The 223,297-nt window shown below is 40.6% G+C and overlaps 2 protein-coding genes across 9 annotated transcripts; both read left to right on the top strand.

The window, feature by feature from the left end:
- The first annotated feature begins 858 nt into the window (after positions 1 to 858).
- On the top strand, positions 859 to 137,007 carry abcc5 (ATP-binding cassette, sub-family C (CFTR/MRP), member 5). 7 transcript variants are annotated; one of them, XM_059944647.1, is made up of 32 exons: positions 868 to 1,222; positions 1,961 to 2,074; positions 8,651 to 8,815; positions 18,650 to 18,810; positions 21,907 to 22,062; positions 25,020 to 25,167; positions 34,113 to 34,346; positions 35,205 to 35,378; positions 36,338 to 36,485; positions 37,906 to 38,054; positions 41,217 to 41,324; positions 45,242 to 45,586; positions 45,802 to 45,873; positions 54,571 to 54,695; positions 59,971 to 60,043; positions 75,285 to 75,488; positions 77,434 to 77,577; positions 81,033 to 81,132; positions 96,982 to 97,056; positions 105,427 to 105,611; positions 107,823 to 107,969; positions 112,107 to 112,236; positions 112,397 to 112,550; positions 117,083 to 117,211; positions 117,448 to 117,634; positions 117,841 to 117,930; positions 120,755 to 120,944; positions 121,132 to 121,291; positions 128,758 to 128,836; positions 129,479 to 129,592; positions 135,175 to 135,339; positions 136,029 to 137,007. In XM_059944647.1, exons 3-32 carry the CDS (start codon positions 8,705 to 8,707, stop codon positions 136,128 to 136,130), a joined length of 4,359 nt encoding a protein of 1,452 aa, XP_059800630.1. In that variant the 5' UTR covers positions 868 to 1,222; positions 1,961 to 2,074; positions 8,651 to 8,704; the 3' UTR covers positions 136,131 to 137,007. The 7 variants fall into 7 exon arrangements, 6 of the variants coding, with proteins under 6 accessions (XP_059800651.1, XP_059800630.1, XP_059800626.1 ...); XR_009506872.1 differs by lacking the exons at positions 1,961 to 2,074; positions 136,029 to 137,007 and adding an exon at positions 129,338 to 129,387 and having other exon boundaries at positions 860 to 1,222; positions 135,175 to 135,198; XM_059944643.1 differs by lacking the exon at positions 1,961 to 2,074.
- Positions 137,008 to 149,568: 12,561 nt separating this feature from the next.
- On the top strand, positions 149,569 to 214,783 carry rnpepl1 (arginyl aminopeptidase like 1). 2 transcript variants are annotated; one of them, XM_059944585.1, is made up of 11 exons: positions 149,569 to 151,760; positions 174,516 to 174,656; positions 192,867 to 193,018; positions 195,488 to 195,604; positions 197,055 to 197,290; positions 200,902 to 201,015; positions 202,487 to 202,599; positions 205,904 to 205,943; positions 209,024 to 209,248; positions 210,493 to 210,635; positions 211,488 to 214,783. In XM_059944585.1, exons 1-11 carry the CDS (start codon positions 151,299 to 151,301, stop codon positions 211,722 to 211,724), a joined length of 1,980 nt encoding a protein of 659 aa, XP_059800568.1. In that variant the 5' UTR covers positions 149,569 to 151,298; the 3' UTR covers positions 211,725 to 214,783. The 2 variants fall into 2 exon arrangements, with proteins under 2 accessions (XP_059800568.1, XP_059800561.1); XM_059944578.1 differs by having other exon boundaries at positions 205,904 to 206,012.
- Positions 214,784 to 223,297: the final 8,514 nt, after the last annotated feature.

Here is a 223,297-nt window from a genome sequence, read left to right as displayed (position 1 = left end):
CGCAACCCCCGTCCCCTGTGCAATCGCCAATGTTGCCGGCACCTATGCGATCACAGCCAGTGCTACGTAGATCGCAGCGACAGATTCGACCGCCTGATCGGCTTGACTTGTAAGAACCTTCGCTACATGAGGACTTTTTCAAACGAAGGGGGGGTGAATGTGGTGAACTATGTGCCTGTCGGGACACGCCCCTGCTGACTGCTCCTGTGGCTCCTCCCACAGGCCCCTGTATAAAGGAGACCTGCGGCCTGAAGATCGGCCTCAGTCTCCAGGACCTTGTATGATAGACACTCACTCCTGGTTCCTTCTTCCAGTCAATAAAAGCCGATATCTCGCCTACGTCTCAGTGTGAGTTATTGATGGTGCATCAATATGCTAATACAACTAAACCAGGAGATTGCTATAAAAAATGCTATGTACAAGGATCGGTGGGCAATCAGCGACTAGCTCAATGACTGTCTCAGCTTTGATTTGCAAATTAAAGTTTAACACTTCTTGAAGAATCTTCTGCGTCTCCTGGTCGTTTGAGGGGCACGAAAAACCACGACATTCGAGTAGCTTGGTTATTGCCCCGTTTATCTCGTCTCAGCACATTTCTGTGCAGTTGCGGCATTTTACTGCAGTTGCGCGCCTCCACATGATCTGCCTCGTGCTTGTTCCGGGAAGGGGGGGGTGGGAGAGGCGAGCGCCCTTCCCGAGGCAATTTGTCCGAGCGCAATGGCTGTCGGGATATGAAGTTTTTTAAAGCAGGACCGCACACGTTTCGGTCGGTCGACATTTCCAGAAGCACTACAATTTCCGACATGCAGGGGGCGAACTGCGGTCCGATTGACGCACAGGCAGGGTCGGGGCTTTTTATTCTCCCCCGCCTGCTGCGCAATTTCGTACAAGGGAGCGACGTCATTGTCAGGAAAGAAATAGGGAGAGGAATTGACGAAGCGTTTATTTCCCCAGTAATATCAATGTTAAAGGAACTATTTTTTTAATGATTCGGAGCCGTTTAACCACCCTGCCGCTGAATCAGAAACGCCCGAAGGGATGTAACATTAGGTTAAAGAACCTTACAACGATTGCTGTCTGAGAATATAAGGTCTTAAACCCAAATGCAAACAAGGGACCTGGAGATTCAAGTTATGTGGCGAGTGAAATTGGAGTGACTTGAAATTGCGGGAGAAGGGCGCGTTGACCTCGAAAGGCAACCAGGCTAAGTCAGACGCTGCTGGTAATGCGTGCTCTTTCTGTCCGTTAACATTACACCTTTGAATTTGCAAAATGAAAGGCTGCAGATGTTGGAAATCCGACATAAAAAGCGGCAGATGGTGGGAACGACGTCATGCAGTGTCTGTAGAGAGAGTAAAACAACATTTTCGGTCCATGATTGTCAACTTGGAAAAGTTAAAAATAAAACATCTTAAGTTGCAGCAAGGTGATGGGATGGGGGTTATAACTACTGGAATGTGTTAGAAATGGAGACTAAGATGAACTCAATGACACAGATGGTATTTGTGCCTGTTCAGCGAACATGGGGAAAACTTGTTAATTGTATCCGATTTGTGTAGAGTATACCTTTTCATATATGGAAGTGGGTGGGGATGGTAGTGGTAAAAGTCTGTAAATAACATAAATGGTCGTTGATTGTGTGATCGTAGTAGGTCGCTGTATCTATTTTTCTGTGTTGTATCTATGACAATAAAACAATTCTAGAAATGTGACCTACAAAAATTGTGGTGCTGGAAATTTTAAATGAAGTAGAATGTTGTAAATATTCAGAAGGTCATCTGAGGAAAGAGGAGAAAAAGTTAGCAAATCAGGTTGATGGTCTATCATCAGTTATGATACAGCCCAGAAAAGTTGGTTTTGTGTAATTATTGAATTCACAGTTGAAATCTAATGTGTGAGTACTCAATAATGTTTTCTGAACCTTGGAGAAACCAAATGCAAATTTGATGATTTCTTTCAGAGCTACCTTGATCAGGCAAGTTGATTTGTAGACCACCTGTAATCTGCCTGCAATTGATTGACTTGGACCGCAAAAGTGACTTTAATCTATTTTGCTGTTCTGGTAAAGTCCAATGTGAGTTTAAAACATTTTGTCTTATGGTGAGGAATGATAAAACCCTCAAAATTCAAACATTTCAGTTAACTGACCTTTCCGGTTTGTGAGAGAAAGAGTCAGTTCTAATGAAATATAAAGTTCTAATGAAATATAATCCTGTAAAATTAACTTGGGTTTTCTTCCTCCACTAATGCAACATTCTCTTTTTGTATTTCCAGTAATCACAATGTTTTGTACCTCACAGTTCTGGAATTGTTTATTTTAATCTTGTCTGTCTCCTGTTTATACCTCCTCCAGAGTGATCAGCTGTGACTAATGTACTTTGCCACTTTTCACCTTGAGTCATCGCAACTTGAATCATTGAGTCTTTCTTGGACACCACTCAATCATAGATATTCCCAATGGTCTTTCCAGCCCTTGCCATTCTCTGCAGCTTAGCTACCTAAACTACATCTTTCTCCAACCTGTATCTTGTGGGACTGCCATCCGCTTTTCTAGCTTCCCCATATCTGATGTATCCGCTCTAATGGCGAGGCTGCCCATCTACTGTGACTAGTGGAGATCTCTCTCAGACTTCCTGTCACCCTGCCTTCTCCTCAGAACGAGAGAGAATTCCCCTTTTTCTTGCCTTTCACCCTATGAGCCTCCATATCTTGCACATCATGCTGCATCAAGGTGGCACACCTTCCCCTCTCTTCCCTTTCTACTATCTGCAGAGACCATTCCCTCTGTGGTTCCCAAGTCTGCTCATCCATCTCCTCCCTGTCCTCGACCTTTGGCACTCTCCCCTACTACTATGAGAGTTGTTGCACATCTGTCTCCTCCCTCAACATCATTCAGGGACCTAAATAGTCCTTCCAAGCAGAGATTCATGTGCACCTCCTTTAGTTTCATCTGCTGTGATCTGTGCTCCGGAGGTGGCCTCCTCCACATCAGCGAGATCAACCACAGACTAAGCAACCAATTTGCAGAGCACCTTCACTCTATCTTGACCTCCAATCCTGACCTCCTGGTTGCATACAATTTCAACTTCCTTTTCCATTCTCATCCTACCTTTCTGTCCTTGGCCTTCTCTACGGTCAGGTTGAGCCCCAACATGAATGAGAGACATAGCACCTTGTATGGGTAGTAAATTATTAAATTTCAAGTGACCCTGTCTCCATCTGCTTATCATCCTTCAACGCTTCTTGTCCACAATCTCCTACTGACCCTGAGTCATCACTTCCCTCTCTTCTTTATGCTGGCTATCTTTGTCCTCCATTCTTGGTACTATTGCAAGGTTTAGACCTTGCGTGTTAACAGTTCATTTCTCCCTACAGATGATGTTAGACCTGTTGAATTTCCCACAGTAGATAGCTTGTTGCTCCAGATTTCAGCATTCCTTGTGTCTGCCAGTTAAAATCTGTCTGACTTATAACTAACTACTGGTTCTCTTGAGAAGTCTTTAGCCTGACATTTCAGATTCAGTTTATTGTCATTTATAAACCACAAATATAGTGAAGTTTAAAAAAAAGAGACTACGTTCTCCGGAATGATATCACGAAAAAGCACAAAACAGACCACACAAGAAAAACTACATAACGTTTGGTAATCCCCAATCCAGAGTCCGGAGAGGCTGCTGCTTATCGATATCGCGCTACTGTCTTAGCACATTCCCCGGAAAGGAACTACAAACCCATCAGACAAACCTAAAGCTACAGGACCTACACAAAACCACATAGTTACATATAGTTTCAACAGTGCAGACAATACCATAATTGATAAAAGACTGAGAAAGACCACATAATTATAACACATAGTTTCAACAGTGCAAAGCAATACCGTAATCTGATGAAGAGCAGTCCATGGCACTGTTTAAAAGAAAGTCCCAATAGCCCATCATCTCGAGCAGACGGTAGAAGGAAGAAAAACTCTTCCTGCCATGAACCTCCAGCGCTGCGACTTGCTGATACAGCACTCTGGGAACCCCGACCAGAACCAACTCCGAGTCCATCCGAAAACTTCGAGCCTCTGACGCCGAGTGCTTCAACCCCGGCACCGGCCACCAAGCAACAGGCAAAGCCGAGGATTCAGGGCCTTCCTCCCGGAGATTTCTCCGATCGCACAGTGGCAGCAGCAGCGAAACAGGCATTTCAGAAATTTCACCAGTTGTTCCTCCGTGCTTCACACGTCCATCTCCATCAAATCAGGATTGTACACAGCATCCTACTTGACAGATTACCAATATTCATTCCAAAGTATTAACTATTAACTATTCCTCCCAATTGCTGCCTGATCCTCTGAGAATTCCCAGCGCTTTCTATTGTTACTTTATAATTTCATTTTGGACAAACTGGAAGCATTGTTAATGTTTATGGGAACAAAGAGATGCTTCTTGATATCCTCTGAAGTAGCTTTGGTAGTTTTTCTTGGCAACATTTTGAGATTTTTAGTCATCTTCAATTCCTTGAAATACAATGTAATCAGGAGCAGCTTATGTGAATAGCATTATTTAAATTTTAATTTTTTAAGTGATGCTTATGTCTCCAGTTCTGCTTTAGTGAAGGCTGCATCTGTAGGATATAGTACTGGATTTAAAGTCACAGATTGAGTAGGTTCAACACAATCATGCACTCAGTACTAATCAACAGGATCCGAAATCTGGGCCTTTGTAACTCCCTCTAGCAACGGGATCCTGGATTTTGTCATTGGGAGACAACAGTTATTGCAGATTGGAAATAACACCTGCTCTTCGACAATCACTAGTGCACTTCAAGGATGCGTGCCTAGTTAACTGCCCTACTCCTTCTACACCTGTGACTGTGTGGCTAGGCACAGCTCAAACAGCATCTATAAATGTTCCGATGACACAACTACTGTTGGCAGTATTTCAGGTGGTGATGATGAAGGATACAGGAGTCGGATAGATCAGCTGTTCGAGTGGTGTCAAAACAACCTTGCAGTCCTAAGTCAGTAAGATGAAGAAATTCAGGACGTGGAAGTCGAGAAAACATACACCCCAGTCCCCATTGAGGGTCAACAGTAGAAAGGATGAGCAGATTCTAAGTTCCCAGATGACAACATCTCTGAAGATCTATACTGGGCCCAATATATTGATGCAATAACAAATAAGGCACAACAGCAACTATATTTCATTAGAAGTTTAAGAATTTCTTTGTCACCAAAGGCTCTTGCAAATTTCGACAGATGTACCAAGGAGAGCACTTTTAACTGGTCACATCACCCTTTGGTATGAAGGGACCACTGCTTCGAATTGGAATAAACTGTAAAAAGTTGTAAACTCAGCCAGCTCCATCATGGGCACTAGCCTCCCCAGCATCGAGGACATCTTCAAAAGGTGATGCCTCAAAAAGGTTGCATCCACCATTAAGGGCTCCCATCACCCACGATATGCCCTCTTCTCATTGCTGCTATCCAGGAGAAGGTACAGGAATCTGAAGACACACACTCAATGTTATAGGAATGTTATAGCTTCCCCACTGCCATCAGATTTCTGAATGGTCATTGAACCCAAGTACATTATCTCACAAACAAAATCTGCAGAAACTGGAAATCCAAGCAACACACACAAAATGCTGGAGGAACTCAGCAGGCCAGGCAGCAGCTATGGAAAAGAGTACATTCGATGTTTCGGGCAGAGACCTTTCAGGGGGATTGAGAAGGATCTCGGTCCAAAACATCAACTGTATTCTTTTCCATAGATGCTGCCTTGCCTGCTGAGTTCCTCCAGCATTTAGTGTGTGTTATACTATCTCACAATTTTGTTTTTTACTTTTTTTGCTCTAGTTTTTACACTACTTATTTAATTTTGTAATGTGTATAACATATTTCATGACATATGCCAGTGATATTAAACCGGATTCTGATACTGATGTATAGAAAAAATATTGGTAATGGTCTAAGTATAATTTAGCAATTTATGTCATTCTCAAAGATTCAAAGTATAAACCCCATTTCCAGAAAAGTTGGGATATTTTCCAAAATGCAATAAAAACAAAAATCTGTGATATGTTAATTCACGTGAACCTTTCTTTAACTAACAAAAGTACAAAGAAAAGATTTTCAATAGTTTTACTGACCAACTTAATTGTATTTTGTAAATATACACAAATTTAGAATTTGATGGCTGCAAGACAATCAACAAAAATTGGGACAGGGGCATGTTTACCATTGTGTTACATCACCTTTCCTTTTAATAACACGTTTTAATCGTTTTGGAACTGAGGATACTAATTGTAGTAGATTTGCAATTGGAAATGTTGTCCATTCTTGCTTGATATAAGACTTCAGCTGCTCAATAGTCCGTGGTCTCCGTTGTCTGATTCTCCTCTTCATGATACGCCATACATTTTCAGTAGGAGATAGATCTGGACTGGCAGCAGGCCAGTCAAGCACATGCACTCTGTGTCTACAAAGCCACGCTGTTGTAGCCCAAGCAGAATGTGGTCCGGCATTGTCCTGCTGAAATAAGCATGGACGTCCCGGGAAGAGACGTTGCCTTGATGGCAATATATGTCTCTCTAAAATCCTAATATATGCCTCAGAGTCAATGGTACCTTCACATACATGCAACTCACCCATGCCATGGGCACTGATGCACTCCCGTACCATCACAGATGCTAGCTTTTGCACCTTTCACTGATAACAATCAGGACAGTCGTTTTCATCTTTGACACGGAGAACTTGACGCCCATTTTTTTCCGAAAACTAGCTGAAATGTGGACTTATCTGACTACAGCACATGGTTCCACAGTCTTTCGGTCCATCTGAGATGAGCTCGGGCCCAGAGAACTGGCCGGCGCTTCTGCATAGAGTTGATGTATGGCTTCCTCTTTGCGTAATACAGTATCAAGTTGCATTTCTGGATGCAGCGACGGACTGTGTTAAGTGACAATGGTTTTCCGAAGTACTCCCGAGCCCAGGTGACTATAATTGTCACAGTAGCATGACGGTTTCTTAGGCAGTGCCACCTGAGGGCTCGAAGATCATGCGCATTCAATAGTGGTTTCCAACATTGCCCTTTACACACTGAATTCTCTGAATCTTTTCACAATATTATGTACAGTAGATGTTGAAAGACCTAAATTCTCTGCAATCTTGCATTGGGAAATGTTCCTTTTGAACTGACTAACAATTCTCTCACGAATTTTGGCACAAAGGGGTGAGCCACGACCCATCCTTGCTTTCAAAGACTGAGCCTTTGATGGACACTGCTTTTATACCCAGTCATGATACCTCACCTGCTACCAATTAGCCTGCTTAATGTGGAGTCTTCCAAACTGGTGTTACTTGAATATTCTGTGCACTTTTCAATCTCATTTTAACTCTGTCCCAACTTTAGTTGAGTGTGTTGCAGCCATCAAATTCTAAATTTGTGTATATTTACAAAGTACAATTAAGTTGGTCAGTAAAACTATTGAAAATCTTTTCTTTGTACTTTTGTCAATTAAATAAAGGTTCACATGAATTAACATATCACAGATTTTTATTTTTATTGCATTTTGCAAAATATCCCAAATTTTCTGTAAATAGGTTTTGTACATTTACTATCAAAGCTTGTATACAGAATACAACTCTAAGATTCATCCTCCGCCAGGCAGCATGAAACAAAGACATACCATGGAGCCTCTTTAAGAAAACATCAAACGCCCAACATGCAAAAAAAGAACAAGTTGTGCAAACAGCAAAAAGTGAGCAACCAACACTTAAAATGTCAAACATCAAACCAGGAGTCCAGTAGTATTCAATGTAGCTTAGTTCAGTTCAGCACTGTGCTGCCAAGCCACTGCAGGCCACAGAGCCACTCTTCGCCAAAGCGCCCTAGTCTGTATTAATCGCCTTGATGAAACAGCTCAAAAGCAGCAAAAACAAAAGTAACTAGAATCTGGAAACACATGCCACATGAACCTCAAGGTCCCTCAAAATGAGTCCACAGCCTGATCAATTCTTGCAATGTGGAATTCAAGTTTCCTGCACTTTCCTCTGACAGCAGCTAGTGAAGGGGAGGGGAAGTCTGGTCCAATGCAGGCATACGGCACCAAATACCTGCCTGTCCTGTGCTCTTGTCCTCTTTGGCTTCAACCTTGCTTGACTCCTCAGTGGATGAGAAGCAATGGAGTCGATCATGGATTTGCTCCAAGCTTCTAGGCCACATACTCTGCTCCAAACTTCACTGAACTCCCTCAGAGAAAGCCAGATTGCTCAATCAGTCCAAAAACACACCATCAAAATATAAACCACAGCTTCCAATCGCACACAGCTTAGTGGTAGAACTTGACAGTGCAATTAAAATTTTAAATTGCAAGTTTGTTTATTGCTTAAAGCTGCATTGAATCAATGGTAAAACTGTATTGGTTCTTCAGTTTGTTGGAGTAGGAGTGAATATCAATTTTGTTTTTTTCCACTTGGATTTTATGTGAGAAATTCTTAGACTTTTAGGTGCTTGTACTTGGAAGCAAAATGTTGATTGACGTCAGTAAGCTGTTTGTACTGTTGAGTTCTTGAAGGCATTTTAGATTTTATTTTCAAGCATAGTGTAATCTGTTTCTTTGAATATTGTCTGTTTTATTTGTGTTTTTTGATTTTTTTTTTTAGAAAGTGCAGAAAACGTATCAATGTGCCTTGTTGTGGTTTCCTAAAGATGCAAACATGAAGGATGTTGATGCCAGAATAGAATATGTAACTTCCAAGCCTGGATGTAAAACAGTGAATAGAAAGTCCCTGCAGTTGGAGAACCATAATGAGCGAGGCAAAATACAGGTTAGATTTGTATGTTTTATCTAATGAAGAGGTTTAAATACTGTGGTTTATATTTTTTTTCCTGGATGAACTGGGTTATCTTGCTACATAGTGAGTGTACCATAAAATTGGCCAACAGATTTGTGCAAGTAATTATGCTGCAATTCATTCTTCTGCTGGCATGATTCTTAATTTTTCTTTCCTCTTGTATGCTTGTTCAAAAATGGATCTAGCTCTGTTTTGTGGTATAAAGTTCCTCGTTCTCCCCAGTTTGTGATAACAAATTGAAATTTTAATGATTTTTATGTTTTAATTAATCAAAGTCGCTTCAATTCTCTGTGCAAAAGTGAAGTTAAATGTTTATTTTAATAAAATCATTCAATTTTCACAGTTTAGCCTATCATATCTTTATTTGGCATTGGAATATCTATGTTACTGTAGCGGTGTGCTACACGCAGCGCTAAAATAACGACACGGTCGGTAAACTGCAGTCAAAGATAACTTTATTCAAACTAAACAGCCTTGCTTTTTAGCATCCCTCAACCAGCCCCCCCCCCCCCCCCCCGTGGGCGCGGATGCTCCAAAAGACACGTACTCACAAACCCCCGTAGGCTATCTCCCTTAGCCGGAATGCTGGCTAATTGTGAGCCGGTTCGAATGTGCCAGGAAATGGGTCGCCACATAACCCCCCCCCAGAACCGGCGATACACCCCCCCCCCCCCCCCAATGTCCACAGTCTGGGCCGGAACCTGTTTGGGAGGTCGGCCTCTGCGCCACGGTGCCGGAAACTCAACCGGTTGCGCCAGGTCCACATGGGCTGGTTTGAGTCGGTCCACTGTGAAAACCTCTTCTCTCCCTCCAATGCCCAGCACGAACATGGACCCGTTGTCCCGGAGCACCGTAAACGGCCCCTCATAGGGCCGTTGCAGTGGTGGCCGATGCCTGCCCCTTCGTACAAACACAAACTTACAGTTCTGCAGGTCTTTGGATACGCTGGTCGGGTTCTGCCCGTGCTGCGAAGTGGGTACGGGGGCCAGGTGACCGAGCCTCTCACGTAGTCGGCCCAGGACTGCTGCGGGTTCCTCCTCATGCCCCCTTGGGGCTGGTATGAACTCCCCGGGGATGACCAGGTGTGCGTCGTACACCAACTCAGCCGAAGAGGCGTGCAGATCATCTTTGGGCGCCGTGCGGATGCCGAGTAGGACCCAGGGAAGCTCGTCCGCCCAGTTAGCTCCTTGCAGGTGGGCCATGAGAGCCGACTTCAGGTGACGGTGGAAACGCTCCACTAGCCCGTTCGACAGTGGTGTGGTGCAGCTGAGTCCCCAAAAGGCTGGCCATAGCAGACCACAGGCTGGATGTGAACTGGGCGCCTCTGTCGGAGGTAATGTGGGCTGGTACACCAAAGCGGGACACCCAGGTGGCGATCAGTGCCCGGGCGCAAGATTCGGAGGTGGTGTCGGTGAGGGGGATCTCCTCTGGCCATCTTGTGAACTGGTCCACGATAGTGAGGAGGTGCCGCTCTCCGCGACACTGGCAGGGGGCCCACGATATCCACATGAATGTGGTCGAAACGCTGGTGGGTGGGGTGGAACTGCTGCGGCAGAGCTTTGGTGTGCTGCTGCACCTTGGCCATCTGGCAGTGCATGCACGTTTTGGCCTATTCACTGACCTGTTTGCGGAGTCTGTGCCAAACGAACCTGCTGGAAACCATCCGGGGTGCGCCAAGTTATGAATGGAGTCGAAAACACGTCACCGCCAAGGTGCCGGGACAACGGGACGGGGCTGGCCGTTGGCGACATCACAGAGTAGGGTCCTCTCACCTGGGCCTACAGGGAGGTCCTGGAGCTGCAAACTGGAGACTGCGGTTCTGTAACTCAGGATCTCCTCATCTGCCTGCTGTGCCTCTGCCAGCACCTCAAAGTCTACCCCTTGGGAAAGGGCATGAATTGTAGGGCGAGAGAGCGCATCTGCCACAACATTGTCCTTACCCGAGACGTGCCAGACGTCCGTCGTGTATTCAGAGATGTAGGACAGATGGCACTGCTGGCGGGACGACCAGGGGTCGGACTCTTTCGTAAACGCAAAGGTAAGCGGTTTGTGGTCCATGAATGCGGTGAAGGGCCGACCTTCTAAGAAGTACCTGAAATGCCGGATTGCCAGGTAGAGCGCCAACAGTTCCCGGATTGAAAGCACTGTACTTGAGCTCGGGTGGCCGCAGGTGTTTGCTGAAAAACGCCAGGGGTTGCCAGCGACCCTCGATGAGTTGCTCCAGTACCCCACCAACTGCCATGATAGATGCTTCCACTGTGAGGGCAGTAGGGACGTCCATTCTGGGGTGCACTAACATCACGGCGTTGGCCAAGGCTTCCTTCGTTTGAATGAAAGCGGCGGCGGACTCCTCGTCCCAGGTAATGTCCTTGCCCGGACTGGACAGCAGGGCGAACAAGGGGCGCATGATCCAGGCAGCTGAAGGGAGGAAGTGGTGGTAGAAATTGACCATACCTACGAATTCCTGAAGGCCTTTGATCGTGGTGGGTCGGGGGAAATGGCGGACCGCATCTACCTTAGTGGGCAGAGGGGTTGCCCTGTCTTTAGTAATCCTGTGACCCAGGAAGTCAATGGTGTCGAGCCCGAACTGGCATTTGGCTGGGTTGATCGTTAGACCATAGTCACTCAGCCGGGCATAGAGTTGATGGAGGTGGGACAGATGCACCTAACGACTGCTGCTGGCTATGAGGATGTCGTCCAAATAGATGAACGCGAAGTCCAGGTCACGTCCCACCGCGTCCATTAACCGCTGGAACGTCTGTGCGACATTCTTCAGGCCGAACGGCATGCGGAGGAACTCGAAAAGGCCAAATGGGGTGATGAGAGCCGTTTTGGGGACGTCGTCCGGATGCATCGGGATTTGATGGTACCCTCAGATGAGGTCTACCTTGGAGAAGATCCGTGCACCGTGCAGGTTTGCTGCAAAGTCCTGAATGTGCAGCACAGGGTAGCGGTCCAGTGTGGTAGCCTCGTTCAGCCTGCGGTAGTCGCCGCACGGTCTCCAGCCCCCTGTCACTTTGGGTACCATGTGCAGGGGGGAGGCCCATGGGCTGTCAGACCACCGGATGATCCCCAATTCCTCCATCCTCTTGAACTCCTCCTTTGCAAGTCGGAGCTTGTCCAGGGGAAGCCTCCGTGTCGGGGCATGGCCACTGTGAACTGCGGTGCCAGAACCGATGGGAAATCCGCCAGGACCCTGGTGAAGTCGTCGTCGAACAGCGTGATGGAGTCGAGGTGAGGGGCTGGCAACTGGGCTGCACCCAGGGAGAATGTCTGAAAGGTCTCAGCGTGGACCAGTCTCTTCCTGGTCAGGTCGACCAGTAGGCTGTGAGCCTTCAAAAAAATCCGCACCCAGAAGCGGTTGGGCTACGGCGGCCAGTGTGAAGTCCCATGTGAACTGGCTGGAGCCGAACTGTAGCTGCACCTGACGGGTGCCATAGGTCCTTACTGTGCTGCCGTTCACAGCCCTCAGGGAGGGACCCGGTGCCCTGCTGCGGGTGTCGTAACTCGTCGGAGGTAAGGCGCTGATCTCGGCACCGGTGTCGACCAAAAAGTGGCGTCCCGACCACTTGTCCCACACATACAGGAGGCTATCCCGATGGCCAGCCGCCGTAGCCATCAGCGGCAGCTGGCTCTGGCATTTCCCGGGAACTTGCAGGGCGGGCGACAACGGCGGGCTTCTGCGCCCCACCGCTGGTGGTAAAAACACCATTGTTCGTTGGGCTCCCCACCCCTGCCTCTGGGGTTAGCGGGCTCTGCAGCCGGGCCTGGACTGGTTTGCTGCTGGGAGCGTGGCCGGGTGATCTGTGCGATGGACACCCCACTCACCTTCTTGGCGTTCCACAGCAAGTCCGCCCGGGCTGCCACCTTCCGGGGGTCACTGAAATCTGCATCGGACAGCAGCAGGCGTATGTCCTCTCAACATGAGGCAGGGTGTGTGTCCGTCGGCCAGAGACAACATCTCATTCATTAAAGCCGATGGAGGTCTGTCTCCCAAGCCATCCAGGTGCGGTAAACAGGCAGCCCGCTCGCGCCGTGAGAGTCCAAAAGTCCTGAGGAGCAGGGCTTTGAATTCTGTGTACTTGCCATCTGCCGGGGGCGACTGTACGAACTCCGCAACCTGGGCTGCTGTGTCCGGGTCAAGGGAGCTCACCACGTAGTAGTAATGGGTGTCCTCTGAGGTTATCTGCCGAACGTGGAATTGGGCTTCTGCTTGCTGGAACCATAGGTGAGGTTGTGGCATCCAGAAGCTTGGCAGTTTCAATGAAACCACATGAACAGATGCGGCGTCGGTCATCTCTGGTCCAAAAATCGTTTGGACCGTTGGGGTCACCAATTGTAGCGGTGTGCTACACGCAGCGCTAAAATAACGACATGGAGTTGGTAAACTGCAGTCAAAGATAACTTTATTCGAACTAAACAGCCTTGCTTTTTAGCCTCCCTCAACCCCCCCCCCGTGGGCGCGGATGCTCCAAAAGAAACGTACTCACAAACCCCCGTAGGTTATCTCCCTTAGCCGGAATGCTGGCTAATCGTGAGCCGGTTCGGATGTGCCAGGAAATGGGTCGCCACATTACCACTTTCCCTGTATGTTTGAACTACGTTCTTTTCATGCATGGTTTACTTCTGAATCAATTAATTCAGTATCTGTTATTCTTTTTATTGCAGCATTTACAACCCTTGAACAGCCCATTATTTTTTCAGGAGGATAAAATATTTAACCATGTTCTTGCAATGTAATCAACATGCTGATATAGTTTATCCTTATTTCTCTTGAAATTTTCTTCATTTTGAATTCTTACACCAGACTTAATCTTTTCTGTTATGATCTGTATCATTTATTTTTCCATCACCCCCATTTCCCCTTCACTAAAAAGATGGCTATCATTATTGTTATAATCTGAAAAATATTTTGGTATCATCTTGTATTCATATCTTTTCAGATATTAATATACTTACTGTAGACTTGATATTCTGTCCACTATCTTCTAGAAACTCAATTATTTTGTATCTCTCACATCATCAGTGCCCTTTTAAGAATCTGCGTAACTGAGCTCTTACACATTGGTTGTTCATACTAACATTCAGTGCTATATTTGAATCATATAATGTATGAATTTGCATTTGTTTTTTCCTGTAGTCTCTGTTTGCCCAGTCTACTAATTAGGATATTGTATTTGCTTATCTGGTCATGGGATAATTCAAAAATATACGCCATGGTTATGTATGGTTTTATTATCAGCTACCAGCTGAGCCTAACACCAACAAATAAGGAGCTGTGATTCTCTACTGATCTCTGGGACGAAGCAGCAGTCTAAAAATACTTAGGTCTTTTAACCAAATTTTTATTCATGTTGCCATGCTATTTAATGCAGTACCTGCTAAATATCATGTGTTGAGAATAACATTGTTGTTTTGAGAATGTACTATGCCAAATAACATTCTTCAGTTTGTACTTGAATGCATGTATTGATTTAACAAAAATATACTTTTGGAAATTTAATTTTCCCATCACATCTGCTGAGATAACTACATCTGTATAGTATCCAAAAAGATGGCCACTGATAGAATTTTTAAAAAGCCTTGAGTTTGTTCTCCAGTGTGTCAGATGAATATAGAGAAAAGCAATGGCTTTGGAGTTTTCACACGATTGTCATTTAGGATATGTACTCATATCCTGAGATGTGATTGTTGTTGTTAAGTCAAGGCTGACATTTTCATTTGTCACTTCACTTGCCTACTGAAAAGTCTCAAACGATAAACATTTTTGGAAGGCTCAGGCAATTATACTTGCTGCAATCCAGAGCAAAAAACAAATAGCTGGAGAAACTCAGCAGGTCAAGCAGCCTCTGTGGAGGCAAAGGGAGAGTCAGCAATTTGCGTAGCAACCCTGAATCAGGAATAAGTGTGTAGGAGGAAGATAGTAGTATAAGAGGTGTGATGGAACGTAAGGTAGGGAATGGCAGGTGATAGATGGAATCAGGTGAAGAGTGAGAAATTGGGTGGACGGAGTTAGGAGGGATATAGTTGGGAGAAAATGGCTGGTGGGTGATAGGTAGAGACAGATGAAGTGAAAGAAGGCACCAGATGGAGCTGGGTGGAGGTAGAGACAGAAGCTGTAAGGTGGTAAGTAGTCTCTTGTGTTTCTGTTTATGCAGGACTCTTGTTGTAAGGAAGGTCATAAGGAACAAGTTAAGTGAGGGATGATGGGCCATGTTGCAAAACTAGATAGGAGAACCAGGGTGTAATGCATTAGGCAGGTGGGGAGGGGAGCAGTGAAATAGGAGGAGATTTTGCACAAAGGTTGTGGGTTACCTGGAAATGGAAATGTATTCATCATTTTATGGAAATCTCCTGTTCTTTGGGGAAAAATTCCATAGGGCTCAATTTATCTTTTCAGCTGGAGTGGATAAAGGCTGGGTTACCATCTTTATCTAAACATGGTGCAGACAATACGGCTTTGTAACTTTGAAGTATTACTCCAGATTATGTGTTGCAGCCAGAACATAGAACTGTGCAGGCCCTTTGACCCACGATGTTGGGCCAATGTTTAACCTAGTCTAACATAAACCCCTCCCCATAGAGCCCTCCATTCTTTCATCCATGTGCATGCCTAAGCCTCTTAAATTCATCTCGTGTATCTGCCTCCATCACCACCTGTAGCCACTTAAAACAAATTTAAAAACCCACTTAAAACCCATTTAAAACAAAACTAGCTGTGATATTCTTCTTCTGACATCCCCTCTATACTTCCCTCCTTACACTTTATGTTATGCCCCCAATAACAACAATCAAAGGGCATTTGGATAGGTGCATGGCAAGGAGCAGTTCAGAGTGATACAGGCCTTAATCCTGAATTCTGCCTTCAAAATCAACCCTCCAGTAAACACTTTTCCAGATTGAATTCCATTTGCCACTTCTCAGCCCAGCTCTGCATCCCATCAGTGTCTTGTAACTTAAGACAACCTGTACTGTCCACAATACCACCAATCTTCATGTTGTCTACAAACTTTCTAACCCATTCTTCCTTGTCCAAAAGTCATTTATTAAAATTGACAAAGAGCAGGAGTCCCAGAACAGATTGCTGAGGAACATCATTGGTCACCAGTCTCCAGGCAGAATCTGTTCCATCTACTATCACCTGCTTTTGTGGGCAAGCCATTTTTGAATCCACTCAGTCAAGTTTCCCTGGCTCCCATGCCTCCTGACTTCCTGATTGAGCCTGATTGGGTAACCTTGTCAAATGCCTTACTAAAATCCATATATAGCACATCCGTTGCTCTACCTTCATCAGTTTATTTTGTAACTTCAAAGAATTCAGTCAGGCTCATGAAGCATGACCTTCCCATCACAAAGCCATGCTGACTATCCCTAATCAGACTATGTTTCCCCAAAAATTTGTAGATCCTGTCTCTAAAAATCCTCGCCAATAGCTTTCCCACTTTTGCAGGAAATTTACTGTCTTTGTGTGTTCTGATCTGTAACTGGTTCTGGATCAATGGCATTGTGGCACCAGTGACTCTTAGCCATCCTCTGAAATGGTCCTGCATGCCATTTTGTTGTATTGGACATGTACATCAATATATAAGAAATACTGGGAGAGCAACCAAGGCAAAGCAGCACCAATCAAATCGACTCTTCAAAAAGTCCCTGTACCTCACAATTTGTGCCAAAGGTAGGGAATTTGTTCCAGATGCTTGTCAAGTAATTGCCAGGTTTTACATCATAAATAAAGACCATAAAACAAGGGAGTAGAATTGGGCCATTTGGCCCCCCAGGTCCGTTCTTCTATTCAATTGTGGCTGATAAATATTTCCAATCAACCCTTTCCCCTACCTTCTCCCTGTAACCTTTGATGCTCTTACTAATCAAGAACCGATCAACCTCAGTTTTAAATACAGCTGTCTTTGGCAATTAATTCAATTTCACCACCATCTGGCTGAAGAAATTCCTCCTCATCTCATAAAGGGACACTCTTCTATTCTGAGGCTGTGCCCTCTGGTCCTAGATTTTCTCTCTCTAATAAAAGTATCCTCCCCATATATATCTAGGTGCTTCAATATTCAGTAGGCTTCAATGTGATCCTCTCCCCCATTCTTCTCAACTCCAGTGTTCCATCTTGATACTCCAACTTTTTTCTTCCATGTACTTCCCCCTTTTTCTGTCATTAATTGAATGGATAAAAGAAAACTTTTTACACCACTTATTTAATCCTGCTGCTGATGTTCTCTTATCTGCCTCATTTAATACTAGTAGTATTTTTGATTCTGATTAAGACTGCGGGAATGGCATTGATGAGTAATCATAACTTCTTATATCTGATCTTTCTTAGAACCTTGTCTTTAATTAAGGATATTGTGTATTTCTGATTTTCAAAAATACTGGTTTGTGTTTTTTTCCCTTTCTAACAAATTTGTTAATTTAGATTGAAAGTATTTTAGAATGGAGTAGTGATTGATTCACACAATGATCTTGTACTTCAAGGATTCAAAGTGTATTTATTCTAAACAAATGTATAAATTATATAATTTTGAGATTTGTTTGCTTAACAGGCAGTCACAAAGCAAGGAACCCGAAAGAACCAAATTTTTAAAAAAAGGCCAACCCCCAGTGCCCACAGAAAAACGGCAAAAAAGAAAATAAATCATGCAAACAATAGAAACAAGCAACAACAACCGCATTCTGAACCACATTGAGTCCTTAGATCCAAATTCCTGGAGGCATCTAACCATATTCTTTTTATCTAGTTTAAATGTAAGACATTCATTAGGTATATCTGTACAGATATATTTGTATTTCCCATCATGCGGTAAGATTTTAAGGCAGAATATAAGTTGCGTTATTGGGCTGCAATTTGAGGAATGCAGCCTTTGTGGTTCCAACAGGACATTTCATCTGGTTTTGATGTGGCTTTTCAAAGCGACATTTCAGATATATTTCTGCATCAAGTTAAGCAGTCTTGTTGTGAATTTTCCTTCTCATTAACAAAAATTTAAGCAAAATCATGTGATAACTATTTTGATGGTAGAAGTTATTTGCATTAGAAATTCCAAGGTTCTTGAAATGAATGTTTTTCGAGGAAAATTGATGTGGAGATAAGTAAAGATTAGAACATGACAAAGGAGAACGAAGTTTTAAGGGACACCTTAAGTGAAGGGCAGCTGCAGTGTTAGAATACTTTTTAGGATGGAATTTCAGATTGAGGGCATACACAGGTGCCAAATGAAGGAAGATGGTAATTGGGGATATGGAAAGTTTACGTTTTGATGAATGCAGAGGACTTGGTAATCTGTAGGATATGGAGAGAAGCAAATACTGAAGAAATACTCTGATTAAGAAATACCATTCAAGATCAGAATAGTAGTGGAGAATTTTTAAATGTGTTGCTAGCCACCAGGCAATATTGATCCATAGGCTTAAAAAGTGATAGTTAATGATGACAGTGTAAATCATGAATGGTACATCTTTGAGAGAGCTATAATTTTTTTGAGTAGGAGGTAGGAGGCCAAGCATGGAATGTCATGGCTGTATTTTTCAGGCACAGTTGGAGGACAGGCAATGTTGACAAAAGTGATATTGATGTTGGAGAGAATATGTGATCTGAGGCTGTGTGGTGAAATGGAAAACTGAACATTATGGTTCAGGATGAGAAAGTAGCAAGAGAGAGTTGGAATCTGTGGTGAGGCAATGGAGTTTGAGATCAGGGCCAATGATAGTATCTTTGGGTTTCCAACTATTCAACTGCTTTATTTATTTTCTTCTGTTTTCCACCGCACCCCCCCCCCCCCCCCCATCTTATTATGGAAGAGAGAGTTGTGTGAAAATGCTTTGGAAACAGCAGGTCGTGTAGAAGGCCTGTCGCTGGATGTTTCAGCACATTCCTGTGTACAAATCTTGGATGAAGAAAAACAGAAGGGGAAGTATCACCAAAGTTTACACCTGTTCAAGCCCTTTCGTAGCTCTACCAAGTGAGTGCCTTTTTTTAGTACAAGTTTAGAAATATTTTTGCTTCACTATAAAGCAATCTCCTGTTAAAGATATGTACTTCTTTCCATTACAACTTCATGATCCACTTTTGTTTTAAGGCTTGGATTTGGAGCAGAGGTTCTGCTGTAAAATTTGATATTACCGTAAATTCCGGACTATAAGCCGCTACTTTTTTCCCACGCTTTGAACACTGCAGCAACACTGCGGTCTATACTACGGTGCGGCTAATGCATGTTTTTTTTCATGCCGCCAAAAACATTTTGCCTCGTAACAGTAGACTGTTATGAATCCCGTAACTGGAGAACTTACCAGCAAAGATAGAGAGGTCCGTTGAAGTCTGAAGTCACTATTTTCAAACGTTTTATTTATAAAGGGACACAAAAGTAGGGTTAATACATACATTCAGATAGTGCACATCGTCAACACTCAATCTAAAGCGCGGGTATAGTAATACTCATCATTAAGTGAGCCCTGCTGTAGCCTAGGGGTTAATAGATTGTCCGTTGGAAATATAAAAGTCACTCAGAAAGTCTGCCGGCCTCAGCCCGTTGGAAATCGCTGGGTTTCACGTGGGGCGACCGAGAGAGAGAGATTGGGGGAGAAGAGAAAGAACTTGCCGAGTCTTGATGAATCTTCAGTGAAATCGGGGGAGCGTTAGTTTCCTCTCCCCGATGTTAGTTAAAAGCGGTTTCCTGTGATTCCAGCCACAAATTCCAATCCCGGAATCTAAAGCACGTGGCTTCCTTCAGAATGGCTTCCCGCTGCTGCGGGACCACCCTCTGTCTTCTTGGCGCGTCTGAAGGCTGTCCCCCTGAGACTCTCCTTTATACTTCCTCACGGGGTCGCAGGAGTCAGTCAGGTTGGGATGATGCAGTCTCTCTCTCAACCAGCCCATCTTGCCCGAGGGCTTTTCACGTGGTCTCCATGAGACAATAGTCGCTGTCGCCTTATTCTGTATCCCGGGTGGAACGTGCAATTTGTATTGTTATGATCCCAGCCCCCTCCTTTGTGAGAATTGCAAGAGCACCCGTCGAAAGGTGGGGGGGGGGGGGGTCAGTAGACCCAGTCGGGGGGGGGGGGGTGGAGAGAGAGAGAGAGAGAGAGAAACGTGTCAAATTGCAGGTCCCACCAGGGATACAGAATAACAATAGCGACTATTGTCTCTGAATGTTTGTATTAACCCTACTTTTGTGTCCCTTTATCAATAAAAACGTTTGAAAATAGTGACATCAGACTTTAACGGACCTCTCTATCTTTGCTGGTAAGTTCTCCAGTTACGGGATTCGTAACAGCACGTTTCTCTCTCTCTCTCTCTCTCTCTCTCTCTCCGACTGGGTCTACTGACCCCCCCCCCCCCCCTTCGACGGGTGCTCTTGCGATTCTCACAAAGGAGGGGGCTGGGATCATAGCAAGACCAATAAAATTGATGAGTAGTTCACAGAGGTCCAATGAAATTGTACGATAAATCAAGCGCACTTTCACAATTAAATTGTTGTAAATCAGTCATTTGTACTCACCCTCATCAACATGGAAAACACTCGAAGAAAAGCATATGATGCAGCTTTTAAGTTAAAGGCGATCAATAACTTTTCCTGGTAGGCTGCAGTATATATATTTTTTTACCAGTCGTTAGGAGATATTGGAATGTTGTTCGTGCACTGTTCAGTAAAAAAGTATAGGCAACGTAATTTGTGTGTTACCGATACGTAGGTATATTTAAAAGTAGCTGTGTTACAGGCACTGTTCGAAAAAAAGCATTTGCAATATGTATTTGTTTATGTTACCATACGGATTTAATTAAAAGTTAAAAAATCCTCACGTGTAATACCTTTCTGTGTAAATATCTCATATTACAACGTGGGGCACCTGCGGCTTAAAATCCGGTGCGGCCTGTACAAGTACAAAATTGATTTTCTTTCTAAAATTAGAGCGTGCGGCTTTTAATCAGGTGCGCTCTGTAGTCCGGAATCTACGGTAGTTGGAATTTAAATGAAATGAGAACATGAGCCCTGGCTCATGTATGGGAGGGTAGATTAAGCCAGATACAAAACCATCAGGATTCCAGATAGAGACCCAAGGTTACAGAATGTATGAATCTGAAACAACAAATACTTTTCCAAATAGATAATGGATGAATGTGTTATTATTAATTATAAGTAGATAATACAAAAAGATTTGCATATTAGAACTGTGAAATTCTTCAGGAAGTTAAGGACAGATAAATATAGTATAATGAATTTTGAGAGGAAAATGGGGAATTTAAAGTATTGATTTGGAAAAAGTTGGATTTTTTGGTGGGAAAGAACAGATAATCAAACAGAAATTTTTTTTTTATCTCTAGGTAAATATAGGTTTCCCCCGCAATCCAAAGATGGAGCATTCCTATGTAACTGTTTGTAATCCGAAATGTTGTAAAGCGAAGAAGCAACTACCATTAATTTATATGGGATAAATTTTTGAACGTTCCCAGACCTAAAAAAAATAGCCTACCAAATCAAAGCAAATAACACATAAAACCTAAAATAACACTAACATATAGTAAAAGCAGGAATGATATGATAAATTTACACCCTATATAAAGTAGAAATATTGTAGGTACAGTGTAGTTTCACTTATCAAACTTGGGAAGGCAGCGAGCCAAAATCGATTTGGAGGAAAAAAATCGGCAGGTACTTGTATGCGCAAACAATTGCCCACACAAGGCTTCACGGTCATTGTAGTCTTACTCGGGGTAAACACACATATTAAGTGGGGGTCTCTTTTTTGTAAAAGCAAAAATCCTCTTTGGTTAGTGAAAACAGGTACTAATGTATGTCTTTTGTAACAGCGAGTTGTCGTAAATCGAACGTTCAAAAAGTGGGGGCCACCTGTATTGGTAATGAAGAATTTACGTAAGATAGTGTTTAGAAATGGACAGATCTCTGGTTTTTAGATTGTATGTTTGAGAAAAGATATTAAATTGCTATCTTATTCTGAAGAGCGCACGAGAACAATTTCCATAAGGGGAATGGGTTCTGATAGTTAGATCCTGATGTTTAATTCAAAATAATGTTTTCCCTTTTCCTACATATATTTAGACAACAGCATCCTGTGGACAATGCAGGCTTCTTTTCATTTATGACCTTCAGTTGGTTGACATCTTTGGCATTCACGGCTTATAAAAAAGGGCATCTATTGCTGGAAGATGTTTGGCCCCTGTCAAAATATGAATCTTCTGAAATTAACAGCAGAAGGTATGAGTGTGATCCCAAAACAGTTGTATTGTAATCATCTTGACTAATCTCTGTGCTATTACGGTTTTTCATCAGCATTATGTGCAGCTTTTATATATGAACTAGGTTCTTTAATATTTCTTGACCTCTAGGTATGTTTATTATGCTTTCAAAAACCACTGGTCTCTGAATATGTTTATAATACACAGTTGGTATACTCAAGTAACTTTCTTTTGTATAATATAAAGTTGCAGAAGGGTGATTGCTTGAGATTTTTTTTTGAATAGTCTCTCTGTGTGTATATATAGCATCACAAGCAAATCTTGTCCTTCCCTTTTAACTCCAAAGGAACTCCAGGAATTTATGGCTGAAGAATTTTCCCCAGATGGGTTGGAGGAATTGCAGAAGTCTTGGGCTCATATGTATAGCCAGGGTACCCAAGACTTTTGCACAGTACTGTATATCTGTTGCCAGTAATGTACAGAATATATCAAAGGATTCTCAAACTGCTTGAGAGGATAGGGAATTTTACTCTGGAGTAAGATATTCACTGCAATCCACCTTTTCACTCAGCTTTTTGAGTTGTACAGGGTATGAGAAAATCATTTTGGCCAATATATCATGTAGTTCTGAAGCAATGCTGCATGGTCAAGGTGCTGTGTTTCAGCAGTCACAGAGACATAAATAATGGAAGTAAACCATTTGGGCCTCAAAGCTCATGCCGAACTAAACAACCTACTTACACTAATCCAATCTTAATCCTATTTTTATCCTCAATCCTATTTTTCTCTTAACACACCAGCTCCAGCCCAGTTTTTACTGCTCACCTATAGGCTATTAACAATTGCCAAAGACCCCACCAATCCACTTATCCTTATGTTTTGTTGAAAATGGAGCACCTGGAAGAAATCATCGAGGTCATGAAAAATGTGTGAGTTCCATACAGACCCCCATGGAGGTTTGAAATGAACTCGTTGCTATAGATGAAGGGCAACTACAGTTTCAGATAAGGTGTAAGTTTAAACCTCTATCTATGTTCAAATGCTGTATTTTTAAAAAGTCACACCTTTTTGAATAAATATTATGGAGTTAATCTACTGTTAAGGATCGTTTACATTTTTCAGTTATCAGCAGGTTACTCTTAGCTTTTTTAAAAATCTGGCAGTACACTTATTTTATACAGTACTTTATGTAACCTTGGAGTACATTTTTCCCCTTCTCCAGTTTCCATTTCTACAATGAGTTGCTCTGTTTGGGTACTTGTTATTAATTTGCAGCAAGGCTGGCACTCGTTATCCATCCCAATTAAGATAATAAATTGCAGCATTGTTATCAAAGCCCATACACTGTGAACATTAAAGGCATTCTTTTTGAAGGTACCCCACTTTCTGTTGGTTTGTATAGACTTAAGACTAGTTAAGTGGCAATTTATCAAGCCTTTGGTTTGAGACAGGCAAATTGTAATGAGGCCAAAGTTTTGAGATGTTGAATTGAATTGAAATTGCATTCCTATTGTCACATTTACTGAGATAAAGTTTAAAAAGCTTGTCTTTCATACTGTTCATGCATATCAATTCAGTGCACAGTGCATTGAGATATTACAAGGTAAAACAATCAAAGAATATGGAATAAAGTGTAACAGCTACAGAGAAGGTGCAAATAAGCAAAAAGGAACAAGATCATAATCATAACCATTTTATCGCACTATGAGCAGAGGATGTCAACTGATGGTATCAGATGGTAAGAAATTGAATATGATAAATGGGGGGGGGGGGAGGGGATTTAAAATGATTCATGGTTGCTATTGTAAATAAAGATACTACTTCATGCCGGCCGGAGAGAAGCCGATTAGGTAATACTGAAACAATGAAACCATAAGATTGATGTAAATTACTGAAATTTAATTGCTGGATGCTTCTTTGTAGAGCAAAAATTCCCTGATTTTATAAAGATAAGTTGCTGCTGTTTTTAATCAAGTTCATTTTTTCTCCCTCGTTAAATTATTTTGAAATGTGATTCATGCGAGTGAAGTCATACATCAACTGCACCTGCAAGTTCAAAGCTGAGATAGTAGTGGTAAATCAAACAAAGGGCATAATACAGCCAAGGAACTAATGGAATTGCAAAATTGTATTACCCTTTAAAGGGTGAGGAAGAGAGGCTGAAAAGCACAAGTATCCACACTACATTAGTGGAGAGAGAAAAAGTTGACATTTTATGATTGTTCATTTGAACTGAGTGTTCATATTCAGGGGATTAGTTTCATCATCATTGCTTGATCAGTAATTTGGTAGAGTATTGTTTAATTTTAATTTTCACTAATAAAATATGATCCATGTTAATGTAATCCTACTGAATTACCAAGAAAATGGGATAAAATTTCTGTAATCTTTTATGAAATGGTATTGAGCAGATGTCCAAATGACACATTTCTAGTTGGTCTTAGTGTTGTTTGCACTGTGCTGAGCTGTGAAATCAAAGGGGTGTGGAGGGGAGGAGACTGGGGCAGGGTGAAGGTCAGGTGAGAAGGAATAAATTGCAAAGCTACTGGGGACTAATGAAGGAGGAATGAAACTTATGGAATATTGGGCAATATTTGAGGATGATTAGCTACCAATTTATCAGAAAAAACTGAATACTCTTGTACCTGTTCAGCAGTCTGATTTGTATAGATCATGAGACTTGAGAATATTAAGAAAAGGAAAAAAATTCTTTCAAGTTGCACCTCAGTTTCAGTTATAATAAACTGTTATTAAAAACTATGGAAAAAAATTCAGATAATGTTTTTTCAAACTTCCACAAATTAAAATCTTGTATCTTATACAATGTGTGTGTCTTTGTTACTGAATATTTCCCCTTGTTGACTGGGCTAATTTCTTTGTTGCCCTAATAAAGTAAATGTTGAGTGACTGGGAAACATTTCCTTTATCGAGCTCTTGTTTAATTCTTTAAATTAAAAATATATTGCTTCTCTTCAGATTAGAACGGCTGTGGCAAACAGAGTTGAAAGAATGTGGCCAGGAAAATGCCTCACTAAACAGAGTGATTTGGAGGTTTTGCCAGACAAGGCTGGTCATCTCTGTGATCTGCTTGATGGTTACAATGGTGGCCGGCTTCTGTGGACCAGTAAGTTATTTAAGATTTATGAACTTCCATTAATTTTAATGGGCTTTTTTCTTTGGTTAGGAAGAAAATAAAAGAAACTTTCTAACCCTGGTTAACATCACAATTTACTGTAGCTCTTCTTTCATTCCTTATGAGCTTGCTTCAGAATAATTATCACTGCACTGGCTAATATACCATTAACCATTTACCTCAGTGTCTAAATGCAGTCATTAGAGTTGAAGGTAAAGCATGGAAGAAAACAACTATGGAATTATTTCTGTTGACGATGTTTTGGAGTTTTGCTGCATCCCTGTGTGTCACATTTTGGAGTTAATAACAAAGTATTGTTGGAACTCTGATGTTTTTTTTACATTTAAGCAGAGCTGAATAAGCTGCAGGTTATAGGATGAAGATGGGTAACTGCATCTGAATCGCATTAATGTAGTGGAAGTGTGACGTTGAACCATTTTCACAAATCACTGTATTTCTTGTTTCCTAATTTCTTTTGGAGTATCTTGAGTAAATCTACTACAGAGTTAGTCAAATGTGTCAGTAAATAGCATTGCATCATGTTTTTAAATGTGGGTTCATTTGAAACTTGAAATCTAATCATTTTTTAATGCAGTGTATGGAACACCTTCCTGGAGCATGACATTATTACGACACAAAACAAATAATAGGTAATCAAGTATGTTTGAATTCAGTTGGAAATTAGTTATGGAGAAGCGTATTGTATTTATTCAGAATACTTTTTGTTTGACTTGCTGATGCTATCTGTGAATGTTTGTGTTAAGTGTGCGTGTGGTCACTTGAACTGAATCTTCTAACCATGTTGTTTTTGCTCTGGAAGGACATCTTTAAAGTTCTGTGGAAAAGGAATCTCCTCCTGCAGAAAGCTGCTCTCTCCAGAAATGTGTAGTACAGTATGTATCAATTTTACTGGGGTGGGGAAGTTGAAAGCTGGGAAATGAAACAAAAAAGGACCTGGTAGTGTTTGGTCAGTGATGGCTGAAGTTTGTGATTTGACAAATTAAAATGGGTGATCCTTCTGGTTTACATAACAACTTAAGAAGCAGAAGCAGTATCTGCTTGCTTTGTAAAAAGGAAAAGAACAATAAGATGAAGAGGCTTCAAGGTATTCTTACTTGGGGATGGGATGGTGGGTGGAGTTGGGGTGCTGGTTAATTGCCAGTGTTTCTAAGGAACTTGAAGAAAGAATTGGCTAACTCTATAGGTTTTATTAAGCATGGACTGTAGCTTGGGATAGTGAGCAAAAATATTTAGTTGTGAGTGGAATTCTCATATTTTTGCAAAGATAGAACTTTTTCTATTAAGCTGTTTTTGAGGTATATTTGAAATATCTTGCTCTGAAGATCTGTTCTGTGTACATTCCACAATCTCTGATTTTGGAACATTATTTGAAGTGATTTCATGTAAAAGTGAATCAGTAAACCAGTTGAGGTGGAGCAAGATGTAAGGAAACTTGAAAATTTAATTTTTGCTCATGAAGCAAGTTTTTTGGTGAAATGATTCATTTGTGTTTTTTTATTCAAAGAGAGTCTAGTTCCTTATTGGGGGAAAAACATCTTATTTAAAGAAGTTACTTCATTTTATATTGCTTTCTGGATTGAGTTTTACAAATAAAAATAAACTGGTTATTCTAATGAGATAAAAGCTTAACTGTAATGAGAAGAGTAGCAGTAGAAAATTCCTCTGGCCACGCAGTCAGACCACTTCTAGATTTATCTTTTTCAAGTCAAAAGCAATCTGCTTGAATTTTTTTTTTCATAACTGCCTAGAATTTCCTTTCTTTGCATTGGGAAAAAGTTTTCATTGATTAGAAGTGGCATGCTAATTGAAGTTTTTGTACTGTTCTGACCAGCAAGTTAATATGAAATTTGAAGTTTTCTAAATTTCAGTGATGTTTGAGAAGATGTTAATGGCTTGTTGAGTAGTTTTTGTATTCTGCTTATGCGATAAGAGTTGTATGAAATCAGAAGACCAAGAAGGGGACTTTCAACTGGGTTTGTTTCATCTTTTATTTAAATAGTAGCTTGATGTTAAGGCTGAGGAAAAGTACTGTATGTTACGGAAATGCATTGGTTTGCTCAAGCGCAAATCCTAGTATCTAGCTGAGTTGATTGACAGTATGAGGAACCCCAGAGTACTCTTTTCCAGTTTAGTATTGGTGTACACAAGTAAGTCAGTACTAGTAGAATTGGAGTCGTTTTTTAATTGTTTGCTCACGTACTGAACAAAAGCAATGGTGAAGGGTGCAGCTAAATTTTAAGCTTTGTGAAAATTTGATGTTCCCATAAAATACTTTTATATACATGCTCAAGAATGGAGATCTGCATAATCCATGTAGGTTCACTGAAGGGAATGAATATGAACTTTTTATTACAGTGACTTTGGATCAGTGGAAAATGGCTACTCTTAACTGGCATTTGGAAATTTAGGGAAGAGGCAGATTACTTGGTATTCTTATGCATCAAAGAAACGGTCTGCTTTTTAAATTGTAGTTTTATTTGTTAGTTTGATTTCTCAAACAACTTTCTAACGCTTCTTGAATTGAAACCAAGTATACAGTTTTCCCCTCAATATGAGAAGAGCTTTGGTGCATTTTCCTGTGAAGTTCATGAAAACAGCAATTGACAGCTGACATAAATATTGTATTTTTGTCATGAACTTTGGGTAATTAGCCTAAAATTAAAATAACGCAACATTTGACATTTAACAATCAGAACATGTGCATTTTATCTGCCAATCCAGTTAAGTATATATTTATATTATGTTAAAATATTGATAAGTATTTTATTGCCCAGTCCATTTGTTGCACTTTTAAAATACCAATGACACGAGCTCCATATACGTCCTCTAACAAACGAACAGATTATCGTAATTTGTAGACATTTAATCCTTTAGTCTGGAGTTACTGAATATAAGTCGAGTCAAGTTTACTGACAATTAACAAGAACGTGTTCAATGAAAAATTTGAACCAGGCACTTAGGCAACACAATATAAATTGTACAAGACATTGGAACCAAAAAAAAACTGCACAAAACAGGACGCTTGTCAAAAAAACAGAGGTGAGTAGGACTTTCATAGTGAACGACAGGACCCTGAGGATTGTTGCTGAACAGAGGGACCTTTGAATGAATGTACATGGTTTCCCGAAAGTGGAGGTACAGTTGGACAGGGTATTTGGCCTTCATAAGTCAAGGAATGGAGTATAAAGTTTGGGAGGTCATGGTGCAGTTGTACAGGATGCTGATGAGGTTGCATTTGAAGTATGCATTCAGATTTGGTTGCACTGCTCTAGAAAGATGTTATTAAACTGGAAAGGGTAGAAAAAGATTTTCAAAGATGCTGCCACAACTTGAGGGATTGAGTTTATAAGGAGAGTTGGACAAGCAAGGTCTTTATTCCTTGAAGCATTGGAGACAGATGATTTGATGGAGGTGTATAAAATCATGAAAGGCATAGATAGAATGAATATACTGAAGTCTTTTTCCTCAGGATAGGGGAATCGAGAACTAGAGTGTATAGATTTTTGAGAGAAGGGTGAGATTTGACAGGAACTTGAGGGGGCAACTTCTCTACACAAATAGTGCTGCCAGAGGAAATGGTTGAGGTCAGTACAAGATCCTTTAAAAGACAGTTGGATAGTTATGTGGATAGGAAAAGTTTAGACGTTAATCTGCCAAAAGCTAGCAAATTGAACAAGCTTGATTGGGGCATCTTGGTTGGCATTCATCAGTTGGGCTGAAGGGCCTGTTTCTTTATTGATATTACTCAATAATTTACTTATTAAGATACAGCGTGGAATAGGCCTTCAAGCTACACTGCCCACAACCCCTGTTTTAACCCTAGCCTAATCACAGGAGAATTTTACAATGACCAATTAACCTATCAACTGGTCCATCTTTGGACTGTGGGAGAAAACCCATGTGGTCACGGGGAGAACATACAACCTCCTTACAGACAGCAGTGTGAATATAAATAAGCAACATAAGTCCATGGAAGTGCAAGAGGTGATTGATCATGTTTCATTGTTGAGGTAGGATTAGGGTTCTGTACAAAGACCTGTAGCTCGTAAGAAAGTAGCTATTCCTGAACTTGGACGTGTAGGACTTCAAGCTTCTGTACCTCATTTTAATATGGCAGTGAGAAAAGGGCATAGTTAAGATGATAAAGTATCTTTGATAGATGCTGCCACCATGAAGTTTTCTTTGTACTAAGTATATATTGTCAATAGCAGGGAGAGCTGTGCCCATGATCCTTATGTAGATATTGTCTAAAGTGGGGAGGGCTGTGTCCGTGATGATTTATATAGATACATTCAATAATGAAGAGGGCTGTGTCTATCATGGAACAGTCGTGTCACCTACTCTATGCAGCCTCTTGTGCCATACCAGTCCATGATGCTATCAACCAGGATACTTTCAAGGGTTTATCCGTGGAAGTTTGTGTGAACATTTGGTAATATGCTGAATTTTATTAAACTTCTAAGAAAACAGAGGTATTAGTATGCCACCTTCATGATTGTATCAATGTTCTAGGGCAAGGACAAGTAATCTGAATTTGAACCTGCTCACTCTTCACCCCTGACCCACAAATGAAAACCGACACTTTTGCTGTCTTCTGCTGTCGTTAGCCATGAAATTAAAAATAACTGGTAGTTGTATTCTGGAAATAATTAATAAACTATAGTATTTCACATGTTTCTGGACAGGTATTTCAAAAGGAGCCAAAAGAATCATAGTATAGTTAAGGTTCAGAAGAAGGTTACTTAGCTCAGCAAGTTTATGGTATCTTCTGCTCCAGATAACAACCAATTCAGTCATATTCCTTTACTCCTTATCTATTGCCCTGCAAGTTATTCATTCTGAAGTGCTGCTGAAATTGAAAACACTGCTGCTGTTTCCATCATCACTGAATTCCAGATCATTGGCCAAAATTTGAATTGTCTGTCTCTTAGCCTGTTATTTCTGTATCTACCTGGACTAACCCAGTCATTATCTTCAAACCTCCACTGGATCTCCTCACAAATTTGCTGCAAAGACAATTACCTGAATTTCTGCAGTCAAACATAGTTAAAATCTTTAATCACTGAAAACTTGGTAGTTAAGTCATGGAAGATGAGGAAAAGCTGATAATTTGATTACTTGGAATAGGCATTGACATTTTTTTTAACCTGATTATTAGCTAGAGAAGGATGATTGATTGATCTTGAATGAATTCTAAGAATTTCCTAGGATTTCTTTTTAGGATTTTTGTCAGTGAACAAAGGATGAAGAGATGAGAGAATCTGTTACTTTAGAGGAAAGTCCACTACATTTTCTGCTACTTTGGGTTTTTGAATAGTGTGATTTATTTACAACTCAAAGAGCAATAGTAAAATGCACAACAGAAGCTTTTCTTAGCATTCACAGGATAGCCATGTTAAAGATGCATTGGAATGCAATGAGGAATCATTTGCAAGTGGTCATCATGCTTTAAGGTAAGGTAGTGATTACAAACAGTAACATTTGCAGTGCAGTTTAAAGCCATCCAGTCAGCATCTTGATTTTAAATTTTAAATTGATTATACCAACAGTTTATTACAGTTTTAATATTCATTGGAAATATTTCAATGAAAGGAAATTACTGTGGAAGAAAAGAAACAATGGATTTTGTCTTATCCTTACTTTGATTGCAATCTTAATTTCATTACTCTTTTAAAAGTCTTGTAGAATAATGTTCTCCTTTGTGATTTTACTGTGTTTGGAAATAATTCAGTGCATGCTGTGTGGGAATGCTTTCTTTTATTGGTATGCTTTTTTAAATGTAGGCATTTTCAGAAGGTAAATGTGGGCAGGACTTGCATGACAATTCTGAGCAGGGATGGTAATAACTTGGTTCAAGTTAAAAATTGGGATGAATAATCTTTTTGAAATGTTCCTGTTATAGCGGAGACAAGAGACTGCAGATGCTGTACTTGGAGCAAAAAACAAATTGTGGAGTAATTTAGTGGGTCAGACAGCATTTGTGGAGGCAGATGAATGGTTTATATTTCAGGTCAAGGCCCTGTATCAGAACAAAGGGTCTCACCATGAAACGTTAACCATTCCTATTACTATTGTCCTTTATAATGTTTTGTGTAGTCTGATCACCACTGGGCTGCTTTTAATGACAGAATTGTTCTTGTGCCTTCACTAATTCTTTATTTACAGCTGCTAAGGTGTAAAGTCTGAATCCATACAAATTCAGTCTTCCATTGAAATTTCCATTCTTATAGAAGTTTTTATATGCTCTGTAAAATGTTGACTGGAGGTTTTCCAAGAACAGCTACTTCACACTTGACTCGCCTAGTGGAGGTGATCAAGAAATGGACAGCTGCTTTTTTATGTTGTGATCTGCCATGGAAAACAATTATGATGGAATCAGCTACCGAGAGAAAATGAGATGAGCGATTCAGCGTCACAACACACTTCCAAGTAGGGCTTGATTCTCCTCTGAATCAGTCAGAAAGAATTGCTGGGACTGCAGTTAATGTTTAACTTGCAAATTAGCTCTATTTACAAAGCTTGTATGATTCATTTACTGATGTGACTATGATTGAACTGATGGACCCAAGCAGTTTCTGTAATTTCTCCAGAGCTGTTTTATGTCTTTCTAAATCTTTACTGATATGTTTATCTTGCATTATGCTGCATTGTTGCCTAGAGTTCTGATATTTGGGTGCATGTGCATGCATATTTTGTTTTCTTTCTGGTGGACGTTTTAAATTGTACACTTGTGTGATACATCAAAGCTCTGCCCAAAGTCTGATTTAAAATTAATTAATGAATATATTGAAATGATAGATGCTTTGTATTTATAAAAATACATGTATATTTTGGTTTTAGATGCCAATTTGATCTTAGATTTTTATGTTTCTCCAAAATTTAATCAGAAGAATATTGCTTGATATGACTGTATAAGTTAGTAAAGCAAATTTGTAATGCGAATGAGGAAGCACACATTGATCTGGAACAGCAGTAGTTTTGCCAAGTAAGCTAGTTAATGGAGTTTTAGGACTTGTATAGCTTCTGTACCTTGGCTCTACTTGTTAATATTGTCTCTGCTGTACCATAAGTATGGAAACAATATGCTAAAATAATGCACAGAGTAGGCAGAACCAAAGTTTAAGTATTCAAGATGACTGAAATCATTAAGACCATAAGATAGAGGAGCAGAATTGGGCCATTTCATCATGGCAGAACCATTTCCCTTTCAGCTCCAATCTCCTGCCTTCTCCCCATATATCTTCATGTCCTGACTAATCAAGAATCTATTAACCTCTGCCTTAAATATATGTAAAGACTTGGCCTCCATAGCTATCTGTGGAATTTGTTGCCACACTCTAGCTAACTGTCTGACTAATTAAGCAACTTAATGGCAGCAAAAGACATCAATGTGTTATGGGCAATATATAGTGAAACTGTATCAATGACATTTGAATAAATCCTAATGTATCACTATTAATAATAGTCATCAGGTTTTTTACTGTAAAGCACATCCCTATATTTAGAGAAACTCCATGGAAGTTCATTGGCAAGTACAATTTTAAGCTATACATGGTTACCACGGTAAATAATATTGATGTTGAAATCATGATGAGCTGTAAAGTCTATTTGCCATAGTCCAAAGAACTTGAATTGCTTGTGTTCTCATAGCTGGAAGAATTGAGTAGTTAAGCATTTTTCTAAGGAACCCCAAAATATTTAGTATTTATCTAGGTTCAAGTTTTAAAGAAAATGAATGAGAAAAATAAATTCTAGGTAAAATTGAGCTCAAATTCCTCCTTTTTACCTTATTCCAAAATACATTCCTGTTTTTTTTTTTAAAAATCTTCGTGGTCATGCTCCTTCCAATTATAAATATAAACAATAATTCCCCTTTTACATTCCTCGACACTAACTCCTTGGAATGGAAATGTTGAATTATATATAACTTTAAAAAAAGTTTAATAATTCCCCATAAACATGAGATTCTGCAGAAGCTGGAAATCTTGAACAACACCGGCAAAATGCTGGAAGACCAGTTTCCCTTTAATGTATTGGAATGAGTGCAAATAGAATGATTAAAACTGAAGAGTTTTAATGAATAGTCTGTTACATTCCTTGCTTGTAATTGCCATTACATTCTCATAGGTTTATGTTTCATTTTTGGAAACATCCATAAGTCAGACAATACCTTATTTCTGATGGCACAATTTGATGTAGTGAGCCAAGCACTGAATCTTTTTGCATTTTTCCAAAAGGAAAAAAAATACATGCACTGGAAAGCAATGTAGTTCATGTAATGGTGTTCTACAGCATCAACTTTTCATCAAAATACTTAACATTTTGTAAAATGTCATTGCCTTATTAATGTACTTTATTGAGATAATTGCCCGTATGTGATAGCAATGTAGATGAAATGGACAGAACTTATGAGAATGAAGAAATTTGTGTAAATGTATTAAATACTTGTATTTTTTTTGCACTTGTATGTGAATTTGATTGTTGGAACTGATTGAAAAAACAATAAATTAGTCCCCCCTCAAATGAGTTGAAATCATGATGTGTTAAAAATACCATTTTTATAGTTTCTATTTCCTCTTTTTCTATTCATAATGTTGACATCGATATTGTAGATTGTGCAGGAAGTGAATATTTTGGTTGAAGTGAGTATCACAAAATATTCTAATGTGAGTTTTTTTTTTGCTTTTTACCGGCTTTGGTGTCATTAAACTCCCAGCGTTTACTTTCAGCTGTGTTTTGCAAACACTACCAATTCACTCTTCAGTCAATTGTAGGTATATTGTTCTGATTGACACAATGGAACATGGTAAAATTAGTAATGCAAATTTTTAAGATATGTACACTTCAGAAATCTTTGTTTTTAAAATAAACTACAGAAACATTTTCATTTTCACACTAGTGTTTTCCTTTTCTAGGCTTTTCTTGTGAAACGTCTTCTAGATTATGCAGCACTGAGTGAGTCGAATCTGCAGTATGGTTTGCTGTTGAGTCTTGGGCTGTTTTTGACAGAAGTAATCCGCTCCTGGTCATTGGCAATGACCTGGGCATTGAACTATCGCACTGCTGCCAGGCTTAGAGGAGCTGCCCTTACCATGGCATTTGATAAAATTCTGAAACTTAAGAACATGAAGGAGAAATCTTTGGGTGAGGTATGTTTCCAAAGCTCGTTATAGCAGTGATACATAGAAGTTGGCGAATAGAAATGATATGGATTTAGTAAGAGACTAAAAGTACTGAAATTTAAGGATTGACATGCAAAAACTGGATCATGAAACTTTCAAGGGATAATTAAGTTGCACTGTACAAATTTGGCATCAAAATTGATACAAAACACCCATTCTCTACAACAATGGATAGAAAGTTACCTAGCAATGGCCTGAGATCTGCAACTGTGATTTCCTCATTCCTCTCTTTATCAGGTTGAGATCTTTCTGGCCCAATGCTTCCCAAACTCCATGGGGAGGTCCAAGCCACATGAAGGCCATGTACGTTAAGGAAACATTACCCTAGAAAGCAAAGCTCCAGCCCCAGCTGTAAAACTTTTGAGAGACATTGAAATGGTTTCTAAAGTTTATTAAATATCATCAACCATGCTATCTCCAGTGAAACAGAGAATTTCAAGTATAGGATTGAAGTGGCCCATTTTATTAATGGACGTCACCCTCCCTGTTGCACCATAAGTGCAGAGGAATCAGCATGATGGAGCACAGCTGTGGTAGTGAGTTAATAGATTTAACGTTCTAAGTTTTGCAATTATTCAGGGACTTACTTTGAAGGACCTTTCTTGGCTTTCACCTAGGCATGTAGATGCCAATAGCAGTCCTTTTCGACCAACAGGCACTTACTGGCAAGAGCTGGACCATTAGTTTGAAAAGCAAAAGTTAACAGGGACATTTATTAGTTAATTAGAAACATAGTGATTAGTAGCAAAATGAAATTGGAATGACATGTATTTTGTTTTGTTTAACCAGTAAAACCCATCTAACTTTGATTTGCTTTCTGTCCAGCTTATCAACATCTGCTCCAGTGATGGACAGCGATTGTTTGAAGCTGTTGCAGTTGGAAGTTTGTTGGCAGGTGGACCTCTTGTAGCAATTCTGGGAATGATTTATAATGCCACATTGCTTGGTCCCACTGCCTTCCTAGGGTCTTCAGTTTTTATACTCTTCTATCCAGCTATGGTGAGTAACTACTAGTTTTTCAACACAAAATAAACTGGGTTGAAGAGCAGTTATGTACTGAAGGTGGAGCATTGCTTTGATGTTTATTATGCAGTAAAGTTAATTTTGAAATAAATTCAATGGTCGTAGACAGTGAGCTGGCCACTACTATTACATGCTTTCTTTGATAAGCTGTTGTTGCCATGGGATTTGACAAATTTCTGACATACAATATGATTTAAGCTTCTATCAGTCTGGAACTGATGATTGTAATTAATGGTATGTTATTTGTTTCCATGTTGCATTTTTAAGATTTTTAAGTTTGCTCTTTTTTATAGTTTTCACTACCATGTTAATCTTTTCCCATTTGAAAGTGCAGATTTTGTGTAAATTGGTGATTTTAGTTTGAATTTCACTTCTCTAAGTCTTTATTTTCTGAAAGTACAGAGTGATTATAGGGATGATCATTAAAAACAATAATCTCTGTGTGCTGTATTTTGATGTCAGCTGTTCTCATAATGCATTGAATGAAAGAACCTATTGTACCCATCCTGTACTGGAGGAATCTCAGTTTGTCTCTTTATAGTAAGCAGTCCTTACTGTCTCTTCCATTTGTATTTTTTCTGTATTGAAATAGATTTTTTGCACTTATCACTGTTACTGCCTTTCATTGAAAAAAATTATGGTAATGTATCATACAAGTTATTATAGGAAACATTATGCTCTGCAAGGTCAAATTATTTTTTGCTTTTCACATGCTTATTTTGCTCGTTCCTGCTTTTTTGCTTCGACACTGCCTTTTTCTGTTCTACTTTCTATGAATCAAAAATATTACATTCCAACTTTCCACTTTTTAAGTTACTATTAAAGATGTACATATATCTTTGTTATCACATATATTTCCTGTCTGTTGGAGCTCTTACAGCTGTTGCAAGTCAGAAGTCATGCTTCGCACTGAAACTTGTTTTATTTTGTAAAAGATGTTCGTGTCCCGGCTGACTGTATACTTCAGAAGGAAGTGCATTTCTGTGACCGATGAGCGTGTTCAAAGAATGAATGAAGTCATCTCTTACATAAAATTTATTAAAATGTATGCCTGGGTGAAGGCATTTTCACAGAGTATTCTCAGTGAGTATGGTATACCAAAGAAATTAAGTTCTTCAATTCACTATATACTTTAAACTGATTTAATTTTAGTCCCTGTTAGAATTATCAATATTTGTTTACTCCTGATTTCAGACAACTTCAGTGGAAACAAATTACTTAACTCTAAACCCCTTAATTGATTTGAAGATTAGTAGGAGTTTCCGTTTACACTTTAAGTCTTAACCTTTTAACCAGAAACCATTATTTATTCACCCTCTGCATATAGATAAATAGTTCATGGTTCACATGATACAAATCAATATTCTGGATTTTGCAGTAGTGATGACAACAGGGCAGCTAGCATTTGTTGTCTTTACTCTGTAAACATCTTTAGGATTTCCCAAACGTTCATTATTTTAATGTGCAAATCTAGAATTTTGCTTAAAATAATTGTGTATATGCTGAGTTTTTGCAGCCTCTTTCAATAGTCAAGGTAAATTAATTGAATTAATGGAACTTGTTCATGTAAAGTACATGAAAATTTTTGTACGATGACTGTGATTTTGGTGGGAATATTTCTGCTTGTCAAATATTTAAGGCCTAAAATATCTAATTGTATGTTTATTATAATGTTCCTTGATAAGTATCTCAAAATGGTTTACTTTTTAAAATGTGTTACTTTAAGTTGTATCCGAATTTTATGTTCACGTTCTCATCTAGTGTTTGAAAATTGTTTATTAAATATAAATTGTATTTTTTCCTCCTTGAATTGCTGTCTGAGAATGCAGTCTAGTTTAATTATGTCTCAGCTACTAAAGGCCATGCATGTTTGAAATGATATTTGGTAACAGTTGAAACATGATATTTCTCATCATCGAGCTTGGAAGATCTTTTTGCAAGGTTGCCATGCCATTAACTCCTTTAAGTTTACCATCATATGTCATTATCATTGATTAATCTTTGTGTTAGTAAATCTTGTGTACAACAGTTCTCACCATATTAACTAACTTGGAATTGCCTCATATAGCTGTAGCAACCTAGGTTCTTTCCTGACCTCTAGTATGTGTGGAGTTTGCATCTTCCCCCATAACAAAAATGTACTGGTTGATAGGTTAATTGGCTACTATAAATGTCTCCTTGTGACAGGAATATCAAAGGGCTGCTGATGAAAATAAGTTGAAAAGAAATTTTGTGGTCAGGATAAAACAAAATACTCTTGCGAGGTAGCAAAGGTTTAGTGGGCTGAAAGGCATTAATTTGTGTTGCAAGGACATAGTAAAATGTGAGAAACTTTGAAAATTTACATGAGTTCTACAACTCTTTTCATGTTGTGAATTATATTATGGGTATTTTTTGAGAAATTAATAAAGGTTTTCTGTTTTCACTGAAATATGCATGTCATCACATTGGATTTCAATTTAAGTCTTCATTTGCTCATGATCCCTTTTGTTTTCCTTGCCAGAAATCAGAGAGGATGAACGCCAAATCTTAGAATACGCTGGATATTTTCAAAGCATCAGCGTGGGTATTGCTCCAGTTGTTGTGGTTATAGCAAGTGTAATTACTTTCTCTGTCCATATGCTCTTGGGCTATGATCTTACTGCTGCTGAGGTTAGTCTGCATATTGGAAATTTTTAACTGTTTGAAGGAAAAACCCTGCTGTGTTTTTTTTTGTAGCATTTTGAATAGATTGAATGGTTTACAGGTATCAAATATGATGCGGCGAGTGTTGATGTTTCCTCTTACGGGAGAATAAAAGAAAACTCTGAGTCAATGTGCAAAACTAAGAGGGCAAATTTAATTATTTTCCTTGGATAAATCCTCAGATGGGTTTTACGTGTGAAACAAAACAAAATACACATCATTCCAATTTCATTTTGCTACTAATCACTCCATGTTTCTAAATAACGACTCCTTGGATAGTTGGAAATCTCCTTCGACTATGACTTGAAGAAACTTCATAATTTTAAGGCAGAGGATGTGGAAATTTAATGGGTCTGGTGCTGAGTGTATTGAAGATCAAGCATTGATTGGTAGAGTATCTTGTGGGACTAAGTAGCCTAGTGCTCCCTTTCAAATATCTGTATGAAAATTAAATTAATTGAAATGATTCTCATTCTAAAATATAGGACTCCGCTCTGAAACTAAAATATAACTTAGTGTTTCAAGTAGAAATCCTTGAGATAGCGGTGGAAAAGTGACTGCTGTGAGCAGCTGTATAATAAATTGAGTTGGTCAGCATTAATGGCTTGCACATGAGTGCTTCTTCACTCCTTATTTTGACTGAAAGCAATACAACTCCAGTCAGCTCCAGGAGTAGAAACCATTGAATGTTCCTCAGTGATGAGATAGGCTAACTCTCCAAAGTGTCAGCCAGTAACCCACCATGTCCACCATTTTTTCTCCAGCTTGATAGCTGCTTACCCCATACATGGATCTGTGAATACTTGTACCTCCAGGGCACACTCAAAAAATGAAATAATTGCCTACATCTAGATCCTCATTGGATTGTCAAGGTGTCCAGGAACTCGGTCTTCGTTTACAGTCTGTATACCTTCCCTCCAACTTCTCCAGCCTTTCCAATTGTAACACCTTACATAGCCAAGCTATTTGGCAATAGTAGAACAACACGGAAATTTGGGAAACTGACTGGCCACAAATAATCATAAAGCCCCTTGATTGCGATGAACTCTGAGAGCCAACCTCCTGTTGGAAGAATATTCAGGAACCTTGTGATAGAAACTGAATATTCTAAAAGCTATACTTATGGAAATTTGGGGTGGTTTACCAGTCATTGGAAGATCTATAACAAAGTTTCAAGTTGTTGAACGTCAACTGAGTTAGTAGCCATTTTACTTTTAATGCAAACTGCTTGAGCTGTTAGTATTTCTATTCTTTCAGATTTCTAGTGTTCAAAATTCAGTATTGGTGTAAAATGTTTAAAATGAAGAAGTGAATGATACTAAAACATGTTTTTACATAATCTGTGATCTAAAGAAAATGTTTATGATTTTATCAATTCTATTTTTAGGTACAGGGTCAATGACACCTGCGTTACCAGGCATTTGCATTTTTCCATAACATGAAGTCATGTCGTCAAAAAACACAAATTAAAAAAAATGTTTATTTATTTGCACTTGTCCCACATGAATTCTGTGAGAGCGGATTTAATTCTATGTCTTAAATTTTGCGTGGTTATTTGTGAATTCTGTCAGGGGTGAATTTCCATTGCCAGTCATACTTTCTCAGTTAGATTGTTTCTATACATTGTTATTAGTGGTACATGCAGTGGGCTCGGCAAAGCATTGCAAGTTGGCAAAATGTTTTGTTCCATTGGTCTCTCCTTAAAATTGAACAGTCTTATACTAAACATTGTGTGAATTGTTGCAGATTTTCATTAGGAATTATTCTGGTATCTTAGCTGAAATTGTTTGCACATTGGATGAAAAATCTTAAGAGCACCCTCTTGTGTCATAAAAGGTTAAATCCGGATGGGCTACTGTTCCCCAGTTTTTTCAGTGGAAGTGTTCAGCAATGGTAACAGAAGTCAGATGTGATCTTGTACGGACTAGTAGGAAGTTTAAAAAAAATAGTGTAAGTATCAGAATAGGTTTGCTAATAATCTCATATCTGACTTCAGATGGTAAGGTGTTAATTGGTACAGAAAGTCAAAAGAGGAGAAAGTGTTAGATTTCGTTCCAGGAGTACTTTGGGAATCAACCTGTTTGAGATCTTGATTCCAGTATTCTGCCACTAAAAATTAGAAGTAGGGGTAGATGAAGGAACAAGTTTCTTGCCATTGATATTTAGTTTTAATCTTTTATTAATTGTCATTATTTCAGATTTTTGTAGGTATGAGTCATCATTCAACCTCCTGATCATCCAGTGTTGTGAAAAAGCTGACACTGTTTTGGTAGATCTTGGCATGAGTTATCAGTGGGGGTGGTCCTCCACAACAGCCATACAAGTATCCCTCGCTTTACAAATATTCAGTTTACAAACTTTTGCTGCAATGTCATGGACTCTTTGGGTCTTGTCATTTAGGAAGCTATTTTCACTATTACAAATAGCACAACATTTAACCAAAATATCCACAGTGCTTTTGTCTAATCAGTTAAATGTATGAAATTTTGCATAAAGCAATTTCCAGATATACAGTCCTCTGTCAACTAAGCTAAAAGCTATTTTCAATCCAACCTTCCTGTCATCCTCCATTTCTAAAATGATTGCACTGGAAGGCCGAAACGTCGCAGCAAGAAAATTTTCAAACTTTATTTTGAAACAATCATTGACTTGATTAGCTTTAGACAGCTTACTGCTAGGTCCACAATAATGCCCAGTGGAGTACCATTAATGATAGTAGTTGTTGTACTGAGTTTTATTTGAAAATTAATGTTTGAATCCCAGAAGACATTACCGATGTTGCAAGTGAATAATAAGTCATCAGGACCAGAAGAAGGCTCTCAGCCCGAAACGTCAAATGTTTACTCTCTTCCATAGATGCTGCCTGACACACTGAGCTCCTCCAGCATTTTGTATGCGTTGCTTGGATTTCCAGCATTTATAGTTTTTCTCTTGTCAGTAATATGATTAGTGACTTGAAAATTTATGATTTAACGGTGTAAAAAAAGATAGATGAATTTTCCCATTTAATGTTCATCCATGGTAAAGGCTTTGTGACTTGAATGTTTGTGTATTTTCTATTTGGATATTAAAATCCTTTCAATTTGTTTGTAAATTTCAGTTTTTCACCATTATATTCTTTAATTTCAGGCCTTTACTGTGGTGACTGTTTTCAATGCTATGACTTTTTCCCTTAAAGTCACTCCATTCTCCGTCAGATCACTTTCTGAGGGATCCGTAGCAGTGGATAGATTTAAAGTAAGTTATTTTTCAAAAACGATTAATTTTTAAATACTTTAAACAGAAATGTTGCTTTTAAGAAGCCCGATGCTAGCTTTGGATCAAAACCTAATTTACTGTTGATGAATTGGTGATGGGGAATTAATGGAAAAGTGGGGAGAATAAATAATGGATGATTGTAAGTGGGTGCAGACTTGGTGAAGTGAAGGGTTGAGTGACTGTAACTATAATGATATTCCTGGATTTGAGTTGTATATTAATGAAATGTTCTGTCCACTAAGTGATAGGAAAATCGAGTGCTGAAGCACTTTATACACATCCGTATCATTTCTTAAGACTTGCTATTTTATCCCTGACAGAACTGTGGAATTTTGACCATAACTCATAATCCAGGAAGTTGACTGTAGTTATACAGTTTAAAAATACAAATTCTAAGTCAGCAATCATTGTCTTTTCATGTTTATATAAAAGTAGTCCATCTTCCAACCACTGATCATGTTTGATCACGTGTTTCACGTTGTTGCGAAAGACGGTCATCATTTTAGACATCAAAGTGAGAACCTCACACTGTATAATTAGTTTGTTTTCTAATGACATTAAGTATTCTGGTAATATCTTTTATATTGATAAATGCAGTCTTTCAAAGTGAATAATTATCAGTACAGGTTTAAACTGCCTTAAATGGCCAGATTATCAACCTTGGCACCAGGACCTATCAGAAAAGTTCTTCATCAGTTACTGACCTTTAAATCCCACATTCACCTGCAAAGCCGTTCCCTTGCTATATTAATGGCAGCTGACTCTCTCAGCTTGTGGGTTGACAGATGGCATCCTTTTCCAACTGTCCCATGTCACAGAGATTTTCCGGCACACTTGAATCACTGATAATGGGGTGCCTTGGAGTAATCACCATATGTTTTTGACTTGAGCTGATGTAATTCTGAACCATATTAAGGATTTTGGAAGTTCTGTGTACAGGCCATGTGTACAGCGTAAATTATTTCAAATCTCCTTGATTTTGTGCAAATACTCAAATGTGTCTAGTTGAAATAAACAGGATAACTTAAATTCTGCCAATTACTGTCTTGTAAGTTTGCTGTCTAAGTCATCAGCAATGTCATGGAGAGTATTGTCGGACAGTGGCTTCAAGCAGCTTATTTATACTCAGCTGGGGTTCTGCCAGGATTACTATGCTTCTGTTTTCATTATAGCTTTTATCCAAGCAGTGAGACAGTTGAATTGCAGAGATGAAATATGAATTATTGCAATTATGACAGCATGATAGCAATTGACAGTGTGGCAGAATTGGAAAATACTTCACTACCTGAAATCAAGCTTTACAAAGAAAAGCAGACTGTTCAGGCAGTAATTAGATGGATTGGATTTGTCCCTTTATAGTGAACAGGTGATTGTAGGCATTAACCAGTAGATGCCAGTGTCGTAACTACTGGAGCAGTTTAGCAGGAGTCACAGCTAATTCTGGAGCTTGGGTCTACAGTCACAGCTGGGATACTTTTCTGACGTATAACCTTTTATGTATCGACTGTTCTTGAACTTTTTTGATATCATGAGAAGGGAATGGAATTTGTTAAGGACTGGCTTCCATGAGGGTAATTCAGGAAGTAGCTGAGATAGAGAGCTATTCAATATTTCTGGCTGAATGTACTGTTGCAAGAAAAGTTTGTGAACCCTTTGCAATTACCTGGTTTTCTGCATTAATTATTAATAAAATGTAGCCTGATCATCTAAGTCACAATAATAAACAAACATGATCTGCCTGAACTAATTACACACAAAGAACTGTAATCTGTCGTCAGTACTGAGTGCACCATTTAAACAATCGTAGCCTAGGTTCAAAAAGTATGTGAACCTCTGAGATGATGCCTTTTACAAAAGCTATTTAGAGTCGGCTGTTCCAGTCAATGAGATGAGATTGGAGATTTGGATATAGCGGTGCTCTGCCCTTTTTTAAAAAATAGACACACACAAAATCAGTTTACTGATAGAGCCTGCGCTTTTCAAGAAAGACCGCTTTGTGTGCACCATGCCTTAATCAAAGCAACTTTCAGAGACCTTAGAAGAAGACTGGTAGAGATGCAGGAAGCTGGAAAAGGCGACAAAAGCATTTCTAAAGATCTAGTATTCATCAGTCCACAGTAAAGAAATTGTCTCTAAATGGAGAAAACTCAGTACTGTTGCTATTCACCCTAGGATTAGACATCCTGCAAAGATCACACCAAGAGCACAATGTGCAATGCTGAAGGAGGTAAAAAAAAAAGTACCCAAATGACCTGCAGAAATCTCTGAAACTTTCTAAAGTCTCTGGAAGAAAAACACTGAACAAGAATGGTGTTCATGGAAGGACACCGCAGAGGAAACCACTGCTCTCCAAAGCAAAACATTGCTGCACGTCTCAAGTTTGCGTAGTCCCATCTGTATTGTTCCACAGTGCTTCTGGGACAATATTTTGTGGACAGATGAAATAATAGTTGAACTTTTTGGCAGAAATGTACACTGCTATATTTGGAAGGAAAAGGGCACTATACACCAACACCAAAACCACATCCCAACTATGAAGGATGGTGGAAGGAGCATTGTGGTTTGGGGCTCATGGCCTAGACAACTTAAAATAATTGAGGGAACAATGAATTCAAAATTGTCTGAAGACTTTTTTTTTACAGTAGAATGTCAGGGGTAAGGGTCCATCACCTGAAGCTTAATAGAAGTTGGATGATGCAGCAGGACAACGATCCGAAAGACATTAGTAAATCATCAACAGAATGGTTTAAAAAGAAGAAAGATTGTGTTTTGAAATGGCCAAGTCAGAGTCCAGATTATAAACAAATTGAAATGCTATGGCATGACCTAAAGAGGGCTGTTCATGCAAAAAATATTGATGAACTGAAGCAGTTTTTTGTGGAGGAATGGTCTAAAATTCCTCCAAGCCAATGTGCAAGACTGATCAACAGTTACCGGAAATGTTATTCCTGTACAAAGGGGTCACACCAGTTACTGAAAGCAATGGTTCATATACTTCTTCCAATAAATACATGTAATGTTGGATCATTTTTCTCAATAAATAAATGAACAAGTATAATGTTTTTGTGCTATTTATTTGATTAGATTTTCTTTATCTAGTTTTGGTACTTGCGTAAAGATTTGATCACATTTTAAGTCATATTTATGCAGAAATAGTGAAAATTCTAAAGGGTTCACAAACTTTCTAGCACCACTGTAGATGCTTCTGCTTCCACCTTTTCTTTCGAACACATGCTAGACCCTGCCATGGGGATGTTCTTGGAGCCTTGTCTTTTTTTTAACTAGCTACGTAGTTGTTCACCGCCATTCATGTTCAGATGTACTGGGAATGAGGAGGGAACATCAGTCTGATCTGATGGTTGTGACACCACTTAGCAAAATCTATTACATGCTTATACAGCCCCAATTCAACCATTGAACTAGCTTCATGATAATGATGGAGGGAAGGATGCACTGGAAAATGATGTAAATGATTGTGGTATTGTCCATTTCTGCTACTGCTGATGTTTCACAGCTTTTTGTGGATGCTTAGTTTCAAGCTAATCTCTTCTGAGACAATTCTATTTAGCTCGAATGTAGTGCCGCACAACACGAGGATTGAGAGGTGAGACTTTGTATCAATGACTATGTGGTTAATAAATCAAACTGCATTTAAAATGAAGTGTTCTATTAAAACAGAGAAAGTAAATAAACACAAAAGTATTATTTTGAATTATCTTCCTTCAGATTGAGTCTTGTTAGGGTATAGTTACACCTGGAGTTAGTTGCTCCTAATGAGCTACATTTGGTTTTCAGCATCTCTTCCTTTAACCTGCTGCTGTGTATTGCTGCCTGTGCCATTGGCTTATTGTGCATTGACCAGGTGTCATAACTTTACACCTCTTCAACCTGTTCAGAGTTTATTTCTATTGGAAGAGTTTCACATCATAAGAAAAAAGCCAGAAAGTTCTCAAATCGCCATAGAACTGAAGAATGCTACTCTGGCTTGGGACTCCCCAAATTCTAGTGCTCAGTCCTCGCCGAAGATGACACCCAAACGGAGAAAGGACAAATGTGAATCCAGAGGGAAGAAAGAGACAAAGGAAATTCACCAGAATGAACAAAATGGTCCTTTAACTGAGCAGAATGGATATCTTCTAACAAACAGTGACTTACAGCCCAGTCCAGATGAGAAAGAAATTTCTCTGATCAGTCCAAGATTACAGAGGACACTGCACAATATCAATCTTAGCATAGAAAAGGTAAGAAAAATACAAACGTTTGATTATTACAAAAATGATATATCGTTACAAAAGATAACTTGAAGCAAGGTTTTTTAAAATATATAACTTGCCTTGGCCTTGTAGTTTGCACAACTGATGGATTAATTTAGTTTTTTTGATTTCTTGTTTAAAGGGATTTCTCAAATCATTTTGATATTCTATTAGTTGTGACTGATCTTTCTCATTTCTGACAGGGGAAGCTTGTTGGAATCTGTGGCAGTGTAGGATCCGGCAAGACATCCTTGATTTCTGCAGTTTTGGGTCAGGTAATGCATTTTTAAGTTTTCATCTACAAAATAGTTGCATTGTATATGGCAGAATTAAGTTACAATCTTAGAAGTTATTAGGCCACACATTATTTCCTTGAAGTTATCTTATAAAGCAAATTCACATTCATAAAGCTTGAGTTTTTATTGTCAAATTAGTGTGGAAAATAAACATTTTAAGCCTGCATCACTGGAAGTGAAACATGCAGTTTAGCCTTTAGTAATTTCCGTTCTAATGCCTCGTGTCTCTTTTTTTAATGAGTCTGGTAATTACAGATCAGTTGAGCTGGAAGTATGGATCTGTAAGTACTGAGCCAGATCTTTCTGGATACAGCCTGCTGTCCCAACCTGTTGCTCATGACTCACTCACTTCTGTATGTTTTTTTCTGAATACATTGGCCTTGATGAACTGATTACCACCCTCCTCCCCACCCACCCCCACGCCATCCCAACCAATAGGGATTGAAGTGAAATTAACCCTCCTGTTATAACCTGACACCCTTTTGGACTTTGCCAATTTGTTAGTTATCAGAGGCTTTTTTATGTTAATAACTGTCTTTGATAGAGGCATTTCGAAACAAGTCACAGATTTAAAAAAAACACTAAAAAGATGTTAAACAGCTGATACACAATCAAGAGCATTGATAAGCAAAAAAAGCCATTTGACCGTGTCCTTGGATTCAAGTGAATGGAGTTCCTCACATTCCATTCATTAGCCCTCAATACTGTAAAGTTGAAGCATTTGAATCATTTCTTCATGTTGATGTTGCACTACTGGATCAACGATGAGTCTGGCAATATAGCAGTTGGTCAGCTAGCCTGATTTCCATTATGACTTAAAAATTTCTATGTAACAACACATGGCAGTGATAAAACATGGACTGCTCTTAGCTGAATGTCTTTCAGCATTATTCAGAAAATTATTTCAAATAAACATTGAAAAAAATAAAGGAAGCAGAGAAAACGCAATAGATTTAAGTTTTCCAGTTCATTCCATAAGCCTATTACAGTACTCAAATACTTGATAAAAGTCAAATAAACTATTCATTCTGGGAGTAGCTATGTTGTGTTAAGAAAAAAAAGTAGTCATGTAGCTTGAGTTCATTTAGGGTTTCAAAAGCAGTTAATAACTCTCCTCTTGTAAAGTGAGATCTGTGGAAGAGAGATACAGGTAAAACAAATGATAAAGTTTGCAGTGCCTATATATATTTTAAAAAAAAATTCACCTCCCCCCCCAACCAAAAGTCTTCATGTTTTATTGTTTTACAACATTGAATCACAGTGGATTTAATTTGGCTTATTTGACAATGATCAACAGAAAAAGACTCTTTCATGTCAAATTGAAAACAGATCTCTGCAAAGTGATCTAAATTAATTACAAATATAAAACATGAAATTATTGATTGCATGAGTATTCCCCCCCCCCCATCCCTTTAATATGGACACACCAATCATCACTGCTGCAGCCCATTGGTTTTGGAAATCAGATAATTAGTTAAATAGTGATCTGTTTTTGGAGATCTGTGCAGTCAATATGTTTCAATTGATTGTAGTAAAAATACACCTGTATCAGGAAGGTCCAACTGCTAGTGAATCAGTATCCTGGCAAAAACTACAACATGAAAACAGAGAATACTCCAAGCAACTTGCGAAAAAGTTATTAAAAAGCACAAGTCAAAAAATGGGTAAAAAAAATTTACAAGTCACTGACTATCCCTTTGAGTACAGTTAAGTCAATCATCAAGAAATGGAAAGAACATGGCACAGCTGTAAATCTGCCTAGAGCAGGCTGTCCTCAAAAAAGGAGTGATCATGCAAGAAGGAGACTAGGGAGGGAGGCCACCAAGAGACCTATAACAGCTCTGGAAGAATTACAAGCCTCAGTGGCTGAGATGGGAGAGACTACGCTTGCAACAACTGTTGCCCAGGTGTCTCACCAGTTGCAGCTTTATGAGAGAGTGGCAAAAAGAAAGCCACTCTTGGGGGGGAAAAAACATATGAAATCTCAGTTGGAGTTTGCCAGAAGGCATGTTGGAGACTCTGAAGTCAGCTGGAAGAGGGTTCTATGTTCTGATGAAACTGAATTTGAGGTTCTTGGTCATCAGATTAAACACTGTGTCCTGTGCATCATCAAAAACACACCCTCCCTACTGTGAAGCATGGTGGTGGCTGGGCCATGCTGTGGGGATGCTTCAGTGCAGCAGGCCCTGGAAGGCTTGTGAAGGTAGAGGGTAAAATGATTGCAGCAAAATACAGGGCAATCCTGGAGGAAAACCTGCTGTAGTTTGCAAGAGAATTGCAACATGGGAGAAGATTTGTTTTCCAGCATGATAATGACCCCAAGCATAAAGCCAAAGCTACACAGGAATGGCTTAAAAACAATGAAGTTAATGTCCTGGTGTGGCCAATTCAGAGTCCATACCTCAATCCAATTGAGAATTTGTAACTGGACTTGAAGAGACTTTTCACTCACAATCTCCATGCAATCTGACAGAGCTTGAGCAATTTTGCACAGAAGAATGTGGAACAATCGCAGTGCCCAGATGTGCAAAGTTGATAGACTTTTCCACACAGACTCAAGGCTGAATTGCTGCCAAAGGTGCATCTATTAAATACTGACTTGAAGGGGGTGAATACTTATGCACTCAATTATTTTGTGATCTATGTTTGTAATTAATTTAGATCACTTTGTAGAGATATGTTTTCAATTTAACACTGAAGAGACTTTTTCTGTTAATCAGTGTCAAAAAAGCCAAATTAAATCCACTGTGATTCAATGTTGTAAAACAATAAAACATGAAGACTTCCAAGAGGGATGAATACTTTTTATAGGCACTGTAGGTTCAATTGCTGTACCTTGAGAAAAGAATAACGATGGATGTATAGAATATGTTCTTAAAAGTTATTGCAGACTACACTTGCATACAGTATAACTCATTGGGTATATGATGGCAGCCAGTTTGAGGAAAGATGAGATAAGCTAATCATAAACAAGAGAAAATCTGCAGGTGCTGGAAGTCCGAAAGCAACACATACAAAATGCTGGAGGAACTAAGCACGTCACGCAAACTCTATGTAAAAGAGTAAACATTTGATGTTTTGGGCCAAGACCCTTCATCAGGACTCTGATAAGTTAATGTTCTTTTGCAAAGAGGGGTGACTGAGGGAAGATTTAAATGAGATGTATAAAATTATAAAGGGCTGAGAGGGAATGGCAAGGAATGACTAGGTTCCCTTAGTTCATATATGTCAAACTCAAGGCCCGCGGGCCAAATGTGGCCCGCGGTGGAATTATCTTTGGCCCGCAAGATAATATCTAATTACTATTAAAGCTGGCCCCAGTAATCAAGGCGCCTATGGCGTATGATATGGCTAATGCTGAGTTTATTCAGGTACCAGGTTTTCGGGGTTTTTAGTGTTTATTCGGTTTCCCTGGTTTATTTCCTGAATATCATTAATGAATAAATTTTTCTTCTATTAGAGCTGGCCCGCCAGTATATTGCATGCACCACTAATACTACAAATCCCACAATGCACTGCCAGTGCATTGCTCATGCTTGCCTTACTCTCTCATCAGCATCCTTATGGCGCTAGTCACGTGTGGTCAACTTTCAGCTATCCCTCTCCCCAAAAATGGCTGAACGAAAGGTGGACTTTGAAAACAGGGGTTTTCAAGGCAGGTGGGAGGCAGAGTATATGTTCGCAGATATAAAGGGCAAACCTGTTTGTCTTGTGTGCGGAGATGGTGTGGCTGTAATTAAAGAATATATCGTAAGACGACACAATGAAACAAAACACCACGACAAATACAAGCATCTGGACAAGAAACAGAAGCTCCAGAAGGTAGAAGAGTTGAAAAGAAGTCTGGTGTCACAGCAGGCTATGTTCACAAAAGCCAAAACACAAAGTGAGGCTGCTGTAAAGGCTAGTTTTATTGTGGCAGCAGAGATCGCTAAATCAGCCCGGCCCTTTACCGAGGGAGAATTTGTTAAAAGTTTGCGACGTCGTGTGCCCAGATAAAAGGCAAGCATTTTCAAATGTGAGCCTGAGCAGAAACACCGTTGCTGACCGTGTACGTGAGCTTGCCACCAATCTACAACAACAGCTGGTGGGGAAGGGAAGAGATTTCATCGAATATGCCCTTGCTGTGGATGAGAGCAGGTACACTTCTGATACGGCCCAATTGTCAATTTTCATTCGTGGAGTGGACTCAAGTCTGTGTGCAACAGAGGAACTTCTGGGATTAAGATCAATGCATGGCACAACTACTGGAAAAGATCTCCTTGAAGAGGTATCCAGATGTGTAAATATAATGAGGCTGCCTTGGGATAAACTTGTGGGACTGACGACAGATGGAGTGCCTGCGATGTGTGGTCAAAAGAGTGGATTGGTGGGCAGGATCCGGGAGAAGATGCGGGAGGAAAACGGCGCAGGTGAGCTGACAGCTTATCACTGCATCATACACCAGGAATCGTGTGGCAAAGCCTCGAAAATGGAACATATAATGAGCACCATAACACGAGCAGTTAACTTCATAAGAGCCAAAGGTTTAAATCACCGTGAGTTCAAGTAGTTTCTGGAGGAGTTGGAACATAATGATTTGCCCTATCACACAGAGGTGTGATGGTTAAGCCAAGGAAAAGTGCTGAAAAGATGTTTCGTGTTGCGTGAGGAGATCTGTCAGTTCATAGAAAGCAAAGGGAAAGACACAATAGAGCTCCGGGATAATAAGTTGCTTTGTGAAATGGCGTTTCTGTGTGACATCTCGAGCCATCTCAATGCGCTCAACCTGAAGCTTCAGGGGCGGGGTCGTGTGATCACAGACATGTACGCTGCAGTGAGGGCTTTTAAAACCAAGCTGCGCCTGTGGGAGACGCAGATGCAGCAAGAAAACTTGAGCCATTTTCCGTGTTGCCAAACTATGAAAGAGCAGGTTTCTACCGCAGTGTTCCCACGTGCAAAGTTTGCTGAAAAACTTAGCATACTTGGTGCTGACTTCACATGGCGATTTGCCGACTTTGAAGCCCAAAAATGCAAGTTTGAACTGCTCGGTAATCCCTTTGCAGCTGACGTGGAAAGCGCACCAACCAACATACAAATGGAGCTGATTGAACTCCAATGTAGTGACACACTCAAGGCAAAGTATGACTCTGTAGGCGCTGCACAGTTTCTACGTTTCATTCCCGACACAATGCCCCAGCTGCGTACCCAAGCTGCTCAAATGCTCTCTATGTTTGGCAGCACATATCTGTGTGAACAACTGTTCTCTTTGATGAAGATAAACAAAACATCACACAGGAGTCGTCTTTCTGATGAACACCTTCACTCAATTCTGAGGATTTCCTCAGCTCAGAGCCTGACTCCAAACATTGATGAACTTGCATCCAAGATGAGATGCCAAGTATCTGGCTTAGACTAGTGTGAATCACAGAGTGTTGGCCTGTGGAAAAATGTTTTCATTAGAAATTACTCTGGAAAAGCTGCAGATAAAGCCATAAGAAATAAATGCAACTGATTTTTTATTTATTTAATGTTCAATGTTGTTTTTGTAGGCAATAACCTAAGCTTTGTTAGTTCCAGGTTAATATGTGTAATAAATTCATTTCAATAAGTTTTGCAATAAACGCTGAACCAGTCCGGCCCTCGACTTGTACCGATTTTTAAATTTTGGCCCACTGTGTCTTTGAGTTTGACACCCCTGCCTTAGTTGGTGAGATTGAGGAGTTTTACTCGGGCAGTGAATTGGTGGGAATGTAAAGGACAGGAGAGGCCAGATTCCAAGGATAAATAAAGTTTACTTTGCTGAAATGATACAGGCAGGTAAATCTAGTATGTTGAATATAGCATCAAATAATGTAAAATACCCAATGTGGAAGTATGTCAGTTGATGTGTGCTAGAATGAATTGGGTGGTGGCATTGAGTAGGGATGATATGATTGTAGATTATTTCTTCAAAAATCTAGTTAGTGCAAGACTGCATTGAAAGTTCTGGTATTGGCATATCATTGATTTATAAATCAAAATCTAGAATATGATATTTTTGTGGCTGTACTCAAAGAATATTGATGTGCAAGAGAGTTCCATGTAGTTAAATCAGAATTATGCTTGGTAATTGTCTAAATTTGCTTTGGATGAAGAAAACATTTAGGGGGAGATGTTTTAGGAATCATGGAAGATGAACAAGGCTAAATAGATAACCAAAAACTTACAAAGATGTAAGTTTACAAAAACTTCGTAAAAACTTACAAAGATGATTGTAAGTTTTAAAATGGATTCAGATAGCCACTTGAGAAGAAAAAATTTGTAATCCTTTTGGAGAAGGAGGAGGTAATTCGGACTAACTGGCTCTTTCTTTCAAAGTGCTGATACAAACAGAATGGCCCGTGTAGCTTCATTACTATTGACTATATGATTCTATATTTCATCCACCCTGGCCATAAGACTTTATTTTAAAGAAAAGGCTTTGGACTCCAGATGATTATATTTTCATGAACCATTCCTAAGAAATAGTTACTATAAACATATGACTAATCATTCTGAATGCCTGGTTGACATTTGTTTTATTCATTTGATTTAAAATCTTAAAAAATTGCATCTTTTCAACCATTGCACCAATATGTATAATACCAGCAATGCAATAATGCTGCCTGCAGAATAACTGTCACCAGAACAGCTTCCAGTTCCTAAAGAGAGTTAATGTTGTGCTTAACTGATTATTCAAATAATGGTCTGAACAAATACAGTATCTGAACTGGATGGATGAGGAAAGCTTGATCTCCTGTCATATTGTTAACAGATCTTGAGCTCAGATACAGTGGTGCTAGAAAGTGTGCAAAATCTGTCGAATTTTTTATATTTCTGCATAAATATGACCTAAAATGTAATCAGATCTTCACGTAAGTAGTAAAACAAGATAAAGAGATTCATTTATTTATTGAGGAAAAAAATCCAATATTACATGTATTTGTTGAAAAATGTATGTGAAACTCTGGGCTAATGCCTTCTACAAAAGCTATTTGGAGTCGGGTGTTCCAGTCAATGAGATGAGATTGGAGGTGGGAGTTGTAGAGGTTCCCTGCCCTATTAAAAAGATACAAAGTAAGGTTACTGACAGAGCTTGCTCTTCTCAAGAAGACAGATCCCACTCTTCTCTCAAAAGATTTGTTTATGTGCAACATGGTTCTATCAAAACAACTTTCAGAGGACCTGGGAAGACAAATTGTAGAAATACATGAGGCTGGAAAAGGCTACAAAAGTATTTCTAAAGACCTGAGTATTCATCAGTCCACATTAAGAGAGATTGTCTACAAATGGAGGGAACTCAGTACTGTGGCTACTTACCCTGGGAGTGAGTATCCTGCAAAGACCACTCCAATAGCACAATAGCTGAAGTGAAAAAGAACCGAAAAGACCTTCTGAAATCTCTGGAACTTGCTGAAGTTTTTGCTTGTCTGTCCACTATAAGAAAAGCACTGTACAAGAATGGTGTCATTGGAAGGACACCACAGAGGAAACTACTGCTCTCCAAAAAAAAACAAAAAAAACATTGGTGCACATCTCAAGTTTGCAAAAGACCACCTGGATATTTTACACCGCTTCTGGGACAATGTTATGTGGACAGGTGAGACAAAAGTTGAACTTACTGGCAGAAATGCACACTGCTATGTTTAGAGGGAAAAGGGCACTGAACACCAACCAACACCTCATCCCAACTGTGAAGCTTAGTGGAAGGAGTGTCTTTTATTGGGGCTGCTTTGCTGCTTCAAGGCCTGGACAGTTGGCAGTTGTTGAGGGAACAATGAATTCAAAATTGAATCAGGACATTTTACAGGAGAATGTCAGGGTAGCAGTCCATCACCTGAAGCTTAATAGAAGTTGGATGATGCAACTTTCAGATGCAGTGATCTGAAAGACAAGAGTAAATCAGTAACAGAATGGTTTAAAAAGAAGAAAATTTGTGTTTTGGGATGGCCAAGTCAAAGTCCTGACCTTAATTTTATAGAAATATTATGGCAGGACCTGAAGTATGCAGTTTATGCAAGGAAACCCACCAACATCCCAGAGTTTTGTAAGGAGGGAAGGCCTAAGTTCCTCCAAGCCAATGTGCAGGACTGATTTAACAGTTACTGGAAATGTTTGGTTGAAGTTATTGCTGTGCAAAGGGGTCACACTCCTCTGCCCCTCCCCCGTCACAAAAAGCAACGTTCACATACTTTTTCCAACAAATACATGTAGTATTGTATCATTTTTCTCATAAATAAATGAAAAAGTAGAATGTGTTTTGTATTTAATTAGGTTCCCTTTTTTTAGTTTTAGGACTTGAATGAAGTTCTGATCACATTTTAGATCATATTTATGCAGAAGTAGAGAAAATTCTACAAGGTTCACAAACTTCCTAGCACCACTGTATATGAAAAACTAGTTAGCATTCCCAAAAATTTCTGGAGTTGTTTAGTGCTTGTGATTCCACACGTGCTGTAGTTCAAATCTTTAAAGTAAGCAAGTATGAAAATCATTTGCATGATTGGGGATAACATTTGATATAATTTTGGAAATGGATTTCTTTAGAGATAATAACTCAAGTGGCAAAGGAAAGTGGAAGGAGGTATGATTATAAGTTATTAGATGTGTTCTTTCTTGCTCCTTCGCCTATTTTCACCTCGCCCTTGAAAACATGTATTTTCATTTATTATCCAGATGACCCTGATAGAAGGAAGTATTGCAGTTGATGGAAATTTTGCCTACGTGGCTCAACAAGCATGGATTCAAAGTGCCACTGTTAGAGAGAATATTCTGTTTAACAAAGCATACAATGAAGAAAGGTAAAAAAAAATTAGGAATTACTAAGACAATTGTTGGTCAAATTTAAGTATTCAAAGCATAATGTTATCAATTAGTTAAACACAGAAATTGCCATCAATGATCTGGAGGTAAGGTTGTTTCTGTGTTGAAGGAAATTTTTCAGGCCAGTGATTTCTTGCTGGACACACGCATTATGGTCTTTCAGTGGAAGGAAAATGGTCAAGGCACATCAAATAAGATTTCAAAATCATCATGGATTTGATTGAATGTTTATTTTTATTAGTTCACAAATGATTAGTATGGCAATGAGGGTGGATTTTGAACCATGTAAGTGTTCTGGAGCAAGTACAAAACATTGAAAAATTCCTTATCTATGTTAGAGATAACACCTGGCCAGATGTGATGAAATATCCTTGTCATTTGCACACTTTAATGTACTTGACCACACCATCCTTATATGCTTCCTTGCTATTTCTCTTTGATACTTTGATTTGTTCTATTCGTATCATAGTCAGAAAATCTCATGCTGACCTTTAATCTGTTGAACCTGAACCTACACTGTAAAATGCAAATATCTGAAACTTACAGATTAGGTAGCTGAAGCCCTCAGTTCTTCTATAGGTGTACACCATGCAGCTGTAGAACGTACTGTCGAGATTCTTCAGCACTATGTGAGAGAATTGCCGTCCCAAAGTTGAGGTCTATTTGATTTCAGTGGGAATTTTTGGACAGAGGATTATAATATAAAGAGTTAAATGGGGCATTGATTATATTTTTTGTTAAACAATTTAACTTTTAATTATTTCATTAAGTTTCATTAAGTTTTTCTATGACTTTGATTAGCAGAGATGTTTAAATGATATTAAAATCAATAGAGCGCAATCAGAAAAGCACCACACTATACCCTCCATCCACCTTGGTCAGGGTGGCTTGGCGTCTGAACTCCACAGTCAGAGGACCATGCACCACTGAACTTCAAGGTGCAGGAGTGCCAACGTGGAGCAGCAGGTTAGCAAGGTGTGGATTTACATCTTGCTCTTCTTTTACTGTGTATGTTTTCCTTTCTCTTTTTCTTTGATTTCTCCCTCTTCCCCAAACTTTGCTTTTCTTTCTTTAGTTCTCCTGTGTTAGGCACAGGAGTACATTCAGCCAGACACTCATTCCACCGAGATGTAACACTGAGCTTCATAGGAAGTCATTCCTACCTGTGGCCATCAAACCTTACAACTCCTCCCTTGGAGTGTCAGACACCCTGAGCCAATAGGCTGGTCCTGGACGTATTTTCCCACTTGGGATGATTAACTTATTATTATTTAGTTATTTGTGGTTTTATATTGCTATATTTCTTTACTATTCTTGGTGGTGCAGCTGTAACGAAACCCAATTTCCCTCAGGATCAATAAAGTATGTCTGTTTGTCTCTATCTGCCCATCTCCCTCCCCCTTTTCTACCTTACTCCACCATCTCCTTTTGCCTTGCACCATTCCCTCCCACCACCCCCAACCTTTCTGCCATCAGCAAATGTACTAACCCATCGCTCCACTTCCTCATCCAGGTCATTTATAAAAATCACAAAGAGTAGGGGTCCTAGAACTGTGGCACATCACTGGTTACCGACCTCCATACAGAATATGGCTCATCTACAACCACTCTGTTGGCAAGCCGGTTCTGAATCCACAAAGCAATGTCCCCTTGGATCCCATGCCATTATCAAATGCCTTGCTGAAATCCATATACACTACATCTACAGCTCTACCTTCATCAATGTGTTTAGTCACATCCTCAAAAAATTCAATCAGGCTTGTAAGGCACAACCTGCCTTTGAAAAGCCATGCTGACTATTTCTAATCATATTATGCCCCTCCAAATGTTCATAAATCTTGCCTCTCAGGATCTTCTCCAACCACTGAAGTAAGACTCACTGGCCTATAATTTCCTGGGCTGTCTCTACTCCCTTACTTGAACAAGGGAACAACATCTGCAACCCTCCAATCCTCTGGAACCTCTCCTGTCCTCATTGATGATGCAAAGATCATCGCCAGAGGCTCAACAATGTCCTCTCTCGCTTCCCACAGTAGCCTCGGGTACATCCTGTCTTGATGCTTTCCAAAAGCTCCTGCACATCCTCTTCCTTAATGTCTACATCTCAAGCTTTTCAGTCCACTGCAAGTCATCCCTACAATCACCCAGATCCTTTTCCATAGTGTATACTGAAGCAAAGTATTCATTAAGTACCTCTGCTATCTCCTCTGTTTCCATACACACTTTCCCACTGTCACACTTGATAGGTCCTATTCTTTCACGTCTTATCCTCTTGCTCTTCATGTACTTGTAGAGTGCTTTGTGCTTTTCCTTAATTCTTTCTGCCAAGGCCTTCTCACGGCCCCTTCTGGCTCTCCTAATTTCATTCTTGTTCCTTCCTGCTAGCCTTATAATCTTCTAGATCTCTATCATTACTTGGTGTTTTTTTTTTAACCTTTCATAAGCTCTTCTTTTCCTCTTGACTAGATTTACAACAGCCTTTATACACGACACTTCCTGTACCCTACCATCCTTTCCCTGTCTCATTGGGAGGTACCTATGCAGAACCCCACGCAAATATCCCCTGAACATTTACCCACATTACTTCTGTATGTTTCCTTGAGAACATCTGTTTCCAATTTATGCTTCCAAGTTCCTGCCTGATAGCCTCATATTTCCCCTTACTCCAATTGAACGCTTCCCTAACTTGTCTGTTCTTATCCCTCTCCAATGCTCTGCCAAAGGAGATAGAATTGTGATCATTATCTTCAACATGCTCTCCCACTGAGAAATCTGACACCAGACCAGGTTCATTTCCCAATACCAGATCAAGTATAGCCTCTCTTCTTGTAAGCTTATCTATATATTGTGTCAAGAAACCTTCCTGAACACACCTAACAAATTCCACCCCATCTAAACCCCTCATTCTAGGAGGGTGCTAATCAATATTTGGGAAATTAAAATCTCCCACTACAACAACCCTGTTACTATTACACCTTTGCAGAATCTGTCTTCCCATCTGCTCCTCGATGTCCTTGTTACTATTTGGTGGTCTATAAAAAGCACCCAGTCGAGTTATTGACCCCTTCCTATTCCTAACTTCCACCCACAGGGACTCTGTAGACTATCCCTTCATGACTTCCTCCTTTTCTACAGCCGTGACACTATCTCTGATCAGCAGTGCCATGTCCCCACCTCTTTTGCCTCCCTCTCTGTCCTTTCTGAAACATCTAAAATCTGGCACTCTTAAGTATTTCTGCCCCTGAGCCATCCAAGTCTCTGTAATGGCCACAACATCATAGCTCCAAGTGCTAACCTGTGCTCTAAGCTATCAGCTTTGTTCATAGTACTGCTTGCATTAAAATAGACACATCTCAAACCATTGGTCTGAGCACATACCTTCTCTATTATTTGCCTATCCTCCCTTTCGCAGTCTCCAAGCTCTCTATTTGTGAGGCAATCTCTCTTTCCTCTGTCACATCAATTCGGTTCACACCCCCCCCCCCCCCAGCAATTCTAGTTTAAAGTCTCCCCAATAGCCTTAGCAAACCTCCCTGCCAGGATATTGGTATCCCTGGGATTCAAGTGCAACCTGTCCTTTTTGTACAGGACACACGTGCCCCAAAAGAAGTCCCAATTATCCAGAAATCTGAATCCCTGACCCCTGCTCCAATCCCTCAGCCACGCAGCTATCCTCCACCTCATTCTATTCCTATACTGACTGTTAGGTGGCACATGCAGTAATCCCGAGATTACTACCTTTGAGGTCCTGCTTCTCAACTTTCTTCCTAACTCCCTATAGTTAGGTTTTCAGGACCTCCTGCCTTTTCCTACCTTTGAAAATTAATATTCTCCCATTGTGCCTGCTGATTAGAATGGTCCATATGAAGAATAAATAGCACTGTTGGGCCAGAAGGGCCTATTACATTCTATATCTCTAAATAAAGATAAAAATAAAGACGTAAATGTTTGGCAAGCCTGAGACGAGTGTGCTAGATCTAGAGATTAGTGAGGTACAGTGAGTCCAGGAGCAATTAGAAGTAATTGGTTGAGTGCTGCACATTTTCCATAGAAGATGAAGAGTAGAAAATGGAGAAAAAGACTACTTGAAAAGTCAATGTGAGGGTGTACAGGTTGAGCAAGTAAAGATGAACTATCTTGTAGCATGGAGTGAAATTTTCATGGCAGCAGAGCTAAAACCAAGGGCAAGCAATAGGTCAGAACAAAATCAAGTTTCCAACAGACAGTAGTTTTTCTAAGACTCAGTAAGGAAACAGCCCAAAATGAACAAACAGAAAATGCTGGAAATGTTTAAGAGATCAAGCAACATTTGTTGAGAAAGAACTGTTCACCTTTCAAGTCATTTGCCTTCCAGTAGAATAGTCCACAAAAGCTGCCTGACCTACATGAATTGTTCTCATTTAAGATTTAGAGCAACCAAGGCACTTTACTTTTGCAGGAGAAGGTGGCTTCTGACCCAGACTTCCCCAGCATAAAAGTTTAAGTTTCCAGGTACTTAGTTAATAACTACAATAATTGCATGAAAGGTTATGAGCTATAAAAAAATTACCTTTAAACTTGTAGCAATAAGCTAGCTGATCCAGATAAATCTTAATGCAACTCTGACACCAACAAATCCTGTTGGTGGAGAAGTCCAAGAGTTAGTGAAAATGGAGCAATTTCAACTCTTGAAAGAGCATAGTGGAGTGAAGAGTAGAGAAGTACAAGGTCAGATTAAGGTTGGTGGATTCTTAAGCTAACAATTAGGATGTAAAATTTGATCCTTCTAATAAGGCTTTGCGTAATTAGGCTTTACAAGTCTAATTGTTGTAAAGACTTGCATTTAATTTCTAGAAAGACCCCGAAACCTATATAGATAGCTGCTGTAAATCTCTTCATGTTGAATTTGGCCATTTTTAAAAAAAAAAAATTCAAACTGCTCTGTAAATCAGGTTCATGAGCTTCAAACTTTTAAAGGACTGTATTAGTTGCACCTGCAACATTTCACACCTGCAAAGGCCACTTAATTTAAAGTAACTTCTTTGGTGTAAGCTAAGCATCTATTCCGTCAAAAAATGTGCAAACTGGATTGCAACGTGGCTTGTCTGGTTCTTCGGAACTGTTTGCTTGTTAACCAGCTCTTTGATGCAAGCAATCTTTGTGAACATTTGTTCCACTTAATTGATTAAATATAGAGCATAAATGTTTTTGTGAATATATTAAATGTGACAACATTTAATGTAATAAAATTAATTTTTTTTCTCTTCAACACAGATATAATAATGTTCTTGCAGTATGCTGCCTCAAGCAAGATCTTGCAGTATTGCCCAATGGAGATTTGACACAGGTATGAAATGTGCTCTTTTTGTTTGCTGTACCTATATTATGCTTAGCTAAACTGAAAATCATTAAAACTGTAGATGCAGGAAATCTGAAATTAAAACCAGAAAATTCTAAGGACAGCTAGTCGCTTAGGCCGCAATAATTTGCAGGAACGCAGTTCCTGCTGGAACTTTGTTGGGCAAGCAGCAGCTTTTGATTGACAAGAAGTTTAAATCTTCCCTTCGACGGGACTTCAGTGAAACTGTGTCTCACTGCTACCCTTCTGTGATCCCTGCTGCTCTCCAACTCTTTGAGACCTATCACCTGGAGTTTCTCTCTCCCCTCCCTCACCTTTTAAATCTGCTGCTCAGCATTTTTATCTCCAGTCCTGTCAAACTGTTTTGGCCCAAAACATCGACTATACTTTTTTCCATAGATGCTGCCTGGCCTGCTGAGTTCCTCCAGCAGTTTGTGTTTGTCGCTCAGATTTCCAGCATCTGCAGATTTTCTCTTGTTTATTCTTATTTCATATTGCTTGAGTATAGTAATCCTTGAATATCCTTTAAGAGTGAATACTTTAAGAGGTCCACAGAAACTGAAGTAAAACTCTTCCCTGTGAACTGATTGAAAACAGACTCATAAAGCATCAGCTTTAACAAAGTAGAAAAATTCCATGGTCCTTCTGTAATTCTCCACTCTTTTACAGGGTAAAATATATACAGAATTTAGTGGCAAAAGTTTTTGGATAATTTTGTTCCTTTGCTATGATTCATAAGACCATGAGATATTGAAGCAGAATTAGGCTATCTGGCCCATCAAGTCTGCTCTGTCATTTCTTTATAGCTGATCCAATTTCCCTATTAGCCCCAATCACCAACCTTCTTCCCGTATTCCTCCATGCCCTGACCAGTCAAGAATCTATCAACCTCTTGATTAAATGTACATGAAGACTTGGTTGCCACAACTGGCTGTGGCAAATAATTCCACAGATTCACTACTCTCTGGCTAAAGAAATTACTCCTTATCTCCATTCTAAAAGGATGCCACTCCATTTTAAGGATGCGTCCTCTGGTGTTAGACTCTCTCACCATAGGAAACATCCTCTCCACATCCACTTTATCAAGGCCTTTCACCATTTGATAGGTTTCAATGAGGTCACCCCTCATTCTTCTGAATTCTAGTGAATACAGGCCCAGAGCCATCAGACGCTTTTCATATCACAAGCCATTCAATCCTGGAATTATTTTCGTGAACCTTCTTTGAACCCTCTCCAGTTTTAACACGTCCTTTCTATGATAAGTCAGAGAGGATTCCATAGTGAGGGGAACAAACAGGAGGTTCTGTCAGCCTGATAGAGATACCCGCAAGGTGTTTTGCCTCCCAGGTGCTAGAGTACAGGATGTCTCGGATCGGGTGCAGAGTATTCTAAAGGGAGAGGGTGAACTGCCAGAAATCTTGGTACATGTTGGTACCAATGACAGAGGAAGAAGAGAGAATTCAGGGAATTGGGTAAGAAGCTGAAAAGCTGGATCTCCAGGGTTGTTACCTCAGGATTGCTGCCTGTGCCATGTGTTAACGAGAGCAAGAATGGCATGATCAGGCATATTAATGCATGGCTGAGAGACTGATTTAGGGGGCAGGGCTTCGGGTTCCTGGATCATTGGGGCCTCTTCTGGGGTAGGCACAACCTGTACAAAAAGGCCGGGTTACGTCTGAACCCAAAAAGGTCCAATATCCTAGCAGGCAGGTTTAATAGAGCTGTTAGGGAATGTTTAAACTAATTCGGCAGGGGTTTGGGAACTGGACTGATAGAACTAAGGAAGGGGAAAGCAGAAATAAATCAAAGATAGCATGCAACAGAGATGATAGAACAGGCAAGAGATGAGACATAATCGCAGCCAGTGGGATGATTTTCAGGGCTATAGAGATGTGGTGCAGTTAAAACAGAAAGCAACAAACACTGGACTGAGAGTGTTATATTTGAATCCATGCAGCATAAGAAATAAAATGGACGATCTTGAAATTCAGCTACAAATTGGCAAGTATCACATTGCGGCCATCTCTGAAACTTAGCTAAAGGATGCCTGCCATTGGGAGTTGAACATCCAATGATAAATGGTGTGTCGGAAAGATAGGTTAGTAGGCAGAGGGGGTGGTGTGGCCTTGTGTATAAGAAATTGTATTAAATCATTAGAAAGGGATGACATTGGATCGGAAGGTGTAGAGTCTCTGTGGGTTGAGTTAAGAAATGGTAAGGGTAAAAGGACCCTAACAGCAGCTGGGATGTGGATTACAAATTGCAGCAGGAGAGAGAAAAGGCGTCTCAGAAGGGCAACGTCGTAATTGTTGCGGATTTTAACATGAAAGTGGATTGGGAAAACCAGGCCAGTACTGGATCTCGAGAGAATTTATAGAATGTCTAAGGGATGGCTTTTTAGAACAGCTTGTTGTTGAGCCCATAAGGGGATTAACGATGCTGGATTGGGTGCTGTGCAATGATCCGGAGGTGATAAGAGAGTTTAAGGTTAAGGAACCCTTAGGGAACAGTGATCACAATATAACCGAGTTCACTTTGAAATTTGAGAAGTAAAAGTTAAATTCCAGTGTGTCAGTATTTCAGTGGAATAAAGGAAATTACAATGGCATGAGAGGGGAACTGGTTAAAGTTGACTTAGAAAGGGACACTAGCGGGAAAATCAGCAGAGCTGCAGTGGTTGGAGTTTCTGTGAAAAATGAGGGAAGTGCAAGACAGATACATTCGAAATAAGATGTTGGCGTTCATTTCTGGAGGTGTAGAATATAAGAGCAGGGATATGGTGTCGAGGCTCTATAAGACTCTCGTGAGACCAAACTTGGAGTATTGTATGCAGTTTTGGGCTCCATATTTTAGAAAGGATATACTAACATTGGAGAGGGTTTAGAGAAGGTTCACGAGAATGATTCCAGGACTGAAGGGTTCCTGTATGAGGAACGCCCGGCAGCTCTTGGGCTGTATTCCCTGGAGTTCAGGAGAATGAGGGGGGATCTCATCGAAACATTCCGAATGTTAAAAGGCCTGAACAGATTAGATATGGCAAAGTTATTTCCCATAGTAGGGGGAGTCTTGGACAAGAGGGCACGACTTCAGGGTTGAATGACATCCATTTAAAACAGAGGTGCTGAGAAATTATTTTAGGCAGAGGGTGGCTGTGGAGGCCAAGTCATTGGGTGCATTTAAGGTTGAGATAGATAGGTTCTTGATTAGCCAGGGCATCAAAGGGTATGGGGAGAAGGCAGGGGACTGGATGACTGGAAGAATTGGATCAGCCCATGATTAAATGGCCTACTTCTGTTCCTATATCTTACGGCTTTATAAGTTTGTATATTTCTGTCAAGTCATTTCTTGGCCTTCAAAATAAAATGATCCCAAACTCGCTAACCAATCCTTCTAACTCTAAACCCCTATAAATCTTTTCTGGATTCTATCTAATGCTTTTGTCAGGCTTCATATATAGTGAGCTAAACGAAATTGAACACAATACCTCAACTGAGACCAGATCAGTATTTTATATAAGATCAGCATAACCTTTTTCTTCTATACTCCATGCATCTGTTGGACATGTGTATGTGATATGTACCATTGCCTCTGCCTGGGCAGCCACTTACATCATTGATGCACCCTTATCTCCACATTGCCCCTCTAAGAGCAGTATCCTTCATACCTCTCCTCGTTCTTCCTGACACAATGTATCACTTCACATTTCCCTAAATTAAATGACGTTGGCCAACTGTGTACCTGCTTCAACAGCTTATTAATATCTTGTGCAGTCTATCATTTAACTCTTCTCAGTTCCTGATACTGATAAGTATTGTTGTCCACAAACTTAGAAAATGTAAATTACATCCCCAGTGCCTCCCAGCACTTATCCTTGCAAGCAGAACAAGTGCTACACCTGCCTCTACACTTCCTCCCTCACTGTGCCCCAAACAGTCCTTCCAGGTGAGGCAACACTTCACCTGTGAATCTATTGCGTCTGGTGCTCCCAGTGTGGCCTTCTGATTTTTTTGGTGAGACCTGATGTAGATTGAGAGATGGCTTTGCCAAGCACCGAAGCTCCGTCTGCCAGAAGAAGTGGGATCTCCCAGTGGCCACACATTTTAATTCCACTTCCCATTGCCATTCTGGCATGTCAGTCCGTGGCCTCGTCTACTATTGGTGTGAGGCAACACTCAAGTTAGAGGAGCAACACTTTGTATTCGGTCTGGGTAGCCCTCAAACTGGTGGCATGAACATCGATTTCTCAAACTTCCAGTAATGACCCCCCCCCCCCCCTTCACCATTCCCCATTCCCATTTTCCTCTCTCACCTTATCTCCTTGCCTGCCCATCACCTCCCTCTGGTGCTCTTCCCCCTTTTCTTTCTTCCATCGCCTTCTGCCCTCTCCTCTCTCCTATCAGATTCTCCCTTCTCCAGCTCTGTATCTCTTTCACCAATCAACCTTCCAGCTCTTTATTTCACCCCTCATCTCCCCCCACACCACGGTTCCACCTGTCACTTTATGTTGCTTCCTCCCCTTCCCCCACCTTCTAACTCTGACTCATCTTTTTTTCTCTCCAGTCCTGATGAAGGGTCTCGACCCAAAATGTTGACTGTTTACTGTTTTCCATAGATACTGCCTGGCCTGCTGAGCTCCAGCATTTTGTGTGTGTTGCTTGGATTTCCAGCATCTGCAGATTTTTCTCTTGTTTATGATTGGACTACTACACTGCTAAGTTTCTTCCAGTGATGCCTACCCTAAAAAAGACTAAACCTTCCTTTCAGGAGTTCAGTGAAACCCCCCTCTCTCACTGTTCCCCTCTGTGACTTCTGCAGCCCTCCTACTCTTCAACTATGCGTTCATCCAGATCAGCTACCACAGCCACTTATACTTACTGGGAACATATCTTTGCCGCCAGCTTGTACCATATGGCTTCCAGATCTGTTTTCAAACCTCTCGATTTGGACCCTTTGAGGACTCCTGGTACTCACATTCAATTGACTGTTTCTCCCACTGCATTCTATGCGACATACTTTCTGACACGAGAAGGCACCTAGGGTCCCATCCTAGTCACTTCCACAACTCCGTAATTCTCTCTCTGCTGCCTAAAATGGACCTGTACACTACTATATCTTCCGCCAGATCAATGCTTTCAGTCACCAGTTCTTCGGCTTTCTCATGTCCTACAAGGATCAGAAAATTGCCCGATTACAGACTATAGAGCTTGCTGTCTCCAGTGCCGGCGGGCATGGAAGTTTCCAGTCCCTGATCCCTGCTGCAGATCTCAACAGTTCTAATGATCTCGAGCAGATTCAGATCCCGGACTCCACCACCATCAATGCAGGTTCCAATGATCTCAGACTCCTTCAAAGTGCCGATTATGCAATCTCCAACTCCAACTCCAAACTTGACAGACAGCACCTCCAGGCTGGGACTTTACACGCTGCTGCTGGAATCCCTGACTCCCCTTCCTCTGCCACCACTCTGCAATCCTGCATCTCTTCAGGTCCCACTACCAGCTCTTGGGTCCTCAAAGCTTCCATCTTGCTGTTGTCCCACTTTCCCTGAACACCCCAACCTTCCCCTCTCTTCTGACACGACCAACTCCCTTCCCTTCCTCTGATCCCAGCTCTCATCTATACCAGGTCTTCATGATCCCCTCTGACCTTCCTGTCTCTGAGGCAAAATGTTCTGTCCTCGGTAGAAGCCTCACCTTTGTCCCCCTGCGCCTATACCTCGGTGAGTACCACGCCCACTATGATGCTGAGTTCTTCTTCTACCACCTCCATCTCCGGGCCTACTTCTTTGGTAAGGAATCTCCATCCTGCACCGATGACGCCTTCTCCCTTCAACCCCCCCCCCCCTTCCTGGACACCCCACTCTGGTCTTCTGCCTGTTCCAGATCTTTTCATTGCTAACTGTTGGCAGGATATCAACCATTGCAACTTCACCACTCCTCTCACCAACTCCAACCTCCTTCCGAAAGCACTGGTCTCCACTTATTCTGCGCTAATCCAAACCTCACCATCAAACCAGCAGATAAGGGGTGTGCTGTGGTAGTTTGGCAAACTGACTTCTACCTTGCTAAGGTCTGGCGACCATTGTCAGACAGCTCTTCTTGCTTATCCCTCGAAAAGGACCTCACTACAGAGCACCAGGCTATTGTCTTCCACTCCATCATCGATCTTATTAACTCTGGGGGTCTCTCATCCACTGCCACCAACCTCGTAGTTCCCTCACCTCACACCTCCTACCCAAGATCCACAAACTTGCCTGTCCAGGTAGACCCATCGTTTCTGCTTGTTCCTGCCTGACTGAACTTGTATCTGCATACCTTGACTCAGTTTTATCCCCCCTGGTTCAATCCCTTCCTACATCCGTGACACCTCACACACTCTTGATCTTTTCAGTAATTTCAAGTTCTCAAGATATCATACTGATATCTTATTTTCAGTCTGGATGTCCAGTCTCTATACACCTCCATCCCCCACTAGGAAGGCCTCAAAATCTCTCTGTTTCTTTCTATCATTGGCTCCTCCCCCTTCCTTCAAACAAAAGATATAGCCATGGGTACTTGCATGGGTCCCTGCTATGCCTGTCTGTTTGTCAGATACGTGGAACAGTCCATGTTCCAAGCCTACACTGGTATCACTCCCCAAATTTTCCTACACTACATCGATGACTACATTGGTGCTGCTTCCTGTACCCATGCAGAGCTTCTTGACTTGATCAACTTTGCCTCCAGCTTCCACCCTGCCTTCAGATTAACCTGGTGTAGCAGTGTGCCACACGCAGTGCTAAAATAACGACACAGAGTCGATAAACTACAGCTAAAGAAAGATTTTATTCGAATTTCACAGCCTTGCTTTAAAGCCTCCCTGATCCCGCCCTCCCCAGGCGCAGATGCTGTAGGGGCACGTACTCATAATCCCACGCAGGCTTTTCCCTTTGTTGGTGAAGCAGACCTGGCGCCCTTTTGGGACTGGCCTTTGTGCCGGCGCGCTGGCTATTTGTGAGCCTGTTCGAGTGCACTAGGAAGTGGGTCGCCACATAACCCCCCTCCCAGAACTGGTGATACACCCCCCCCCCCCCCCCCCCCCCAATGTCCACAGTCTGGGTCGGACTCCGTTTGGGAGGTTGGCCTCTGCGCCACGGTGCCGGAAACTCGACTGGTTGCGTCAAGTCCACATGGGCCTGTTTGAGTCGGACCACCGTGAAAACCTCCTCTCTCCCCCCAACATCCAGCACAAACGTGGACCCGTTGTTCCTGAGCACCGTAAACGGCCCCTCGTAGGGCCGTTGCAGCAGTGGCCGATGCCCGCCCCTTCGTACAAACACAAACTTACAGTTCTGCAGGTCTTTGGGTATGCAGGTCGGGTTCTGCCCATGCTGCGAAGTGGGTATGGGGGCCAGGTCACCGAGCCTCCTCCATAGTCTGCCCAGGACTGCTGCGGGATTTTCCTCTTGCCCCCTTGGGGCTGGAATGAACTCCCCGGGGACGACCAGGGGTGCACCGTACACCAACTCGGCCAACGAGGTGTGCAGATCGTCTTTGGGCGCTGTATGGATGCCGAGTAGGACCCAGGGAAGCCCGTCCACCCAGCTAGCTCCTCTCAGGCGGGCCATGAGAGCCGACTTTAGGTGACGGTGGAAACGCTCCACCAGGCCGTTCGACTGTGGGTGGTAGGCAGTGGTGTGGTGCAGCTGTGTCCCCAAAAGGCTGGCCATAGCTGACCACAGGCTGGAGGTGAACTGGGCGCCTCTGTCAGAGGTAATGTGGGCCAGTACACCAAAGCGGAACACCCAGGTGGCGATCAGTGCCTGGGCACAAGATTCGGAGGTGGTATCGGTGAGCGGGACCGCCTCTGGCCATCTTGTGAACCGGTCCATGATAGTCAGGAGGTGCCGTGCTCTGCGCGATACTGGCTGAGGGCCCACGATATCCACATGAATGTAGTCAAAACGCCGGTGGGTGGGGTGGAACTACTGCAGCAGAGCTTTGGTGTGCCGCTGCACCTTGGCCGTCTGGCAGTGCATGCACGTTCTGGCCCATTCACTGACCTGCTTGCGGAGTCTGTGCCAAACGAACCTGCTGGAGACCATCTGGACGGTTGTCCTGATGGAGGGGTGCACTAAGTTATGAATGGAGTCGAAAACGCGTCGCCGCCAAGCTGACGGGACGGGGCTGGCCAGTGGTGACGTCACAGAGTAGGGTCCTCTCACCTGGGAATACGGGGAGGTCCTGGAGCTGCAAACCGGAGACTGCGGTTCTGTAACTCAGGATCTCGTCTGCCTGCTGCGCCTCTGCCAGCACCTCAAAGTCTACCCCTTGGGAAAGGGCATAAATGTTAGGGCGAGAGAGAGCGTCCGCCATGACATTGTCTTTTCCCGAGACATGCCGGACATCCGTCGTGTATTCAGAGATGTAGGACAGATGGCGCTGCTGGCGGGACGACCAGGGATCGGATACTTTCGTGAATGTAAAGGTAAGCGGCTTGTGGTCCGTGAACGCGGTGAAGGGCCTACCTTCTAAGAAGTACCTGAAATGCCGGATTGCCAGGTACAGCGCCAACAGTTCCCGGTCGAAAGCACTGTATTTGAGCTCGGGTGGCCGCAAGTGTTTGCTGAAAAACGCCAAGGGTTGCCAGTGACCCGCGATGAGTTGCTCCAGTACCCCACCGACTGCCGTGTTAGAGGCGTCCACTGTGAGGGCGGTAGGGACGTCCATTCTGGGGTGCACTAGCATTGCGGCGTTCGCCAAGGCTTCTTTCATTTTAATGAAAGCAGCAGCAGACTCCTCGTCCCACGTAATGTCCTTGCCCGGACCCAACATCAGGGCGAATGGGGGCGGATGATTTGGGCAGCTGAAGGGAGGAAGCGGAGGTAGAAATTGACCATACCTACGAATTCCTGAAGGACTTTGATCGTGGTGGGTCGGGGGAAATGGCAGACTGCGTCTACCTTAACAGGCAGAGGGGTCTTTAGTAATCCTGTGGCCCAGGAAGTCAATGGTGTCGAGCTCGAACTGGCATTGGCCAGATTGATTGTTAGACCGTACTCACTCAGTCGGGCGTAGAGTTGACGGAGGTGGGACAGATGCTCCTGACGACTGCTGCTGGCTATGAGGATGTCGTCCAAATAGATGAATGCGAAGTCCAGGTCGCGTCCCACCGCGTCCACTAACCGCTGGGACGTCTGTGCAGCATTCTTCAGGCCGAACGGCATGCGGAGGAACTTGAAAAGGCCGAATGGGGTGATGAGAGCCATCTTGGGGACGTCATCTGGATGCATCGGGATTTGATGGTATCCCCGGACAAGGTCTACCTTGGAGATCTGTGCGCCGTGCAGCTTTGCTGCAAAGTCCTGAATGTGCGGCACAGGGTAACGGTCTGGTGTGGTAGCCTCATTCAGCCTGCGGTAGTCGCCGCATGGTCTCCAGCCCCCTGTCGCCTTCGGCACCATGTGCAGGGGGGAGGCCCATGGGCTGTGGGACCACCGGAAGATCCCCAATTCCTCCATCCTCTTGAACTCCACCTTCGCCAGTCGGAGCTTGTCTGGAGGAAGCCGCCGAGCGCGAGCGTGGAGGGGTGGTCCCTGGGTCGGGATGAGGTGCTGTACGCCGTGTCGGGGCATGGTTGCTGTGAACTGCAGTGCCAGAACCGATGGGAAATCCGCCAGGACCCTGGTGAAGTCGTTGTCGGACAGCGTGATGGAGTTGAGGTGTGGGGCTGGCAACTGGGCTTCTCCCAGGGAGAACGTCTGAAAGGTCTCGGCGTGGACCAGTCTGCCTCGGCAGGTCAACCAGCAAGCTGTGAGACTGCAAAAAATCCGCACCCAGAAACGGTTGGGCTACGGCGGCCAATGTGAAGTCCAGTGTGAACCTGCTGGAGCCGAACTGTAGTTGCACCGTATGGGTGCCATAGGTCCTTACTGTGCTGCTGTTCACGGCCCTCAGAGGGGGACCCGGTGCCCTGTTGTGGGTGTCATAACTTGTCGGAGGTAAGACGCTGATCTCGCTACCGGTGTCGACCAAAAAACCGCGTCCCGACCTCTTGTCCCACACATACAGGAGGCTATCCCGATGGCCAGCAGCCGTAGCCATCAACGGCGGCTGGCCCTGGCATTTCCCGGGAACTTGCAGGGCGGGCTTCTGCGCCGCACCGCTGGTGGTAGAAGCACCATTGTTCGTTGGTCTCCTCACCCTTGCCTCTGGGGTTAGCGAGCTCTGTGGCTGGGCCTGGTCTGGTTTGCTGCTGGGAGCGTGGCCTGCTGATCTGTGCGACGGACGCCCCACTCTCCTTCTTGGCATTCCACAGCAAGTCCGCCCAGGCTGCCACCTTCCGGGGGTCTTTGAAATCCGCGTCGGACAGCAGCAGGCGCTCCAGGAATGCCTGCTCAAACATGAGGCAGGGTTTGTGTCCACCGGCCAGAGACATCTCATTCATTAAAGCCAATGGAGGTCTGTCTCCCAAGCCAGCCAGGTACAGTAAACGGGCCGCCCGCTCGCGCCGTGAGAGTCCAAAAGTCCTTATGAGCAGGGCTTTGAATTCCGTGTACTTGCTGTCCGCTGGGGGAGACTATACGAACTCCTCAACCTGGGCCGCTGTGTCCTGGTCGAGGGAGCTCACCACGTAGTAGTAACGTGTGTCCTCTGAGGTTATCTACCAAACGTGGAATTGGGCTTCTGCTTGCTGAAACCATAGGTGAGGTCGCAGCATCCAGAAGCTTGGCAGTTTCAATGAAACCACATGAACAGATGCAGCGTCCAAAAATCATTTGGACTGTCGGGGTCACCAATTGTAGCGGTGTGCTACACGCAGCGCTAAAATAACGACACGGAGTCGGTAAACTGCAGTTAAAGAAAGATTTTATTCAAACTTCACATCCTTGTTTTAAAGCCTCCCTGATCCCGCCCTCCCCGGGTGCGGATGCTGTAGGGGCACGTACTCACAATCCCCCGCAGGCTTTTCCCTTTGTTGGTGAAGCAGACCTGGTGCCCTTTTGGGACTGGCCTTTGTGCCGGCGCGCTGGCTATTTGTGAGCCGGTTCGAGTGCGCTAGGAAGTGAGTCGCCGCACTGGTACATTTCCAACACCTCCCTCCCCTTTCTCAATCTCTCTGTCTCTATCTCTGGAGACAGCTATTGATATCTATTATAAAACCACTGACTCTCACAGCTACCTGGACAATACCCCTTCCCACTCTGCTACTTCTAAAACTGCTATCCCCTTCTCTCAATTCCTCCGTCACTACCACATCTGCTCTCAGGAGGAGGCTTTTCATTCCAGAATGAAGGAGATGTCCTCCTCCTCCAAAGAAAGGTGCTTCCTTTCCTCCACCATCAATGCTGCCCTCAACTGCATCTCGGCCATTTTGGGCATGTCTGCCCTCACCCCATTCTCTCACTCACCCACCAGGGATAGTCCTCGCCTCAACCCACCAGCTTAGCACATAATCGTCCGTATCAAAATATTCTGTCAAATTTGTTAAGCGAAATTTGGCCCTAACAAATCTGCAATCATCTGCCATAATTGATTCATTTTCCTCCAGGTCATTATCAATCAGTTCCCAAATCAGCATTTCTAAAAGCTTTCCCACCACTGTGATTAAGCTGACTGGCCTGCAGTTGCACTTATCCTTATCACTTTTTCTTTGATTTGGGGAGTAACATTTGCAACTCCAGTCCTCTGGCACTATCCTCTATCCAAGGAGTACTAACAGATTATTGCCAATGTCCCTGTGATTATTTTGTTTGCTTCCCCAAAATCCTAGGATGTGTCTTAACCGCTTTAACATCAGCCAACTTTTCCAATACCTCTGTTAAAGTGACTTTGCTATCTCCATTTTGGCTATCAGTTTGGAAGGATTGATGTAAAATACTCACTAAATATTGTGTAATTCCTATTTTTAGATCATAAGATATAGGAGCCGAATTAAACCATTTGGCCTTTCAAGTCTGCTCTGCCATTCAATCATGGCTGATCGTTTTTTCCCTCCTCAACCTGAGTCCCCAGCCTTCTCCATGTAATCATTGATGCTGTGTCCAATCAAGAACCTATCAATCTTGGTCTTAAATACACCCAGCAACCCGGCCTCCTGAAGTAACCCTGCCTGAAGTAACAAATTCCAAAAATTAACTACTTTCTAGCTAAAGAAATGTCTCTGCATTTCTGTTTTAAATGGACACCCCTCTAACCTTCAGGCTGTGCCCACTTGTCCTGGACTCCACCACCATGGGAAACATCCTTTCCACATCTACTCTGTCTAGGCCTTTCAACGTTTAAAAGGTTTCAATGAAGTCCCCCTTCATCCTGCAAAATTCCAGCGAGTACGGACCCAGAACCATCAAACGCTCCTCACATGACAACTCTTTCATTCCTGGAATCATCCTTGTGAACCTCCTCTGAACCCTCTCCAATACCCACATAGCTTTTCTCAGCTGAGGATCCCAAAACCGTTCACAATTTTGAGGTCCTCATCTAAGAAAAGATGTGCCTTATAAAGTTTCAGTATCACATCCCTGCTCTTGTATTCTAGACCTCTTGAAATGAATCACAAACAAGAGAAAATCTGCAGATGCTGGAAATCCGACAACACACACAAAATGCTGGAGGAACTCTGCAGGCCAGGCAGCATCTATGGAAAAGAGTACTGTCAATGTTTCTGGCCAAAACCCTTTGGTAGGACTGGATGAAAAAAAAGCTGAGGAGTAGATTTAAAAGATAGGGAGCGGGAAGAAAGAAACACAAGGTGAAATCTGAAGGGAAGATGAAGTAAAGAGCTGAGAAGTTGATGGGTGAAAATAACAAGATCCTGAAAGAAAGAAAAGGGGGAGGTGCACCAGAAGGAGGTGATAGGCAGGCAAGCGGATAAGGTGAGAGAGGGAAAAGGAGATGGGAAGTGGTGAAGGAGAGGAGGGTAGGGGGCATTACCAGAAGTTTGTGAAATCAGTGTTCATGCCATCAGGCTGGAGGCTATCCAAATGGAATATAAGATGATGTTCCTCTAACTTGAAATTAATGCTGAGATTTTATTTGCCTTCCTCACCACCAACTCTACCTGCAAGTTAACCTTTAGGATGTTCTGCACAAGGACTCCCAAGTCCCTTTGCATCTTACATTTCTGAATTTTTTCACCGTTCAGAAAACAGCCTGCATGTTTCCCCGCAGTGCATGACCATGCATTTTCCAACATTGTATTTCATTTACCACTTTCCAGCCCGTCCAAGACTTTCTGCAACTTTCCTGTTTCTTCAACACTACCTGCCCCTCCACCAAGCTTTGTATCATCTACAAGCTTGGCAATAAAGCCATCTATTCCATCATCAAAATCGTTGATATACTGCATAAAAAGAAGCAGTCCCAACACAGATACCTGAGGAACACCACTAGTCACTGGCAGCCAACCAGAAAAGGATTATTTTATTCCCACTCACTGTCTTCTACTAATCAGCCAATGCTCTAACCATGTCAGTAACTTTCCTGTAATACCATGGGCTCTTAACTTTATAAGCAGTCTAATGTGTGGCAGCTTGTCAAAGACCTTCTAAAAGTCCAAAAATACAATATTCACTGCATACCCTTTATCTATCCTACTTGAATCTTCTCAAGGAATTCCAACAGGTTCATCAGACAAGACTTTCTCTTAAGGAAACCATGCTGACTTTGTCCTATCTTCTTCTGTATCACCAGGTACTCCATAACTTCATGTTTAACAATTGGCTGCAACATCTTCCCAACTACTGAGGACAGGCTAACTAGTCTATAATTTCCTTTCTGCTGTCTTCCTCCTTTCTTAGAGTAGGGTGACATTTGCAATTTTCCAGTCCTCTGGCACCATGCCAGAGTCAAATGATTTTTGAAAGATCATAACCAATACCACCACAATCTCTACCTCTCCCTCTTTCAGAATCGTAGAGTGCAGCGACTTATGTACTCTTAAGTCTTTCAGCTTTTTGTGCTCCATTGTAATAGTAACTGCACTCACCTCTCTTCCCTCGCACCCTTTAACATCTGGCACAATGCTGGTGTCTTCCACAATGAAGATTGTGGAAGACAATTTTTGTCCTAATATCTCTGTGTAGAAGCTTTTTAAATATTTACCGATAGAAAACTTGTGGTTTCTCATTTACATTGGCAATTTTTTTCTCATATTCTTCACTTATTTAATTTCACACCCCCTCTTATTGTTTTGTAATTTGCGTGGTTCACATCACTTTTGCAACCCTATACATAATACATTGCCTTATTTTGCTTTGTCTTTCTTTATCTCCTTCATTATCCAGGGAGCTTTGAACTTTCTTGTTCCTCATGAAATTGTACTAAAACTATATGTGAGCTATCCCGTCCTTAAGGCAACCAATTCTTCGGTTTTATTTGCTTACCTGCCTTTTTTTGTGTTTCCAGCTTAGCTAGGCCATTCTCAATACTATTGAAATTTGTCTTCCAATTAATTATTTTTGCTTTAGATTTTTTTTTGTAGCTACTCGAAATCTTGGGATGTCATGATCAATCTCTCCTTAAAAAAAAATCTAACAAAACTCTGTGCACTCAACTCACTTTATTGCCCATAGTCAGATCCACCAGTGCCTTCATTGTCATTGGACTAAAAACATTTTATTCTTTTAAAAAAGTCTTGGACATATTTTGAAAACACTTTGTTTTCCCTGCCCTTAATCATGTTGCCATCCCAATTGACTTTGGGATGATTAAGCTGCTCCCATGCAGTTTTTGAAGGTTGACTAATTTTCAAGGACAACTACATTTAATTTGTTGGTTATAGGTGATCAAGGAATGAGTTGAGGAAAGGAACACAGCTAACAACGTAGTTTGGGATGATTTAAGAGATGAAAATCTAGCCTTAACAAAATATTTAACAAAAGAGGATTTTCACTTTTATGAAAATTTTTCCCATATAAATTAATGGTTCTTCACTTTACGCCATTTTGGCTTAAGAAAGGTTTTATAGGAACGCTCTACCTTTGTAAAGGGGGAGGAGACACCTGTATCTCTAAATTAAAAGTGACATAATAAATTATAAAGTTGAACAGTTCAAAGTATTATCAAAATCTCACTTTTGTGTTCACATGTAATTGAATTTAGAATGATACTTGTTTGTTCTTCAGAAAGTACGGTAAGTTCTAAACAAATACCCAGAGACAATCCATAAGTTGCTGTCTTAGTATAGAAACTTGTAAATTTTTTTTAGCCAATGTGCTGATAATTTTCCACCACTTGGATGGCATATACAGGTGGGTGAACACGGGGCTAACTTGAGTGGAGGACAACGCCAGAGAATAAGTTTAGCGCGTGCCTTGTACAGTGACAAAAGCATTTATATCTTGGATGATCCACTCAGTGCACTGGATGCTCATGTTGGGAATCACATCTTCAACAATGCAATTAAAAAGCAACTAAATTTGAAGACTGTTCTGTTTATCACTCACCAGCTTCAGGTAATTTAGATCATCGAAATGTATCTATGTTCACCATACTGAAATTTTAATCAGGCATATAATGATTAAAATTCCCTTTTTGATCAAAGGAAGATTCTGAAATGATATTCACTGTAATGCTGCTTACTTTTACCTGCTTGATTATTTGGCATGTGTTTATCAAAATATAGTATGTTTTTAAATAAAGATAAAGTAGCTCATTCATGGGTGAATAGGGGTTAGTTGATACTTAAGCAATAGATAGACTCTTATGGGAATAGAATTGCATTTTGAGTGCACAAGCATTAAAGGACAGCAGTAGAATGAAAAACAAATGTTCAATATTGAAGAAAAAACTTAATTTTAAGATTTTGAAGAGAATATATTGAAAGACCTTAATATGATGCAAATGATGCTTCCACCAGACAGTCACCAACTCCTGTCAGGGGCAAGTCCTAATCAGCTATTCTTGACACAGTCCTGTCTGGATTTTGCTGAGAATGCCAAGAAGCAACAAAACTTTTCTTTTCATTAACAGAACCCTTTACGCACAGTGTCAATGACACTGAAGAAAACTTTTTTTTTATCATGATGACAGTTGTGCTTTTTGTCTCAATATTTTGAAAGGAAGGAGAATATGGACATTCTATGATCCTTGGATCATTGTTTTCAGCATATAAAATTGCAGAAGATGGTTGTACCTTAAGTACGTAGTTAAATGTGCAAGCCTAGATGTAGTGTAATGCAGCTTTATAATCTTCAAGTAGTCAGTAGGTAAATGTTGAACACCAAAATAATAATTTCTTCTCATAATTTTGATCTGTTGCATCAAAAAGGTATATTGAATGAAATTATGTTTTCAAAATACTCTGTTACACTCAGTCATCTAATTTAAGGAGAAATAACAATTAGCTGACGTGAACTGGAAAATTATCCTTGTGCTAAACTAAAGATATTTGTAATCTAGATATAAGCTAAGTGTTTGGACTTGCGTCATTAAAGTACATCTTGCTTTATCTCCCAATGTAGCTAATCCCTTCAGAAAAAAAGTTTAAAAAACAACAAGTTATTTTGTGCCTAATTCTTAGACATTTTAAAATATCAGGTTTGGTTCAATACAATTTGCAGAGTAGTGACGTAAAACATTCTGCATGCTTTTGCGAAGCATTGCAGTCTTGCCTTGATAGCCTACCATGACAGAAACTTGATCACTGGAAGCTGGCTTGAAATGTAAGTCCTTTGAACTGCATTTTTCATACATTTCATTATTATATGAACAGTTTGGATGAATGTACAGCAGAACATTGGCAATGTAATGTAGTTAAACCTCAAGCTGCTACATTATTTGGTCAATTCTAATACAATTGAAAACATATCTTATTTATTTCACTGACTTCTGTAATACTTGTTCTGATTCCTTTCCATATTATTGCTTTCTTTGTTCTGTTATTTTTTCCGGTTGGACGACTAGCTATGCGGTTCTTTTTAACTTTGAAGTAATTTTCCCCCATCAAATCTCATTGCCCCCCCCCCAGGCCAAAAATTAATTTAATGATCAAAGATGTCCAGTGGAGAGTTGTCTGTTATATTAATTTTCAAACCTAATGAATTAACATTAAAATTCAAAGTTTTCATTTTGATCAGAAATATTTTTTCAAGGATATATATTGGAAAGAATATGGGACTATAGGCCAAGCGGAGATGGATGGATGGAAAGAAAGAAAACAAAATATGATGATTGTTTTGTGCTTCATGGGTAAACTTAAAACTAGTAAATTTCTGTGTTTTTAATTTTACAAAGGAAGTAAGTGGAGTTTTCTGTTTAGTATTGTACTAGCAGATCTATGCAGTAATATGTTCTGACCCCTAAAATATTCTTCAACATTTGAGAGGTTGATGAAAGAATCTTAAGTGAAATATAAAGCTGCAGAAAAAAACTAATTTTTTGTCTGCCTATCCTGAGCAGTATTTGGTCAACTGTGATGAAGTACTGTTAATGAAGGACGGTTGTATAACTGAGAGGGGGTCTCATGAAGATTTAATAATCTTGAATGGAGATTATGCAGCAATGTTCAATAATCTACAGCTGGGAGACACTCCACATATTGAGGTAATTTTATTGCATCACCTACTAATGTTTAAGATATGTATAGGATCTCTGTATTTTCACCTTTTATGTGGCAAGTGATCTTGCAAGTTTCATCTGACTAATCAGGTGATCATAATGACTACTTGACTAATTTGAGAGGAGTGTGATAGCTCAGTACATAATGATTTTCCCTTTTTGTCATCCCAGACATTTAAGATTTATGTGGCAGTGAAATTAAGAATTAAAAGTGATGAAGAATGTGCTAGTGCATGAATAAAAACACAAACATTATCAGTTTAAGATATTACCAGTTAATGCTTTCTTTGAATTTAAAATGTGAAGAATTTGATCTGTGGATAGAAGAGAACTTCACAAACCCACCTACAAAAATACATAGCAGTCTCTGTAGAATGGGCTCTTTTTCCAGTGAGAATTTCCTGAACCATATCACAAAGTTCAGTGAATTTTTATTTTCATGTTTGTTATTTTAATATTTATTAAGGAATTAAAATCCACACATGTTTTGGGCTGAGAGTTTTGGACTGATAATTTTTGAATATTTCTCTCAAACCTAATCACACCTCACATAGTAAAGCATAACACTTTTAAGCTACCTCAACAATAATTTATAAATACATCGTTTTTTCCTTAGTTTGTCATTTCCTTTGAATATTAGGGAAAAGTTTGTAAAGTAATGTACTCTCAGAGAGCAAGACAATGTCTGTATGTGGAAATTCAGAACAAGCAGATGCAGGTCCACAGTCCGTTATCCGAAATCCTTGGGGCCAGTTGCATTTCGGAATTCAGAATTTTTCGGATTTCAGAAAGTTGATAATGATATTGATAATTAACCTGTCTCAGTGTGGGTAGACTTTAGGACCCGAGGGAACTCCGGACCTACGCACCTACGCACATCCTCCCATATACTTTAAATCATCTCTAGATTACTTATAATACCTAATACTATGTAAATGCTATATAAGTAGTTGTTATATTGTATTGCTTAGGGAATAATGACAAGAAAAAAGTCTCTACATGCTCAAACAACAAATGCTGGAGAGAGAACTTCCGGGTTTTCCCGATCTGCACTCTTTTATAAATGCTTTTACAGTTTATTTATAGAGTAATATAGACAGTAGGTGTAGGAGTAGGCCATTTGGCCCTTCTAGCCAGCACCACCATTCACTGTGATCATGGCTGATCATACACAATCAGTACCCCGTTCCTGCTCTCTCCCCATATCCCTTGACCCTGCTATCTATAAGAGCTCTATCTAACTCTCTTTTGAATGCATCCAGAGACTTGGCCTCCACTGCCTTCTGGGCAGAGCATTCCACATATCCACCACACTCTGGGTGAAAAGGTTTTAACACATCTCTGTTCTAAATGGCCTACCCCTTATTCTTAAACTGTAGCCTCTAGTTCTGGACTCACCCATCAGCGGGAACTTGCTTCCTGCCTCCAGTGTGTCCAATCCCTTAATAATCTTATATGTTTCAATCAGATCCCCTCTCATCCTAAATTCCAGTGTATACAAGCCCAGTCGCTCCAAAACTTTAAAATTATGACAGTCCCGCCATTCCGGGAATTAACCTTGTGAACCGATGCTGCACTCCCTCAATAACAAGAATGTCCTTCCTCAAATTTGGAGACCAAAACTGCACACAGTACTCCAGGTGGGGTCTCACCAGGGCCCTGTACAGCTGCAGAAGGACCTCTTTACTCCTATACTCAATTCCTCTTGTTATGAAGGCCAACATGCCATAGCTTTCTTCACTGCATGCTTGCTTTCATTGACTGATGTACAAGAACACCTAGATCTCATTGTACTTCCCCTTTTCCTAACTTGACTCCATTTAGATAGTAATCTGCCTTCCTCGTCTTGCCACCAAAGTGGATAACCTCACACTTATCCACATTAAACTGCATCTGCCATACATTTGCCCACTCACCCAACCTGTCCAAGTCACCCTGCATTCTCATAACGTCCTCCTGACATTTCATACTGCCACTCAGCTTTGTGTCATCAGCAAATTTGCTAATGTTACTTTTAATCCCTTCATCTAAATCATTAATGTATATTGTAAACAGCTGCGGTCCCAGCACCGAACCTTGCGGTACCCCACTGGTCACAGCCTGCCATTCCGAAAGGGACCCGTTAATCACTACTCTGTTTCCTGTCAGCCAGCCAATTTTCAATCCATGTCAGTACTCTGCCCCCAATACCATGTGCCCTAATTTTGCCCACTAACCTCCTATGTGGGACTTTATCAAAAGCTTTCTGAAAGTCCAGGTACACTGCATCCACTGGCTCTCCCTTGTCCATTTTCCTAGTTCCATCCTCAAAAAAACTCCATAAGATTAGTCAAGCATGATTTTCCCTTCATAAATCCATGCTGACTCGGACCGATCCAGGGGTTGAGCTGGAGGCAGGTGTACTGATAAATGAAATAGTGGTATAATTATAGACCATAAATACACTAGTACATTTTATTTTCAACAAAAACATTCAACAAAACATAAAAATATACAGCTTCAAATGAACAGAGTCAAACATATGGTAAATGACTTGATGGAATAAATGTAGAACGTAAATACTCTAGGACATATACAGGTTCAAACTAAGCTAAGTATGTACAGGTACCTCTAGTTAAGTTGCATTACTTCTGGCAAACAAAGCTAAATACTCTACAGGTACCCGATGGGCCAGGAACAGGATTCTCAAGTTATGAAGCAGCACTGCGACAGACAGCGTTTTTTAAAACTTCTTCAAGTGTCATTAACATAGGTTTATGTCTAAGCAATCTCTCTTTAAGTGAGTAAACTGCCATAATCTCTTGCTCACTGATAAATGCATGTTGTCTTTCTGTTTCTTTAAATCATATACAGTGGTAGTTCCGACACCATATTCTTCAGTAAGACGTTGCACAGACACACCCTGATCAAGCTTCTGCATTAGCTTCACTTTCTGCGTTATTGATAACGATAGATGCTTCCTTCTCTTTTTCTCATTGTTACCCATAGGGGTATCTGCAGCTCTTTTTGACATTTTCACAGTGAAGTTAACACAAAGTCAACAGTGAACACAAAATATCAGTGAACAGCAAATGCATGTGTAACCAGTACGAGCACTGAGCCACAACTGACGTCTGGCAGCTTGAGTGATGTCAGCTGTTGGTGCGCTAAACAAGCTTTATGACACACTCCACGAAAAAATTTTCGGAGCTTTTCGAATTTCAGAATTTCGGATAAGGGATTGTGGACCTGTATTGAATTTCCATATTTAACTCTGCCCAGTTGCTTCAGAAGCTGCTATCATTTTCTTGATGCAATGAATTTTAATATTGATAGTATTGCAAGGAAAATTAAACTAAATTGTCCTGGTAGTAAATTTACTAGGAAAAATCATAATAATGTAGTAACCAGTTTGTCTGAAGAGAGTCTTTGTTTCTATTTTGCATTCTGTTTTTTTTAAGGTACACAACCAAAAAATTGCCAACAGTTCCTTGAAGAAACCTCAAGACAAAAGCCAGACTGGATCAGTAAAGAAGGAAAGAAAAGCGAATAAAGCAGCAGGTACTTTAAAAAGAATGTTCTATGAACTCTAAGTTATAGTGTTTAATGTTGTTAATGTGGAACTGTGGCGACCCATTTCCTGGCACATCCGAACCGGCTCACAATTAGATAGCCTACAGGGGTTTGCGAGCACAGAGCTTTGGAGCCTCTGCGCCACGGGGGGCAGGTCGAGAGAGGCTTAAAAGTGAGGCTGAGGATTTCGAATAAAGTTTTTCCTTCGACTGCAGTTACCGACTCCGTGTCGTAATTTTAGCGCTGCGTGTAGCACACCGCTACAATTAGTGACCCCGACGGTCCAAACGATTTTTGGACCAGAAATGACCGACGCCGCCTCTGTTCATGCGGTTTCGTTGAAACTGCCGGGTTTCTGGACACAGCGCCCAAACCTATGGTTCCAGCAAGCCGAAGCCCAATTCCACGTTCACCAGATCACCTCAGAAGACACCCGCTACTACTACGTGGTGAGCTCCCTCGACCAGGACACAGCGGCCCAGGTCGCGGAGTTCGTACAGTCGCCCCCGGCAGACGGCAAGTACACGGAATTCAAAGCCCTGCTCCTCAGGACTTTCGGACTCTCACGGCGCGAGCGGGCTGCCCGTTTACTGCACCTGGAAAGCTTGGGCGACAGACCTCCATCGGCTTTAATGAATGAGATGTTGTCTCTCGCCAACGGACACACACCCTGCCTCATGTTTGAACAGGCATTCCTGGAGCAGCTGCCCGAGGACATACACCTGCTGCTGTCCGACGCGGATTTCAGTGACCCCCGGCAAGCCCGGGTGGACTTGCTGTGGAACGCCAAAAAGGTGAGCGGGGCGTCCATTGCACAGTTCTCCCAGCCACGCTCCCAGCAGCAAACCAGTCCAGGCCCGGCCGCAGAGCCCGCCAACCCCCGGCCCAATGAACACTGGTGCTTCTACCACCAGCGGTGGGGTGCAGAAGCCCGCCGTTGTCGCCCGCCCTGCAAGTTCCCGGGAAACGCCAGGGCCAGCCGCCGCTGATGGCTACGGCAGCTGGCCATCGGGATAGCCTCCTGTATGTGTGGGATAGAAGGTCAGGACGCCGGTTTTTGGTCGATACTGGGGCTGAGATCAGCGTTTTACCTCCGACGAGTTACGACACCCGCAGCAGGGCACCGGGTCCCCCCCCGAGGGCCGTGAACGGCAGCACAGTAAGAAACCTATGGCACCCGTCAGGTGCAGCTACAGTTCGGCTCCAGCCAGTTCACGTGGGACTTCACACTGGCCGCCGTAGCCCAACCGCTTCTGGGTGCGGATTTTTTGCGAGCTCACAGCCTACTGGTCGACCTGCCCAGGAAGAGACTGGTACACGCCGAGACCTTTCAGACGTTCTCCCTGGGTGCAGCCCAGTTGCCAGCCCCTCACCTCGGCTCCATCATGCTGTTCGACAACGACTTCACCAGGGTCCTGGCGGATTTCCCATCGGTTCTGGCACCACAGTTCACAGCGGCCATGCCCAGACACGGCGTACAGCACCACATCCCGACCCAGGGACCACCCTTCCACGCCCGCGCTCGGCTGCTTCCCCCGGACAAGCTCCGACTGGCGAAGCAGGAGTTCCAGAGAATGGAGAAATTGGGGATCATCCGGCGGTCCGACAGCCCATGGGCCTCCCCCCTGCACATGGTGCCCAAAGCGATGGGAGGCTGGAGACCATGCGGCGACTACCGCAGGCTGAACGAGACTACCACACCGGACCGCTACCCTGTGACGCACATTCAGGACTTTGCAGCAAACCTGCACGACGCACGGATCTTCTCCAAGGTAGACCTCATCCGAGGGTACCATCAAATCCCGATGCATCTTGACGACGTCCCCAAAACGGCTCTCATCACCCCGTTTGGCCTTTTCGAGTTCCTCCGCATGCCGTACGGCCTGAAGAATGCCGCACAGACGTTCCAGCGGTTAATGGACGTGGTGGGACGGGACCTGGACTTCGCATTCATCTATTTGGATGACATCCTCATAGCCAGCAGCAGTCATCAGGAGCATCTGTCCCACCTCCGTCAACTCTGCGCTCGACTGAGTGAGTACGGTCTTACAATCAACCCCGCCAAATGCCAGTTCGAACTCGATACCATTGACTTCCTGGGCCACAGGATTACTAAAGACGGGGCAGCCCCTCTGCCCGCTAAGGTAGATGCGGTCCGCCACTTTTCCCGACCCACCACGATCAAAGGCCTTCAGGAATTCGTAGGTATGGTCAATTTCTACCGCCGCTTCCTCCCTTCAGCTGCCCGGATCATGCGCCCCCTGTTCGCCCTGATGTCGGGTCCGAGCAAGGACATTACCTGGGACGAGGAGTCCGCCGCTGCTTTCGTTCAAACGAAGGAAGCTTTGGCGAACGCCGCGATGCTAATACATCCCAGAATGGACGCCCCTACCGCCCTCACAGTGGACGCATCTAAGACGGCAGTCGGTGGGGTGCTGGAGCAACTCATCGCAGGTCGCTGGCAACCCTTGGCGTTTTTCAGCAAACACCTGCGGCCACCCGAGCTCAAGTACAGTGCTTTCGACCGGGAACTGTTGGCGCTCTACCTGGCAATCCGGCATTTCAGGTACTTCCTAGAAGGTCGGCCCTTCACCGCGTTCACGGACCACAAACCGCTTACCTTTGCGTTTACGAAAGCGTCCGACCCCTGGTCGTCCCGCCAGCAACGCCACCTGTCCTACATCTCTGAATACACGACGGATGTCCGGCACGTCTCGGGTAAGGACAATGTCGTGGCGGATGCGCTCTCTCACCCTACCGTTCATGCCCTTTCCCAAGGGGTAGACTTTGAGGCACTGGCAGAGGCACAGCAGGCGGATGAGGAGATTCCAAGTTACAGAACCGCAGTCTCCGGTTTGCAGCTCCAGGACCTCCCCGTGGGCCCAGGTGAGAGGACCCTACTCTGTGACGTCGCCACCGGCCAGCCCCGTCCCGTCGTCCCAACAGCCTGGCGGCGCCGTGTTTTCAACTCCATTCATAACTTGGCGCATCCCTCCATCCGGACAACTGTCCGGATGGTTTCCAGCAGGTTCGTTTGGCACGGACTCCGCAAACAGGTCAGTGAATGGGCCAAAACGTGCATGCACTGCCAGACGGCCAAGGTGCAGCGGCACACCAAAGCCCCACCGCAGCAGTTCCATCCCACCCACAGGCGTTTCGACCACATTCATGTAGATATCGTGGGCACCTCCTGACTATCATGGACCGGTTCACGAGATGGCCAGAGGCGGTCCCGCTCACCGACACCACCTCCGAAACTTGCGCCCGAGCCCTGATCGCCACCTGGATATCTCGCTTTGGTGTACCAGCCCACATTACCTCCGACAGAGGCGCCCAGTTCACCTCCAGCCTGTGGTCAGCTATGGCCAGCCTTTTGGGGACTCAGCTGCACCACGCCACTGCCTACCACCCACAGTCGAACGGGCTAGTGGAGCGTTTCCACCGTCACCTGAAGTCGGCCCTCATGGCCCGCCTGCGAGGAGCCAACTGGGCGGACAAGCTTCCCTGGGTCCTACTTGGCATCCGTACAGCGCCCAAGGACGACCTGCATGCCTTGTCGGCCGAGTTGGTATACGGCGCGCCCCTGGTCGTCCCCGGGGAGTTCCTACCAGCCCCACGGGGGCAAGAGGAAGATCCTGCAGCAGTCCTGGGCAGACTACGCGAGAAGCTCGGTAACCTGGCCCTCATACCCACTTCACAGCACGGGCGGCACCCGACCTGCGGTACCCAAAGACCTACAGAACTGTAAGTTTGTGTTCGTACGAAGGGGCGGGCATCGGCCACCGCTGCAGCGGCCATACGAGGGGCCGTTTATGGTGCTCCGGAACAATGGGTCCACGTTCGTGCTGGACGTTGGGGGGAAAGAGGAGGTTTTCACGGTGGACCGCCTCAAACCGGCCCATGTGGACCTGGCGCAACCGGACGAGTTTCTGGCACCTCGGCACAGAGGCCGACCTCCCAAGCAGGTTCTGGCCCAGACTGTGGACATTGGGGGGTGTATTGCTGGTTCGGGTGGGGGGGGGGGGGGGTTATGTGGCGACCCATTTCCTGGCACATCCGAACCGGCTCACATTTAGATAGCCTACGGGGGTTTGCGAGCACAAAGCTTTGGAGCCTCTGCGCCACGGGGGGCAGGTCGAGAGAGGCTTAAAAGTGAGGCTGAGGATTTCGAATAAAGTTTTTCCTTCGACTGCAGTTACCTACTCCGTGTCGTAATTTTAGCGCTGCGTGTAGCACACCGCTACAGAACTATATTTCAAAGGGCCATCATATATTTTAAGATATAGAATGCAAGCCAAGGACAGAGAATTTGGCAGAAATAGCCACCAGCAGATTCTAAAAGGAGAAATCAAGACTGATCAGGGTGTGGGGTTCAGAATTGTCAGTCACAGCAAAGTTATCAATTTTTCAAAATAGAGGGAATTTACAAGCCTAATTTGAAGAGTCATGTCAGTTAAAATTTAGTTTTACAGGCAGTCCCTGGGTTACAAACAAGTTCCGTTCCTGAGTCCGTCTTTAAGTCGGATTTGTATGTAAATTGGAATAGCTACATCTGGTATTATTTAGCGTCAGTTAGTCAAACATTTGTCTTAGTATATAGTATATATTTTACCTTTCTATGCATATAAAACATTTAAGAAACATTTGTATTTCAATAATTAAATCACTGCGTTGCTTAGTAATAGTCGTAGCTTTCATCAGGGCAGGGCCTTTCACATGCTCCATTATTCTCACTTTATCCTTTTAAAATTGCTCCAATCATTGACCGACTGTAGCCTAATGCTTTTCCAATGACTGATGATTTTTCATCTCTTTCTGATGGCTTTATTATTTCCACTTTATTTTCAACCGTGATTGTTTTCCGTCAATGGAACAGATACAGTACATACTGTACTATACACCACGGGTGCCGGGCCTGAGCTGCTTTGTGTCCTAAAGTCCACCCGCACTGTGGCAGGTTAAATGGGACAAGTGCTGACCCAAATACTCTAAAACATCTTAAACATAATAATACAGTACTGTACATAATACCGTAATAATAAAAGTAACTACATACGGTTGCATCGATGTCATGCATACTAGAAGGGGCATTCATGAGGTAACATGATGATGGACCTGGTGCTGGAGAGTGATTCTGCTGCTGGAGAGGGCAGGTTTACTACTGGAGTCAATTTCTTGAAGTAGGCATCAAGGGAGGCTCGTACAGAGCTTTTCTTTTTTTCTTCATCATAACTGGCCTTGTAGCAGCTGAGGTTCTTGGTAACAGCACAGTGAACTTATGCTGAACCTCTCTGTATTAGGATCTTGCTCCTCTAACTTTGCCATTCCTGCTTTAATGAGACGAAAGGCTTCAGCTAACTTTTTCGGTTCCAGAGTTCCTAGGTTCAGTCTTTTTCCTCAAATGCTATCATCTGCAGCTGTAGTTCCATAAGGTCTTCATTGGTCAGTTCTTCGGGATGGGAGTTGAGTAAGTCTGCAACATCATTTTCACTGATGTCTAACTGCAGTTCATTACCAATATCAACCACAGCTTGCCTGGCTTTGGCAATGTCATCAGCTGTAAATCCCTGAGAAACATGCGCAAACTGGGGGCACAAATTAAACCATACTCCTTTCATATTTGACTGCTTCACTTCATCCCAAGAATCAGCAATATTTTTGATGGCATCATAGATGTTATAATCCCTCCAAAACTCCCTTAAGCTCATCACATCATCTTGGGTAGCCCTGACTGCTTGTGAGAAGGTACACCGTAAATAATAGGCCTTAAAGGAGACCATGACTCCTTGATCCATGGGCCGAAGTAGCGATGTGGTGTTGGGAGGTTAAAATATGACTTTTACATTGGGGTGAAGGTCACCTAAAGTACTTGGATGTCCAGGTGTGTTGTCAAGCACAAGGAGAATCTTGAAAGGAATTTTCTTGGCCAAGCAATAACGTTCAACAGCAGGAATAAAATGGTTCAAGAACCAATCTTCAAAGATGGCTATTGTAACCCAAGCCTATGAATTTGCCTTCCAAATAACAGGAAGAGATGCCTTAATGATATGGCGAAGTGCCTTCAGATTTAGGGAGTGATACACAAGCAAAGGCTTGAGCTTGAAATCCCCAGATGCGTTACCCCCAAGCAATAACGTTAGCCTATCCTTCAATACCTTATGCCCTGGTGCACTTTTTTCCTCTTTTGAAATGTAGGTCCTTTCAGGTATTTTTTTTCCAAATTAAGCCAGACTCATCTACATTAAATATTTGGTCTGGCAAATAACCTCCCTCGATAATTTTTTTAAACATTTCAGGAAAATCACTCACAGCACTTACATCAGCATTCGCTGCTTCACCTTGCACTTTAATATTATGTAAATTTGCCCTAATTTTGAAATGATTGAACCAACCCCTACTTGCAACAAATTCTTCATCTCAAGCACCTTCATTTGCTGTACATGCAGCTTTTCAATCATTGAAAAGGCTTCGAACCTTTTCTTGCAGTAAAGTAAGGCTAATAGGAATATTACGCTGATTTTAATCGTCTAACCAAATTATCAATAGCCTTTCCATTTCAATAATGAAACCACTGCTTAGGGCCTTTCACACACTCTATTATCCTTTAAAATAAGGGCTTTTAATACCCATCTGATTAAGTGCTCTAGCTTCATTTCTGATTTGTTCAAAGGATGTGTCTATCGGGACCCTGAGGACTTGTGGAAACTGTGTGGTGGTTTCTTTCAAACTTATAGTCTTTTAACATCTTTGGACTATTTTTACTGTGCCCATGGTCTGTTTTTTTTAATCTTTTAAAAATCTTTTTATTAATTTTTAAACAAACATAAATGAAACATGAATACAGAGAGTTTGAGAGTACATAACTAATAGTTTAAAGTATGATAGATTAACAAATAGATGATAATCCATATATAATAACCTCCCAAACTCAGTGTAGTTATGAAAAATGGAGTAAATAAAAAAAAACAAAAAAAAAGAGAAAAGAAACCTAACCAACATGGGCCGTTACATTATGTCAAATATACACAGTAATGTCAATAACTCCGCACCTCCATACAAATAATTAAGGATAATAAAAGTAAGGTTTAGGAAAAGTCAGTTTAGCTCATATGAAAATGTTGAATAAATGGTCTCCAAGTTTCTTCAAATTTAACTGAAGGGTCAAAGACAACACTTCTAATTTTTTCTAAACTCAACCAAGAAATAGTTTGAGAGAACCACTGAAATATAGTTGGAGGATTAATTTCTTTCCAATTCAGTAGGATAGATCTTGTAGCCACTAAGGTAACAAATGCAATCATCCGTCGAGCTGAGGGGGATAAACAACTATTATCCACCTTTGGTAAGCCGAAACTTGCAGTAATAGGATGTGGTTGCAATTTGATATTCAGAACTGTTGAAATAGTACCGAAAATATCTTTCCAATAATTTTGCAAGCAAGGGCAGGACCAAAGCATGTGGGTCAATGAAGCAACTTCAGAATGACATCGGTCACAGGTTGGATTAACATAAGAATAAAATCGAGCAAGTTTATCCTTGGACATGTGAGCCCTATTGTACAACCTTAAGTTGTATTAAGGCATGTTTAGCACAAATAGAAGAAGAGTTGACTAATTGTAAAAATTTCTCCCACTGCTCAGTGGGTATAAGACAATGAAGTTCTTTTTCCCATTCCTTAATTTTTTCTGATACTTCTGGCTGTTTCTGGCAAGGATTCAGAGCTAAAAAGATTTCCATAATGTCCATTGGACATAATTTTGGAAAAAAACTAACATATTATTCAAGAAATTTCTTACTTGCAATTATCTAAAAAGAAATTAGTTTTAGGCAAATTATATTTATTAGATAGCTGTTCAAAGGACCTAAAACTGTTATCTAAAAATAGATCACGAAATCATGTTATACCTTTTGTTTTCCATAATACAAAGGCTTGATCCATAAAAGAGGGCTAAAAAAAAAGTTAGATATAATAGGACTTGATAAGATAAACTTATTTAAGCCAAAGAATTTACGAAATTGAAACCATATTTGTAATGTATGTTTAACTATAGGATTAGTTATTTGTTTATTCAATTTAGATAAAGCAAAAGGAAGCGAAGATCCTAAAATGGAAAATAATGAGAAGTCTTGTACAGATTTGTATTCCAAATTTACCCATTGTGAGCCAGATGCTATAATCGATTCTTGTGTCCAAAATATTAAATATCGAATATTAACTGCCCAATAGTAAAATCTCAGGTTTGGCAAAGCCAAATCACCCTCCTTCTTAGGCTTCTGTAAATTTTTTTTTTACATAATCTAGGATTTTTATTCTGCCACACATACAAGGTTATTTTGGAGTCAATAATATCAAAAAAAGATTTAGAAAAAAAATCGGTAATGCTTGAAATAAATATAAAAATTTGGGTAATACTGTCATCTTGATAGCATTAATTCGACCAACCAATGACAAAAATAATGGGGACCACCTGGTAACAAGTTGATTTGGTCAATTAAAGGTAAAAAATTAACTTTAAATAAATCCTTATGTTTCTTGGTAATTTTAATACCCAAATAAGTAAAATGATCTGTGACAACTTTAAATGGTAAGTGTTTATAAATTGGAACTTGCATATTTAATGGAAATAATTCACTCTTATTAAAGTTCAGTTTGTAACCAGAAAAGCTACTAAACTGAGCAAGCAAGGACGAAATAGCAGGAATAGATCTCTCAGGGTCAGATATGTATAGTAACAAATCATCAGCATATAATGATAACTTATAAGTCCCTTCCCCACGGGTAATACCAATAATATTAGGTGATTCACAAATGGCAATGGCTAAAGGTTCCAAAACAGTGTCAAATAATAAAGGACAGCCTTGCCTCGTACCACAGATTAACTGGAAAAAAAGATCTCTGATTATTTGTAAGAACCGAAGCCAAAGGTTTATAATATATAATATATAATAATATATAATATATTAATTTAATCTCAGACTAAAATTAAAATTCTGCAACATATTAAATAAATATGGCCATTCTATCAAACGCTTTTTCAGCATCTAAGGAAATGACACATTCTGGTATTTTAGATGGAGTATAAATTATATTAATTAATTTTGTAATGTTAAAAGATGTATAATGATTTTGAATAAGTCTGGTCTGGTCTTCAGAGATAATTTGAGGTAATATATTTTCTAATCTAGTGGCCAAAATTTTGGTAAAAATCTTAGAATCTGTATTCAGCAAGGATACAGGCGGATAGGATGCATATTCAGTAATTTTAAGAATTAGAGAAATGGAGGCATCATAAAAAGATTGTGGTAATTTACCTACAGTTAATGCATCTTTAAAAAATTTTACAAAGCCAAGGAGAGAGTATAGAAGAAAAGGATTTTAAAAATTCCGCAGTATAACCATCCGGACCAGGGGCTTTACCTGAATTCATTGAAAAAATAGCCTCTTTTATTTCAGTTTCCATAACAGGTGTGTCTAGAAGTACACTATCTTCTGTTGTTAATTTTGGGATATTCAATTTTCTTGAAAATTCATCCATTATGGAAGAATCCTCAACAAATTCTGATTGATATAATAAAGAATTATAAAAATTTTGAAAAGCTTTATTTATCTCTTTATGATCAATCGTCAAAGTGCCATCTCGTTTACGAATCTTAGTGATTTGTCGTTTAACCGAAGCGGTTTTCAATTGATTAGCCAATAACTTGCCAGATTTATCTCCACTTACATAAAACTGGATTCTAGTTTTAATTAACTGATTTTCAATCAAAGAAGATAATAACAAACTATGCTCCATTTGAAGTTCAACTCTCTCTTTATAAAGTTCTTTATTAGGGGTCACTGAATAAATCATCAATTTCTTTAATTTTATCGATCAATGTTAATATTTCAGTATTCATTTCCTAACTCCAGCAGAGTATGAAATAATCTGTCCGCGAATAAATGCTTTAAAAGTGTCCCAGAATGTTCCACTAGAGATCTCTTCTGTAGAATAAGAAAGTCCGAGTCCTGCAGTAAAGTAGAGTTAAACCTCCAAGATATAGCATTAGAAGATGAATCCGTTGTCTTAATAGATAGCTTCAAAGGTGCATGGTCAGAAATGGTAATGGAATCATATTTATAATCAATAGCATCTGTAAGTAAACAATGATCAATAAAGAAGTAGTCAATTCTTGAATAGTTATGATAAACATGAGAAAAGTATGAAAATTCTTTATCGTTAGGGTGTATGAATCGCCAAATTTCAGAAATTCCGGAATGAACCATAAAGGAATTAATAAGAGAGACCGATTTATTCAGAAGAACCTGGGTGAGCTTGGATCGATCCATCAAAGGATTTAAACAACAGTTAAAATCCCCACCCATTATCAACATGTACTCATTTAAATTAGGAAGGGATGTAAATAAGCACTTAAAAAAATTCAGGACAGTTTGGAGCATAAACATTAACTAAAACAACTTTTTGATTAAAAAGTGAACCAGTGATGAGCAAAAATCTACCTTATGGATCCAAAATTGTTTCATAGTGTATAAAAGAGGTTGAAGAATCTATAAAAATGGAAACGCCTCTTACTTTGGCTTGGGAATTCGAGTGATACTGTTGGCCTTTCCAAAACCTAAAAAAATCGTTGACTATCCACCTTCCTCACATGAGTCTCTTGTACAATGATAATATTAGCATTCATTCTGTGGAATACTTTGAATATTTTTTTCCATTTGATCGGATGATTTAGACCATTAGTATTCCAAGAAACAAAATTAATAATCTTATCCATATTGCCAATATTTATCGCAGTTAATACATAAGGTTAAGAAATAGATGAACTCATGAATCCGGAAGAGGGAAGTAAGTTCAAGGAGGAACCGGAAGTTATGACATTCCAACCATTTTTGTAGTTTCGAGTCAGCCCATGAAGTAGAACTAAGCAAGAAGCAAGCCAAAAAAAAGAATCCCCCTCCCCCACCCTCAAAACCCCAGAAAAAAAGCCAAAAAGAGACAAGCAGGCAAACTAATACTAACTTTACCCCCATGTCTCAAGACGGCAACTCAAACGAAAAAGTACAAAAAACAGACACCACAAACCACCCTTTTTTTTTGAAAAAGGGTTAGTATAACAAAGATTAAACTATAAAATTAGTGTTTTATATATACACATACACACATACATATATACATATATAAAAGGATTAAAAGAAAAAGGAAAAAAAACTAAAACATTAAAACCCAAGAATGGATAATATTGTATTAATATTTTAAAAGAAAGTTCTAAATCTTGTTCGGACACATCCAAACGGATGTGATGTATCCAAGCACTAAGGTCTTATGTAAAAAAGAAACGACATCTTAGGAAAAAGTTTATTATAAAAACCTTAATATTTAAGTGTTAAAGATATAAAAAGTGTATATAAACTTTAAAAAAAAATCTGATGAGTTACTTTCAAAACTAACAGAATAATCATATAAAAATAATGAACTCAGAATAAACCAAAAAAACGGATCTTAAGTGTGTAAAACAAGTACACTATCAGCCATCATGTAAAAATCATCAAATTATAAAAGGTCTAAATCTATAGACTAATTATTAGCACAAAAAAAAGTTAATACAAATAGTAAAAATATAATACATTGGTCAACTCGTAGTGAAAAAAGTACTATTCTTCAAGGAATCTTTGAGCATCCGCTGGAGATTTGAACAACTGACGTCTCATCTTTGAGAGTAACTCTCAATTGTGCTGGAAATAACAGTGCTTGTTTGTAGCCTTTCTGATGAATTTCCAACATAACCGATTTAAAAGCCATTCTTGCCCTCAAAACTTCGGGACTGTAGTCTTCCAGAATACAAAATTTGAGATTTTGAAAGTTGATCATACCCTTTTTCTGGGCAGCCCGAATCAGACGTTCTTTAGTATGAGGATAATGAATCCGGAGAATCACTGGCCGTGGTTTTGTACCTGGAGCTGTTTGAAAACAAGAAATGCGATGTGCATGGTCGATTATTGGAGAGGTACCCAGAACTTCTAAGCCGAAGACGTCCATTAAAAATTTAGAGAAAAATACAGTCAGATCACCGTTCTCAAAATTTTCCGGAAGCCCAATTATCCGGAGATTTTGTCTTTGAGACCAGTTTTCAAGATCAGTAATTTTAGATTTATAATGATCCAGCAGTTGAGAAGTTGAAGATTGCTATTGTTCTGGAGTTTCAATTTTACGAACTCTCTGGCGAGCGGCATCTTCGAGAGCTAAAGTTCTTGCTTCTTGTTGTTGAGAATCCAGTGTAAGTGATTGAAGTTTTGCATTGACTGTCTTTAAAATTTCATCAAGCGTAGAAAGCTTTGGGGTTAGTTTATTCTCCAGTTTTTCAAGTCTCTCGTCCATAAGTTTCACAATTGCTTCTAAAGTTAATGGTTCTTTCGCCAGTTTCGATTCCTTAGCTTCTTGTGGTTTAGACATTTTAACGAGTTGAAAAATAATTCAAACAGTTAAAAAAAATTCATAAGTATCAACCCCTTTAGAATAGGTATAAACAGGTCAATTAGGGGGTGATTGTAAGTAGAAAAAAGTAAAAGGATTGGAATGAAGCCTAAAACAGTCTCACTCCATAAGTGCCATCTTGAGACCTCCTGTTTTTTTTTAATCAATTATGGTATTGTTTGCACTGTTGTAACTATATGGTTTTGTGTAGGTCTTGTGGCTTTAGATTTTGGTTTGTTTAGTGGTAGAGTTGGTCTCCTGACTTGATGTGTCTGGGTAGTCTTGTTTTGTCTGGTGGATTTGGAGCTCCTTTCCAGGGAACACGCTAAGATGGTAGCGCAATATTAATACGCAGCAGCCTCTCCAGACTCTGGATTTGGGGATTGTCAAACGTTATGTGGATTTTCTGATGTAGTCTATTTTGTCTTGTGCTTTTGTGATATCTTTCTGGAGAAACGTTGTCTCATTTTTTTAACTGCATTGCAGTTGTGGTTTCTAAATGACAATAAACTCCTTACAGGCAGCAACAGGAATTGAACTCAGATGGCTGGTACTGTAAAGCATTGTGCTAACCACTATGCTACCATGCCTCCCTATTACTGTTACTACCGGTCCATGCTGGCTGCGGTCTCCTGATGAAGAAGCTAAGGATCCATCTGCAAACATCATAACACGTATCTTCTATTTATAAAATGGTATCGTGCTGACGAACATGGCTACTGTAGCCAGTAATTATGCAATTTAGCAAACTGCATGTGACAGATTGTAAGCTATGCACAGGAAGTAGCTTCAAGGATAGTAAGCAGAAACTGCACTTACTTTAAAGACTAGCTTTATTTGTCACATGTACGTAGAATCTTGTGTACAGTGAAATGCATCATTTGCATCAACAGCCAACTCAGACCAAGTATGTGCCGGGGGCTGTCCGCAAATATCACTATGGTTTTGATGCTAACGTAGAATGCTCACAACTTAGTAATATGCATGTGTTTGGGATATGAGAGGGATCTGGGGTAATAGAGAAAACCCATACTGACACGGGCAGAACACAAATTCCTTACAGAAGCAGCAGAAACTGAACCCTAATCACGGGAACTGTAAAATATTATGCTGGCTGCAACAGTACCATGCCACCCCACTTGGAGGTATTCTTAAGAGGTCCAGGATTAATGGAAATAGATGTGAACTAAATCTTGTTCTCTTTGAGAAAGATGCTAAAGTGCTGTCAGAGTCTTGTATATTTTACCCATTGTGGTTAAGTTTTCAATATTCGTTTCACTAACTCTGATAGAAGGCATAGACCTTTTCCATGTTTTCTCTACCCATGATAAAGGCCACATGGCCCTGAACGTATACTTGCGACTTTCCCAGGTGGTGGTGACTAATTCCTGTTGCATCCTGCGGTTTGCAACTCACGCTACAATTCCTACTTCAAAGAGGTTTTCTGATCAAGTGGAGAGGAATTTTTATCGTTTTCTTGCAGAAGGCATCAAATATCCCCCAAGGCAACAAACAATACCAGAAGTTAAAAATGTGATTATACAGGCAGATTTCAGTTGGGCCATTCAAGTTCCCTTCAATGGCCATCAAAAACAAGGGGAACTATTTCCTCTTGCTGCTCAATGACATTACTGTTGAATGCTGACCCATTGAGCAGAGAACGCTACTTAATTTCTGGGGCTGTATGGCAACATAGGAGTCAGTGTGTTGCAGTGTAAGACTCAACTAACATCACAAACCCTTTGTACCATCTACAAAGCACATGGGCATTATGAATAGGATGTTGTTTATTTGTATACATGACTGCAGCTTCAGAGATAGTATAAAGCTTTGTTTAATTGAGCACAATGTAATCATCTATATTGTCATGTTTGTCAATTAGCCTAAATATGATTTAGGTCCATTATTGATTCAATAGATGTAGAATGTATTAAATAGATAGCAACTACTGTCTAGGTTTTATTTACAATACATGGAAGTGCCTCCGCCTATACAGCCTGAGGTCATAAAATATAGGAGCAGAAGTAGGTCATTCGGCCCATTGAGTCTGCTCCACCTTTCAATCACGGGCTGATGCAATTCATTCCCATACCCCTGCCTTCTCCCCATACCCTTTGATGCCCTGGCTAATCAAGAATCAATCTGTCTCTGCCTTAAATACACCCAATGACCTGGCCTCCACAGCTGCTCTTAGCAACAAATTCCACAGATTTACCTCCCTCTGACTAAAGTAATTTCCCCACATCTCTGTTTTATATAGACATCCTTCGATCCTGAAGTTGTGCCCTCTTGTCCAAGGCTCCCCTACCATCAGCAATAACTTTGCCAAATCTAATCTGTTCAAGCCTTTTAACATTCGGAATGTTTCTATGAGATCCCCCTTCATTCTCCTGAACTTCAGGGAATACAGCCCAAGAGCTGCCACACGTTCCTCATACAGTAACCCTCTCATTCCTGGAATCATTCTCATGAATCTTCTCTGAACCCTCTCCAATGTCAGTATATCCTTTCTAAAATAAGGAGCCCAAAACTGCAAACAATACTCCAAGTGTGGTCTCACAAGTGGCTTATAGAACCTCAACATCACATCCCTGCATTTGTATTCTATACCTCTAGAAATGAATACCAACATTGCATTCATCTTCTTCACCACTGACTCAATCTGGAGATTAGCCTTTAGGTTATCTTGCACAAGGACTCCCAAGTCCCTTTGCATCTCTGCATTTTGAATTCTCTCCCCATCTAAATAATAGTCTGCCCATTTATTTCTTCCACCAAAATGCATGACCATACTCATTCCAACATTGTATTTCATTTGTCACTTCTTTGCCCATTCCCATAAACTGTCCAAGCCTCCCTGAAGTCTTTCTTTTTCCTCAACACTACCCGCTCCTTCACTTTGTATCATCAGCACTTTTTGCACACTAATCTCCTGTGTGGGACCTTGTCAAAAGCCTTTTGAAAATTTAAATATACCACATCCACTGGCTCTCCCCTATCCACTCTACTAGTTACATCTTCAAAAAATCTATAAGATTCGTCAGACATGATTTTCCTTTCACAAATCCATGCTGACTTTGATGATTTCACCTCTTTCCAAATGTGCTGTTATCACATCTTTGATAACTGACTCTAGCAGGAGATTAATGTGCAAACTTAAAGCACACGGTATTGGGGGTATGGTATTGATGTGGATAGAGAAGGTTGGCAGACAGGAAGCAAAGAGTGGGAGTAAACGGGACCTTTTCAGAATGGCAGGCAGTGATGAGTGGGGTACCGCAAGGCTCAGTACTGGGACCCCAGTTGTTCACAATATATATTAATGATTTAGACAAGGGAATTAAATGCAACATCTCCAATTTTGCAGATGACACGAAGCTGGGCGGCGCTGTTAGCTGTGAGGAGGATGCTAAGAGGATGCAGGGTGACTTGGATAGGTTAGGTGAGTGGGCAAATTCATGGCAGATGCAATTTAATGTGGATAAATGTGAGGTTATCCACTTTGGATGCAAGAACAGGAAGACAGATTATTATCTGAACGGTGGCCGATTAGGAAAAGGGGAGATGCAACGAGACCTGGGTGTCATTGTACACCAGTCGTTGAAGGTGGGCATGCAGGTACAGCAGGCGGTGAAAAAGGCAAATGTTATGTTGGCATTCATAGCAAAAGGATTTGAGTACAGGAGCAGGGAAGTTCTACTGCAGTTGTACAAGGCCTTGGTGAGACCGCATCTAGAATATTGTGTGCAATTTTGGTCCCCTAATCTGAGGATGAGGAAAGACATTCTTGCCATAGAGGGAGTACAAAGAAGGTTCACCAGATTGATTCCTGGGATGGCAGGACTTTCATATGAAGAAAGACTGGATCGACTAGGCTTATACTCACTGGAATTTAGAAGATTGAGGGGGGATCTTATTGAAATGTATAAAATTCTAAAGGGATTGGACAGGCTAGATGCAGGAAGATTGTTTCCGATGTTGGGGAAGTCCAGAACGAGGGGTCACAGTTTAAGGATAAAGGGGAAGCCTTTTAGGACCGAGATGTGGAAAAACTGCTTCACACACAGAGTGGTGAATCTGTGGAATTCTCTGCCACAGGAAACAGTTGAGGCTGGTTCATTGGCTATATTTAAGAGGAAGTTAGATATGGCCCTTGTGGCTAAAGGGATCAGGGGTATGGAGAGAAAGCAGATACAGGGTTCTGAGTTGGATGATTAGCCGTGATCATACTGAATAGCGGTGCAGGCTTGAAGGACCGAATGGCCTACTCCTGCACCTATTTTCTATGTTTCTATTTTCCCCACCACCAATGTCAGACTAACTGGTCTATAATTCCCTGGTTTTTCTCTCCCTTTTTTAAAAAGTGGGGTTACATTAGCCACCCTCCAATCATCAGGAACTAATCCAGAATCTAAGGAGTTTTGAAAAATTATCACTAATGCATCCACTATTTCTTGGGCTACTTCCTTAAGCACTCTGGGATGCAGACCATCTGGCCCTGGGGATTTATCTGCCTTTAATCCCTTCAATTTGCCTAACACCACTTCCCTGTGGATAGACCTCACAAGAGCAGTGCATGCAAGACGGCCCAAGTATCTCACAGAACTAGAAGCCTTTTGCAAGGAAGAGTAGGCGAAAATCCCCCAAACAAGAATTGAAAGACTTTTAGCTGGCTACGGAAAGCGTTTACAAGCTGTGATACTTGCCAAAGGGTGTGTTACTAAGTACTGACCGTGCAGGGTGCCCAAACTTTTGCTTCAGGCCCTTTCCCAAAAAGGAAAATTTTTTGTTATTTTGAAACTATGAAAGAGGGAAATAAAAGAAAGTAATCTTGCTTAAAATATTAAAGAAATGTGTCATCTTTAACTTTATGCCTATCAGAAATCAGGTCATCTTTTACTCGCTTAACTATTCACAGTAACAGAAATTTTGACCAAGGATGCCCAAACTTTTGCATGCCACTGTGTCTGACTTGCACTTCCCTTATTTTTCACAGAAACTCCAGCCATTGCTGCTGTGCTGTCCTTCCTGCTCATCTCCCTTTCCAGTCAACTTTGGCCAGTTCCCCTCTCATGCCATTGTAATTTCCGTTAATCCACTGAAGCACTAACACATTGGAATTTAGTTTCTCCTTCTCAGATTTCAAAGTGAACTCAATCATATTGCGATCACTGTTCCCTAAGGGTTCCTTAACCTTAAACTCTCTTATCACCTCCGGATCATTGCACAACACCCAATCTAGCACTGCTGATCCCCTAGTGGGTTCAACAACAAGTTGTTCTAAAAAGCCATCCCTTAGGCATTCTATGACTTCTGTCTCTTGAGGTCCAGTACTGACCTGGTTTTCCCCTTCCACTTTCATGTTAAAATCCCCAACATTTATCATGACATTGTCCTTCTGACACACCTTTTCTATCTCCTCCTGTAATTTGTAATCCACACCCTGGCTGCTGTTTGGAGGCCTGTATGCAACTACCATTCGGGTCCTTTTACCCTTGCAATTTCTTAACTAGAAGGATAGGAAACTTTTCACTTGAGTAGGATCTACTGGGTCACCACAAAGTCAATGATCACCTTTTCTGAGAAATTATATGCCTGTTCCATTGTGCTTGCTTGGTCACAATTTGGATCTTTCTACATATCATAGACTGTTATAGCAGTTAGTTTGGCAAACAAGACTTCACCTTTGGAAAATTTGGGTTGATCAATAAATGTTGAACTTCCAATGAGGCTCCTCCGATAAGTGATCAGAAACAAAGAGGAACCAGAATAGTCCAAGCAACACTATTCCCCTGTTCGCCTTCATGTTTTGCTACACTCCTTCAGAACTATGGGGACTACACTCAGTGTTCTGACAGAGGTAGCTAAAGAGATTGTAGAAGCATGAATAATGATCTTCCAGGAATCACTAAATTCTGGAATGGTTCTGGGGGATTGGAAAATTGCAAATGCCACTCTGCTTTTTAAAAGGTGAGGGAGTGAGAAGAAAGGAAATTAATGTCCATTTAGCCTGACTTCAGTGGTTGGGAAGATGTGGGAGTCCATTATTAAGGATGTTTATTCTGTAAATTGTTAAAGCAGATTGTTTTTCTGATACCGTATGTGTACTTCCCAACAATCTGGCTTGCCAGATGCTGCCTTACTCTAAATGCAAAGCCTGTCTGCAGATAGGTAATTGGTATTGTCATGTATTGAGATACAGTGGAAAGATTTTATTTGCATTACCATCCCCTCAGATCATTTATATAGAAGTACATCAAGGTAATGTAAAAGAAATGGAATACAGAATATGGTGTTACAGTTACAGAGGAAGTACATTACAGGTGAACAAATAAGATGCAAATGGCTTGTTGAAGTAGATTGAGAGATCAAGAGTTTATTATATACGAGGTCCGTTCAAGAGTCTTAACAGTAGGGTAAAAAATTGTTCTTGTGGAGTGTAGTATGTGCTTTTGTATCTTTTACATCTTCTACCCAATTGAAGGGAGGAAAAGAGAAAATGACGGGTAGAAGGAGTTGTTGATTATGATTGCAATGGGCTGGGTTACATTCACAGCACTGAAATTTCTTGCTTTCTTGGATAAAGCAGTGCCATACCAAGCTGAGATATATCTGAATTGGATGTGGTCTATGGTACACCTGTTTAAGAAAAAGAAAATTGGCAGTAGAGATGCTGGTGTGCTTCTTTGACTATAGTGTCCGCAGTGCTAGACCAGGACACAGTTGGTGATACATGTATCTTGGAACTTAAAGCTCTCAACTATTTTCACTTCCGACAGGGGCATATGCTTCATTCTAAAGTCAGTGACCAGTTCCTAGTTGAGTGGTTTTACAAAAGTAACCTCTCAACATCAGCAAGACCAAGCAGTTAATTGTGGACTTCAGGGATATATGTCAGGAGAACACACACCAATTCTTATTGAGGAGCAGGCAGTGGAAAGTTCCTGGGTGTCAACATCTCATGTGTTCTCCCTGAGCCTAAAACATTGATGCAATCATGAAGACACGCCACCAGTTCTACTTCATTTGAGAAGATTGATGTGTCATCAAAGACTTGCACATTTCTATTTATGTATGTTGGAGAACATTCTGACTGGTTGCATTACAGCCTATTATGGCAGTTCCAATGCACATTGTTGCAAGAGACTGCAGAGTGTTGGAGATTCAACCAGTTTGATCAAGGCTCAAATCTTCCCACCATCAAGGACACCTCCAAGAGGTGATCCTTTAAGAACACACATCCGTCATTAAGGACAGTCACCATCAGGACATTCCCTCTTCTCATTACTACCATCAGGGAGGAGGTACAGGAGCCTGAAGACCAACACTCAATGTTATAAGAACAGCTTCTTCCCCTCCGTCATTAGATTTCTGAAGAGTCCATGAACAATACATCATTGTTCATTGAACTACTTATTTAATGTGTAACTTGGGGTAGTAATTTTTATATCCTGCATTGTACTAAAATTTAAAGTCAATTTATTTTCAAAGTACAGTCAGCCCTCCTTATCAAGTCAAGTCACTTTTTATTGTCATTTTGACCATAACTGTTGGTACAGTACACAGTAAAAATGAGACAATGTTGTTCAGGACCATGGTGCTACATGAAACAATACAAAAACTAAACTGAACTACGTGAAAACAACACAAGAAAAAAGAAACTACACTAGACTGCAGACCTGCCCAGGACTGCATAAAGTGCACAAAACAGTGCAGGCAAAATAGGAACCCCGCCCCATGGATACCAAGAAACGTAGATGCTCAAATCCCTTATTTAATCTGTCTCAGTGCGGGTGGACTTTAGGACCTGGTGGAGCTCTGAACCTTATTTAACCTGTCTCAGTGCGGGTGGACTTTAGGACCTGGTGGAGCTCTGAACCTTATTTAACCTGTCTCAGTGCGGGTGGACTTTAGGACCTGGTGGAGCTCTGAACCTTATTTAACCTGTCTCAGTGCAGGTGGAATTTAGGACCCGTGGGAGCTCTGGACCCACCGCCCACAGCTACTGTTGAATCCGCAGTGTTTCTGTTCCGTTGACAGAAAACGATCACGATTGAAAATAAAGTGGAAATAATAAAGTGATCAGAAAGAGGTGAAACGTCATCAGTCAATGGAAAAGCGTTAGGCTACAGTTGGTCAACGATCGGAGCAATTTTAAAGGATAAAGTGAGAATAACTGAGTGTGTGAAAGGCCCTGCCCTGATGACAGCTACAATTATTACTAAGCAACACAGTGGTTTAATTATTGAAATACATGTTTTTTAAGTGTTTTATGTGCATAGAAAGGTAAAATATATACTATATGCTAAGACAAACATTTGACTGATGCTAAATAATACTGGATGTACCTGTTCCGACTTAACGTACAAATCTGACTTAAGGATTGCCTGTACTGGAAATCATCTCTAGATTACTTATAGTACCTAATACAATGTAAAGGCTATGTAAATAGTTGTTAAGCTGTATTGTTTAGGAAATACAGACAAGAAATAAAGTCTGTACATGCTCAAAACAACAAGTGCTGGAGAGAGAACTTCCGGGTTTTTCCAACCTGCGGATAAGGAGGGCCAACTGTACATAAAAGCCACTGTATACAACCTTGAGATTCATTTTCTTGTGGGCATACTCAATAAATGTATAATAGAAAAATAACCATAACAGAGTCAATGAAACACTGCACCAACTTGAGAATTCAACCAGTGTGCAAAAGACAACAAACTGTGCAAATACAAAAAGAAAAGAAATAATAATAAATAAATAAGTAAGCAATACATAGAAATGCAGAAGTCTATAGCACATTATAGACCCTCTAGCTCACAATGTTGTGCCGACCATGTAACCTTCTCTAGAAGCTGCCTAAAATTTCTCTACCACACAGCCCTCTATTTTTCCAAGCTATCTAAGAGTCTCTTTAAAGACCCTATTGTATCTGCCTCTACCATCTTCGCTAGCAGTGCGTTCCACACACCCACAGTGCATTTCAGGAACATGAGATGAGAGTCCTTGAAAATGAGTCCATAGGTTGTGGGAACATTTCAATGATTTCAAAGTTAAGCCCTTTAGTTCAAGAGCCTGATAGTTGAGGGATAATAACTATTCCAGGTGTATGTCCTGAGGGTCCTGTGTCACCTTCTTGATGACAACAGCGAGAAGCGAGCGTGTCCTGGGTGTTGGTAATCCCTGATGATGCTGCTTTCCTGCAACGTTTCATATAGATGCGCTCAGTGGTGATGAGGGTTTTGCCTGTGATGGACTGGGCTGTATCCATTACTTCTCGGAGGATTTTTCGTTCAAGGAATTGAGTGTTTCCATACCAGTCTGTGATGCAGCCAGTCAATGTACTCTCCACTACACATCTTTAGAAGTTTGTCACTGCAGACTCCTAAGGAAGTACCAGGACAGATTCTCCTATATAATAACACCAGGAATTTAAGGTTGCTGAACATCTCCACTTCTAATCCTTTGATGGAGACTGGCTCATGGACTTCTGGTTTCATAACCTGAAGTCAATAATCAGTTCTTTGGGCTTGCTGACATTGAGTAAGAGGTTGTTATGGCATCACTCGGCCAGATTTTCAGTTTCCCTCCTATATGCTGATACATCTTCATCTTTGATTCAGCCAACGATAGTAGGAGTTGTCAGCAAACTTAAATGTGGCATTGGAGCTGTGCTTAGCCACATAGTCATAAGTGTAAAGCAAATATTGCAGTGGGCTAAACACCTGTACTAATAGAGGTCACAGAAGAGATGTTATTGCTAATCCAAACTGACTGGGAGCAACAAGTAAGGAAATCAAGGATACAATTTCACAAGGAGGTATTGAGGCCAAGGTCTTAGAGCTTATAGATTAGTTTTGAAGTGATAATAATATTGAACGTCAAGCTGTAGTCGATAAAGAGCATCCTGATATGCATCTTTACTGTCCAGATGCTCCAGCGTTGAGTGAAGAACCAATGAGATGGCATCTGCTGTGGACTTGTTGCTCCAGTAGGCAAATTGGAGAGGATCCAAGTTGCTTTTCTGCAGGAGTTAATATGTTTCATCACCAATCTCTCAAAATTCTTCACATTGTGGATGTAAGCAGTACTAAGTGATAAGACATTGAGGCAGGTTACCATGTTCTTCTTGGGCAGTGGTATAATTGAAGCAGGTGGGTATCTCAGATTGTCGAAGGGAGAGGTTAAAGATCTCAGTGAACACTCCAGCCATTTGATCAGCACAGGTTTTTACTACTTGGCCAGGTACCCTGTCTGGGCTGTATGTTTTTCATGGTTCACCCTCCTGAAGGCTACTTGCACATCAGCCTCAGACTGAAATCACAGGAACATCGGGTGCTCTGTGAGTTTGTGATGGCAACTATGTGTTTTGATGGTTAAAGCAAAAATAGAAAGCATTGAAGTCACCTGGATGCTAGGCCTTGGTGTTACCCATATTGCTTGACTTAACATTATAAAAAGTAGTAGTATTCAAGCCCTGCCATAACTCTCGAGCATCCTTCTTTGATTCAAGCTAGTCCGGAATTGCACTTCACCTGTGAGATGGCTTTCCAGAGATCATACCTGGAACTCTTGTAACTTTCTTTGTCACGAGACTGGAATGCCTCTGATCTAGCCCTTAGCAGATTGTGGATCTCAGGTCCATGACAAAAATGGTGTCTTCATTCAGATCCACAGATGAATCCTTGAACATAGTCCAGTCCACTGACTCAAAGCAATCCCGTAGCTGCTTTTCTGCATCCTGTGACTGCCTCTTTGTTGTCCTAATCTCTGGAGCTTTGCTCTTTATCCTCTGCCTGTGTGCAGGTTGGAGAAGGACAACCAAGTGATCTGATTTACTGAAATGCAGTCTGGGCATGGAACAGTAGGCATTCCTTATCATAGGATAATGGTGGTCTAATGTGTTGTGACCTCTGTTGTTTCAGGTTATGTGCTGATGGTAATTGGGCAGGGTTTTCTTCAAACAAGCGCAGTTGAAGTTCTTGACTATGATCTGAAATACATTGGGATGGTCAGTTTCTTATTTGGAGATGGCTTAATGTGCTTGATTATAGACAGCCACTCAATCAGGATTATGGAAAACTCCGTAGGTAAACAGAACGGATAATATTTGACCATTAGTTTGACCAAACCACCACATCAGAGCACTGCCGAGTGTTTATCATGAAACACATGATAAACATGTTTTGCCCTTTCCAAATCAACAGTTTGATCCAATTGATAAATCATGAAGCTTTCGGGTCCGACTGGTGTGCTGGGGGAATGCCACATCTCTCTCAGATATAGAACACAATCTCTTACTTCCCTCCGATACAGGAATCTTGCTCTCAGGTTCTCAGTTTTGTTCTCCAGCAACTGCACATTTACTAACAAGATGCTGGATAATGGGGACTTTAACCCTCTGCATTTCAGCTTGGCTTGGAGTTCCCCCCTGCCCCACTTTTTTCTAGCCATGGTGATGACCTTTTCTCTACATGCTTTGCAAGTCCTTAAGAAGATTGTGAAATTTGTAGCCACAAAACAACAGATTTCATGATGTATGTCATTGATACTAAATCTGATTTTGGTAATATTACAAGGAATCAAAAAACCAAGTATATCAGATTCTGTTAATGTGAAATATTACTAAAAATTGCTGAAATTATTGTACCAGTAAGATAGGAGCTATGGAGGGAAAAACAGAATTAACCTTTCTTCAGAACTTGACAATCTCACAAATATTGTGTTCTGTAAAGCTATTTTACTTTTTGCAACTAAGAATATGCTGGTACTAAACTTAACAATGGATAATATGTTTCTTTTATTCTGTCTCTAGATCAGCTTGGACAGTTGGAGGATAAAGGAAAAGGTTCCCTACCGTGGTCTGTATATGGAGTGTACATCCAAGCAGCAGGAGGCCCGCTTGCATTTTTCTTTATATTAGTCCTTTTTATAATGAACGTAGGAAGTGTTGCCTTTAACAACTGGTGGCTTAGTTACTGGATCAAGGCAGGAAGTGGGGTAAGAACTGAGGTGGCATTTCATAAAGCTGATATATATAAAAAGAAATTTAAATTGACTGTATTAATCATTTTTGCGTAATTTCAACATTATTGTAATTTTTTTAATGAGGTGAATACCTGTGCCAGTTATCCAACATTTACCAAAGGGGGTGTATGATAGAGTAATACTATTACAGCATCAGTGATCTGGGTTCAATTCTCGTTGTAAGGAGTTTGTACATTCTGTGACCTTTTGGGTTTCCTCCAGGTGGTCTAGTTTCCACCCATGTACCAGACACATGGGCTAGTAAGCCAATTGGTCACATGAGTGTATTTGGATGGCATGGGCTCATCAGGCCGGAAGGGCCTGTTACCCTACTGTATCTTTAAGTCCATCAGAGCATGCAACCTATTGAATTGGGGACCATTTACAGGGACCATTGAACCATGTAAACTTAACTGGGATCTGTAACTTTAAGGTCTATTCCTGATGCTGTAATTTGCCTTCATTTCTATTACTTCGTTGCTGACATTGCAATGGTTTTCATTGCTACTGATTGATGGGCAAATTAAATATTTGAAATACATTTTATAAGAATTACATAGTTACTTTCAACTTATTAATGTCGAATTGGTCTTTAATTTTGAAGTAGAAGGTGAAAGCTTATTTGCTCCTTGCATCAACCTCAGTTGATTTCAGCTCCTTTCAGTTGGTTTGTTCGTGCCTTGTGCCTTTTAAATTGCTGCCAGATGAATAAGGTTATTTGTCTTTAAACACCAAGTAGCAGTGAATTCTCCTCCCCACCAACATTTAACAAGGTTAAGAATCCCAGTTCATATTAATTGCTTGCATTTATGATATGGTGGTTAATTGGAACAGATCAGGACCACCATATTTTGGCCCAGTTAAATGGCTGCTCCATTTACCGAAGTTTCATTGAAGTAGTTAAAAGGTATAAAAAGACCAAAACTGAGTAACAGTATGTATTTGAGTGAAATACAGAATAAACCAGAACACTACCAATACCTCTACAGTCTTATAAAACTATATTAATTCCTATTATTTATCAGCAGAGAAATTTATCTGCCTTGTGTTGTAAAAGAACAAAATCAGCATAATTTCAGATCATGGACTGCCTCCCTTCAATGCTTTAGACCAGGGGTTCCCAACCTTTAGCAGAGGGTGGTGAATCTGTGGAATCTATTTCCAAGGATGGCTGTGGAGGCCAAGTCATTGGGTATATTTCAAGTCAACTTTTATTGTCATTTCGACCATAACTGCTGGTACAGTGCATAGTAAAAATGGGACAACGTTTTTCAGGTCCATGGTGTTACATGACACGGTTAAAAAAACTAGACTGAACTACGTAGTAAAAAAAAGTGGTGGTTGATAGATTCTTGGTTAGTCAGGGCGTCAAAGATTACAGGGAGAATGCAGACGAATGAAGTTGAGAGGCATAATAAATCAGCCATGATGGAATGGTGAAGCAGACTCAGTGGGGTGAATAGCCTAATTCTGCTCTGATGTGTCTAATATTCAGGTTATAATTTTTTTTTTCTCCCCTCCAAGCGCATCATACCTTTCTTGAGTATATTAAAATGCATCTGCTGTATGCCTGCCATTGCACCAGTAACTCTTCTGAATTTGGTTACTATTCTGTTTATTATTTATCAGCTCCAAATTTTGTATCATGTTTTAAAATTAAAATCAAGCAATGCCAATGGTCTTTCAGTGGTATATATTGGTGCTGAGTCAGAGAACCACTAATCACTGCTTCCTAAACCAGTTAAGTATCCATGTGCCTTTTGTACCTCATTCCAACTAAAGAATATGATTCTTTATTTTTTTTTAAATGTATGTATTTCCATCCCTCTCCATTGGGTTATCATTTTTCATCATATGACATAGTATTTTATTTCTCTTTAAATCAATCATTCCTCAAAAGTTGCCAACCATTAAATGTATAGTTCTTTTCAATTTCTAGAACAGTCAATTAGTGAATGATGGAACAATTAATAACTAGGACTCTGTGTTATCCATTCATTCAGTTTTGTGTCTGGATGCTGCCTGCTTCTTCTAAGTGAAACAAAATGATGTGATCATCAAGTGGTATAGTCAGCTTAAAGTATTGTAATTTTTCTAGAAGTTACAGAAATGTTTACTCCGGCATCTTCCTTGTAAGAGAAATAGAAATTTCCAAGTTTTCTTATTATGTACTCTTTCTTTCAGAATACATCTGTGACAATAGGGAATAAAACTCATGTGGGTCAAAGCATGAAGGACAATCCACATATGCGTTACTATGCAGGGATCTATGCACTTTCTATGGCAGCAATGCTGATTCTCAAAGCAGTGCGTGGCATTGTATTTGTTAAGGTATGATAACGTGAACTTGAAATATTAAGGTGTAGTACAGTACTTAATCTTTAAATTATTTTCATTAATCTTAATATCAAAAACTCTAACTGCCCTTCAAGATGCATCTCAGAGTAGCTTCATGATAAACAGTAATGTTATCTTTGGATTATGGTTGTCTTGGTATTCATTGACATAGAACGCTGCAATGTTCCTAGAATGAGATATTGTTCCTCAAAGTTTCATTGGGCCTCATTAAAACAGAGAAAGTTTGGAATGGAATTAAGTGACAGGCAACTGGAAGCTCAGGTCCACTCCTGTGCACTGAATGCAGATGTTTTACAAAGCAATCACCCAACATGCATTTGGTTTCTCCATTAAGAGAGAGAGAGAGATAGATATAGCTAGAGTGCCTAAGACTTGTATTTGTCAACATGGAGTGAAGAGCGAGTTTGTGAATCTGGTGGGAGTAAAAGATGTTGGGAATAGAGAGATGGAGAGTCTTGGAAGGGGTGTAGGACAGGTGGCAAAGAAGATGTGTCACAGGTGCAGACATACCCAGCCCAGAGACACCAGGCGAAGTCGCGTGATTCCAAACAATTGGTTTATTGACCATCACAGAATGTGTCTCCAGTGCTTCCCGCTCTCTTCCGTCTACATTCCCCTTTTCCCAGCCATGATTCCCCTCTCCCTGCCCCTTTCCCACTCTCAGTCCATGGTAGAGACTCATATCAGAATCAGGTTTATAATCACTCATCCCACACAAAATGCTGGAGGAATTCAGCAGGCCAGGCAGCATCTATGGAAAGAAGTGCAGTCAACATTTCAGGCTGAGACCCTTCGGCAGGACCGGAGGAAAACATAAGGAGTAGATGTTAAAGGTGGAGGAGAAAAACACAAAGTATTAGGTGAAACCAGCGGGGGGTGGAGGGGGGATGATGTAAATAACTAGGAAGTTGATTGATGTAAGAGATACAGAACTGGAGAATGGGGAGTCTAATAGGTGGGGATGGAAGGCCATGGAAGAAAAAAGGGATGAGGAACACCATAAGGAGATGATGGGCAGGCAAGGAGCTTCAACCATCTCTAACGGGATCCCACCACCAAGCACATCTTTCTTTCCTCCCCCACCCCCACTTTCTGCTTTCCGTAGGGATCGCTCCTTATGTGACTCCCTTGTCCATTTGTCCCTCCCCTCTGACCCCCTCCTGCAAAAGGAACAAGAACTATATCTGCCCCTTCACCTCCTCCCTCATTACCATTCAGGGCCCAAAACAGTCCTTCTAGGTGAGGAGGCTCTTCACCTGTGAGTCTGTTAGGGTCATATACTGTGTCTGGTGCTCCTGGTGTGGCCTCCTGTATATCAGTGAGACCCAAAGTAGATTAGGAGACCACTTCGCCAAGCACCTATGCTGTCCGTCAGAAAAAGTGGGATCTCCCAGTGGGCACCCATTTTAATTCCAGTTCCCATTCCCTTTCTGAAATGTCTGTCCATGGCCTCCGCTACTGTTGTGATGAGGCCACTCTCAAGTTGGAGGAACAACACTTTGTATTCCATCTGGGTAGCCTCCAACCTGATGGCATGAATATTGATTTCTCGAACATCTGGTAATGACTCTCCCCACCCCTCTCTTTCACCAGTCCCCATCCCCTTTTCCCTCTCTCACTATATCTCCTTGCCTGCCCATCAACTCCCTCTGGTGTTCTTCCCTCCTTGTCTTTCTTCCAGGGCCTTCTATCCCCACCTATCAGACTCCCCCCTTCTCCAACCCTGTATTTCTTTCACCAATCAATTTCCCAGCTATTACTTAAACCCTTCCCCTCCTGGTTTCACCCATCACCTTTTTTTTTCTCCAGTCCTGCCAAAGGGTCTTGGCGTGAAACATTGACTAATTTTTTCCGTAGATGCTGCCTGGCCTGCTGAGTTCCTCTAGCATTTTGTGTGCGTTGCTTGGATTTCTAGCATCTGCAGATTCTCTCTCATTTATCATCACTCATGTATGTCATGAAATTTGTTTTATGGCAGCAGTACAGTGCAATACATAAAAATACTGCAGTACCGTGCAAAAGTCTTGGGCTTTTAGTTGTATAGAGTCTAGCTGAGCATGTCCTATCATTTGCATAGACAAAAGAGGCAAACTGGATGGGGTGGCTCTATTGGTGAGAAAAGTGAAATCAAATCCTTAGAAAGAGGTAGAATTGCTTTGGATAAAGAAACTGCAAGGGTAAAAAGACCCTAATGGGGTTTCTATATATGTGTCTGAACTGTAGCCAGGATGTGGAGTACAAATTACAATGGGAGATAGAAAAGATAGAAAATAAAATGTATATTATTTGCTGATAATATGATCTCCCTCCTGGCACTTACCCTTGCAAGCGGAACAAGTGCTACATCTGCCCTTACACTTCCTCCCTCACCATCATTCAGGGCCCTAAACAGTCCTTCCAGGTGAGGCGACAGTTCACCTGTGAGTCGGCTGGTGTGGTATACTGCGTCCGGTGCTCCCAGTGTGGCCTTTTATATATTGGTGGGACCCGACACAGACCGGGAGACCATTTCGCTGAACACCTATGCTCTGTCCGCCAGAGAAAGCAGGATCTCCCAGTGGCCACACATTTTAATTCCATGTCCCATTCCCATTCTGATATGTCTATCCATGGCCTCCTCTACTGTCAAGATGAAGCCACACTCAAGTTGGAGGAACAACACCTTATGTACCAGCTGGGTAGCCTCCAACCTGATGGCATGAACATTGACTTCTCTAACTTCTGTTAATGTCCTTCTTCTCCTTCTTACCCCATCCCTGATATATTTAGTTTTTTATCCTCCCTTCCCTTTTTTTTCCTTTCTCTCTCTGCCCATCACTCTGCTTGTTCTCCATCTCCCTCTGGTGCTCCCCTCCCCCTTTCTTTCTCCCTAGGCCTCTCATCCCATGATCCTTTCCCTTCTCTAGCTCTGTGTATCCCTTTTGCCAATCACCTTTCTGGCTCTCAGCTTCACCCCACCCCCTCCGGTCTTCTCCTATCATTTCACATTTTCCCCTCCCCCTCCTACTTTCAAATCTCTTACTATCTTTCCTTTCAGTTAGTCCTGACGAAGGGTCTTGGCCTGAAATGTCGACAGCACTTCTCCCTATAGATGCTGCCTGGCCTGCTGTGTTCCACCAGTATTTTGTGTGTGTAACTATATTTTGTAGTGGGGAACATCTGAAACAACTTTTGGATACAGTGGAGAAAGAACTAATAATTATAAAGAAATGGTTTGATACTAACAAATTATCACTGTATCTAAGTAAAACCAAATTCATAATATTTGGAAACCGTGTACCAAACTCGTACAGTAAACTTAGAATAAATGATGTGGAAATTGTTAAGGGATCTGAAACAAAATTTTTAGCAGTGGTAATAGATAACAAATTCAGATGCTAGACCTGAAATGTTAACTGTTTATCTTTCTGTAGATGCTGCTTGACCTGTGAAGTGTTAACTGCATGTTCTGTTTCTTTGGTTTATTGTTCATTTGATCAAAGTCTGGGGTAATATTTTCATGTAGTCACATTGGTCATATTGAAGTCCAAATCCACAGATCTCTTCTGCAATTTTTTTCACTTGAGCTGTTTATAATGCTCTGGGATGCAAGGTGAATAGATCTGGGTGTCAAATTATTTAAATATAGCTTTCTGGAAGTAAACATTAGAATTACATTACATTAGAATTACATTAGAATTATAAAGTCTAATGGGATCATGAAGATGGATTTGGGTTTATTCCACTACCATTTGAACTGAGATATATATAGTCAGACAATGTTAAAGAACTGGAAATAGTCTTGAGATGATACAAATATTTGGCTGAAACTAAAACAGATCTCCAGATGAGGAAGGGAACAAGATTACAGTCTGGTTTCTGTTTGTATTGTGGAAAGGAAATTTAGTTGTGACAGTTTTTCGCTTTTCAGGCATTTTTATATTTGATTTTGAGTAGATTCTTTCAATAAGATTGATATTATCAATAAAATATTTTGTGTTTTGATTTGACATTAGTAATCAAAATTTGTACTATGGCTCACATATCTTAATGAGTTGCAAATAAGATGTATTAAATTTGAAATGAGTGAAAAATACAAGTATCAACTTTGTTCCTATATTATTTTTGAAGGGAACACTTAGAGCTTCTTCCCGCCTTCATGATGAGCTCTTTCGTAAAATCCTCAGGGTCCCCATGAAATTTTTTGACATTACACCCACTGGCCGAATTCTCAATAGATTTTCAAAGGATATGGATGAAGGTAAATCTCTGTTACATTCTGACTTGTACTAGTTTTTTTGAAAAGTTTGTTATATTTTTTTCTCTATCACATGAAGATTGCCATGAAAATAGCATAACAGATTAGTATTTCCTTATTAATTTCTGTACATCAATAATATGTCTTTATTCATTTTGTTTAGTGGACACAAGGCTTCCTTTACAAACAGAAATGTTTATTCAGAACATCATTCTGGTATTTTGCTGCATTGGTGTCATTGGTGCTGTCTTCCCATGGTTTTTGGTTGCAGTTGCCCCTCTTGCCATTCTTTTCATGATTCTCAACCAGGTATCCAGGTAATAACTGTACACTTCCTTCTTCACTTGATAATTGTTTTCTTCTGTTACAATATGTTGATCACACTAATGACATTATATAATAATTTCATGTTTTTTGTTTACTGTTTATATTGATTCAGTTGTGCTTGTATCTCTTTTGGTCAGAATAAAGCTATGGGCAGAACTTCAGGTTATTTTCATCCAATTCCCATGAAAAGTGTAATTTCTGCCAATGAACATGAGACATCACCAAATATCTTACATCAGTTTTGTCTGAAAATGAGTACATGTAAGATTGTTTCAGTTATTACTAATGCATAAATGCAGTATTAATGCACATTGTATTTATTCTTTCTCTACTCCTGGAGGTTTACCAGTACAATGACAGTTTTATTTTTGATGAGCAAAATTAATTTTTCAAGATTGCTTTGATGTTGACAATAAAACTATCTCGAAAAGTTGGGGCAGCTAGCATAGTGGAGAGTGTAACACTATTACAGCGCCAACAATCCATGTTCAATTCTGCTGTTGTCTGTAAAGAGTTTGCATGTTCTCCCCATGACCACGAGGGTTTCCTCTGGGCGTTCCAGTTTCCTCCCAGGTTCCAAGGACATATGGATTAGTAGGTTAATTGGTCACATGGGTTTAATTGGCCAGCACAGTCTTGTTAGGACAGAAGGGCCTGTTACCTTGCTGATTCTCAAAATTTAAAAAAAAAATGAGAATTTTTCCCTGTTCTAAGTACTCCTTCCAAATTAAATAATTTTGTGATGGTCACTAGTTATGCAAATTGCATTTATAGATAATATCTCTTGTTCATATCCACCATTGTATAATCATTAGAGTAGAAGATGCCCATGAAAGGTGGATTTGATGGGTTTGGGCTTGTACTTACTGATGTTTACAATAAGCAGGGAAACTCATTGAAACCTATTGAATATTGAAAGGCTTAGGTGGAGTGGAAGTGGAGAGGATGTTTCTTATAGTGGGTGAGTCTAGGACGAGAGGAAATAGCCTCAGAAAAGATGGATATCCATTTAGAACAGATGAGGAGGATTTTCATGAGCCAGAGGGTGGTGAATCTGTGGAATTCATTGCCTTGGACGGCTGTGGAGGCCAGGTCATTGAGTAAATCGAGTGTAGGTTGATAGGTTCTTGATTAGTCAGGACGTCAAAGGATTATGGAAAGAAGGCTGGAGAATGGGTTGAGAGAGATAAATGAGCCATGACAGAATGGCAGAGCAGACTTGAAAGCCTAATTCTGCTCCTACGTTTTATAGTCATGCTCCTAAGAGTGTTCAGAGCACACTTTCTGGCTGCACTTTTATCCAAAGCAATGTCACAATAGCAGCAGCCTGGGATCTATACTATTCATTGAGTTACTGGAGCAATTGATTAATCTTGCTGGAGTACAAGTGTTTTCTAGATTCATAGGCTAAAGAAATACTGAATGTTTTTCTGTAAAATTGTTCTTGAAGGAGATATGTCATGTCAGTCCTGATTGGAATCCTCATTACTGTCATCCACAGTGGCTCACTTTGTGAACCATTTATAACTTTATAACTGCAAAGCTACTGACATCCAGGTGCTGTTCTGATTTCAAGCCCATTTACCATCATGACCAAATGTGCCTCAAACAAATCGATTGCATACATCACAACATAATGACAGTGTTCGTGGTGTCCTATTTCAATGCATCCCTCCTCCAATCCTTGATTTATTTCCCTCTCAACTGCTCCGCTCCTGTGTTAATGATTTAAACTTGTACTATAGACTCAGATTTTAGAGTATAATTATAGCATCAGATTTTGTGTATGTGTGCTCTAATTCATTTATCTTTATCTGTAACCCTATGCTGTCTGAAGACTTTGTTCTTGGTACTAGTTATTTGAGCTGCATGAGTGCCCATTTTGTTTTCAGTTTGGCATGTGTTGCAGATATGTTTGCATCCTAATTCCATCAGCTCTCATATTAGGAAGGGGAGAGACCTGTGAAGTAGGAATTGCGTAGAGTAAGCTTGTCATGATCCCTGTAAGCATTACAACAGTTATATCACACCAGCACTGCCAATTTTTACTTCTCCAGTATAACTAATCCATCAAAGATGGTGTGTGTGTGTGCAGCTCAAGGAATTTGGATTGTTCTCAAGACCTCTCCAGTTACAACTTTGAACATTTTCATGAGCATTTTAGTGGCTATTCCCCTTGATGTACAAATTGGCAAGAGTAAGATCAGAATATAAAGAACAAAAGACTTTGTTGGAAAGGATTTGTGAAGAAGCCATTTTCTACCATATGTCTTTGAGAAGCAGTTCTTCTACATACTCTTCTGTGAGGAACAATGGGAGACCTGTTGTAATGCCCCCTTCCTACACAACAATTGCAGAAACTTGTGGATTACTCCTCCAACACCATCTGTGGAAGTTGTCGTATGAATTTGTGTGCCAAGTTCTTTCTGGGCTGGTGCTACAAGTATTTATAACATATACTTCAAGTTTTTAAAACCATTATTATGCTTGGACAGGTACAGACACTTCATTCCAAGAAAGCTGAATATACTTGTCTCTTTACAAGAGAAGAGCATATGGAGTGAGTTCATGTATTTTGCCAAGATTGGAAGTTTCCCTGTGCTGCAGAGTGTCATTGTAAAGATACTAAATTTCCAGAAAGTTCACCTGATTATGATGCCATACATATAGCATATTGTTAGTTAATTTCTGGCATTCAGGCAGCAAATGATGCATTCCTATTGCAACTGTTCGTCAGAACATCTGTATGGGAGCCTAATGATAATCCTGGTGGTTATCAAAAAGAACTTTCCCTTAGCAACCATTTCTTTCATTTTCAGACAAAGCTGAGGTAAATTTTTTTGATGATGTCTTATTTTCAATGACCGTAATTGTGCTTAGTTACACCACTGTGAGAAATGTGAGACTGTGGGTCATTAATGTTTCCAAATTGTTATTCAGGTTCAGGCTTATTGTCATTCAACCATACAGATGTATAGAGTCAAATGAAACATCGTCCCTCTGGGGCAAAGGTGCAAAGCACTGAACATGTAGTCATGCACAGCACATAGTTACAATCCAACACAAACAGTCATAAAATTATATTGATACAAGTTCTATGTGGCATGGCCCAAAGATTGACAGGTTGGCATAAAGTGCCATGTGCATGTTTGTGTAAGATAGCATAGTGTTACCCATATTATTATAATGAGAAGCAATCATATGAAACAGCAGCAATAAAATAATGTGGGATGAGAGTGTCTGTTGAGCTGGGAGGTGGAGGGAGAAGGGCAGCAGGGCATTCAGACAGGGTGTACATGAGTGCTGGGTGGCAGCAGGATGTAGAGAAGTCTAACAGCCTTGGAAAAAATGTTATTACCCAGCCTTACTCTTCTGGTTCTTATGCTGCTGTGGTATCTTCCTCCTGACAATTGGAGGTCAGAGAGATTGTGGGAAGGATGGGAGTGGTCTTTGACAACATTAGAGGCAATTTCTTATGTGCAACTTTGCTATAATGAGGGCAGAGCCTTACCACCAACTAACCATGGAGTAATATAGGAGAATTAATCCTCTTTTTGGACATATTCAAATACAGATTAAATTGACTTGAATTGGTGATGTCATCTCTGCTCAGTGTTGAAATATTCCTGTTTAGGACTACTACGACTGAAATCCACAGTCACAGCCACGCTTCAGTAAGCAACATTGATTTTAAGAAGTTTAAAACTCACAAACCTAGGACAGCAGACTCGTGTCACCAATGTAGTTCCCCTTTACATGGAAAGTAAACCTGAATACATTGCGTTAAAATATTAGTCCTGAAATATGTACTACCCTTCAATTACATTTAATTTGAAAATTACATTTCTCTCAACACTGCAGGATATCAACTAATTTCATATAGAAAATTAAGTTCAAACACTTATTATTTTGACAATCTCCTTTTTTGTGTCCAAAGCTTTAATTACCAGATTACATTTATATTAGGCACGATGGACTGTCAACATTCCTCTCTATTCTTGTGGTTGTTTCATGTATAAGAGAGCAATTTCTGTTTCAAGGAGAATCTGAGTTCAGTAACGTTTATGCACCATACAAAATGTCTTGTTTTCTTATGAAGAGAAATTGGGTGTTTACTTAATGCGTGGATGACACTTGGAAAACATTGTAAGCATGGTATTTGCGAGTTGAGGCAGGTAGACCATGACGTGTGAATGTGTGTAGTCAATATTTGGGCTGCAGACCTGTTCAAGAATTATACTTTGTTTTGAAAGTGTTTTCAAAGGAATGTAATTGCGAATTTTAAATTGAAAAGATCAAAAAAGGAAGAATATAACTTCATTATGATAGTGATCAGATATTTATAATTATTGCAACTAAACTTCTAAAAGCTAATATCACAAAATGCAGAATGAGTTTCATAAGTGGCTGAACATTCTTGATCTGGAATACTTAAGAATAATATGCAGTTTTTGTAGTCTACAGAAAAAATTTAAATGCAATGAACTTGACATGTTTTTTCAATTGTTGAAAATCTCTGCAGGATTTTTATCCGAGAATTAAAGCGTTTGGACAACGTCACTCATTCTCCTTTCCTGTCACATGTCACATCCAGTATACAGGGGTTAACCACAATTCATGCTTACAACAAGACAGCAGAATACAGACGCAGGTAAGTAATATCAAAAATAGTGTATTGTAAAGGAGGAATAACATACCATGTAAGGTACAGCAAGTAGCTAGCTTACTTAATATACCAGTTGAACCTTTTGTCCCAGCAAGCTATATACAGTACATCCTAAATTATAAATGCTATATGTTTAAAAATCTGATTCATATGTGTATTAGTGGTTAAATGGCATACCTACTGCTGTTTGGGTAAACTGAATTAGTGTGTTTTTTTTTCAGGTACCAGGAGCTGTTAGATGCTAATCAGGCTCCATTCTTCCTGTTCACTTGTGCAATGCGTTGGCTTGCTGTGAGACTGGACATAGTCAGTATTGTTCTTATTGGGACAACTGCAGTAATGATAGTTTTAATGCATGGTCATATTCCTCCAGCTTATGCAGGACTTGCAATTTCTTACGCTGTCCAGGTTTGTAATAGTCAATGAAATTGTCTTAATAGTTACCATTTGTTGGTACATGAATTGAATTCTTTAATAGTTTGAATTTTGATTTTGTTTGTTTTATATCAGAGTAATTAATTGTACAACAAAAGATCATTCATTAGCCATCATAGTTTATTTAAAGTTACAAGTAGAATTTTGTCCTTTTTTCAATTACCATATTTTTCTTGCAGCTGACTGGTTTATTTCAGTTTACTGTCCGACTCGCTTCTGAGACTGAGGCTAGATTCACTTCTGTGGAAAGGATTCATCACTACATAAAGGTATGAATAAATTTGCTACTCTAACAATTTAAAATTTCTGCAACTTTTTGCTAGAGCTTTATACAGCTTTGGTTAGGCTGCATCTGGGGTCTCTGTGGTCCTACGCTGGTTGGGATTGACCATGGATGTTGCGTGCCGGCTGTCTACGTGATATGCAAGCAAGCCAGGCAGTACAATAGCAAGAGCAAGCTGTTGTCCACGCAGCAGGCTCCCCCTCTCCACGTAGCTCATGAATCCAAAGGAACGGCAGAGACCAATACAGTTTGGCAGTGGCGATGTCCCAGGAGTTGCCAATCAGCATTGAACTCCATGTAGGCTGCCTGAGGGACTCCAGCTCTGGGTTTACTCCTAAAGCTTTCCCCGTGAATGGGTATAGACGCAAGGCAGCAGAGGTTTAAGGCCAGTCTTCCTTCGAGATGACCTGCCCATACAGCTGATGAACATCATCTGCCCAAAGCAACTGGCTTTATGGCACCAGTAACTTACCTTTACTCTTTCTCCTGTAAGTAGAAACAGTTCCATCGGGCTTAGCAGCTAAACTTCCGGTGAAGATTTACGAGAATGTTGCCTGGACTGGGGAGCATGCCTTATGAGAATAGGTTGAGTGGATGCCTTGGAGCGACGGAGGATGAGAGGTGACCTGATAGAGGTGTACAAGATAATGAGTGGCATTGATCGTGTGGATAGTCAGAGGCTTTTTCCCCAGGGCTGAAATGGCTAGCATGAGAAGGCACAGTTTTAAGGTGCTTGGAAGTAGATACAGAGATGTCAGGGGTAAGTTTTTCATGCAGAGTGATGGAATACAGAGTGATTCATGCGTGCAATGGGCTGCCAGCGGTGGTGGTGGAGGCGGAAACAATAGGGTCTTTTAAGAGACTCCTGGATGGCTACACGGAGCTTAGAAAAATAGAGGGTTATGGGTAAAGCTTAGGTAGTTCTAAGGTAGAGACATGTTTGGCACAGCTTTGTGGACCAAAGGGCCTATATTGTGCTGTGGGTTTTCTATGTTTCTATGAAGGGCAGGAGTTGTACATGATTATCAGAGGCTATTGAGGCGCACACTATTGAGATCATTTAGTAGATAGTAGGAGCTTACCCTCACTACCTCTCCCCAGCTATGATAATCTTCAGGAATCTGCAGCTGGAATATTGCATATAGTTCTGGTCACCCCGTTATAGGAAGGATGTCAAGGGTTTAGAGAGGGTACAGAAGAGGTTTACCAGGATGTTGTCTGGATTAGGGGGCATATGCTGTAATGAGAGGTTGGACAAACTTGGGTTGTTTTCTCTGCAGCAGCAGAGGCTGAGGGGAGATCTGATAGAAACTTATATGATTATGAGAGGCAGGGATAGAGTAAATGGACAATATCTTTTTCTTAGGGATGAAATGTCTAATACCAGCGGGCATGCACTTAAGGTGAGGGGGGTAATTTAAAAGGAGAAGTGAGGGGCAAGTTTTTTTTAAGTGTTGAATGCCTGGAATGCACTGCCTGGGGTGGTGATAGAGGCAAAAACATTAGAAACTTGTAAGAGCTGTTTAGATAGGTACATGAGGAAAACGTAAGGATATGGACATTGTGTGTAGGCAGGAGAGCTTACTTTAATTAGCTCAGCACGAAATGGTGGGCCAAATGGCTAGGTCCTGTGTTGTACTGTTCTATAACACTTTTGGGGTCAGGCATATTGGAAACATTTTTGGAAAAGTAAGGTATACAGCTTGTAAATGTGTGTCATTGCATGCTTACTCTTTTCAGTTGTAAGCCGTAAAAGGACCTAGAACAGGTTGATGTTTAAATAACTTAACTTTATGAGACTCTTTCAAAATGTTAAGTTCATTCATCAATAGCAGATTGTCTCCATCAAGGGTTGAAACTCAACAGAGATCTAGTTAAAGGAGGAAAATCCTTTGCAGGGATTGGATAATGTAGCAGACCGGATGAGATGTAGATTGTAGCATAGTTGAAAATTTTCTGTCAAACCTTATTGGATGAATCCTTTTCCCTTTTCCATGTTAACTAAGCTGTAAATGAAGACCTATGATGGCTTAAAAAGAATGCGCCGTATTTGTTTTTATTTTTACTTAGCTTTATTTCTAGCTTGCATCAAGCAAAAGAAAGAAAACAAGTATGCTTACTTATTTTCACAACTGAAACACGTCTTCAGATTTGCAATTGATAGATTTCAATTGGTGCAGCACAATTGTGTGTGTGTATATATATAAATGTGTATGTGTGTGTCCCTTGAAAGTGCAAGTTTCCAAGGCTCTTGGGATATCGTTTTCCTGAAATTGAGTGTTATATGCAGATCACATTATAGAAATAATATGTGGCAATAGAAATCTTAATTTTTCTTTGGGTTTGTTCCATATAAATTATGGTCATAGTGGTGAATGAGCAGATATGCATTTTAAAAATTGAAAATGTGATATTTTTAAACATATTTCTTCATCAGAATTACTGACTGCCTAACCTAATTCTTTTCTCGTGTTTTCTATATGTCACAATAGTAAATATGAATGGTTAATATATATGAATAAGAGATGTATGAATGTGTAATATTACACTGATAACAAGTTTAACACATTTGCTAGTTTTGTTTATATTAAGATTTATAATTTATTTTCTCTTCTGAAGCAATTGTGACAATTTGTCACTGACATTGCAGTCCACTTTATAACTGTCCACTCCATGTTACAGTTGGGATGAGGTAACTATAAAATACCTGAGATTCCTCTCCTAATAAACTTAAAATTAACTTGATGTCTTTCTACGAAACTATGCTCTCCCTATATGTTGAAAACCTAACTTTGTTAACTTTCTATTAGGTTCTGGAATTGGAAGCTTCAGCTCATGTTAAGGATAAAACTCCTCCTGCTGACTGGCCTCAGCATGGACAAATAACATTTGCAAATGTTGAGATGAGATATCGTGAGAATCTACCTCTAGTATTAAAGAAAGTGTCCTTCACTATTAAACCTCAAGAAAAAATTGGTATTGTGGGGAGAACTGGATCAGGTAAGAAACGTGTTGCTACTTGATGTAAAATCAAGTGTAGGTTTTTCACTGAACGAGCTTGCTTTGATCAGAAAAGCAGCTTTTTAAAAAGTCTCTGGTGGAAGTGGAATAGCAGCTTGATTTGGTTTAAATCTGTTACCATTCTATAAAACTGGGTTTGTATTAAGCTCATTTTTTGTTTTGGCAGGAAAGTCATCACTGGGAATAGCATTGTTCCGATTAGTTGAACTCTCGGGTGGTTCAATAATCATTGATGGGGTGAACATTACTGAAATTGGTTTGGCTGATCTTCGCAGCAAACTATCCATTATTCCACAAGACCCAGTTTTGTTCACTGGTACTGTGAGGTGAGCCCTGTTCATTTTCAGCATACAATTCATTTATACATAATTATATCTTAATTCCTGCAGAGATTTGATAATTTAACATATCCGTGTATCACAGAACCATAATACTAATGAATGTTAGCTTTTATAGTGCCAGTGAAAAGTATTCACCCCCCCCCCCCCAGGAAGTTTTCATGTTGTATTGTTTTACAACATTGAATCACAGTGGATTTAATTTGGCTTTTTTGGCACTGATCACAGAAAAGACTCTTCTGTCAAAGTGAAATCAAATTTCTATAAATTGGTCCAAATTTATTAAACAAATAATTGATTGCATGATTATTCACCCTTTTCAAGGTAGTGTTTAGTAGATGCAGCTTTGGCAGCAATTGCAGCCTTGAGTCTATGTGGATAGGTCTCTATCAGCTTTGCACATCTGGACACTGCAATTTTTCCCCATTCTTCTCTACAAAACTGCTCAAGCTCTGTCAGATTGCATAGGGATTGTGGATGAACAGCCATTTTCAAGTTCAGCCACAAACTCTCAATTGGATTGAGGTCTGGACTCTAACTTGGCCACTCCAGGACATTAACTTTGTTGTTTTTAAGCCATTCCCGTGTAGCTTTGGCTTTATGCTTGGGGTCATTGTCTTGCTGGAAAACAAATCTCCCAAGTCGCAGTTCTCTTGCAGACTGCATCAGGCTTTCCTCCAGGATCTCCTTGCATTTTGCTGTATTCATTTTACCCTCTACCTTCACAAGCCTTCCAGGGCCTGCTGCAGTGAAGCATCCCCACAGCATGGCCCAGCCACCACCATGCTTCACGGTAGGGATGGTGTGTTTTTAAAATGATGTATGGCATTTGGCTTACAAATGGCCAAAAAGCTCAATTTTGGTTTCATCAGACCATAAAACCACCTTCCAGCGGATTTGAGAGTCTCCCACATGCCTTCTGGCAAACTCTAGCCAAGACTTCACATGGAGTTTTTTCCAACAGTGGCTTTCTCTTTGCCATTCTCCCATAAAGCTGCAACTGGTGAAGCACCCAGGCAACAGCTATTGTGTACTTAGTCTCTCCCATCTCGGTCACTAAAGCTTGTACCTCCTCCAGAGTTGTCATAGGTCTCTTGGTGCCCCCCCCCCCCTCACTAGTCCCCCTCTTGCACAGTCACTCAATTTTTGAGGACAGCTTGTTTTAGGCAGATTTACAGCTGTGCCAATTCTTTCAATTTCTTGATATACTTAACTGTACTGCAAGGGATATTTAGTGACTTGGAAATTTTCTTGTATCCATCTCCTGACTCTTTTCAATAACCTTTACATGGGGTTGCTTGGAGTGTTCTTTTGTCTTTATGGTGTAGTTTTTGCCAGGATACTGACTCACCAACAGTTGGATCTTCCAGATACCTGTATATTTTTACTACAATCAATTGAAATACCTTGACTGCACATAGGTGATCTCCATTTAACTAATTATGTGACTAATAAAATCAATTGGCTGCACCAGTGATGATTTGGTGTGTCATATTAAAGAGGGTAAATACTAAAGCAATCAATTAATTTGTGTTTTATATTTTCAATTAATTTAGATCACCTTGTAGAAACCTGTTTTCACTTTGACATGAAAGAGTCTTTTCCTGTTGATCATTGTCAAAAACAGCCAAATTAAATCCACTGATTCAATGTTGTAAAACAATAAAACATGAAAACTTCTAAGGGGAGGCAGTGAATACTTTTTATAGGTGCTGTATTTTACTAATTCAGTAAATTTATTTGGAAATCAAATAAACTACAGATGCTGGAAAAGAAATAAAAACACAGACTGCTGGAAAATTTAGGAAGAAGAGGAACAGTTTATGTTTTAGGCCGTGGACATTCTGCCAAAAGATTCTCTGGCCTGAAATGTAAACCACTCTTAGACAGGTGCTGTTTAACCTGCTGAATTTTTCCAGGCTTATATAGAACTTGAAGTTGTATGAAACTGTGTGAACTGCCAGTTTTTAGAAAGAGCCATATCACTTTAAAATGACGATAAATTAGTAAGGTAGTAAAAAAAAAGTTTTACCATCCATTCATCTTTTTCTACACACTAACATCCTTTTCTTAACAAAAATAGTCTGTACAGTGAAGGAGAGCCATGTTAACCTGACATTTGAATGGAAATGGGGTAGGGAAGTCCTTTGGATAATTAGTTTTAAAACAAAAATACAGTCAACATTGACTTTTAAGAAATGAAATGTGAGCATTTTGTATCCAATCCAATTAAGTATATGTTTATATTTATGTTAAGTTTAAAATATTGAGAAATATTTCTCAATATTTTAACATAATATAAATATTTGATGCCCAGCTCATTTGGTGCATTTTAAAAATACCACTGCCAAGAACTTCATGTAAGTTCTCTTTAACGGCAGTATATAGAGTGCACTCTTTCTAAAGGCTTCCACTTGAAAAGTAATGTCTGGCCAGGAGAAAACTGGCCATTTTTTTTATTGCTTCACACTGCAAGGGGAAAAGACAATAGACAGTAGGTGTAGAAGTAGGCCATTCGGCCCTTCTAGCCAGCACCGCCATTCACTGTGATCATGGCTGATCATACACAGTCAGTACCCCGTTCCTGCTCTCTCCCCATATCCCTTGACCCCGCTATCTATGAGCTCTATCTAACTCTCTCTTGAAAGCATCCAGAGACTTGGCCTCCACTGCCTTCTGGGGCAGAGCATTCCACATATCCATCACTCTCTGGGTGAAAAAGTTTTTCCACATCTCTGTTCTAAATAGCCTTCCCCTTATTCTTAAACTGTGGCCTCTAGTTCTGGACTCACCCATCAGCGGGAACATGCTTCCTGCCTTCAGCGTGTCCAATCCCCTAATAATCTTATATGTTTCAATCAGATCCCCTCTTATTCTTCTAAATTCCAGTGTATACAAGCCCAGTCACTCCAATCTTTCAACGTATGACAGTCCCGCCATTCCGGGAATTAACCTTGTGAACCTACGCTGCACTCCCTCAATAGCAAGAATGTCCTTCCTCAAATTTGAAGACCAAAACTGCACACAGTACCCCAGGTGGGGACTCACCAGGGCCCTGTACAGCTGCAGAAGGACCTCTTTACTCCTACACTCAATTCCTCTTGATATACAGGCCAGCATGCCATTAGCTTTCTTCCCTGCCTCCTGTACCTGCATGCTTGCTTTCATTGACTGATGTACAAGAACACCTAGATCTTGTTGTCCCTCCCCTTTTCCTAACTTGACTCCGTTTAGATAGTAATCTGCCTTCCTGTTCTTGCCACCGAAGTGGATAACCTCACATTTATCCACATTAAACTGCATCTGCCATACATTTGCCCACTCACCTAGCCTGTCCAAGTCACCCTGCATTCTCAAAACATCCTCCTGATATTTCACACTGCCACTCAGCTTTGTGTCTTCTGCAAATTTGCTGATGTTACTTTTAATCCCTTCATCTAAATCATTAATATATATTGTAAACAGCTGCGGTCCCAGCACTGAACCTTGCGGTATCCCACTGGTCACAGCCTGCCATTCCGAAAGGGACTCGTTAATCACTACTCTTTGTTTCCTGTCAGCCAGCCAATTTTCAATCCATGTCAGTACTCTGCCCCCAATGCCATGTGCCCTAATTTTGCCCACTAACCTCCTATGTGGGACTTTATCAAAAGCTTTCTGAAAGTCCAGGTACACTGCATCCACTGGCTCTCCCTTGTCCATTTTCATAGTTCCATCCTCAAAAAAACTCCATAAGATTAGTCAAGCATGATTTTCCCTTCATAAATCCATGCTGACTTGGACTGATCCTTCTACTGCTATCCAAATGTGTCGTAATTTCCTCTTTTATAATTGACTCCAGCATCTTTCCCACCACTGAAATCAGGCTAACCGGTCTATAATTGCCTGTTTTCTCTCTCCCTCCTTTCTTAAAAAGTGGGACAACATTAGCCACCCTCCAATCCGCAGGAACTGTTCCTGAATCTATAGAACATTGGAAAATGATAACCAATGTGTCCACGATTTCTAGAGCCACCTCTTTAAGTACCCTGGGATGCAGACCATCAGGTCCTAGGGACTTATCAGCCTTCAGACCCAACAGTCTATCCAATACCATTTCTTGCCTAATATAAATTTCCTTCAGTTCATCCATTACCCTAGTTCCTTTGGCCACTATTACATCTGGGAGATTGTTTGTGTCTTCCCTAGTGAAGACAGATCCTAAGTACGTGTTCAACTCATATGCCATTTCCTTGTTCCCCATAATAAATTCACCCGTTTCTGTCTTCAGTGGCCCAATTTTGGACAACTATTTTTTTGCTATTCACATACCAAAAGAAGCTTTTACTATCCTCCTTTATATTCTTGGCTAGCTTATCTTCGTATCTCATTTTTTCTCGGCGTATTGCCTTTTTTGTTATCTTCTGTTGCTCTTTAAAAGCTTCCCAGTCCCCCAGTTTCCCACTCATCTTCGCTATGTTATACTTCTTCTCTTTTATTTTTATACTGCCCTTTACTTCCCTCGGCAGCCACGGCCTCCCCTTACTCCCCTTAGGATCTTTCTTCCTCTTTGGAATGAACCGATCTTGCACCTTCTGCATTATTCCCAGAAATACCTGCCATTGTTGTTCCACAAGTGAAACATCCTACATGAGCACAGAAGGAATTCTCAGCAAAATATGATGAATCTGATTGAAAGGAGTTATTGAATACAAGTCAAGTCGTTTATTGTCGCATAAACAAGAACAGTGAAGAAAAGATTCAGTGAAAAACTTGCATCACAGGCACATAGATTTAGCCAACTCAGAATATAATTCAGACAAGATAGTGGAACAAAGAAAACTGCACAAAACCAGACATTAATGCAAAAAGTAAAATAATCAGAGGTGAGTAGTACTTCCACAGTGAACAACAGAACCCTGGGGACTATTGCAGAACGGAGGAATCTTTGAGTAAAAAGACATGGTTTCCTGAAAGTGGAGCTACAGGTAGACAAGTAACTCAGGACACTGGTAAGGCTGCACTTAGGTATTGTTCAAGATTTGGTCACCCTGCTATAGATAAGGTTGTTAAACTGGATACAGTGCAGAAAAGATTCATGAGGATGTTCCCAGGACTTGAGGGACTGAGTTATAGGAAGAGTTGATAAGGCTGTCTTTATTCCTTAGAATATTGGAGACAGATGAAAGATGAATAAAATCATGAAGGGCACAGACGGGGCAGGGTGAATTAACTCATCTTTTTCCCCAGAGGTTAGAGAATCGAGAACTAGAGCACATAGGTTTATAGTGCAAAGGGAAAGTTTTAAGGGGCTTACTCCAATACATACTTGGAATGTATGCGAAATGAGCTGCCAAAGCAAGTGGTTGAGGTCGGTACAAAATATCTTCAAGGACAGTTGGGTATGTACACAGATAGGAAAAGTTTATAAGGTTATGGGCCAAATGCTAGCAAATGGGATAAGCTTGGCTGGGGCATCTTGGTTGACATGGACCAGTGTACTGAAAGGCCAGTTTTTACACAGTGATTACTTTATTAAGCACAGGATTGTATCTACAAACTTTGTAATAAAGCGGCCACAAGTTGGAACCCAGTGTGGTCGTCTGCTGCTGTAAGCACATCCACTTCAAGTTCTATGTTGTGCATTCAGAGAAGCTCTTCTGAACAGCACTGTTGTAACACATGATTGATTGTTTGAGTTACTTCTGTCTTGTCAGCTTTAAGCAGTCTGGTCAGTCTCTTCTGACCTTCCTCACTAATAAGACATTTTTGCCACAGAACTGCTGCTCACTGGATTTTTTTTTGTTTATCTCTGTGATCTCTAGTGACTGTTATGCATAAAAACCCCAGGAGATCAATAGAGCCAACAATCATTCCACAGTCAAAGTTACTTAGATCACATTTCTTCCCCATTCTGAAGAGCTGAACTTGGCCATGTCTGTGTGCTTTTATGGGTTGTTACATGATTAGATATTTGAATTAATGAGCAGGTGTAGCTAATGAAGTGGCCACTGAAAGTATGTTAGATAAGTATAAAATCAGTGCTCTGGAGAATTGTTTTAGCTGTGGAGCTGACTGACTGGGAAAATGTTTGGATTCCATGATACAAAATGCATTTTAAATTTCATTTATGTAATTACAATAGACAGTAGGTGCAGGAGTAGGCCATTTGGCCCTACAAGCCAGCACCACCATTCACTGTGATCTTGGCTGATCATCCACAATCAGTACCCTGTTCCTTTCTTCTCCCCATATCCCTTGACTCCGCTATCTTTAAGAGCTCTATCTAACTCTTTCTTGAAAGCATCCAGAGAATTGGCCTCCACTACATTCAAAAAAAATTTGTTTTGCCTGGATGGATTTGAAACCAACCCACTGAATCAAAAATAAATTTCAATAACCATATATTAAAGGGACAATCAGGTGGAAGTTCTGCGCAACACGGTTGTGGAAGTTTCGATTAACTATTCTTGTAAATCATTCTGGCCTTGATCATTCTGATGATGCATTCTGTGCTTATCATGGGTGCCATTTGTAGTTTTGGATTAAGGAGAGCCATCTGCTTTCGGCAAGGAGGTAAGCAGTTGATCAGCCTATTTGTATTTACTAACAAGGGATACTGCTAGTCAATATACAGCTCTGACAGTGTAAATCAAAAGCTAATTTTCTGAATAATTCTGGCAGCTATACATCGGAGGACTATATTCTACCAGACACATCCATACAGTTTTCCAGAATTGAATCAACTTGAGCAGGGATGGCTATTAGATTCATCATATTTTGCTAAGAATTCCTTCCCTGTTCATGTAGGACCTTTCAGCTGTGATTTCATTTTTGGAGAGAAAATGGTGTCCTCCTATCTGGGTATAGTAGTTAAAATTTGCAGTTAATGGTACACCAGAACATGAGCCAAAATCCTCTCAAAATCTCTGTAGTAGGTATATACTATATGTTACATTGTCATTGGTAGCTGCTACATTTCACGATCTTGCTTAACTGACCACTTATTGGCTGCTTTCAGGCAAAGAAAGCCTCATATTGAGAATTGTGACAGCTTTTGACAATCTTGTTGTGCATGTGTATAAATTTATCTTAATCAGAGTGAATTCCAAAATAACAAGGTGATCAATCAAATTTTTCTCTAAAGTACATTGTCCTGAAAGCAGCATCATGTTGTTTCCAGTTATGAAAGGTGTAATTGAACTTACTATCATATAGTAACTTAACTAATGGGAAAGGATAGCTTGTTTTACATCTAGGATTAGATTGGGAATATTTATAAATTGTACAGTTTATTGTCACACTAATGATTTCTTAACCAGAGCTGTGAGCTCTGGTTTAAACTTGTTTTAACTCCAACTGTGATTCAAGTTAGCTTTTTTTATCTTGCACTTGTATTTTTGAATTGCAAGTGGATTCAAAAATCAGGTCTACAATGCTCAAGAAAAAAAAACAACTATTCATTTTTTTGGCAGATATAATCTAGATCCTTTTCAGCAGTACTCAGAAGAGCAGGTGTGGGATGCATTGGAGCGAACACACATGAAAGAATGTGTAAGTACAGCTGAGAATTTGTTTGGTAATAGTTATAAATAAAAATGCATATAATCTGAAGCACTATAAATTTTCAAGCGAATAATTTGTAATTGTAAAGTATTTGATAGGTTAGAGATAGTTTAGTAAACAATCTTATGTTTTGGTTTCGATAGGAATTGAAAATGATATTTATCCCAGTGTTACTTTGCATTTAGAATATATTCAGTAGTATAAACTTGGTTTAAATTCAACTGTGATTCAGGTTAGCTTTTTTAGTCTTGCACTTGTATTTTTGAATTGCAAGTGGATTCAAAAATCAGGTCTACAATGCTCAAGAAAAAAGACAAATTAGTTGCTTTTGAGGACTGGGTCAGTAGCAATGATACATCAAATGAATTGAGTTTGAGGTAGAGTACAGGGAGCTTTAATTTGTGTTCATGAAGTGAAATATTTAACTGGCTTTGATAAATGCTTACACTAGCAGTACAGCTAAATATTGAGATTTTGTTTTTAATACAGCTAGCTTTTATGAAGCTTGTAGCTGCAAAGAACTCTTGTACATTACAATGGCAAGTAGAAAAAAAACAAACATTTCAAAGTAGATTGCCATTGCCATAAGGTGCTTTCAAACTCACTATGGTTGTTTTACACTCAATATAGATTTCTCAGCTGCCTTTAAAGCTGGAATCTGATGTGATGGAAAATGGAGAAAATTTCTCAGTCGGAGAAAGACAGTTAATATGTGTGGCGAGAGCACTACTACGGAGGTGTAAGGTAAGAATTGAAGGGCAAGTCAGATTCTTTATGGATGAACTTGTATCGTAATCATTCCATGTACATCTAGCTGATCATTTTGTGTAAAATTGGATCTAAAGTCATGAAGAGAAAGAGAGCACAGAAACAAGAGGGCATAGGTTTCGGATGAGAGGAAATAATTTTAGAAAGGATTTGAAGATAAAGCTTTTTTACACTGAACATGATTGAATCGTGGAACTTGCTACCATAGGAGGTGGTGGAGTCAGATATAATCACAGCATTTAAGAGTTATTTAGGCAGGCATTTGTATTGGCAAAGCCTAGAAGGATACAGACGGGAAATGGGGTTTATGTAGGTGGACAAAGGTTGATGTGGATATGATGTATGTAAGGGACCTGTTTCTGTGTTGTACACCTCAGTGACTCTATAAAAGTGCCCTTCAGGTTTAGAAGTCTGTGGCAGCTATCAACTGCCCATTTACCACAAATTCCAACATTAATCCCATTTTTTCTTTCTTCTCTGCACATCCTCATCCACTTTCCGCAGATTTTACCACTCATATACATATTGCAGATAAGCTACAGTGGCACAGTTAACCTTCCAATTACATTTTTTGCTTCTCCCTTGATAGCTGCTATTGGGAACAAACATGGCATGTTAATTTGTGTCATGAGTGTTTGGAATCAACTGATTTCATGTATGTTGCTCACTGCTGTGCCTGGGCCAGTAGTGAGTGTATGAATACATAAAGTAATGAAGGTTTGTTGTGTGGAAAAATTAAGGGAGAATGTATATAAAAATCTATGTATACACAGGGGCAATAATAAACCTATTTGCAGCAGTAACACAGGAATGTAGCATTCACAAGAAAAAACGTAAATTAAATTCCACACAAATTTTACAGAGGAGAACACAATTAGAAAACCAAGTCTAGCTTACTGCAAAGTGGTATTGGTGTGGCTAAATATAGTGATTAAGGGTTCACTGGTTGATCAAGAAATGAATGGTTGAAGGGAAATAACTCCCCTTGAACCTGGTGGTGTGCGACGTCAAGCTTCTGTGCCTCCTGCTGATTGTAGCTGTGAAAAGATGGTATGGCCTGGATGATAGGAATTTTTGATGCATGGTGTTTTCTTGAGGCAGCACCACTTGTAGATGCTACTGATGGTAGGGAGGGACATGCCCGTGATGTGTTGTCAGAGTCCACAGCTTGAACTGCCGTATCAGACCATGACACAATATGAATACTTTCTATAGTAAATATGTAGAAGTTCGTTGAACAATCAGAACCTCCTACTAAAGTGAAGATGCTGGCTTGCTTTCCTTATGATTGGATATATGTTCTGGACCCAGGACAAGTCATCCGGTATGTTAATGCCCAGAAATTCAAGACTGCTGACTCTTCAGTGCCAACCCCCCAGTGTAGATTCGAGCATGTTTGCCCTCCTTTCCATAAAATCTGAGTGATTTGGGGTTTTTGGTTTTGGGGTTTCAGCTTTACTTGCACTACAAATACAAGGTAACTTTTATCTTAATTATGTTGCAATAGAGCTTATTGCCACCCTCACTGAAGAATTCCACACCAATCACAACTGAGGGAATAAAAGCTACAATAAGGGATTTCTTTCACTGGGGTGATCAATGGGTGACTGATTGGCAGCCTCAAGAAAGATCTGTGTAAATGTTGCTTGGAATTGAATATTAGAGTTCATTTTTGTTTGCTGTTTTAAACAGGGAATTAATTCCATTGTATTTCAGAGGTTTCTGTTCATGTATATATGAGGTAGAATTTTGATTTCATTATGTCTGCATGAAAAGATTCAGAAAAAAACATGCTTGTGTTCAATTTTATCATTAGTGTTTCGACCCGTAATTTAAAGTGGACCCATGACATCTGATATTTTTTTTTGAAAACTCGGTATACATATACAATTTCAATAATATTTTTTGTAATAGCCCAACTTATTCCTATATTTCAAATGCCATCATATCTTGATGGCAGTAATAGGATTAGGCCGAGCCAGCATGGATTTACCAAGGGCAAATCATGCTTGACTAATCTGTTGGTGTTTTTTGAGGGTGTAACAAGGATGTTAGACGAGGGTAAGCTAGTGGATGTAGTGTACCTAGATTTTCAGAAGGCATTCGATAAGGTGCCACATAGGAGATTGGTGAGTAAAATCAGAGCTCATGGCATTGGGGGCAGGGTTTCAACATGGATAGAAAACTGGTTGGCAGATAGAAAGCAAAGGGTAGCAGTGAATGGGTGTTTCTCGGACTGGCTGGAGGTGACTAGTGGGGTACCACAGGGCTCTGTATTGGGACCACAGCTCTTTACGATTTATGTCAACGATTTAGATGAGGGCATTGAAAACTATATCAGCAAGTTTGCTGACGATACTAAACTGGGAGGCAGTGTGACATGCGAAGAGGACGTTAGGAGAATACAGAGAGACTTGGATAGGCTGGGTGAGTGGGCAGATACTTGGCAGATGTCATTCAATGTGAATAAATGTGAAGGTATCCACTTTGGAAGCAGGAACAAGAGGACAAAGTATTGTCTGAACGGTGTAGAGTTAGGTAAGGGAGAAATGCAAAGAGACCTTGGAGTCCTAGTTCATCAGTCAATGAAGGTGAATGAGCAAGTGCAACAGGCAGTGAAGGAGCAAATGGAATGTTGGCCTTTATTACAAGGGGAATTGAGTACAAGAGCAAGGATGTCCTTTTGCATTTGTACAGGGCCCTGGTGAGACCACACCTGGAATATTGTGTACAGTTTTGGTCTCCAGGTTTAAGGAAGGACATTCTGGCAATTGAGGAAGTGCAGTGTAGATTCACTAGGTTGATTCCTGGGATGGCAGGACTGTCTTACGCAGAGAGATTGGGCTTGTACACACTGGAATTGAGGAGATTGAGAGGGGATCTGATTGAAACGTTTAAGATAATTAAAGGATTTGATAGGATTGAGGCAGGAAATATGTTCCAGATGTTGGGAGAGTCCAGTACCAGAGGGCATGGATTGAGAATAAGAGGTCAGTTATTTAAAACAGAATTGAGGAAAAACTTCTTCTCCCAGAGAGTTGTGGAGGTGTGGAATGCACTGCCTCGGAAGACGGTGGAGGCCAATTCTCTGGATGCTTTCAAGAAGGAGCTAGATAGATATCTGATGGATAGGGGAATCAAGGGATATGGGGACAAGGCAGGGACTGGGTATTGATAATGAATGATCAGCCATGATCTCAGAATGGCGGTACAGACTCAAGGGGCTGAATGGTCTACTTCTACACCTATTGTCTATTGAGAAAATCTGCAGATGCTAGAAATCTAAGCAACACGCAGAAAAGAGTACAGTAGACCAGTCCTACTGAAGGGGTCTCAGTCCATAGTGTCAACTGTACTCTTCCATAGATGCTGCCTGGCTTGCTGAGTTCCTACAGCATTTTATGTGTGTTATTCCTACATTTAGTGGTACTAATCAGAATCAGGTGTAGTATCACTGACATATGCCATGAAATTTGTTGTTCTGTGGCAGCAACATGGTGCAATACATAAAATTTACTGTGTTATAATAAATAAATAGTGGAAAAGAGAAATAGTGAGGTAGTGTTCATGAACCATTCAGAAATCTATTGTAAGAGGGGTAGAAGCTGTTCCTAAATGTACCTTCTCCATGATGGTAGTAATGAGAAAAGAGTATGTCCTGGATGTTGAGAGTCCTTAATGCTGGATGCTGCCTTCTTTTGAGGGGATCACCTTGAGAGGTACCAAAACTTGACAAATCACATTCATAGACATTTGACATTTTGCCACTTAGCTGTCCTACAAACTGATAAAGAAGTTGGTCTTACTCAAAGAAACATCCCATTCAGGCTGTGGCTTAAAATCAATGTGTTTGCAACTGCAACTGTTTGCAACTGTTGGTAATGCCATTCATCAAAATCACTGTCAGTCTTTTTGGGGAGAGCTCCATTTCACACTATGGTAATGAAATTTTTTTTCCAAGTTGCTGATGGTTGAAATCTGAAATAAAAAGATAAATATGCTGGAAGCACCCAGTGAGTTTGGAAACATTTGTGTTCAGAGAAGCATGGTTAACACTTCAGGTTGAAACTTCATCAGTAGTTTTGAACAGCAGAGAGATGAGACAGGGATGGATAGGCAAACAGAATACCCCTGAACAGCTGAGGCCAAGGTTGTTGCCATTTGGCAATTTGGTGGATAGATTGATGAGGGTAACTTGCGTACATCTGCTAAGATGGCAACACACTCAGAGGCAGCGGTCATTCTGGGTCCAATCAAAGGTGCATTTGTTTGTCTTGTGTGTCTCTTTTATGCCTCTTGCGTGTTATTACTGGATACTAAGAACATTGAGTACTGCAGGACCATCTCATCAGCAATTTGCTCAATAGTGATAGAGCTGGACTTACAGCATACTGTTGTTGTGTTGTTGCTTGGAATGGTTGCATACTGTTATGTTGAGATAGTGCACAATCCTACAAAGGGTGTGTGTGAGATTGTCTTGCACGTCTTCCTTGTGATTACAAGGCCCTGTTCCACTTTGATAATGTAGAATACTGCAAGTGCAGCAGTGGTTCATTGGTGAGACCAACAGCGGGAGAATTGCATTGCCTTAGTTGTGGCAGGGACTAGGTCAAGTCTGCAGAGTCACCTGTTGCAGCCACCCAGGGGAGAAGAGGGCCAAGGCATTGTCGGAGAGACCCTGCAAAGCGTGCTAGAGTCTGTACTTGGGTTTGGAGCTTGGCCCCTCCCATAAGTGCTGCCCTCCAGTGTTTGCTTGGTGGAAGAATAAGCTAGACCAGGACAATCTACCGTCTTGCCACTCAGGGGACTTGGGCTATATTATTTATTTTATTTCCTTGTGACTGCACGTTTTTCCAAAATTGTAATCATAAGTGGTTTTTGTGCAATGTACACTGCTGTTGGTAATGTGTTTTGCATCTTGGGCCCAGAGGAACACTGTTTCTTTTAACTATATTGATGTATGGGTGAATGATAATTAAACTTCAACTTGGAGGGACAGACAGAAAACTGAGAATGTTGTCATTTCCCATGTGGTTGATGGTCAGACAGACTTAGTGAGCCATAGGGCCTTTTTCCAGGGATATCACTGGATATCAGGAATTGCCCGGTTGTACTGGATACAGAAAAGGTTGAGAAACTGGATAGTATCTTAAATGAATTACTTGACTTTAGAAAACTTGTGCTCCAGAATGAGCCACATTCCAAGCCAAGCAGTTACAAATTCTGGGATGTACCCAATAACGTAGAACATCACTTGTGTATCTCATGTCCTGGTAAACACAGGTCAAATCAACACAACAAATTATCAGTCAACACTCAATCATCAATTGTTTGATGGAAGGTATTATCAACAGCACTGTCAAAAGGCAATAAGCATTACCCTGCTCACCTGGCTCCATTAAAGTTTGAATGTGACCACTTGATTCTGGACCTATTTGCACTTCATTCAAGATGGGTGTGACAAGAAAATTCTTGATTTGCAACTTCAGTGTCCCACCAGATGGACAGTTGTCTTGAAGTGTTTTAGTCTGTGTGTAAATTTCTGATTAATTTTACAGATTTTGGTATTGGATGAAGCTACAGCTGCCATGGATACAGAAACAGATTCTTTGGTGCAGGAGACAATCCGGGAATCATTTGCTGACTGTACAATGTTGACCATTGCACATCGTTTGAATGCAGTACTCAGCTGTGATCGTGTCATGGTGCTAAGTCAGGGCCAGGTAATAGAAATACCTGCCATTTATTAGGAAGAATTGTATTTATTTGGAGCCTTTTTAAACTTCAGAGTGTCCCAAAACAATTTATAGGCAAAAACTTACGAACATCCTTGAAATGATTCACTATTATAGGCAATCCAGCAGCTTGTTTCCACACAGCCAGAAATAATGTGAAAGTGATCAGATAATCCTTCTCTAAATCATCTCATCAGAACTTGTATCCATCTAAAGAGTAGAAAAAGCACAGTTTAAATGCCTGAGCTGAATGTGTTTCTCTGAAACTGCATCGACTGAGTGGAATATCAGCCTAGATTTTTTTATTCATGAAACTTGGAGCCATAATGTTCTGATTGAAGCACAAGTTCTATTGACTAAGCCACAGCTGACATTTAAATAAGAGAGGATCTGGAAAGCCAGTTGTTTTAACTGTGTGCTTAAGTAAACATTTGGGGAAATACGGAAACGCTGTTGAGTTGATCAATACTGAACAAGTGCGGAACAATTGTACTTAACATTTTTCTTTAATTAGAGTGGATGTATTTTCCAATCATGAATATCGGTTCAATTTACTGTATAGTTTTTAAATTTGGGAGAGTTAAATAATAAATGGCATGCTTCTACATTTATGTATTTTTACCGTATATCTTTTAATGCTGTGGCTTGGTTTAATGAAGTAATATTTATTCTTTCAGGTTATGGAATTTGATAAGCCGTCTGTTCTTTTATCCAGTGAGAACTCAAGATTTGGTGCAATGTTTGCTGCTGCTGAAAATAAAGTTGCTGTAAAGGGCTAATAAAATCGATGGGATTTTCTGCAGAATCATGGACTTGGTAACTGTGGCATGTTGCCTCCAATTCTCTATCCAGGGACAACACAACCTCAGTTTTATAGCACCTTGCACCATGGACCTTCAGAGTGGTTCCAGCTGCTCTGTCAAACGTTTTTTTTTTCATTATTTTCATAATAATAAACTGAGTTAATTATCTTAACTTGAAATGCACTCTTAAGGTTCAGAGAGCCTCTGATATTGATAGCTCCATATGCCTAAAGTTAAGCTTTACACATTACAGATCTATAAATCTGTACATAGAATATTTGAAAAACATACATGCTGTACTTTACTTTGTATTCTATTTTTGCACTATTAATATTGTGCTTTCTTTTGTATTCTATCCTGTACAGTTTTGCACTGTATCAGTCTGCTATTTAACTGTGAGACAGTTGTCGATGTCAAGCTATATTTATATAGAATAAAGAATGCTTCTATTCATAAATCAATATATTAAAATATATGACTGTTTTATCCAGACAGCATTGAGTGTTGCTTGGGCATCAGTATAGAATGGAATATTTAATAGAATTCTGATTTTAGAATGACACTAGTTTGTCTGGGTTCTTTGTTATTGAGTGAAAAATATATCTCAGGATCAACTTGCATTTTACTGTATGATTTGCACTGTTGGAAATTATGTACTGTTGGTAAAAGTTATTTACTGAAGTCCACATGAAAGTGGTCACTCCTGTTGCCACAGAAGCTTGTTACATTTGTCCAGACAATGTTGCATGTATTTGTCACCTTGTACTTTTTAGAGCCTTAGCATGATTTTGCAAACTAAGCAAACCTGCCTTGTTAAATCTTTAAGAATATAAATAAATTATTTTCTACCTAATATCTAGGTTTTTTTTTAATCTGCTTCAATAAATTTATTCAGTAAGACTTTGAACCCATATTAAGACTGGATACCATGTGCTAATCAGGGCAGGAATAGCATGATAGTATAGATTAATGAGTGGCCAAGGGAGTGGTGTATGGGGCAAGGTTTCGGATTTCTAGATCACTGAGATCTCTTCTGGGGAAGGTTTGATCAGTACAGAAAAAGATGAGTTACACCTGAACCCAAGGGGAACCAATATCCCTGCAGGCAGATTCACTAGAGCTGTTGTGGAGGGTTTAAGTGAATTTGGCAGGAGGTGGGAACCGGAGTGAAGATGGGGCATTTGGTATACAATGCATTGTGTTAGTGAGACTGTGAGGAAGGACATACAGATGATAGGGCAAAATTTGCAGTCAGTGGGATAAGTTGAAGTGTAACATGGGAGGAAAAAATCAAAAGTGTGATGAATACAGGACTTGAAGGTGTTGTATTTGAATGCACACAGTTTATGGAATAAGGAAGATGACTTTGTAGAGCAGTTAGAGATTGGCAGGTATGATGTGGGCATCACTGAGTCATGCCTGAAAGAACATTCAAGGATACAATGTAATGAAAGGTCAGGCAGGTAGGCAGAGGTCAGTTGGGTGGCTCTGTTGGTAAAAATGAAATCAAATCCTTAGAAAGAGGTGACCTAGGATTAAAGATAGCAAATCCTTGTGGGTAGAGTTAAGAAACTGCAAGGGTAAAGGATCCTGATGGGAATTGTATACAGGGCCCCGAATGGTGGCCAGGACATGGGATATAAATTACTAAGGGAGATGGAAAAGGCATATAATAAGGGCCAAAGTTGATTGGAAGGGGACACTAGCGGGAATGATGGCAGAACAGCAATAGAGTTTCTGGGAGCAGTTTGGAAAGCGCAGGATAGATATATCCCAAGAAAATTCAAAAGGAAAGATGAGGCCACCATGGCTGACAAGGGAAGTCAAAGACAGCATAAAAAGCAAAAGAGAGGGCATAGAGTGGGAAGTTACAGGTTTGGAAATATGAAGAAAATATAGACCATATAAAAGATGATACCAAAAGATTTTTTCCCAAATATTAAAAAGTAAAAGAGAGGCAAGAGTGGATATTGAACTCCTGGAAAATAATGCTGGAGTTGCTATTACCAAGGAGAAGACGCTTGAGAAGCTATAAAAGACCTGGAAGTAGGTAAGTTAACTAGACCAGATGGATGACATCCCAGAGTTCTGAAAGAGGTAGCTGAAGAGATTGTGGAGGCATTTGTAGCGATGCTTCAAGAATCATGAGATTCTGGATTGGTTCTGGAGGACTGGAAAATTGCATATGTCACTCTGTTTAAGTAGGGAGGGAGGCAGAAGAGAGGAAATTTATAGGCCAATTAGCCTGACTTCAGTGGTTGGGAAGATGCTGGTGTCTATTATTCAGGATGAAATTTCAGGGTACCTGGAGGCACATGATAAAGTAGGCCGAAGTCAGCATGGTTTCCTTAAGGGAGAAACTTGTCCGACAAATCTGTTGGAATTCTTTGAGGAAATAACATATGAAAGACAAAGGAGAGTCAGTGGATGTTGTTTACTTGGATCTTCAGAAGACCTTTGAGAAGATAGTGCACATGAGACTGCTTCAGATAGGAGTCCATGATATTACAGGAAAGATACTAACGTGCATAGAAGATTAGCTGACTGACAGGAAGCAAAGAGTGAGGGAAAAAGCTAGCCTGTTCTGGTTGGCTGCTAGTAACTAATGGTGTTCCACAGCGATTGGTATTGGTACTATTTTTTTTTACTTAGTGTCATTGATTTAGAAGATGGAATTGATGGTTTTGTCACCAAGCCTGTACATGATACAAAAATAGATGGGGGGCAGATGGTGTTGAGGAAGCAGGGGGTCTGCAGAAGGGCTTGGACAGATTGGGAGAATGGACCAAGAATTGGAAGATGGAGTATAGTGTAGGGAAGTGTATGCTCATGCACTTTGGTAGAAGGAATAAAGGCTTAGACCATTTTTTAAATGGGGAGAAGATTCAATAATCAGAGGTGTAAGGGGACTTGGGAGCTCTTGTGCAGGATTCTTTAAAGGTTAACTTGCAGGTTGACCCGATGATAAGGCAAATGCAATTTTTGCATTTGTTTAGGGAGAATTAGAATAGAAGAGCAAGGATGTGTCGTTGAGGCTTTATAAGGCACTGGTCAGACTACACTTGGAATATACTGAGCAATTTTGGGCCCCTTATCCAAGAAAAGGAATGATTCCAGAAATGAAAGAATTAATGTATCAGGAGTGTTTGATGGCTCTGGGTTTGTACTTGCTGGAGTTCAGAAGAATGAGGGAAGCATCTCATCAAAATTTGTCAAATATTGAAAGGTCTGGATAGAGTGGATGTGGAGAGGACCAGAGGGCATAGCCTCTGAATAGGAAAACATCCAGTTGGAACAGAGATAGAAGTGATTTCTTCAGCCAGAGAGTGGTGAATCTGTGGAATTCATTGCCATTGTAGAGAACAAGTCATTAGATATATTTAAAGTGGAACTTGATAGTTTCTTGATTATTCACAGTATCAAAGGTTACAGGGAGAAGGTTGAAAGCAATAATAAATTATTCATTATGAAATGGTGGACCAGTCTTGATGGGCTGTGTGGCCTAATTCTGCCCATTAGATGTGTTATAATAAAAATGTGAGAAGTAATTGTCACTGCTTCTTGAAATCATGTTCAAACATATTTTCATTTGTAGCAGGTTTGAAGTTCAAAGTAAATTAAAGAATATATATGTTCCTATATAGAACCCTGAGATTAATATTCTTGCGGGTATTCACAGTAAATATAACGAAACAATAGAATCGATGAAAGACTGCACATAAGATGAATAAACAACCAATGTGCATGACAATAAACTGCAAATACAAAACAAATTTTTAAATAAACTATAAATACTGAGAACATGAGATGGAGTCCTTGAAAGTGCATCCATAGGTTGTATTCAGTCCAGTGTTAGGGTGAGTGAAGTTATCCCCTCTGGTTCAAGAGCCTGATGGTTGAGGGGTAATAAATGTTTCTGAACCTGGTAGTATGGGTCTTGAGGTTCCTGTATCTTCTTCCTGATGGCAGAAGTGGAAAAAGAGCATTTTCTTGATGGATGCTGCTTTCCTGCAACAGCACTCTATGTAGATGTGCTCAACGGAAGGGAGGGCTTTACCTGTGATGGACTGGGATATATCCACTACTTTTGTAGGCTTTTCTGTTCAAGGACTATGGTGTTTCCATACCAGGACATGATGCACATCTGTAGATGTTTGTCAAAGTTTTGGATGACAGGCCAAATCTTCGTAAACTATTAAGCAAGTAGAGGTGCTGCCCTGTTTTCTTCATAATGGCACCTATGTGCTGGGCCCAGGACGGATCTTATGAGATGATAACATCGAGGAATTTAAAGTTGTTAACCATCTCCACCTCTAATTCCCCAGTGAAGACCAGCTCAAGGATCTTCAGTTTCCTCTCCTGTAGTCAATAATCAGCTCCTTGATTTTGCTGACATTGAGTGAGGGATTATTGTTGTGGCATCACTCAGCCAGATTTTCAGTCTCCCCCCATATGCTGATTTGTTACCACCTTTGATTCAGCCGACAATGGTGGCGTCATCAATAAATTTAAATATGACATTGGAGCTATGCTTAGACTCACAGTCTTAAGTTTGTTCCAAAGGTTGAGTGGAGAGCCGCTGAAATGCAGTCTGCCTTTGACTTGTGACAGTAGGCAAGATACAGTGAATCCAAGTTGCTTCTCAGGCAGGAGTTAGTGTGTTTCATCACCAACCACTCAAAGCACTTCATCATGGTGGATGTAAGTGCTACTGGATTACTGTCATCGAGGCAGGTTACCACACTCTCAGGTACTGGTATAATTGAAGGCTGCTTGAAATAAGTGGGTACTTCAGCCTGCCAAAGCAAAAGATTAAAGGTATCAGTGAACACTCCAACAAATAGATCAGCACAGGTCTTTAGTACAGCCAGGTGCACCATCTGGGCTGGATGCTTTCCATGGGTTCATCTTCCTGAAAGATGCTCTCATGTCATCCTCAGAGACTGAAGTCATAGGGTCTTCAGGGACTGTGGGAAGTTTGAAGGTGTCATCATGTTTTGATGGTCAAAGAACGTACAAGGCATTGCATTTATCTGGGAGCAAAATCTTGTTGTCAGCTACTGTATATTGTTTGGTTTCACATTGTAGAAGGTGATAGCATTCAAGCCCCGCAAATGCTGTTGAGCATCCTTCAGTGATCCAAGTTTGGTTTGGAATTGCCACTTGGCATGTGAGATGGTTTACTGGAGGTCGACCTAGACCTCTCATATTTTAATCAGTTACCAGACCTGAACACCACTGATCTGGCCCTCAGCAGATTGTGAATCTCAGGGTTCATCCAGGGAAGATTGAATGTTTTTGTGGGTACACACTCATTTACGACTGTTTCTTTAAACTCCATGACAAACATGCTTTATTTGTTTAGATCCTCTGATGGGTTCTTGAACACGTCCCAGTCCATTGATTCGCAGCAATCCCATAGCCATTCCTCTGCCTCCCACAACTGTTTTTGTTGTCCTTATCACTGGAGTCTTGGTCTTTAGTCTCTGTATGCAGGTAGGAGGAGTACAACCATATGGTCAGAGTTCCCAAAATGATATCTAGGGATCAAACGAAAGGCATTCCTAATTGTAGTACAACAGTAGTTGAGTGTGTTCGGACACCTTGTGCTGCAAGGCATGCTAGTTAGGCAGATTTTTTTCAAACATGCCTAATTGAAGTCCCCAGCAATGATATGAAAGGCGTTGAGGTAAGCTGTTTCTTGTTTGCTGATTGTGGCACTCAACACTTAAAGTGCTTGCTTAACATTGGCCTTTGGCTATTAATTAAACTAATTAATAGTAGAAGTATTGTTACATATCAGAAGCCATATATTATTGTTTTTATTGTTTTATTATGCTTGTTAATATAGAGTGGATTCCAGTTAATTGGTCTATCAATTAATTGGGGCCGCTACTTATTTGGGACAACTCTTAAAGAACAAAAACTAATCGAGAAAATTGTTGGGATTCCCATTTATTTGGAAAACTATGTGCCTTAATTGGGATAGAGACAGTTGCCAAACAATTTCTAACTAGAGTCAGTCATGTGAACTCGTGTGGCTGTTAGACACACACTGTGCTTAGCATGAACAGTTTTTAAATAGTGTCCGCTAAGTGTGTTTGTATTGAAAAATAATGATTTTTGTCACAGATAGCTGGTGAGAAATAAGCAGTAAGAAAATTTGGAATTATTTTGCTCACTGCGGTTTCAAGCATTCAGGCTTGAAGATGTCAGTAATGGCCAATGGTGAAAATGAAACTATTTCACTACTTCAACAAGTTAAGGACTATGAAGACTGTGAAAATATCGACAATAATCTTGACTGTTACAATGACAATGAAGATTTGGAAGCTGCAATCATCAAATACATTGTATGAAAGCAGTCCATTATCTCCACTAAGTATTTGCACTAATTTTGTTCACTTCCACTCAATTAAGAGAATTATATTGTCTGTTCATTGTAACTGACAATGACAGTGAAACTTGTGTGGGAGACTTTTTAAAGTGGAAAAACCATTGCACTGGGGCTGTTCCACTCTTGACCATGGAAATCTGGGTCTGCTGCTATGAGTAGTTGCCACAAACTGGAGTATTCCTCGGTTGCAGTGGATAACCATGACTTTTTTCCGTGCCATACCATGCTCTTTGTTCTCCACGAAGCATTGCAGAAGCACCTTCTTGGCCATTGAATCTCATTTATGATTTCATCCTCCCAATCCGCTGGAGCTGACTTCAATGCCAGGACAGGCATGCCCCTATTTCACTGGAATATGGGGCCCACTGTGTAACGGTTTAGCCCACCTGTTGAAGTGATGTACCATGATGTGGCTGCTGTGGCATGCAAACAGCTACTTGGAGCCACAGCTGAGAGCCGAGTGTCCGCTGGGGACCAAAGGTGAGTGAGCTGCCCCAGAATGGACACAAGTCCCTTCACCAGAGGTGCTACCCCCCCCCCCCCACCCACTGCAGGGGAATGCCATACATGGTAACATACACTGGATGAATTTCACTGTTGTTAACTATTAGGAACTATTATACAGTTTTATAGTACTGTACTGGGATTAATAGTGTTCCAATTTGTTCTGTATTTAACTTTAATATATATTTGTTACTCAGTAAAACAGTTCATCTTTTTTATACTCTTTTAACCATTTCTATTGAACTTTAGCTAATTGAGGAAGCTGCTTAACTGGGAAAATTGTACTGGTCCCAATTAAGTGGAATCCACTGTAATTGAAAATCTTCATGAAATATTTTTAATTCTATGAATGGCAATATCTTGCATGAATGATAAGTGTTGATTAATAAAACTTTGCAAACAGCAAAGCAACAGCTGGGTAGCTAGTTTGCCTTTGTAAAGGTGATTCTGCTGCTACAAGGTTTTGTCATTAGATATGCCACTAGTTGAATGTACAACTATAAAACCTGTTATGTCTGTCAACATCTCATAAATTGCAGGATATGCAGAATCTGTTGGAAACATGAAAAGTTGCCAAAATATTCATCTTGTTAATAGAGGGCAGTCATTGTCAATGTTGCACAGAATTGAGGAAAACTCATTTCCAGGCACATTTTCAAATGAGATAATTAGCAACGTGGGGATTTGGTTCTTGTTGAATGGGCTGAGAATATAATGGGAGAAAAGAATCATAGCCCTCTTTGACATCAGGTCACATGAGCTTTTGATTGTTTCACTGGGGGGAGACATTGAAATACGGCAATATTTTTGGAAAAATCAAAGCAGAAGAGGGCATCACAACAGTTACATGTTACCTGAATTGAAAGCATGCTATGGGAAGAATAAGACATCTGACCAAGGCACTGTGGCACAAACCATCCAGGGACATAAAAAAGTAAACAGTGATGTGGAGGGAAAATATAGTGAAGAGGATACTGTTCTCTGTAACAGTAAGTATAAGCCAGAGTATGTTCTACTCGGGGCAGGCTGCAGGTCATCTGCTTACAGCTGGTGAGATAAGAATGAGAGGGGCTGGGAGAAGCAGGTCTAGTTGTAGGAACTCACAGTATGCAATGAAGAAAATGATCCTGCTTAAGGGCTTGGGTTGAATTAACAAGCAGAATGATAAACCCCTTGATTACCATTTAATCCATTGCAAACTGGCTGAAGATCAGATAGGCTGGATCCAGAGGGAAAAGAGGGAGTGTTTCCACTGAGATGGGCTTCACTTGAACAAGGTTGGGATCAATGTCATGGCAAACATGAATTGTAGCCAAATCTTTAAATTAAATGGTTGGAAGGAAGAGAAATTTCAACAATAAAGAGAGGATCTTGCCTCAGAAGGTCAGAAAATAGATTCCATTCAGGGGAGGATGAGGAGCTTAGGATAATAAAATGAACATTTAGATGAGATCAGAACCTTAAACCTCAGCTTCCTGTAGATACTCTTTTTTTTTGAGTGACAACAGCATTGAAATCAGGGATTATTTGGATCAGGCTGATAAGTTTGAGCTGACGCTAATGACCAGAAGGGAAATGATCTTATTGAATGATATGGTGGACTTGAGGTTTTATGACATCTCCTTCCCTATTTCTTCTGTTAATCCTTCTAAAGAAAAGTACTATTATTTTCTTGTCAGGCAAATTAACCTTTGAAATGATGAAGTAAGGAAATGACTAACTAAATAGTCAAGATTTCATCCATCCAGAAAATGATTATGCTCTGCACCACTTTCTAAAACGGAAAATTAAACTTCTGCTAGACCTGCTCTATGCATGTTTTTTTTCTCCAAGGAAGCATTATATTCTACAAATTGTACAGGCTTATCTGCTTATTCATAAGAACATAAAGAATCTGAGGGATATTTTGTTTAAAAGTTCTCCAGATATTCCACACAAAATGCCAGAGGAACTCAGCAGGTCAGGCAGCAGCTATGGAAAAAAGTAGTCGATGATTCAGCCTGAAACGTTAACTGTACTTTTTTCCATAGGTGCTGTCTGGCCTGCTGAGTTCCTCCATCGTTTTGTGTGTGTTGCTCAGATTTCCGGCACCTGCAGATTTTCTCTTGTTCCAGATATTCCAGTTCGTATTTATGTTCCCACACTTCCAACAGCATTGAATAGTTTGGAAATGACCTGAAAGTGCGAACCTTGCAGCATATTTTTCCCGTCACAAGTGGAACTTCCCGGTCGCCAATCATTTTAATTCTGATTTCCTATTCCTGTTCTGAAATGTTGATCCATGGCCTCCTCTTGTGTCAAGATGAGGCCACCATCAGGGTGGAGAAGCAACACTTTACATTCAGTCTGAGTACCCTCCAACCCGATGACGTGATAATCGATGTTTCCTTCCAGTGAAGAAATTCCCTCCCCCACTCTGATCTTTCACTTCTACTCATCTGCATGTTACTTCCCTTTTGGTTCCCTCCTTCCCCTTCTCCTATGGTCAACTCTCCTCTCCTTTCAGATTCAAATTTCTACAGCCCTTAACCTTTCCCACCCTTCTGGCTTCACCTATCACCTTCCAATTAGCCTCTTCACCCCCACCACCTTTTTATTCTGGCATCTTTCCCCTTCCTCCTCAGTCCTGGAGAAAGGTCTCAGCCCAAAACCTTGACTGTTTACTCTTTTTCCTTAGGTGCTGCTTGATCTGCTGAGTTCCTCCAGCATTTTATGTGTGATGTATTTGTTAAATGTAATCTTACATTGCAATATTTCTGATTTTGGTATTGCTGACTGCAACTGCAGATAGTTGTGGATGCTGCTCAGCACATCACAGAAACAAGCCTCCTGTCTGTGAACTCTGTCTACACTTATCACTGCCTCGCTAAAGCAGCCAGCATAATTAAAGATGCCTCTCATCCTGAACCTTCTCTCTTCTCCCTCCCCCCACCCCCAACCCGGCCCATTGGAAAGATACAATACTCTGAAATCACATACCACCAGGCTCAAGGACAGTTTGTATCCACTATATACTATTGAATGGCCCCCAACTACGATAAAATGTACACTTAACCTCACAATCTACCTCATTTTTGGCCTTGTACCTCCATTGTCTATCTCCATTGCACCTTCCCTGTAACTAACTTATTCTGCATTCTGATACTGTTTTCATTTGTGAACTCAACATACTGTTGTAATGAAATGATCTGTATTGATGGCATGTAAAATATCTCAGCCGAAAACAATGACTGCTTATTTCCCTCCATCGATGCTGCCTGACTTTCTCCAGCATTTTGTGTGTTGCTTAACATTTCCAGCATCTGCAGTATCTTTTGTTTCTCAAAGCTTTTCCAGAGTACCTCAATACATGTGACAATAGTAACCAATTTACCATTTTATTTTGGTACTGTCACAGGTCAAGTCTAAAAGTGAAGCTTGAAAGAATTGGCCTGAAAGTTAAAACCGTAAAGTAATAAGGGCAGTATATAGATCTTCACTCATGGATGACTAATTGGAAAGGTCAATTCAGCAGAGGGAAAAAAAACATGGTTTAACAGAATCTTGCTGGTACAATCTGGACATTGTCAATTGTAGGTTAAACAAGGCATGTCACTTATATTTACAACAATCTAAACTGAGATAGGCATCTATGTTGTTTTGGTCAAGTACTGACATGCTTTAGGGTGGAACCATTCCCTGCTTTTAGGATCCCATGAAGAAGTTGATGCAGCATGCAGTGTCTTAATGGATGCCAATTTAATTCTGGGCTACATCCTTCACTTGGTGACTACCATGTGAATTTATGAATCTCTGCTATCACAATAATAATAAACCAATAACGTAGGAATATCAATTAACACACAGGTATTCCTCCAAAACTTCAACCAGGTAAGATATATTCAATGATTCATTGTCTGTGGTATTATTTGAGTGGCAATCTCACCCAGGAAAAATCCTATATACATTAATAAATACATAAAAGACAATCAATTTAAATTTATTGAGGGATATGGGCCATACAAATGGGAAAAACATAGAAGGGTATCTTGGTTAGTGATGACACTAGGCCAAAGGGCCTGTCTCCACAGTGTATCACTTACTTCATTAACTGCTTTTTTATGCAAACTTGAAGATGCCTTTCGATAAAGAGAAAATAGAACATGCAGCAGTCACGAAGTGTCAGAATTTTTAATTTAACAACCTTCGCTAACAAAATGTTGTAATCCACTGATGGCTTGAACTTCCTATTTTCTAGACCAGAGCAGCATTAATGCATTGGAAGTGTCTTGGATCTTCAGCACCCTTTAAATATGGTTCAACGCCCACACACAAACACATGTACACTGTTACTGTGCTCTTTCTCTTCCTTGTTTCTTTTAGCTTTCTAATGTTTTGTAATGATTGGTTTGCTGTTTCAACTTCCTGCTAGAACCATGTAAACAGCCCGAAGCTGCATTTGTATGAGTATTAGGCATAGGATATATCATGGCTCTTGCCCATTTAGATAAATCCATTAATTCAGTTGTTGTTGAATTGGTTTCAGAAATTCAGAAATATAGTCCAATTACTTTTGCAATAATGCTGGCATTATCATTGTGACCATTGTAAAATGATATTTTAAACCAAGATTTTTGTTTGTATTAATTTCTTCTCAAAAATGTAAATTCTAATACAATTTATATGTACATTCCTGTCCAATTGTAGGGGAATAACATTTTACTGAATTCTGAGAGCATGGCTTAATTTTTACAAGCTAAATGGAACAAAACAGATTTGTCCTTATTGTTCATGCACTGTAGATTCCTGTAGCCTGTTCAAGAAAATAATCCAGAGTCTGGTCTCAGGTTAAACCCAGCGTAGGATCAGCAAATGGGAATTGTAGGGCTGCAGAGAAGAAAGCAGAGTTATAGTTTTAATGATTTGTTTGATACGTTTGTCAGAAATGTTTCTAGTCTTTTAGTTGGCTTCATTTTGTTTAAAAAAATAACATTTTTTGAACTACCTATTCCAGCCTAGCCTGTTGCCTTTTTCTAGAATTTTGTTTATATTTTGTATTTTCAGTATGTACAGTTATTCTGTTTTTCATTTAACCAAATTACACTTCATAAGCTTTTGATTTAATAATTTAAATTATCTCACTTCCTTAGGCTTCAACTATTAAGGTAAAATATGAAATGATCAGATTATCTAACCAATGGAACACATTTCAGATAACGAAGAACCTTACTGGACACAGTTTTGATCTCCTTACTCAAGAAGGACATAGTAGCACAGGATGTAATCCACAAGAGATTCATAAGGCTAATTCCTGGGATAAGAGGATTGTCCTATCAAGAGAGGCCTGGACAGTTTGTTTGTCATCCATGAAGTTTTGAAGAATTAAGGGTGAGGGTAGATATATGAAATGTTCTTACCGGTGAGGAAGTCAAGCAAGAGTACATACTCCAAAATAAGGGGCTGGTCATTTAAAACTGTGTAGAAATGTCTTCTCTCAGACAGTAGTGAATCTCTGGAATTCTCTACTCTTGAGGGTAAGGCAGCCAGATCATTAGATGTATTTAAAACAGAGTTAAGTACATATTTGAAAGATCAAGAAATTAAAGGTTATGAGGAACTGTCACAAAACAGGACTTGAGGCCAATTAAGGTCCTGGAAATGCTGAGACAGGCTAGAAGCGCCAACTGGACTACTTCTATTCTGATTTTCTTATGTTTTTGTGTACATTTACACTACTGTGGGCCCTATCTACATCTAAGACTTTGAAAGAAAGTTAGTAAAGCTGTGAAATAGACGCCTGGTTCCCACGATGCAGGAATGGTTAAATTCAGAAAATTCGAGTTTATTGTCATTCAACTGTACACATGTATATGACCAAACGAGACAAGGGTTCTCCAGACCAAGATGCACAACATAGTACAAACAACTCACTCATAACACATGAAGTAATATTACCACAGATAGATTAACAAATAATAAGGTGCATTATATGATATAAATTATAAAGTAAATAGTACAATGCTACATAATGCTACTGGCGCTTCATACATGATAGGACTAGGGTGGTGGCAGGAAGTTCAGGCGTCTTACAGCCGAGGGGGAAGAAGCTGTTTGCCATCCTAATAGTTCTCGTCTTAATGGTACAGTACCTCATGCCTGATGGTAGGGGGTCAAAGAGATTGCTGGATGGATTCAGGGATCACTTATAATCCTAAGGGCCCTGATAAATGGGTGAATAAGAGATTCCGATGATCCTCTCAGCAGTCCTCACAATCCTTTGCAGGTTCTTGCAGTCAGATGCCTCGCAATCCCCATACCAGATGGTGATGTAGCTGGACAGGACATTCTTGATGGTGCTCCTGTAAAAATTGGTTAAAATGGGGGTGGGGGGAAGCCCACTCGCCTCAATCTCCTCAGGCAGTGGCGACGCTGCTGGGCTTTCTTGACCACAGAGTTGACACTGAGGGATCAGGTGAGATCATCCAGAAACTTGGTGCTCCTGACTCTCTCCATAGAGGCAACACGATTGAATCTGCAGATGCTGGAAATAAATACAAAACACAAAATGCTGGCAGAACTCAGCAGGCCAGGCAGCATCTATGGGAGGAGGTAGTGACGATGTTACGGGCCGAAACCCTTCGTCAGGAGAAAATAAAAATTTGATGAAAATAAAATCAAGTTTGATGAAAATAAAATCAACTAACATTTCTTGGTCTTAATTACTGCTGCAAGTTATAAGTGTATGTATGTCAAGACAGCCTCAGACTTAGTTATGATATTTTAAGAAGAAACAGCCTTTCAGAATTTCGCACAAATTGCTGGAAGGACTCAATAGCTTAGGCAGCAGCTATGGAGAGGAATAGAGAGTCAACATTTTGGTTTGAGACCTTTCATCAGGATTTGTTACTGACCTGTTTGTTTTATATACAGTCTTAAATGAAACATTATTTTCTCCACTGAATCAATACAAAGACTATAATGTTGCATCTACTTCCTTTCTCTGGCCACTGTTCTTTAATGAGCTGAACTACTCAATATTCGTCAGACAATAAATTCCCACAACAGATGAGATTTAATCACATTTAAAGACAGTTTCCAGCGCTTCATTGATTCTAAAACTACCTTCTCTGTAAAGTATACTTTCCAAAAACAGGCTACCATTTTGAGCATTTAATCTATTACTTTAGAAGAAATAACATGAAACGACTTTTGCAAGTCATCAGCTCGTTTACTGACTTATCTTACCATGAGAGAAAAACTAGACACAACAACCATCAAATCTAACCTCTGACAGATTTGACAGGCTGAGTTCCAAATAAAGCAAGGTACTATTGTTTGATATGGCATATTATTCTCCTATTGCCCTCTCTTTATTACTGACCTTGGTACTGGTTGTGACCCATTGCAACTCGTCTGCCATTTTTTCATTGCTGTTTCCCATCTGACACATGTCACTAGTCACTCTTCCCTCTACCATCTTATGATTAGCCTTGCCCCAATGCCTTCCTGTTGCTGATCACCTGTCACAATCCTTGTAGCATTGCTGCCAACTTTCCTTTGGCACCACACAAGTCTTACCCGAGTGTTGTCCCTCCCTCTGCCGCAACATTAGCCAGGCCTAGTTCTGTCAACTGGTCTATGCCCCACTGCTTGTCTTGTCTCTTTATTCCTAGTTATTGACACTATCCTATTGCTTTCCTTGCTTCACTCTGTTCCTGGTCACTGGCATCCAAGTGACTTTGTGCTCCTGGTCATTGACCCTATCCTATAGCACCCCCTTGGCTTTCTATGCTTCTGGTTTCTGGATGTGGCATTGCCCTGGTCGCTGAACTTGCTCCATTGACCTCCTTGTCTCCTGCTCATTGGCCTCGTCTCTCTCTGGCCATAGGTTCTGCCCCATTGCTTGCCATGCACAGACCACTTCCCCTGATTCCTGGCTTTGCCCCCATTGCTCCTTCGCCACCTGAGCTGTGCCCTATGCCTATTGGCCGGCTCCCCGCCCGATGCCCTCTGGCGGTTGCCCTGTCGGCTGCAGCCTCTCCTTTACTTCCTGTTTTACCGGGGCCGGGGCTCCGTCTTGTGCCTGTGGGATCTGCTGTCTTCGTCGCCGGTTTTTGTCTCCGGGACTCCAGGAGCTCATGGATTTCACGTAGGGAAGGTCCCGACGCCATTTTTGCAGGGTTCCGGCCTGTTTCTGGCGCTGGGGGTGGTTCTCCCCACCTTCCCCTCCCCCAGTATCTTCCCTTGTTGTTCTCTCCTGGACCATGGCTGCTGCCTTCGAGCGGCCAACTTTTTGTTGTTGCCGCAAAGTTATGACCGGCTCGGGCAAGGGCGAGGAGAGAAGCTGGCCCCAGCCCCGGGGACCCCACTGCCCCGTCGATATCGCATCCGCTTCCAACTTCCAGCATTTTGAGATCCGGCACTTGCACCTGGAGCTGGAGATTAACTTTGGACGGCGGCAGATCGACGCGGTCGAGGTGCTGGACCTGGTGAGTCTGGAGCCCGCCACCCGGAGCCTGGTCCTCGACTCGCACCAGTCGCTGCTCATCCGCTCGGTCAGCGCCAAGTGCTCGTGTAACTCGGCTCAGAACAGCTGGCCGCTCAGCCACAGACTCGAACCCTTCACCGACTACGGCTCGTCGCTGGTGATAACGTTGCCGGCTGCTATCAAACCTCACAGCAACTTCCAGATCATCATCAAGTACACTACAGCAGACGGGCCAGCGGTAAGTGAGTCCAAAACTCACTCAGACACAAACTCCAGTTCACCTTCCTCAGGTGCACTCTTAAACCAGTTTGTCCAACCACCCACTCATCCGGAAAACAAAACTATCCATAGCCTGTCGAGCTGGCTCCTAAGGGGTGGGGGAGGCTGGTTAACCAACGTGACTTGCAGTTTTTACCGGGCAAGTTGCTAAACTGCATCAAAAAGTACAATAAAATTTTAAACAAATTTTAATGCGTATTAGGGCTAATTTTGTGGCTCGCACTAGTCATACTTCTGATAATAGGGAGAACTTGGTGCTACCGCTCTGTTACATCAGATGCCAGAATATGTTCTGCAGTACACCGCTATCACATTACCAAGTTCAATAGTTTGGCAGTTTGAGAAACCCAGAGTTCAGTATTGTATGCATTGCTGTAGCAAACTTTACCACATGAATTGCTATTTGAAAACAAACAAATCTTTCTAGTCATAACCATAGTGTTTGAACTTTGTTGACTAAAATCCATATTTTGCCTTGTAATAGAATACTTAATTGGGGAATACAATTCTGTCATTTTACCAGCCACATTAATATTTGTTTGTAATGGCAATTTATTTTGTAACTGGGTGTATTTTTCCAAGATATGTCAGAACACTGAAAAGGATGAGTCAACATTTCTGTAGCGCCATTTGCTAGATCAACAACAGAAGGAGGTTACTTGGGCCAGAATCATAGAGTCATGCAGCATGCAAACAGGCCTCGTGTATCAATTCATCCGCAAGCTACCCAGTGGGCACTTACTATTCTGAATTAGTCCATCTCCCAGCACTTCATCCATTGCCTGTCACATTTCTGGTGGTTTTTTGAAAGAGTATCCACTTTCTTCTTTATTTTTCCCACATCTACTCTCAACTGACCCACATCTATTTTAAAAGTTACTGTAATTTCCACTTCAACTTTTGGCTCAGGGATAGCATGGCCTGTGCACGTTAAAATTTATCGTCTCTCCTTTATCCTCTGGGCTGAGACTGTGGTCTTTCTTTACTCAGCTTCTTTACTGAGCCCACAACCTATGGGCTCACTTTCAAGGACTCTCCATTGTTCTCGATATTTATAGCTTGCTTGCTTGTTTGTTTGTTTGCTTATTTATTTATTATTTCTTTTTCTTCATTTTGTATTTGCACAGTTTGGTGTCTTTTGCACACTGGTTCTTTGTCATCCTGTCTTTGTCAGCAGTCTTTCATTGACCCTCTTGTGCTTGTATATACCGTGAATGCCTGCAAGATAATGAATCTCAGGGTTGTATATTGTGACATATATGCAGTTTGATAATTAATTTACTTTGAAATTTGGATCTCATTTTAATTTTCTCTATTCTAGTGGAATGAACCCTGGTCATTTTGTTCTACAAGCTTGATAATATTGCAGTAATTCCCATTTGTTCTGTGGCAAGATCTTGTCATATTTCATAATATGGTGCTCAAAATCTGGCCAACTCATAACCAGTGATGCAGATCATTTTTGCGTAAACAGTTCCTTTTATGATTTATGCCAGTGTTTAAAACCTATTTCATTTAATGATTTAGCAAATTTATTAAGTTGTCTTCACACTTAAAAGGTCTGAATATGGGTAGCTTGTGAGTTTTTGGACAACTTTTTCCTGTGGTGAAGATGAATTTGCATATTCAGCGAGCATTTTAAACCAAAGTACAACGAATGTGCATTTTATAAAATGCACAGTGAGTGTAGCAGCTCTATACTGTTGCGGAACCACATGCTCACCCCCTCCTAACAAATCATTTTTTTAAAAAGATATTTAGATAGCAAGAGAATCACAAGAGAAATGTAGGAAAGTGACTGAGATAAAAGATCAACCACAATCTTATTAGCCTTGACAGAGTGGCTATGGAGAGTCTAAGACTAGAGGACACAGCTTCAGAATACAGGGGTGTCCTTTTAGAACAGAGTTGAGGAATTATTTTTGCCAGAGAGTGGTGAACCTGTGGAATTTACTTCCACCGGCAACTGTGGAGGCCAAGTCTTTATGCATATTTAAGGCAGAGGCTGATAGATTCTTGATTTGTTAAGACATGAAGGCAGGAGATTGGGGCTGAGGGGGAAAATGGATCAGCCATGATAAAATGGTGGGGCAGACTTGATGGGCCAAATGGCCTAATTCTGCTCCTATATTGTACAGTCTTATGAATAGTGAAACAAGTGGAAGGGGCTATACAGCATACTGCTAAAATGTCTTTGGTTCTTGAGATCCTAATGCTACATTTTGTTCTTGAATTTTATTTTGTTGTTTAAACTGGAGATCAGTCTGAACCTTTGACTTAAGTAGGAAATATTTATTATATTTCTAAACTAAGGGTCTCATTCTTCACTCTTTACTAGGATAAGCATGAAGCCTCTACTAACTTTGTGCCTTAAGTGCTATTGGGCAATTTATCATACTGCATGTTTTTATCCTGGCCTGTATCAGAAAGAATATCCAGTGGACTTTTCTCCCAGCTCACTCCCTGTTCCAGGATGCCAGTTTGATATTAAAATTAAAATGTGACTTAAACGTTTTGATAGACCCAGTGTGTTCATAGACTGTCACATGTCATTTGATTCTTTTCCTCCTGAACAGGATGGAGTCTATTTAAATCCCACTTAAATCCATTATTTAAATCCCTCTAAACTAACACCCACTGAACTGCTCTTCATAGCTCCCATACATCCCAAACATCGAAAACCTGCAGCACAATACAGGCCCTTCAGCCCACAATGCTGTGCTGAACATGTACGTACTTAGAAATAACCTTAGGTTACTCATAGCCCTCTATTTTCCCAAGCTCCAGGAGTCTCTTAAAAGACCCTATCGTATCTGCCTCCACCACCCTCATCGGCAGCCCGTTCCACACACTCACCACTCTCTGCGTAAAGATTATTAAGGCGATTGGACACGTTGGAGGCAGGAAGCATGTTCCCGCTGATGGGTGAGTCCAGAACTAGAGGCCACAGTTTAAGAATAAGGGGCAGGTCATTTAGAACAGAGATGCGGGAAAACTTTTTCACGCAGAGAGTGGTGGATATGTGGAATTCTCTGCCCCAGAAGGCAGTGGAGGCCAAGTCTCTGGATGCATTCAAAAGAGAGTTAGATAGAGCTCTTATAGATAGCAGGATCAAGGGATATGGGGAGAGGGCAGGAACGGGGTACTGATTGTGTATGATCAGCCATGATCACAGTGAATGGTGGTGCTGGCTAGAAGGGCCAAATGGCCTACTCCTGCACCTACTGTCTATTGTCTAAAACTTACCCCGAACATCTCTGTACCTACTTCCAAGCACCTTAAAACTGTGTCCTCACATGCTAGCATTTCAGCCCTGGGAAAAAGCCTCTGACTATCCACATGCTCAATTTGCCTCTCATCATCTTATACACCTCTATCAGGTCACCTCTCATCCTCCGCCGCTTCAAGGAGAAAAGATAAAGTTCACTCAACCTATTCTCATAAGGCATGCTTCCCAATCCAGGCAACATCTCCTCCACGCCTCTCTATAGTTTCCACAGCCTTCCTGTAGTGAGGTGACCAGAACTGAGCACAGTACTCCAAGTGGGGCCTTATCTCTCGGCTGTTGAACTCAGTCCCACGATTGATGAAGGCCAATGCACTGTATGCCTTCTTGACCACACAGTCAACCTATGCAGCAGCTTTGAGTATCCTATGGACTCGGACCCCAAGATCCCTCTGATCCTCCACACTGCCAAGAGTCTTACCATTAATACTATATTCTGCCAAAATTTTTGACCTACCAATTTGAAACACCTCACCCTTATCTGGATTGAACTCAATCTGCCACTTCTCAGCCCAGTTTTGCATCCTTTTGGTGTACCACTTTAACCTCTGACAGCTCTCCACACTATCCACAACATCCCCAACCTTTGTGTCATCAGCAAATTTACTAAACTATTCCTCCACTTCCGCATCAAGGTCATTTATAAAAATCACAAAGAGAAGGGGTCCCAGAACAGATCCCTGAAGCACACCACTGGTCACCAACCTCCATGCAGAATATGACCCATCTACAACCACTCTTTGCCTTCTGTGAGCAAGCCAATTCTGGATCCACAAAGCAAGGTCCCCTTGGATCCCATGCCTCCTTACTTTCTCAATAAGCCTTGCATTGGGTACATTATCAAATGCCTTGCTGAAATCCATTTACACTACATCTACTGCTCTACCTTCATCAATGTGTTTATTCACATCGACAAAAAATTCAATCAGGCTAGGAAGGCACGATCTGCCTTTGACAAAGCCATGTTGACTATTTCTAATAATCTTAAGCATCTCCAAATATTCATAAATCCTGCCTCTCAGGATCTTTTCCATCAACTTACCAACCATTGAAGTAAGACATACTGATCTATAATTTCCTGGGCTGTCTTTACTTCTTTTCATGAATAAAGGAACAACATCTACAACCCTCCAATCCTCCAGAACCTCTCCTGTCCCCATTGATGATGCACAGATCATTGCCAGAGGGTCAGCAATCTCCTCCCTCGCCTCCCACAGCAGCCTGGGGTACATCTCATCCAGTCCCGATGACTTACCCAACTTGATGCTTTCCAAAAGTTCCGGCAAATCCCCTTTCTTAATGTCTATATGCTCAAGCTTTTCAATCTGCTGTAAGTCATCCCTATAATTGCCAAGCCTTTTCCGTAGTGGATTCTGAAGCAAAGTATTCATTCAGTATCTCTGCTATCTCCTCTGGTTTCAAACACACCTTTCCACTGTCACTGTTGATTGGTCCTATTCTCTCACGTCTCATCCTTTTGCTCTTCACATACTTGTAGAATGCCCTGGGGTTTTCCTTAATCTTGTTCGCCAAAGTCTTTTCATGGCCCCTTCTGGCTCTCCTAATTTCATTTTTAAGCTCTTTCCCGCTCTCATTATAATCTTATAGATCTCTATCACTCCCTAGTTTTTTAAGACTTTTGTAAGCTTTTCTTTTCTTCTTGACTAGATTTACAACAGTCTTTGTACTCCATGGCTCATGTACCCTACCAACCTTTCCGTCTCATTGGAACGTATCTACACAGAACACTACGCAAATACCCACTGAACATTTGCCACATTTCAATTGTACATTCCCCTGACATCTGTTCCCAATTTATGCTTCTGAGTTCCTGCCTGATAGCTTCATATTTCCTCTTCCTCCAATTAAATGCTTTCTTTACTTGTCTATTCCTATCCCTCTCCAATGTTATAGTAATGGAAATAGAATTGTGATCACTATCTCCAAAATGCTCTCCCACTGACACCTGGCCAGGTTCATTTCCCAATACCAGATCAAGTACAGCCTCTCCTCTTGTAGGTTTATCAACATATTATGTTAGGAAACCTTCCTGAACACATGTAATGAACTCCACCCCATCCAAACTCCTTGCTCTGGGGAGATGCCAGTCAATATTGGGGAAATTAAAATCTCCCAACACAACAACCCTATTATTATTATTATAGCTTTCCAGAATCTGTTTCCCTATCTGCTCCTTGATGTCCCTGTTACTATTGGGTGGTCTATAAAAAAAAACACTCAGTAGAGTTATTGACCCCTTCCTGTTCCTAACTTCCACCCACAGAGACTCAACAGAGAATCCCTCTATGACTTCCTCCTTTTCTGCAGCCATGACACTATCTCTGATTAGCAGTGCTACGCTCCCACCTCTTTTGCCTCCTTCCCTGTCCTTTCTGAAACATCTATAGCCTGGCACTCTAAGTAACCATTCCTGTCTGAGCCATCCAAGTCTCTGTAATGGCCACAACATCAGAGCTCCAAGTGCTGATCCACACTCTAAGCTCACCTGCTTTGTTCATGATGCTTGAATTAAAATAGGCACATCACAAACCATCAATCTGAGCGCATCCCTTCTCTATCACCTGCCTATCCTCCCTCTCGCACTGTCTCCAAGCTTTCTCTATTTCTGAGCCAACAGCCCCTTCCTCCATCTCTTCATTTCAGTTCCCACCTCCCAGCAATTCTCATTTAAACTCCCGCCAATAGCCTTAGCAAACCTCCCTGCCTTTTACTAACGGAATCTGCATTGTACCCGCCTTGTACAAGGTTTAATGCTCAGAAGAAAATGTTGAAGTTCACATGGGACCTGACAGAACTCAACCCAAATGAAAAGCAAGTTTCTCAGTTATATTCTAGCCCTTTTGATATAAGTTTTCATTTTGATTGTCAATATTTGTACTGGTGAAGAAGCATAAGTACAGTATACAGAATAAGGTAGATGATCTTGTAGTACAGTTAGAAATTGGCAGGTACGAATTGGTGGGCACCATTGAGTCATAGACAATAGGTGCAGAAGTAGACCATTCGGCCCTTCGAGCCTGCACCGCCATTTTGAGATCATGGCTGATCAATTACTATCAATACCCAGTTCCTGCCTTGTCCCCATATCCCTTGATTCCCCTATCCATAAGATACCTATCTAGCTCCTTCTTGAAAGCATCCAGAGAATTGGCCTCCACTACCTTCCAAGGCAGTGCATTCCAGACCCCCACAACTCTCTGGGAGAAGAAGTTTTTCCTTAACTCTGTCCTAAATGACCTACCCCTTATTCTCAAACCATGCCCTCTGGTACTGGACTCTCCCAGCATCTAGAACATATTTCCTGCCTCTATCTTGACCAATCCCTTAATAGTCTTACATGTTTCAATCAGATCCCCTCTCAATCTCCTTAATTCCAGCATGTACAAGCCCAGTCTCTCTAACCTCTCTGCATAAGACAGTCCAGACATCCCAGGAATTAACCTCGTGAATCTACGCTGCACTTCCTCTACAGCCAGGATGTCCTTCCTTAACCCTGGAGACCGAAACTGTACACAATACTCCAGGTGTGGTCTCACCAGGGCTCTGTACAAATGCAAAAGGATTTCCTTGCTCTTGTACTCAATTCCCTTTGTAATAAAGGCCAACATTCCATTAGCCTTCTTCACTGCCTGCTACACTTGCTCATTCACCTTCAGTGACTGATGAACAAGGACTCCGAGATTTCTTTGTATTTCTCCTTTACTCAACTCTACACCGTTCAGATAATAATCTGCCTTCCTGTTCTTACTCCCAAAGTGGATAACCTCACACTTATTCACATTAAGCGCCATCTGCCAAGTATCTGCCCACTCACCCAGCCTATCCAAGTCACCCTGAATTCTCCTAACATCCTCATCACATGTCACACTGCCACCCAGCTTAGTATCATCAGCAAGTTTGCTGATGTTATTTTTTATGCCTTCATCCAAATCGTTAACGTAAATGGTAAACAGCTGTGGTCCCAGTACCGAGCCCTGTGGCACCCCACTAGTCACCACCTGCCATTCCGAGAAACACCCATTCACCGCTACCCTTTGCTTTCTATCTGCCAACCAGTTTTCTATCCATGTCAATGTCTTCCCCCCGATGCCCTGAGCTTTGATTTTACCCACCAATCTTCTATGTGGGACCTTATCAAATGCCTTCTGAAAATCGAGGTACACTACATCGACTGGATCTCCCCTGTCTAACTTCCTGGTTACATCCTCAAAAAACTCCCAACAGATTAGTCAAGCATGATTTACCCTTGGTAAATCCATGCTGGCTCGGCCCAATCCAATCGCTGCTATCTAAATATGCCACTATTTCATCCTTAATAATGGACTCTGGCATCTTCCCCACCACCGACTGACAGGTGGGACTGACAGGTCGATAGTTCTGTTTTCTCCCTCCCTCCTTTTTTAAAAAGTGGGATAACATTAGCCATTCTCCAATCCTCAGGAACTGATCCTGAATCTAAGGAATATTGGAAAATGATTACCAATGCATCCAAAATTTCCAGGGCCACCTCCTTTAATACCCTAGGGTGCAGACCATCTGGACCTGGGGATTTGTTAGCCTCTAGTCCCATCAGTCTACTCATCATCGTTTCCTTCCTAATGTCAATCTGTTTCATTTCCTCTGTTACCCTATGTCCTTGGCCCATCCATACATCTGGGAGATTGCTTGTGTCTTCCTTGGTGAAAACAGATCTAAAGTACCCATTAAATTCTTCTGCCATTTCTGCTTCCCATAATAATTTCACCCAATTCATTCTTCAAGGGCCCAACATTGTTCTTAACTATCTTCTTTCTCTTCACATACCTAAAAAAGCTTTTGCTATCTTCCTTTATATTCCTGGCTAGCTTGCATTCGTATCTCATTTTTCTCCCCGTATTATCTTTTTAGTTAAGTTCTGTTGTTCCTTAAAAACTTCCCAATCATCTGTCCTCCCACTCACCTTGGCTCTGTCATATTTCCTTTTTTCTAATGCAATGCAATCTCTGACTTCCTTTGTCAACCACTGTGGCCCCTTTCCCCCCTTTGAATCCTTCCTCCTCTGGGGGATGAACTGATCTGGCACCTTGTGCATTATTCCCAAGAATACCTGCCATTGCTGTTCCACTGTCTTTTCTGCTAGGCTATCCGTCCAGTCAACTTTGGCCAGTTCCTCCCTCATGGCTCCATAGTTTCTCCTGTTCATCTGCAACACTGACACCTCCGAGCTGCCCTTATCCTTCTCAAATCACTACCTCCTAATGGCTCCTTTACTGCGAGATCACTTATCAAATCCTGTTCATTACATAACACTAAATCCAGAATAGTCTTGTCCCTGGTCGGCTCTCGTACAAGCTGTTCCAAGAATGCATCCCGTAGGCGCTCTACAAACTCCTTATCCTGGGGTCCAACACCAACCTGATTCTCCCAGTTCACCTGCATGTTGAAATCCTCCATAGCTACTGCGACATTACCTTTGCCACATGCCAATGTTAACTCCCTATTCAACTTGCACCCAATATCCATGCTACTGTTTGGTGGCCTGTAGACAACACCCATTTGGGTCCTTTTGCCCTTACTGTTCCTCAGTTCTATCCACATAGACTACTTCTCCTGACCCTATGTCCCCCCTTGCAAAGGACTGAATCTCATCCCTCACCAACAGGGCCACCCCACCCCCTCTGCCCACATTTCTGTCCCTACGATAGCACGTATACCCTTGTACATTCATTTCCCAGGTCTGATCTCCCTGCAGCCATGTCTCCATTATCCCAACAACATCATAGTTACCCATTCGCACCTGGGCTTCAAGCTCATCCGCCTTATTTCTGACACTTCGTACATTCAGATAAAGAATTTTTAACCCATTTCCCTTCTCTGTTTGAATCACTGCCTAACGTGCTTAACCCAGCTCCCTGAACTCCCATCGGGCTATACGCCCCTAGGATTTTGTTGTCCTTCCTAAATTTACTTATTCTTTCCGCACATTTAACTCCATGTTCCGTCAGACCATCTCTCTGTACATGAGTCCTCCTTATCACTTGTTCCGCCCCACCTTCCTCTACTACACACTTAATATTCCGGAACCGTGTAGTCCCGACCTGCCCTTTATTCTTCCTCTCGCTATCCTCCCTCACATTCTGGATCCCCGGTCCCTGCAAATTTAGTTTAACCCCCCCCCCCCCAAGAAGCACTAGCAAACTTCCCTGCAAGAAAGTTAGTACCACTCCAGTTCAGGTGTAAACCGTCCCTTCGGAACAGATCCCACCTTCCCTGGAACAAAGCCCAATTATCTACAAACCTGAAGCCCTCCCTCCTGCACCATCCTCTAAGCCACGTATTAATCTTTATAATCCTTCTGTTCCTTGCCTCACTCACTCGTGGCTCAGGTAGCAATCCTGAGATTGTTACCCTGGAGGTCCTGCTCTTCAGCTTCGCACCTAACTCCCTGAACTCCCTACGCAGGACCCCCTCACTCATCCTACCCACGTCATCGGTCCCTACATGGACCACTACATCTGGATTCTTGCCCTCCCTCTCAAGAATAACCTGCACCCGATCTGAGATGTCTCAGACCCCGGCACCAGGGAAGCAACATATCATCCGAGACTCCCGATCTTTCCCACAAAATATCCTATCCGCCCCCCTGACTATAGAATCCCCTATCAATACCGCTCTCTTCTCTTCCCTCCTCCCCATTCCTAGTCAAGGGTCCAACCTCAGTGCCAGAGACAGGACCAGAGACAGAGTCATGGCTGAAAAAAGATCATAGTTGGGAGGTTAACATCCAAGGATGCACATAGTATCGAAAGGACAGGCAGAGTGGGTGGGGTGGCTCTGTTGGTAAAAAAAATCTCGATTCGGAAATGAAATCAAATCCATAGAAAGAGGTCACGTAGGATTGGAAGATGTAGAATCCTTGTGTGTTGAGTTAAGGAACTACAGGGGTAAAAATTGAATTGAGTTGCCTTTATTTCTTACATCTTTCATATACATGAATAAAAATCTTTACATTATAACTCCGTCTAAATGTGCAATGTGCAATCATAATAATTTATAATAAATAGAACAGTCAATGTAACATAGAAATACACTCAAATCAGCGTGAATTTATCAGTCCGATGGTCTGGTGGAAGAAGCTGTCCTAGAACCTGTTGGTCCTGTCTTTTATACTGCAGTACTGTTTCCCAGATTGTAGCAGCTGGGATAGATTGTAGTTGGGGTGACTCGGGTCCTCAGTGATCCTTTGGGCCCTTTTTTCACACTTGTCTTTGTAAATGTTCTATATATATGTCAGCAATCATTTTCTATGGGAGGCAAAGAATGGGAATAAAGATGGTCTTTTCTGGTTGGCTGCTGATAGAGGCGGTAATAATTTTTCTGCTCAGAATGATTTTGGAACTCTCTGCCTGTGAGGATGGTGGAAAACCTGTCAGTCAGAGCTTTGGAATGGAAATTAGATTGGCAGAAGGTTACAGAGGAAAAAGTTGGGAATTGAACCCAATGAGGACAAAATCAACAGAACAGTCTCTTCTGCCATTACTTGTTCACTTATTATATAAATGGAAGTTAGAACGTGCCTTTACCTTGACAAAATATGTTTCAAGGTGTTTTTCAACTACTAAGCTCAGTAGGAGGTATTGGGGCAAAGATGTAGCTTTTAATGGAAATCTTAAAAGAGGAAAGTGGAATGAAGAAGCAGTGAGGTCCAGGGAAGAAATTCCTGTGCTAAAGGCTGCCAGTAGTGGGCTGAGCCAGAATCAAAGACACAGTTGTCTTGGAAGGCTTGAAGGGATTACTGAGGTAGGAAGGGCCAAGAGCACGGGAGGATTTGAAAACAAGAAGGAAATTAAATTAAATGGAACCAATATAGCGGTAGGTGAATTGGATGCTGTGACCTCTTGTATATTGAAAGTAGACTGGCCAGGAATTAATCAGAATAATCAAGAGTAGTTAGCAAAGAAATGTGGACAAAATCTCAGTTATGCGCCATATATGATATGAAGGTTGCAAATAATCCAGTTAATTTTCAGGTAGTCTGGGAGAGGGATAGAGTCAATACCTTGGGAAATTTGTGATGGGGACTGAAAGTGTTCATTTTCCCAATGTTGTTATAGTTATAAGATGTTTGATTACATATTGGATTCAGATTGTGATCCTGGTGTTTTAATTAAGGTGGAGTGAAGAAACCATCCCAATCTCGCAGATCTGCTACTTGATACACAATCAGTTGGCTAAATGAAGAAGAGGTGCATGTTATCATGATCTAACTCAATAGTGAAACAGATACCAGTGATAGGTTGTCCTATTTGTGTTTTATGTTCTTCTCCCTTCCTTCTGACAAATCATTTCTGGTTGGGCTGGCTATAAAGCAAATATTTCAAAGTTCAAAGTAAAATTCATTATCAAAGTATGTATACCATTTTCAGCCTTGAGGTTCATATCCTTACAGACAGCCACAAAACAAAGAAACACAATAGGATCCATGAAAATAAAACCCACGCAATGAAGACAACCAAACACCCAAAAAAAACAAATCTTACAAAAACAATAGAAGCGTAAGCAAAAAGACACAGAAATTGAATCCAGTGATGGAACCAGTTCAGGGCTACAACTAATCCAGGTGCCCCCCAGCTGCAGGCCACAGCCATGGAGCCAGATCAACACTGCAGCCAGTCCAGGAGCCCGATACCATATACTACTATGAAATTAATTTTCTTGCAGGCATTTACTGGAAGAAGAAATATAATAGAATGTTACAAAGAACCATATATAAACAGACCAGGACTGACAAACACCAATATGCGAAAGAAGACAAGCTGTGCAAATAAAAATAATATGAACATGAGTTGTAAACAGTTCTTGAAAGTGAGTCTGTAGTTTGCAGAATCATTTCAGCATTGTGGTGAATGAGGTTAATCATGCTGATTCAGAAGCCTGATTGTAGTAGGATAATAACAGTTCATGAACCTGGTGATTTGGGACCCACAGTGCCTATGAAAAGTATTCCCCCCCCCCCCCCCGGAAGATTTTCATGCTTTATTGTTTTACAACATTGAATCACAGTGGATTTAATTTAGCTTTTTTTTCCACTGATTAACAGAAAAAAGACTCTTTTGTGTCAAGGTGAAAACAGATCTCTATGAAGTGATCTAAATTAACTAAACAAAAGTACAAAATAATTGATTTCATAAGTATTCACCCCCTTCAAGTCTATTTAGTAAATGCACCTTTGGCAGCATTTGAGTCTGGGTGGATAGGTCTCTTATCAGATTTGCACATCTGGACACTGTCAGATGACATGGGGATCATGAGTGAACAGCCACAAATTTCAATTGGACTGAGGTCTGGACTCTGGCTTGGCTACTCCAGGACATTAACTTTGTTGTTTCTAAGCCATTCCTGTGTAGCTTTGGCTTTATATTTGGAGTCATTGTCTTACTGGAAAACACATTTTCTCCCATGTTGCAATTCTCTTGCAGACTGCATCAGGATTTCCCTGTATTTTGCTGCATTCATTTTATCCTCTACCTTCACAAGCCTTCCAGGGCCTGCTGCAGTGAAGCAACCTACAGCATGATGCAGCCACCATGATGCTTCATGGTAGGGATGGTGTGCTGTGTTTGGCTTATGCTAAACATAGCATTTAGTCTAATAGCCAAAAAGCTCAGTTTTGATTTTATCAGACCATAGAACCTTTTTCCAGCTGCCTTCAGTCTCCCACATGCCTTTTGGCAAGCTTCAGTTGCAATTTTGTGTCAGTTATTTTCAACAGTTGCTTTCTCTTTGCCATTCTCCATAAAGCTGTGATTGATATAGCAGCTAAGCAACAGTTGTATGAACAATCTCTCCCATCTCAGCTACTGAAGCTTGTAACTCCTCCAGAGCTGTCATAGGTCTCTTGGTACCCTCCCTCACTTGTCCCCTTCTTGCACAGCCACTCCGTTTTTGAGGACAGCCTGCTCTAGGCAGATTTACAGCTGTGCCAGGTTCTTTTCATTTCTTGATGATTGACTTAACTGTACTCCAAGGGATATTCAGAGACTTGGAAATTTTCAATTACCTTTTCCTGGAATTGCTTGGAGTTTCCTTTTATTTTCATGGTGTTGTTTTTGCCAGGATACTGAATCACCAGCAGTTGGACCTTCCAGATAGAGTGTATTTTACTACAATCAGTTGTAACACCTGGATTGCACACAGGTGATCTCCATTTTATGACTTCTAAAACCGATTGGCTGCGCCAGTGATGATTTTGTGTGTCATATTAAAGACCATGATTACTTATGCAATCAATGATATTGCATTTTATATTTGTAATTAATTTAGATCACTTTGTCAAGATCTGTTTTCATTTTGACACAGGTCTTTTTCTGTTGAACAGTGTCAAAAATTAGCCTCTGATTCAATGTTGTAAAACAATAAAACTTGAAAACTCAAAGCGGAGTAAATACTTTTTATAGGCGCTGTAAGGCTTCTGTACCACATGTCTGATGAAAGTAGCAAGAAGAAGGTATGGCCTGTAAGGTGGGAGTCTTTGATGGATGCTCCTTTCTTGTGGCAATGCTGCATGTAAATGTACTCAGTAGTGGGGAGTACTTTGCCTGTGATGGACTGCTGTTATCAACCACCTTCTGTCGCCTTTTCCGTTCCTGGGCATTGGTGTTTCCAAACCAGGCCATGAAGCAACTAATTTAATTAGGATATCTTCCACTGTGCACCAGAGTTTTTGGTGACATGCTGAATCTACACAAACTTGTAAGAAAGTAGAGGCACTGTTGTGCCTTTGTGGTGACTCTTATCTGATGGTCCCAGGTCACATCTTCTGATGCGTTGATGCAAAGGAATTTAAGGCTACTGACTCTCTCCACCTTTGTTGCCCTGATGAGGAATGGTTCATGGGCCTCCAGCTTCTTACTCCTGTCATTGATAAAGCTGCTGTCTTTGAGAGAGAGGATGTTGTTGTGGCACCACTCAACCAGATTTTCAATCTCCCTCCAATACGCCAGTTCATAACCACCTTTGATTCAACCAACAACATTCAACAGTCAATGCAGGAATCCCATAGGTTTATGACAATAAGCATTATATTTTCACATAATTGAAAACCATGTTTCTGCTATTTGCATAAGGGAATCTTTAGTTCCCTCAAATCATCAAGAGTTTCATTATTATCTCCTGAATTACATGATGATACCAAGAGAATAGGCAATCTTTGCTTCCTTTTTATAGCGGATACAGTCCAGTCCATAACAATTAAAGCCCTCCCCAACATTAAGCAGATCTACACAAAGTGTTGTTTCAGGAAAGCTGTGTCCGTCATTAGGGACCTCCACCTCCCAGGCTATGCTTTCTTCTCACTGCCTCCATCGGGAAGCAGGTACAGGAGCCTCAGGACTCTCACCACCAGATTCAAGAACAATTATTACCCATGAACCATCAGGCTTTTGAACAAAAGGGGATAACTTCACTGAACTTCACTTGCCCCATCATTGAAATGTTCCCACAACCTATGGATTCTCTTGCAAGGACTCTTCATCTCATGTTCTCGATGTTTATTATTTATTTATTATTATTATTTCTTTATTTTCGTATTTATGCTGTTTGTTGTCTTTTGCCCACTGGTTCAATGCCCAAGTTGATGAGGTCTTTCATTGATTCTATTTTGGTTATTATTGTATTCTGGATTTATAGAGTATGCCCACAAAAAAATGAATCTCAGGGTTGTATATAGTGACATAAATGTACTTTAAACTTTGAACTTAGAATTAGAAACCATGACAAGTTACAGAAAGGAGATTTATTTTATTATTAAATATAGACAATAGTGAATTAGTTATAATTGATGTAAGCATTTCCAGGGAACGACAACTGACACTACGAATTTCCGTAGTTGCATGTGCAGTTACCAAACTCAATCATTGTAAATGCATATTTCCTGTAACTTTTATGGGACAAAAAAAGATTACAAGAATTGTGAGATTGTACCAAGTGTCTCCACTAATACAGTGTAACTGTCCATCAAGTAATAAGTAATAGTAGATCTACTTGACAGAATTTTGGGGCACTTTATTATTTTTACTATTTTACTTTTTACAGGAGGAGTGAGATTTTTTTTCTCAAAAACTATTCAGAATTAAATGTATTTCATATTTTTTTGTAGTTCAAATGTGACATTGATGATAATACTTGTTCCACTTGTTATAGGTCAACATATTCTGTACTTGATGTGCTTATCAGAAAAGAGTTTGGAGAAAAGGTCAGCATTGCTATGATTGTAGACTGGTGCTGAAAATATTGTGTAATTTGTTTTCTTGAAATTTTAGTGAACGAGTTATTGATATCAAAAGCGTCAAATGCTACTTTTTATCAGCAGGATTCTTGCTTGACATTAACACTCAGCAATTAATCCCTGATTATGGTTTTTGTTGTAATAAACTTCAGTGTTTCCTTCTCTATTGGGCAATCACCAGTATACACACCTGTGCTTTTTTTTCGTAGATGGAGTACACATTTACAGCTTTGTTACAAGGACTGGGGTAACTAAAGGACATTGGTACAGTTCTGTTTTAAACTAGAACCAAAGTGCTCTTCAGTTTTTTTTTAAACCACCTGCAAGGTACAGGTTGAGATCCATACACACTTCGAAGGAATTCTTTGATGACAGCTTCCTGAATGAAAATCTTCAAAAGTAATTGGTCTTTTCAATCTTAAATGGCAACCCCACCCATAGAAATGCCTTGACAGCCAGCTAAATCATTCTCATGGACTTGACAGCTGTCTGAGCAGTCAAGAATCTTGTCATTTGCTCCTATTCAAGACCCATTAAAATTGATATTTTGCTTAAAATTAAAATGGAATGTTTGGAAAGAACAGAAAGCTCAAATTAAAAGAAATTTGATGTATTTTAACACGTTAGCTTAAAAAGAACATTTAGTGCCTATAATAAGTATTCACCCCCCTCGCAAGTTTTTGCATTTTATTATTTTACAATATTGACTCAAAGTGAATTTTATTTGTCTTTTTTTGACACTGATCAGCATAAAAAGACATTTATGTCAAAGTGAAAACAGATCTCTACAAAGTGTTAAATTAATTGCAAATATAAAAACACAAATTGATTGCATAAGTATTCACCCCCTTCAAGTCAGTAGTTAGTAAATGCACCTTTAGTGGTAATTAGAGCCTTGAGGACTTTCGTTATTTTTAAGCCATTCCTGTGTAGTTTTGGCTTTATGCTTGGGACCATTGTCTTGTTGGAAACCAAATCTTCTCCAAAGTTGCAGTTCTCTTGCAGACTACATCAGGTTTTCCTCCAGGATTTCCCTGTATTTTGCTGCATTCATTTTACCCTCTAACTTCACAAGCCTTCCAGGGCCTGCTGCCCCACAGCATAATGCAACTACCACCATGCTTCATGGTTGGTATGGTGTATTTTTGCTAATGTGTGGTATTTCACTTGCACTAAACATAGCATTTAGTCTGATGGCCAAAAAGTTCAATTTTGGTTTCATCAGACCATAGAACATTCTTTGAGCCGACTTCAGAATCTCCCCCATGCCTTTTGGCAAACTCTAGTTGAGATTTATTTTGAGTTTTTTTCTCTTTGCTATCCTCCCATAAAGCTGTGACTAGTGAATCACCTGGGCAAAATGTTATTGTATGGGCAGACTCTCCCATCTCAGCCACTGAAGCTTGTAACTCCTCCAGAGTTACAATAAGTCTCTTGTGGCCTTCCTCACTAATACCCTTGGTGCACGATCACTCAGTTTTTGAGGAAAGACTACTCTCGGCAGATTTACAGCTGTGCCGTATTCTTTCCATTTCTTGATGATTGACTTAACTGTACTCCAAGAGATATTCAGTGACTTGAAAATTTTCTTGTATCCATCTCCTGACGTGTCAGGGAGTTGCTTAGAGTGTTTTGTCTTCATGATCTAGTTTTTGCCAGGATACTGACTCCCCAGCAATTGGACCTTCCAGATACAGGTGTATTTTTACCACAATCAATTGAAACACCTTGACTGCACACAGGTCTCCAAAAACAGATCTCCATTATTTAATTATGTGACTTCAAAATCAAAAACTGGCTGCACCAGTGATGATTTGGTGTGTCATGTTAAAAGGGGGTGAATATTTATGCAATCAATTATTTTGCGTTTTATATTTGTAAAAAATTTAGATCACTTTGTATAGACCGGTTTTCACTTTGACATGAAAGAGTCTCTTTGTGTTGATCACTGTCTAAAAAGAACCAAATTAAAACCCACTGTGATTAAATGTGGTAAAACAAAACATGAAACCATCCAAGGGGGTGGGGTGGGGGGTGGGGGGTGGGTGAATACTTTTTACAGGCACTGTAAATGACCTGAAACCTGCCTGTCTTCCTAGCAGCTTGTTGTCTACATTCAAATGAATGGTGTCCCTTAGCCTGCAGGATGTCAAGGATACGAAAGGGTCTTTTAAGAGGGCTCTGGATAGAGTACATGGAGCTTAGAAAAATAGAGAGCCCTGGGTAACTCGAGGTAATTTCTAAATTAAGTACATGTTCGGCACAGCATTGTGGGCCAAAGGGCCTGTATTGTGCTACTGGTTTTCTATGTTTCTGTGTCAAAGCTGGAACAGATTCAGTGGGCAGATTTCTCATTAAGTAGTGGGAAATTGCAGCAATGTTGCAGTCCCCTGTTCGGCCCTATGATGAGTCCATCATTTCAGTTAGAAACTCACTGGTGACAACCTGTTAATAAGTTTGTGGCTATTGTTGTGGGCAAGTCCTGGCCTTCTTGACAGTTACATAGGGAACTAATAAGAATTCCCTTTAGTAGTGCTGCCATTTCTCAGGAAACCTAACTGAAGAGACGGAGGAAGGGGTGGTTGACTCACAAATTGAGAAAACTTGTAGACTGTATGAGAGGGAGGATAGGCAGGTGATAGAGAAGGGATACACTCAGACTGATGGTTTGAGATGTGTTTGAGGGGAAGCCTTTTAGGACCAAGATGAGGAAAAACTTCTTCACACAGAGAGTGGTGAATCTGTGGAATTCTCTGCCACAGGAAACAGTTGAGGCCGGTTCATTGGCTATATTTAAGAGGTGGTTAGATATGGCCCTTGTGGCTAAAGGGATCAGGGGGTATGGAGAGAAAGCACGTACGGGGTTCTGAGTTGGATGATCAGCCATGATCATACTGAATGGCGGTGCAGGCTCGAAGGGCCGAATGGCCTACTCCTGCACCTATTTTCTATGTTTCTATTTTAATGCAAGGAGTATCATGAACAAAGCGGATGAACTTAGAGCGTGGATCAGTACTTGGAGCAATGATGTTGTGGCCATTACAGAGACTTGGATGGGGGGTGGAGTTTCAAGATGGCGAAGTAAACATCTGCCTTTTAGGCGCTCTTCATTTTTTCAACTATAATCACCCTTTAATCAAATCTTTTCGAACTTATTCATATGAGTTGATACTTTTGATTAACTTTTTTTTTCCTAAGACAATATTTGATTTAATCTTATCAAACTTAAAATGGCTACAAGCAAGAAATCGTCTAAGGAGCCTTTATCCATCGACGCAATTTCTCATCTTCTGGATGCTAAACTTGCAAGTTTGGAAAGCGGGCTAGAAAGTAAATTGGAAAGTAAACTGGCAAGTTTGGAAAATAAGCTTACCACGAAACTTGGATGGCTCAGGAGCAGAAATGGTGAGTTAGAGTGCCAGCATTTAGATGTTTCAGAAAGGACAGTTGGGGAGGAAAAAGAAGTGGGGGCGTGGCACTGCTGATCAGAGATAGTGTCAGGGCTGCAGAAAAGGAGGAAGTCATGGAGGGATTGTCTACTGAGTCTCTGTGGGTGGAAGTTAGGAACAGGAAGGGGTCAATAACTCTACTGGGTGTTTTTTTTTTGATAGACCACCCAATAGTAACAGGGACATCCAGGAGCAAATAGGGAGACAGATTCTGGAAAGATGTAATAATAACAGGGTTGTCATGGTGGGAGATTTAATCTCCCCACAATTGATTGACATCTCCCTAGGAGCAAGGGGCTTAGATGGGCTGGAGTTCATTAGGTGTGTTCGGGAAGGTTTCTTGACACAATATGTAGATAAGCGTACAAGAAGAGAGGCTGTACTTGATCTGGTATTGGGAAATGAACCTGGTCAGGTGTCAGGTCTCTCAGTGGGAGAGCGTTTTGGAGACAGTGATCACAATTACATCTCCTTTACCATAGCATTGAACAGACAAGTTAGGAAAGCATTTAACTGGAGTAAGGGGAAATATGAAGCTATCAGGCAGGAACTTGGAAGCATAAATTGGGAACGGATGTCCTTAGGGAAATGTATAGAAGAAATGTGGCAAATGTTCAGGGGATATTTGCGTGGTGTTCTGCGTAGGTATGTTCCAATGAGACACAGAAAGGATAGTAGTGTGCAGGAAAGGCTGTTGAAAATCTAATCAAGAAGAAAAAGCCTTACAACACACACAAAATGCTGGTGGAACGCAATAGGCCAGGCAGCATTATAGGAAGAGGTACAGTCGATGTTTCGGGTTAAGACCCTTCGTCAGGACTAACTGAAAGAAAAGATTGTAAGACATTTGAAAGTGGGAAGGGGAGGGGGGAATCTGAAATGATAGGAGGGCGAGGGATAAAGCTAAGAGCTGGAAAGTTGATTGGCAAAAGGGATACACAGATGGAGAAGGGAAACGATCATGTTCATGCCATCAGGTTGGAGGCTACCCAGATTTCGTAAAAAATCTTACGAAAGGTTCAAAAAACTAGGTAATGATAGAGATCTAGAAAATTATAAGGATAGCAGGAAGGAACTTGAGAATGAAATTAGGAGAGCCAGCAGGGGCCATGAGAAGCTCTTGGCAAGCAGGATTAAAGAAAACCCCAAGATATTCTACAAGTATGTGAAGAGCAAGAGGATAAGACGTGAGAGAATAGGACCAATGAAGTGTGACAATGGGAAAGTGTGTATGGAACCGGGGGAGATAGCGGAGGTACTTAATGAATACTTTGCTTCAGTATTCACTATGGAAAAGGACCTTGACGATTGCAGGGATGACTTACAGCGGACTGAAAAGCTTGAGCATGCAGATATTAAGAAAGAGGATGTGCTGGAGCTTTTGGAAAGCATCAAGTTGGATAAATCACTGGGACTGGATGGAATGTACCCCAGGCTACTGTGGGAGATGAGGGAGGAGATTGATGAACCTCTGGCGATGATCTTTGCATTATCAATGGGGATGGGAGAGTTTCTGTAGGATTGGAGGGTTGCGGATATTGTTCCCTTATTCATGAAAAGGAGTAGAGATAGCCTAGGAAATTATAGACCAGTAAGTCTTACTTCAGTGGTTTGTAAGTTGATGGAGAAGATCCTGAGGCAGAATTTATGAACATTTGGGGAGGCATAAGATGATTAGGAATAGTCAGCATGGCTTTGTCAAAGGCAGATCGTGCCTTAAAGCCTGATTGTTTTTTGAGGATGTGATTAAACACATTGATGAAGGAAGAGCCGTAGATGTAGTGTATATGGATTTCAGCAAGGCATTTGATAAGGAACCCTATGCAAGGCTTATTGAGAAAGTAAGGAGGCATGGGATCCAAGGGGGCCTTGGTTTGTGAATTGAGAATTGGCTTATCCATAGAAGGCAAACAGTGGTTGTAGATGGGTCATATTCTGCAGGAATTTGGTGACCAGTGGTGTGCCTCAGGGATCTGTTCTGGGACCCCTCTTCTTTGTGGTTTTTATAAATGACCTGGATGAGGAAGTGGAGAGATGGGTTAGTAAATTTGCTGATGACACAAAGGTTGGGGGTGTTGTGGATAGTGTGGAGGGCTGTCAGAGGTTACAGCGGGACATTGATAGGATGCAAAACTTGGCTGAGAAGTGGCAGATGGTGTTCAACCCAGGTAAGTGTGAGGTGGTTCATTTTGGTAGGTCAAATATGATGGCAGAATATAGTATTAATGGTAAGACTCTTGGCAGTGTGGAGGATCAGAGGGATCTTGGGGTCCGAGTCCATAGGACACTCAAAAGCTGCTGCGCAGGTTGACTCTGTGGTTAAGAAGGCATATGGTGCATTGGCATTCATCAACCGTGGGATTGAGTTTTAGAGTGAAGAGGTAATATTACAGCTGTATAGGACCCTGGTCAGACCCCACTTGGAGTACTGTGCTCAGTTCCTGTCACCTCACTTCAGGAAGGATGTGGAAACTTTAGAAAGGGTGCAGAGGAGACTCACAAGGATGTTGCCTGGATTGGGGAGCATCCCTTACGAGAAAAGGTTGAGTGAACTCGGCCTTTTCTCCTTGGAGTGACGGAGGTTGAGAGGTGACCTGAGAGAGATGTGTAAGATGATGAGAGGCATTGATTGTGTGGATAGTCAGAGGCTTTTTCCCAGGGATAAAATGGCTAGCACAAGGGGGAAAAGGTGCTTAGAAGTAAGTACTGAGGGGATGTCAGGGGTAAGTTTTTTGCACAGAGAGTGGTGAGTGCATGGACTGGGCTGCCAGCGACTGTTGTGGAGGCAGATACGATAGGGTCTTTTAAGAGACTCCTGGATAGGTGCATGGAACTTAGAAAAATAGAGGGCTATAGGTAACCCTAGGTAATTTCTCAAGTAAGTACATTTTTAGCTCAGCTTTGTGGGCCGAAGGGCCTCTATTGTGCTGTAGGTTTTCTATGTTTCTACCAAATTTTATTTGATATTCTTCTATGAATTGCCTTTTTGTACATTTGTAATGCTATATCATTGAAAACTGATGGTGTAAGAAAACTTTTACTAAGTGATATTAAACCTGATGAGAAGCATTGGAAAAATAGTTGACCTAACATTTGGATAATTGTCTGAAAAGTATGAAATTGTCTTTTCGTTTTGAACCCCTGAAATAATCTTGAACCAATTGCTTGTGTGTAGTTTTTGACTGTCTTTTTCCAGCACATCATACAGCTGACGTTTGTGACCCTGCTGCTGAAGTATCACTCCTAATATCATATGAAATATTAATTTCTGGCAGCTGCATGTTGGCTGTTTTATTCATGTTCCTATGGAAGATGTGGTGGACCAGGAATTACAGGTCACTTCAGACGAGACATTACGAGTTCTCGATCTTTTTAATGGTGTCTGGTGCTGGATGTCAAAGCACCATTTAAACACATTTCCATCAGCTAATTACTGAAGCAATGGAAGCAGTAAACGAGCACAAAGAAATGATGACATACAGCGCACAAACAGAAATTGCTACTGATGTGGGTGTAAGAAGTTAGGTTCTAGGTCTGAGCCTCCGAACAGCAGCAAATATAATCAGTGATCACCAGGTAGCCGGTTTACTTCTGATCTCTTTTTAAAACATGAAATCAAGATGAAAGTTTTTGAAGTAACTTCAACTGGGGGAAAAAAATTAAATGAACAGTTTTCTGTTTTTTCCCACTCAGATTTGGTGGCTGGATCCAGAATTAACAAGTGGAAACTCCAAACCATTCCTCTTCACACATGGTCATTCAGTATGTAACAGATCCTTCTTCCCCTGTTTCGATACACCTGCAGTCAAGAGTACTTATTCCGCTACAGTCATGGTAGGAAAGTTACTGTTAACTGCATTTTAATTATTGCTACCACATGCTGTTTTCTATGAATAATTGAAACAATTGATGCTGTAGTGTTTCATATTGACAGCAGATCAATATGAAAGCTAACGAAACAGTGCCTAATTTCAGATGTTCAATACTTCCCAGGTTTTTTTTTAATCATTCTGCTCGTGGTTGAATATTTGAACTAACAATTCTTTGATAAACAATGGCATGGTAAAATGACTTTCCAAAGATGCAAAAGATGTTTAATGGAATTGAAATAATTATAATCGCAGGCTGAAAGTAGGAAAGAACAGTTGGGAAGATTTAGGAAAAGACTTCCTGAGAATGGGGCTGGCAGAGGTTTTGTCAAAGGATAGGGAGTGTGAGTGAAGCAAAATATCCAAATGTGTTTCGTGGAAGTGTATGCAATGTCAGACAGACCATAAACATATATGGTGAAGGGCAGGAACTGAATCTCTGGCCAACCACAATGCCAGTACAAACTAATCCCATCTGCCTGCACGTGGACTATATCCTTTCATCCTCTGCCTGTTCATGTGCCTGACTAAATGCCTCTTAAGTTTGTTATCATTCCTGCTTGCACTATTTCCCCTACAAAATGCTGGAGGAACTCAGCAGGCCAGGCAGCATCTATAGAAAAGAGTACAATTCACACTTTGGACCAAGATGTCGACTGTACTCTTTTCCATAGATGCTGCCTGGTCTGCTGTGTTCCTCCAGCATTTGTGTGTGTGTTGCTCAAATTTCCAGCATCTGCAGATTTTCTCTTGTTTCTACACTATTTCTCCTGACAGTTTTTTTTTCTATGCACCTATCACTTTCCGTGTCAGGGAAATAAAAAACCTACCTAATTTAAACTTTCCTCTTCTCATCTTAAAGCAAGTTGACATTTTTACCCTAAGAAAGAGACTTTGACTATCTATGCCTCTTCAGGTTTTATATGCAGGTGTCCGTCTCCCCCCCCCCCCCCCCCACCCCTTTGTGACAGGTTACATAGGAACGCTCTACTTTTGGATAGCGGGGGAAACCTGTACTTCAGTCAGGCCTCCCCTCAGTCTCCAATGCTCCAGAGAAAACAGTGCAACTTTTTCCAACTTCTCATCGTAACCAATGCTCTCTAATCCAGGCAATGTCCTGGTGAAGGTTTTCTGCAACTTCTCCAGAGCTCTGCACGTGTTAGCCATTTCAGCCTTGGGAAAAAGATGATGCCTGTCACCATCTTGTCCACCTCCATCAGGTTACAACATTCAAACTTCTATAGATGTACTGTCGAGAGCATTCTGACAGGCTGTTTCACCGTCTGGTATGGGGCTACTGGTGGGCTACTGCACAGGACAAAGAAGCTACACAAAGGTGTTAAGTTAGTCAGTTCCATCTTGGGTACAAGCCTCTGTAGTATTCAAGACATCTTCAAGAAGAGGTGCCTCAGAAAGGTGGCATCCATTATTAAGGACCCCATCACCCAGGACGTGCCCTCTTCTCATTGTTGCCATCAGGTTGGAGGTACAGAAGCCTGAAGGCACACACTTAGCAATTCAGGAACAACTTCTTCACCTCTGCCATCCGACACCTAAATGGACATTGACCCATGAACACTACCTCATTTTTAATATATATATTATTTCTGTTTTTGCTTTGTTTTAAATTTAACAATTATAAACTGTTGTGATGGAAAATAACTGGTTCTTTGAGTCTTAACAGTAGAGGCCTGGACACACACAGTTTTAATAATAAGGAATTTACTTACAAGGGGAAGTCGGGTCAACACAAGCAACTACAATACACAGGAAGCGGTGTGGGGACAGGGTACGGTTACACAAACAAGGAACAAGGGAAAAGCACTACAACAACTATCCCCCTTGACCTTGGATACCTGTGGCTCCCTTACCAGGACAAACAATAGACCTTCCCAAGCATAAATCAATACACTTGCCTCCAATGTGGTGGTCTGTAAGAGAGGGCTAGCCAAGGGCAAGTCTCACCTTTTATAGCATGGGGCTGGGCGAGATAATCCAATTAAGGTGACCAATAATTCAGGTGTGCATTGATTAGTTGGGAGGGACTAAATGTTGATTGGCATGTGGTGTGTCCTCCGATCAGCCAGGTGACAGTGCATCTGTCACGTGGCCGGTATCTCCGGATACATACACACACACACACACACACACACACACATATATTTGCTGTAATCGACTTAATTATTTTTCTATCATCATCATGTAAGGCTTTGAACTGCTGCTGCTAATTAACAAATTTCACGATACATGCCAGTGATGATAAACTGGATTCTGATTCCTTGCTTCAACTGATGAAGACAAGCACACCGAACATCATCTTTACCACATCATCCACTTGTGTTGCTACTTTTCATGCAGCTATGGACTTGCACCCCACAATCCCTCTGTAAATCAATGCTTCTAAGGGTCCTGCCATTTACCGTGTATATTCTTATTAACATTGACTCGCCTGGATTAAACTCAATCTGCCCTTTCTCTGCCCACATTTCCAACTTGCCTATATTCTGCTGCATCCTTTGATAAACTTCTTCGCTATCCACAATTCTGCCAATTTTCTGTGTCATTTGCAAACTTATTAAATATCCCTCTTACTTTTCTGTCCAAGTCATTTATACAGAAGTCCTAGTGTTGATTGTTACATAACTCTACTAGTGTAGACCTCCAGTTAGATTAACTCAGTGACTCTCCGACTTCTATGGCCAAACCAATTTTGAATGCAAACTACCAAATCTCCAAACAACACACACAAAATGCTGATGGAACACAGCAGGCCATGCAGCATCTGTAAGAAGTGCTGTCGATGTTTCGGACCGAGACTCTTCATCAGGTCCTGATGAAGGGTCTCGGCCTGAAATGTTGACAGTGCTTCTCCTTATAGATGCTACCTGGCCTGCTGTGTTCCACCGGCATTTTGTGTGTGTGGTTTGAATTTCCAGCATCTGCAGATTTCCTCGTGTTTACCAAATCTCCATGTGCTTTAATCTTCTGGATCAGGCTACCATGAGGAACCTCATCGAAAGCTTTACTAAAGCCCACATATACAACATCCACTGCCCTACTCTCATCAGTCATCTTCATAACCCCCTCAGATATGTAAGATATGACCTCCCCTGCACAAACCCATGCAGTCTATCCTTAACACCCATGCTTTTCCAGATGCTTTATAAGAATGTTCAGTAATTTCCCTACCACTGACTGAAGTCCTTCAGTCAAATGGAGAAGTCCATGACTACAAATCAGACCTGATTGTTTGTATGATTACCCACTGTTGTTGGACTCACCATCAGTGGAGTAGTGACTCCCAGAAATGTGGGGAAACTTCCCATTTGACTCCAAGCTTCTTACCAGGGGTATCTGATAATGAAAGGTAATGTTTGTGACAACCTCACGAGCTCAACCAGTGAGGCCCATTTAGTATAGACCCCATGGACTAGGTGGTTATAGCTGAATTCTTGGTTTTATTTCAGTATTTTGAAATATTTTTTGGTGTCTTCATGTGTTCGTCGTAAACCTCAAAGTAAAATTTAGTGTCATTTTTCCCTCAAGTGTCTTTATGAAAGGCATTTAAAAGAATTACAAAGCCTTTTACTGTCAATGAGCTGTCAGCGGCTCTTGGTCCTCTCTGGGCACAAGACCTGCTTGTAGCACAGAACTCTGTCTGCTTCATCAGGCATCTGTCCGGTGAGTGCCCTCCACATCATGGAAAAGTAAGTTCAAGTGATGGAAACCCCAGGTAGCAAAAAAAAAGCAGGCTGTGTTCAACATGATACACAAATGGCCCTTCCAGTGTTAAATATCAGGGCATTATAATCTTTATACTTGCCTTGATACAGCTTTTGTGAGAAGCTTCCTAGATTGAAGAACTTGACTTTTACCTTAATGAGCTCCACTATTCTATTGCTTCCTGTGCCATCTAGTGGAATGTGCCAGTATTCTTATGCCAGACCTCCTGACTATGCCATATATTAAGTTGCTGATTGAACTATTTGTCTCTCTTCAGGTTAAGGTTCTTCAAATTTTCCATAGATCATTATATTCTGACACCGTATTACTGGTTTGTGCTTGTCAGGGAATTATTGCAACATCTGTTTGAGCTATCTACTAAAAATAATCTAGCTCGTGTTGTCCATTGTTATCTTTCTAACATTACGTCATGTCACTGACATTCATGTCTGTGGCTTTGGCTTCTTTCTGGCCTCCACTAGTGATATTTTGGACATTGTGTTATATGTTGGTGCCTTCGTCTATTGATGTTCCAGGGTAGCGCAGTATGTCTGTGCTCTGGCAATGACATAACACGATCTAAATGTTGTCTACCACTGTCATTTTTACATAATACAGCAGGTCAATGCATTCCAGTTAATTAGTAACACTAGTCTGTGTCAGCAATGCTTTTGTATTGTCTATCTTGGCCTTTTCACCAATCAGTAACAAAGATTATTGCTTGTATTATCTGCTTCTGTTCAGTAACTTCTCTCAGTTTGGTCTGGACTGGCATCTTCTGAATCATCAGGTCTGGAGAAAAAAGTGAATGGAGAAGCTTTTGGTAGAGAATTATTGGTTTTGGCACATCTGGGGGAATACTTCTGGTTAAAGTCAAATTTGTGTTTTTACTGTCATATACACAATTGCATAAATGCACAAGTTCACTGAAAAACTGGCAATAGCATCACAGGCTTACTATTGTGTGCAGTTGATTAGGCACATATAAAAACAATTCTGTAAAGCGAAGGTGCTGTCAAAATAATGAAATGAAAAGTTTCTGAATATCAAAAAATTTCTGTAAATAGCAATAAACAGTTAAAAAAACTAAATAAAATCAATATTTGGCGTGACCACTGTTTGCCTTTAAAACTGCACCAGTTGTACATATTGTGCAGTTTCATAAGAAAATCCAAACATCTTGTAAAACTTGTCACAGTTCTGCAGCCCGAAGCTGTCTCACTTGCTTATTTCTGTCCAGGTAAACCAATACAACCTCATTGGTGTTCAGATCAGAGCTCTGTGGAGGCCACACCATCTATTACAGAACACCTTGTTCCCCTTTTCGCTGAAGATAGTTCTTTATGACCTTGGCCGTGTCATTGTCTCGCTGCAGAATAAAGTTAGGCACCTCCCTGATGGCTTTGTGTGATGGATGAGAATCTGTACTTCTCACCATTGAGGATTCCATTAATTCTTTAGCCTTTTCCTCTTCCACCTATCCCCTCACAGCTTCTTACTTCATGCCCCTCCTTACCTACCCATCTTCCTTTAACCTGGTCTCAGATATCACCTGCCAGCTTATTGTGCTTTGTTTCTCACAAATTTTTATTCTGGCTTCTGTCCCCTTCCTTTCCAGCATTGTTGAAGGGACTTGGCCCAAAACATTGACAGTTTATTCCCTTCCGTAGATGTTGCCTGACTTGCTGAGTTCCCCCAGTATCTTTTATGTGATGCCCCAAGGAGATTTTATGTTAATAATAAATGTAATGAGTGGATTCAATGAGGATAACTGCTGAAGGGTTGTCATGGTCCTTTGCCATCTTGGAAATTATTTCAAAAATATTCACCCCTCATCTGTTCCCATTCCCATTTTGACCTCTTAGCCTGCTGAGTGGTTCCAGTGAAGTTCAGTAAAAAAAATCATTTCTGAACAGGCACAGTAGAATCTAGTTTCAACAATATCTTCACTTCTGTTTTCTCATACTCTTCCCCTTTCCTCTATATCTTAAAGCATTGTTATCTCCAACTTCTCCGAATTATAGATCATCAACCTGAAATAACTTGTTTTCTCCCTGCAGATGTTGTGAACTACTTGAGGTATTTCCAACATTTTCTGTTTTTGTTTCAGGTTTCTACTTTTTTCTGTATTTTATTTTCTCTTTATTAAGGATTTTAGAAACTATGTATTATTACTGGCATTAGCTTGTGATGGGTACAATTTCATAACAAGTTCTTGATCTTAACATATTAAAACAAGGCTTAGACTGAGAACAATAAAAGAGAGAGAAAGGAAAAGGATGCAAACAGCTATGGAGAAATCTAACAGTGAAGTAGAGAGAAGTGTAAAGTTAAATTGTTCATGACTAATGTAACAAGTGAAATATAGATTAAACGTATTAAATATCATCAAAACTTAGCTGGAGGCAGAATAAAATTAAGAAAAATGAGCTGTGTTGAAAGATTAAAAAATAAATCTAAGGTTAGAGTTAGTAAAATTATTCAAGGAAAACATTAGCTGCTGGAAGATGTGTGATTTTAAACTAATTCCTGATAAAGGTATTAACAAATTTAAATCAAGGCCACAACCTTTTATCCCCTCAGTGTCCACTCTTCTTTCGTTCACTTCTCACTTATCATCTGTAGCATTGAATCAGGTTCATGGGTCTGGTTAGTGTGACAGACAATACTGACTGTGAATAAGTATGCTAATCATTTATTTACAAACAGTAATCATTCAACCAAACATTCTTGTTCCCCAAATTATAGAAACTACAAAGCTGAATATTCAGCAAACATAACCATCATTCAAAGAAATACATATTGTGTGCATAGCATACCCTCCCAATGATCACGTGCACCGTTTGCTTTAAACAAAGGAAGAGAGAAAGAACCTCCCACATGTGCTGTCTATATACCCAGAATATTTGAAACTGGATACCAGGCAGCTAACCAATTGGAAAATCAGCTGCAGTTTTGAAACTAACCAATCACGACAAAGTGACTTTTGGCAATCAGAATAAGCTATGCCCCCCCCCCCCCACTCCCCCACAGGACACACCACCCCTTGAAAGTTGCACATGTGATGATTCAACCCTCGGACTAGTATGACTCTCCACAAACTCCCGAAGTTACGTACAGAACACAAAAGTACAATACCCAGTATTGTAAACCCAATAGTCACCTCCCAATGTACTACAGTAGTCACCAGCCTCCTTGTGCTCCAAAATGCCACCAGCCCCACCCCAGAATGTAATAACTAATGAGCTTGTCCTCCACTTGATTTTACACTGGCTCTCAGATATGATCAGGCAGGTGAGTGATGTTCTCCAACCAGTCAGGAAGATAGATCCGTATTCTTGACCAATAACGGTACAGGTGGCCACCTTCCCTTGTGAACAGGTAATCCAAGGTCACCAAAATCAGTTCCTGGGACAGTCTGGCTGCACCATGCTGAGAAAGAATATCATTCAGAGTCTTCCTTTCTTTGTAACAGCCGTCTTACCAACCAACATGGGTAATGTGCTCATCCAGGACTGGGGTGGCATACATACAACACCATGTATCAACTGCACCACCCTGTGGGGACCACAGGTAGACTTAGGAACTGTGCATCCAGTCAGTGCCATTCAGTATCCAACAAATGGCCACCTTCACAACACCATTTGGACGCAGCGGTCCCTGGATACTGTTCCTGCTCACACTTGAAATCCACCTTGCACCTTGTACCTGTGCTCAACATACCACCTCCACCAACACTGTCAGGTGGGGAAATCACGAAGAGTCAGGACTTTACAGTTAAACAAATGGTACATAGGGAAATACTAGCCCTTTAAGTACTTACTCCACCAGGGCTATTAGGGCTCAAGTCCCTTAAGATTGTTACTATAGTCTGGGTTGGGATTGGCTGAAATAGACTACTCCCTTCCAGCTCCCGCAAAACAGAATGCCAAAACTGAGAAGCCCGATAATTTCCCCCAGCAGTCTTTTCCTTGTCAAAAGGATCAATATCAGTGGCATCCCTTCTGCATTGTAGTAAGGAATCCTCATACAAATTCAGCAATCTGACCCATTGGCCCAGTGCGCACATTCAGACACCTTCCCCAGGATCTCCCACCACAAGTCAGCATCCACCACTTTGCCATTCTATAATGCAGGGATTACAAATGCACTTGCTCCTGATCAGTCACTGGTTATTTAGGAAGCACAGCAACAACAGACCTACAGGAATTGGCCTCCAAATTCTTATGTCACTCTGAAATGTGGAGATCTCATATCTGAAATAATTTCTACCCCATGAACTTAAAATTCATGTGGCCAGTATGAAATGGAAGTCATCCCTAAAACCAACTGTATGGGAAAACAAATAACAGAGTAACAGATTAAGACACAATAAACACGTAACAGATATAAAATACAAGAAACAAAGTAAAGCACAAAAGCCACAGCTGGATTCCTTTTCTTTAAAGCTTGGGATGGAACTGCAAAAACTTAAATCAGACAGGTAATTTCTCACAGAGAAATACAGGTTTCCCCCGCTATTCGAAGGTAGAGCATTCCTGTGAAATGGTTCGTAAGCTGGAATGTCGTAAAGTGCAGAAGCAATTACCATTTATTTATATGGGAAAAATTTGTGAGCATTCACAGACCCAAAAAATATGCTACCAAATCATTGCCAAATAACACATAAAACCTAAAATACCAGTAACATATAGTAAAAGCAGGAATGATCTGATAGATATACAGCCTATATAATGTAGGAATACTTTTCTACAATTATTGCAGCACTGTCCACCGCAGCGAAAATCTCACGGAAGCGCTCTCGGCAGCGCTCGCAGCAAAAACACTCGGCGCAAGCACTCCCGGCAGAAACACTCGGCGCAAGCGCTCCCGGCAGAAACACGCGGTGTAAGTGCTCTGGGCAAAAGCACTCTTTCCAGTAACCTTTAAGCTATGAAGCTACCAAATAACACATAAAAATACACAACCTATATAAAGTAGAAATAATGTATGTACAGTGTAGTTTCACTTACCGGAATCGGGAAGACAGTGAGCACACTGATGATGGTGTTAGGCTGAGTCGTCTGAGGTTGCGGTAGTGGGAAGTACAGGAGACTGGGGTGTCATCTCATCGTCGTCTGTTTCCATCAGGACAGGCAGGTCACCTTCTTCTATGTCTGCCTGCCTTGATGTCGAAGGTTGAGGTTCGTTGTCTGCTGTGGCTGATGTGGAATGCTTGAGAAACCTCAGTATGCTTGACTGCTTAGCCTCGTACATTTTTCTTTCGTACATTTCTTTGTAAGCACTCAAACCATCCTGCAAATATGCCCTAAACCTACATACCCTTTCAAAATTAAAGTCCTACTTTTCTGCAATCATTGCAGAGTTGTCGATCGCAGCGAAAATCTCAAGCAATTGCTTCAAATTCAGTTCCTGGACGACTTTGTTTTTGGGCCATTTGCTACTGCGTTCGGCTTCAATTATCCCTTCCTCTTCACCAGCTCTTCATCTGTCAGTTCTTGGTCATGGAAAGGCAAAACCTCTTCAACATCATCTTCGTCAACTTCCACAAACCCTTAGTCAAACTCACTATATCCTTCCTTCGTTCACCATGATCGAAACACTTAATTATGTCTAGTTTCATGCTAAGTGTAACACTCTTACGTGCTCTTTTAGGCTTTTCCGATACCTTAGAACTCACCTTGCTAATGGATGCACAAAATAAATCGACATAAAGCACAGGTGCTCACAGGCATGTGTTTAAGCAATACCGTCTAGAATACAGTTCCAGGGGAATTGGCTGCTTGGCGCGCGCTGCCTTTTTTCCTAACAGTGAAAACACCTTCTGTTAGCGAAAACAGGTAACTAATGTAGGTCTTTCATAACAGCGAGGTGTCATAAAGCGAACGTTCGAAAAATGGGGGACACCTGTAGCACATTTATCAGAGAACAACTGAAAAGGGAAAAGCAACTGGGCAAGGCCAAGCACATTCACCAAGTGACTTAAAGGTAAAATCCTCACATGCACGCACACACAAAAGCAAACTGATGAGTGTGGCCACACCACACACATTTCTCCACATTCAAATCATTCATACTCTATTTACAGGGAAGAGGGATGCAGGTCGACTAACACTATCACTACAACAATAAGCACTCTGCACCCCCCCCCCCCCCCCCAACCCCGATTCCCAATGCTGGCAAAGGTCAGGCACAGCCATTTGTAATGTCTCCAGCGTGGGATATAGTGATACTGAATGGAATGCCAGGAATCTGGTAGAGGACAACAGGAGCCCTTATTTGCAGAGGGATTGAAGAATGACCCTTCCCCTTCAATGACCTCCCTCTCTTGCTTCCCCCAAACAGTACTTCCTCCAGATTGGATAGATGGTGGGGGTGGGAGCCCCATTTACCTGCTCCTCCAGGACCCCAGCTTTGTGCAATGTTAAAAACCTTTTTTTACGGGATATGCGGTATTCCTCCCCCCACCCCCCACTCCCCATCTGCTTATCTAACTTGCATACCTGGCTACGCTGACCCGCTTCTACATACTCTAAACCTTGTAATAATTGGATCATTGTACTTATAGGATGACCAACAGCTGATGCTATTAATGACAGCGCTACCCCTGTTATTGGAAAAACTGTCGCTGTAACCGTGTCCCATCATTCCAGGTTAGTTCAATATCCTCTGGTGGGCTACCACTATCGTGGTATAATTCTGTGATAAGAGCCCACTGATGTAGAACTTCAGTACCCTTCTTTAGTATGCTCCACTCCGCTTGGGGTTTTAAATTCCGTTCAGTAAGAGTGGGGTACCTAAGTTTAACTGCAGTAGCTATTCGAACCTGTAGTGATATATTATGCTCAGGGGAAGCAAACAGTGTTCTCAGGGCATTATTGATCTCATGTTGGCATGATAGGCTCCCTCAAGCACCTACCTCTCTGTAGATAGGATCACTCTGGTACCCTCCTCATCCATGTGTGGGAACATGTGGTCTCTGGCCTGGCCCAAGCTGTTTCGGACATGCAGAGTAGAGGGTGATCATTTTGAGGGTTAAATTGAGGAGTCCATGCTATCCTCTCGCCCCCATTTCCAATATCCTGCCAGACATTCCCGTCCCCCAGCCCTACAGTAAGATCTTGCTTCTGCTGATCGTTGCCCTGCTTCATCATGGCTCGAACCTTAACAGGGTTGGGCTGCCAACCAGCTCAGCATGCAGTGTCCAAGTTCTGTATCTTCATTAGTTACCAAGCTGTCACTGTGTTCTTATCCTCAAACTTTGCAGCCCTACCCCGAGCCATTAATAATGATTTCTTTCAGAATAATACAGCGCTGACTGAGATCTTCCAAGTAATTTTAAGACTCGCTATTGTTTTATACTGATGCCTTACAATTACTGCAAATAGCCAGAAAGCATCCTGCTGGCTATCTTTTCTCCTGGGGAAAACCCAGTGATTTAAGTATGAAAACAATGTGGTGACTAATTACAACCCCAGCAAAATCTAACTAGTCTGGCCAATCTAGTGGCATTCCATAACCCATCAGTAAGTTAGCAAGTCTTCCAATCTGTCCACCCTAGGACTCTGCATCTCTCATATTGACCATCCTCTCTTTTAAATAACCTCTTAAAGAAATGCATATCTGCTCAAAAAAGCCAGACCCTCCTTGCAGCACCAAAATGTAACATTGAATCAGGTTCGCGGGTGTGGTAAGTGAGACGGAAAGCACTGACTGTGAATAAGTATGTTAATCATTTATTTACTAACAGTAAAAATTCGACCAAACGTTCATGTACCTCAAATTACAAAAACCACAAAGCTGAATATTCAACAAAATATAGTTAAAAATGCATGCAGAGCAGACCTTCCCAATGGTCATGTGCACCACTTGCCTTAAACAAAGGAAGAGAGAAAGAACCTCCCACACGTGCTCTCCATGTACCCAGGATATTTGAAACTGGGCACCAGGCAACTAACCAATGGGAAAAGCAGCTGCAGTTTTTAAACTAACCAATCATGACAAAGTGACTTTCAACAACCAGAATAAGCCTCTCCCCCCCATAGGACAGCATCCTATCTTTGCTCTCCACACCCCCCCACCCACCCTCAGTCCTTTACCCTGTTCCACTTTGGTTTCACATCTACAGTGATGAAATGCTTTGAGAGGTTGGTCATGACTAGACTGAACTCCTGCCTCAGCAAGGACCTGGACCCATTGCAATTTGCCTATCGTCACGATAGATCAACAGCAGATGCAATCTCAATGGCTCTCCACACGGCTTTAGACTACCCGGACTACAGAAAAACCTATGTCAGGATGCTGTTCATCGACTATAGCTCAGCATTTAATACCATCATTCCCACAATCCTGATTGAGAAGCTGTAGAACCTGGGCCTCTGTATCTCCCTCTGTAATTGGATCCTCGACTTCCTAACTGGAAGACCGTAATCTATGCAGATTGGTGATAACGTATCCTCGTCACACGTACCTCAGAGGTGTGTGCTTAGCCCACTGCTCTACTCTCTCTATACCCATGACTGTGTGGCTAGGCATAGCTTAAATACCATCTATAAATTTGCTGACGATGCAACCATTGTTGGTACAATCTCAGGTGGTGAAGAGAGGGTGTACAGGAGTGAGATATGCAAACTAGTGGTGCTGCAGCAACAACCTGGCACTCAATGTCAGTAAGATGAAAGAGCTGATTGTGGACTTCAGGAAGGGTAAGACGAAGGAACACATACCAGTCCTCATAGAGTGATCAGAAGTGGAGTGAGTGAGTAGTTTCAAGTTCCTGGGTGTCAAAATCTCTGAGAATCTAACATGGTCCCAACATATGGATGTAGTTATAAAGAAGGCAAGACAGCAGCTATACTTTATTAGGAGTTTGAAGAGATTCGGTGTGTCAACAAATACACTCAAAAACTTCAATAGTTGTACAGTGGAGAGCATTCTGACAGGCTGCATTACTGTGTGGTATGGAGGGGCTACTGCACAGGACCGAAAGATGCTGCAGAAGGTTGTAAATCTAGTCAGCTCCATCTTGGGTACTAGCCTACAAATTACCCAGGACACCTTCAGGGAGTGGTGTCTCAGAAAGGCAGCGTTCATTATTAAGGACCTCCAGCACTCAGGCCATGCCATCAGGTAGGAGGTCAGAAGACTGAAGGCACACACTCAGCAATTCAGAAACAGCTTCTTCGCCTCTATGATCCAATTCATGAATGGACATTGAATATTTGGACTCTACCTCACATTTTGGTTTTGTACATTTTTTATATCTATTCAATTTATGTATACTGTAATTGATTTACTAGTTTATTTATATTATTATTTTTATTTTTATGATTGTTATTTCTTTTCTCATGTATTGAACTGCTGCTGCTAAGTTAACAAATTTCACGTCATGTGCTGGTGATAACAAACCTGATTCTGATTGATTCTGGTCCATTTACTTGCTTGTTTTACCAAAACCACTTTGCTCCTCTCCTTGTTTTTCCCCACTTCTCACTTGCCACTTCAGCTTAAATCCTGGTTTATCTGAACCCACAGTAGTTGCTGAGCGCCATGAGGATCGAGGGTCGTCCATTTAAAAAAAGAGATGAGAAGCAGTTTCTTTAGCCAGAGGGTGGTGAATCTTTGGAATTCTTTGCCACAGTCAGCTGTAGAGGAGGCCAAGTCATTGGGTGTATTTAAAATGGAGGTTGATAGGTTCTTGACTAGTCAGGGTGTCAAAGGTTACAGGAAGAAACCAGGACAGTGGAGTCGAGAAGGAAAATACATCAGCCAAGGCAGGACAGACTTGAGGGGCTGAATGGCCCAATTCTGTTCTTATGTCTTACAGTCTTGTATGCTTTCCTTATAAAATTCCCAACTCTTGAAGCCAATGACTGATTGGCTTGAAATAGCAGCAGCTCATGGCTGTTTGGAGTTAACTGTTAGTTGAAAATAGCAGTAATCTAATCTATGATGGCAAGGTAAAAATGATGATTAGGTGCAGAAGATTTTAGTCCAGATACAGATGGCACTGGAATATATACTGACAATGCATAGTTGGATAGCTGGACATATGAATATGAAGGGAATGGATTATGTGGATGAGACACAGGAGGAGGGCAGTTAATATACACAGTGGCCACTTTATTAGGTACCTCCAGTGAGGGGGCACTGAGTGTATGTTCATGTTCTTCTGCTGCAGCCCATCCACTTCAAGGTTTGACATGTTATGCATTCAGGGATGCTCTTCTGTTGGAACACATGGTTATTTCAGTTCCTGACAGCTTGAACAAGTTTGGCCATTCTTCTCTGGCATCTCTCATTACCAAAGTGTTTTTGCCCACAGAATGTTCGCTTACTGAACTTATTTTGTTTTTTATAGCTTTCTCTAAACACTCTGGATTCTGTTGTTTATGCAAATCCTAAGAGATCAACAGTTTCTGAGATACTCAAACCACCCTGTCTGTGCCAGCAATCATTCCGTGGTCAAAGTCACTTAGATCACATTTCTTTCCCCATTCTGGACAACTGAACCTCTTGACATGTCAGTCTGCAAATGCATTGAACTGCTGCCATATGACTGGCTGATTAGATATTTGCATTTATGAACAGGTTTACCTAGAAAAAGTGGCCACTGAGTACACATCCTTACTTTTATATTCTCATCATCTTGTAATGAATGCTTCAGCTGAAGATTACTCTTCACCTTGCTTTCATTTTGCATTTCAGACTTTAGACACCCAAAGAATCCTATTAATGATAACTGGAATAAGGAGCACACTTGGATTAAAGCAGGGATATTTTGTCAGTAGAGATGATGCAGCAAGATGCATAGAAGCAATTTTGTAAAGCAATAAATGAGAATGTTTTCAAATTTTTATGTGACAGTTATTGATTCTTTGACAAATGGTTTTCATTGAAAGCACTATACCATTGTTTCTACGATTTTTTCAGAGCAGAATCAGTTGCAGTACTGAAAATAGACATATGTTTGACTATGTTTCACATCTACGCAGCTGACATCCCTTTCTGCTTCTCAATTACTTCTTAGAACTCCATACTCACAGTGCTTTAAAACATGTACTGTCTGGTATTAAATTGAAACTCACAGCCTTTATTATTATCAATGTTAAGCTAACTTGCTGTGGGGAATCCAGGGGATCAGGTAGACCATTGGGTTCATTTGAGAGTGCTATCTGATGTAGAGTAGTATCTGATCTCATTTGTTCCAGTCATTAGGGTACGATAAAAATTCTACTATGTTTTACTATGTTAAAGGAACCTTTAAAGAAAAACAAGAAACTAATGGGAAAGATAGGAAATGGTAAAATTATATCCAGTGTAAAATGAAAATTCTCCAGAAGAGCTGGCTAGATAACTTTGTAATATCTATGGCATTTTGACCACCTCATAGAGTTTGAGGATTACTTACATACTTACAGCCCATTATTCTGCTGGCATTTAAGACAGCAGTGAAGACCCTTCATCTTTGTCTGTACATACAATCACACACATATGTAGAAGGATTCTTCGTTGCTCTTTCCATAACAATTTTTTTTATTGACCACTCAGGGTTTTTAGCCCTGAGCTGAACCCCCAAACCTGGGGCACTGATAGACCATTTTTAGTCTGGCCACTACCCTTTGGCCTGTTTGGCATGGGTGAACCTATCAAGAGTTGAAGCACAAGGCCCTGACTCCAGCCAGCTTAGCTCTCTGTGTTACTGAGGCATGCAAGTCTCCAAACCACGACAAGATTGTGGTCCTCTTGGAGGTCATGAGTTAAAGTTTCATTCTCATTCAACCAGACATATGGATACAGCCAAACGAAACAGTGTTTGCCAGTGAACCTGATTTGCAGTATTCTGCATTATCAATGTCCAGCAGGGTCTTGTGATCACAAGAAAAACGTCCAAGGCAATCATTTGCCCTGTTTGTTAGACCACGCACCACTTCCTACATGGTGTAGCAGACGGCAACACAGTATGCCACAAGTCCAGCTCCACTGCTATCAAGCAACTTGCTGGTGGGGTAGACCTGCACTACTTGATGTTAATAACCTACAGGGTCTTGTGATAGTAATAAAGAGGGAAAGCTCGAACAATTTCACCTTTGCTTGGACCCAGAGATCCTCTGTGACCAAGCATGGTGCTGCCTCACCAGTATACAAAACAATATACTGAATGTCTTTCATGGTTCAAAAGAATGTACTGATTTTTTAAAAATGTAATGAACTTTTTGACATTAGGCATTAAATGTACAAAAATATAAGGTCAAATGTTCTTCGAGTTCCCTCGCTCACCTTCAGCTCGTATACAGGCTACGTGCAGGCTATTTTCATGCTAAGCTTGCAACACTGCTCAGTTTTTCCATTCACACTAAGGCAGAGATTAGCCCAGCTTCATGTAGAATACTTACACAGAGGGTCAGTGTGGTGTGTTTTATTACATGGGCTGACAGTGGCAATTATGGTAATTTCATAAAATTTGAAGCAGTTATGAGCCTGTATCATTTAAAGAAATTGAGAAGTTTTATTCTAAGACATTGTTACAACATATTTTCTTCCATTGAAATTAATGGCAAAGTCCTTTTGCCAAATCTAAGCTGATGCATATTCTTTGAGTAAATTCACTTGTATAATTATTTATTATACAGTAATTATTATACAATTATTAAACAATAATTATTGTACAATATTTACTGCCTAATTCCATAATGAATACAATGGCTGATAACAGTCTTCAAGTTGTTGGTAACACACACAAGATGTTGGAGGAACTCAGTTGGCCAGGGAGCATCTATGGAAAAGAGTACAGTTGTTGTTTTGGGCTGAGACCCTTCTGCCACAAATGCTGCCTGGCCTGCTGAGTTCCTCCAGCATTTTGCGTATATTATTTGGATTTCCAAATTTTGCATACTTTCTCGTTTCAAATTGTTGGTGAACAGTTGTTGGTCAGGAATAGGTCCTTAAGGTTGTTATAGCTGGGTTGGTAATAAGGACAAGCTCACAATACCTATTAAATGCTGTTAATGGCGTGTGTCTCATATTGACAACCAGCCCAGCTCCTGGCCTTCATGTGTGGCTTAGCTACTAAGCCCAGTGGAATCATTGGGAGCAAAGGTGAGTTACTGGCACCTTAAAACCAGTTACTTCAGGCAGATGGGGCTCATCAGTCGTGTTTGGCAGCTCAACTAGGAGAAGGAAAACTCTGATCTCAAACCTCCGCTGCCTTGCAGTTATACCCACTCATGGTGAAGGCTTCAGGAATAAACTCCAAGGGAAAATCCGGAACTGGAATTCCTACACTGAGCTCAATGCTGACCGGAAACTCCTGCGACTCTACAGGTGCCAAAACTGTATCAGTCTCTGCTGTTCCTTTGGATTCATCAGCTGCATGGAGAGGGAGGAGTCTGCTAAATGGGCTGAAGCTTGCTCTCCATATTGTACTGCCCTGGCTGGTGTATGACGTAGACAGCTGAGATGCAGCTTCTGTGGATTGCCCTTAATGGAGGGACTCAGTTGTCAGGAAGTTTCTGACTTCTGTATTTGACCACACAAAAATCCCACGCTAGCTTCTACTTCAATCAGGAAGTGCCAACAGTTCCATGTGGAATTTCTTGCACAATATGCACTCTAGAAATTCTGCAACTGGAGCATTTCAAATCTCACCACTTAATCTCTCAAATAATATTGGCACCTATGAAAGTGAAATTAGTGAAATTTCAATAACGACTCTAATTATCTGTCTGACACACAGGATGGAAGTTCAGAGCTTACCCCAGTGTCTCTGAAATTGCACCCACAACTTGATTTCCTTGTTTCCTTCACACTCAGAACTCTGGCACATTTTATCGATGTGTCTGGTATAATTAGAAGAAGCATAAGCAACGGCAAAAAGGAGAAAAAAAAGATGAGTGACTGAGCAAAAATACAATGGGTCTAAAATAGTTTAAATGAATTCTTAATTCAATGCCTAAATGAAACTTCTGAAATACAAGATCCCAGTTTAATAGGCGTTGAAAGTGAAGAATAGTTCTCCAACTTGGAATGTGGATTTTTCCATAAATTTACATAATTTTAGTAGAGTGGCAGTACATAGAACCGAGCCATGATTAGTAATCCATAAGAAAAAAATAATTCAAGTTTGCCATTATGTTTCTATATCCATCTTCCTTTTCTTGGTGGTGAGTGTTCCTTTCCTAAGTATCAGGCTTAGTCTGTCATGCCAGACTTCTTGCTGAATATCTAAATAAATTTGTTTATGATGCATGTTTTGGTGCTGTCACTGTTCAGTGGTGCTTTGGGGCGGGCTTGTTTCCTCGTGCAAGATGTTGACTTTGGAGAATGAATTTTTTGTTTCTGCAGTTTATGCTGGTCATCCATGATGTTAAATACTTAGTCTAGGCCCCTGATTATATGAAACAGATTGTGCCAGAGGAAATAAAGTTCTTTTTAATTCTGTTTTGTTCCTTAGGTTCCACCTGGTATCAAAGTACTAATGAGTGCAACGAGGAGCACATTTGATGAGCAAGAGAACATATATCGATTCCAAATGGAATATCCAGTTCCTGCTTACCTATTGGCCTTGGTAGCTGGAGATCTGATTTCTGCAGATATTGGTCCGCGGTAAGTGATTGTCATTTTAAGACTCAAAATTGATTTTCATACTCTATTTGTAATTAATTATCCATTGATTTAAATCTAATCTCCTTAACCTTCTCTACCCCAATCAAAACTCACAAACTTGAAACCTCTAGATTTGTTGAATCAAAGTGCATTTATCTATGGTGGTGTGTTGCTTTACACTGGAAGTTTCCAATATGTTTACTTAATCTCCTGATAGCTGCATGCAGTGATGTAAAATCCATGTTTTTAAAATAGTATCTCATCTATCTACTACTACTAAATTAGTAAATTAGTTTATCACTGTCACATGTACTGAGGTATGGTAAAGGGTTTGCTTTGCATAACATCTATCCAGAACATTTCATTAAAACACTGCTTTGAGTTAATCACAGAGGATTACAGCACAGAAATGAGCCCTTTGGCCCATCTAATCCATGTGGAACTGTTATTCCGTCCAGTCCCATCTACCTATACCCCTTCCATCCATGTACTTATCCAAGCTTACCTTAAATGTTGCAATTAAACCTGCATGCACCACTTTGAGAGGCAGCTTGTTCCACACTTGCACCACATGCTGAGTGAAGAAGTTCCTCCTTGTGCCCACCATAAATATTTCACTATTCGCTCTTAACCTATGACATTTAAATCTACTCACCCTACCGCAGTGGAAAAAACTCCTGATATTTATCCTATCCATGCCCTTCATAATTTTATATACTGCTATCAAATCTCACTTCATTCTCTTACGCTCCAGGGTAAAAAAGTCCTAACCTATTCAAACTTTCCCTATAATTTAGGTCCTTAAGTCCAGGCAATGTCCTTGTAGTAGAAAGGAAAACAATAATTGAATGTAATAATAGAAAACAGTAATAAAAAGAGGCAGCACTTGACGTTTCAGGCTGAGAATTTCAGGACAGATGAGTCCTGATGAAGGGTCTCAGCTTAAAATGTCAACTGTTTACTCCTTTCCATAGATGCTGCTTGGCCTGTTGAGTTCCTTCAGCATTTTGTGTGTGTTGCTTGGATTTCCAGCATCTGCAGATTTCCTCTTGTTTATTAATAAAAAGTGAATTGCAGCCAGATAATAAGCTGCAAGGTTATAACAAGGTAGATTGTGAGGGCAGGTCTATCTCATTTTACGAGGAGACTATCCAATAGAGTTATAACAGCAGGAGAGAAGCTGTTCTTGAACTTGGTGGTCTGTGCTTTCAGGCTTTTGTATCTTCTGCCATGGGGGGGCAGGGCGGGTGGTGCGCAGAAGAGTGTGTCTGTGGTGGGTGGTGCCTTTGATTATTTTGATTGATTTATGAATGCAGTGTAAAGTGTAGGCAGAGTCCATAGGGGGGAGCAAGTTTCCAAGATGTGCTGAGGAGTGTCCACAACTCTCTGCAGTTCCTTATAATCTTGGCATCACTGATTCAGCATTATCAAAGCAACCTGATGAATATCTATACCCTGAGTTTGTGCTGCAGGAGAGAAAGATTGTTATGATGCATTCTGTGATTTCAGTAAAACTCTGTAGGTTTTGGTTAGGGAAAACCACACTAGCATTTAGTTAACAAAGATTAAGTTTGTGTCCTTTTCTGAGGTAGCGACTTTAGACAATTTCAGCTGGATGTGTGCCAGCTGACACATTGGGCCAGAGCTCAAGAAGGACATTCTTGTTGCAATAGTAGATTTCCCCAGTGCAACAGGTGCTGGCTATCTTTGTGAAATGCCAATATCTTTGAGTATTTTTAAAAATGACACTAGTCTCAAGATCTCCAGCATCCAGGCCCAACAGAGATCTTCAGTATTAAAACCTTGATCTCACAAGGGAGCTCCTCCAACTCAACCTAAGATCACAGCCACCACTGCCAAATGCTTTTTCTAATTCTCAGCCTGAGTTGGAACCAATCTGAGCTTCCTCAGAGTAATGTACTAATCACTACTCAAATAACTCTCCCCAACCTGTTACTAGAACACCTGCCTATTGCTGTACCTGCCTTACGGTAACCACATTCCTCAGACCTTGCCATTTGTGCTTAGGCTTCTAACATGAGCTTCAGTCAGCTTGAGTTTAATGCTGATTTATATCATCGAGAGATTTGATAGTATATTGGTATTATGTACTGTAGCTCAAAGTATGTTGCATTGTATTATTAGCCCAATTATGAGCTCAAAAGCAGAACTAGGTCTTGAGCCAAAACTACCTGAGTATTCCCAACGGAGCCAGACTGACAGTATTGCGTGAATGCCCCACCAGTCTATAAGAGTTCATCTCCGTGTAGGTTGCATCAGCTGATTTTTTTTTTGTAAATTCCTAAGAAACTGCAAGTCATCTGAGATTTAAGTATGATGTTTGTGAATTAGTTTAGGAACCTTCATTACCTATTTGGTTTGTGCATTAATTCATTAAAGAAATGCATAGTTTTTGTTGATTATTCAGGTTTTTATATTCCTAAATCATGTATTTGAATATGCATACAGAAGCAGAGTTTGGGCTGAACCTTGTTTATTAAAGGTTGCAACTGCAAAACTCAACGGTACAGTGGAGCGATGGCTGAGTGCTGCAGAGAATCTCTTCGGACCTTATATGTGGGAAAGGTAATAAAGGAAACTAAGTAGCATTTTCACATCTTGAAATTTTGCCCATAATACAGTTGCAGCGTAATGGAAATTGGTATCTCACCAATTCTGTGATTTCAACCTTATTTTACTAGGAATACTGTAGTGGTGTTCCATCTATTCAGGATGGTGGTGTGGAAAGCAGATGTAGCACTTTCTGCAAAGAAGAACACCAATAGTCTGAGTATTTCTGAGAATGGCCTGTTGTCTGTGCCTTACATGCACCTTTCATCTCCTCTAACAGAACAACGAGGTTGGAAAGGGTGACCTCGTTGGCTGGATTGTGCTGGAGCTGAGTGACAAGACCCTGTGTGTCAGAACAACTTTGAAAATCACAATGGGAGATGTGGTTGGATTAAAACATCCCATAAAACTTTTCTGAAAGCTTCTGTTATCAAAACAGTCAATATTTTGTACATTTTAACATTTCTGAAACATTGAAAAACTATTAAGAAATAATATTTTAAAAAACTAAATCTAAACAATTATATGTACCTTAAATAATTGAAGACAATAAACACAGCAATTGTTTAAGATTTATCAGGTTATTTTTGGAGACAAAATGATCCACAGGAGGAACCTGTGCTGATTCAGAGTTTGGACTTGAAATGTCAATAACTCCTTTCGTCCTACAGATGTTGCTTGCTTGACGGACCGAGTTCTTCCAGCAGATTGTTTATTGCTTCACCTTATTCTTCTCTTTCTTTGCTCGTGATCTGATAGCAGATTTACGAGTGTCAGTGCTGAGGAGTCTCACTGAGATGCTTCTCCAGCACAGCAAACTCCTGGTGTCCAGTATCAGGAGGCACCAAGAAATAGTGACAAAATCTAGGCAGCTCCTGTTCAAGTAGAACCAGGGCTTCCTTGGACAAGTCCTCTCCCATTTTTCCTGTGCATAATAAATGTATTGCATCTTAAAACTAAAATAAAACTCAAACATGAATTAATATTTAAGTTTTTCTGGCCTAACAGAATAGGTTGTTTACTGTCCAAATGGTATTAGATTTCCTCCTGCTTGGAAATTCAATTTTTTTTATGCTTGGTATGATGCAAAAGTTGCCTAACAAGCCTTCAGTTGCATATCCATGTAGTAACCCAGCATTTGGGAACCCAAACTATGTGGTTTAACAAATGCAGGATATTTAACCATTGAGGCACCAGAAGATAGAATTGCATTTTGTCCTTGGCATTCACCCATGTGTTTTATAAGTAAGAATCACTGGATAATTATTAGGAGATGGAAGTCAGCTTGATTTCCTTTTGTTCTTTAGCACAGTGGTGGAGCAACCATATGTTTAATTAGATGTAATCAAATAGAATTAATCTGTCTAAATCTAACCATATTTGAAGTTTATTGGTTTTTGTGGCCTCATTGAAAGTTTGTAAGAAAATAACTTTTGTAAAATGTGTCTATGTGTTTTTCCTTCAGGTATGACGTTGTATTCCTTCCACCCTCTTTTCCAATTGTTGCAATGGAAAATCCCTGTTTGACGTTCATTATTTCCTGTATATTGGAAAGTGATGAATTTCTCATTATTGATGTTATCCATGAGATTGCACATAGTTGGTTTGGAAATGCAGTTACCAATGCTACTTGGGAAGAAATGTGGCTGAGCGAAGGCCTGGCAACATATGCACAACGTCGCATTACCACAGAAACTTATGGTGAGAACATAATTCTATTGTGCAAGTTTTTCTGATGTCATGAGCTATGATTTTTCATATAGAAATTCCCAGTAAGGTATAATATGCAGAAAATATTAAGTGAAAGTTAATTTCTAAGGCCTTATTATCCATACTTTTAGAGTAAGTAGGTGAAATATAGACATTGTTCTTGGGAGAAACTTTTCGGAAAGGAAGCATTTGGAGAGGAATGTATTGTTAATACCCATTGTTCATTAATTTCTGAGCCACTGGAAACCTTTTGAATTACTGAAGTCCTAGGTTCTAGATTGCCAGCGATAGTGCAAGTGGTACTAAACCAATAACTGCGGAACAACAGTCTGAAAGGAAGTAATTAGGATAAGGATTGATCCCATTAAAGGCACTTCGAGACTTCAGACAGTTTAATGGTTTTATCTAGTACATCTAGAAGAATATAACAGAATTGGACATGTTATGCTACACATTTAAAGCCACTGCCATTCCTTCTGCTTACATGTTTTATGCATCACACTATGCATCTCCTCTGGACAAAATGTCTTCGCTTTAAAACTTGAGGGTCCTGCTTTTAAAAGATTGATCTTACAGATTCTTGCTTACATCAATATCTGCAATGATATGCGAGCAGGTTAAATGCAGGAATAATTCCATCCAATAAATTGGGACAAAAACATAAAGTGCTAGAAATGCTTCCCATTTAGGTGGCACTGGTGAAGCCCAGCGACTACTTATCAGTGGCAAACAAAGCAAAGCAAAGTACTGAATACCTTATTAATAACACTTTATTTGTAACAATCATCCCTAACAATGGAGAGGCAAGCGGAAGCAGGCTTGAAGCAGTGTCGAGGTGTCCCCGAGAGCAAGAAAGGTCCCGATGTTCGATCAAACAAAGCGTCGAGCTGAATTGGAAAGGTCGGGTATGGGACGAATCATGGCGATGGGGTCTAGGCCTCAGAGCAGCTCAAGAGTGAGGAACAGCCCGATGTTGGAACGATTTAAGCGCCAAGCCAGAGTGAAAAGGTCAGGGTGTTGGGACTGGAAGCGAGTGATGGGCCAGTTCTGCTCGCTGCTTGGCGACATTTACTCGGCTCCGTGCTGAACTGAGGCTGTGGCCCGCTCCGGCTGCAGTGAAGCCTGGCTTCGTGTCCCTCATAAAACTTCAGCTCTGCATGCTGTTTGCTTATCTTATTGCTTGCGCAATGTGTTTTTCGTTCTCTCTGCACATTGGATGTTTGATGGTAACACACACAAAATGCTGGAGGAACTCAGCAGGCCAGACATCACCTATGCGAAGGAGTAAATAGTCGTCGTTTCGGGCCAAGACCCTTCATCAGCATCTGAAAAACAGATGAGCCATCAGAGGAAGAAGGTGGGCGGAGGGGAGAAAGAAGTACAATGTGGTAGGTGATAGGTGAAAGAGATAAAGGGCTGGAGAAGGGAGGGGGGGATCTGATTGGAGAGGGTGGAAGACCATGGAGGAAAGGGAAGAGGGAGAAGCATCAGAGAGAGGTGATGGGCAAGTGAGGAGATGAGGTGAGAGAGGGAAATGGGAGTGGTGAAGGGGGTGGCAGTTGAACTTCAGGATAGACTGCATCTGTGAGAGGAGGAACAGAGCTAACAGAGTATTTCTAGCATCTGCACTTACTGATTTCCAATAAATTGGGCTTCTCTGCACTGTTACTGCATGGGAGAGTTAGCTGATCTGAAGTTTGATGGAAGTTTGTTCTCCATCCACAAATGCTCATATTGCTGTCGTTAAGGTGGCTCTCTTCTGGTCCCCAGCCATTTGGAGCTGGGACTGCCAGGGTTTCACTGATGTTATAATTGTGTCTATTTAACCCGGCCAGCGTGTCAGTACTTCTGTAGTCCACTTGAATGAAATACCATAAACACTATTTGTGTACACTGCTGAAGTCGTATGAAGTTTTGGCACAATGAGTTCACCCTGATCATCATCCACCCATCTACACTGACCCTCTGTATCATTCTCCCCACATTCCCATCCCATCCCCCAGGTTCCACCATTCACCCACAACGTAGAGCAATTTACAGCAGCCAGTTAACTTCCTATTACGTGTACCATTGGTGTGTGAGGAAAGTGGATAGTCCATAGGAAACTGCTGTGATCACAGGGAGGCTGTGCAACTTACACACAGAAAGTGGCCACTGGTGTCTGGAACTGTGAGGCAGAGGCTCTACTGGCTGTGCTCCCCTTATATAAGTAGAACAGGCAGTTCAGCACTACAGTCCTGGAGATTCTGCAACACCACAATGAAGACCATTCCAGATGGATTCATTGCCTTAAAATATCTTCAAACATTGGCATACAGAATTGAAATGCTGATGGGATATTGGGCCTACTTACAACTTCTCAGAAGCTGATAAAATGTCAGAATGAATCTTGCCTTCCTCATAGAAAATAGGAGCAAAATTGAGCCATTTTAACATGGAAAATACCAGCATTAAGCTTTTGGAACTGCTCCACTATCCAACACATCATCCACTGATCGTCCAAATGCTGTTATTTCATCAAGATACAGGGCTATTCCAATGAAAACTCTGTTCTTTAAAAGAAAATAAAAACAAAATCAGTTGTTGTTAGTGATAAACTTTAAATGATTCCACATCAACTGAGAGATATATTCACTGTAGATCCTTCAGAAATAGCTGGTCCCTTTAAATCAACTGCAATATTTACTTTAAGCATCTGGCAGTGCTTCAGGCACTTTATTCCAGTATGATTGACAACTCAGCCAAAAGGAATAAATAGTGATATGACTGGTATGTGATGTGACTCGTTTAAAGCCACTGTCCATAAATGCGCAGATACTGGCACACTTACATGTTCTAGTTTTATCACAAATCCCAAGTGGATAGATGCCCAACTGGTGTTTGTTTCTGATTGTTGTTATGGTAGAACTATTTATGGAGCCTTAAGGAATGCTGGAAATGCTGACAGCTAAAGATGAATTTGTTATTTATCTTTTACTTTGCACTTTATGTGGAGGAAATGTTGATTAAAAACTTGGCCTGCTTTAAATGACGCTTGTGTGGTTTTGTTTGGTGAAAGATTGGATATTTTAACAGCATGAGATTTGGGCATCTTTGTAGCAGGCTGGCAAGGAACACAATGGCAGATGCTCTTATTGAAAGTGTTGCATTATGAAGCAGCGCCTTCATGTTTTTCTGAGATTTAAAATTCACAACATTTTGTTTCCAAGATAAACATGATTACCTTCATTTTCTGCTTCAAAGATGATTTCCTTTTAAATACAAAGGAAATTGAAATGTTATGCTTTTTGACACAGAGCACTGTTAACGAATAAGCCATTTATCTGTACTGGTAGGGGCACTCTTCGTTCACACGCATTTCATACACTAGTCCAAGCTGTAATTCATGTCAAAATGTGAGTGTGTACTGTCCTATAGACTGACATTTAAAAGACAAGTGGTTAGCCAATGTCTGTCTCCAAGTGGCACAATGCAAGGATGGGCTCTAGCTCTGTCCACCCATTCAAAAGAATGATGCCAGGTGCAGAGAATTCAAATTTTAGCACCAAGAAAACAGCTATTTTTTAGGTAGAGAAAATAATACTGTTTTGTTTTACTTTCAGGGGCTGCTTTTACTTGTCTTGAAACCACTTTCCGACTAGAAGCACTACATCGTCAGCTGAAACTGCTTGGAGATGAGAGTCCGGTCAGCAGGCTACAAGTGAAGTTTGAGCCAGGTATCCATGTTACCTCTCTTTGCAACTGAAATGAAATCTGCTCCATTGACTAAGTAAACTAAATCCTCTCTTTGATATCAAAGTATAACTGATTTTTTTTTCCACAGAAGTTCTCTAGTATTTGCCAGTTTCTGTGAAGTATGATATGGCACTTTCAGTCTAGGTATTGTGAATAATGATAGATTATATTATGTAATAAATTTGCTTGGTAGATTCTTTAGACTTGAATAGTAGTAGTGAAATCTCTCGAGCTGAGTATGATGTTCTCCTAAGGGGTTGTCTATTGGTGGGTCCGCAGGTAGCCGTTGAGGCCGATCCAGGATTCTGGTGCAGTATGAGCAAGAGTAAGTGGCGGCAGTGGTTAGTGACTGGGTTTTTGATTGATCAGTCTCTCAGTTTGCAGGTGCCACTTGTTCTCTGCCACAGTGGAGGTTGCTCTCAATGTAGCTCCCTCTTGGACAGATTTTCTTCAGGTGTGTCTTGAGTGCAATGTCTTCCCAGTTTTTAAATGTAATGTTGAATTCCTTCAGGCTGATTTTGACGTCATCTTTGAAGCATTTTGTTTGCCCACTAGGGGCTCACTGACCTTCCTTCAACAGGCAGCATCCTCTCCTCAAAGGATGACATTGCCTCAGAGGTTAATGACCACCTGTGTAGGGCTGGTGGAGCCTATGCAAGACTAAGGAAAAGAGTCTTTGAAGACTGTGACCTACAGGTTCAAACAAAACTTTTGGTCTATAGAGCAGTCGTCCTTCCTACATTAAACACAAAGTACACTGCAGATGCTGTGGTCAAATCAACATGTACAAAAGCTGGATGAACTCAGCAGGTCGGGCAGCATCTGTTGACTGCTCATTTCAACAGATGATTCCCGACCTGCTGAGTTCAATCAGCTTTTGTACGTGTTGATTTGTCCTTCCTACATTATTGTATGGAACTGAGTAATGGACCACCTACAATAGGTGCCTGAAAATCCTGGAACAATACCACAAGTTCCTCATAAAAGATTTTTGATTAGCTGGAAGGACAGACCAACGTGCTGGAGGAGATGAATAGCATCTCCATCATGATAAAGCAGCACCAACTGTATAGATAGGTTGTCATCCGAATGCTTAACTCTCATCTCCTTTACTCCCAGTTGAAAGCTTGAATAGTTGTGGATGAAATCTTCAGTAGATTTTAATCCTTGATCAGGTGGAATTTCCTCATAATGCTTGGATTTATTTTTTGATTTTATTATGACAGGTTAGTGTTACTACTGCTGTAAGCTGAAGTTTGTAACCTGAATTAAAGCAGGTGGAATTGTGGATCAGTTTGTTATATAACCGAGTGCAGAAAGCTTCTGTGAATTAGCATGCAGTGTGAAGGAAATGGAGTCATTAGACCAAAATAAGTCAAAGACAATTACTTGTAAAATGTTTTGGTGATCAAAGATGGGTACATGTAATATTTCTTCCATATACCCATACAGGAGTCAATCCCAGCAGTCTGATGAATCTCTTCACCTATGAAAAGGGATTTTGCTTTGTATACTACCTGTCACAGCTCTGTGGTGATACAAAGTGCTTTGATTCTTTCCTTAGAGTAAGTTAAGCAACTTGTTTAATCTTAAATTTTACTTTTAAAGCCTACTTTATGTTAATTAAATTAAAACATGTTAGCAACTGCATCATCTCATTTACATCAAACACTGCAATATTAACAGAAAACTGCATTGTCCAATGGAATGTCATAATCCTTGATTCAGAGATGCATTTTATATGCACAGGTGTATGATTTATATGGACCGCTTTATTCCGTGACCTTACTGAGAAGTGGAACCCTTCAGGAAATTGAGCTGCTGAGGGCAATCCCTCCCACAAAAGAAGCACTGTTACTGTTATATTATCTTTTGTTTTAGTTTCACCTAAATTTTAATACTGTGGAATCAGCTGTATCTGACCTCAGTGGGCTAGACTACTCCCACTTTTGGAGTTTCTGGCATTCATCTATGGCTTGACTTCTGTCCAGCTCCCAGACTCAGCTTTTTCTACACAAATCTCATCCCCACATTACAGTAATGAACTAGAGTGCAGTCAAAAGTCTTAATTATTAGTAATAATCATTAAGGAAAAATGTGCTTCAGACATGATTTAATAGCATGATTGAAATAAAGGTATGACCATGTTAATGGGGCTATATTGCAGACTACCCAACAGTCCTGGGGATTTAGAGGAACAAATTTGTAAAGAGATTGCAGACTGTTGCAAGAAGCTTAATGTTGTTATTGTAGGTCATTTTAACTTTCCACATACTGGTTGAGAATCCTGTACTGTAGAAAAGCTAGATGGGGATAGAATTTGCCAAATGGGTTCATGAAAGTTTTCTTCCTTGGGACAGAGAAGTCCCAATCAGAGAGCTTGCGATACTGGATGTACTACTAGGGAATGAGACATGGCAGGTGACAGAAGTTTGTGTAGGGGAACTCCTTGCATCCAGTGACCACAATGCCATTAGTTTCAAAGCAAATATGCAAAGAGATAGGTCTGGTTCACAGGTTGAGATTTTAAATTGGAGAAAGGCCAATTTTGAAGGCATCAGAAATGATCTGGCAAGTGTGGACTGGGACAGGCTGTTTCCAGTAAAGGTATAATGTGGTAAGTGGGAAGCCTTCAGAAATGAAATTTTGACTATGTAAAGCTTGCATGTACCTTTGAGAACAAAAGGTAAAGATAACAAGTATAGGGAACTTTGATTTTCAAGAGATATTGAGGCCCTGGTTAAGAAAGAAAAGGGGATACATAGTAGATACAGGCGAGTAGGAACAAATGAGGTACTTAATGGAGTATAAGAAATGTCAGAGAACAGTTAAGTAAAAAATCAGGAGAGCTAAAAGAAGGTATGAAGTTGCTCTGACAGACAAGGTGAAGGGGAATCCCAAGGGCTTCTACAGGTATGTTAAGAGCAAAAAGATTGCTAGGGACAAAATTAGCTTCCTGGAAGACCAGGATAGTAATCTATGTGTCGAGCCAAAATAGATATGGGAGATCTTAAATACATTCTTTGCATCTGTATTTACTGGGGAAATGGATACAGAGTCTATAGAGTTGAGGCAAAGCAGCATCAACTTCATGGACCCTGTATAGATTACAGAGGAGGAGGTATTTGCTATCCTGAGGCAAATCAGGGTGGATAAATTGTCTGGGCTTGACAAAGTGTTCCCTTGGATGCTACAGGAGGCAAGTACCGGGGCCCTAGCAGAGATATTTAAAGCAGCCTTAGTGACAGGAGAGGTACCAGAGGACTGGAGGATAGTCACTGTTCCACTGTTTAAAAGAGGCTCTAAACAGAAACCAGGAAATTTTAAGTTAGTGAGTCTGACATCAGTTGTGGGAAAGTTATTGGAAGATATTCCAAAGGACTGGATATTTAAGTTTTTGGATTGACATGGACTGATTATGGATAGTCAGCATGGCTTTGTGTATGGCAAGTCATGTCTAACCAAACATAGAGTTTTTTGAGGAAGTTACTAGGAAAGTGGATAAAGGCAAGGCAGTGGATATTGACTACATGGATTTTAGTGAGTCACTTGACAAGGTCCCATGTGGGAGGCTGGTCAAGATTGTTCATTCAGGATGAGGCAGTAAATTGGATTAGACATTGGCTTTGTGGGAGAAGCCAGAGAGTGATGATAGAGGCCTGTGACTAGTGGTGTGCCTCAGGGATCGGTGTTGGGTCCTTTGTTGTTTGTCATCTAAATCAATGATCTGGTTGAAAATGTGGTTAATTGAATCAGCAGATTTGTGGATGACTCCAGGATTGGGGGTGTAGTGGACAGTAAGGAAGGCTATCGTGGATTGCAGAAGGATCTGCATCAACGGGAAAAATGGGCTGAAAATGGCAGATGGAACTTAATGCAGACAGGTGCAAGGTTTTGCACTTTGGTAGGACCAACCAAGGTAGGTCTTACACAGTGAATGGTAGGGCACTGATGAGTGTGGTAGAACAAAGGGATCTGGGAATATAGGTCCATAATTCATTGAAAGTGGCATCACAGGTAGATAGGGTCGCAAAGAATATTTGGCACATTGGCCTTCATAAATCAATCTATTGAGTACAGATGATGGGATGTTGATGTTGTATAAGACATTGGTGTATTGTGTACAGTTTTAGTCACCTATCTACAGGAAAGATGTAAACAAGGTTGAAAGAGTGCAGAGAAAATCTACAAGTATGCTGCCAGGTCAGGAAAACCTATATTAATGATAGATTGAATAGATTAAGACTGTATTCTTTAGAATGTAGAAGATTGAGAGGAGATTTGATAGAGGTATACAAATATTGAATAATATTAATATATTATATTAATAGATAGGGTAAATGCAAGCAGGCTTTTTCCACTGATGTAGGGTGGTAGGGTAAGCCTCTTTTTCCAGAGGCCATGGGTTAAGAGTGAAAGGTGAAAAGTTTAAGGGGAACATGAGGGGGAACTTAGGAATATGGAGGGCTATGTTCTTGTTGTTGGGAGCAGGCCATTTCAATTGGTTTTTGGCATGGACTAGATGAGCCAAAGGGTCTGTTTCTATGGTGTACTTCTCTATGACTATTTCTGTTTTTTAAAAAAATGGTAATTCAAGCTGAAACCCACTGTTCTTTCCCAGAAATGAATACGTCTTCTGATTTTTGTAAATTAATTTATTGAAAGTAAATCTTTTCTGCCATTTTTGTCCCTCTTGCAACTCAGAACTAAATTCATGAAGTTCATCCTGCGGTTTAGAGCCTTGGTTTAATGGGGAACGTGGTATGTTCGCACTCACACTAACGGACCCTAAAAACATAATTAGTTACTATGAAGTACAAATAATTAACTTAAAATTCAGTTTGCTAATGTTAATGACTTCCTTCTTAGGCTTACGTGGAGAAGTTCAAGTTTACAAGCGTGGTTGCAGGTGATTTACTGGAGTTTTTCTTGGGCTTTTTTCCTGAGCTGAGGGAGAAATGTGTAGACAGCAAGGAAGGTTGGTGAGATGTTTGAACAGAATTTTCTAAGTATCCTTCAGACTATTCTGAGTAACTGTGAACAATGTTTGATTGCATTCGATTGCACAGAACCTACCATGTAACATTGGAGAGGAGAGTGGAACATGAGAGAAACCTCCCACGATCCTGTCCTATCAGATTCCTTCTTTTCCAGCCCTTTACCCTTTCCACCTATCATCTCTCAGCTTCTTACTGCATCTCCCCCCTCCACCAACCTGGTTTCCACTGTCACCTTTCAGCTTGAACTCCCTCCCTAACCCCACCTTCTTATTCTGGCTACCTCACCCTTCCTTTCCAGACCTGATGAAGACTCTCATCTCGAAACGTAGACAGTTTATTCATTTCCACAGATGCTGCCTGACCTCCTGTGTTCCTCCAGCAATTTGTATGTGTTACTCTGTATTTCCAGCTTCTGCAGAATCACTTGTGTTTAATGATACACAAGCCAATGTGCCTCACATTAGCATTGACCTCTGCTTTGATCTCTTGTGATAATAATACTGAATTAGCAGTTAGAAGTTTTCAGGAGCTTTTTTCGTAGTAGTGTTCTTTATTTATCAACAGTTTTTATAAGCCTCACTAGGTTCTCCCAAATGAATTCTCTTGATCCACCTGTTCAGCTGCATGGAAGGACACCAGGCAGTTGAGTTGCATCTGAGGTGATCTTCAAAAGCCTGTTAACAGGCTCAGAGCACAATAATTATTAATTTCCTTCATGATTAGATGAGTGATGCCCAAAGATGGTGAGATTTAAAGGAGTATATAATGGATGCACAGCATGCTGCAAGCAGTACACTATTATTGTACGGCACTGTCATTAGTTTCAGGATCAATAACCTCATGCTTCCCAACCTTCTCAGACATCAGCAACAATAGTCAACCAGTAGAGCAGGTTTCTGATGCATTTTCATGAAAGCAAGCTGTTTTATTATGTCATGGGCAAATCGAGCTTGAAACGGGGTCCAGAGTTGATCCTATGAACTGTGCTGCTATGGGGGGGGGGGGGGGGGGGGAGGCATCCAGTGCAAATGAGAGAGAGAGAGAGACAAGATTAATGTTATGGTTTCTTCTGCCAGCTTGTTTACCTTCTCCCCAAGGACACTTTGCCTGCTTGTAAAGGTTCCTGCAGAAAGAGCAGGGCGGAGCTGGTTGATGGACAGCCGGTGTCCAGCATGTGGAGATAAAAAGCAGGTCCGCTGGGACACAGACAGACACACCATGAGACAGGCAGTGTGGGCACTGAATGAGCTTTGTGCACCCACATGAAGGTGGGGTTTTCGGAGGATCGATTCGGGGAAATCGATCGGGGCTCGCAGTGTGAAAAGGTGCGACCGGTGGGGAATTATTCGTGTGTCCACCCTTGCCTGGGTGATAGTTCCACCACTGAAGAACGGTCGTATGTGATATGGTCATAATCGGTGACCAGAACAGGACTTCGCAAGACAACGGGAAGATCAACAGCATCACCTCTCATATATATATATCTCTCTCTCTCCCCCTCTCCGTCTCTCTTCCTCCTCTCCCCCCCCGCCAACATTACTCAAATAACTACCTCGAACTGAACTGAACTCTTCACTACCGTAGGACTCTATCCATTTACCCCTAGGTTTGAAAGAGCCTGGTTTTGGTTCCTATTTCCACACTTCTGTATATATATCTATATATTATTGCTAAACTGTTTCATATATTTGCATTCTATAGTACTGTATCGCGTAGTTACTAATAAACACTATTAGTTTATAGCAATACTAGACTCCAAAGTGTTTTTCCATTTCTGCTGGTTCTTTAACCCGGTCACAGGGTTCGTGACAACTGCCTGTAATTTGGACACACTACAGCACTATACAGTGCAGAAAAGTTGCTCATCCTGTAAATTGTGGACTCTGCCCTGTGGGTCTTTATGTGTCATTGCTCAGTGCCATCACCAATATAGCATAACATCGAGTGCACAATTTGTGTATTCCAGTTTTTTTTTGTAGAAGGCAAATAGTGACATAACTTAAACATTGCTATACAGTATATTTTAAGTCTTCTTATGGGTTAGTGCACTATCTCAGATCGTGAAATTCAATATGATTATTGCTTTCATATTACTGCAGTGTCATATTTGTGTAAGAATCCCAGCTGGAGTATGCTGTGCATGCATGATGGTTTGTGACATTAGCTGGGAAGACTTTTGACTGAAACATTGGAACCTACCCTTAGGCAAGTTAGGCAAGCCATTGCACTACTAAGGAGCAAGCTCTGCTCCCTCCTACTTGGTTACTGAAAATCTACAGTTCTTATCTACTCTTGAGAATCACATGCAGCAGATAAAGCTGCAAGTTTCAACCTATGCTATAAATCTCTTTGTACCTCGCACTTCAGAATTCAGTTTTCCTTTCCTGAGCACTATGTACTGTTGCTAAACTAAGGGCTTCATACTTGTATCAGCAGAAAATAATTTCCAAAAAGGACAGCCATTTGAATTTGAATTCCCAACAAGGAGTCAGTGATTTGCACATACATGCTATTTATGTATGAGGTTTTACCATAAACAGATAAACAAGCTGCTCTCCCAATTAGAGCCATCATTAATATATATTTAAGCTCTGTACAAAAATGTTACTGAAGTAAAAAAAAATTTAAATAACATCAGCTGAGATTTTTAGTTGCTCATAGTTTATTGAAAGTAACTTACCTGAGATTAGTTTGTACAGTAGAAGAGAAATGCTATTTTAATTCTAGGTTAGACTTTGCTGCTGAAGCAGAATTATTACCTAACCAATTTCTGCAACTAAATAGTATAATCTGGCAATGGTCAGTCTTGTTTATTTTCATAATATTTTGCTATTTTAAAAAATCAATAAATTACTGAAATACTGTAAGTTGTACTCTTATTACTGCTGACCATTTTATCAAGATAGAAATTATTGCATGGATTTCAACTAAGAAGTTGATTGATCAAATATTAGTTTTAACTGGAGTGTATTTTCTCCCTTGGTTTTAGGACTAGAGTTTGAGCGCTGGCTGAATGCGTCTGGGCCACCACTGTTGGAACCAGACTTGTCTCAGGGATCCAGTTTGATAAAACCGGTGGAAACTTTGTACCAACTCTGGAGTTCAGAAAGTCTTGATGGAAACCATATTACAGACATTGATATATCCAAATGGAAAACATTCCAAATAGTCCATTTGTTGGACAAACTCCTGGACAGATCTCCATTGCCTCATGGTATGACAATAAGTGGAATAACTCATTATTGTTGTTATATTATTGTACGCTTTGTTTGTTTAACATAGATGTTGATGGCTTTAGTGCAAAACAAATCTGTCATGGTTGAAATAAGGAAGTTCAAGTTCAGAGCATTCAGCTGATTGGGTGGGGGAGAGAAAACAAAATAAAATTTGCTTGTGAGCAGTTTTATTCGGTGCATTTAGGAAACCCAATCATTTATATGTTGATAAGAAGTAGAGTTAAACAAATAGTTCCGTTGTGTTGTGAGATCCAGCTCAGTAATTATGGCATGTATTAGCATTAACAATTTAATAGGCTATCTCAATGAAAAGGCTTAATCTGAGGTTTGAAGCTTCAATATAATGGATTAAAATTTTGATTTTATCCCTTGCTGCTAACCACTGGAAATGTCACTCCACTCTTTCAGAAGGGAGGGAGGCAGAAGAAAGGAAATTATAGGCCAGTTAGCCTAACTTCAGTGATTAGAAAGATGTTGGAGACTATTTCTAAGGGTGAGGTTTCAGGGTATTTGGAGGCATATGACAAAATCAGCCAAAGTCAGTATAGTTTCCTTAAGAGGAAATCTTTTATGACAAATTTGTTGGAATTCTTTGAGGAAATAACAAGCAGGACAGAGAGTCAGTGGATGTTGTTTAGTTGGACTTTCAGAAACCTTTGACAAGGTGCAGCATATGAGGCTGTTTATCCAGATAGGAGCCCATTGTATTACAGGAAAGATACTAGTCTGGATAAAAGATTGGCTAACTGGTAGGATTTATAACTGGCAAGATTATAACTGTTCGCAAGTAGTCATCCTGATTCATTGTTCCAGTGTGTTTTGGATAGCTGGATAATGCTGATACTGTTCTCACCAGTGTATGGATATTGAGCAGCAAACTGCGAATTTTAGCAGTGCAAAAAATGAAAATCATAAATTTTTGTTTGGATTACTTGTAAAACATCTGTTGCTTTGACTTTACTATTATGCTGAAGTTTTGGCTGTAAATTTGATTCAGGGTCAGCCAGTCCTGAATTTAAACTGGTATTGGTTGCATTCAGTCATTACCATGTAATCATTAAAAGTTGTTTCTTTACAGCTGGAGGCTTACAGTGACCAAGCCCTGTTTAGAGAATTGCTTTCTTAAGGTCTGCCTGTTCCATTTATATTGCTTAGTGATATAATGAAATGCCTGATAATCATTCTGGTTAATGCCTAGATTTTCTCTTTTATGCCCTGTCAGAAGTCATGATGAAGCTATCAAAGAGTTACTCTGCACTGCTCGACTCAATGAATGCTGAAGTAAGAATTAGGTGGTTACAGATTGTGGTCAGAAATAACTATTTACCCGATTTTTACAAAGTACGACGATTTTTAGAAAACCATGTAAGTGACATCATTTCTGAAGCTTCCGATTGATTTGGATTAAGCTAATACAATAATTAACCAATTATTGAAATTACTTAAGATTTTGTTCTTGAATGCTTTTGAACTACATTCAGATCAATGACGATAATGTGCATCAATATGGAAGGCTGCAAAGTAATTTGTTCTCAAGTTTTGGAACTTTTGAGATAGAATATTTGAACTAAGTGGAATTCAGTGAGGACTTTATGGTCATGAAATCTAGACCTGAATTTCAGTAGGTTGTAGGGTGTATTGTAGGGATCCATAACACTTGTAATAATGACCAGTGAGGCACAGGGAGAATTTGTATTTACTGAGAAGTAACCTTTATTGTCTCAAATAAAAGGCACTGATGGGTCTCCATCCCATTGGCTCAAGGTCACCTGACCTACCCAAGTCACCTTACTGGCTCTAGTCCAGGGCAACAATCAATGTTGTTCTATGGTTTCTGCCCCCTAGCCTTGTATATTTATGTTGTTCAACTCTGACTGGTCCAAACCAGTCAAACTAGGTGGCCCACACACTGGGTTTAATGAGATTACAGATTGCTGTAAAATTTTCTTCAGAATCTGCTCTGTATGTCCACTTTCCTCTTTCCCTTTAAGATCCTCAGGGGCTACCTAACAATCTTTTCATTTTTTTTTAAGCAGCGGTTAATTATTAAGTACTAGATAACAAAAAAACTTACTTAATGTTTTCAGTTAATACTGTGAACTGCTGGTACTAAAAGCTGAAATTTATTCCCAATGTATGCAAATGTATTGTCTTTCTTTTTGTATTTAATGTGATAAAAAAGGAGCCCACTAACTTCTTGTGTAACATCTTTTCTAGACCTCACGAATGTATACTGGTCCTTTATATGAGGATCTGTGTGCTGGAACCATGAAGGCTATTGCCATGGAGACATTTTACCTGACACAGAACAGACTGCATGTAAACTTGAGGAGAGCAATCCAACAGATTTTTGCACACAGTGCTAACCCTGCTGCTGTTATGACACTGCTTGAAGATAAACCATCAGATACGACCAACCCCATCTCACTCAGGGATGTGAATGTCTCTGCGTAGCTGATCAAACCGTGCTTTTGTAGAATGGATATAACTAAATATTTGTGATTTCCTAAATCAGTCATTTTTCACAGGATATATGTTGGATAACATAAGAGAATGGAGAAGCCTAAGCCAGCATTCCAAAAATGTTTCATGCAAAAAAATAATATTTGTTGAAAGATTGGCCACAGTGTAGAAACCTTGTCACTCTTGTATTGTTAGATACACATGTAAATTGTAGATTCTAGAACCATAGTTTGAGGATCATTATTCTTAATCCAAACACTTGAACTCTTTAGCTAGAAGAGCTGCTTGGAAGAAAAAGATATTTCCTCAACTCTGACAGAATAGTTGACGCAGTACAGAACTGTTGGTGCTAAAGAAGTAATCAGGAAACAAGGTGAGGCCAAATGGTTGGTTTTAATAAAAGTTTAAATAGTATTGGTTGGTGCTGTTGAGCTGGTTGCACCATGCCTATTATCTATTACCAGAAAGGATTTCTAATGAACACATCTGTATAAAGAATGTGAAGTCTCATTTTTGCCAATGTAGAACGTATGACTTTGTTTAATTCACATGGGTTTTATAGTGCAAATTTGATTTGGTTTTTAGCCAGTACAGGCTTTGTTAACAATAACATTTTACTCAAGGCAAAGTTTGTAGGTTCTTTAAGTTATTGTAAAGTTGTTTCTTCCTGGGTTTTCTAAGTTACGTCTGTAAAAATTGAGCTTTTAAATTCATTATGCATATTTCAGATACTCTTGCCCTCATGCAGTCAAAGTTATCAATGTGAAGTTAATGACAACAGATTTCATAGCTAGGTTGTTTCAGAACATTTTTTAATCTAAATTCTTCCCATATTTTCTATAAATAATTTAAGATGAGTTTTCCTTTGCCTTTACAATGGATAATGAATGGAAATTAGTCGACTTTTCTACTGTTGTATTTTCCACTTCACATTCTTAAAGAATATTTTTTTCTCCAAAATTTATTGCTAGGGGTATTTTTGAGAAAGTAAGTGGCTTCTGAATTCTTAGAGTTCACTTGTGGTTGTTTGGAATTGTAAACTGAGATGGAATAAGGAACATGTTTATTTTATCCAAGTTAGTGATTGTTAATGTATTATAAGGAAAAGTACAATCAGGGTGATAGTCTGTTTTAAAAAGGAACATCATGACTTGTGTTTCAATTAATCATTTAAGTTTTAACCCACAGGACAAGCTTCCCTTTTAATGTGCTTCTTGCACTGCTGACTTAAGATACTTAATCTTCCATCCATGTGCTTTTCTTTTTTTCAATTCCATTGTATTTCTGTTTAAAGTATAACCATTTTAGACAACAAAATTTCTTGGTAAACAGACCTGAGGTGCAATGGAATAATATTTGAGTTCAAATTTGATTGCTGACTTCACTGACTGCTCATTTAAACTTCCCAGATGTGGTTCAAGGCTACAATGGTGGGATATTATGCAGTTGGTAATGGTTAATGCCACATTAACTTGGTGGTCCTGACTATTCTCTAGTTTCTGATTTTTTTTGTTCCTGACTGTAGTCCTACAATTTGAATAGAGTGTTTCTGATTCTCAGTTTGAAGATGTGCTATGTGCTCTGCCTTGGAAATGTTGGAATCAGCAGGTAGTTCATTGAACAAAATCCAATTGTGAAGATGATATGAAGAAATGTGTAACTTTCCAACACTGGAAGCACATCATCAAAAATTGAATTATCTGATGGATTTTTTAAACCTTTTTTCTGCTTTTTGTTCAAATGTGTTTTGAAAGCATACGCAAAAAAAATGTTAAGGGGCCAACGACTGTGTAATAGATTTGCACAAAACTTTGTGACTGTACCTTTCTCAGGAAGTGCAACCACTGGTGCCTTTCTCAACAGTATTCAACTGATTTATGGTCCGTAAGCTTCTGTCCCTTTTAACAGAAGTCTTATTAGTAAAATGAAATAAAACACTTCCTCAGAAAATATATCATTAATTTGTTTACAAAAATATTTTGTAAGTCAGAACTATTTTATTATGTCCCAAATAATACTTAGTAACAAAATATGGTTTAGCTTTGTTTTTATAAATTGCAGTGTTTTTCATAGTGTCAGATGTCATGAGTCACAGATATTTTTTTTCCCGAGACCGAAGAAGCTATTTGCCAAACAGCTTGTGTGGAGAATGTAGTTTTCAGATTTATGCGTTTTTTTAAAGTAACAATCACTGATAATGAACCTACACTAAAAATTTTAAAAAAAGGATTAGAAGATCCAAAAAAAACACATCTACCCAAAATATTGTAACACTGACTTGGTGTGGTTTTCCAGCATTTTCTGTTCTAACTTCAAATTTACAGCACTCGGTTTTGTATTTGTATTAATGAAACTGTCTTTGTATAAAACAACTAAAAAATTTTGAAATGCTCTTATGTCTGCAATATTTTAAACTGAACTTTACACTTGATAAGAAAGGGCAGATGATTATCCAATATATTACAAGTGCAGGTTTGGTGAAAAATATGAATGTGGACAAAATTAAACAAAGTAGCCATTGATTTATTGGGTGAATTGGATAATGCCAGTACAGTATTTAAATGTATGAACAGATTGGTTTGATCCTTCTTCCTGCTTTAACAATGTTACAAGGACGGGTTCAAATATTTGTCTATGCACAGGTGAAGTAATACAGTGTAAATTGAGAAATGATTGTTTTGACTACGAAGTAATAAAACAGCTTTTGGGACTGAACCTGCTCACCAAGGCATTGAAAAAGCCTGCAACTAAAGCTAAGTACTTGAAAAGTAATTTTTGGGAATATGTAAAAAATACTTTGTTAGTGTTAGATTTAATTGTGTAAGCAAAGCTAAGTTTTTTTTTTAAACTGGATTACCTTGTTTTGGAAATGAAAGTTCAGAAAAAGTGAAACATTATGCAATGGGCTCTATATCTGAACAGTAGAGACTATAAACATGTATGCATTAAATGTCAAAATTCTGTATATTGGACAATTTAATATAGTAATTGATTTTTTTGTTTGTGTTTTACATGCTTATGTCAATATATATGTATATACTCTTTCTGGACTTGGAGAAAGTTGGATGTGTTTTCTTACGCTTGTGTTCTATTCATTTTGCACTACACAGATTTGCAAGTTTCATTTAAAGAAAAGGTTTAAAAATTGTTTCTCTGTGTGGAAAACTTCTGTAGTCTTTTACAGTGGTTGAGGTTTTGTTTGTGTTTTTGTATTTCCCCTAAAATCAATGTATTCTATTATTTAATAACAGTTTAATACCAGGAGGGGAGTACAATGGGCAACTAATTATTTAGTATGTATTTAGTTCTAGTAACCAAAGGCACATCTTGTTCCTTTAGTTTATTTTCCTGCCACAGTATAATGGCATTAACTGAGGACCGCCCCTGTCTCTTTTCATGTGTTAACTGGGTATACTTCAAAAATATCCTCTTTGTACTGGCCTCTTATTGTAAACTTGAGAAATTCTGCAAATGCTGGAAATCCAAAGCAACACACACAAAATGCTGGAGGAACTCAGCAGGTCAGGCAGCATGTATAAACAGTTGACAGTTTGGGCGAAGACCCTTCTTCAAGATTCATTGAAAGTTACCTTGTGCAAAGTTGCACAATGATACCATCACCATCTCAACTTTCTGAAAATGATTTCGAGATTATTGAAAACTTAACGGCAATCAAATTCCAGTCATTGGATTAATTATCCTCATGGCCTTCATTGCTGCAGTAACTAATGTGTAGTACTACTAAACCCAACACTTAAATTCTTTAACCAAATAATTATATTTAATATATTACCAGAATAATTTTAGTAGTTTCAAATCATGACCCAGTGTTGCAGTTGAGACACAGAAAACTCATTTATAACTTACTTTGTGTTACCAAACCATTTATTTATGGGATTGAAATAAGTACCTGAAAAGTGTTGCAACTATTTTATTTTCTATATCAAATATTGTTTATTCTTACTTACTTAAATTTACATAGAAAAATAAAATAGAAAGACTGGCAAAAAAATTAAAAATCTAAGCAATTTGACAAATTTTAGTCTGTTGCATAGTTCTACTAAACTGAAGCTTGATCTATTATTAAAACATGAAAATTCACAAATTTGTGAAAATGGAAGTCAACAGTTACAATGTTTTGTTGAATTGAAGACAAGGCCGAAGAATAGGTTTTGGCAATGAATCAAATTTAATGTCACCAGTATACGTCATGAAATTTGTTAACTTTACTACAGCAGTACAGTGAATTCATGATAAATATAGAGAAAAGAAATGGAGTTACAGTAAATATATATATTAGACCATAAGATATAGGAGCAGAAGTAGGCCATTCAGCCCGTTGAGTGTACCATCATTCAATCATGGGCTGATCCAATTCTTCCAGTCATCCCCACTCCCCTGCCTTCTCCCCATTCCCTTTGATGCCCTGGCTAATCTCTGCCTTCAATGCACCCAATGACTTGACCTCCACAGCCGTTCATGGCAACAAATTCCACAGATTTACCACCGTCTGACTAAAGTAATTTCTCCGCATCTCAGTTCTAAATGGATGTCCTTCAATCCTGAAGTCGTGCTCTCTTGTCCTAGACTCCCCTACCATGGGAAATAACTTTGCTACATCTAATCTGTTCAGACCTTTTAACGTTTGGAATGTTTCTATGATATTCTCCCTCATTCTCCTGAACTCCAGGGAATATAGCCCAAGAACTGCCAGACGTTCCTCATACGGTAAGTCTTTCATTCTTGGAATCATTCTCGTGAATCTTCTCTGAACCCTCTCCAATGTCAGTATATTCTTTCTAAAATAAGGAGGCCAAAGCTGCACACAATACTCCAAATGTGTTCTCATGAGTGCCTTATAGAGCCTCAACATCACATCCCTGCTTTTATATTCTATACCTCTAGAAATGAATGCCAACATTGCAGTCACCTTCTTCACCACTGACTCAACCTGGAGGTTAATCTTTAGGTTATCTTGCATAAGGACGCCCAAGTCCCTTTGCATTTTGAATTCTCTCCCCAACTAAATAATAGTCTGCTCATTTATTTCTTCCACCAAAATGCATGACCATACACTTTCCAACATTGTATTTCATTTGTCACTTCTTTGCCCATTCCCATAAACTATCCAAGCCTCCCTGAAGTCTTTCTTTTTCCTCAACACTACCCACTCCTTCACTTATCTTTGTATCATCAGCAAATTTAGCCACAAATCCATTAATGCCATAGTCCAAATCATTGACATACATCGTAAAAAAAAACAGCGGTTTCAACACTGACCCCTGGGGAGCTCCACTGGTAACCAACAGCCAGCCAGGATACAATCCCTTTATTCCCACCTTTTGTTTTCTGATGATCAGCCAATGCTAGTAACTTCCCTGTAATTCCTTTATCTTGCTAAGCAGCCTCATGTGCAGCACCTTGTTAAAAGTCTTCTGAAAATCCAAGTACACCATATCTACTGTATCTCCTTTGTCTACCCTCGTAATTTCCTCAAAAAATTGCAGTGGTTTAAACAGGCAGAATTTTCCTTTCAGGAAACCACGCTGGCTTTGGCCTAACTTGTCATGTGCCTCCAGGTACTCCATAATCTCCTCCCTATCAATTGATTCGAACAACTTCCCAACCACTGATGTCAGGCTAACAGGTCTATAGTTTCCTTTCTGCTGCTTCCCACCCTTATTAAATAGCAGAGTAACATTTGCAATTTTCCAGTCATCCAATACAATGGCAAAATTATCGATTCTTGAAAGATCATTGTTAATGCCTCTGAAATATTTCCAGCTACTTCCTTCAGAACCCGAGAGAGCATTCCATCAGGTCCAGGAGATTTATCTGGACCATTAAGCTTCCCGAGCACCTTCTCATTTGTAATTTATAGTGCAGGTGTCTTCCACTGTGAAGACTGATGCAAAATACGCATTCAGTTCCTTTGCCATCTCGGTGTCTCTCATTACAATATCTCCAGCGTCACTTTCTATTGGTCCTATATCTACCCTCAACTCTCTTTTACCCTTTATATACTTAAAAAATACTTAATATCTTCTTTGATATTAGTTGCCAGCTTCCTTTCATAATTCATCATTTCCTTCCTAATGACCTCCTTAGTTTCCTTCTGCAAGTTTTTAAAAGCTTCCCAATCCTCTATCTTGCCACTAGCTTTGGCTTCCTTGTATGCCCTCTCTTTTACTTTTACTTTGGCTCTGTCCACAGTTGTCAGCCATGGCAGTGAATTTCCATTCAAACATTTCTTATTTGGAACATATCTGTCTTGCACTTCCGTCATTTTTCACAGAAACTCCAGCCATTGCTGCTCTGCTGTCCTTCCTGCTAGTGTCCCTTTCCAGTCAACTTTGTCCAGTTCCCCCTCTAATGCAATTGTAATTTATTTTATTCCACTGAAATACCAACACATGGGAATTCAGTTTATCCTTCTCAAATTTAAAATTGAACTTGATGATATTGTGATCACTGTTCCCTAAGAGTTCCTTATCTGTTCCTTTATCTTAAGCTCTCTTATCACCTCCGAACCATTGCACAACACCCAATCCAGCACAGCAACTCCCCTAGTGGGCTCAACAACAAGCTGTTCTAAAAAGCCGTCCCTTAGACATTCTACAAATTGTCTCTCTTGAGGGCCAGTGCTTGACTGGCTTTCCCAATCCACTTTCATGTTAAAATCCCCAACGATTATCATGACATTGTCCTTCAGAAATGCCTTTGATATATATGTTTTTAAATAGTTAAGTTGAAATAAGTAGTGCAAAATAACATAAAAAAGCAGTGAAGTAATGTCCATTTAGAAATTGGATGACAGAGGGAAAAAAGCTGTTCCTGATTTGCTGAAAGTGTGCTTTCAGGCTTGTGTACTTCCTTCCTGTTCGTAACAGTATGAAGAGGGCACGTCCGAGCAAGTGGGGATCCTTAAAGATGGATGCCGCCCTCCTAAAGCACTACTCCTTGAAGATGTCTTGGATAGCTATGATACAGCTGACTAATTTTGCAAATTTCTGCAACTTATTTCAATCTTGTGCAGTAACTCTCCCCAACACCCCATACCGGATGGTGATGCAGCCAGTCAGGATGCTCTCCACATTTCAAGTGTGTTAGTTGACAACTTAAATCTCCTCAAACTCCTAATGAAATATAGCCGCTGTCTTGCCTTCTTTATGTTACATCCAGGTTAGGTCCTCGAAAACTTGAAATTGCTCATTCTCTCCACTTCTGATCTTGATAAGGATTGGTTCTTGTTCCCTTATCTTACCCTTTCTGAAATCCACTATCAGTTTTTTGGTCTTGCTGACATTGAGTGCAAGGTTGTTGCTGCGACACTCCTTACCTAACTGGCTATCTCATTCCCGTGTGCCCTTTTGACACCATCTGAAATTCTGCTAATAGTGGTTGTATCATCGGCAAATTCATAGTGCCATTTGCGTTATGCCTAGCCACACTCTTGCAAGTATTTCTCACCTCTTCAAACTTTGAATTTATACAGAATTAGATGAGTTTGTCTTTTCACTTCTGAGCTCAGCTTAAGACAGTACAACTAGAATACTGTATCATTACAAAAGTACTAAAAAAAAGCTTAGGTGGATAACATCACCTTCATGCATGCAAAACTCCCAACTTGTAAAGATACCTCACAAACTCATTTCTAGATATCAGTGTTCTGAAGTAGGGTTTTGATCCAAACCATTGACAGTTCCTTTCCTCCCATAGACACTGTTTAACCCTCTGAGTTCTAACAGCAGATTGTTGCTCATCATCTGGAAGATTTGTCACCAAGTCAAATAAAGAGACATTAAAGCAATTTTTTTAAAAGTCATAGTAATAGGTAAAAAGATTGTATGTTTGAAAAGGAAAAAGAGAAATTTAAGAGGGAATTCCAGTGGCGGACTACTTAAAAATTTGTATATCCTTGAAGACAGGTTTGGAGCACAGACATGTAAGGTTTTAAAACTAAAGGCAAGTACAAGTGTATCTCAAGAGAGGATATGGAAGAGTTGTTTGTAATTAAGATGATGCTTACCTGGTTGCTACTGGAGCCCAGAAAGCAAAGAGTTGATGGTTTTCATGCAAAATCTGTTTCTCAGTTTTACCCCTTTAAAATAAAATCAGAATCTTCTGGAAGTGCATACAAACATAGAAAACCTACAGCACTATACAGGCCCATTTGCCCACAAAGCTGTGCCAAACATGTCCTTACCTTAGAAATTACCTTAGCTCGTTTTTTCTGAGCTCCATTTACCTATCCAAGACCCTATCGTATCTGCCTCCACCACGGCTGCTGGCAGCCCATTCCGCGCACTCATCACTCTCTGCATAAAAAGACTTACCCCTGACATCTTCTCTATACCTACTTCCAAGCACCTTAAAACTGTGCCGTTTCGTGCTAGTCATTTCAGCCCTGGGGAAAAGGCCTCTGACTATCCACATGATCAATGGCTTTCATTAACTTATACGCAGGGTTGTTTTCCATTTCCAGGTTTTCAATTGATTCCTCATTATTCACTGATTTTTAGTAGCTCCCTTGCTCCATTTTAATACAATATTTATTGACCTTAAGGGTGAATCTTTGTCAAGTCTTTCTAATCCCTGATTCAACAAATATTTGCAGATTTCACTAATCATAGAGTGGCGTCTGGGGGGGAAAAGATGGAATGTCTTTCTCTAAGTTTGTGACTTTTTCATTCCTCTGCAACTGAAACAGTGAGACATCTGCAGTCTATTACCTTGGACTTTCAAGAGTCCAGATTGGTTAATTTTCAATACTCAAGTGTGAAGGAAACAAAATAATTGTTACTCTGGATCCAATGCACACAAAAATAACAAGATAAAGAACACCAATAAAAAGACATAAGGTAGCTTATGTACACTGATTGTATCTTCATAAAATGATGCTCGGCAGAGGAGTGTCTGTACATAAGCTGACTGACAGGAAATGATAAAAGTAAGGTGGATGGGGTGGGTTAGTGGATGTAGGTGATTCGCTGTACTACTTGGGGAAAGTAACTTTTTAATTCTGGTGACCCTGGTATGGATGCTACTTATCCTCCTCCCTGATGGTAGTGGGACAAACAGTCCACAAACCAAGTGGGTGGGATCCTTCATGATGTCACTCGCCTTCTTCCTTCACTTTTCTCTCTTTGATGGCAGGTAGGTTGGTGCTGGTGATGCATTGGAGACACCATTGTAGAGCCTTCCTGTCTTTTGCAGTGCAGTTTCCGTACCATGCAGTGACGCAACTTGTTAGGATGATCTCTACTGCACATCTGCAGAATGTCTTGAGTACGGATGTGCATAGTGCAGCTCTCTTCAGCCTCCTCACAAAGTAGAGGCATTGGTGTGCTTTCCCCAATTGTGCAGAGTGTGCTCTGGGACCATGAGAGGTTGTCAGAGATGTGCACTCCCAGGAGTTTGAAACACCTTGCAATTTCCATTGGTGTAAAAAGGGGTGTGAGCAGTGCAAATTCTGAAGTCTCTTTTGTCCTGTTGACATTGAGGAAGGGGTTATTTGCCTGGCTCCAGGCCTTGAGCTCTTCCACCTCCTCTCTGTAGGTCGTCTCAACGTTGTTGGTGATGAGCCCCAACTTTATTGTGTCATTGGCAAACTTCACAATGTGATTACTTGGGTGTTTTGCCATGCAGAGTTCATAGCAATGGGCTCAGCACACAGCCCTGGGGAAGGTGTGGGGAGCGGGTGTTGGGGAGTAGGAGTTTGTTCACCAAGGTCTGTGGGACGGCAATGTTGAATGCCAAACTGAAATCCAGAAACAGACTTTTTCAAAGGTTGGGTCATTGCTCTTGTAAGATATTGAGAACTTGCTGCACATTTGAAGCTGCAGATCTTTCGATCAGATCCCTTTCCTTCCCCAGGTGGAGGTAAAAATTAAATCCTGTGAAGGAATGCAGGGCATTTTGCCATTGGTATTCTGATCCTTTAAAGAACATAAAGCAAATTAAATCCTAACCTGCTGGGACTGCACTCACTGTAATCAGATGTAACCATGTTTGGAACACCCATGCAATCTTGGCAGTTCCCGACCTGCTCATCTCTTCAGTGGGGCTTTGCTGACTGTAAATACCATGTTGGTTCAGAGTTGAGCACCTGGCCAAGTGGTTAAGGCATCTAGTGATCTGAAGGTCGCAATTTGAGCCCCAGGTAAGGCAGTGTGTTGTGTCCTTGAGCAAGGCACTTGAACCACACATTGCTCTGCGACGACACTGGTGCCAAGCTGTATTAGCCCTTGCCCTTCCCTTGGGCAACATCGGTGGTGTGGAGAGGGGAGACTGCTGGTCTCCCAAACAACCCTGCCTAGGTCTGCGCCCTGGAAACTTTCCAAGGTGCAAATCCATGGTCTCTCGAGACTAACGGAGTTCAGTGGCAGTGCCACACACTTTGCTCCTTGAACTTTCACCAGAATTACCTTGGTCAAAGTACAACAAATGGATTCATTTTTGTGGATTCATATTTATGGAGATGAATAGCTGTAACTGAATAAACAGTTAACTGTTAATTGCTGTACAAATGTTTTTAATTAGGTTTTACTTCTTAATAGAATTCATTGTTATTAGTTTTTGAATGAGCATTTATAATCTCAGACTAGACTCTAGATTGTTTCAGTGGTTCAGTCCAGATGAGTGGTCCCAAGCACTGATCATCTTCAGTGTGGTCTCATCCACACTGACCATTTTCCTTCACAGATGCTGCCTGGCCCATTGAGTTCTTCCGGAAGTTCCCCCCCCCCCCCCCCCCATTCCAGTATATGGAGTCCTTATGTCTGCTGCTGAGATGTGTATGAGCTATTTGTTAGAATGTTTTTGTGTTTCAGCTATTTTTGTGATTAAGAATTTTAAGCGTTTCCTGCAAGTGATATGTAATCTATATGCCTGGCTCTGCTTAAGTAGAAAGGCTGGCTATCTTTGATCAAAATGAATGGTACTTAAAATTGAAAGTTCAAAGTAAATTAATATCGAAGTACATATACAGCCCTGAGATTCGTTTTTCTGTGGGAATTAACAATAAATCCAAGAAACACAATAGAATTCAATGAAAACGCACCCACCAGGACAGAAAGTGTGCTGAAGGCAACAAACTGTAAATACATAAGTAAATAAACAAACAAACAAATGAACAATAAATGCCAAGAACATGAAATGAAGAGTCCTTGAAAGTGAATCCATACTTTGTGGGAACGTTTCAATGATGGAGCGAGTGAAGTGATCCTCGAGAGCTGATGGTTGGGGGGTGTTAACTGTTCCTGGACCAGGTGGTGCGGGTCCAGAGGCTCCTGTACCTCCTTCCTGGTGGCAGCAGTGAGAAGGGTGCATGACCTGAGTGTTAGGCCTCCCTCCCCCCCCCCCCCCCCCAATGCTGCTTTCTTGTGATAGCGCTCTGTGTAGATGTGCTCATTGATGGGGAGGGCTTTAACGAACATGGATGGGCCATAACCACTACCTTTCGAGGGATTTTTCGTTCAAGAATTGTTGTTTACATACCAGGCCGTGCTGCAACCAATCAACATACTCTACATCACTTACCTATAGAAGTTTATCAATGTTGT

This window comes from Hypanus sabinus, chromosome 2 (assembly GCF_030144855.1).
Source record: "Hypanus sabinus isolate sHypSab1 chromosome 2, sHypSab1.hap1, whole genome shotgun sequence".
Lineage (NCBI taxonomy): Eukaryota > Metazoa > Chordata > Chondrichthyes > Myliobatiformes > Dasyatidae > Hypanus > Hypanus sabinus.
Note: the sequence above shows the minus strand (reverse complement) of the source record. Positions and strands in the feature narration are given on the sequence as shown.

Bases quoted from the DNA above. Each gene is read 5' to 3' on its own strand.
- rnpepl1 (XM_059944578.1), top strand. From the start codon at position 151,299: ATGGCTGCTGCCTTCGAGCGGCCAACTTTTTGTTGTTGCCGCAAAGTT. The intron at 174,657-192,866 runs GTAGGAAAGTTA...TTTGTTCCTTAG, and splicing joins CTTATTCCGCTACAGTCATG to GTTCCACCTGGTATCAAAGT. The intron at 202,600-205,903 runs GTAAGTTAAGCA...CTTCCTTCTTAG, and splicing joins GCTTTGATTCTTTCCTTAGA to GCTTACGTGGAGAAGTTCAA.
- abcc5 (XM_059944643.1), top strand. From the start codon at position 8,705: ATGAAGGATGTTGATGCCAGAATAGAATATGTAACTTCCAAGCCTGGA. The intron at 34,347-35,204 runs GTATGTTTCCAA...CTTTCTGTCCAG, and splicing joins AGGAGAAATCTTTGGGTGAG to CTTATCAACATCTGCTCCAG. The intron at 60,044-75,284 runs GTATGAAATGTG...TGGCATATACAG, and splicing joins CCAATGGAGATTTGACACAG to GTGGGTGAACACGGGGCTAA.